The sequence below is a fragment of the Gobius niger genome, assembly GCF_951799975.1.
Source record: "Gobius niger genome assembly, chromosome: 4".
Taxonomy (NCBI): domain Eukaryota; kingdom Metazoa; phylum Chordata; class Actinopteri; order Gobiiformes; family Gobiidae; genus Gobius; species Gobius niger.
In genome coordinates this window covers 5,223,889-5,512,246 of record NC_136855.1, presented here as the reverse complement: position 1 = coordinate 5,512,246, position 288,358 = coordinate 5,223,889, and the positions used below count along the sequence as shown (strand labels likewise).

The window sequence follows — 288,358 nt, the reverse complement described above, 5'->3', positions numbered from 1 at the left end:
GGAAATATCATTTTGCATGATATAGGACCTTTAAAAGACTGGCTCATTTTGATGTTGGTTTTATAAGAAGCCAGGAACCTCATTGTTTGAGTGGGATTCATTTTAACCTTTGAAATGCACACTATAAAAATAAAACTTAAAAACAAGAGGCCACATTAAGGTGTAATTGTGTTTATATACACACATTTTTACAAGAACCACTATTTAAAAACACCACTGAATATGTTTTAGACCATTTTTTTAATTTTAATTTTATTTAAAAAAAAATAAAAAAAAATAAAAATAATAATAATAATCTTTTCACTTCATGAAGCTTAGCCAGAGATGCAGAGGTGAGGAAAGTATTTCCTGGATACGTAGGACTAGCCACAGGGGACAATCCAAAGATAAGTCAAAGATGTGCGAGTGGTTCCTAACACAGCTCCAGGTCTGTATTTGATGAGAGAAAAACATTGTGACAGCTCTGAAAAGTCACCGTTTTTCCATACTGAGATCTGATGTGTACCTGTCTGGTCTTTGTGCCCTACAAGAGCGTGGTCGCTTCCAACTTCACCCCGTTTGGAGCTATAGGAATACATTGGGAGAGGCCAAATGCTAACAACATCTTGTCTCGATTTGCGTGACTGAGCACATGCACACAGACCAGGTACGCATCAACTCTGTAAGAACTTAGCTCAGTTCGGAAAATGGTGGCCTGTTCCTTTAAAGTAAAATAAGGACTTGGATAATTATACTAGACTTTTTCATGATTATATTTCCAGTATTTTATCAGATGTTTCTCAGCCCATTTCCCTTTAGGCTCCTCTTTGAGTTGCTAGTGCAACATTTTATTCATTCGTTCATTTTATTGAACAAAACCCATTTACAGACAAGTCAAAGCCGCAGGCGTTGAACGGACCAGAGGCAAAAAAGGAAACGGCGTTATTATTTACATCTGAATTATGCAGAAATATACACTGAATGTTCTTCTCCACAGTTACGCGCTGGTTTATTTATGCGTCTTTGAGGAAATAAAATAAGGAAGCCTTGTCTGCGAAGCGCTCTCTCTCTCTCTCTCTCTCTCGCCTCCATTGACATGTAAATGCGGCGCTGCCAAGGTCTGCAGCCCAATGGAAATGTCAATAGTCATTTTAGGCAATTCAGAGTCAAGGATGTGCGCCCCCAGGAGAGCAGGAGGAGGGGAGGGAGAGGGGGAGGAGAAAACACAAGGAGGAGAGAGAGCGAGAGAGAGGGGGAGGACAGAAAGAGCGAGAGGGAGGGGGGAGAAAGGAGAGAGAGGGAAGAGGAGAGAGGGGGGACAGAGCACAAAGAAGAGGGGGAGAAAGGAGCGAGAGAGAGAGAGGGAAGAGGAGAGAGAGCAGAAGGGAGAGGGGGAGAAAGGAGAGAGAGGGAAGAGGAGAGAGAGCAGAAGGGAGAGGGGGAGAAAGGAGAGAGAGAGGAAAGAGGAGAGAGAGAGAGAGCAGGAGAGAGAGGATAAGAAAGGAGTGAGAGTGGGAAGAGGAGAGAGAGAGCGGGAGGGAGAGGGGGAGAAAGGAGGGAGAGGGGGGAGGAGAGATGGAAGTGATGGATGACGGTGAGGAGAGGGAAGAGGGGAGGAGGGAGATAGGGAAAGGGGAGTAAAGAGTTTAGAGAAAAGGCGAGAGGAGGAGAGAGAGAAGCTGGGGAGGAGGAATTTCAGGAGCGAGAGAAAGGAATGAGGGGAGAAGCCGTGAATGTATTAAAATGAGTGAGTGAGTCCTGTGGGAAACTCAGACCTGAGAGAGACGCTGAGGACACACAATGTCAACTGAAGCTCTTTTTATGGAGAAAAATACGAGAAATCGGTGAGAAATTGTATATTGTATATTCTGGCCGTGGCTGATGCACTGGATTTATACTGGAGTGTAAATCCAAACTTAAATCTTCACATGGGTGCCCAAAGTTCAGCCCAGCCCAGGGGCCCAGGGGCCAAACGCGGCCCTCAGGCTTCCTGCTGAGTTGGCACACTTTCCCAGACTTGGAAATCATGGCTGAACCACATTCGTAATTTTATTGTGATATTACATTTTTCCGATCACAGAGGCGCGTGGTTTTGGTCCGTCAGCATGTGTGTCGTGATCAGATGTGAAAGGACCGGCGAGAGGTCTAGATTATTTTTTGTGTGTGTTTCTTCATTTTGCCGGCCTGGAATGGTGCATTCTAGATGGGCCACCTTCAAAACAACGAGTGAACTTTGTCCCACAGAAGCAGAGACACTTTAAAGGCCCTGTGCCTTTTGTTTGCACTCAATATTTGTACATTTTTAATTAGTTGTGTCTAAACGCATTCCCAACAATTGTACCACATTTTATCCCACTTCACCTTTTCAGGATCGTGAGGATTGCTGACCCGCTTTGTTCACAGAATGATGTCTACTGGTCAGTTTTTGCTACAACAACGGTAACACTTTTTATTATACGGCTCTTCACAACGTAAGTAGAACGCTCCATTGATTTGAATGGGATTCTCCAACGTTCTACCGGTCATTATTTCCTGATAGAGGACCAATGGCCTTGCTGCTACTAACCTAGCCAAACGTTGCCAAGCAATGCGCAAACTTTTGGGAACTATTTGCCGCGTAGGTCATTAAATAAACCTTTGGGCCTTCATAAAAGTGTATGAAGTTCATGTTGTGTGTGTTCAGTTGGCAAAATGGCCGTATAATAAGCGGGCGAAACAAGACCCTCCGCTTCACGCCGGGGTCCGGTTCGCCCTGTCGGGACTTATTTTCCCAATAATGACCAGCGTTCTATACATTATCCCTTACATAATAAGGTTACATGAACTCATGCATGAATAACGTGCATGAAATAATACATGTTTTCATGATGTATTCATGCATGATGATATAATGACTCATCATGAGTTAACATGACTTCATGTTCTTTCACAGATGACTTCATGCATGAATTAATTCAGCAACTTCTGTAATGAATTCATGAGAAAATCTTGTGATCATGAGTTTATCACTTGCTGCTGTAAACTCATGTGAACTCATTAGCTAATCCTTAGTTCATTCATAACTTCATGAGGATTGTGTCTCCTTTACTAAAGTGATGCACTTGTATGCTTTGGACACATTTGTGCAAGAGTAAATAAAAAAGTTCTGTATTTTAACATATTGACATCATGAATGAGTGTTTATGTTGATGTAAGTGAAATGTAACCACCAAACATTCACTTCATTTAAACTCTTAATGCACTGTGGATAAATGATCATGTCTATGTCAAAACATAAAAGTGCATCACTTTAGGATCGGGGACACAATCATCATGACTTTACTAAGGATTAGCGAATGATGAGTTCATTACAGCAGTGAGTGGTATATTAAGTAGGTTTTTTTGCCTCCGAGTCCGAGTCATTTGATTTTGAGAATTGCCCGATACCGAGTCCCGATCCGATACCTAATACATTGTTGTAAAAATTAAGAAAAAAACTATATTATTCAACTTGTTTTTATTCATGGTTTTGGATATAGAGAGTAACTCTGCTTTGTCTGTTTTTTCTCAAGTAAACAAGACTATTAGTCTTTACTCTGTAATATAGTTTTACACAGAGAGGGTGATCTGAAATCCCATTCGTTATTAAATGTGTTTGTTGATTGGCAATGAAAATAAAACTTGGGCAAGACACTTTTTATGCACTGCAATGTAAAAAACTGTCTGGCAGCACAGAAAAAAAACACAGCAGTAATGTGGCCTAACAGTTAAATAACAATATGTTTGGCCAAAAGCTAAATGTGCCATGTTAACCTGATTACAGTCTCTTTAATAAGTAGATATCGGGTGACCACATTTCCCAGCCTGAAAACCGGGACAGGGTCGAAGTCCACGCGCGCAGTGCACCGTCCACCAAGCTGTGCACGCGCGCCGTTCACCGTGGCTTGAGCGCGTGTCACCTACTGTGGGCGTGCACAGGGTGCGTGTGTTTTACTAAAGGCTTAAGACAACCAGGCGTGACAACATGTGCTTCAATTCACCTCCTGAACATAGCGCGGGGAAAAGTGAAGAGAGGAGGCAGTGGTTATAGAGGCATCAGGTTATAGAGAAGTTTCCCCTCGTCTTTCAGCGTTTGTGCACGTATGAGCGCAGCGGGCCGCGCTCTCGTCTCTGTTCACGGACTTTTAAACATCGCAGAAATGCGAGGGTTTTCTGCTCAGTGGGGTCTGAGTAGACATGGTTTAATCTCATGTAGCGGTGTAATAGCGATAAAAACTGCTGTTTGCTACTTCTTACTGCCCTCTCCCCGCCCTGTCCCCTGTCTTCCCGTCTGTTCTCACTCCTCTCTCCTCTTAGCCTACAGTAAACTCTGCACGGGTTATCGGAGATGTTGTTATTGTTCTCCTGCGCTGGCACTTGTGTGGATTTGGGGATTTCTCAGATGAAGGGGGGCACGGACTGAGCGATGGTGCGAGTGGTTTGACGCAGCAGGTGGAGTGAGTGACAGAGGCGCTGGGCCAGGTGAGTGACAGAGGCGCTGGGCCAGGTGAGTGACAGAGGCGCTGGGCCAGGTGAGTGACAAAGGCGCTGGGCCAGGTGAGTGACAAAGGCGCTGGGCCAGGTGAGTGACAGAGGCGCTGGGCCAGGGGGAGGGGACAGAAAGTGGTTCGCAGTAGCTCGAAATCTGATCAAAAGTAACGAGAATGGACACGCATAAATATCCGAGTCCTAATCGGGAGGTATTGTCCGATTCCGATCGAGTCTGTAGCCACGTGATCGGCCCGATTTCCGATCACGTGATCGGATCAGGAGATCCCTAATATCAAGGTATAAAACTTGCAATCTAATTTTCCTAAAAATCATGATGAATCATGATATTCATCCATAAACTTCATAATTACGATCAGTTCATGTTTTTGTTAAAAAAATCAGAATGTTTTAATGAATTCATCATGATTCTAAGATCATGATCTATTAACAAGATTTTCTCATGAATTCATTACAGCAATGACTTCATTAGTTCATGCATGACGTCATCTGTGAAAGAACATGAAGTCATGTGAACTCATGTTCTCGTCATGCACAAACACATCATGAAATCATACGTTCATTCATGTTATTCATGCATGACTTCATGTAACCTTATTATAAAGTGTTACCACAACAACTGCACCCACTACTGCTTCTCTGACTGCAAGTACTATCAGACTACTGCAGCCGCTGTAGTAGCAGCAGTAGCTCTGGCCGTGCTGTGATCGATGATGTGGTCGGGAGCGGATCAATAGTGACTTTTTGGATGTGTCTGTCCCTGAATGCTCTCTCTGACGTCCACACTCACAGCTGCTGTTGGTGTTAGTCCGCAGAGGTTTGAGATGTGGCTGGATTTAAAAAAAGAAAAAAAGAAAAAGGACCTCAGTGATGTTATTGATCGGGGGGAAACATTTGTGGATTTCCCTTTTTCGATATTTCTAATAAAGTCATTGATTGAACGCTGGCACGCTCTCCGTCCTGACAAAGACGCTGCCCTTCGCCGAGCGCCGCATAATGCCTCTTTTATCCACTTGACTCTGTGTAAAATGCTTTTGCTTTGATTCGTTTAATTAGGAGCTTTGAAAGAGCATAAAAGGCATTTATAAGATATGAATGTTGGAAGAAGAAAAAGAGTCAGCCTTGGGAGCGTTTCGCAGCAGGTAGCGGCGTGCAGAATGCAAAAAGGGAATGATTTTAAATGACAAATAGAGAAAAAGGGTCGGCCTCGACACTGAGAGCTGAAAAGTCTTCACGCTCCAGACTTTGACGATCGGGTAAATTCACATGGAGCAGACGCTGAAGCCACTCTGTGGGAAAGAGGCAGAACATCTACAACTGAGGCTGGAGGATTCACCTATTGCACATGTTTTTACCACTAACCCACGCAGACACGGGGAGAACATGCAAACTCCACACAGACAGGCCCGTCCAGGTGGGAATCGAACCCGGGATCACAGAGTATCAAAAGTATTGCGATACATGGTTTCTGATACGATACACATATCACAACAAAGACGTATTGCGATATATTACAAAACCATATTTTGTCCCAGCCCTGTAATCTGAAGTGCATAACATTTGAAATCTGGTTTCATTATGTTCATTTGGACACTGTGTTTTAATATTTGGCGACACAACGATCTTTCACCAAAGTAAAAAAAAAAAAAAAAAAAGAGTGGTGCGCACTGAATGGGTGCTGCTGCCGGATGCTCTCTCATCAAATGCAATTTCTCCATCTGTGAGATCAATAAAGTACCATCTTATCTTATCTTATTTCACTAAAATCTCACACTTGCATGTCCATCCAGACCGTTGCTCAAAGCGCACACACATGGATACAGGAGCTGATATGAGCATTCGTTTGGCTAAAACAGTGAGAAAAGGCTGTATTTACACAGTGAGCTGCGTCTACCTCCTGATCAGTGAAGAACTCAGCGGTGGCCGTCGTAATAAGCCTCATGCTTCCTTTTGCATCGCTGCTCAGTCTAAAAGAGAAGGAGTGTATGTATCAGTTCAGCCGCTCCATAATCCTGCACCTGCAGCAACTGTTCCACTAAAGTACAGTTTCCTACAACTACTGCAGAACACTGCAACTTCCCTACAGCCAATGTGACACTTTCTGATCAATTCAATTCAATTTTTATTTTCTACTTTAATGATACCTGCTTTTCGGTACCGGTGCCTTAACGGTACTTTTTTGAAAAGCTTATTTTAATTCAATAAAAATAACGTGTATAAAAAGTATTGTTCAGGAGAAAGACCAAAAACAGCTACACAGGCCGCAGCAGCATCACCTGTAATTTCATGTTCTCAACACAATTTCTACTTAAAGGGACTAAACAGAGGTTAAAAATGTTTAAACTAAGTATTTTCCTCCCCCTACATGTTCCAACAATGTCCTAATGTGTAGAATGAGCTCAGACCTGTTCACCACAACTGCCTCTAAAATCCTGCACTGTCACTCAAAAAGGTGTTAATTCGGGTCCGAAGTGCCGTCACACAAGCTTAACATAGAAGCTGCAGCTACACGTATGACCTGAGGTGGCAGTAGTGGGTATAAAACGGCAAACTTGCATCTAGCCCCTTTAAGCAGTGATAAAAAGAGAGAAAGGACATTATTACCTCCTGAGTTGCAGAGTCAGATCCACATCAGGACACGGTTTCTTTCGGCTAAACCTTTCTAAACACACTGCGCTCTGATAGAGTGAAAGCACTTTACACTCAAAGATCCTTACATGGTGTGAGCGCTCACCCTGCCACAAACAATCTTTGACATTCCCCTCGCTGCAGCTGCTTGTAGTTGTAAACAACGTAAGCTCCGCCTCCAGGTCTGTCGCCAAAGGTAAACACGTCTTTCCTTTCACTTCTCTGATTTGCTTTTCAGTTTGACTAAAAACTCAAGTTTCTTATTCAGTCCTGGTTTATAACTGGTTTAGTTTAGCTCTGGGTTGTACAACCGGTGTATGTCCTGGTTTAGTCCTGGCTCAGTCCTGTCCTTAGTACTTATAGCTTTTCTTTGCTGCATTTGCGCTGAAGCAGCTCAGTATCTGCGCACACGTTCATGTTGCTTTTTTTAGACTTGCTGAGGGTCCAATATTGACTTCCGGAGAGAAAAAGAACCAATAATTTTATATTCCAAAAATTATTCTATCGACACAGACATTTATATGGTTAGTCTGGTGTTTTAAGTGATTTGTCTCAGGTGCACTATGGAGCGTGTCAGACTGTTTTTAATACAGGCTAGCTGATACCATAGAAATGCACTAGCCTTGCATTAGCCTAGCGCCACGAAACTCTTCAAACACAAGAACACCCTAACCCTATATGTCAAAAATCCTGAAATATCCCTTTAAATACTCAAAATAGACAGTACAAATCTGTTTAGGAAAAATACATTTGCAGCTTCAAAACCATGAAAATGTGTCCTGAATTCCCCTCTGTACGGCAACACGACAGGGACAAACCTTCTTCCTTGTTGTTGTGAGTCAGAGGCATTGACAGTAACATCTGCACAGCTTTTCAAATGAACCGAACACATGGACTTCGGAGCCACAGATACTACTATTACTACTACTACTACTACTACTACTACTAAAACCCTACTTAACTACAGTACTACAGATCTGATTATGAGGGTCAAAATTGCTAACCCAGTTCAATAAGAAAACACTTTCTCTCTAAAAATGAGTTTCCTTCCCAGGGTGGGTGGGCGCACCCTTCGAGATCGGGTGAGGAGCTCAGTTACCCGGGAGGAGCTCGGAGTAGAGTCGCAGCTCCTTCACGTCGAAAGGAGCCGGCTGAGGTGGCTAGGGCATCTGTTCCGGATGCCTCCTGGTCACCTTCCGCGGGAGGTGTTCCAGGCATGTCCTATTGGGAGGAGGCCTCGTGGAAGGCCCAGGACACGGTGGTGGGACTATGTCTCCGAGCTGGCCTGGTGTCGCCTCGGGGTCCCCCCAGAACAGCTGGAGGAGGTGTGCGTGGATCAGGAAGTCTGGGCATCTCTGCTGAGACTGCTGCCCCCGCGACCCGGCTCCGGATAAAGCGGAAGAACATGGATGGATGGATGGATAAATGCGCTGTTAGAGCTGCAGTACATGTTAGTCCAGTGCTCCGGTCTCTGCACTGGCTTCAGTCGCTCAGAGACTTTAAACCAGCTCTGCACCAAAGTCCATCTGTGACATGTTAGAGCCGTATGAACCATTGGTCTGTCCCAGAGTCAGGACTAAACACGCTGAGGCTAAAGCCCCGTGTATTTGATAGTATTTGAGTAAAAGTATTTGATCTGCACTCTCGCTTTTTACTGTCATTAATTAAATTTTATTTTGATGTTTTATTGATTGATTTGATCTGTTTTCTTGTAATTTTATGCACTTAAATTGCCTTGTGTATGAATTGTGCTCTATAAACTCATCTTGCCTTTGATGCAAATTCATCTGATATTTTGCAAAGAATAAACCATAAAGATTAGCACAACAACATCATTCGTAAGATAAGACATAAGAAAGTCTTTCATTCAACTTTGGCTCATTTTTATATGTCAACATCAGTTTTTTTTCTCACTTGCACATTTACTCACAGTGGAAAGGATGAACTAAACTCCAGTAAGCGCATACTTGGAAATGGAAATGGATGATGGTTATTAAAGCGGCTCCGTAGGACACAGGCTCCGTCAGTGCAGACAGTTCCACATTCAGTTGCGCAGGAGCTGGAGATTTAAGACGCTCTAAAACCTCCGAGTTACGACCTGAAATCTGTCTGAAAGTACTGCAGCCGCTCAGCACAAAGGACAGCACCGCAGACAGAGAGGGAGGATTATCTGCCCGGCCCAAAAAAACACTGACAATACGTGAGCTTTGGTGACAGCCTCATGTCATTTCAGTTCACCTCATGAGGGACAGATCGTGATGTGCTGGATTGTGAAAGTTACTGCCACATTTGACTAAAGTTCCTTCAACACGATAAGGCCCATTACATTTAAATGTGCATTATGCAACTTTTAAAAAGTTAATACCGTCATTTCCAGATTAAAAGTCGCTACTTTTGTCACTTGCTCTGAACCATGCGGCCCATACAACGATGTGGCTAATTTACACATTTTTACGGCGCAGAGTTTAGATCTTGTGCCCGAGCCCGCCCAGAAGTAATTACATTTAGAATTAACTTTCGGCTTAGACCGCTCCCAGACTGCGGCATGGGGAGGGGGTGCTGCGGGGGGAGGACACGTGCTGAGGGCTGGGTACCATTAAACGATATCCAGTACCCAGACGGCTCCAGTGGGGGGCGGTATTAAAAAACTAAAATTCTTTCGGTGCCAAGTGAGTCTAAACACAGCAGCATGAGCACGGAGAATGAGCCGCTTCAGCACAAATGCAGCTGGTTTTCTTTCATGAGACCCATGTATATTCATGCACTGCCCCGACCAAATAAAGCAATAATACAAAAATAAAAATTCAAGATGGCAGTGCTGGTCTGAGCCAGGACTAAACCAGGACTAAACCAGGACTTAGATTAAACAGGTTGTAAACCAGGACTAAATAGTACACTGGAGGTTTTAGGCAATTTGAAAAGCAGAACACGGCAGTGACTACAAAAAACACCTTTACCTTAAAAATAATTGTTTGTTGTTTCTCAGTCATCCAGGTAGGTTAATTAGACAAAAAAGGTGAATAAAAAAAAATTGATTTACTTTAAAAAACAAAGCTGCTGAACGTTTCGCCTGGACCCAAGCCCCGCCAGTGACATCTCTTCACCAGCCCTGTCTCTGGTGGGTGTGGTCAGCAGGGACTACAGATCTGAGGAGGCTCTCTGGATGGACAGCGACACTGTCAGCAGTCCACTTCTTTTGATTCATCTTTTTTTTTTTATGAGTCTAGTCTTTATCTTTAGTGACAGACCCACGGAGGCAGCGTGAGGAGGAAGTCAAAGATAGTTTGAGCACTCACTCTGTAAAACATTTTTGGTATAGTTTTGGTAAAGATATGATAAGATAAGATAAACCTTTATTGATCTCACAAAGGAGAAATTCACTTGTTACAGTCGGCGTTACTTCACAGTCTTATTGTACAGTCTGACAGCAGTGGGGATGAAGGCTTTGCGGTAGCGCTGCATCCTGCACTGAGGGTGTCTCAGTCTGCCTCTGAAAGAGCTGCTCAGCTCTTCTACAGTCCCATGCAGTGGGTGGGAGGTGTTGTCCATGATGGAGGTGAGCTTGGCTAACACCCTCCTGTCCCTCACCTCCTCCACAGAGTCCAGGGGGCAGCCCAGGATGGAGCTGGCCCTCCTGACCAGCTTGTTCAGTCTGTTCTTGTCCCGCTCTGTGCTGCCCGGGGCCCAGCACATGGCAGCGTAGTGGAGAGCAGAGGCCACCACAGAGTCATAAAAAGTCCTGAGCAGAGGCCTGCTAACTCCGAACGACCTCATTCTCCTCAGAAGGTGAAGGCGACTTTGGCCCTTCTTGTACAGGGCGTTGGTGTTGTGGGACCAGTCCAGTTTATTGTTGAGGTGAACACCCAGGTACTTGAAACTGTCCACCTCCTCAATGTCCTCCCCCTGGATGTTCAGCGGTGTGTGCGGTAGTGGCTTCCTCGTGAAGTCGATCACCATCTCCTTCGTCTTACTGATGTTCAAGCACAAGTGGTTGCGCTCACACCAGTCCACAAAGTCTATGATGACTGACCGGTACTCCAGGTCGTTCCCCTTAGACACACAACCCACGATGGCGGAGTCGTCGGTGAACTTCTGGAGAAATGATTATCGACAGAGTAAAGATCTTTGATGTGTAAAGTACTCTGGCTTTGAACAGTGAAGCTCATGTTTAGAAAAGCTGAGATCAAATACCTGATGTGGATCTGTCCCTGCAGCTCAGGAGGTGATAATGTCCTTTCTCTCTTTTTATCACTGCTTAAAACATGGAGTTGACGCTGCAGTGGCCGGTGTTATTTCTGCGCTGTTTAATGACATCCTGAACGCTACTTTTTTATACAAGTTATTTTAAAATAAGATCTCCTGTTAAGGCAGCAGTATTGTTTATGTCTAGGTATCAAAAGAAACCTGCGCGGTGCCCAGCGGTGAGGCCAGTGCTTTGATGCCGGCGCTACAGAGACCAGCGCTTTTAACTCACAGTGGGCCAAATAAATTGTTTGTTTGTTTGTGTCAATCAGTGTGTAAAAGTATGGAAAATGTTTGTGAAAAACGAGCGAGGCAGAGATGAGAAGGAAGCAGCAAAGCGGAGGGATTTACAAAGATGTACAAAACTGATTGAAGATTTTTCCTCGCGTTGTCTTTTTCATCACATTTTTGTCGCCTGTTATGTTATTTTCTGTTGCTTTTCTTATTGCTGGGTTTCCATCCTCATTAATGTCTCGTTTTGTGTGGCTATTTTAATGTTTTTAGATTTGGCTCAAGAAACTGGAGACGGTGTTGGTGAACGTGGACGGACCCTTCTCCTCTGAACTCTTTGTTTCCCCTGGAGGTCGTCAGCGTCTCTCCGTGATTTACTGACGACAGACGTATACGGAGAGCCGCGGGGGTCAAACCACTCCACACATCCTGCATTTGACCCGAGAGTGTCCAGGGTCAAACGCACGCCGTGAACCGCAGAGCAGGCCGTAAAAGACAAGGGCTTTATATGTTTATGTGTGTGTGTCTACTGGAGGCACCAACTGTGGAAAAAAAACATTTCAACAGAATTACTCGAGTGTAGCTCCTTATCGCCGGTGGGATAGCACAACTGGTCCCTATGCTAAAGGAGCTATGACAGTTAGCATTGAGGCTCCTTTCCCTAACTCCTTCCTAACTGACAGAACTCTTCGAAGACTTCTTATCATGGCAGACGCTGATGCACATCCGGTTTGGCGTTGACCTTGCACCAATTTTTGCGTTTCGGACCCATCCAAAGTTTGATTGAATCGACACAATGGGACAGTACAATGGGACAGTACAATGGGACAGTAGCCCCCTCTGTAAAACCACAGGGAGGCAGAGGGGGGTAAAGTCGCTAAACCATTTTTCCATGTGTTTGGTTCATTTGGAAAGCCTAATAACACACTCTATGCAGATGTTCTGTCAAAAATCCACTGAAGGAAGAAGGTTTGTCCCTCTCGTGTTGCCGTACTGAGGGGAATTCGGACATAATTATTGTGGCAGTTTTAAGCAACTTATTTAAACTGATTTGAACTTTCAAGAGTTGCTGGACCCTTGGGTAGTGACAAAAAGAAATAAAATTGCATCTGACAGAAAATCACCAAATAAGCAAAGAAGAAAAAGAAGAAGAGCGCATAGAGATTATTGTTCATTTGCTGAGTCCACTCTTCAGAGAAAAACTGGAGAAATAATCTCAGTCCACTCTCTGTGCACACGGGTTTAATATAACAGCATTTATGATGAAATCATCAACTGTACGGACATAAACTCATCCATAAACAAGTCTACACCTCCCAAGCTTTTGCCCACTTTTGATTTCTCAACAGTATCTACGGTTTTAGAGATTAATTTAGGAAGCATAATGAAGAGAAAAGGTGATAAAATGCAGTTACGGCACGCTGTCGGCCTTTCTCACAATCTTTCCTCTGATCTGACCCTCTCAATCTGCCTGGTTTAAAGTCACAAAATATGTCAGGAATCCTGGCTGAAGTCTAGTCTTTAGAGTTGTTGATAGTAATATTTAACCTTTTTTAATATTTAGGCCTGTCTCCCAAACACTTTCTTATGTTAGTCACTGACTTATACATATATATATATATATATATATATATACATATATATATATATATATATATATATATATATATATATATATATATATATATATATATAACTGAATAAGGCAGATTTAAACTGCATATTCTTCTCATTTAAACTGTATATTCTTCAAACGTATTTTAAAAATAAAGCAATTAAAATGAATATAAAACACCTTCAGTTACATCCAATCTACACACAGCTTTTCATATATCGACCTAGTGTCGTTGTGAGGCTACAAGATTGGAGTTCCACCACCTCCCAAAGTACACTGACTGCAAATATTTCAGTACATTCTTTTACTTTCATTGGAGTAACATTTTTGCCCAGTAGTAAGTACTGCACTTCAGCTCACGTAATGACATCCAGTATTTTAAAAGGAACAGGCCACCATTTTTCCATACTGAGATATGTTCTTACCTGAGCTTAGACGAGTTGTTACGTACCTATCTGGTCTCTGTGTGTGCGCTCAGTCACACAAAAAGACCAAAGATGTTTTTAGCATTGGCCTCTCCCAGCATATTCCTATAGCTCCAAACGGGGGTGAAGTTAGAAGCGACTGAGCTCTTCCACGGGCACTCTCAATAACTAGACAGGTACGGATCAACTCGTCTAAGCTCAGGTATGAACATATCTCAGCTTGGAAAAACGGTGAACTATTCCTTTAACCACCGCTGATAGTGCAAGTTCGAAAATAGCGTGTAGTGTAAATGGTAAATGGACTCTATAGCGCTTTTCCACCTTTATCAGGCCCAAAGCGCTTTACAGTAACAGTCATTCACTCTATCATTCATACACCAGTGTACACAGACACTGGAGGCAAGGTGGGTGGAGTAACTTGCCTAAAGACACAAAGACAGTGTATGAGATTACATTTGAACCCCCGACCTTCCGATCATGAGGCGACCCGCTCTACCAACTGCCCCATTGTCGGCCCAGTAGAGTGTAGTGTAGGCTATTGTGGGGCATGTTGCACCTAATGCACCATTTGAAAACTACTTCAGCATTCTTTGGTCAAAAGATCACACCGGGAAAAAATAGGACTAAGAGAAATAGTGGAAAGGATGACCTAAACTCAAGTAAGATAACCTTTAAATTGACCAAACTAGGTTAATTTTCATACATCAATCTGACATTTTCCACAGACAGATAGCCAAACTAAAAAGGCAGGGAGATAAACATAAAAAGAAGTAGTTACTCACACCCTCACCTCAGGAAACTGCATTAAACCCTTTAATTCTGCATCTGCAGTGAACAGAGTGAGGAGTTGCTCCGCCTTTGGAACAGCAGAGACTGGAGGCTGGTCTGTGGCGCCACCTGCTGCATGTCACAAGTAATACACCTGTCATTTTATCTTGACAAATACTAATATCCAGAGAGTAGTGCAATGGAATATTTAGAAACTCATTTTGAGTACCTGTAATCTGGTATAGTTCCTTTCATTTGAGAGTATTTAGAGGACAGTTACTTTTCTCAAATCAAAGGAATTCATCACAGCCGTTACATTTTAGCTTCGTATTCTACCCCCGCTTTAACTGAGCACGTCCTCCAGTTCAGCTTTACCCAAATATAAAAGCTTCTCTACTGGAGCATACAGCCTTTCGGCCAGGGCAACGCCTCATTTGAAAGCTAAGACCTACAAAGCTTTTCTATATTTTCCGCATTGTCGTCACATTTTTTTGCATTTTTGTCGCTTTTCCTGAAGGTTTGCGGAATTAATATGTATTAGCCTATATTAAACAAAGACTGAAAAAAGCATGAAATTTGCCACTTAAGATCCGTGAGACTCACTGAGGGACAGGAAAAGGTCACAACATATTCAAATCCTGAAAATGAGAACATAAGCATACATTTTTCATAGCTCCGTTAGCTGTTGAGTCACAACTGATACATCTGAAAACATACTGTAGTGTCCAGTGTTTGAACAATAACTCCAGTATTTTACTAAAATTGTAAAAATTTCCATTAGTTTATTATTGCTGCAAAAAAAATCCATTTGAATAAAAAATCTAGTTGGTAAGTCAAATTGGTTAATATTTTCAGAAATTTTTGTTTTTCTTAACATGGGACCGGAGAAGTCCAGATAAAATCAGTTACTATAGGAAAACAAAGCCATTTTTGGCCGCACTGAGAAACGGTGCAGTGTTGACATGTTGGTGTAAATGAACACCTGACATTTTACAAAAATCAATCAACTAAACAGCAGATTTGAGCAGAGAATATTTTTCCTCGTTCCCCGTTTAAATGAAAGGGCTTTGCGCTCTACTGGAAGTGTCAATACAACAGAAGTGCCGTGTTTTCCCATGTAAATAGTATAAAAGGGGGGGCACAATTCATGGCAGCGCCCACGCGAGCCTCTGGAATAAGGTGAATAGAATCTTTTGGGAAAAACCCAATTTTTCACTCTTTTTAGCCATTTTCTGGCTGAAAATAAATGTATCTATCAGAAAAATAATGTCGAGTCTAAATTGGGTCCAAATGGATGTTTATTGACAGCAGATTGTTCAATAGAAGTGAAAAAACAGCAGTCGTGAATTAGCATGATGCTAGCATGAAGCACCATGTTGGCATTCTCCGTTATTTATGTATTCATGGGCTGTTGAACCACTTCACTCCTCTCCATGTCTTTGTATCTTTATTTAGTAGAAAACTATATTCAGAATTCAGAATTTTAGATTTTTCTCCAAATTGTTTTCCCCTTAACTGTTTTTAAAAACTACCATTGGCCTATAGATGGTTTTCCGTTCCCATGATCCTCTGCGCCGCCATTTTGTGTGGCGTTCGACAATGTTTATGCACAACTCGCCTGCACATTTCATGAATAATTGTGTCTACTACGGCCGTTCTGTAGTCGCTAATGTGTTTTTTTCACTCACAATGAGCCATGTGATGGGTAGGCTAACATGATCATTGTGATGTACACATGCACGGTAATCAAAACAGTAAAACACGTAGGCCCGAGCGTGTACTTAAACTTGTCCATCGAACCAAACAAACAGCCGTCATGTGAGCTGTTAAACAATGAGGAATGGCTGTATTTATAACGTGTATCAGTGCCAATCTGTGCTGCGTTTACCTCCTGATGAACCAAGAGAGTAACAGCGGCCGACTCACGCTCTTCCCCGGCCTTCTCCTCACACTCTCCCCGACCGACTCGCGCTCTTCCCCGGCCGCCTCGCGCTCTTCCTCGGCCTTCTCCTCACACTCTCCCCGGGCCTTCTCCTCAAACTCTCCCCGACCGACTCGCACTCTTCCCCGGCCTTCTCCTCACACTCTCCCCGGGCCTTCTCCTCACACTCTCCCCGGCCGCCTCTCGCTCTCGCCGGGTCTCACTTTAAGGGGACGGCCTGTGCTTCCTCCGTGATTTGTCCGAGTCTCATCTCTCTGCTAGCTGCTAACTGTACCTGGTTTGCGTTTGGCAGCAACATGAAAAAATACAAGTCTACTATGAGCTCATCGTAGACTTGCTTTATTTCATGCTAGCAGCTAGCCCCATTGTCAAATCTGTTTGATGCCACTTTTTCTCTTTTATCTGTCAGATAAAAGCTGACAGACCCTGGCAGAACCAGGGAACATCAGCCAAGACATGAGACTCAGACACAGACACAGAGCGGAATAAGCACAGGCTGTCCCGTAAAGTCAGACTCGACACCCGGGACGAGCGGTAGGCGGCCATGGTTTAAATCTCTCGTATGAAAGTTTTTATGTTTCTGTTACTTAGACGTTTTCTCTTCGTCGTGTCGGGATCAGCCCCACACAACACAGGTGTGAGCACTATTTCTTCACGATATTATCAATGATCCGTAACACAAACAATTAGACCCTTGACACACACGATGGCGCCATATGGAACTGTGCGGGAGTGTGACGTCAATGGAAAACTATCTATAGGGCGATTCCAGAGATGCCGTCTGTATCTATCTCTTCATTTGAGGTTTCATTTTAATTTTTATTCAGTACAATTCCAAACAGCTGATTGCCAACCAAAAGTCACATGACTGTGAATTAAAAATATAATTTACAGTCAGCGGTTATTCTGTTTTAATGATGTGGGGGGAAAAGTCAAATCTTAAATCGAGTTTTTATTTTATTTTATAAGAAATCGAAGATTTTGGGGGGGGAGGAAAATCGCTCAGCTCTACCTCTTGGCAACACTGAAAAACGACATTATCCAAGCACTTTTCTGTGATTAGCTCCTGCTCTAGAGATTTCTTTTTCTTTAAGGTATGAACACATTTTCCACATTGTTGTTAGCATTGATATTCCGACCAAATGTAAAGCAGCCTGTTGCCTAGCATGTAGCATGTAGCTTATAGCTTGCTTTGTAACTGAAAACAAATAAATAGCCTAATGAGTAAACCTAGAGAGTTGTTGTATCAGAAAAATGTTTAACTCTTCCTGGATGATTTCCAGGATGTTTTAGGTCAGCAATGTGTAAAATGTGTTGGATTCTCGTCTAAATGTCAGTTAGCATCTTTAGCCATCAGTTGAGCTAATGCTAACAGTCAGTATTTCAGTCAGTGAGATTCAACTGCCGCTGTGTTGTTTCAGGGCAACTCGTTCTTTTGTCAAAGGACTAAAGAGCAGGATAAATAGCCTTACAGGTGAGCAGAAACTTTCAGACATTATTAATAATTGTATATTTGTCTAAAAACAACGGTTCCAACTGTTTCCTCAGTGAACATGGAACAGAAGCCGCTCTCCTCTCCCACTTAACTTGTTAATAAAATAAGTTATGGAAAGAGCATACCATCCATTTTCTGATCATTGAGTGACACAACCAACATAAATAAACGAGAAACACTGCGTGTTTCCGTCGGACAAGTAATAAGGCTCATGTAATAAGGCTCCATAAACAGACAAGCCGAAAATATGAATATCTCCATGAATATTTGACCAATCAACGCAAAACAAAACAGTGTTGTGATGCCGATCGTCCTCCCCCAAGCCCAAAGTGCCACATCTGAGTCACGTCTTTGTGAGAGACCAAACATTGGCCCTCATTTATCAAACTTGCCTACAGTGAAATCCGAGCGTATGTGGGGCGTCCGAAAAATGACCGCCTGTTACCGCCTCCTGTCAGGAGGCGGTAACTGTTTTTAACAGCATGAATTGTACTGCTCCACCGCATATAATCCTCATTGATGATTGTGGGCGCCAAGTTTAGTGTAATTAATACATGCTGCATTTTGTATTTAATAATAATATTTATTTATTTTTACAAGGGATTTAATGGGTTAATTTGTTGCGGGAAAAATAGAGTAAAATTGTAGTATTGCATTCGTGTTTATTTGGTAGGTAAATTTGTGAATAGATGTATTTTATAAGCTAATTTGTAATTTAAAATGTCCGCATTGGAGCTTTAAGCCCAGAGCTGCGCGTTGCGCTAGAGCAGGATCAGAGGCGGTGGAGAGCCGGCGCGTGAAGCAGCAACATTAGGAAAAGAGCCCAACAGTTTCTTACCGTAGTTTATAAGAGGTTACTTAAGGATTCTATGCTCCTGTAAAGTTCAACAAGTTCTGGAAATAAATTTTTGTTCAACTTTTTACGTCGGAGTGGCCGTGGATTTTTCCTCAACATAAACACGAGTAATCAGGGAACTGTGGACTCGCGCCGACACATTTTGTAAGAAACTGGCTCACTGTGGATTTATGGATGTTTGTGGACGTATTTCAAACAACAAAGAAAGAAAAGCAAGTTGCTGCAGAGGCAAGAAACGTGAGTAAGTGGAAGTGTTTCACCGTGCAAAAGTGCTAAGTCAATTGGATGCTAAGCGGCCTACTAGCCAACATACTTGCTAGTTGGTGGATCAAAGGAGCATTTTCCTGTGGCTACTCTGCAAATTGATATCATGAGTGATGTTGAAGATGATGATACTGACACTGTAGTGGATTCCAGGGCAGTGAAAGTCACACCTAGAGCTATGGAGGAAAGGCTGCAGCGTGCTATTAACCTGCGCAGGGCTAAGCTAGCCAAGCTAACAGGAGCAGTGAAACACGTGCGCCAGCTAATGGAAAATGAAAGTGATTCCAGCCTAACAGAAGTAAAACAGCTAATGGAAGATTTCAATAGGCTGTTTGGAGAGTTTTGTGATTTGAACACAAATGTTAAAGAGCTTCTTGAGCAGATGTCAGAAGAGGACCTGAAAAAAGATCAGGAAAGCTGGTTTGAACCTAAGGCTGATTCTTTTAAGACTTTTGCTGATACAGCTGCAGCGTGGATTGATGAGACAACTTTGCGCACTTCCACGGTTGAAACATACAGTGATGAAGTGCATGCATCAGACAGCATATCTAACGCATCTTCCTCAAAGCGCAGTGAAGCACATTCAGAACATGGCTCCCGTGCTTCATCTTCTGCGTCGTCCATCCGCATGAAGGCAGAGTTGGAGCGAGCTACATTGTTGATTCAGGCCTCATCTTTGAAACAGAAACGATTGCTGGAAGAAAAGGAGGCTAAGCTCAAAGGTGAAAGGGAGGAGCTAGAAATAGAAACCGCTCTAGCAGCTAATGAAGCAAAGATCAAGATCTTATCAGAGTATGAAGGTCGTACATCCAAGGCACCTAGTCGTGCACCCAGTCGAGATGGAATGAACTCCTACGTGGCATCACGCAATGTTGGAGATGTGTTTGCTCTGCAACAGTTAAGTTCTGTACCCATATTGCAAAGAGCAGCGCAGAACAACAACGCTCAACAAAATGTACAGCAAACAGGCACTGCTGCCTCCCAGCCATCACAGACGCCAGGTGCTCTGCAGGATGTCGTCGAAGTGCTAACTAAGCAACAGAAGTTAGCAACACTGCCTCCTCAGAACATTCCTGTGTTTAGAGGAGACCCAATGGAATATCGGCTGTTCATGCGGGCATTTGAACATGGCGTGGAGGATAAAACAGAGAGCGACAAGGACAGACTGTACTACATGGAACAGTACACAAGTGGACAGCCACGGGAATTGATAAGGAGTTGTTTACACATGGAGCCCACTCGTGGATATCAAGAAGCTAAGAGACTTTTGGAAGAACACTTTGGAAATGCCTATAAGATTTCAGTGGCATACATAACCAAGGCTCTTGATTGGCCTACTATTAAGTCTGACGACGGAGAAGCTCTTCATGCTTTCGGCCTTTATCTTACTGGATGTCGCAATGCAATGACAGATGTGGAGTATATGGAGGAGTTGGATAGCACAGCCAATTTGCGAGCTATCATTGCCAAGCTCCCCTACAAACTGAGAGAAAGATGGAGGACGCATGCTTGTGGCATCTTGGACAAGGACAAACGCAGAGCAAAGTTTGAAGATCTAGTGGATTTTGTCAATAAGCAGGCCAAAGAAGCTTTGCACCCACTGTTTGGTGACATAAAGGACATCACCTTAAAAGAGCGAGTTAAAGGGCAAGTGGACGAGAAGTTGCAAAGGAAAAGTGGCAACAGAAAGGGATTCACCACAGCTGCAACAATCACCACTCCCCAGGACACATCCTTTAAGGCGAAGAATAAAATCGGTGGAATTCAGGTGTGTGCATTTTCCAAACCCTGTCTCTTTTGTCATGGTGGTGAACATGCCATGGAACAGTGCAAGAAGATGAAGAAATCACTTCATAAGGAAAAGATAGACTTTATGCGAACTAAAGGACTGTGCTTCAGCTGCCTTAAACAGGGACACATGAGTAGTTCATGCAAAGAGAAAGCGAGCTGTGAAGTCTGTGCACAGCCACATCCCACAGTGTTACACATGAGGGTAAAGCCGAGTGGTGCAAACAAAGAGGCAGAACCCGAAGAGGGAACAGCTGAAAGAACAGAGCAACCATCAGAGTCGGTTGTAAACGGATTTGTAGGAACAGATGTAACGGCTCATGCTGCTGAGAAAACAGAGCACATCTTGGCGATAGTTCCAGTCCAAGTAAAATCCAAAAGAGGACAAAAGGTAACACACACTCATGCCTTTCTTGATCCTGGCAGTACTGCCTGCTTTTGTACTGAAGAATTGATGCAAGAGCTCAGTCTCACTGGCAGAAAGACTAACATTTTGCTGAAAACTATGGGAGAAGAAAAGGTTGTTAGCAGTCACATGGTGTCTGGCTTAGAAGTGAGCTGCTTAGACAGTAATGACTTTCTTGAATTGCCAGAAATGTACAGTCACAGTGACATACCGGCTTCTGTCGACAACATTCCTTCACAAGATTACGTGGACAAATGGCCCTATCTTCAGCAAGTGTCTATCCCAAAGATTGATGCGCACATTGGACTTCTAATTGGGACTAACGCACCTAAAGCTATTGAACCTTGGCAGGTTATTGCCAGCCAAAATGGTGGTCCGTATGCTGTGAAGACTAGACTTGGCTGGACCGTCAGTGAACCTCTCCAAGGACATTCTTCTCCAAGTGCAACAAGTGGGCTGATCCAAGTCTCAGCCAATCGCATATCAGTCAGCACACTGGAGGAGCTCTGGAGCCAGCAGTTTAAAAGTGACTTTCCTGAGTGCGAAAGAGATGAGAAACAAGAAATGTCCAGGGAAGACTTGCGGTTTCTGGAAATAGCAACGCAGTCAGCTACCATTGTGAATGGACATTACAGTATAGCCCTGCCGTTGCGCAACAAGCACATTCAGATGCCCAACAACCGCAAAGTGGCTGAACAACGTGCCTTAAACTTAAAGCGAAAGTTCGTGAAGAATCCTTCATTTCACGCTGAATACTCAGCCTTCATGAGCAACATCATAGACAAAGGTTGCGCTGTGAGAGTGCCCAACAAAGATCTTGGTCGTGACGATAAAAAGGTTTGGTACCTGCCACACCACGGGGTTTACCACCCCAAGAAGCTCAAGCTCAGAGTGGTCTTCGACTGTGGAGCGTCTTACCAAGGCACCACTTTGAATGATCAGCTCTTACAGGGACCGAATCTTACCAGTTCCCTTCTTGGTGTCATTACCAGATTCCGGCAAGAAGAAGTGGCAGTCATGGCTGATGTGGAAGCGATGTTCCACCAAGTAAAGGTGCCAGATGAAGATTCTGACCTTCTCCGGTTCCTTTGGTGGGAGTCTGGTGAAATCGATCAGGAAATGGTGGAATACAAGATGGTGGTTCACATCTTTGGTGCAACCTCATCTCCAAGCTGCGCCAGCTTTGCTCTGCGCAAATGTGCTGAAGACAACCAAGATCAGTCTTACAGCCAAGCAGTTGACACAGTTCTCCACAATTTCTACGTGGATGATTGCTTAAAGTCTGTGAGCTCAGAAGAAGAAGCCATGCACTTGTACCACACTTTGAGAGCTGTATGTCAAAGTGGTGGATTCAGGCTCACAAAGTGGATAAGTAATAGCAGAGCAGTGCTGTCTGCTATTCCAGAAGAAGAGAGAGCATCAGAAGTCAAAGACCTCGACTTGGATCAAGACATGCTCCCCATGGAGAGAGCTTTGGGAGTCCATTGGTGCATTCAGTCCGACAGCTTCAGGTTCAGGATCGTAATGCCAGACAAAGCTCCCACTCGAAGGAACCTCCTGTCCATTGTGAGTTCAGTTTATGACCCATTGGGCATCCTGTCACCAGTCACGCTAGAAGCTAAGAAGATTCTGCAAGAGCTTTGCAGACGGAAGATTGGCTGGGATGTTGACATACCAGAAGACCTAGCTGACAAGTGGCTTGTATGGAAGACCCAACTTCACCATCTGGAGAACATCAGTGTCCCAAGATGTTTCAAACCTGTGGGCTTTGGAGAGTCAGTATGCAACCAACTGCACCACTTTGCTGACGCCAGTGAAGAGGGCTACGGAACGGTTAGCTATCTCTTACAGAAGAACAGCTGCAATGAAGTGCACTGTGCATTCGTGTTGGGGAAAGCAAGAGTGGCCCCACTCAAGCCCATGACAATCCCTCGTATGGAACTTACCGCAGCTACTATGGCGGCTCGCATGGATAAGGTCCTTACATCGGAGCTGCAGCTCACACTACAACCATCAGTGTTCTGGTCAGACAGTACCACGGTGCTTAAGTACATACGCAACCAAACAAGTAGGTTCCGCACCTTTGTTGCAAACCGCGTGGATGCTATTCTTAAGTGTTCCAGTCCACACCAATGGAGGTACGTCAACACCTCTTTGAATCCTGCTGACATTGCGTCACGGGGACTCAAGGCAGAGAACTTCATTCACAGCAATGCTTGGTTACAGGGGCCGGACTTTCTCACCAAACCCATGGAAGAATGGCCTGAAAATGTGCACTCCCTTGGAGACCTGACCACAAACGATCCAGAGGTAAAAAATACTTTGGTTTGTGCCAACGCGGTTGAAGAACATGAAGATGTAGTGCTGGAGTTCCTGCAATACTTCTCATCCTGGTTTAGACTCAAGAAAGCAGTTGCTTGGATGCTGAAAGTCAAACGCATTTTGCTGCAACTGTGTCGCAAAAGGAAAGAGTTGAACGCTGTGAAAGCTCAGCCTGAAGTTGAAAAGGAAATGAAAAGTTTGAAGAACAGCCTGTTTCAAGCTGACACTAACAGTCTTACAATGGAGAACCTTGCAGAAGCTGAAGAAGCGGTCATTCGCTACTGCCAGAAAAAGATATTTTCCAAAGAGATAGCCGCACTTACTCAAGGACAAGGGGTGAAGCGGACCAGTTGCCTTTTCAAACTAAATCCAGTACTTGAACAAGGCATCCTCAGAGTCGGAGGACGACTCAGTAGATCGGCATTACCTGAAGACTCAAAGCGGCCAGCAATCCTGGATAAGGATCTGCATGTCACGAAGCTCATCCTCAGGGAAATACACCAGAACTTGTCTCATTGCGGTCGCAATCATGTACTGTCTAAGTTGAGAACAAAGTTTTGGGTTCCTGGTGCCAACTCCGCAGTGAGAAAGGTACTCGCAAAGTGCATAGTCTGCCGACGTGCACATGGAGTCGCAGGACGGCAACAAATGGCTGACCTTCCTCGAGACAGAGTTCTACCGGATGACCCGCCGTTTACCAACACTGGAGTGGACTACTTTGGTCCGTTCGAAATCAAACGCGGACGAAGCATGGTAAAACGGTACGGGGTTATTTTCACGTGCCTAACTATCCGTGCAGTGCACTTGGAGATGGCGGCCTCATTGGACACGGATTCCTTTATCCATGCTCTACGTCGCTTCATAGCAAGACGAGGCCAAGTGAAGATCCTTCGTTCCGATAATGGAACGAATTTCATCGGTGCGGAGCGCGAACTCAAAAGAGCCATCGAGGAATGGAATGTGTCAAAAATTGAAGACATGCTACATCAACAAGGCATTACGTGGATGTTCAACCCTCCCACTGGATCCCACCACGGAGGTGTCTGGGAGAGATTAATCAAGTCGGTGAAGAAAATCTTGAACGTCACCTTCAAGTTACAGACACTGGATGAAGAAGGGCTACACACTCTTTTATGTGAGGCAGAGGCCATTATCAATAGTCGGCCAATAACCAAAGCATCCAGTGATCCAAACGATTTAGAGGTACTCACTCCCAATCACCTCTTGCTTCTCAAGACTAAGCCATCTCTTCCCCCTGGTGTGTTCGACAAACAGGATCTCTACGCGAGGAGGAGATGGAAGCAAATCCAGTATATGTCGGAAATATTCTGGAAACGTTGGACAAGAGAGTATTTACCACTACTACAGGAACGACAAAAGTGGACCCGTCCTTCTCGCAATTTTGCCATTGGAGACGTCGTGCTTATTGTGGACGATTCTGCCCCACGCAACTCTTGGATCACAGGGAAAGTAATCCTAACGATCCCGGACAAATCAGGAATGGTGCGTCAAGTGAGAATCAAAACCAAGACAAGCACACTGGACAGACCCATTACGAAGATTTGCCTCCTACAAGAAGCAGACTGAGGCAACCACCTGCAGAGACTTTTAAGTTTGTTTATGAATGACGTTTGAATACTTTGACGCCACATGCTTATTTTTGGTAATTGTGTAAATAGGGTCACAATTAGGGGCCGGTATGTGGGCGCCAAGTTTAGTGTAATTAATACATGCTGCATTTTGTATTTAATAATAATATTTATTTATTTTTACAAGGGATTTAATGGGTTAATTTGTTGCGGGAAAAATAGAGTAAAATTGTAGTATTGCATTCGTGTTTATTTGGTAGGTAAATTTGTGAATAGATGTATTTTATAAGCTAATTTGTAATTTAAAATGTCCGCATTGGAGCTTTAAGCCCAGAGCTGCGCGTTGCGCTAGAGCAGGATCAGAGGCGGTGGAGAGCCGGCGCGTGAAGCAGCAACATTAGGAAAAGAGCCCAACAGTTTCTTACCGTAGTTTATAAGAGGTTACTTAAGGATTCTATGCTCCTGTAAAGTTCAACAAGTTCTGGAAATAAATTTTTGTTCAACTTTTTACGTCGGAGTGGCCGTGGATTTTTCCTCAACATAAACACGAGTAATCAGGGAACTGTGGACTCGCGCCGACACAATGATTTAAACATGAAACACAGCGTCAATGTTTATGGGCAGACTTGATTCAGTGTTGCGCTTCCACGCACACGTGCTCTTCCACGCCTGGGGCCGAGCGCAGAGGCTCAGCCCGGGCCAGAGACCCTAGAACCCGGGCAGCGGGCCATAGAGACACACATGGTGTTTTTTTTAAATACATATTGGCCCTCATTTATCAAACTTGCGTACGGTGAAATCAGAGCGTATGTGGGGTTTACGAAAAATTACCGCCTGTTTTGGCATTTATCAATCTGAGCGCACCATACACTCGGCGTACGGTGCGCTCAGATCCTACACCAAGTCAGGAGGTGGTGTTCATGATACACCAGTTTTAACTAAACACTAAACAGCGCTGGAAAACCGTTTTTAGCAGCATGAATTGCATTGCCACACCGCATATAATCCACATTGATGATTTAAACATGAAACAAGGCTGCAGCGTTAGTGTGTATGCGCAGACTTGATTCAGCGTTGCGCTGCATCGACCTGCTCCTCCACGCCACGGGCTGACACTAGAACCTGGACTGCGGGCCATAGAGACACTCATGGTGTTTTTCCTTTTTTAACAAAAAAGACCGCTGCTGCTGCGCAAACTTAGTGTGGATGGCTGCCCCGCCTCACATGCCGCTGCCGTCGGGACACCGGGACTCACCTGGGTCTTCGCGAGGCCCTGCTCCGTGTTCTGGCTGCTTTGAGCGTCAAGTCTGTGGACCGTATTCCGTGGTGCGAGCAACCCGGGTGTCAAATAAATCCTCCGACAGCTCCACAGCTTTCTTCGGTCCGGACGGGTTCGTAAGGTCCGGGAGTGGCGCGCGCAGGGTCTGCTGACCGCGCGCTCTCCTCTCCTCAGGGGGAGGATCGTCTTGTCTTGGGTTCGTTAGGTTCCGGTTGGCTGTGAGCTCTCCGCGCACCTGTTCCCTCCCGGAGGAAAGCTCTGCTCAGGCCAAAAGACGTGCAGTTCTGCCCCGGCTCCAGCGCTGAGTCCGCGGAGCTGACAGCTGCTTTTCGCTGGTTCAGTTCATGGTCCAGAGTCTGCTGGGACTGCAGCGTTACATCCACGCTTTCTTCTTTTTACTACACTTTTTTTTTTAAATGTGGTTTAATTTTATACCATTTTTATATAGGCTATTTAGGCCTAAAGCGTATTTAATAAACGTGTTTTTATTATTATTAACCTATTTCTTTTTAGTGAATGTGATCTTGGATTGGCTATAAGGTTATTGTGGGTTTCTATAGATTCTTTAATTTTTCTCATGCGCAAAAATATCATATTTGTTGTGTTAAAAACAATTCTTAATCATTTCCTGGTTGGAGAAGTGTTCCTTTTTTGCCGTGTTTCGTATGTGCGTGTCGTAAAACCCGTGGCTGAGGCCTCCTGATTATGAATATTTTTGGGCGTTTCATTCAAATGACGCTGGGAATTCTCTGTGACATTTACCATCAGCTGCTTTTGCGTATGGAAAGATCTGAGCGTAAAGCACGGGTTCATAAATGCCACGTGCACTCTGGGGTATATGGCAAATACACCTACACGTACACCGTTTTTGTACGCAATGTTGATAAATGAGGGCCAATGTGAAGATCACATGAAGTTGGTGGGGACAACTTGGCCATCCTGAAATATTGGTGGGGACATGTCCCCATGGTCCCAACACAAACCTATGCCCATGGGTCTGGGCCCGTCTGGACGGTGTCCCCGTTTATTGAAGTGGAGGCAGAAGAACGGAAACCCCTCACTATATAGGGTGACTGACACATTAATGGCATTAATAATGTCAACATGTTTCGATGCATTAAATACTGGGGAGCTCCGGGTGTAGACCATTGGGGTATAGTTAAAGGTCCATAGGGCATAGCAGTAGCAAAGAGGGACTAGAGCCTACAAACAGCCGTTATTTTTCAGACAAGCGCCCATCCCAAGCGTGCAGTGTGGACACTGAGCCCAAGGGCTCGTCTCCAAAGTGCACTTTCCGGGTCAGACGCTGGATCAAATCCTATTCTGTGTGGCAATTGTTCACAAAGTGATAAAGTGTAGCTCCTTCCTCGTGCATGCATGTTCAGAGTCTTTAAGATTGTACCTTAATTTAGATAGGAATTAGCGTATAAAAGTGGCCTCTAAGCACAACCAATGGCCATTGAATGTCATCTTTTAATCAGTTAATGACAGAGAACTTGGAGAGTCCATTACAGCAATAGAATATTTCCCACAGTCTGTGCTCTTCCCTCTCTGTTTCAGCAGCAATGGACTATACAACTGGTCTGGGGGAGGGACAGATCCTTCGGATGGCCAGTTTGAAACCAGGGCTATTCTCTCCCTGTGGTCTATGGAGCGAGTTTGAGACGCCCCCGGCCCTGAGAGGCGGCCTCCTCAAGCGACTGCGCTACTTACTGGCCGTCCGCCGGATCAACAAAGCAGTCAGGCATTTTGGCTGGATTCACTACACAATTCTCAATTCATGGACTTTTGTATGTGGACTAGTCTTATGCCTCAATTTGGCACTTTTACCTATGTTCTACTGTGAGATTTTTCACAACTTTATTTTGACCTTGATCGGATTTCTTTTCTCCTTGATCTTAAAGATAGCATTTGGCAAATATGTCCTCTATTATTTGAAGATAGGGGTGAACTGGGCTAACGAAGCCGTGTGGGTAGAGGACGTTCTGATTGGCTGCATGTCCAAGACGGAGCTCCTTGTGGTGCGTGTGCCACTGAGTGCCTGCAGAGAGAACCTGGGAAGCCAGTTTTACTCCGCGCTGATAAAGCACTCCTGTGAGTACGTCTGTTGCCTTGCTGAATGGCTCGCAGACTCTGCCTCGCCCCTTGAGGTGCCCGGGCACATGCGGGGAGCGCCATGTTTCTGTCAGTTTGTGCTTAAGCAAAAATTCCGAGGTTCACAATGTTCCTGTAGTGTGGACTCTAGGACAAGGATCTCCAATTAGTGGCTTGGGAGCTGCAGTAGCGTACCAGACCTTTCTCGGGAGCTCGCCAAAGGTTTTCTACATTTCTACATGCGCTTGAAAGGCACATTTTAGATGTATTTTCTGTTTGTTGTGAGCAACAGAATCTACAAACCAATTTAGTAAAATACAGTAAAGTATAGGGACAAAATGCAAGTCAGAGTCTTTCATTTTGTTGAAATATCTTGGCTACTAATTCTAATTCTGTAAGACTAATAAAGTGTTTTTGGCTAATGCCTTAGGATTTTCTCTTTGTTCTTTGATTTGGTGAATTTCCCGTCGAGTTATACCTGCCCTGCCCCATTTGAGATTGTTTGATTTTTAATTCCATGTGTCACATTCACTGATGATGATGGCGTTTTCTTTGTGTTTCGTTGTTCAACAAGGATCGTTAAAAATGAAAAGTGAAGCTACTAAAAACAAATCTCGTTTCTTAGTTGTTTGAAGGCTTTTCTTCCCCGAAAGACAACAGTTTCAAAAATGTTTCATGGGTGCCAATGTTAATGCATTGTTTCCACGGTTCCCCCAAGATTCCTGTAGGAGTTGTTCCATCAATAGGACCAATAATCTTGCACATCTTCAATATTCTCCTTTCACTTGGATGCTTTAGATTGCTATAAGCACGCCATTATTCAGCCTCTTCTGGAAAAAACTAATTAAGATCCCTTAATTTTAGACCCAAATATAAATTATGTTTTTTTATCAACAATTTTAGATAACGCAGTTGCCTTCCAGCTTTTGTCATTTATGAATCCTGTCTGGCACGGAAACAGCCCTAGTGAAAGTTACCAATGACCTGCTGACCTCTTTAATGTTTGGCTTCTCAGTAGTTTCGATGGAGTGTAATATATCCTGAAGTTTTCATTTTGGCTTCAGTCCCACTGCCTTATAGTCTAGCTATAGCCTTTGAATTTCAAGAACAATCCTATGGGTCTATTGCTTGTTATTGTGACATTTATATTCACAGTTTGGCTTATAATCTATTTAATTGTCTGTGATACATTTAATATTATTAATAGTATGTGACGGGCAATTTTTTTCAGCGCATATAATTGGCTAAAAAATACAGTATACCCACTAGAAAATTGAAGACTACACCACCGGTAGGATTAGGGTTAGGTTGCGATTAGGGTTAAGGTTAGGTTAAGGTAGTTAGGATTAGGGTTAGGTTAAGATTAGGATCATTTAGGAACAAAAATAACAAGCAATTTGTGTGCTGTTCGAAGTTATGTTATCTTTTATCAATCAACAGAAGCATAGCTTTTCAAATTTGTTCATAAGAATCTTGTTTTGCTTTCATGAAAACATTTAAATAACTCAGCCTACTAACCCCCCTTACATGCGTGAAGTAGATCAACATCAGACAACATCAACCTTGCTAAAAGCTGATCGGTCTGGATCCGCCTTCTCCAGCAGAGGGCGCACTATCACGCTGGATTCGCTTCACGGTGGATCTGTCTCGGCTCCGGGTCTGCAGCTATCCCCTACTCTTTTTGTTTCATTTTCGTCATTTTCGTCACTATATATGTTGATGCTTTTTTTTTAGGCTTTTAGATTTGGGTGAATCTAAACTGGGGGAAATGTGCGCGGTTCAGGTGGGGGTTAAGAGGTTAATGGATGCGCTAAAGCTTTTATCGTTCAAGCTTTGTAAGTAATGTGCAGTGACAGATATGTTGTAGATGTGTTTTATTTTGAAAAGCTGTGGCGGAAGTGGCGGTGTTTCCGCTCTGCTCAGCCGCTTCCTTCACACTGACAGCAGTGAGAATGGACTGGACTGAGGACAGCTCCGTGAGTGTTGCTTCTCCTCAACCTTTCACGCTTATTCCATCACATTCTCACCCGGCTTCACCCACACTGCGACCCGGCTCCGCGGGCCTTGTGTTCCCCCATTTACCGCGGTGTTTTGTTTTGTTTTGTAGCTTAGCTTTAGCATTAGCCGCTAGCTCTGAAAAGCGACTCTCCAAACACACACACCTGTCAATTATTTATCGATACGACCAATTTTAATCAACAAGAATCAATATGCTCTTCTAAACCATGGCATTTATAGTAAGATATTTGTATAAACGTGGCTAAAACTGGCTGTCACAAAACCAGGAAGAAAACCAAGAGCTGTCAAAACAGTATGCAAATCAAACTAACTCTAATCCTATTGTTTAAAGCTTAGCCCGTAAACTTAAGCGGCTACTGGGAAAGATTTATTCAAAAGTGGCTTCTACTATAGATATAATAATAATTAATATTATGTGGAAATAAATAATAATTTAGCCTAACCATATGTTCCATTAAAAGTCAAAGGCATTTATTTTACTGAAGTTGGTTTAATTAACTAACAAGTGAAATCAATGGATCTATCGATAGTAAGACCATTATTTAAGTCAGATGTGTTATTTTGATTTCAAAGGTGATGTGGAGGTGCCATGTAAACACTGATGCCACGGTTTAACTTGCTGGTTTTGTTTCCCCAAAAGCATTTCTCTCGTGGCCAAAAGTGAAACGAGTTTTGCACCTGCTGCTTTTACTTCCTCATCCGCTTTAGGCAGGTCAGAAAGAAGTCATGCAGAATGAAATGTTTTTTATTTTGAAATGAATTGTCACTTTGGCGTTTCTACGTAATATTTAACTATCAGCATCAATCATTCTCAAATGTAGATAAAGGGAAATTTAAAAAGTACTGAGTATTGATTGCCTCTTGAAAAAAGTGTATGTAAAACAAAAATTGATCTAAAATGTATAGAAATGTAATGTTTGTAACCGCTTACCCTCCGCATTAAAAGAACAGGCCACCATTTTTTCTATACTGAGATATGTTCTTACCTGAGCTTAGACGAGTTGATTACATACCTGTCTGGTCTTTGTGCCCCTGGATGTCGCTTCTAACTTCACCCGGTTTGGAGCTATAGGAATGTACTGGGAGAGGCCCAATGCTAACAACATCTTTGGTCTTGTTGCGTGACTGAGGGCTCGTCTAAGCTCAGGTAAGAACATATTTCAGTATGGAAAAACGGTGGCCTGCTCCTCTAAGGGGACGAGTTTAAAAATGTTAAGTAAGTATTTTCATCCCCTACATCAGGGATCTCCAACCAGTAGCTCGGGCCGTTCTAGGTAGCTCGCCAAAGACTTTCTACATCTCTACACCAGTGGTTCTCAACCTTTTGGAGCCGCGACCCCCATTATAACAGTTAAAGGGGTTCGGGACCCCCCGCCCTGGTCACACCATGAGAAATAGGCACATTAGCCTATACATGATTCTTAAAAAACAAAGAAAAAAAACAAATGTCTAAAGTAAAATCCATCAAATTACATACAAATAATGGCACACACATGCTACAATAAAATATTAGATTACATGCTAATAAAAATATGGATATTTATCTACATGATCTGGTGACCCCCTTAATTTGTCTCCCGACCCCCAGGTTGAGAACCACTGCTCTATACGCATGATAACTCAAATTTTAGATGCATTTTTTGTTTGTTCTGAACATGCTGAACACAATCTGCTAACAGCTGGCGGCACGGTAGCGCAGCGGTTAGTGCTCTCACTTCACAGCTAGAAGGTCAAGGGTTCGATTCCCACCAGGACGGGGCCTTTCTCTGTGGAGTTTGCATGTTCTCCCCGTGTCTGCGTAGGTTTACTCCGGGTACTCCGGTTTCCCCTTTAGTTCCCCTACCACTAAAAACATGCACAATAGGCCACGGTGAATGATGTGTGTGAGTGATTGTATGGTGGTTGGCGCAGACGTGTACAGTCGCGAAAGCACTTCTGTCAGTCTCCCCCAGGGGAAACTGAAGCTACGAACGTAGTTTACACCACCGAGTATGGAGTGAATGTACAATTGTATCATGTAAAGCGCTTTGTCTGTGAAAGGCGCTTTATAAATAAAGATCTTCTTCTTCTTCAATATTGTAAAGTATAAGGACTAAACTCAAGTCACTTTCTTTGAAATACTATCTTGGCTACTAATTCTCCAGGGTGAAGTCCAGCTAAGTCGCATTTTACGTAAGTGTTTTTGAAGCATAAGTTGCTCTCTGAGCTGCTGTCATGCACAAGCATAATATAGGAACTGCAGCTACGCGTAAGACCTGAGGTGGCAGTACTGAGTATAAAATGACCAACTTGCATCTTGTCCCTTTAACCGAGTGCATTTTCTTCAGTTCAGTTTTACCCAAATCTAAAAACTGCGTTTTTGTTGCTCTTTTGTCACTTCATTGTTGCATTTTCATCCCTTTTGCGTTTTTGTCACTTTTTCCATCACGTTTTTTGTCATGGTTTTGTCCCTTTTTTGTAGCATTTTATCCTAATTTTCATCTAGTTTTTAATGCTTTGAATATTTATTCATTCATGGTTTTCCTGCTTCAGAGTCACATGGGGGAGAGCTGCCATCATGGACACGGCCCCCACTGCCACGGCCCCAGATCCAGTGCCTTTTCTGGGGGAATGATGTTCGGATCGGGCCCTGAGAGCACCATGGAGCAGCCCAAGAAGCGCTCCCTCCTCGACGAGAGCAACAGCTGGGACATTGTCAAGGCCGCTCAGTGAGTTTGTTTGCATGGTGTTCCCGTGTCTGAGTTCTGATCTAAAACATGCACATTAGGGTTTTCTTTAAGTTACTTACTCTTGACCCTCAACCTCAAGATCTGAAGGTGGGTATCCAGGGCGCTGAACTGCGATTTCCCACTGCTCCTAAAGGTTTTAGAACAGCATTGATGGGTCAAATGCAGAAAAGATTATTCTCTACTCTGCAAGAAGTACTCTTGAAAATCAAATGACGTTTGAGTTTTGTTTCAAGTAAATTTAGATTTTTTGATCTAGTTTGGAGTGCAGGGATTTGTTTTATCTGAATAATAATTTAAGTGTAATTATCTTGACCCATGGACAGGTTTCTTGAAATTAGAGTCTAGAGAGTTTAGAGCAGGGGTGCCCAAAGTGGGGCCCGCGGGCCAATTTTGGCCCGCCGGAACAATTAGGTTGGCCCGCCAGAGGGTGACCTACTTTTGCGCCGCATCTGGTAAATAACTCTCTCTCCCGTTCATTCTCAATGGCAAATATGGATGCAGTTCACTGTTTGTCCACCAGCGTCAAATTGGGGGCGCTGTTTCACTCCTTTCGCAAAGTTAAGGAAACACTGTTGTGGTGTCTTGGTGTTTATCAATCACAGAGCGTCGTAGCATCAACTTTCCCATTTTTCCAACTTTTTTTTGCAAAAATCGTTGACATCTATGACTTATAAAATAATTTATGCTGAACTGACACTTTCAAAATGATATAATATGGCATTTTCTTTGACTTAAAGAAGGTGTTGTTTCCATTTTGCTCTATATTGCTACAATAATTGATTTTGTTCTACTAAAACTAGGCTTTTGTAGCATGTTAACCCCTTAACTCCCACCTGAACTGAGCACATTTTCTCCAGTTTGGCTTTACCCCAGTCCAAAAGCTTCTGGAAAAAAGCTGTGAAAATAGCAACAAAACTGAGACGAAAACAATGATGGAAATGTGACAAAAAAGTGACGAAAAATTGATGAAAAAAAAAGACGAAAAAATGCCAAAAATGTGACAAAAAATGACAAAATAATGACATAAAAGTTACAAAAAGAGTTGAATACCCAACAAAAAAATGATGGAAAAAAAAATCTGATGACGTGAAGAAAAAGATCCTCTCAGTTCAGACGGGAGTTAAGAGGTTAATTGCATAGATTGAAATAAATGCAAAGGTATAGCAAAAAAGAAAATAAAGTAACTTTTATTATTTGCAGTTATATGTTTCATGCTTGACATCGCCGTGTTTGGCCCGCGACCCACAGGCACTTTTTCATTTTGGCCCTCGGAGACAAAAAGTTTGGGCACCACTGGTTTAGAGGGAGATTGCTTGAAAAACGTATAGATCAATATTGCATTTTCCAACCATACTTTTTTGATTTGATATGGACATAACAATAGCATTGGACAAACCAGTTGCATTGTTTTAATTTTTATAACCAAACTACCGGATTTTTCAACCTTTGTCCATAGAAGGCTTTGATCAAATATTATCAAATAAACCAGGACTAAATTTAGGATGAAACCAAAACCAGTGTCATCTATTTTTGTTGTTCTTTTGTGAAGCTTTTTGTGACTTCTCTTGTCTGTGTGAGGTGCTATACAAATTAACTATACAAATTAACTGCTTTCTAGCTAAACCAGGAGTAAGTTTGAATCAAATCACGAGAATGAACTCATTTATGAGGATTTGTTGGAAGTTTTTATCATTAAAAACACTGCTCATTTGCTTATTTGGGTTCCGGCTTTAGTGAAAATATCTTTGTACAAGCATGTCCAGTTTTCCTGAAAAACCGGCCACACCCGCAGTTTCACCCTCGTACAGAGATCTGTAAACGATTCATTCTCAGTGTGGTATGTAAAGACAAATACCTGAACAGAGAGGGGCAGGGTTTGAGTCTTATACATGCTTATCCACCTTGTATGCCCTGAGTGTTCTTTCGAGCTGCTGTAATAAGTGAATTTCTTCATTGTGAGATGAATAAAGTCTTATTTTACTTTGATTTCTGTATTGGTTTAGCTAATATTTTGACATTATATATGTGTCACTGTTGGACAATAATCTGTACATAATCCGTGCACTTGATAGGGCTAGTAGGTACCCTTACATTTTTTTCAATACTGGTTCACTAACGATAAAGTGTGGAATATACAATATTCGAATACCAGGTTCAAAGGGGGAAATAAATTGAGCTAATATTGGGTTAAAACAATTTGGGGAAAAAAATATTTGAGCTGAAACAACCAAGTCACTTCCTTTAATGGTGTCCCTGGACCAACAGCATCAAAACCTGGATCTATAGAAAGAAGATTTTATTTGATTATACTTTTATTTTTTCAATACCAGTAGTTTTTCTGCTTCCATACTGGTATTGTTTAACGGTACCCAGTTTTCCTTTGTTGATGCGCAGCAGATGAATCTACTGAATAGTAACATCAGAAAGCACCGACTCCGAAGCCCTTTGATTCCACATAGATAATTGCATTTCTGTCTTGTCTCCTCAGGTTTGGAGCGCTGGATCGCTGTAAGGAGCTGATCGAAGCCGGATATGACGTGAGACATCCAGACAAAGAGAATGTGACTTTGCTGCACTGGGCGGCCATCAACAACCGGCTGGAGCTGGTCAAGTGAGGAATAACTGCATTCCTGTTTAGTTACAGTCATGTGCATTTGAGCGATGATGTCACGAGGTGGTGAAACAGGCCCGACTCAAGATGTGTTTCCTGCAGGTATTTCATGTCCAAAGGAGCCGTAGTGGATCAGCTCGGCGGAGACCTCAACTCCACTCCCCTGCACTGGGCCATCAGGTTAGACACGATCAGCCAAGTCTAACAAGGAGCTCTCAGTCGTACAGGAGTTTTCCATAGTAGACAAAGGTCCTTTAACCATTAGTGATGCGCGGGCTGCCCGGTGTGGCTCAGTTGATAAGCGCATTCTTCCTCAGATCCAGCTCTGACGGGTGCAGACTGTTGTGTGTCCTTGTGAAAGACACATCACCCACTTCCACACAAAGTCAAGGACTAAATGCAAAAATATTCGAGCAATCCAGTGTATCGTCCCCACAAAACCGGTGTTTTGGGGGTCTGTAAACAAACATTTTCCACGACCCAAGTCTCAGAGTGGAAAGATCTCAAAACGCTGTTTATGTGACTCCATCGTTACGGCGTCTCCGCAACTTTTACAAAAGCGATGACATCACAGTGTCAGTTATCCTTCACCTCTTAACCCCCACCTGAACCAAGCACGTTTTCTCCAGTTTGGCTTTACCCAAAATTAAAAGAACAAAGCATCAAAATAGTGAGAAAAATTAGGCAAAAACAAGGATGGAAATGCACCAAGAGCATTACAAACATGACAAAAAAGGCATGAAAAAGTGACAAAAATGTGTGACAAAAACGCTTCACAGCTAGAAGGTCCCGGGTTCGATTCCCACCAGGACGGGGCCTTTCTGTGTGGAGTTTGCATGTTCTCCCCGTGTCTGTGTAGGTTTCCTCCGGGTACTCCGGTTTCCCCTACCACTAAAAACATGTGCAATAGGTGAATCCTCCAGCCAGGTGATTCTGACCATCAGTCTGGCTCCACATCATGGAGATGGGTCCCCGGGCACGGCACGGCCGTCGACCACTGCTCCTTACGGGTTGCCCCAGCGGCATCGAAGGATGGGTTAAATGCAGAGGACAAATTTCCCTACGGGGACAATAAAGTAAACAAACAAAAGAGAAACAGAAAAGCTACAGAAACGCAACAAAAAACGCAACAAAAAACGTAACAAAAAAGCGATGAGAAGTGACAAAATTAAGCAACAAAAATGAAAACAATGTGTGATGAAACGGGAACAAAAAAAAAGAGAAAAGTGACAAAGAAGCAATGAAAAAAAGTTTTTAAAAAAGTGACGACAACGCAGCAAAAACGCAATGAACAGATCTGTTTAGATGAGTTTTGTAGGTCTTCGCTTTCAAATGAGGCGTCACACTGGCCTATGTTGTAAGCTTTTAGATTTGGGTACAGCTGGACTGCATTTGGGTAAGGTGGGGGGTTAAGAGGTTAATCTACTGACCTTATAATAACCTTTACTGCATAATCCTCCACTCCTCTGCTCCATGGCGAGCCACAGGTGACACGGAGAAAAAACTGACAGTAAAAGTCTGGCCTCTGACAGTTTTTCTGCTTTCGTCCTGTGAGTCTGAAGCATAAATTCAGCTCCTCATCTCTTCTGTAGATCATGAATCCTGCACATGTACTGTCTAGAGTCTTGTTCCATTTTGTTTGGTAGATGTTTTCACAGACCTGAGTCAATGCATGTGGACGCACGCATTTACTTAGCTGGCTCCGTGTTAACAGAGAAACTTTCTGAAATTATTAGCTTTTTATCTTAGTGTGAATATAGCCTTATTCTACCCCAGAGCATCTGTGGCTGCAGTAATAGCTGACCACTACCGTGTATGAATCGAACAAATAAACACTACAGTGTGGAGTTGAAGTTAAGGCATCATTATCGATAATCCAAAGAATCCTTTTTGCACAGACAGTGTGTCTCTGAGTGCGGCCCTAAAGCCCTGATAGTGCTCAGCCTACCCTCGGAAAGTCAAAAACTGTCTTCAATATCACAATAACTATATCATTGTGAAATAGTTTTAAACCATTTCAGCACTGAATGTTTCAGTAGATTTAAATTAAATGTTGTTGATGTTTTTTTCATTAAATTGGGTTAAAACAAGACTTAAAAAAAATACGAAGTCAGGACCAAGCTAAAAAGGAATTGAATAAGGAAAATTATGCTGAACCTGGGAAAGTGTCTGATCTGGATGAAACGAAAGAGCCTAATGAATTATTTTTATGAATTATTTACAGTGTAATGAATGATTTGAAGTTAACCTGAAAACATAAACCTCTGTAACTTCTCCAAGACTAAAGGTCTGCTTTGCTGCTTTATGAAAACTTCCAAAGCGTTGGAAACTGAGTGGAATTGTGAACCGTGACTCGTTGCTGTTGCATGTCCTTTACAGACAGGGGCACCTGCAGATGGTGATCCAGCTGCTGAGGTATGGAGCAGACCCCTCCATCGCAGACGGAGAGGGCTACAGAGCGCTGCACCTCGCCATCCTCTTCCAGCATATGGCTGTCGCCGCCTACCTCATGGCCAAAGGACAGGTCTGAGCCACACTTCTCTGCACCATCAGCTTCCTCTGCACCATCTGCGCACTCTGACCTGCTTCTTTTGTTTCTGAAGGAGGTGGACTCCACAGACGGTAACGGACAGACGCCGCTGATGTTGGCAGCTCAGAAGATCATCGGGTGAGGCCTTTTTATCCGTCACATTCCTACAGTAATATTCAGGGCTCCAAAGTGCCATCAGTTTGGTCGGGCGTGTGCATCTAAAGCACTGAAAACAACATCTGGGAATCACAATCAGCTGGATTGTTATTTGGGCTACTCACAAACATTCAGTTTTATACGTAACCTTTGGTGACAAAACAGAAAAGGTCATTTTTGCTATATTTATCCTGCACTTTTTGTGTGGTGATCTTTTTTTTTTTTTCTGTCCTTTTTTACCTGAAATCAATCATGGATAAATTTCATTTCACTTCACAATTAGATATATTTGTTTGTGGTCCATAGTATGGCAAAATGTCGAAACGTTAAAGGGGGAGTACTCATGCAACCCATTACATTAGCATCTGCCATGTACACAACTATGAAAAAACAGAGGGCAGGGAAAAAGAACTCCGTGTTCAGGGTGCTTTCAGGGTCAGTTCTAAAGTGGCGCCCATAAGTAAAAATGTTACTTCTGAGCCCTGACCAGTGGACTAAGTGATGATCTGTTGAACGTCTGTCCGCAGCCCGGAGCCCACGCACTTCCTGGTCCGTCACGAGGCGAGTGTGAGCGCCGTGGACCTGTCCAGCCGGAACACGCCGCTGCACTGTGCTGTTCTGGCGGGAAACGTGGACTCGGCTCATGTGCTGCTGGAGGCCGGGGCCAGTGTGGACGCTCAGAACGCTAACGTGAGGAGAAGACTGCAGTGCTTTTGCTTTTATTAGTTATTTATTCATGTTGTAATTCTGTTGTTCGTTCCAAAGGGGTTTTTGCTGCCGTGAAAATGTACAAACTACCTTGACTTGGTCAGTGTTGAGTCGACAAACATAAGAGAATGAGTTGAAGTTGGGACATAAAGTGTTTCCCAGCCTTTAATCCCCACAGCAGTGGCAGCAGATGCAGTATTATAGCCCTCACAGTGACAGATATGTTGTAGTAGTCCAATTGGCGTATAAAGGCCTTCCCAGTTCTATTGTATGAATTTGCAGGCCTGAGTCGCACCTGAGCACATGGCTACTTAATCTGCATAAAGTAATTCTACTCTAAAGGAGACATAGAAGCGCAGCAGAGGTCAGGTCTTCTATTCTGCTGTATCCACACTAGCATCGCCCTGTTTATTCATTATGAACCAAAGTTATGGCTGCTCTACAGATGGTTAGACTGTGAGCCAACATGTTAACTAGTGATTTTAAATGAGTGGCCAACAAACATGTCTTAGCTTTTTCTTCTCCGCCTTGTGGGAGTTTTCCTCAGGCACCCGCTCAACGTTTGTCTCTTCCGCTGCTTCCACGAGGTCTTTCTACTTTAATGTGATTCCCCGTCCCAAAAATAATCCTACCATGTCTATGTGCCAACTTCCAGTCTCTCGCCCATGTTTGGACAGCTCGGCTCAACGTTGACCTAGCACTTATTTCCAAAGTGAGGGATAGTTAAGGAATAGTTCAGTGTTTTAGGCAGTTATTTGAAAACATTTCTTTCTTTCTTTGACCAGTTGAGGTCTTTGACTTTAAGTGTTTTTGATTATTTAGTTCTTCAGTCCAAGAGGTAAATGTAGGCATCGGTTCTTCTGTTTGTGAGGGGTGGTGGTTGAACAAAAGCACTGTGATAATCCCTTCAGCTGATGGTTCATTGTGTCTCTGTCTTTGTTCTAGGGCCACACTCCTCTGGACCTGGCCCACCAGGTGCACAGCCCTCTGCTCATCCACATGCTGAACCACATCAAACAGGAGCGACTGAGCTCCAACTCCCGCTGCCTGCGCCTCGCTCTCAGATACAAGGTACGTGGGGGGAAACAAACATTCACAGGTTTCTGCGATATGACCTTTTCCTGTTTTAGACCCCGGGGGCGGCTGGGCCAGGCCAACGAGGAACCACCACGTATAGCGTCAGATAAGCACAGAAAATGATCACGCTGCGTGGTTGTGTAGCTGACCTCTCCACGGTGCGCTTAGTGCTAATGACTTCTGCGTTTGAGGCTTTGTGGCTGTAATGCTGAAAAAAGCTGCGCCTCTGCCTCCTCGTTTGCTGGGCATGAACGCAAAATGATTCGCTTCTCAGATCGCTGTGTGTTCAAAAAAGAAATACAAAAATTGCACTTCACTTTTACGTTTAGCCACTGGGAGGCAGTACACACACAGGTTGGACTACGAGGTGGGAAAAACACTAGATAACACTAAAATGACAAACAGGGCTGTACGATCTATCTGACAGACAGGTTTTTTTTAAATATTTTATCTTTAGCCTATGTTTTAGTTTTCAGGCAATTGAGCATTGACCTACTTTTAAACTTCTAAATCTGCTGTTGAGCATCATGGTGCTCAGTTAATGCGTTTCAGCTTCATCAGCAACAAGATACAAATCTGCATGAGGTAAAGAGGCATTATATGGAGTTTCCTTAAAAACATCCTTAGTTTTAATCATGCTCTAATAAAAGTGATGCTCTCTCACTCTTTCTCTCTATTCAGCTACATGAATGCATTCTCCCATTCACAAGCTTCAAAACGCTGCTTGTTTTATCAATGTCCATATTTCACTTTTTTTTGTTCACATTTTTTGTTCAGATTTAATATAATGCTACAGCTGTACGCAGAGGCGATTGGCTTTTTGACCACTCCAACCCACTCTGCAAACAAATGATTTTGTGACACAACGTGACCTGCTAGTCGCGAAACACTCGTTGTTTGTTACGAGCGTGAGATTAGATGCAGTTCGGACTGCACGAGACACGGGGACTCAGGTCCTTCACCAAGAGGATTTTGGAGGAATATTATTCCAAAAATCAGAGACCAAATACATAATCACTAATAAAATAAAATGTGGATAGCTGCTTTATTTTGGGCTACAATTATGAGTTTTGGCTTTTGGCGTTTTGGCACTGAAGAAAATCGTCCCTCCACCACAAACTTGCTGACCCCTGTTTTAGCTGCTTCTTTCCTCTAGTTTTTGGCCTCATCTGAATACCATTAACTCGCACCAAAGGGGTATTTGTCCACAGTTGTTGCAGCCCAGAGACTTTCTGTCTTTATTTCAGATGCCTTCACTATTGCGTTGTATACATGTTTCTGAAGTGGTAACACTGTACACCTGTGTATTCTGTGTCCTCCAGGGGCTGGTGCAGTTCGTGGTCTGTGCGGCTCTGTTCGGGAGCATCGGGGCCGTGCTGGACCTGAACTCAGAGTCCTGGCTCCTGAAGGGGATCCTTTTGGCCTGTATCATCGGAGTCAGTAACCTCGCCTCACGGTCAGAGATCCATCCCTTTACAAAATCTAATGAGAGATAAGCAGTCGCTGACCACTCTAATGTTGTACAGAAACCTCCGGAGCCCGGCATTCCAGAACCTGCTGCCCTCCACGGCGCTCATGGCCTCCGTGTTCTGGATGATGGTCACATGGGTGCTCTGGTTCCTGCCTGATATCTTTTACGCTAACAAACTAACAATACACTTTACACTTCAGTGATATGAAAAATAATGCTCTAGTCTCACAGTGGCTTCAGGAAGCCGCTCTATTGATATTAACCATAACATGTTTAAAAATGTTACTAAACCATTTTGACACATTATGATCTGTTAAACTTAAAGGGGCTGGAAGCAAGTTCGCCATTTTATACTCACTACTGCCACCTCAGGCCATATGTGTAACTGCACCTTCTATATTAAGCTCGTGCATGACGGCAATTCGGGCCGAAGTGACACATTTTTGAGTGACAGTGCAGGATTTTAGAGGCAGTTGTGGTGAACAGGTCTGAGCTCATTCTACACATTAGGACATGGCTGGAACATGTAGGGGGAGGAAAATACTTAATTTTAACATTTTTAAACTCCTTATAGTCCCTTTAAGAAAGTCATGACAGAAACTGAACTTTTTTCCACATTTTTAAGTTCCAGTGTGTTTTGGTTTCTGTGTTTGCAATAACCATGTCTCAGTCAGACGAAGACCTGCTTTTGCGATGTATTGTATTCTCCTGCGATGTGGTCATTGCATCACCTGAAATTACAATCATTTGATTAAACAGGGCTCAAAACGACTTCAAAATCAAAAGACATTGTCGGTTGACCTCATCTGAATTTAATTTCTTCAGATGATTGAATCTGCGGCTCTGCACATGGGCTCCCACTGCAGTAATTCACTCTTCTTGGCAAGCTGGAGCTGAAAGAAAATTTCAGCTGGTTTACAGCAGTTTGTGAGCTCGAGGTGATGAGGCTCTCATTCTGCAGTACCCCTGTTTTCCACCAGGGCGCCCGTAAGCATGTACTGTGTTGACCAGCGCGTACGGGATGAACAGTGTTGGGAATAACGGCGTTTAAGAACAAGAATTTTCAGTAGTGAGATAATCTAATGAATTACTCTCCCCATTGTTACAACACTGTTATCGTTATGAGTTTACAAAGTGGCACAATTCGGCTGTATTTCCTGCTGCAGCGGCATGGGGAGCGGGCAGAGGGTGGGCGCCAAAAACTACTCCCGCCCGCAGCTTGTCGTCCCCACAAGAGTTGTGGCTGCGGGGGAGAATGGAGTTGGTGATCATTGATCAATAGTGTTGGAACTTATTTTTAACCCAAAGATGCACCAAAGATTACTACCTCAATTACTTTTTGGAACAAGTAGTGAGTAGTTATTACTAATTACTTTTTTAAAGTAGCGTTCCCACCACTGGTGATGAAATGTACACAAATGTGATATGTGTTAATTGTTCTCATCCAGGCAGAAGCTCAGTCTGATTTGTATTTACTAGGCAGCAGTAGTGGTTTCTCTAGGGATAATTTCACTGTCTGTCCGTCATGAGCTATTTTTATCCATCATTAATGAATTACTCATTATAAGCATTTTTCTAATGACAAATATGTTGCTACATATTTATTTTAGGTAAAAATGTGAAATTGCACGATAAATGGAGCTAAACATGATCCGAAGAGAATCATGGAACATGAATTTTGCAACAAAAATGTGGTCAAACTCGTACACAAACGTCTCAAAGGAGACTTTAAGCGCTCTGCCATATATTATGTATTTTGATTACTGTGGTGTGCTTACCGCGCTGTCAAATAAGTGTAGAATTTTTGCCAGCAGAAAAGAGATATGTGTGATTGAAGTAACAAACTGCTATTTGGGAGCGACCACAGAGGGATGAGTTCCTGGTTCGTAGTTTTAATGTCCCATCTCAGTTATACACTACAGCAGTACAGGAGGAGGGGGGAGGGCATCTGTTGTACTTGCACAGCTCCTTAACCGCGGCGCAGAGGGTCCCGGGGCGCTGGTGCAGGTGCTGTTCGCTGTAGACGCCACCTGCCTGCTGTACTATTACCTCCGCTGCTGCAGGACCGACCCGGGCTTCATCAGAGCCACAGAGGATGAGAAGAAAATGGTCAGTCATTCAATAACGAATCAGTCATTGAAAGAGTTCTCAATGGTCTATGTTTGTGTGTCTTTCAGAACGTGGTGGTTTTGGCAGAAGCAGGTTGTCTGGATCCGAGGATATTTTGCACGTCATGTATGGTGAGTGCAGGTTTATGGACATGAACTCTTGAAAACAGATTTTTCACTCAGTGGTCAATGAGATTTGTAGCTAGTTTTCTCCCATAACATCTTCGTTATAATGTCAGAGAAAAAAAAGAGAAAAAAAATGGCTCTATCCATTATTTACATTGTGTTGCAGAAAATATAGGCAATTTTGGCAACACTGGCCTTAATTTCCTTGAACGTTTGTTGCTGATGTGTGCAGATTAAGAAGCCTGTGCGGACGTACCACTGCTTCGTGTGTGACTCGTGTGTGGCCAAACAGGACCATCACTCCATCTGGACCAACGGCTGCATCGGTGCGACACAGACCTTACATTTACATGAGAACTGATCGAGAACATTACAGTGCAGTCACAGTAAAAGTACAGATAATACAGGTCAAATATTCCTCTAAGAGTAGTAGATGTTGTCAGATTATTACTTAAAAGCCCTATACTAGGCATCTCAAACACGCGGCCTGGGTGCCAAATGCAAGATAATTTTGTATTTATATTATATGCGGCCTGCTGGTAAATTGCATTAAACGCGTTCACTCCATAGACTAGCATAGCATAGACAACAAAAGACAGGATAAGTATGTGGCACTTTTACAGACCACTTATCAACTTTTTCAACAAAAAACGGGCTAAAGGCAGCGGGCTGAGCGAGAGAGAGATAACTACACTACCTGAATCTTACTGAACTGCAGCAGTTTTGTAAAGAGGAATGGTCTAAGATTCATCCTGATCATTGTGATTATCTAATCTGCAACTACAGAAAAGCAGCTGCAAAAGAACGATCAGCAGATATTTAATACAGGGGTTCACTTACTTATTCCGCGCTGTTGTGCATGTCTCAAATCTTTCTGCAAAATTTCTTGATAAACTTGTGAATTCATTTTTTTGAGGCAACAAAACAGCCCCACGCCATGATTCTCCTGCACAGTGGGGTTAGGGTTTTGATGTTGGTGCGGTTCCATTTGTCCTCCACACATGACGTTGTGTGTTCCTCCCAAACTGTTCAACTTTGGGTTTATCAGTCCATGGAATATTTTTGCTTGAAGTGCTGTTGAGTATCCAAGAGTTCTTTGACAAACCAAAGGTGAATTGTTTGCCCGATATCTCGACTACTGTGTGCCGCAGCTCAAGTCCGGGACTGCCGTGGGAAAATGTATGATTTATATGACGAATCCAAATGGGGATTAATTATCAAAAAAACATTTAATTGTTGGAATTCACCTGAAAGTCAGTAAGATGCTAGTTTAGGTTGGTTTTGCCATGAAATAAAAAAAAATATTTCAAAGATAGGTTTTATAATAAAGCATTCATTCCGAGGGGATGCGGCGTTGTGCAGTGAACAGCTGTAAAGCCGACACGTCTTTCTCGTTACATGGAGCGCGTTTGACAAAGCAGAGCGAGTTCCCAGGAAAGATCAAAACAGTTGAGATCTGAACATTTCTCTGAGTTCTTATTTGGCTAAAACTGGCCCATGGACGGCAGATGAAAATCCTATTCAAGTCTTCAGTCCGATGATGAGTGCTGGTACAGAGCTCCGTCACACTCTGCTGCCATGAGCTGATGGAGTTTTCTGTTGCAGGAGCCAGGAACCACCACTTCTTTGTGCTGTTCCTCCTGTCTCTGTCGCTGATGGGATGCTGGATGATCTACGGCTCCATTATCTGTGAGTTCATGTTCATCCGTGAAAGTTTAGCTGTCGCTTATGATAACACTGTGTTGTGGCTCTCAGACTGGAGGTCCCACTGCCCTGCGGCGCAGTTCGAGGCCGGGCTCTGGGCTGTCATCTCTGGGTCTGTGTCCTGCTCTCCCTGGGTGCTGTCCATGTTCCTGCTGTCCCTGTATCACTGCGGCTGGAGCACCGTCACACTGCTCTGTCAGCTCTACCAGGTCTGTGTGTGTTTCAACATAAAACACTGTAGTAAGTAGTATTCCTAGTTTTACTGTGAACTGGCAAATTGTTGGGTTTTTTGCACTTTCTAGATTACTTGTTGCACTCTGTTACATGATGCTAGCTTCCACCAGGGTTCTGACTCACACCAGGCCCTGGCAACACATCTCCCTCACACTCATCCATTTACAGAGCTTGGGTATCTTAAAAAGCGCTATATGATTTCAAGAATGAGGATGACACGTGTTTTTGTGCAGATCGCGTTCCTGGGTCTGACCACATCAGAAATCAAGACGCTCGGAGCTCACCAGAAGAAACTCCGCCAGAACGTGTCCCTGAGGCAGAACCCGTACAAGTCAGTTTCCCCTCACTCAGTCTGAGTCCCGCTCTGACCGTCCTCTCTCTCCTCAGTCTGTCCCGCTCTGACCGTCCTCTCTCTCTCTGTCCACAGTCACGGCGTGGTGAGGAACCTGCTCTCCTTCTTCCAGCTGAGGTGCTTTGGCCTTTTCAAACCTTCCATCGTGGACTGGACGCAGCCCACCTCCATGGACCAAAGCCTGTTCGGGCCCAGCAACTTGGTCTGACCAATCACAGAGCAGCTTTAGAGACTGTTTGACCAATCACTGAGCAGCTGTGGAGGTACTCCGCTAATGACTGACCCGTGACAAAAGGAGACGCCGCGACCACGAAACTGTCTTTAAAGGGACGCATCATGCAACACCACACCTTTTTTTATTTAATGAGTTATTCGGTTTCTATTTTATTTACACAAAAATCAAAAGCCGTTTTTTGCCAAATTGTGCGGGAATGAGAAACGACCAAAACACTTTTGCACATTTCGAAGTCGCCTCGCTGGTTTGTTCTTGCCTGTGTCAGATGAAAGGTGATTTAGACATTTGGCGATATATTGTGCAGCCTGACGGTAATAGTATTTAGCTTAATTTATGCGAGTTTGAGTTGTATTGTATTTACGACATAAAATGCTTGGTTACAATTACCAGCAGATTGGTTTTACCCAAACCTCCGCCAACATATAATCCAAATTCCATACTTTTTAGCCATGAGGGGGCAGTACACACACAGTTTCAGCCTGTTTAAGCTCTTAACCCCCGCCTTTCCCAAGCACGTTTTCTTCAGGGCCAGTGTTACGTGTAATTTAACTGCGATGAAGCTACAAAAATTTGACTGAAAACGAAAAGTGCTTTGGCCTTGCCTTTCAGATGAGGCTTTACCCGGCCCTGTCGGCTGCAAACTCTCAGGTCAAGAAACTTTAAGATTTGGGAAAGCCGAAATGGGGAAAATGTGCTGGGTTAAGGCAGGAGTTAAGAGGTTAAGTGCAAATAGAAAAACAGTTGGTTTGGTCTTTACTTCACTTTGAGTATTTCATAGCAACTAGAAAGTGTCATTCATTTTATTAAAGTCCATAATAATTCATCATCCCGAGCATTTACGCAACTCTGAAGGTCAATAGGGAAAAATATAAAATGTAGAGTTATCAGTTTGACACTTTAGCTGTAGATTACTGACATGAATATGATGAACAGAATGTATTGAATGTTTATGACATATTTTGTTTTCATATAAAAATAAGGCATTTTGTGCATTAAAAAAAAAAACAGCCAACATTTCCTATATTTTCAGCAACAAAATGTAAACAACAGACAGACCCAGGTCTAAGTTTTATAGTTTTCTTTTGTTGATTTGGAATATCCTTGAATAAGATGTTTGTAAGTGGAAAAAATATCTTTAAAAATCTCAAATTTGCTTTGTTGTTTCGGGTTCAAAGGGGAGGAATTAGATATTGAATTAGATACTGATAAAAGCACTGCGTGAATAGTTGAAAAAGCAGGTTTACAAGCCACAGTGAAGCATGATACGTCCACTTTAACAACACGCTCCTAATCCGACCAATGACAGGACTTTCTCTCCAAAACCCGCCACACGGTTCTACCAGACGTCTCCCCCTCCCAAGGACCAAGGCACTCAAGTGTATTTATTTATTTTTATAATCCTGTGTAAAGTTTTGTGAAAATGCTGCTGCCTTAAACTGTAATCGCTCAGAAAACCTTTGCAAAACTATGTGGGACATCAGAGGAATACATTTGATATCTACGTACGAAAACTAGGGATGTGAGGATGTCATCATAGAAAACTCACATAGAAGACTGGGAAACAGCGCCATCTTCAGCCAAATCAACAGGCGAACAACTACACTCTGGAAATGACCGGTGACAGGAGTTAGAAAGCTCAGACAGAAACACTTTCCATTACAGCCATGTGTAGGTACGGGGCACCCCACTACCCCAACATAAAAGTGGCAAAAAGGAGAATGAATAAGAATGTGACAAAAGCGACGACCACACGGCCACAACGCAAAGAAAAATATACATTTAGATCCGTTTTGTGGGTCTTCGCTTTCAAATGTGACGTTACATCCGCTCCAGTCGAGAATGTTTTAGATTTGGGTAAAGCCGTAGTTACCTGTACTTACACATGTGCTACATAAAGTCATTATTCACTATTATTCACTAACTATTGTAGCCACAGCCGCCCTGGGGCAGACTGACCATTTACCACGTGGCTATAATATGCTGTTTATACCCTGATCTCTTGTTATGTCAGTGCCCTCTGCTGGACATGTGTTGAATTCTTTCCTTTTTTAAATTTAAGCTGCCCCCTAGTGGCTGGAGCGGGCAAACTGGTTATTTCTTTAAAAATCCATAACTCCGCAAAAGAATGGGCTAGAGACTTACTTTTTTTTTTATATGCTCAGGAATTCATGCTGGTACTAATTGTGTCAAAAAAATAAAACTATCAAAAGCAGGAACCAAAAAATAAAAAATCTTCTGTCTTTATATCCAGATTTTGATGCTGTTGGTCCAGGGACAGCATTAGAGGAACCAACTTGGTTGTTTTAGCTCAAATAAATACTTTTTTTTCCTTTTTTTTATTTCTGATATTTTCCCTACGCAATCCTTGACATTGGAGATGAACCCGATATTGTAAATTAGCAGATCTTCGACACATTATTGTTCTGTTTCCTGGTTCTAGACGACAAATGGGTATCGGAAAAAGCATCGTTCATCCATCGGTATCGAAAACCAAGTATCGTCAAAGCACCGGTATCGGAAAAAAAGATGCTGCGGTACCCAGCCCTATTCACAACTGTCACTGTCACTGAAATGCTTAGAAAAGGAGCCTGCAAGTTCAGCTTTGTAATTACACGCAAAGTATTCGTTCCACAATAACCGGAACGTTCCACAGCAAGAAATGGAGTGGTTCGTCTGTGGATTTGGCTGAGCACAAAAAGGGAGTTTTGTCAGCGCTCGAAGCTGAAATGGACTTGATGAGAAAGTCGTGGGTAAACTCCTGGAAAGGTTCTCCAACAGTCGAGTCACAGTTTGTGCCGTGATTCAGGGAAAAGGGATATTTGTACATTGAGGGATTTTTGTAAAAGCTGCATGTTTTTGTTAAAGTGACCACTAACAAGTTCGATCAATAAACTCTGTGCCTGTCTTTTACATCAGTCTTTAGTTCTTCTTTGACAATGCACACAAAGGATTGGACACTCACGTTTCTAGTAAATGCTTTAATGTAAAGCCAGGAGCTGATTTCTGAACAGATAAAATGGTAAATAAAAGTGGTTTCTGGTAAAAACGCTGTTCTATCAGTGAGACGTTGTCACACGCGTCGCTGCAGTTCACTCCCGCTCCTCCAGCATGGCCTCGTTCCCCAGACCAAAGCCTTTGGGACCGAAGTTCTTAGCGTAGCAAACTGCAACGACAGAACAGAGCACACAGGCGTTTTGAGACCCCAGCTCAGCCCTCGTCCCGGTCCCGGCTCAGTTACCTTTGCAGTAGATCTCTCCCTCTTTGTCCGTGACGGTGGTGGACTCCAGGCTCTTCCCGCACAGAGCGCAGCGGAAACACGTTTTGTGCCACGGCTGGAGAATAAAAAACAGTCAAAGCCTTGGATAGGAACTAATACAAGGCCCTCCTCCTGTGTCAAAATACTCCATTTAAAGGTGCATTATGAACTGTTTATCCGAGAAAAAAAAAGTTACTATTTTGCATATTTGACCGTGTTGTGACCCAGGGGCTATATGAGTGGTCAGCATGGCACTTTAGATCACGGTGGCCTCTACAACGCTCCAGTACTCATTGTTTTGGAGGTTTCTAGTGAGAGGGTCCGTCAGTAGTGAAAACCTTCCAAACAACTGATCCTGGAGCGTCCCAGAGACCACTGTGATGGAAAGTAAAGGTGCCATGCTGACCACTCATACAACCGCTGGGTCACTACAAGGTCAAATACTCACAAATAGCAACTTTTTTTCGCACAAAAAGTTGCATCCCAGATACAAGTCTTTGTGAAGAACATCGTCCGTCACAAGTTGGATTGAAATTAGTATCTTGTACTCAGTGTAGTTGGGCAAAAGTCTCTCTCTCAGGGCCGATGATTAACATTTCAGTTTTGTCCTGGTTAAGCTGGAGAAAGTTTTGTGCCATCCATCTCACCATATCATCAATTTGATCTCTAAAATACAGTTTAAAAAGTGCATCTATTGGCCTGGTGTCAACAGGAGACATGGAGATGTATAACTGTGTATCATCAGCATAACTGTGAAAATTGACCCCGTCCCCGTCCTGATGACATCACCAAGAGGGAGCACATACAGATTTAAAAGCACTGAGCCTAGAATTGAACCCTGGGGCACACCACATGTAATTCCATGGACCTTAGAGGAGCAGGTATCCACACTTACCACATCCTGTCTGTGAGGTAGGGAGTAAACTATTTGTGTACAGCACCGGAGTGGCCGATGTGTTTTAAACAAGTTAAAAGAATAGTGTGGTCGACTGTATCAAAGGCAGCGCTTAGATCCAGAAGAACCAACGCTGTGACCTTCTGTGAGTCATAATTTAATCTAAAGTCATTTAAAATCTTTAAAAGGGCGGTCTCGGTGCTGTGGTTTACCCTAAAGCCGGACTGGAATTTCTCAAGGACATTATGTGCAGTAATAAAATCATTAAGTTGGATAAAGAAAAAGTTTTTCTAAGATTTTGCTTAAAAATGGTAAGTTGGATACTGGTCTGAAATTGTTAAAATCTTTACAGTCCAAATTGCTCTTCTTCAACAGGGGCCTCACATGAAAACGTATTTGCCCCCTTCCTGATTTCTTGCATTTGTTTATATTCAGTCCACAGATCATTTCTCTAAAAGTCTTGTGAATCATCCAGATGTTTTTTGGCAAATGAGAGACGAGCTATTCCGTTGTTATTTGTCAGCAGTGGTTTTGCCTCAGAACTTTCCGTGGACACCATTTTCGCTCAGAGTCTATCTTATAGTTATAGACTTTGAGCCCAGTGGAGCTGCAGATCTTCAGACGTCCTTCTGGGTTCTTTGGTGACCTCCTGGATGAGTCATCTTTGCACTCTTGGACTCATTTTGTGGCGTTATAGGTTTTCTTATGAGATTTTGTAGCCTACTTTATTTGTCTGACTGGTCTAAATGTGATATTTTCTTGATTCAACAAACTTGGAGGTAATCAGGCCTGGGAGAATAGGTTGTATTGCCATTGTCATGAACAGGTTCACAACTAGGAATTATACTCGGCTTGAAGATCAGAAAAAATAGAAGAAATATGGAAAGGGGCAAATACTTTTTCACAGCACTTTATACGATCTAAACAATAACAAGCATTTATTCCATCCATCCATCCATCCATTTTCTTCCGCTTTATCCGGGGCCGGGTCGCGGGGGCAGCAGTCTCAGCAGAGATGCCCAAACTTCCCGATCCACACACACCTCCTCCAGCTGTTCTGGGGGGACCCCGAGGCGACACCAGGCCAGCTCGGAGACATAGTCCCACCACCACGAGGCCTTGTCCCACTAGGACATGCCTGGAACACCTCCCGCGGGAGGCGACCAGGAGGCATCTGGAACAGATGCCCGAGCCACCTCAGCTGGCTCCTTTCGACGTGAAGGAGCAGCAACTCTACTCCGAGCTCCTCCTGGGTAACTGAGCTCCTCACCCGATCTCGGAGGGTGCGCCCAGCCACCCTGCGAAGGAAACTCATTTCGGCCGCTTGTATTCGCGATCTTGTCCTTTCGGTCATGACCCAAATCTCATGACCATAGGTGAGGGTGGGAACGTAGATCGATCGGTAAATCGAGAGCTTTGCCCCCCGACTCAGCTCCCTCTTCACCACGACAGACCGATACAGCGACCGCATCACTGCTGACGCTGCACCGATCCGTCTGTCGATCTCACACTCCTTCCGTCCCTCACTCGTGAACAAGATCCCGAGATACTTGAACTCCTCCACTTGAGGTAAGGACTCCCCACCGACCTGTAGAGGGGAAGCCACCTTTTTCCGGTGGAGAACCATGGCCTCAGATTTGGAGGTGCTGATCCTCATCCCGGCCCCTACACACTCGGCTGCAAACCGCCCCAGTGCGTGCTGAAGGTCCTGGTTCGTTGAAGCCAACAGAGCAACATCATCTGCAAACAGCAGAGATGAGATCCTGAGGCTCCCAAACCGGACACCCTCCGGCCCCTGGCTGCGCCTAGAAATTCTGTCCATAAAAGTAATGAACAGAACCGGTGACAAAGGGCAGCCCTGGCGGAGACCAACACGCACCGGGAACAGGTCTGACTTACTGCCGGCAATGCGAACCAAGCTCCTGCTGCGGTCATACAGGGAACGGACAGCCCTTAACAGAGGGCCCCGGACCTTTATTCTGTACTTGAATATTTTGTAACAATGTCCTTGTCCCTGTTTGCAAGTCTCTTCCTTACATATCCGCAGTACATACGGAGGCAGATGATTTCACACTGACAGCTCTACACAACACCGACTCCTTCAAAGCGTTGTTTTTTTGGTGAAGGTAGAGCGTAATGCGTTAGAGTCAGAGTCACTGTTGAGGCTGTGGAGTCAAAGTTTCCACCACACCCAGGGAGACGCTGCACTGAAGGTGATCACACTATCACAGTAATGACGCTTGTTTTACATCTCTTTCAAACGGAACAGCTTCCAGCACTCGACTTGTGCTCCAAAAAATAAGATTGATTCTATTTTGGAGACGCATGTGAGGCCACTCTTGATAAAACGCCATCTGAATTCAGATAAATTTGTTTGAAGCACGATCAAAATACTGTATGTCAAATGAATGCAGTCAGATGATGGTGTCCTGACCTTGCCGGCGCCCATGATCTTCTCGGCGGCGTACACGGCTTTGGAGCAGCGCTGACAGCGGTCAGAGCAGCCGAACTTCTGACTGAACTTAGTGTTTCCTCCAGAGGACGGCTTGGGCCTGGACCTGACAGAGAACAGGTTAAAACTGGGTTTAAAACAGCAGCGAGGTACAGTTTATACTCACTCCTCCTGGGGCCGGTCAGTGTCCAGGGGGTCACTGCTCAGAGCGCCCGCCCCCTGGCCGTAGCCGTAGCCTTTTGGCCCGTACTTCTTGCCGTAGCAGGATTTGCAGTAGACCTCGGACTCGTGGGCCGCGACCGTGTGACTGTCCAGACCCTTCCGACAGGTCACTGAGGGACAGAGGAAACCGTCTCAGCCCTGACACTTTATTCACCAAACAGAATGTGCACTTCAGCCTTTAAGAGGCCACTGAAACATCTGCTTCTTCTGGTGGTCCACACTCTAATCCCTGTCAGTCACTCAGAGCTCGATGAGACCGAGCAGCAGGAGCAGAGAGTGGAGAAAAGCTGCTTTATACTTTAAAACCACTTTCTGAGGAGGTTAATCTCACCTACAGCTGATGAGAATCCACCTCTGTGTTTGAAAACTGACCCACCATTGGTTTGGGCCAATCACATAGCATAACCGAGTATCATTAAAGGAACAGGCCACGGTTTTTCCATACTGAGATATGTTCTTACCTGAGCTTAGACGAGTTGATACGTACGTGTCTGGTCTTTGTGCCTGTGGAAGAGCGTGATCGCTTCTAACTTCACCCCCGTTTGGAGCTATAGGAATATATTGGGGGAGGCCAAATGCTAACAACATCTTTAGTCTTTTTGCGTGACTGAGCGCACGCACAAAGATCAGACAGGTACACATCAACTCGTCTCAGCTCAGGTAAGAACATATCTCAGTATGGAAAAGCGGTGGCCTGTTCCTTTAATGTACTGGTATTGAACAAAATACAACGGTCTCCAGCCCCAGTGCTAACCGCTGTGCCACCGTGTCCATTCTCAGGCCCTGTTTAAGTTTTCCAGTCCCTTTAGCGCTGATTTATGGGGGGATAATTGTGAGCAGTTGTCCAGAGTCGGTCGGGCCCTCCCCAAAGCAGCAGCAGACGTTTATCAGCTGCTATTTTCAGCCTGTGAACTGACAAACCTCAGACAGACACTTGAGTTCAAACTCTTTAGACCTGATTTAGAAACACTCATCTGTCCGGAGGTGAGGAGGACTCACGGCAGATGAAGCAGGTTTTGTGGAAGCTGCGGCCGTTGCACTGGATCTCCTCGGCGTGGTAAACCGTCTTCTGGCACGCCGCGCACTGGGCCCCGCCCCCAAACTGAGGCATCTGTGAAAGACCATCACAGTCAGGTCAGAGTGGTAACAATCTTCACAATAAGGTAGTTCATCATTCATTTTTTTGTATTCTAATTTCTGTTAAGTATCTTGGTTCATTATCAGTTTCGTTCGATCAGGGTTTCCCTGTCATTATAAAGCAGGGGTCGGCAAGTGTGCTCGGTGGAGGGCCGGTTTTCTTCATCAAAAGACCAAGGGCCGAACTCTCCAATTTGAAGCAATTGAAGTAAAGCATCACTTTCTACATGCCAGTGTTGTAAATCATATACACTGTAAAAATGTCCATCTTAAATTAGATAAATTACTTAAAATCACGCGAATAAAGGTTTTTTTTTATGTTTGAGTCGGTTTGAACTAATCTAAGATCAGATAAAAACGCTAATGCAAATGGTGCAAATAGAAATCCCACTGGAAATCAATTAAAAAAACTTTTACTGTAAATTATTTATTATTCACTTGAAATTATAACCTGGCTAACACCATGCTGGTGTGTGCGCTCGAATTATTTCGAACTGCACAACAGCCTGGGGACCATGGCCCAAATGTTCCGGTGGATTTGGGAACCAATCACAGAACGAGGAGGGACGCAAGACGATGACGCACGGAAGCTTGTAGTTTATTTACGGATAAAAATAAAAAAAAAGTTTATTTACGGATCCAACATGGCAGCAGCAGACACGATGGTATTTTTCGATCAAGCTTTAGACCTTGTTCTAAATAGTTTATCTCAAAAGTTTACAGCGGGTACGTCATACGTCATCTCATACGATGATACGATTGGCTGTGGCTACGTGCAGACGCATGATAGACTTTTTTTTTTTTTTTCGTCTCGCCCAATAAACGACTATGGACAATTGTAAACCACACCTCTCCTACGAGAAAATGCATTGGTGGTCCCCTGGTGTTAGCCAGGCTATTGAAATTATACAAAATAATCCAAATTATTCCATTGGCAAGAATAGGTTTTATCTGCTCTGAGGCCAGACCAAATCTACTACTTTAGATTTAATCTCTTAATTCAAGTAGATTTAAATTCATTTTTACCTATTGATGAGTATTTTTTTAGAATTATGGCCTAAAAGGGTGCTCTACTAAGACATTTTAAGGAATTGACAGTATTTTTAACATTTCTAGAACACTTTAACAGGCATTTGATCTCTGATTTGGGTCATAAGTTTCTCAGAGTACAACATAGTAGGCATTATTCATTCACTCCACACTGGTGGTAAGCTGTTATTGAAGCCACAGCCGCCCTGGGGCAGACTGTCCATTTACCACGTGGCATCATGTGTTGTCCATATCCTGAGCTCTTATTATGTCAGTGCCCTCTGCTGGACACGTGTGGAACTCTTTCCTTTTTTTAATTGAATGCCCCCTAGTGGCTAGAGTGAGCATTCTGGTTATTCTTCAAAAAATCATCACTCCGCACAGGAATGGGCTTTTTTTTTTAAACATACTCTGGAATTTATGCTCTACAGGGATTAAATCAGCATTTAATCTTCAAAGTTTTGTTTGGAAAGTACCTCATCTCAAACTATCCCACTACAAACATAAAATACAATGAAATACAACATACTTCAGATGATACATTAACCTCTTACCCCCCCATTTGCACATTTGATCCAGTTTGGCTTTACCCTATTTAAAAAGCTTCTTGAAAAAAGCAACAAAACAGAGATAAAAACAAGACGAAAACGAGGATAAAAATACAACAAAGGAGCCACAAGAACATGCCTGAAAAGTGAGGAAACACAACGAAAATGTAATGATCAGTTTTGTAGGTCTTAGCTTTCAAATGAGGCGCTACACTGGCCTACAAGGCTGTGAGCTCCAGTCCAAAAGCTTTAGATTTGGGTAAAGCTTAAGTGGAGAAAATGTGCTCGGTTAAAGTGGGGGTTAAGGGGTTAAACAAAAATGCAAAAAGACATGTACAGACGATACTTTCTGAAAATATATGATTCATCTTTTGTTTATTGAACCATAAGTTGATATAGTCATTATCGTGACAGTCTTAGCGCTGATTCAAAGTTTCTCCCAGGGGCGGATCTAGAGGGTGGCACCCTAGTAAAGGTCTTGCCACCCCATTAATGTCATTCACTGTCTCACATCTGCTCTAGAAGCTACTTGGTGCTTACAGAAGCTCACTCACTACTTTTATAACATGAATTATAACAACTTTATAGCTAAATAAGGCACCAGCTACATTGTAAAATGTGTTGCCACCCCAGAACATATCCCTGACCCTGCTTTCCACCCCGTGATGTTTGTTCTAGATCCGCCCCTGGTTCCTCCGTAGATTTATTTGAGAAATCATAGTCAAAGGTTGTTTTTTTTCCACAGGGATTTTTCAATATCAAGTTTATTAATTTATTGAGCTTTGAGCCACAAAAAACACTCTATTCAAAAACTAAAGACTCAAAATCCCTCGGAGCAAATGTTAAGAAATCAAACCCAATTTAAACTCGGCTCTGTTCATTATTGCTCATTATTGTTCATTATTTACATTTGACCGTTTGGTTTGTCGTTTGAACACGACAAACCAGGACCTTGGGCAAAGACAAAGACAAAAGAGCAAAGACAATAAGTTCGAGAGACAAACGACTTAAATTTAAAGGCATCAGGCTGAACTCATACTTGGAATTGTTTCAGATTGAAAAAAAAGGAATTGAGTAGAAATTCGATATCGATATCAAAGTTAAATGATCTGTGCTATCGGGGTGGAGAAGGACAGATCATAGAGGTGAATTCAAATCTCTACCTTTGGCCTCATGTTCCATCATGTAGGTGTTGTTCGTAAAGAGGAGCCTCTGACCTTGTGGAGTCCGGGGGAGTCCGGGGGAGTCTGGTGGAGTCCGGTGGAGTCCGGGGGTGTCCGAGTCCTTTGTCCCGTGTGTGGCGTTCAGGCGCGGCAGAGTAAAGCTCTTAAGTACGGCCCCGTCAGCCGCCAGTGAACGCATCGCCCAAAATATCCCTGTGACAATGGCCGCATTCCCCCTCTCTGACGGGACGGGGACTTTTCCTCCGGTAGCTTGACTTGTGTGATGTCATTTTGATGTAACTCTTCTGTTGTTAAAACGTATCACAAATGTAACACGTTGTGGATAATTGACCTTCTTTTAACGAAAAGTAAGTCATAATTTAACAGGGTCTAGAAGGGTTAGACCAAACCTTCTAGAGCAGGGGTGTCAAACTCAAATACACAGTGGGCCAAAATGTAAAACTTGAACAAAGTCGCGGGCCACCATTGAACAAATGAACCTTTTAATATGGACCCAAACAAGATTTGCTTTAACAGTGAATATGGAACAAGCAACACTTATTACTATACAATATATAACTTAATAGGCCAGATATGCAAAATCTGAAAAAAAAAGTATAATACCGGTGGGCCAGCTCGAGTAGTCATTTGGTATAGCCTCATGGGCCAAATATAATTACATTGCGGGCCAAATTTGGGCCAGCGTTTGACACCTATGTTCTAGATACTTTTACTTTCATTGGAGTAATATTTGACAGATCCTCAAAGGCTCCACTTAAAGTGATCGTCTGTAAATTTTAATGTTTTACAAATGTAATCCATTGTGTACATTGAGCGCCTGGTCTGGAATCTGAGGCAACATAAATATATATATATATATATGCTGATCTCAGAATCCCCAGGCTATCACTTTGACCAATGAGACGAGCTTTTCCTGTGAACCAGCCTGTCAGGACCAATCAGGAGAGAAGGGGGAGGAGCTTGATTGTTTACTTTTGAATATTTTGTTCTTCCAAACGAGGAGTGACTTTCTGGTCCAAGACAAGATTATTTCACACTCCTCACTTTGCAGACTTACTGTCACTGTAAAGGACACATTCACAATGAATTTCATGGGAAAGTTAATTAAAAGGATGTTCTTTTTTTTGATTGATTGATTGATTGATTGATTGATTGATTGATTATTCCGAGTTCAATGAACAATATATATACATTTTTTTACACCATTTTTTGCATTAACATGTGCAGCTTTTGCGACATGTTAACATGCATTCATGACATATATACTTACATATATACATAATGCTGTACATAAACTCGAAAAGGAGTGGGAGGAAGTGTAACTTATAAATTCCCACCCCTGTTAATATCATATTTACATTACCATACCACCTTCTGAGGAGACTGAGGTCGTTCGGAGTGAGCAGGCCTCTGCTCAGGACTTTTTATGACTCTGTGGTAGCCTCTGCTCTCCACTACGCTGCCGTGTGCTCGGCCCCGGGCAGCACAGAGCGGGACAAGAACAGACTGAACAAGCTGGTCAGGAGGGCCAGCTCCGTCCTGGGCTGCCCCCTGGACTCTGTGGAGGAAGTGAGGGACAGGAGGGTGTTAGCCAAGCTCACCTCCATCATGGACAACACCTCCCACCCACTGCACGGGACTGTAGAAGAGCTGAGCAGCTCTCTCAGTGGCAGACTGAGACACCCTCAGTGCAGGACGGAGCGCTACCGCAAAGCCTTCATCCCCACTGCTGTCAGACTGTACAATAAGACTGTGAAGTTACATGTGCAATAATCTCTGTATCAGCTGCACTTTAATAACTCTTCTTCTTGAACGCCGACTGTAACAAGTGAATTTCTCCTTTGTGAGATCAATAAAGGTTTATCATATCTTATCTTATCTTATCTTATCTCTTATGTTGTTGGAGCCGGTGGCAGGGCAACGCACAACAACCTGATGGCAACAGTCAGCACAATGATCCCAGCCAATCCCAGCTGCAGCAGGACGACAACAACGCAACCACACACCGGCAACGCACCAAAGCCACCGAGCCAGTGAAACACAAATCTCCCTCCAACAAGAGACAGGACGCCACGTTCAGTCAGTATGACCAATCTGAGAAGTTCGATTTGTTTATAGTTTAATTTTAGTTATAACATTTATTTATAACATTATTCCAGTAATGCAGATTGACTTGTAGTTTTCAACCATCCAAAGGTACGATACTTGAACTTGCGCTCTCCAACCAAATGTGCCAATCACTTCAATTTTCCTTCTGTTTTCCGTCATGTGGAAACATATCAATATAGTGGAAGAAAGATACAGCGCCCCCTGCACAACAACCTCACTACGTCACCGGCCTGTCACCGCGCCACCCCCCACCACACCCAGGACCAGCATGGATTTAGGACCAATCGCAGAACGAGGAGGGACGGCAAGACGATGACGAGCTATTGGACATATGAAAGCTTGTAGTTTGTTGTTTTTTGGCGTTTTGGTGTTTTGGCGTTCTGGCGTTAGGGCTGGGCTGGGTATAATTAGTCCATTAGTCAATTTGAATCGATTTTCCTTAAATAGCCGATATGAATTTAAAAATCCCTTAAAGCCACACCGTGTAAGATTTCACCCAATGAACAAAATTGAAATACAAGCATTTATTTTATGGATATTTTCACTATTGAAAAATACCAATCATGTGCTTTTGCTCTGAGCGGCTCACTTCTGTTAAAACATGACTATAATTTTACCAGGAGTGGGTACGTCTCACGCCCGTTTCCATGGAGACATCAACTAAAGTCAGTAGAATTGAGAGTTAAACAAGTTCATCCAGATCCATTCTTTGATTATCCACTGCAAACATGCATTTTCTGTGTTGAGCTGGTCATTGAGAGCATGTTTTGTGTTGATGTGTATAGTCCAAAATGTTACGCAGTGTGCCTTTAAATCGATCCTTTTTCCTATAGTTATGCCTTGGGACATGTTGCATTTTTGTTTTGGTCAGGTCTTGTTAAATCAAAAGTACAGGATTAATAACTGCATTGGGTTAAATTCTTCATGTAAATATTCATATTTTTTAAGTTAGTTTCCACTATTTGCAGCGTTAGTTCTTCTAAGAATGTCTTCCATATCCAAGTCAAATTGGTACTGAGTAATTTCCTTAACTGAATCAAAAATCAATCAAATTAAATTGAATCGGGCCTTTGTGAAGTGAATGGAATCAAATCAGGGAAATACAAATGAAATACTTTTGACCATGTTACACAGTTGTTCTCTCACATGGCCGCCTGACCAGCCTCTGTCTGCAGCTGTGGGAGAGCAGAAGTTTGTCTGCTTTAGTTCCATCTGATTTCAGCTCCATCAGAACAGGTCGCTCAGATGTTTCATGATGCTAAACTCTGACTGTGTTAGCCGCTGCTTCAAACTGCTGCGATCCCTGTACGGTGAGGGCAGGTGAGGGGTGTGCTGTGGGGGAGGAGGTGTGGAGCTCATCTCTGCTTCTGCGGGACAGAGTTAGCTTGTTGTTCTGAAGGTGGTGCATCTATAGACCGTTAAAAAGAATAGACGTCTCCTCCTGACTCCTCCCTGTTTACCATAATGACCACGCTCGAGGGGGAAATCATGGCGGGTTTACAGACTCCTCCTCCCCAGCTCTGACGAAGCATGTGCCTAATAAGGGCATAAGGGCGGGATCTTCACTGTAGACTCCGCCCTTAAGTGATGTGTAGCTCACGCTGCTCCAATGCTAACGGTCCGGCCCTCATTAGTACGAGATTTCAAAGAAAAAATCTTAGGAAAACCATCCTGGTGTCTTTAATTGTGACGAACCCAGGAGGAATATCAAGCTGTAGAAAGTTTAAGAAAATTACGGACCAGGCTCTCAAGTTGTTTCTCACGTGTCCAAGTCGAGTGCATTTCAATGGGAGACTAGCGGCGATATGGAGGTACAGCAATGGCGGACCAATGGCGGCTCCTAGTGTTGTTGCCAAAAAGCAGAGCAGCCAGCGGCCATTGGGTACATCTAGTGATACAATGTGGAAATCCATTCGGGCTAAATGGAATGGCTGAGGGCGCCATACGAAACACAAGCCCGAGCAGAGGGCGGAGCGGTCTTATGATTTCTGCCCCTTTGTTCACTTTGCTTTATCTGTCCTGTTATATTTTTGTCTTTTCTTAAAGAGGGGGTATTATGCTTTTTTCAATCACATAGTACCAGTCTATATCACACTACAATGATGACCAAACCTTCTGTTGGTCTGTAAATGCAGTAAATTAGAATAACTGCCTTGTATAAAATTGCTCTCTCAAAATGGCTGTAGTGAATGTCTTGAAATAGGCCTCTGTCTCTTTAAGAACCTCTGACCCTTTCCGACACGCCCCCTCCACACGCTGTCTGTGGCATCAGTGGGGAGGGGGTTCTGCTGAGGAGCAGTGGTTGGTTACTCGGCTGGTGACGAAAGCTCGGAGGCGTCTCCTGGAGGTGGGGGCGTTCCTAGGAGGACTCAGTCAAACCTAACCCTAAAATGGCTGCCATCAGAGTTTTTACAGATTACTCAAAAATACGTGAATGTGCCAAGGCAACACTTCAGGCATGTTTTTAATGAGGGAGTGACATAATAACATGATGTAAAGCTTGAAAAAGTCGATTTTGCATAATACCCCCCTTTAAACAGTATTTATAATTACCATCAAGTGTTCCAGATGTAATTTGAGTGTGTTGGGAGGAAGTTGAGCTGAATTAAGTTCCTGGCAGCCCTGGCTTGTTTGGACATTACATCTGTGTTACCTGGTTTGGACCTGGTGCTTTTCCTCTGCAGTAAGAATCAAGAGTCCTGCTGTTCTCTCTTTATTATAAACCACGAGACGTCATTTTCACACATTTATTCTGAAAACAACCCACCGCCTCAGAGAGCCCTGGCGTCTCAGAGGGCCCCAGTGCCTCCGAGGGCCCCAGCGCCGCCGCCATAGCCATATCCTGTTGGACCAAACATTCTCCCGTAGCAGGAGGCGCAGTAGATCTCTCCAGCCGCAGACGGATCCTCGGGTTTATGCTCTCGCACCGTGGTGCTGTCCAGACTCTTGTTGCAGTCCTCTGAGGAGAGAGAAACACCAGTCAAAACCTCTGACTTATGAGGTCAGCTCAATCTTTAGGACTGTTTTCTCCAAATGAACTTTTGATTCTACTCATTAACAACACAACGGGATATCCTAATCTCTATTTCCTACCTGGTTTATTATAAATGTGACTTTTTACAGATTTTTTTGCTCTTTTTTAACTTTTATTCACTATTGTATCAGTTCCAGTCCATTCTGCACACACGCACAAAAAAACTCACATAGATTTGATAAACAGGTCCGCTGGCTTTATGAGTCTAATGAGACGTAGGCCAGTGTGTGCTCATACGACATAGATACAGACGGCGTCGTGTCATAGAGGGGGGCGTGGCTTCACCGAGGGGGAATGACCAAATATGGGCGAATATATATGCGGAAAAATCTAAACTTTCTCTAATTATTCAAAAACTACAGATGCCGTCTGTATCTATACGTGGGTCATAAGTTACAGGTAAATTATGTGATCATTAATTACTCATAAGTCTAATAATGCTGCTCGGAGCAGGTTGTTTTTTTTTCAGCCTGCGGGGCCGCATTTGGAGCAGGTTCTGCCCGCCCCGCAACATTGTTTCTATTTTAATAACCTGAAGGAGGAGAAGGAAGAGTACTTACTGACTTATACAGAGACCCAACTAATCCTGTATTCATAAGGTTAAGGTTAAGGTATACTTTATTAATCCCCGTAGGGAAAATCATTCTCTGCATTTGACCCATCCTCAATGCCGCTGTAGGAGCAGTGGCCGGCGTGGACCCATCTCCATGATGTGCAGCCAGGCTGGTGGTCAGAAACACTTGGCTGGAGGATTCACCTATTGTACATGTTTTCAGTGATAGGGGAAACCAGAGTGCCCGGAGGAAACCTACGCAGACACGGGGAAAACGTGCAAACTTCACACAGAAAGGCCCCGGCCCTGGTGGGAATCGAACCCGGACCGTCGAGCTGTGAAGCACGAGCGCTAACCGCTGTACTACAGTACCGCCCAAATACAACTAAAATGTAGTGGGCGAGAAGTAGATGTGAAATACCTTTTCCTTCATGTGTGAAATGCTGTTGTTGCATGAATGAAATGAGATATGTCTGGCTCCGACTCACTGCAGGTGAAGCAGCCTCTCTTGTGGAAGCTTCCTCCGGCCGCGATCATCTCCTCGTTGGAGTAACCCGACCTCCCACACCTCAGGCACTTGGCTCCTCCTCCGAACACCGGCATCTGCCCGAGGTCAGAAACCAGCATCATCAGGACATCATCAGAGTGCGAATGTGAAATATGCAAAAGTCAGCCAAGGAGAAACATGAAAACATAACACGAGATGTTTAAAGGGACAGAATGTGCGATCCACTCATGTTAAAGCAACACTGTGGAACACTTCAGCCCGTAAATAGAATCCAATACAAGCATTATTTTATACAGCTATTTTTGTAGTAAAAAAATACCAAAACTGGTCAAACAGACATGACTGTAACTTTACTGGGAGAGGGACGTCTCCAGCTCGTCTCCATGGAGACAAGTATCACAAGTATCACTGCAGAAACAGACTTGTCTCATTAGGAGCAGGTTTTGTGTTGTGTTAACAGGAGAATCCAAAATGTTACACAGTGTGGCTTTAAAGAAGTTTCTACACTGCAAAAACAACAACAACACACAGTTCTCTTTATTACGTTAAAATCACTCCAATTCAGAATAGAGAGAGTAACTCTGACTTGAAAAGTAAAAAACAAAACAAAATCTCAGTCAAGGAAGTATTTTTGCACTTAAACCAATAAATAAAATGATGAAAAAAAAAGAAAAAAAAAAGAGAAAGAAAACATACAAAATAAGTAATTTCATGATCATAAGACTATTGAACATGACATTGATTATGAATATTATTATTATTATTACTATTACTACTACTACTAGCATTGTTATTATGCTATTATTAACAGGGTTGTTGTTGATATCTACAGTATTATGTGTGTGTGTGTGTGTGTGTGCATGTGTATATATATATATATATATATATATATATATATATATATATATATATGTATGTATGTGTATATGTATGTGCATATATATAATAATCATAATTTTGATTATCATTAGATACAGTATAATGTCTGTATGGATGATGGTGTTGATGACAATGACAACAATGATTAGAATTGAATATAATTTTTCTATCGTCTTTTTTTTACTTTTATTTTTTATTTATTTATTTTTTCCCATTACACACGAAAGCTCTCACATGCACACACGCACATAAACGCGCTCACACACACCCGCCACACACCCGCCCAGTACGCATGGTTTAGCTCCAAAGTCCATCTCTGACATGTTACAGCCGTATGAACCATCTCGGGCCCTGAGAACTTCAGGGAGGGGCCTCCTGGTGGTTCCCAGAGTCAGTAATAAACACGGTAAGGCTGCGTTTCAATTTCATGCAGCTAAAATCTGGAACAGTCTTCACGAGGATGTGAGACAGGCCTCAACTCTGACAATGTTCAAATCCAGGCTGAAAACAGTTCTTTTTACCAATGCATATGACTGAAAGTATTTTATCTGCACTCTCGCCTTTTACTGTAATTGATTAATTTTATGTTGATGTTTTTATTGATTCTATTTGTTTTCTTGTATTTATGCAACTGTGAAGCACTTTGAATTGCCTTGTGTATGAATTGTGCTCTACAAATAAACTTGCCTTGCCTTGCCTTGCCTTGCCTACCAATACAGCCTATGAAATTCTTCTCAAAAGTTTTCTGGTTTAATGTCACGTGAGATCTGTTGTCTGTTCTTTATAATGTCTGTTGTTCTTGTTTTTTTCTTTGTAATTGTCACAATAAAATTCACAATATTTTTTTTTTTTTTTTTTAAAGATCTAATTCTAAGTTAAATTAATGAATGTAAGGTGAGATGCTGCAGGGGAATAGGGCATAAAATGAAATGTAGAGACACCAATTTGAAACTTTTGTTGTTGACGACTGACAAAAATATCAGAACAAATGTATCACAAGTAAAAATGGCCAAAATGTAGGATATTTTCAGCGACACAGTCTTAATGATGGGCCGGGTTTAAATGTATGGTTTTATTTTGTGACATATTAATTACAAAACATTTTTTCAGATTTTGGATTTTACTTAGTTTTTTAATAAATACATTTATAAGTGAAAATGCCAAAATGTCTCTTTATGTTTTTTGAGGGTCAAAGTTCAGTAAATCAGGCAGGACTCGCTAGCTCAAGAAATATCATAAAATAAGCCTCGTCCAGGGAGAGTCTGACATTAAAACTAAGATGTTAAGAAGAGCTAAAACATCTGCAGGGAAGTCACTGCCTCCCCTGCAGCGTTTGGCCCTGAGTGAGTTCCACTGACCTTCTCTTGTTTGTGGCTGAGCTCTTCAGGATGGTCTCCTGTCTCCTCGTCTGTCTGGCTCCGCTCGCTGCAGACTCTTTTATAAGCTGCAGGATAAGGCAGTCCCGCTCTCCTCCATTCCTCAGCTGCTGACGTGGACAAAGCAGACCTGTTCCTTTGGCAGTCAATTTAAATTTTAATGAGGCTATTATGTTATCGGCCCCTTCTTTCACCTTTCAGTAAGTTTTTAGGACTGACTGATTTGACTGTTTTAGTCTCCTTCATTTTGATATTACTTTGTGTAAAATAACGACAAAATATCTAGTGTTAGGACTATCTTCATCTCCACTTTGTGTAAGACATTAGGCTCTGTCAGGGTCACCAGGTCTGAACAGCCAAACCCACCCAACAATAATAAAATGATAATTAAAACCAGCGAAACCCCCGCAGCAGGAGTGTTAAGAGCCATCAGAGCCACATTTTTCTCCCTCGCACTTTCAGTGCACTGCAAAAAGTAAAATATTTATTTATATATTTAAAGGGACTGTACGGAGTTTAAAAATGTTAAAATTACGTGTTTTCCTCCCCCTATGTGTAGAATGTGTAGAATGAGCCCAGACCTGTTCACCACAGCTGCCTCTAAAATCCTGCACTGTCACTTAAAAAGGAGATCCTTCGGGTCTGAAGTGCCGCCATGCACGAGCTTAATATAGAGACTGCAGTTACGTGTAAGACCTGAGGTGGCAGTAGTGGGTATAAAATTAACAACTTGCATCTAGCCCCTTTAAATTAAGATAAAATAAATCACTGTGCTCAAAACTAGAAAAAATGATTTACTCATGTCAAGAAAATGTCCCTTAGATGACTTTTTGCAGTTATCAAAAAATAAGCTACAGCCCGACAACAGCTTTGTTCCCCCCACGTAAAAAAACCTCAAAACCGCCTGGTAGCCCCTGAACCCTGGATTTTGGCTAACTTCCTGTCGGCCGGTGTAGGGTAAAGACCACTTCCTGTCCACAGCAACAAAGCGAGGGAAAAGATTGTGCCGCTGGGGCGTCCTGTAAGGAGCAGTGGTCGACGGCAGTGCCACACCCGGGGACCCATCTCCATGATGTGGAGCCAGGCTGGTGGTCAGACTCACCTGGCTGGAGAATTCACCTATTGCACATGTTTTTAGTGGCAGGGGAAACCCGAGTACCGGAGGAAACCCACACAGAAAGGTCCAGGTGGGAATCGAACCCAGGACCTTCTGGCTGTGAAGTGGAGGCGCTAACCTGCGCTACCGTGCCGCCTAGATCAATTTAGATAAGTTTTGTGGGTCTTAGCTTTCAAATGAGGCACTGGCCAAACTGGAGAATATGTCCTCGATTAAGATGGGGCTTAAGAGGTTAAGAAATATATCCAAAACACGAGACTACACTTTTACAAAAGCTTTTATTCACATATCTTACACCAGATTCATCAAGTCTTTTTTATATAAATTATTCAGAATCTGATTCTCGTCACAAATATTCACATTTTAGACATGTACATATGTGCAACTCCAGATCACCTACAAGAGCCCGACCAGAGGGAAGATTAGAAATGAAATACTAAAATCGACTAAAAAATAAAAGTAAAAGGCCTAAAAATGAAAATAAATCTTGTCCACACTGCTTTCTTTGATTAAAACACTGATGTGAAATAAAGAGGAGCGTATCAGAGCGTTTTAAAAGTGACGTCTGAAGATTTGTCCAAAAGTTCAGTCACATGGTTAACTCAAAGTACATGGTTTCATTGCTCCAGTCACTACATACTCCAGTAAAAGTGCTGAAGTATCTGCAGCGGAAAATACTTAAGCGTTCAAAGTAGAAAGTACAAACCCGTTTAAATAAGTGTGTGGGAAAAAAAAACTTTGCAGCTTCAAAAAGGTGAAAATGTGCCTGAATCCCCTTCTGTACGGCAACACCACGGGTTCAAAAGGAAAAGCTCGTCTCATTGGTCCAAGTGATGGCACCGGGGATTCTGATTAGTGTCTGAGATCAGCAAAGGGAGGGGCTTTAGAGAAATATATTTATCATCACGTACGTTATTAGAGGTCAACCAAGATATCGGCCGGCTGATACATCGTCCCGATATAAGCCGATATCTCTGGGACCCGGCCTGGAAAGAGCGAAGTCAGGGCTTTAAAACGAGTCCTCCACATCTCCCCAGGCCTCAGTGACAAACATCACGAGGAACATTGGTTAGCTACAAGTGTGACTAAGCCTCAGTGAGTATGGACAGGCTGTAGGTCATTTTGAAGCTCAGAACCTGGAGAATTTAATCAGGTTAATTTTAAACCTCTGCACTTGTGTTTTTGATCAATGCAAAATGTTGTGGTTGGCAACAGTATGCTAATGCTAACGGAAGAATGCTAATGCTAATGGCAGCTAATCAAAGCTGGGGCAGAAACTATGATTGAATTAGTAATAAAATAAAATTGGCCACGGCTGGAGCGGCCAAGAGGATAATAGACATTTGGAAAAATCGGCCAAAAAACAAAAAATCTGTCAAATATATCGGCATCGGCCAATAAAAATCCCCAATTTTATGCAATCTATTACAGACCTTCACTTTAATGCCTTTAAGGCCTTCAATAAATCAGGTTCAGACGCCTCTGTTACAGCCTAACTTTATATTAATCATAATCTATTTACTTTTTGTTTTAATTTTCAGCTGCAAAAACACCACAATTTGTAGAAACAGTTCCTGCGACTCCTCCACATTTCAACTTCCTCTGAAATCGTCCTCTGGAACAGTTTTTTTTTTACGAGTCCTCCGCGCTGATGTCGAGTTTCCGTTGAGCCACGAACACGGCGCGGTTGGCGTGGGCCGCGCCGGACTCTGTCGCCGCGGTGACGGAGGCGAGCGGCGTCAGGGATACAGGCGTTCGGAAGAATCCGGGCGACGAGGAGGGCGTCGGGGTCGCGGTCAGAGGCTGGAAACACAGAGGCAGGAGGTGAGTTTTACAATACATGATGAGTCTAACACGGACGCCATAGATACGGACGGCATCTCGTCATAGAAGGGGGCGTGGCCTCGCTGAGGGGGAAAATAGAATTTGTTTTTGCTTTATTATGTGTGGACTCCTGCTGCATAATAATTTCCTTCGGGACAGTAATAAAGTTGAACCTTCAACTTTGCAATACAGTCGCAATACTGAGTATCGATACTTTATCAAGTATCGCAATACCTTCAAGGAGGCAAACAAACGTCATGAATAAACATCTGTTTTATTGTAAATGTGTCATAAGTGAGTGCTGTACCTGTTGTAGGCTGATGAGCGCCACCTGCTGCCCGCCGCTCTGCATTTGTAACGGAGACACGGGTTTGATGAAGACCATCCCCGCCCTGTGTGAGAGGAGTGAGACCGGGGGGCTGGAGCTGAGCGGGGCCCCGGAGGTCCTGCCCGGGGTGGTCTGCAGTAAAGTCTGGACCGGCGTCTGGACCGGGCTGCTGATCAGGCCCAGGTTCTGCAGGGTGAAGTTGATGATGGCGGGGCTGGGGCTCAGGTTGCGCGGTGTGCACAGGGGAGAGGCTCGGCTCACGTGCACGCTCGTGGGGGTCACGTGCACACTTGTGGGGGTAAACTCCTGACACATCGTCGGTCTCGAGCCTGAAGAGTTAAACATATACATCTATTAGTCTCTTCCCAATGTGATAAAACACGTCAGTTAAGATTAGGCATGCACCGATCGGCCCCTGAGTATCGCGATATGTATTGGATCGTGACAAAAGTGGATCGTCCCAGCCCTTCTTAATATCGGCAGATACACAAACCCCCAGTATCGGTATTGGTCGCCGTATCGGAAGCTCTTTAAAAATACTAGATTTTTAATGCCATAGACATAAAAACTAAAGCCAAAATCTGCATATTTCATGTCTTGAGATTTGCAAACATTCCATCAAACAGAAGAATGAGGGAATTTTTTGAACTTATGCAGTAATATTGTCAAGTGATCGTTTTCCCCCAAAAATGTATTTATTGCCAATTTGAATCCAATTTATTGACATTCAAGGCCTTATTTTTTTTAAACAATTAATTTAAGTACTTTCAATGCTTTTTAATTATCCATATCATTTTTTTATATTTTAAATTTGATTTATTTGGTTTATTTGAGAGGGCGAGATGCAAAAACTTAGACAAACTGTAACACAAGTCTGATGTTTGCATCATAGTGCTTATATTATTATATTATAGCAGAAGCTCATTTGCAGCACTTGTCCCTGATGGAAAAAAAGCTGCTGTATTTAAATTAAACTTTGTCTGATGCAAATATGTCTGTAAATATTCAACACAAAGGCTTCGATCAATCATTAATACTCCAGGGAAACCCTGATGTAAACTCGGGGACACACGAGAGGAGTTTTAGCCAGATTTTGAGCTCAACTTGCCTTTGCCTGAGGTCAGTGAGTTGTGGGGTCAGTGCGATTGTGCTAAAACTAAAGAGCTCAACAGAGGAGGCTCCTCCCGGTGCCGGACGTAGAAATCCCACTGGAAACCTCCACAGACTTTTCAAATGATTCATTAAGAGTTTAGAGGCCTACGATCTCTGTGCTGCTGACCATAGCGTGGATACATCTAGTTACTATTACTCCATTGCACATTTCCTGACCAGGCTGGTGTTGGGGAAAAAAGTTTAGGTTCTATCGTTATCAAAGAAAAAAAATGACAAAAGCAGGCATGGAAAACAAATCACATAGCTTTAGATCCAAATTGATGCTCGGATCTGACTTGGCTGTTTCACCTCAAACATTGTTTCCACCCCCATTTTCGCCTAATTTCCCCCCCATTTTTTTCACATTTCATCATTACACTGAGCTCAACAGTCCCACCCACTCCCAGAGTGGATTAACCGGCATCGTGCTGTTAAACTCTCACGGGACTGGGCGGGACTGTTGATCTGAGACAATCTTTCTTTTAAAAATGACACCGATGTTTACCTGAGGTGGGGGTGTGGTAGATCCACGTGGGGGTGGCAGGTTTGTCTTTGGGGCCGCTCTGCAGGTGAGACAGGGGGATGAGGTACCCGGCCGGAACCAGCGTCTGGGAAACCACAAAAAGCATCAGCACATTATGTCTGCTCCTCCCCCTCACAGACACTGAACTCTGAACACCAGGGGGTTTCTGTGTTTATGCAGTATAAGGCTATTTGAATGCACAGGGTTTATAAAGGCAGAACAAGTCAAATCTAATGCTTTTTAAGAAACTGAGAAAACACGCTTCCAATAAATGAAAAAAAGCTGTGATTTTAAAATAAAAGCCCGACAGGACTGTAATAAATAATAACTGCTTACACTTGTATTGCGCCTGTGTCACAAGTTTCTCAAAGTACACTGTAGTCATTAGTCATTCACTCCCACTGTGGTGGTAAGCTGCTATTGTAGCCACAGCCGTCCCTGGGGCAGACTGAGCATTTACCACGTGGCTGTAATGTGTTGTTTATATCCTGATCTCTTATTATGCCAGTTCCCTCTGCCGGACACGTGGGGAATTCTTTCCATTTTTAAATTTAGGTTGCCCCCTAGTGGCTGGGGTGAGCATGCTGGTTATTTCCTTAAATAACTCCGCACAGGAATGGGCTAAAGACTTACTTTTTTTTGACATACACATTTTTGCTTTACAAGTCAGGGGCTGGATTAAATCATCTCATCTCATCTGGGCCGCCAGCTTGACATGTCTGGTTTAGATCATCATTTAAGTATTTTCGAGGAACTTATATGGTAAAAAATGTTGAGCAATGTCATAATTTGCCAATAAATTCAGATGTAATGTCAGTTTGAGTATAATTGAATGCTTTCTAATGACATTTAAGGCCTTGATTTTGTCAAAATGTATTTAAGGACTTGCCGTCCCTGATGCATGTCTAAAGTTTGGCTTACATAACATTAGATCAAGCAGAGGAATGGTGTAAAATATTGTTCCGTAAAATTTGACACAATGTAAAACTCACTAAATATGTGCAGAACATTTTAATGTGTTTTTTACGATATTACTGTAGTTTACTTCAGATTTACGGGGATAAAAAACAAAACAAGCAGAGATATTGTTTTCAAATACTTAATATGTGTTGGAATCCCATGTGATGCTTTTGAATGCCAGAGCTGAGTGCAGTGCAGTTACCTCTGTGTGGATGGTGGTGGGCGTGAGGGGCACAGCTCTGACTGAAGTGAACCCCTCGCTGTCCGTGCTCTGCTCCTCTCGCTCCACAAAGGCCTCCATGCCCTGCTCCGCCGCGGGGCTGCGTTCAGGGCGCAGGAACCCGGGGTCGAGGTGCAGGGCGCGCGGAGCGGTGCGGCTCGGTAAGTGAACGCCGCGGGACTTGAGCCGGGCCTGGAGGATCTCGCCCAGCTTTGGAGACACGTCCTGCAGACAGACGCGACGTGAGTATCAGGGAAAGATTGGTTTGAGACCTTCTGTGACACTGACTGTGGCTCACAGTGCAGACGCAAATCTTACACCCAGAGAAAGTCCAATATAAGGACAATATCATTTGACTGTATTGTTTTAGCCAAATGTAACAGAAACTAGAGGGCATGGGAAAAACCAGTAAGAAAAACATTGAGAAACAGTCAGAGAGTCACTAATACTTTCAGGTCACACATCAAAGGCTGTCATCTCTCTATTTTGTCTAGAAGTGGAAAGACTTGTATTTAAACTCTTTGTGCTGTGCATCTAATCCAGGGTTTACACAGGCAGAAGCAAGTCAAATTTAATGCCTTTATAATGCTATTATGGTGACCATTTTGAATACCGTACTACAACATGTACTGTAACAATATCTCTACTCAGGAGAGAAAAGAAAGACAACTGACTGAAAGTGGCATTTTTATGTACTCGTAATCATTGCTCAAGAAGATAACATTAAAAACACGGCCCCAGAGACGCACGTTTATGTGAAGAAACCAGTAAGTCAGTGTTTAAGCATTTAGCATTTAGCTTCAACAGCTCTGCTCTGACCTCTCCAAGAGAAAGCCCTGAACCACACTCCAAACATCTAGCCTCGGATGCACCATGTGACAGAGGTCAGAGCTGTTACTGTAGTATTTCCTCAGTGTTCATAGACGTGGCCACACATGTGTTTATTGTGTTGTAGCCATTGGCAGTTGATTGATGACAGTTGCTAACCGGTAGCATGCTAGCGTCTTGAGCAGCTTAAACACTGACTCAGACTGAGACTCTTGACATGACAAACTGTAAAAAATCCCAGCGATAGGTTTTCTGTTTCCTCTTTGATGTGCTAATTTAGTCTGAGGAGTGGGTGTTTTTACTGTTATCTTCTTGAGCAATGACTACGAGTACATAAAAATGCCACTGTCAACCAGTTGTCTTTCATTTTCATCCTGAATAGAGATATTGTTACATGTTGTACAGCATAATGCTACTTCCATATTCAAAATGGCCACCGGAACTATGTGTGATGTCATTGGAAACGCATGTATATTTTAATGAGTACTTTTGAAGGGGTATGTGGTGTGTCTGGAGTCTCAAAAGCAGGCTACAGTAGGCAATCTTTGTATTAGCAACTTCCTGCGATATCCCTCTGTTTTGTCCTCCATTAACTGGGATAAAACTACAAACCAAAACGCACATTGTCCTCAAACAACTGATCAGATAGGTGCTGTTCCCTTCGAGACCACTAGATGAGCCAAAGTTCCACAGTGCTGCTTTAAGTTCCGGCGGATGCAGAGGACACACGTGTCTTACCCTGAAGCTGGTCTCCCTCCTCTGGGCTTTGGAAGGGCTGCTCTCCGTCGTCTCCTCTGCTCCGGGACGTTTGAGCGCCGTGGGGCTGTCGAACGTCATGGAGCGCACGGCGAGGCTGGTGGGCTGGGGACGCGCCGCGGCTCGCAGCTGAGGGGGCGGGACGTACACGGCGTACGCCCCGCCCCCAACGGCCTGCTGCTGCGGCAACAGCACGGGGATGAGAGGGGTCACGGGCGTCGCCGGGGTGGCAGGGGTCAAAGGTAACGGCGTCCGAGCGGGTTCAGAGGGTTTAGGCCTGAGAAAGGAGACGAGCTTTTTTAAATGGACTTTTAAATGGATACTTCTAAAAGTGGCATGTGCTAAAGTGTACGCAAATTGTTCAGGGCCGTCGTAGTCTGTCTTTTATTTTTCATATGTATGTATCCAAAGCATTTTTAATAGGAAGTAATGCTGTCAACTAGGGCTGGGTACCACAAAAAAAATCTTCTCTCTTTAGATTATTTTGATACTGTTGGTCCAGGGACAGCATTAAATGACGTAACTCGGTTGTTTCAGCTCAAATAAATTAGATTAAAGCCTTTAAGCCTTTTCTCATATTTCATTAACCAAATACTCAGTTTGATAAATCTATGGGAAAAGCCCCCCAATCTGTAGCTAATGCCATTACTTCATTATTAGGGCACCTACAGTGGGGAAAAAAAGTATTTGGCCAAAATCCAATAGAATGTCTATGTGAAACTGACCAAATACTTTTTTCCCCCACTGTATTATTGTTTTGATGAATCGTGAGTTAACGCTTTAACTTAGACTAAGACAGTGTTTCCCACAGGTTAGACCCGTCTTCTATCAATGTTTATAGCAGCTGGTAAAACTTGAGGCCATTTTAATGTCCAGATACTGTCAAAGTAAATGATGGGAGTAAACCGACTCACCCTGACGCCTCGTGGTCCAGCTGGATCTTACAGATTGCCGCCAGTTGAGCCATTTTGTTGGGGAAGTCCACACTAGCGTCACCTGCAAATGAAAACCATCCACCATCAGTTCACCATCAGTAAGTTCTCTGCAGAGGACCTTACGCCACTAGAATGATGGCCACTTTAGCCATTTGCAGACATTGAAATAGCTATTTTGAATTCACTGATAAGAAGTTAACTGCGAAATAGTGTTCATACAGGAAAGCAAGTCAAATTCAATGGCAATTTTTAATGCATAAATACTATATTTTAAAAGCCCCCAATGCAAAAAAATAAAATAAATTTGTGTGTATTTCATTATTGCTTTGCAAATATTCCATGAAACAGAAAAGCAAAATGATGCAACAGGAAACTTTTGAGCAAGGTGCACAATTTCAGACAAAATTGCAGCTGAATGAGTCAATATTAGCTTTAGCATTATTTTCCGTTAGCAAACTATCATAGTAAAAATAGTCTTTCCAGTTTAAATCTAACTTCGCTCTCCATAAGTCGTCTTTCCCAAAATAGAAATAAAAGAAGAAACGACTAACCTATGCGGACAGTTAGCAAGTCGGCTTGTCCGCTAGCCCACTCAATGTATTTTTCCTATAGCTGTTAGCATTAGCCATCTACAATGATGAATGATCCAGATGTTTTCAGCTGTTGTCCACCATTGGCCACATTTAGGTCAAAGCATAGTTAGAAATCATTGAATGTACAGAACTTTGAGATTTTACTTTAGATACTTCTGAGCTAAATGCTAACTCAAATGATTCATCTTACAATACGTTAATGATAAAGATATACCATGAGAAGGACAAAACACACCTTCCCATTCGTTACTATGAGCGCCAGGCTTCCCTTTTCATTTGGATGGGAATGGAATATTCCATTTGGCAAACCAATGTGCACATGTGAAGGAACAGGCTCAGACAGCTGAAGGCATTTCTGTGATTTCTATTGTCCCTGCAGTAATCCTCACCCGCGGCGCTCTTGGCCGGACTGCTGGGGGCTGAGTTGATCTTCCTGCGGTCCTCCTCGATGCTCTTGGCCAGCTTCATGAGCGACGGGTGTCGGGTGAAGCGCTTGTTGGAAAACAGGTTCTTGGCGCAGTTTTCCTTCGACGAACGAGACGTCAGGACTTTAGTGTTTTCCGCTGCTTTCACCTCCGCGTCTGGGGAAACAAGGCGCAGCAACATGAGCGTTTGGACAGGTTTTAAACACAGGAGGTCACTCTCTCGAACCCATGGAGACTGACCTTTGACCTGGGTGAACTCCTCGGGCCCGACCCACTCGAAGGCGGGTTTCCTGCCGCGCTCCTCCGTCACATGGACCTTCTCGATCAGCTTCAGGCTGCGCAGCACGTTGGCGATGTCGTACAGGCGCCGCACTTTAGCTGGACATAACACAGGCAAAGTTAGTTCCTTTCATAGCCGAAATAAAAAAAAACCTCGAGGAGTGTGGAGAGCGGTTAGTGCCCTTGCATCACAGCAAGAAGGGTTCACTCCCCAGACTAGACGGGAGTTTGCATGTTCTCCTCGTGTCTGGGTTTCCTCCAGCCTTGCTTAAATTCCTCCATCAACTCATTTTTGCAAACCATCAGAAATGTGTAAGAATGTGCTGACAAACATCGAAATTGACTTTGTCGCACAAAAATTGAGAAAGATACGTTTCTTTTATTAAAAACAGACCATAACCCCTCATAACCCCTGCCTTAACTGAGCACATTTTCTCTGGTTCGGCTTTACCCAAATCTGAAAGTCAACCAGGGGCGGACTGGGACTGAAAAACAGCCCTGGACTCTGACTAGACCGGCCCAAATTAGCGTAATTGTGCACTTCCACAAATACATATTTTAACTTTTTACCACCCGCCTTAACAATAATGAGTGCATTTTCCCCAGTTCGGCTTTTTATTATTATTTTTTTGACTGGTATCCTCAACAAAAAGAACTGGAAAGGTCGTCGTAGAAACAGAAGCAATATCATTAATATAAATAATAAATAATAATGGTCCCAAAATTGAACCTTGTGGTACACCATACGCCACGGAATTCCTTTTAGATTCATGTTTTTTTTATACTGGGCTTTACCCAAATCTAAAAGCTTCTTGACTGGAGAGCAACAATGTAACGCCTCATTTAAAAGCTAAGACCTACAAAAGTGATGGAAACTTTTCGTCACGTCGCCACATTTTTGTTGTTTTTTTAATCATTTTTTCTATCATTTTCTTTTGTGTTTTTCTCATGTTTTTGTTGACTTTTCATCCTCTTTTTCTCGCTATTTTGATGCTTTTCTTTTTAACTTTTAGATTTGGGTAACGCTCAGTTGAGGCGGAACTGGTGGCCCTAGAGTCAGTGGCCCTTCTGTGCTCTTCCAGAATGGACATATGGCCAGTCCACCCCTGAAGTCAACCTGGAGACACTGGGCTGGGTTTCTTCTTGTGGTAAGGCATGAGTGCAAAACCAATCAGCCAAAATGTCGCTAGATACAAAGGTCAAATCCACCTAAAGTGACGCTAAACTTTGACCACTTCCCGTAGAAAACACTGACTTTTAAACTTGTTCTTGTCCAGCGAGGCCTCGCCCTGGTCCTCCCCGATCAGGATCTGAGCCGCGATGTCCAGACTGACCACACGGGGGCGCGCCACCAGGAACAGCATGACGAACTTCTGAGACATGACGCGCAGGGACTTGTCCTTCCGGCTGTTCACGGAGGCTGTGGTTCGAAAGAGAGAAATGTCAAAGGTTAGAGAAGGATGACAGCCCGAAGTAAAGCACCACTTTCTCTAAATCCCACTGAGGAACATCAGGTACGACTTATTTACAGGTATCTGATCTCTGATGTGTAATCATTCTTCTCAAGCCCTCAACATAGATTCAGAACTATTGAACCATTTCAAATTCATATTTTTTTTTATTGTCAAAAGAGGAACATATAGCATGATTCAATGTCTTTGCTGGATTCTGTTTCAGTCAGACTCTTACCCGCTCTGAACTCCACCCCTGGCAGCTCCACGAAGAACAGCTCCTTGCTCCCCTCGCGGTTCTCCTTGTCCTGGGCCTCGGCTCCCCTCCGCTTCTCCTCCGCCGCCTCCTCCTCCGCCAGCCTCAGCCGGAGCTGCCTCATCTGCCGGTGGTAGCCCTGCTCCTCGCCCACCTTCTTCAGCACGAACAGCGTCTGGCTGAGCTTGGTGCGGCCGTGCCAGGCGTAGTGGTTCTTGGCCGAGCGGCTGACCATGTGCAGCGACTCCAGCACGTTCATGATGTCGTAGATCCGCCGCCGCTCCACGTCTGAGGGGGAGAGGCGGTTTGTTTTCACAGTTCACTTTAGTTTTAGCCTTTTGTACCAAAGTGTCGAGATTTAGTCAAAGAACTTTATAAACCCCTTAACCTCGGCCTGAACCTCACATGTTTGTCACCTTTTTGTTGCTCTTATAAACAGAAGCAAGTCTTAAAAATAAAATGGTGCATATTTTATTTCCTAAGATTTATAAACATTTTATCAAACAGAGGAAAGAGAACTGGGCAAAACGGGAAACTTTTGAGCAGAAAAATGTGGGCAATTTCAGCCAAAACTGCAACTACAATAAATACAGTACAATACAAAACCATGACTTGATTTAAATTCAATGCCAGTTTGAATTCAATTTAATGACATTTAAATTTATTTCATTTTTTATTTGACTTTTAATGCCCCGCAGAAACCCTGTAATGCAACCCAAACAAAAACACTGGAGAAAACATGAAGATAGTTGAAGTTCAAATCTAGATCTTCTTCTACCAAACTAACGTAAAGACATCAGACACAGTAACAGCGATGTGTATAATAATAATAATGTCATTATTCAAAGCACTCACTGAGCTCTGAGGCCACGTCGTCCAGGGAGATGTCGTTGTCTTTGTGTGGATCGGGGAAGTCCTCAAAGCGCTCCAGGAACTTGTGACACAGCAGACCCAGACTCTTGTCCTTCCGGCTGGTCATCCTCTCTCCCTCCTCCACCTCCTCTGCATCCTACAGCCGCATCAGCACAAACACACTCTGCATCAGCGTCTACAGGCGGATTCTGACACAAGACTACAGGGTACAGTCATACACGAGAGCTGCACATGTCGCACCCCGTTTATACTTATAGTATCATAAAGTACATCAAATACACGTGCCTCTGGCTCAGTCAGTGACTAAGTAAAAACACAACAAAAACACACAGTAGGCCTGCCACAAAAACATCATTTTAAGTTTGATTATCAATTATCCACTGAAACAAACTCAAATGAATGGAAATCACAGTGACCTCTTGTTTTACAAGTGTGTGTTAAAGTGATAGTCTGTGAGACTGCAAAGTGAGGAGAGAGTGAGAGTGAAATTTGAAAGTAAAAAATCAAATTCCTCCCCTTCCGATTCATTTGTAAAGTGATGATGTCATCGCTCTGCTTCTGGGTCGGATAGCCCTATATTCTATAATGGGATTTATCTGATGTTAACCCGCTGTAGAGCCGACTACAAGGCTCTTTTTAAACATTTGATCACACAGAAATATCACATTTACTCTGGATTTCCTCTAGTACTGCTTTACTGACATTAATTATCAAATTATTTTGACCATACACAATGAAGGCTTTTTGAAATATAAAAATATCTTATAAATTAAATTCTAATTAGGGTGTATAACAGTATTTGGCCTTTTATCTGTTGTTATTTCAGCAGGAGATTCTGATAAAGTTGCGGTGTTTGCTGTGTTTGTCTATGGAGCGCTCTACAGTTTGGACCCTGAAGTAGCTTATCATTGTGTGTGATGTCACACTGAACAAACGGATTAGACCAGAAAGCCACGCCTAGTTTGCAAACTTTAAAAAGTAAACGATCATCTATTCCGTTTTTTCAGATGACACATTATTTGCACAAAGCATTTGAAAAAGTTAACGAACAGCCAGAAGATGTTGAACAGTATTGGATAGAAGTGGAGGGTAAAAAGGTCTTAAAAAAAGATTATTTCTTACTAAACAAAATTATTAGCATAGTAGCATAGACAATAAATGGGAATTAGAGCTCAACACAGTAATTCTTGATTCAGATTGGGAACTCTCATGAGACCACAACAGTCCAAATTGAGTTTAGTTGGAAGTTAAGAATGAGATTTTTTAGAACCCCAATCATTGTGGCCAGTTATAATAATAATAATATAAGCGCCCCCTGTCAGCGAAATTGTGGACAAATACGTGACTTCTGACATATTTTCTGGGAATGCCCCATGGTAACAGTGTATTGGGAAAAGGTGAAGGAAGATATAAATAAGATTTTAAATATAAAGATATCATATCACATCTTCCGGGTGATATTATAATACACCTGAGGTCAGGGAAAAGGCAAAAGTGTATTTGTTGAAAGTTATGGTGCTGGTCATTCACAAATTAATTACAGCTAATTGGCTCATGCCACATTCGCCCACTTTGGACCAATGGACTCAAAGACTGAAATCTGTGAACTGCATGGACGAAATCACCACAATTAAACGATTGAAGAAGGACATATATTTAATAAATCCTTTTTCTTTCTTTCTCTAGAATGTGCTGTTGAATTTATTGGCTTGTACAAATTCTAATGCCGTTTCTTTCTCTTTGTAAACACAATGTCTAATTGGCAGTTTGTTTTGTTTTAAGCACAACAAAAAAAAAAAGTCAACGCTCAAGCTCCTGCTCCCTCCCCTCCTGAGTCAGGCCGCCTCACAGGACATCTCTTTTAACCCAGGGATTCTGATCAGTTGAAAGAGAATTTCAGCACAAGGTGGTCAATTATAGGCAATTGATCTATTAAATTTGTAAAACATTTAAACTCACAGACTATCTAGTGACAAAAAACTGAATAAACCAAGTGAATCATGAGCCTAAGACGATTAGTCGATAGAGTATTTGTGATGGGCCTAACGCAGGGTTATAGGTTTGATGTTATAAGAGAGTGACTTGATTGGACTCGTATGTACATCAAACTATGTCAAATGTACTCTGCTATAAACAAACACTACTCCACGAGCTCTGAGGAATATCCTGTACCTGTTTACTGTACTCCTCTGCCGCCTCCTCCAGCGTCAGCTCCTTCTCCCTGTTCCTGATGTCGGGGCTGGCCGCGCTGATCAGAATCTTCAGGTTGGAGGTGGGGGTCCAGGGGTCGACGCAGTGGCCCTCGACGCCCTTCTTTGGGGTCGTGAGGGGCCCCATGGTTTACTCTGTGTCCCGTCTTAAACTCTGCAGCGTCTGTGGGGCTAACAGGGCCTCATCCTGGAATACACGCAACAAAGAACTTCCATCAGTCATAGGGTTTGGAGACCTACTATGCTGCTTTCAGGCACATAATCAAATACTGTGCTACTTTAAAATCCTCCACAAAGAAAAACAAGCCAGAAAACATCAATAAATTAATGAGGAAATCTTGTCCTGTCAATATCGTTGCAGATATAGATGTGAAATAATCCATACAACAAGCTTTTGTCTGTTTGTAAGGGCAAGTCTATCAGAAACTCCCTAAAATAATGACTGAAAAATGCTAATTTGATTGCGACTCATCATTGGGCCTTAACTTTTCGGCCTGTCCGGTCTCAGTGAAACTAAGGGCCAACTTTAGCCTCCCCCAAAACAGAGAAACCAGCGCCCCGCCCTGCACCAGAGACAGAGAAGAACACCGTCCGGATAAATCTTTTTTACATTTCTAGTGTCAAAATTAGGTAAAATGTTGGAGAAACTAATTTTTACATCAGAAATATCAACATATCATTGGTAAAGCAGTGGTAAATTGGCTAAAAGTTGGCTAAACTTCAGCTTCAAATTGATAAAAAATGTCAGATTACAACTTACAAAACACTTACAACCTGTTAACGCATGAAAAACAAAGATAAGAAAACGTATTTGTTTCTCAAAGGGGAAACTGCTTTTATTTATTATTACTTTTTTATTAGCTTTAGTTTTTTAATAATAAGATGATTCAATTATTTAAATCAAAGCCACAACTAAATATTACAAGCCGGATGTTCTGCGTGGTTAAACATAACATATTTATTCCGTTTATATTTTGTATAATGAATGATAATAAAGAATGATATTGAGAAATAATAAAAGTAACATCAAATAAAAAATAATGTTATGCTCGTGACTAATCTTTGGCGGTAACAGACATAAGCTCCATCGAATCAGCGCGCTCAGCCGTCTCCGTAGTCCCGCCTTCACCCCCTGTTTAGCTAATCAGAGCTCAAGTAAGGCCCTCGTGCCACCCTTTTCCCAGGCGCTCGGCCAATGACGGCGCGTGCAGAGCTGGCGCCCCGGAAGTGTCGCCGTTATCCCGCGCATGTAAACACTTTTGAAATCCTTGGCGCGGAACAAACTCCAAGAAAATCAACATTTACCACGAATAAACCATCAAAATGAACACGAAACGGCGAAATCTGCCCGCAAATGTAGCGGTAACATACGTCAAAGTCTGTAAAATATAGTTATAAAGCTATGCGATAATGTTACGTGTCGATACCGCTCAAAATGTAGGTTATACTAACGAGTTTAGCTTCAGTTTATACAGATTTTTGCGGTACATTTGCTCTGAAAATTACCCCAAATACCCGTGGCTTCAACACATGCGAACTGTTTAAAGTCGCTGAGTGCCTGTGTTGGTGAAATAATTCAGATTGAGCGCAAAAAGAGACATTATTGCGAAAACATGCACGTAGCGAGTGAAAATCCCACAAAATTCATGCTACAATCCAAGATGAACCACATGTAATGCAAAAACGACCACAAGAAACGAATTCTAGAGATATATAATAAGAAACCCCTCCTAAGACTTTGTTATAGCTAGTTTATAAAGCCTCATTTACGACAGTTACAGCAAAAGCTTTGATATATCCTAAAATATCCCTCGTGAGAATACGTAGGAGTTGCGTAACTTCGCCAAGAGGTTGTTTTCATCAAATAAACTTTGACTTTTCATCAGAAATGTTATGAAAACATTACAATCCTTAAGGGAACGTGTTGTTGGCAAATGTGCATTCCTGCAACAACCAAACTAAACCAGATTTCCAGTGATTTGTTGCTTTAAAAACAGTGGTATTATCAGCCGTTAAACTTACCCCGTTTGCAGTAACAGCAATGTCCGACTAGTTATGGATCAAAACGAGTATTTCCCAGAGAAGTCTCCAAAACTGCGCAAAAACACACGTGGAGGGAGACAGCGGCGTTAAAATGGACAGAAAAGGAATCAAGTCAAAATAAAAAGTGTGGAAAAGAGTTAGTTCCCGCGCCAGAGCAGAAGTTTGTGCGTTGTAAAAGTTTGGCGGAACATTTCATTCATTGGCAGCAGCAGCAGAAGCGACTACGGGCCCGCCCCGTGAGAGAGGAGGAGGAGGAGGGTTGGGCCAGAGGGGGCAGGGGTCAAGGGGGAGTGATCCTATGGAGGGGAGACAGACCCATAGACCAGACGAGAGAGCAGACTAGAAGGCCACTGGCTTTTACATCTCGTTTTGACACAATTTGCTGAAAAACAATTTATTTTGTGATTGACGGCACGGTGGCTGAGTGGTTAATGCCCCCGGGTTCGATGCCCTGCCGGATGGGGCCTTTCTGTGTGGAGTTTACATGTCCCCCCCTTTTCTGAGTAGGTTTCTGCTAAACCTACTGGTCAGGTTGGCCCAATGTGGTCGGCAGAGTCGCCACCGCCTCAAGACTAAACCCTCCATCTGATCTATGCAATTTTACCCTTAATTTATGATTTATGTTTATATTGAATGGGACGTGCATGTTGTTCTGCAACATTGCAAAAGGCCTACTCCTACTACCTATAGAGGGGGTATTATGCTTTTTTCAAACACATAGCACCAGTCTATAGCACACTACAATGATGACCAAACCTTCTGTTGGTCTGTAAATGCAGTAAATTAGAATAACTGCCTTGTATAAAATTGCTCTCTCAAAATGTCTGTAGCGAATGTCTTGAAATAGGCCTCTGTCTCTTTAAGAACCTCTGACCCTTTCCGACACGCCCCCTCCACACGCTGTCTGTGGCATCAGTGGGGAGGGGGTTCTGCTGAGGAGCAGTGGTTGGTTACTCGGCTGGTGACGAAAGCTCGGAGGCGTCTCTAGGAGGTGGGGGCGTTCCTAGGAGGACTCAGGCAAAGCAATCCCTAAAATGGCCGCCATCAGAGTTTTAACAGATTACTCAAAAATACGTGAATGTGCCAAGGCAACACTTCAGGCATGTTTTTAATGAGGGAATGACATAATAACATGAGGTAAAGCTTGAAAAAGTCGATTTTGCATAATACGCCCCCTTTTAATAATAGTTCTTTACATCGGTTTGGCCTCAAGTCATAAATCTATGGTTTTCAATTAAGGATTGGTTTGGATGACAATCTTTCACTTTCTACAGCCACAACTACTACTACTGCAATTACAATTTCTACTTGTACTGCAACAACTACTTCAGCCATCTGACAAATATACGTATCGTGTTACTGAGGGCCCGATACTATCAGGGGTGTCAAAGTCGTTTGGGTCGAGAGCCGAAATTCAGCCCCCTCTGCGGGTCGTGGGCCACATATATTGTGAAGGACTGTGGCCTCATAAATAACGGCGTATATTACTTATTATATTATTACACTTATTGTGCTTTATCAGCCTGTGTCACATGTTTCTCAAAGTGCTTCATGAAGTCATTATTATTCACTCCACATTCGCATGGCAATAAGTTACTATTTTAGCCACAGACGCCCTGGGGCAGACTGACCATTTACCACATGGCTATAATTTGCTGTTTATATCCTGACCTCTTATTCTGTCAGTGCCCTCTGCTGGACCCGTGTGGAATTCTTTCCTTTTTTTTAAATTTAAGCTGCCCCCTAGTGGCTGGAGTGAGCAAACTGGTTACTTCTTTAAAAATCCATAACTCCGCTCAGGAATGGGCTAGAGACTTGCTATATGTATTGCGAAACATAATATTCTATTGCACGAAGTGTTGAGTTTGTAATATTTTTCAATATAACAAACTGAAATATTTTGTCCCAACCTGATTTATGAAGAAAGTTTCCAAAATGTATAAACTAAATATAAGTCAGTCCGACATTGATTAAAAACCTTTTGATAACCACAAATAACAGATGCCTTTCAAAAGTCTGGGCTCTTTTGTTTAAACCAATCAGCATCACATCTGGCGTTAACAGAAGTGTCTTTAGCGACATTTATCTTTGCGACATGTTGCAAAACGATATTTTGTCCCAGCCCTAATTTCTACTAACACGTCTTCCACAGTATGAACCGCAGAGATTGTATTCATAGCGCTTGTAATGTCCGTGTTTGCCCTGCAGATGGAGACAAGCCCCTAAGCGCAAGGACCAGTGATGTCATGGTGCCTTCACGGACCAATAATAACGGGAAAAACAAACGCTGCTCTAGACAGAATGTAGGTTTCACCAGAAGAAAATGGCACAGAATGATGTAAATGAACATGAATGAACATAATTGAAGGACAAGTGTTGGTTTTATGTGCAAATGTATTTTGTGTGTGTGTGTGTGTGTGTGTGTGTGTGTGTGTATGTCAGATGCCCTCCCATCTTCCTATAGCCTACTCCTGTAAGTTCAACTTGGGTTTATGTCAAATTTCTGCATTAAACTGCAGATTTTGTGCTGTGGTTGGATGAATGTGGCAGATAATAGAGTGTGTATGTAGCTTTTTTTATATTTCTGTAAAGCCTCATTCAGGGAAATCCACTTGAGTCCTCCTGTCCTGATCTGTGCCTCCATCTCAAAAGTGAAGTGGTTAAAATTTCAATTATAATAAATACACGTCAAATATATGGCACCTTTTGAAATATATCGGTCACAAATTGAGGATATTTGTGGCTTTAGCTAAACCACAAGGCTTCTGTGTTTGGTTTAGCCCAGTCTTTCTTTCTTAGTATATTTAGTAAAGACTGAAACTATGACTAATCTAAAAACGAAATAAACAATAATAGAAAGGGCTAAAACATGTGAACTTCAGTGACACCGTTTGAAAGAACCAGTTCACAAGCAAAGGAACAGGTCTGTGCTTTGTCCACGAAGCACAGAATAGCATGAAATATGTTTGAATACAATAATATACATGCGTAGCCCACGCGAGTTGATTACATACAATTTCCAATCAATTCTTTACTCCTGCATCCATCCTAGTCCAGCCCTGTTTCCCCCCCATGGTCCCTGAATGCGTCTCAATGCTGATGCTCAGACTGTGGCGTGGTGGTGCACGAGACAGGCACGTAGCGAGCGCGAGGACCGAGGCAGACACACAGAGGAGCCCGGGGAGGAGGTGAGTGTTTTACGGGACTTTCGGGGACTTATTTCCACAAACGAGACTTTTTCAAACAGGATTATGGCTTAAATTGAGTTAATGTGCTGTAAATAAAGAAAGAGCACGCGGGATTTTAACCTTTTTATTTTGAACGGAGCAGAGGAGAGAAAAGGGCGAGAGATGATGCTCCAAAGGCGAGTGCCAAAATACGGGTCTGGTCTATGCTAAAACCAGCAGACTTTCCGCCCTAAAAAAAAAATCCAAACCAAGACTTATTTTCCGTAGATTTTGGTGACGCGAAGGGCATAGCAGTGATTTTAATGCTAAGGTGTGGTGCATTCTGCAAAGTGTCATATTCTCCCAGAGTAAATTTATAACCGGCTGTATTTTTGTAGGTTAATCAATGAAAAACGATCGATCGGTCGATCTCAGGCTTGTCCCCGGTCTCTCAGCTCATCCTACTTCACTTGTATCGATTTTTCTTTACAAATTATTTTCTAACGAGTCCAAACGTAATCTTAAATCGGAAGCTGAACCAAAATTAGTATCTTGTGTTAATAATGTGGTGATTTAACCACAGCGACGTTTTCACTAGAGACGTAGAAATAAATAGGACAATTTAACATAACTCTGGATCTATTTACGTGAAGCAGGACGAACTTTGGTTTTGAATCTGAAGGAAATCAGGGCTGAAGCTGCTTATGAACCAGGTCTTAACCCAGATCACACTTAAAGGAGGGTGTGCCAATAATAAAAAAATAAATCTTCAAAACATGACCTTGACCTGTGACCCCAGATCTGAGAGGTTAACAAAATATGGGTCGATAACAGAACATGCTGATACATGGGCAAAGTCTTGTCTGAAACCTCTTTCTTGTTTGTTTTTTTGGTTACGGGTCCAGTTGGACACACTTTGGATACGGAAAAGCCTATTTTTACTTTACTTTACAGGGTGGTTGCACCGATGCACATGCCCTTTACCGTCTATGAGGTACATTCAAGCAGTACTAAGTAACTCATGCCCCTAGAGGCCATAAGCGCCACTGCAGGTGTCGTAGCCTGTTGCGTTTTAGTTACTCACGAATTGCCGGTGAGAGTAAGTACTACGCTAGGGAGAGAGGGACATTGTACATCTATTTACACAATGGAGATCATTTTTTTCACTCACACTTGGCTGTAAATACTGTTTAAGTGGCTCTTGCCCGCACTTAGCTTTGCCCGTTAGCCTGTTAGCTTCTTCTTCGTGATTCCATTAGTGTGTATTGGTGCTCTGAGTTGGAGCAGGGAAAGCTGCAAGTGTGGTTTTCTGGCCAGAGACACTAGAAGGAGATGTCTGTTTTTTGTATTTTTTTTGTAGTTTTTTGGAGGGATTTTTTTGTCTGGTTTTCGTAGCTTTTTTGTGGTCGCTTTTTTGTTGTAGTTTAATCCTTGTTTTCGTCGTTATTTCGATGCTTATTTCCAGAAGCTTTTAGATTTGGGTAATGCCAAACTGGAGAAAATGTGCGCGGTGCAGGTGGGGGTTAAGAGCCTTTAAATCAGGGGTAGGCAAGTTTTCTTGGCGGAGGGCCGATTTTCTTTATTGTAAACAGACCGAGGGCCGAAGCCGCTGACTATTAGCCCAAAGTAAAGCACAACACTGGAAAAATTAGATAAATGACTTAAAATTGCTTCAATTAAAGTTCTTCTATGTTGAATTTGAGTCTGTTTGAACTAATCCAAGATACAAATGCTAGCGCCAATGGAACAAGAATACAAAAGAGAATAACTACTACTAGAGGTTTTATCTCGTCTAAGATAAAAGTCTACTCAAATCTACTCAAACCTTAGATTTAATCTGTTAATTGAAGTAGATTTATGTCATTTCCTTAAAATGATTATTCTTTTTCCAGTGCACTTCTTTCACATGCCAGTGTTGTACATAATATATGACCTAATTGGCTGTATTGACAGTATTTTTACCTTTTTTTCTCCCATTTAACTCTAATAATGAGGTGAAAGGAGAATTTCCCCCGATCACTTCAGCTGCTGTGTTCTGCTCCATCACCAGCCTCAACACGAGCTCAGGCTCAAACCGACTGTCTTCAGTTGAGTTTATTAACATGTATGACGGTGGAGGATGGATTGATCAAGCAAATTTGCAGGGAACTTTCAGACGTCTCAGAGGTGGTGTGCTTGAATTAAAATAACAATAAACAAGCAAAGATACTTGTCTGGAGCCCTGAATTTCTTTTTCTTTTTCTTTTTAAACATGGAACATCCTGAACCATGCGCACATCAGTTTTATTAGAGAATTCTGATGTTGAATATGATAATTTTCACCCCAATGTTACACACTCCCAACACCTGTCCACCTGCTGCCTCAGCGACTGAATTCTGGAGGTCCTTAGCTTTCAAACGAGGCAACCCAAGTTCAGCTGTAGTGCCTTTTGAAACCAGTAATGCCGATTTCACACCATACGCGCCGAAAGTGTCCAAAGCGTCAAGTTTACATTGAAAGTACATGGGGGATGTGCCTCGGGGGGCGTCGAGAGACCCCGCAGTGCGTCCCTTCTGGGCAGCGCCGTTTGAAGCTTTTCGCACGTGGGAAGCTTTTCACGCACTTCCAGCGCCTCCAAAGCGGCCGACACTAGAGTTGGAATTGTTGAACGTTTTGGAGAAATTCGTGAACGTCAACCAATCAGGAGCTTTCCCCAACAATGACGCTGGAGCTGAACCACCGGCGCAAATCCCATACTGCAGATGTAAATAGGGCTGCAACTTATGATTATTTGGCAATTGCTTGATCTGCAGATTATTTTCACGATTAATCGCTTGGCTGTGAATGGTGTATGCAAAATGTATTTTTTCATTTTTTTTATCACATAACGCTAAAGTGGCATCGCTTGAGGACATGTTGATGGGGTAAACTTATAGTGAATGTTTGTTGGAGGCTCTTGGTGCTAATTCTGCTTCTGATTGGATGAGACACAGACGGATATTTATGACATTTTCAATGCACAAAACACTACAGACCCTAACTTTAAAATAAAAGTAGGTTTTCTTCAAAAAATGCACAATTTTCATGTCATTTTTGCTATTTGAGTCTGTGTTTACTAGAAAACGATTAATCGATTACTAAAATAGCTATCGACCATTTCAATAATCGATTAGTTGTCGATTAATCGATTAGTACGGGTTGCCCCAGCGGCATTGAAGGATGGGTTAAATGCAGAGGACAAATTTCCCTACGGGGACAATAAAGTATACATACATACATACATACATAGTTGTTTCAGTCCCAGAGCTGCTGTAACCCTAGCTACAGCAGCTCTGGGACTTTTACAAAGACAAAGTGTTTCTTTTACCTAAATACCCAGGATTAAAAGTGGCGACAAGAAAACTTATTTGAGCGGCTTTATCTGTGCTGGGAATGTGTTTGGGCCTTGGTAATGCCCGGAGCATTCCCTCCGGAGAAAGCTAATGCTACAAGCAAAAGCTGCGACCGATCATGTGAAAACGACAAATATGCATGAATAATAAAAAATATTATAATAGATAATTATAATAATGAAGTCAATTAAGCTAGCGTCTACATAAAGCATCTGTTTAACAATGATCTCACACTAATCCAGGCATGTTGATATTGAAGTTTATTACATTTCATCTACAGCAGGTCGTAGTGGATCGTTTTGTCCTGGAGCTAACAAGCTATTAGCAGCTAACAGCTAACTCGCATCGATCCTGTGAAAACAAGTATTATGCACTTATAACATCAATAAAGCCGTAAGTACATAAAGCAGCCTTTATGATGATCACACGCTGAGCCAGGCTTGACACACGTGTGTTTTATTGAACACTTTTAATCAACAATGAGCCTGAGGTACCTATGTTCCCCGGGTCCGGTGTACATCGGACCCCCCAACGCCGCACAGTTCCTGGGATTGACCTGACAGGCTGCAGTATTGTGCGTCCATATTTGTGATTTGTGATTAAAACGCACCATGCGATTATCGTGATCGACCTTTATTAAAATCACGATTAGATTAAAATTCGATTAATTGCCCGGCCCTATTAATATCTCAAACTATAAGGGCACAATCCTTTTTTTTTTTTTTTTTTTACAGCAAAAACGACAGATAGAGATATGTTTTTGTAAATGTGAGTATAATGTCACTCTTCTCATATATGTGTCCATTATGCGTAAAAGCACGGCGCCCTCAGAACTATAGGCTAACAGATGCAGTGATAGTCTCAATCGTCTTCTTTTTATTCAGTCAGAGATGTCAAATAGCAGATGCACAAAGTTAGCCTATATAGACACAAGCTGCGATCAGCTGAAATATGAACACACGGAGAGCGAGAGGGAAAAAGAAAAGTAAATAGGCTACTTGGTATTTCCCCTCTATGTTCACAAAAGTTGGCACGGATCATATGCCGTCTTTCGTGGAGGAGACAAGCGTCTGACTTCAATAAGCACAAGCGTCCAACTAGGGCCTTATGGAGCAATTTTGACGCCCGTGAAGCGTGCGGTCTGAACGCAGCATAAGAGCACATCCTTTAACTCTGCTTAACTGTAACTCTTATCCAATCTCTCTCTTCTCTCTGTCCCAGATCCGCTTCATTTCCCCTTGTTTCCACTGCACAGTCCCAGCATGACGCCCTCTCTGCTCCGCGGCGCCCCCTTCAGGACTCCGCTCGCTCCCTGCTCCTGTGAACGTCAGCTCCTCCCTCAGTCCTGATGCCGGACCTCGGGGGGAGCTCGCTCTGGGACTCGGACCATGGTGGATTATCGTTAGTGACCGGGTTTGGAGAGAAATGGCCGGAGCGCAGAAGAGGAAGAGGCCCACGCACGGGCCGGACGAGCAGAAAAAGGCCAGTTTCAAGTTATTATTACAGTTTGCAATGTTCTGAAGCTTCTATGTGCTGCTTTACAACTTAATTAGGTACATATTCAATTTGATGTGATTTCAGCAGGTTGAAATCTATATACTGTGCACATTTTATGAAATAAGATGTTCCCCAGGTCCGATGTTCCACCACTTGTATTGACGGGGGAACATTTGACCCGCGGAACATCGGACCCAGGGTTCGCACCCGTAACAAGCTAATCGGGCTATCCTAGCCAAGCCACTTGCCACCGGCACAAAATTACAACCTGGCTGGTGATAGCCAGGCTCAGGCTTAAGTACATGTCTCTATGTAAAGAAACAACTTTCAGTTGTGTTAATTCCCTTTATATTCCTGTTTACTCCCATGGAAAATGTCTAACGTCGAACATTTTGGAAGCAATGGGATGTGAAGTATGCTCAGGCAAAAAAAGGCTTTAAATGTCTTTAAAAGCCTCAAAATTGATTCCAACATGCATTCATACTAATTTTCTTTCAGTAATGACATTACTCGACTTTCTTTTCACCATAACAATTGTGATAACAAAACATTCGACTCCAGGTTTTGCTGTACATCTTTTTTTGCATTCGTGGCATAAAAAATGTTGTTGTTGGCCATTAAAAAGCATTACATTTGACTTTGTGCGTCCTGTAGAAACAGAAGTTGAGAGATTTCTTGTGATTTGTCCATATACTTGTGTATATTGTGCCCTATGTCACAGATAAATGAATGTCCTAAATCTAATCTAAACCCTCGCACTTCCAGATTCCCCCGTTGACCCGGGACGGTCTTTCCTCAATGACTGTAATTGAAATGCATGGGGGAGTGCGGCGCTCATAATTACACGTGTCCCTGAAGCCCTCGCTGTCGCCGCGGTGTGTTGGAGGTAATGGGATTTCGCGGCGTTGGTAGATTGTCTCTGGAGATGAAGGATGGGCCTCAGTGTCAGGGCCCTGTTGGTTTATAGCCACTTTAGGCTTCATTATGTCCACGCTGGAGTCAATGGGAAGGGAATGGATGGATTTCACTGTCGGCTTGATGAATAGGATTATTTGATTAGAGGAAATATAAAAGGGCTGAACCAGGACTGATCCAGGGTGAACAGGGTGAACTGGGGATGGGCCGAGATCTCGTTCCTTTTCAGCTCGTCTGCATGTTCTTCTTAAGTTTAGGAGCAGGAAAAGGCTGCGCCTCGAGCTGCTCAGCTGGCCACGCCTCAGCATCCGGGGTGTACACAAAAGCACGGTCCCGTCTGCTAAACAAGACGCGAATTCAAGCGGCCCTTGCGCAGATTGCTTCGCTTTTTAACTTCAGAAAGCACGTGCGAAATGAAACAGAGCTGCACATTCTGATCAGCGGAAAGAGTTGGTCCTTTTGATTTCATCATTTAGTCGAATCACTTTGAAAATGCCAAAAAAACATCCTCAAAACAGGGTCCCGGTTTAGTCCTGGTTTAGCCCTGGCTTAGCTCTGGTTAAGCCCTGGTTTAGCCCTGGTGTAGTCCTGATTTAGCCCTGGTGTAGTCCTGGTTTAGCCCTGGTGTAGTCCTGGTTTAGCCCTGGTTTAGTCCTGGTTAAGCCCTGGTTTAGCCCTGGTGTACTCCTGGTTTAGCCCTGGTTCAGTCCTGGTTTAGTCCTGGTTTAGCCCTGGTGTAGTCCTGGTTTAGCCCTGGTTTAGTCCTAGATTAGTCCTGGTTTAGCCCTGGTGTAGTCCTGGTTTAGCCCTGGTTTAGTCCTAGATTAGTCCTGGTTTAGCCCTGGCTTAGCTCTGGTTAAGCCCTGGTTTAGCCCTGGTGTAGTCCTGATTTAGCCCTGGTGTAGCCCTGGTTTAGCCCTGGTGTAGTCCTGGTTTAGCCCTGGCTTAGCTCTGGTTAAGCCCTGGTTTAGCCCTGGTTTAGCCCTGGTTTAGCTCTGGTTTAGTCCTGGTTTAGCCCTGGTTTAGCCCTGGTTTAGCCCTGGTTTAGTCCTGGTTTAGTCCTGGTTTAGCTCTGGTTTAGTCCTGGTTTAGCCCTGGTATAGCCCTGGTTTAGCCCTGGTTTAGCTCTGGTTTAGCTCTGGTTTAGTCCTGGTTTAGTCCTGGTTTAGTCCTGGTTTAGCCCTGGTGTAATCCTGGTTTAGCCCTGGTTAAGCCCTGGTTTAGCCCTGGTTTAGCCCTGGTTTAGCCCTGGTGTAGTCCTGGTTTAGTCTTGGTTTAGCCCTGGTGTAGTCCTGGTATAGCCCTGGTTTAGCCCTGGTTTAGCTCTGGTTTAGTCCTGGTTTAGCCCTGGTGTAGTCCTGGTTTAGTCCTGGTGTAATCCTGGTTTAGTCCTGGTTAAGCCCTGGTTTAGCCCTGGTTTAGCCCTGGTTTAGTCCTGGTTTAGCCCTGGTGTAGTCCTGGTTTAGTCCTGGTGTAATCCTGGTTTAGTCCTGGTTTAGCCCTGGTTTAGCTCTGGTTTAGCCCTGGTTTAGCTCTGGTTTAGCCCTGGTTTAGCTCTGGTTAAGCCCTGGTTTAGCTCTGGTTAAGCCCTGGTTTAGCCCTGGTTTAGTCCTGGTTAAGCCCTGGTTTAGCTCTGGTTAAGCCCTGGTTTAGCCCTGGTTTAGTCCTGGTTAAGCCCTGGTTTAGCTCTGGTTAAGCCCTGGTTTAGCCCTGGTTTAGTCTTGGTTAAGCCCTGGTTTAGCCCTGGTTTAGTCTTGGTTAAGCCCTGGTTAAGCCCTGGTTTAGCCCTGGTTTAGTCTTGGTTAAGCCCTGGTTTAGCCCTGGTTTAGCTCTGGTTAAGCCCTGGTTTAGCTCTGGTTAAGCCCTGGTGTAGTCCTGGTTTAGTCCTGGTTAAGCCCTGGTTTAGCTCTGGTTAAGCCCTGGTTTAGTCCTGGTTAAGCCCTGGTGTAGTCCTGGTTTAGTCCTGGTTAAGCCCTGGTTTAGCTCTGGTAAAGCCCTGGTTTAGCCCTGGTGTAGTCCTGATTTAGTCCTGGTTAAGCCCTGGTTTAGCTCTGGTAAAGCCCTGGTTAAGCCCTGGTGTAGTCCTGGTTTAGTCCTGGTTAAGCCCTGGTTTAGCTCTGGTAAAGCCCTGGTTTAGCCCTGGTGTAGTCCTGATTTAGTCCCACTGAGGTTCCATCTGTTCGCCGCTCTGCTCTGACCCCCCAGTGTGAGTGGACACATGTCACTGACCAGTCCCTCTGACAGTGTCGGACTAGTGTTGCAAATCACACTTTATTATTTGATTACAGAATAGGGCCACGCAATGATAAGTGATACAGGAGGTCATACATATATATAGTAATAAGATGTAATATATATAATATGATATTTAATGAACCGCTTCAACTCAACTATTGTACATGTCTAAGTTTCACATGTTTATTGCCGAGTTTGTTGTGATCTCAGTCAGATGAAGACTTTAGTGATTTTGTGGCTTCTTGCGATACGGATATTGCAGCAGCTAAAATTACATCATTTGCAAACCTAATCCCATTTTCTCTCCGTGGGCTTTAGTTTCCACTTAACTGCAGCTTCACAGACCTAGTGTTGTTGACCTTATCTGCGGGAATGAGACTGAATGGCATATGAATAAATGTATTTAAATGCACTGTTGTGAATAGAATGGGATTTAAATGAGCTTTCCTCCGCCCTGGACCACACTGATGTATGCGCCGCTCATTGATTCTACTTTAGATACATTTTGAGATGGCATTTTGGAGTATTCAGTGGAGGGAAAAAAAAGGCCTGGCTTTGTTTGCCATGCCTCCGTCCAGACTCCACATCAGGCTGCAGACGGAGTGATTTGCGAGAGCGCTGTTTGGGTGGGTGTAAATGAGAGGGTTTTTCATGACGCTCTGCAGCAGGAGTTCACACAGACGCAGGTGTGAGAGCTGAAAATAGAAGCTGGAGTGTCAGCTTCTGCAGGAGAGAACATCGACACGACGTGGAGCGGTTTGGGAGAGACTTACTCGCTGGAAAAAGAAGCATGTAGTTCTTCTGACAACTATTGTAATACTAGGTAACACAGTAACACATGACGGGAATCTGAACCGTCCTGTGTGTTTTGTATGTGGCGGAGGATGGGACCGACAGAGGAGCAGGAAATGAAAGCGGAGCTGCAGAGACGTGCACAGCCTCTTCATGCTCTCTCTGTAGAGCCTCTGGCATATCTTATACTCGTCTGACTCTGATACAGTGCTCCCATAGGACGGATTGAAATGAACAGGTACTTACTTCTAAGGAGCAAAGTGTGAGCCTCTGAGTCTCCAGTGAGATATGTTTTATACACTTGGGAGAAAATATCACATTAAATAATGTTTATTTGGTCAAAGGGGGGGGGGTCCTAAACAACACATGAAACACGCTGGTGTTTTCAGAGGACGTTGTATAATGCTGATTGGTTTTGCATTTCAGTGGAGCTCAACACTCCCAGCCTCCACCTGGTGCTGGAAGTAAAAGTCTTATTGAAAATCTCCATAGACTTTTTGGAAAATTCAAAGATTAAGAGTTTTAATTGACGGAAGCTCTTCATCTCTGTGATAACTACAGACCATATCAAGGATATCTAACAAGAAAGACTTTTCTTTCATAACTTTTCGTTTTTTAAGTTATGAATAAATCTTTTATTTAAAATGATGTTTTTTGTCCATGAGTTTCCACAGGCTGAATATCTGCTATAGTGTTTTTAATTCCTTAATTGTTTCAAAAGTCTATGAAGCACAAGGAGGGGGTTTTGACTGTTGAGCTTTCCTCCGACTACTATAACTCTGATTTGGATTCATTTGTGATTAAGGCTGGGTACTGTTAAAAGGCTCCAGTCTTTATTGTAAGCATTGTTGGGAGAAAGGAGATGTGCAGCAGAGATAGATGAAACTTGCTTCAGTCTGAGCAGTAAACTCTGGTGGGGTTTTTCCGATATCGTCCATTGTGATGGATGACGAATATCACGATGGAGAGCCACCCTTGTGCTGCCACGCCCCCTCCTTTCAGAAACACACTGATCTTCTGTAGGCCTAGTAAACCTAAAAAATAGCAGAGATTGCAATGCAGTATACTCAATAATAATAAAATAAATAAATAAATAATGCTTTTTGAATAAGTGAACAGAATAAAGCGCATTATTATAAGAAGGAAGAGAGACAGTTTTTTGGACTGTGTACTTTGTGGAGCAGAGACAGCGATGTCTTTAATGAGAAACGTGCTGCTTTGGATTTCAGATGCTGAGTTCATCGTAACAAGTGCGCGTGTAGTTTCCCTGTCCACTCCCGTCTACTTTACAGCAAAATTAATGGTATTTGTTGCGCATCTATGACGTGTAGGTCAGGTAAATGTGACCTGGCCGTTCCGATTGATGTCGCATTGCAAAAAATCAGATACAGGTTGCATGGGGCAAAAAAATAAATAAAATCAGAATTGGGTCGTTTCAGCCTGCAGTCTGAACATATGCATGCTTGTTTAAGTATCTTGCCAGAGATACAACTTGTTAGTCTGTGAAAATTCTAAGCACGAACTCCCATATCATCGTTTATCATGATGATTCACTGTTAATATCGCCAATTGCCAATTAAGGCCCAACCCTAGTCTGTCGCCAATTCAATATGAAGCTGCAAAAACAGACTCACTTTTGCACTCTCTTGCAACACCTACGAATCCTATTTAATCTACAGTATGATAAGTGGATAGAGAACGTGTTTGAAGCACCACATGAATGCGTGTCAGATGACGTGCCACGACGCACTGCTAAGAACGGCCCCTGGGGAAGATTCACAGATTACTCAAAGGTGCGCGAGTGGCTCAAGCACAGCTTCAGGTCTGTTTTTGATGAGAACAACATTGTAACATGTTAAAAAACAAGTTGATTTTGAAATAGCACAAAAAAGTCACTTTAATGTTCCAGCTAAAGAAGCAGAAGGAACATTTACAGCAGTATAAATATTAAAGTAGTAGAATCAGCACTAAGGTTTTACTGTGTTTTCCTGGAGACTCACGCTGTGTAGTCTCGTCCTCTCTCTCACAATATAATGTGGTCTGATTCGCCTCTGTATTCTCCAGTTCACATGAGGCAGGGCGGCTGAGAACGGCCTCCCTCTGGGACATGGAACTTCCTCCTCCAGCGTTTTCAGTGAGGCCCGGGTGTCCGTCTATATGATGTGCGTTGTTGTGTAAAAGAATAGTGCGTCCGATACCAACGTACCGCTGTTTTGTCACTGTGTAAACTGCGCCTAATAATATTCACACAGAGTGCACTGGGTTCATGTGTGAAATCTAGCATCACAGTTTGTTGAGGAGAATGTTTTGACAGAAAGCAGTGACAAGAAACTGGATTAAAGCGAAAGAACTCCATAAATATCTGCTCTTTGACCGAAAACCGCGATGAAAGACAAACGTTGTCTCAGTCAGACACGGGCGCTCCTCGGAGACGCAGCAAAATAAATATAAAATCAACGCTCCACTGAAGTCATCTTCAAGACAATATGTGGAAATTAGCATTCAGCATGATCCGCCAACGCCTCATTGTCACAAACTCCAGATGCAAATAGAACACTATTCTAACCAATTGATTTCAGTTTTAAAATCCACATTCAGACCAGATTAACAACATGATCACAATAGTATGTATTGCATGTGCTCTACTCCTCTACTCCCTCTCACCGTGTCCTGTCAAATAAAGCAAAAAAATAAAAGCACTAAAGAATGGGTATTACGCTTTTTGCAGGTATTTGGTAATAATCTCGAACACATCTTTAATTTACACTTTGTTGCCAAATTGCAATCGCACAATCCCATCATAATACCGAATATTTGTTCAATGCCTTTTAATGCCCCAGTATACTAAAATGTTCAATTTGGAGTGAGACCTTGGAGCCTCAAAAACAGCTGACTCTGCTTGTCTCTGACACATCCCTTTTCACCAGCTCAGCGCCTGTCAGGGCCCCAGGTTTGTCCGAAGGGAGGGAGGAGCAGCAGTAGGAACAGTATTTACTGTAGTAGCAGTAGTAGTTGTTGTTGTAATAGCAGTAGTTGTGGATGGGTCAAATGCAGAGAATGAAGTAGTAGTGGTAGTGGTAGTGTAAGTGTAACCCATTAAAAACACACTCACACACACAGAGCTGGGGGCCGAGAGGAAAAATAATCACCGCTGTCAGGGACCGGTCGTTACCATGACGACCGCCTCCGAGGAAACCCTGGAAACGGCTGCCACGGCGACGGGAGGAGGAGATGGGACATCACTGGCAAAGGAGGTTTGTGGACTGGGGTCATTTTGGTTCACACATCGACCTCAAAGCTGCATTTCCACCTTTAACTGTTCAAGCCTGTGCATTATTGAAAGGATCACGCTTTTGGAGCAGTGACAAATCTAGGACTGTGTTTTCATCACCAGCGCCAGAGCTGCTACACACTTTCATTTAGTCTTTATTACAGCACAGGGAGAAGTGCTGGAAGTGTGCAGTATAGCTGCACGCTATTGAACAAACCCGCAATATTGAGATAATGACATAACTGATTGCAGTTATATCATATGTCAATATAATGTATATATATATATATTACTAAAGCATCTCAACTCTGTATGTTCCATTCAATTCAACACAAATCAAATCAAGTAATATTTTGTTTTCAGCAAATGGTCAAAACAAGATTTCCAAAATCATTAAAGGGGGTATACTGTAATGCAAAATCCACTTTGTTACAATGTTATTCTCTTATCAAACTCTCGTAACTTTGAGTAATCTTTGAATCTTCTCCAGTGGCTATTCTTCGCCGTTCTTAATCCACGCATCACGTAGTAAAAACACTGGCCATAGCTTCACGGCAGCCAGGTCGCACCTCCGGAAGTGAAGTCTACAGACTGCTGGCGGCTAATGTGGGGCAAGTTGTGCCTTCTCAAACAAATATTCAAATGTGTCAAAAATATAGCACCTGAGCCACTCCGTTCATTTATACAGAGACGACACAATAACACAGTCAGCAGGCTCTATCAATCATAACTGTACGATTCCACTCTGCAAGACTTCATTTGGTCAATCAGGGACATGAGCTGCGAATTAGCACTTAGCAATTAGCTAACAGCTCTTAATGCATTACCTGCAAACCTTTATTGTAACTTTGTTGATTACATTGTCCGATAAATAAAGTTTGGCTAGCATGGGGCTAAAGTGCGTCTAACATTGGGCTAAAATGTGGCTAACGTGCGGCTAAAGTGGGGCTAACATAAAGCTAAAGTGGGGCTGACATGAAGCTAAAGTGGGGCTAATATGAAGCTAAAGTGGGGCTAACATGAAGCTAAAGTGGGGCTAATATGCGGCTAACATGGGGCAAAGGTGGGGCTAACATAGTATGGTTAACGGGGGGCAAAAGTGAAGCTAACGTGTTGCAAATATCGCAGAAGTAAACAACAGTGATCACTCGTATTGTGCTTCTGTGGCCTAAGTTAACTTAAGTAAACTTCAGCAATTGATGATGTTTAGCTTTGGCCTGACATCAACAAAGAAGTTGTAGTCATGATAGCATCATTCTAGCTTGATGCTATGTTACCAAGTCTTTTAGAATTGGACATGACACATTTTCCGCATTTTTAAAGAAACAAAAGAACACATTTTTCTCCTCTTTTTTTCTGGATAAATTGCCCCAAACCTTTCTCTCGAGCTGCTAGTGCACCGCCATGTTTGATTCCGTCGCTCTGCCTTCGTCATGTCCTTTGATTGGCTACTAATCATAAGTCCCGCCTCTACTTGAAGCTGCTTCTCCTGACTTCGTGTCCAGACTACTCTCATGACTACTCTCTTTTTGTTTATTTCATTTGCAAATCCTCTAATATAATTGTGTGAGCTATAAATGAGTCTAGTGAAAGCGATACGAAGCTACTTGAGAAAATGGATAGTTTAGGAGAGTTAGTGTAACATGTTTCTGCCGAGCGTCCCCTCTGTCTCCGCTCAGTCTGACCACACGCCTCAGTAAAAGCCCGGATCGTGTCTCACAATCAAACCGTTTAATATTTAACGAGTTCCTGGCTCTTCACTATCGACCAGCCACACCGCGAGGCGTCTGGGGAGAGGGAAGCACATTGCATCACTTCCTCAGAGCCGTAAAGGGTCAGATGGGCAGGGAGGGGGGGACACAGGAGAGGGATACGCTCACTGGAGAAGAAACTATAAGAACAGGCTTCACGCTGAGCTGTGTCACAGAGGAGCAGGTGTCTTGCCCAAAGGCATAATAACGGTTAGAAACGTCCAATTTCTCAACACCAAATGTCAGAGCTGAACAAGCAATCAAAAGGGATCACGTTGTTTTTGTTGCCAGCACTTTAATGGTACTTATCCAACATTATTGATTATCTATAACCATTAAACGGAAAGTGAATGTCCATGCACTCTATAAAAGTAAAAAAAATGATTTAATACAGTTCCAATCAAAAAATGAACATTTTGCCTGGTAAGATCTTATCAAGGTTCCAAGTAGAACCAAAATAGATACAGACAGCGTGTCATATAAGGGGGCGTGGCCTAGCCGAGGGGGAAGAAACCTCTCATGGGAATCAAAAATGTGCACTTTTTATCCCTTTTCTGTCAGACTATAAACATATTCATCACACACAAATAAAGTCAAGCCAAAATCAGGTCCATATGGATATTTTTTCACAGCAAATTGTTCAGTAGACAAAAAAAAGAAAAAAAAAAAGGCAGACGTTTGTTGAACCACTTTGCTCCTCTCCATGTATCTTTATTCAGATTCATAATGACATCATCACATTCTCGTCACATTGTTTGTTTTTTATGATCAATTCCCAGCCCTAGTATCCCGGGAGTCAAACCCAGGGCCTTCTCGCACTCCTCTGTGTCTCCCACATGTGTGCGCTCCTGTTGGCCGAGACGGTGTGAAATGTAATCCATGCTTCAGCTCCAGGCTCTGCATAATCCTGTCAGAGCGCGGCAGCTCCGCTCTGCGCTCACAATACACGGGGAAATATGTTTCTATGAAAGGATTCAGTGGAAGAAATGACAGACTTTAGGAACAAAGAGGATTACAGCTCATTAAATCCAGATTTCAATTAGCTTTGGTTTCAATTCTCCCACATGTCAAGTACAGGCAGTGAATCAGAATCGTTACTGTCGAAAACCCGTCGGTTCATTGGTACTTTAGAGAGAAAATATTGCGATATTACGATTATTCACAATTATTTACCTAATGTAGGGAACAGTCAAAATAGCCTCAAGACTATTGCATTAAAGAAATACATTGAATAATACAAAACAATATAAACTTTACTATAATTATTACACAATTATTGTTTTATTATACATTATTATCAGACTTTCAGTTATTAAAACTCGTGATGCTCTGCTTAACTTTTTGTCAAATGTTTTGATGAACAGACTAACGGGACTTGCATGAACAGCTGATTTCACGTGAGTGCACGCTCCGTTTTGCTTTCACTTTCCTTTCTGTTTACTACGAAGCCATATGAATATATGAAGGGGCTAATATGGGGCCAAAGTTCGTCTAACATGGGGCGAACGTGGGGCTAACATGGAGCAAAAGTGGGGCGAACATGGGGCAAAAGTAGGGCTAACATGGAGCAAAAGTGAAGCTAACGTGGGGCTAACATGGAGCAAAAGTGGGGCGAACATGGGGCAAAAGTAGAGCTAACATGGAGCAAAAGTGAAGCTAACGTGGGGCTAAAATGGAGCAAAAGTAGGGCTAACATAGGGCAAAAGTTCATCTAACATGGAGCAAAAGTGAAGCTAACATGGGGCTAACATGGGGCAAAAGTTCATCTAACATGGAGCAAAAGTGAAGCTAACGTGGGGCTAACATGGAGCAAAAGTGGGGCTAACATGGGGCAAAAGTAGGGCTAACATGGGGCAAAAGTTAATCTAACATGGAGCAAAAGTGGGGCTAACATGGAGCAAAAGTAGGGCTAATATGGGGCAAAAGTTAATCTAACATGGAGCAAAAGCGAAGCTTTATTTATTTATTTATTTGAGCATACATTTTGCTCAAAAGGAGTAGGCTGAAGCAAAAGCTTTTGAGCGCCTACCCCCAACTCAAAATGATAAAACTTTTCATTTCTCATAGTACAATCAATGTAAACAAAACAACAACAAGGAACAATAGCAAAAGATGAAGAACTCGTTACCTTTTTGACGCAAACCAAATTCACAACCACTGTTTGAATTGTTCACATATTAACCGAACGAAACACTATTACAAGAACGGTCTTGTTTCCTGTAAGATCCCTACAAAGCAAGTAACAAAGTGACCATTCAAATATTTCTTTTAGTTTCCAATGCCAAATATCACCCATACTCACAAATTTTTATGACATAAGGGCACATTAATACACATATTATACTCCGTGTTCTTGTTGCTCCAATTGTCATTACCATGCTCAACACAATGTTAATCTATGTGCATTTTTATTGCATTATTCTTATTTATATATATTTTATTATGTACAGTGTATGATGTAACCCCAACATCGAGTGGTGCGTTAAAGCCGGGTGTAGAGCGGGCCAGTTGAAGAGGGCAGTAGTTCCCCATCAACAAACCTGCACCCAGCTGCCCTAACAGCTGATTTTGTAGGTGATGTTCCTATGCTGTAAAGTGCATTAAAAGATGAGGTTAATGAGCCCGTTGGGAGGGGCTAATGTGGGGCTAACATGGGACAAAAGTTCATCTAACATGGAGCAAAAGTGAGGCTAACGTGGGGCTAACATGGAGCAAAAGTGGGGCGAACATGGGGCAAAAGTGGGGCTAACATGGAGCAAAAGTGGGGCTAACATGGAGCAAAAGTGGGGCTAACATGGAGCAAAAGTGAAGCTAACTTGGGGCTAAAGTGAGGCTAACGTGGGGCTAACATGGAGCAAAAGTGGGGCGAACATAGGGCAAAAGTGGGGCTAACATGGAGCAAAAGTGGGGCTAACATGGAGCAAAAGTGAAGCTAACTTGGGGCTAAAGTGAGGCTAACGCAAATATCCCGGAAGTAAACAACAGTGATTACTCGTATTGTGCTTCTATGACCTTCTGAAGTAAACTTCAGCAATTGTTTCTGCCGAGACATATATATATATTAATAATTTTGCAATAATTATAGTAAAGTTGATATTGTTTTGTATTATTCAATATATTTCTTTAATGCAATATTAAATTATTATTATTATTTTATTTTTTAGAAACAGTGAATGTTCAAGTTCAAGTATTAAAAAGTATTTTAAAGAAAAAAACTAAAGCAGAGCATTAACTTTTTGTTGTAGTCTATTTATGAACATTTGGACAACTTTATTGGGAAGTATGCAGTTTGTTTCCTTGACTTGGACATTTACAGCGAAGGATCATCTCGAAAATGTTTCCTATTCGCCTTTTGCTGCAATTTTCCGAGGACAGGGTTTGCATGTATATCATCCATCAGCGACAACAACGTCTTGGTCATCTCTTGGATTTCCAAAGTGCAATGATTGGATGTAATTTCTTGTCCATTTTACATCAATTTTGCTCAAAAGCTGCCAGACTTGTCAATTGCAACGTTAAAACATCTACTTTTCACTCCATTCCTCTGCTAAATCAAGTCTTTTGGAATGGCAAATGTGCAGATCTGTTGTAATTGTAGGATTAAAATCTTTCAAATGGCACGGAAAAGCCTTAATATGGGATTGCTGTTACTTGCTTTAAACCAACTGGATTTAAATAGTGTGACAATTATGAAACATTTGCATACAAAATATGAGTTCAGTGTATTTCCTCTGTTGTCCACTTGGAGGCGCTGTCATCCACTGAACCTGTAGTGGTTCATATCTCTGCCATTACTGAACCTGTCCACTTGAAACTATATTTTTTAATGCTACAAACATCTGCGCACATTTCTAAAGATGTGAAAACATTGCATCAAACAGAGGAATGGGAAAAACTTTCTAATCCAGAGGCAAATCAGACACATTGGGAAACTTCGGAAGAAAAAAATAGTGTCATCATATCAGACAAAAATCGAGGCTGAATGTGTTTTTGACATTTTGTTCTATTTTTGCAAGACAAATAGTCGAGTCAGAATCATCATTTTCCAAGAAGTTTAAATTTGATGCTAGTTTGAATCCAATTTTATGTTTTTTTTTTAATTTAAGGCCTTCATTTTGGCACAATTCATTCAGTGACTTTTAATGCTCTTTAATTCCCCACAGAAACCCTATTTCAGTGGTTGTTGTGGACACAACCTAAAATCACAGGAATACATCACAGTACTCAGTACTCTTAGCGTCGTATTCGAACAGTGGCATAAGGCGTTTGAAATGTTTAATGCTCATGTGCGTCGTATGATCTGCTCCTGTGCATTTGCTAAGAGCGTTTTTAAATTCCTAATTAGTTGAAAAAAGTTTATAACAGGCGATTCAACAAGCAGAGCCTACTTTTTTGTAATATACGGCAAGTTAATATATAAATATAATGTAAATCAACGCAAATCTATTCAATACTCTGATTGGACAAAGTAATAATTTGCAAAATACATAAAGGCAAGTATTCAGTTTTCTGTTATACAATTATGGTATTTCCCCCTAACATTGCTCATACATGAAGATCAAATGGTTCATTATCTATTCTATAAGTGTTCTTGTGAAATGCAATGGTGTTACATCCAAAATGAGCTCCATTTGGCTCATTTAGCATGAATGTGACGTGCATGTATTAACGTAGGCACTGATGCCATAATAATCATCTGTGGATGTAGGATGTATAACATGATGAGTCTGCATGACCCCGGTCAGGACACTCTGATTGTAGCTGACCTGTACAGTATTTATCATTAGTATTGGGTCAGTAGTTACAGTCGAAGCTGCTGTACCTGTGAGTTGAACTTGGGGTTGTCTCGGTGGTAATTGCCTTACGCTCTTACGGGGTTAAGTCCAGACTGAAGCACGTGAGAACAGAGCTGGATTAAACCTGGACTCCACTCTAATGCAGACAGACAAGCTCTTCTATAAAACCTCCACTCTGGTCTGGACCATAAACCTTTTTTCATTTATATTTTATTGATTGACTGCGGAATTCTTCCGCAGTCAATTATTGGTTTTCATGTTCTTTATTATTATTCCTCTTCCATCTTTTTCCCGATTTTCTCCAGCTTTCAGCACCTTCATGCTTAGTGCAATTTATGCAAGTTATGCATCAAAACGTTCCGCATGTTGAGGAGAAGGGTGCTATTACTTTTGGGACTTCTGCAACTTACGGTTTTTCCGCAATCGGCCGAAATGTCGGAGATTTTTCCCATTGACTTATAATGGGGCTGCCGCAAATCCATGCTTTTCTGCACTTTTTTCTGCATTTTATGCAATTTCTGCACTTTGTGCATGTTCAGCTTCTGCAACTTGTGGGTTTTGAGAAAAAATTGGCCTTCTGCAGATTTCCAGTTTTTTTAAACGGGAGTTTGAAATTTTTGCATTGGTGTGTATGGGGGAATCCAGCCAATGGGGAGACTCCAGGCCTTTCAGCCATTTGTGCAGCTTCTGCCAATCAAGCACTGAGGCCATTTCAACAGTTTGACCAGTTTATGGGATTTAAAAGTTTATGCAATATTAACAATTTATGCAAAGTAACCACTTTATGGGATTTAACCAGTTTAAGCATTTTAAAGTGTTTATGCAACTTAAGAGTTTATGCCATTTAGGATTTATGCATTTTAAAGCGTTTATGCAATTTACATAACTTATGCAAATTATCCCATTCATGCATTTTATCACTTTTTGCAGTTTATACAGTTTATGCAACATGACATTTTATGCATTGTACCAGTTTATGCAAATTTGATTATGCAATTTGAACAGTTTATGCAATTTCTGCATTCGCTTCCCGCATTTCCGCAGTCAATCGCAATGGCGCAGCCATTGCATTTCTAGTTGCAGTCTTTATTGCATCACTCTTCATAGCAATTCTGGTATACTCTTCTTCATACTGCTTTTTTTTTTTACAGAATAAAATAAAGGTTTTTACCTTTATGTACATATCAAACAACAACAAACATGCATACACATACAGAAGTACCCATACATACATACATACCGTGTATGCACTTCTATGCAAGTGCAATAAAGTACGTATGTACATGTACGTACATACATACCCTAAAAATGTGTTTTTCTTTCCCCTTTTTTTGCCCTTTTTTCTATTCAATATTCAATATTCATGAATATTCATTCAATATTATTTAATATGCAGAGAGTACGACCATATAACGTTTTGAAGGCTACAATTTTGTCTTGAATGGTGTACATTACTTTCTTATATGTCCAGAAATCAGCAACACTCTGGATAACTAGGAAATGAGGCCCTATGTCAAAAAAAAAGTCAACATTTTCGCCTAAACCAATTTAACAATTACATTTAGGCTATTAATTTATTATCATTATCAGCACTTAAATATCATTAAAGAAGATGAAAGCATCCCCACAATTGTGACAAAATGACCTGTTGTACATTTAGAAAGTGCTCGGTTCAAAAGTCTGATGTGACTGGACACTTTTTTGTGCCTGTGCATGTGGAGTAGGTTTGTATTTTCTTACCTCTAATAACATGAAGTGAGTCATGGCACGGTCGCTGATTCAGTCTCCTGATCACAGCTGTTGCTTTCTATGTTCAATCTCATCTTACATCAATGAAATGTTATGCTCCTCTCCTTACTTCGTTTGTTGGTGTCGCCTGCAGGGGCTTGTGTGTTCACTACATTGATTTTATTATATTTAGCCATATTTAGCACGATCTTTTGACCCAAGTTTTTAGCTAATTTATAATGGAGTACGAAGGCCTGTGCTTTCCTTTTGCCCTCCAGTCGGCGCCACGGCTCAGTATCACGTGCTCGTGACGTCACTCGTCAACATGTGTATATAAGGCTGCAACTAACGATTGTTTGGTCATTGATTCATCTGCAGATTATTTTTACGTTTAATCGCTTGATTGTGAAAAGCATGAACATTTTATTTTTCAACCTTTTGTCCACAAAGCTAAAGTGAGTGTGTAGGTTGTAGAAGGCTATCAATGCTAAATCTGCTTTCTGATTGGATAATTGTCCTGAGACACAAACAGATATTTATTAAATTTTCAAAGTAAAACACTCTACACCTTAACTTTAAAAACTAACAACTTTAAATTTATTTTTTACTCTTTTTCTGTAATGATTAGTTGATTGCTAAAATAGCCGTCAACTATTTAAATTATTGATTAGTTATCAATTAAGGTTAAGGTTAAGGTGAACTTTATTGTCTCCGTAGGGACATTTGACCCATCGTGCCAATTAGTAGTTTCAGCCCTATTTGTGTGCGTGAGTTGCAGGACAGATGATGGTCCCATTGTGTTCATTATCATGGCAAAAAAGTCTTGTAAGGTTTGAAGTCTCTGAGCTGTTTCATTCTGTTTGAACACTGACCTCTTGTGGACAAACTTTATTATCGTGACTTCTGACGTGTGGTGGTTTTATTATTTTCAGCCTGATATTGATTTTTGAATGATCAAATCAATCATAGGCTAATAAATAAGAGTCATTTTCTTTGTAAAGTGGGTCTGTGCTTCACGGAGCTCCAGTGGGCGGGGCAAGGACAAGGCAAAAATGACTTAATTTTATTCTTGCAGCTCTCGGTGTAAGAACAAAGTTCTTGCGTCTTATGGAGTATGAATGAGCCTTAAAACGACTATAACAGGCCTGTTCTGCTGTGGGGAAGCCTCATGGGTGCACCTTCAGAACAGGCCCAGCACATGCAGAGAAGAATGAAGGCTGAGTGTTGTTAGCAGGAAGCTAGTGAGGCTAAAAGGCTGCAGCTTTACCCAAAGCTTTCCTTTCAGAGCAAGTCCTGGCTGGAGCTAAACAGGCTGCTTCATGACGATGGACTTGCTCTTCAGTTCCACATGGCTTTTCCTTTTGAGGTTAGGTTATCGCAGTAATTAAAACCTTAATATTGATGGAGTAGAGTTGTGCCGCCCTCAGTTGGTCCACACATGTTCAGTGGGAGTTTCTCTCTAATTAACACAACTCTTTGATTTGTGCAAACGGTACATGACGCTTTGGTTCCTTTAATCCTTTACATAAACATATGATTAACCTGCTCCAGCGCTGTGTGCATTTAGACACTATTGTATTACACTGTTGTTTTACTTCAGGACACTGATATATTTTATTGTGGTTTCTGCATCATTCACACATTAAAGAATAGGTTTTAGCAATAAGACAAATCTCTATTTTAACCTTGTTTTGAGGCTCAATAAATCAGACTATGAACTGGATATTGTTTTTTGTCCGTCGAGTTTTTGGAAAAAAGCATTTAGACACGTTCCCATAGAGTTAACTTGATATTTTTCTGTAGATTTCTGTATTTTTTTGTTTCCAGAGAAGTTAAAACGTTTTGTTTCTCGTGTGGCGTCTCATTGCTAATGACAGGACGTGAGCTTTGAATGTTTGTATTCTGAATCTACCCATTCATCTGTGACTTCTCTTTGACAACCCCCAGAAACATGTAATAATCACCTACGCTGCAAACACCGGGGACTGAACCAGGACGAAATCAAAAAGCACAGAAACATGCAAAACATCTTCTGTTAAGGTAATTGTTAAATAAATACCCCCTGCCTTAACCGAGTGCATTTTCCTTCAGTTTTACCCAAATCTAAAAGCTTCTTGACGGGAGCTTTTACAGCCACTTTGGTATGTCCTAAATCCGATACGTACCTGATCTTTTTCTTCAGTCTGCACATCATCGATAAGCTACAGATGTCATTCATTCAGTGGAACAATCTGAGCGATGGAATGCCAGATTTCACTTGGTGTGAAATGTGAATCCTCTGTCAGACAGGAGATCACATAAAGCTCGCATTTGAGAGTGATATGAACGACCTTGCAAAAAAATCTGATTTTTTCAAAAAGTCGTAATTGAGCATGAAGACCTGCAGTCTGAACGTAGCGTTAGATGAGTTTTTCACCTCTCCTATCACTGATAAGGACCGGAGGTTTGTGGAGTCCAGATGTTGGTGAGGAAACATCTGTGCGTTGCATGACGTGGGCGAGTCTTTCATGTGGCTGTAGCTCTCGCTCTGCCTCCAACAAATTACACTTTACATCGACGCCACGGCTTTTTATGGAGCTGCGTTTCAGAGGCGACACCTGCTCAGGCCCTTCCACTTTCTCAGAGAACTCCCTCAAACACGGCTCAAGACAGACGGGCCCGCCACCATTGTGTAGGCCACATTACATTCATACATTTTTTACAGTTTGGAGCGTTTTAAACAAGTGCAGTTAACTATTACCTTACTATTATCATAGAGGAACACGGAATGGAGCCGCCGCTGGATTTCTTCAGGGCATTAAAAAGCGTTCAATTACATTTAACAAATATGACAAAGGCTTCTAAACATAGTTGTTAATATATGATCTCTTCGTCGGAGGCGTCATCTGACGTGCATGTGTCCCTTATCAGCTGAAAGGTAATACATTCACAACTTTGTTAAACCTAATTAAGAACCCTTTTAGCGTATTGTAAGTCCTTTGTGCAATTTCTGATAAAGGTGGCACCAGTGCCTTAAACTTGTATTGTGTAACTAAGTTTCTCAAAGCGCCCACTGGAGTCATTGTTCATTAATAGTGTTGATGGAAAACCATTTTCAATTTTCGGTTTAGTCTGCTGATTAAATCGCTTGACAATTGTAGGTTAGACATTCATTCCTGTGATTAATGCTGCTGTGGAGTGAAACCTTAGAGACTTTAATGTGTTTTTATCGTGACTAAGATGATGGGATTGTATTCTCTTGCCTGTTGTAACATTGATAACTTCTGTGTTTTTGAGTTCAGGACTGTTCAGGAAGAAGAGCAGTTGGAGGACCTTAATAATAAAAGAACAATACTATGCAGCTATGCAAAGCTTGTGTTGTTCTAGGGCTAGGTTTAATGAATCAATTTAATCGATTTTAATCGATTTTCCTTTGAATAGCCCGACATCGTTTCGAAAAACCTTAAATCGATCCTTTTAATACGTCTTTTTCCTATAATAATACCTTGTGACTTCTTGCATTTTTTTTTTGGTCAGGTCATGTGACCAAAATCATCATTGGTTCGATTGGGTTCGAACCAATCGAACCAATGCATTGAACCCAATCGAACCCAATCGATTGGGTTCGATTGGGTTCATGTTCACATTTCATATTTGGTGCATTTTTACAAATGCACCAAGTTAGAGTTAGTTTCTACTATTTGCAACAGTAGTTCTTTCATATCCAAATTAATTGGATCTGAAAGACATATTGTGATGTCCTTAACTGGACTGTAAATCAATCAAACTGAATTGAATCAGGCCCTTGTGAAGTGAAGTGAATCAAATCTAATCGATTTAGGAAATCCCAATCGAATCCCAGCTCTAGTAGCCACAACTGCCTCTGGGACAGACTGACAGGGGCGAGGCAATCTGGGGCATCAGCCCCTTCCACCATCCGCTCAGACAGGCAAACGCACTGTCATTCATCCTGGCCTATTGTACATGTTTTAGTAGTAGGGGAAACCTACGCAGACACAGGAAGAACATGCAAACCAGTGCTAACCACTACGCCACCATTTTTTTCCTTGCGTTTGTGGAATCCAAAATATAAAATTTGGGCAATGAAAGCATTACATTTAACTTGCTGCTGCCTGTATAAACCGTGTATAAGCAGCCTATGTCTTCATTTACACTGACCTTTTGAAGTGATTAAATACCCTTGTACCAAGCCTCTCTGAGCACCCAGACCTTATAGAAATGACCCTCCTGCATCCATCTTTCTTTTCAAACCAAAATAGTTTTAAATTTGCAGCTAAAATGTCTGCGTTTTTTGATAAAAACACCCTTCACCTTTTACCGTGAGCCGCTCCATCGTCTGTCAGACAGAGCGAGAAACCGCCAGGAAATCAGCCGCTGGTTTGCCTTTTACGGCCGTGACACGAAGCGGGTCGTCATGGAAACAGGCGGGATGAGGGAGAGGTAGACGGCGTTTCCCACAATCCACCGCAGCGGCATCCAGGAAGTGCTCCACAGGTCATCAATCACGACTGGGCGGCTGTTAGACATATGTCCAGAGGGGAATGTGTGGAATATAAGGAGGATATAAGGAGACATTTTCAAAATCCAAGTGAAACGGTGGTCAGTGTTGACATTTTTAGCTGATTTTCTCCCTTAGCATCTTCGTTTTAATGTCAGAGTAAAAAATAGATCAAACTCACCCTTTACGATGCTCATTTTAAGTGGTTTTGTCTCTAGTGAGCTGGAGATTTTCAGAAAATCACTCCAACATCGCGTTTACTCATTCACAAATACTGACAAGTTTGATATCCACGTGTAGCACGAAAGGCCCCGAGATGACGCTGATGTGATCATTCTTAGTTCTGGGAGACGGCAGCAGCTAAAGACGGGAGAATTATACACAAGGCACATGTGCCTCCATGTTTTCTCCAAATGAGGCTTTCATTCCACTCTTTAACAACATTACTCCTCTTTAGTAGCTCCTACAGACTCAAACTTTAGCCTGGCACTTGACATGCTTCAGATTGTTTGAACTCAAAAAACAAGGTGAAATTTGACTTTTTACATATTTGTTTTCTTTTGCTTTTGTTTGTTTTCATATTTTGGTGAGTGCAAACCATTAGCCTAGTAAAGCCAGACTGACTTTATTTATGGATTTAAATACATACAGCAGGAACCATATGTTTACATACACTTCATAAAGAGACACATTTACATTTTTTTCTCACCGTCTGACATGAAACCAGAATTAAGAGATAGAATTTTCTACACAATTTTTGATTACCTTTTACAAAAGTTTACATACACTAAGAATTTGGGTGACGATGTCATGACCTTGGAAGCACAAGTCTGGTTCATCCTTGGGTGCAATTTCAAGACACTTGAAGGTTCAGCTTCATTGGTTCCAGTGTTTCCCACAGGTTCGAACAGAAGGCAATGTGAGGCGGTCTAAAAAATGTTTCCTGTCAGACAGTGAGAAAGAAATGCAAATGTTTTTTTTTTTGTAAACATATGGTTCCCGCTGTATAAAGACAGTCTGGAATTGTGGTAATAGAACACGATTTTCCAGCTCGAGACTGGAGGCGGGGCTAACGAGCGCAGATTGAACGAGAGAGAACCAATCAAACACAAAGTGACCTAGGCATTGCGTTTACGTCCTACTCCATGATCGTTTGTAGTTCACAAACAATCATGGCGTGCAGTCGAGTAAGTGTTCGGGTCAAAGCCCTCAGAGCAGCTTCTTGCTGTGGCTTTAAGGACAAGTCCAGCTCATTTAAAGCAGAAGAAAGGGCAGTGGAAAAAGGTCGCTGTGTCGCGGCCGCCATCTTCACTGTTTTGGTTGAGGGAGGAGCGCTGGTGAGTTTTATGGGAAATGGGAAGATGACGCACCGTTAGCAGGAGAGGCGGGGCCTCTCCTGCTATGATAGGCTCTGCTTCATTTTGCAGAAGTCAGCGAGATTCAAATCGCACACTACCAGACTGTATCCCCATGTATCTATTAACATGGAGGATCAGTACACGCTAGCAAACCATGCTAAAGGAAGAAGACAAGGCAGCACGATATATATACGAGGAGAAGAATGTGAGGCTGCAAAAGGAGAGCAGCGCTCAGTGTTGCTTGTAATAAACCACAACCTCTTTTTTTAATAAGCGAGGCCCTCTCACCAGTGGTGCAGGCATGTAGCACAAAAGCTGCGCCACACGCAAGATGACGCATGTCCAACGTCACGTTTGGAGCAGCGCCGTCCATAAAATGACAGAAAACTACAATAAGTGTTAGCAAATGTTCCAAACTGATATCTCTCTACATTTAATTTTCCCCTCTATTCACTTTAGCCTCACCTTCAGCCCCCTGTCTCTAAACGATACCAGGTAGGATTGATACAGATTAGTGCCTTGGCCGTCTCATTTGCCAGAGAGACATGTCTTTGCAGTTTCATTTGAAAGCTCAGCGATGGAACATTGTTTGTGTGTTTGTAATTCTTGTCTTAAATAAATCAAGCATTATGAGCGCCCAGCTTTGTTAATTTGGACCCAACCAATCCAATAGAGAGCAGTGTTTAGGGAAATGTGTCCTTTCAATGGAGAAAAAAATAAATAAACATAGACATAATCTAATTTATTTCCCGATCTCTCTCCATAATCTCATCCATTCACAGTGATCTAATGAAGACACTGTTCATAATTAGATCTTCGTTTGTGAAATCCCTCCAGGACTGAGCTGTGAATAAAACATGAGGCTGCCACAGGGGAGTCTGCTGCTTCAGCTTTCTCCACACACCTAAAACATGCACAATTGGTGATTGATTGATTGATTGATTGATTGATTGATTGAATGTTGGTGGAAAAGTGCTTTGTGAATTGAGACTTTTTACCGTCTTAAGGTGTGCACACACCCCAGCAGTCAAATGGCATCATCACTTCTATTTGGTCGCTGAAACACTAATGATCAGTCTCTTGCATTTGTTCACTTCAGGAGGAGCCACTGCTGCTGCGACAATCTGGTGCCGAGCACTAAGTTGTGAATGGAAATAGTTTCCTGATTCTTTGTTTGTGCTGTGGTCACAGTGGAATAGTTTTACTGCCTTTCGCTGACACTTGACACTCCCGGATAGTAGGGATGTAACAATTCTCCATTTTATATTGAGTCGTTCGATACATCCTCTTCAATTCAGTACGTAAATAAGCATGAAGAAATGATTGTAGATGTGCCGCGGCCCGTTGTTGTAGCATTAGCTGCTAGCAGACTCCGGGACACGGCCATTGCAGCGAGCAACAAGAGATCGTGCCACCTTCGCACTGATCAGCGGTGGCAGGATTTTACTATCGATTAATCATGACCAGGGGAAGATAATGGTGTCCAACAACCAACATGAGCTCCATCTATAGCCTCATGTCTTGAACAGCGAGCAGGACAGAGTATTGTCACCAGCTTTAGCTTCGCCTCCGATCAACATAAGAAAATCACTTGTGCTGTTGGAACATTAGTTAAATTCAGACAGATGATCTGTTTCCTTTTTCCTGAATGTGTGTTTTGGACTGGAGCTGATGTGCGCAGTGCTTGGTCCACACCGCCCCTCTGCCACACGCAGTAAGTAACCACACATGTGTGCGCGCCTTCACGTTGGCAATACAGTAATCGTCACCCACACCCATAATATGCAAACATTCATGAACAGAGTCATGTTTGCACATTATTCTGTTCATTATGGTGTTAGGTCTGAATGCAGCTTAAGTGGAAGATGGGTCAAATACAGAGAGCTGCACCATTTAGTTTAACTGTCCTGAGTAATGTAGTGATAACATGTTATTACTGTATTGTACTAAACCTTGTAACGCTTCATGTCTGTGGCCCAAAAATAGCAAGAATTTACATTCACGGATAAGCAAGTATCAGAGATCAAAATAAGCGGTCAGTGAGCTCTAATTTTGGATGTTGTCCATGAGAAACAATAATAAAATGCAGACATTTATTTAATTACATGAAAATGCCTCTGAAACATGGGCTTTGAATGTTTTATTTTGACAAACCCACTGTTTGCAAGGCCGGTTGTGAGTGTTTTGAGACAGTGTAACCGCTCATTTGACCCCGAAACCCCGCTTTAACCATACATGGACCTCACATGGACCTCACATGGACCTCACATGGACCTCACATGGACCTCACATGGACCTCACATGGACCTCACATGGACCTCACATGGACCTCACATGGACCTCACATGAACCCCAGCGGTCAGCGGTCACTCTCTCTCTCTCTAGCCCTGAGGCTGTTGTTTACGTTCAATTACTGAAGTTCATATTGCTTTGACCTCATAGAATGACCTTTTAATAATGTTGAATTTCAGACCAATCACAGAGCGGCGTTGGCGCTGTCGCTGGGCGGATTTACAGCCCAATATCAGTGAGAGGTCGTGTAGGTCACATTCAGGTTGTTTGATTTGAAGAATTGGTTTAATATGAAACGTACACACCCTGCGCCGGTTCATTTGAGTTATTATTTACTTAAGGAGACGCTGCAGGCGAATAGAGAAAAAATGACCACAACGCATCGTCTTTCCTCTAATAAATGAAATCTTGCTTTTAGGTGAATTCTTTCTAAACAATTGTCCGCCCTCTGGAGTTTAGGGGCATTTGCAGTGTAAATGCAGAGCTAAGGCGGTGGGAATCCCTGCTGTCCTCGACCTCACTTGTTCATGCGTGCGTTCATGTTTTATAAATGAATTTTCGTCTGTCACTGTAGAAACATTGTTTAATAATGAAGACAGTCAGCAATTCTATGCAACACGACTATCGCGTGTCATTTCACTGGAAGCAAAAAATGAGTACGTTTCTCTGACTTTAGCCTTTTTGCTCTGGCTCCCGGTTCTTTTTACTGTTGATTTTAAGATATTTTTAAAGCTATGAATGGACTGGCCCTACAGTATATCACTGACTGCACCCAGATTTACACCTTTGCTAGTTTTCATTATGTTAATGATGACTAGTGATGCTAAATTAACCTTTTTTTGTTTTAAATCTATTCCTGTTTTTTACTTTAGTGAAGCTACATGAAGCATTTGCTTTTACCAGTATCTTTTTCTTGATTTGTTTTTTTTCTTCCTTGTTGCAGCACTTTAACTACCACTTTGTATCATGCAGAGTAAAACAGCTGTGCCTCCACTGCCACTGTTACTTAGTATATTACTTCGTAATATAGTAGTATGGTAAATGGTCTCAATTTATATAGTGCTTTTATCCAAAGTGCTTTACACTCACCCATTCACTCTCATTCACCAATGTACACAGACACTCCTGCACCAGCACCAGCTTCCAATCATGAGAACACCTGCTCTGCCACAGCTGTTAAGTATTATAAGTAATACTACTACTATTACTTAGTCTTAGTAGTAGTAGTAGTAATAGTTGTGGTGGTGTTGGTGGTTGTAGTAGTAGTGAGTGGTTGGTGGTTGTTTGAGGGGCCGATAGCGCAGATTGGCAGCCTCACTTCTGTCAGTCTACCCCTGGGGCAGCGCTGGCTACATACGTAGCTTACCATCACCGAGTATGCTGTGAATGAATATTGTACAAAATTATAAAGCGACTTTGAGCGTCGGTCAATCGCGATGTGATACTTAAGCATTATTATTACTAGTAACTACTTCTAATACAAAACTACAATGACAATCAATCAATCAAAACTATTAATTGATTGATTAGATTTGATTGCCCAAAATCACAACAGGAGTTGCTTCACAGGACAATAAAACAGAACAGTAAATAAAATACTACTATTACTACAGTAGCAGTATACTAATGCTTGCACAACATTCTTCTATTCTTTGGTTGCACACTTTCCTCACTGTTTGCACCTGGTTCCCTGAGAGCTGATGTGACAAGTGAATTTCCCCATTATGAGATCAATAAAGTCAGATTGTATCTTTATCTTACTACTACTACTACTACTACTACTACTACTACTACTACTACTACTACTACTACTACTACTACTACTACTACTCACCTGAGTTGTTAGCCACGTTTACCATATGCAGCAGACATTTTCTTTAATAAGAATATTAAAGTGACAGAATCAAAGTGGTAATGACATTATAAACTAAATCGGCTCGAGGTCCGCAAACTTTGCTTTGGTCACTTTCAACAAATGTCCAGGTTCCGGACATGTGGAGTAAAAGCTCTTAAAGATTTAAAACATGAGCGAAGTTTGTCTATGTACACAGCAGAGCAGATCAATGAATCAATCATTTTGCCAAGTTATTTCAACGTTATTAATATTGTTTAAATAATTGTTCATTCAGCCTGAGATATTAAGTATATGGAGAGGATGGAAAGGCTTTGGGTCCAGACTCAAGCCTCTGGAGGTCCGGATCCGGACCCAGGTCCACCAGTTGGGGACCCCTGTTATAAACCAAAACAAGTCTTGGTTCCATGTTAATGTGACTGATGAGCTCAGTGAGTTCAGTTTAAAAGCATTTAAAAACGTCCTCTCTGTGAATTATCTGAAGCAGCAGATCACTTCTTTTACCTTTTCAGACTTGACAAATAAATAAATAAACCATTTGAAGTTCTGTTTGTGGTTTTCCTCTCTCCTGTATTGATCTAATCTGATTTCTCTGCCATATGTAAATGATGTAAATGCTTCATGGTTTAATCTGGGAGAGCTGTCACCCACTAATCCCGTTATGCTAATCCCGCTAATGCTAATGCGATGCTAATGTCCGTGTCTGATTTGATCCGACGCGCCGCAGTAAACGAGATTATGAGCGGACACATTTCTCTGATTCGCACAGACCCTCACACACGAGACGCTCAGGTCAAAGTCAGAGCGGCGCATTTCAGCATCAGGGAAATTGATTTCTTAAATCGTGCATATGTAGAAGCTTTGTCCAGGAGGTCGCTGGTTCGAACCCAGCTCCCTGACCACGTCCCCTTCATCAGCGAGTGAAGTACAGTCGAGTTTTGAATCATTTTAATCAGACAATTCAAAGATCATGTTAATAGGACATGATCTTAGACGAGATGCGACATTTATAGATATAAACTTGAAACTTTTGCTGTAGATTACTGATATAAATATGAGGGAAAATATATTGCAAGTTTTCTCATTTTCTGTTTGCTTATGAAAAGGAAATCGTATCTATAGAAAGAAATGCATTAAATAGCACTAAACTTGACTTGCCTGTTTAAACTCCATGTATCAGATTTGCTCAGAGGGATTTTGGATGTTTAGTTTCTGAATTATGAGTGAACAAATCTGTTGACGAAAAAAAAAATCAAAATATACCTGTTTATATCTGGATTACAGCGTCATCTCGGCCACAGCCTTTCGTGCTACACGTGGATACCAAACAGTATTTGTGATGAATAAACGCGGGAAAGACCAGGGAGCGCCACAGCCATGTTGGAGTGACTTCCTGAAAAACTTCAGAGCTTTACTCGACAAAACCTCAAAAAATAGATTCAGATTGATCTCTGAATTTGTTTCATTTTCCCCTTTTTCCTGCAGTGTCTCACCTCAGGAATTCTTAACTAAATATTCTACTGGCTGAGTGGAAAAGTGTCCATCTCTGTGGGGAGTAATACTAACAGCACCAATGTCAGCATCTCACGCAGTCAGGATTAGGGCTTGGTATCGTTACATTTTTTTAAATACCGGTGCTTTAACGATACTTGCTTTTCGACATCGATACCTGACCAATGCTTTTTTCGATACCATACTAAAATATTCTCTTCCATTGAATATCTTCTGCATTTGTATCAATTATTTGAGGAGAAACAACCTAAGACGCTAAAAACACTTTCCAAATTCTTCCTATTTTCCACCCCCATTTTTAAACACAATTTTCTCATTTTCCCCCCATTTTTTTTTTTTCATTTTTCTCCCCATTTTTCCCCTCAATTTTCCTTTTTTTTCTTTTCCCAATTTTTTTCTTTTTTCCCCCTCAGGTTTTCCATATTCCCCCCCCAAAATTAGACATTTTTTCACATTTTTTTCATTTTTTTTCTCTTCATTTTTACCCTATTTTGCCCCAAAATTTAACATAAAATGATAATTTACCCCATTTTTACCACTTGAATTAAAAAAAATATATATATTTTTTCGGTACCTGCTTTTTCGATACCAGTAGTACCTGACGTTTTTTTCCAATACAAACTGGTATGGTATTACTGCACCCCAATGGAATGGAGCCCAGGAAGAGTAGTCTTTGGCTGATAAAGACCAATGTGGATCCTTAAATAAAGATATTAAATATAGAAACAAAGTACTCAGCCTTAATCAGAATAAATGATCAGGAAATGTATGTGTATTTGCAAATTGATGATACCATATAGAGATAGCGAACATTAGCGAGTCGTCCTTCTCCTCCCTCCTCTCTCTGCACACGCACACTCGCTTTAGGAAACGACCCAAGGACACTCGCTCTGAAGGAGACGTAAGAGGGAGGAGGAGGGACCTGCAGCTCGCGTCGCTTAAACCTCGCTCCTGTTGCCGTTTGCTCTGACGCCTTTTCCCTGCACCTCCCAAACCTCGTTAGCTCTTCGAATCCTCCTCCTCCTCCTCCTCCTCCTCGTCTCTCTCTCTCTCTCTCTCTCTCTCTCTCTCTCTCTCTCGCTCTCTCTCTCCGCCTCTGAGGGAGAAAAACAGGCTGGTAGGCGCTGGACAGAGGCAGCGAATCGCGCCACGACACCGGCGAACGCTCCGATTACTGCCAGCATGAAGAGGAGACCGCCTTTTTGGAGATTCTCCCTGATTCTGAGTGGATTTTAAAAACCTGGATTTGCTCACATCCGGCGAAAGGAGAATTTGTGAAATATTTTACCGTTTCAAATCATTTTTTCGGCGTGGACCGGGCTGGATTCTGAGGGAAATACAAGGACGTTTTTTATCTGGATTTTAAACCTGGATTTGCTCGGTTTTGAATGTAACACGGCTGGTCCATTTTGGGGAAGATTGAGGGGGAAAAATGCCCGTTATTTTTGCATTTTGAATTATAATGTTTGAAGAATTAATAAGAATTCGCAGATACATAATGATCAAATAAGGATGGATTTAATAACAGGCTTGACAATATCTAAGAAAAGTTACAGGGGAAAAAAACGATTCATTATTTACATTTAAGGCATTTTTACTGTAGATTCTGTCCTTCCTTTAATCAGGAATTTTAGATACATTTCAATCTATTTAAGAACAACATAAAGCCATTTTTTAATTTGTTTAATATATTTCTAAATGTTCATAATCCATATATATTTTACAGCTGATTTCGATTTTTGGGGTCAGTAAAAGCGGTTCACTGCTTTCCAAGTTTAAAGTTTTAATTCCTTTTGCAGCGAAATAGTAAAACTATCTTAATTGATTGTCTTTGGGAGAAAAAAGAAATGGAAATTTGAGCTGGAATTCCATCAAATGACACCGTTTTCCTCATCCCCAAAGTCGTAATTGTTGTGGGGATTTTGAGCATTTGAGAATCGGACATTTCGTGTTGGATTCCCCTATTCATTCCCCTCTTAAGGTGGACCTGAGTTTTGGCACAAACTCTTGAACAGGTGCCACTGGAGCCGCCTTAAATCTTGCAAATCCCACGCCTCCTGCTGAGGTCAAGTCTCCGTCACGTTGATAAAAGTAGACTTTACTCGGTGCTGACTTGCTCCGTTTAGGCCCAAAATGTAGTCAAGGCTTTGTTTAAAACTTCATAGAAAGTGCAAGACAATTCCAGCTCTTAGAATTTGCCCAAAACTTCAAAAATCTTCTTAAACTTGTGGAATTTTTTTTGCCAGATGTTCAGCGTAGATGTGAAGACAGCAGACATTTTTGGAAAACCTCAATCTTGCTCAGAATTTTGACATTTGTTTTGCTTGGATCAATTGAAAAATACTTACAAATATACCTGGAGGATTTATTTTTTGTGAAGAAGATGCGTTCGTGTAAGGTTTCGGCGCGGCATCTCCATGAGCGGTTTGGCGGTTTCCCCTGAACATGCCCCCTCTGCTGGTGGGCCTGAAGATGAAGTCCGGACTCCCCAAGCCCAAACCGGTGCACAGCGCTCTGCCCATCCCTCAGCGACCCGCCCGCCCCTCCGCCCTGCCCCTCAACGTGAAAACCACGCCCGTGAAGAGCAACCGGCCGGAGAGGACCGCGGCTACGACAGGCGGCGGTAAGGGCCTAAGCTCAGCCAGGGGCCTAAGCTCAGCCAGGGGCCAAAGCTCAGCCAGGGCCAAGGAGACGAGCACACGAGTCGAGGACAAACCAGAGAAAGAGGAGAAAGAAGAGACAGAAGCTGAGGCTGAGGAAGAGGAAGATGACGCTGACACTGAAGATGGGCTGGATTTGGGATCAGAGGAGAGAGAAGGGTCGGAAAGCGGAGGGAGGATGCAGGTAAGAAAATGGCTTGTAGTTTCTGTACGTCAGCAGCATAAACTGGTTTTGTTTGCCTGTCCTTCCTCTAAGTGCGTTTGCAGCTTTGGTTTGTCTATGTGGGCTTGGACCAGGCCTCTCTTTAAGGTTACAGTTGGTATAAAATGCAGCTGCTCGTTTGCCGACTCGGACAAAACGTCACCAGCACATCCCTCCAGTCCAGGCCAGTGTTGGGTAACGTTACTTTAAACTAACTAACTGGTTAAGTTGGCTGGTTTCTCCTCTGGAAAAGTAGCTTGTTAGGTTACTGTATTACTTTATTATGAAAGTAAAGCAATAGAGACTTGTGCGTTACCGATATAAACATTTACAGTATATACATAAATGCTCCATTTCACAAACTGCAGTAAATGTATTCAATATATTCAATACATTCCATTCACTGACCTTTACTTTGAACAGACAAATTACAGTTAAAGGCAACAATAATGAGCATGAGCTACATGCCTATAGTCAACTTATAAAAACTTAGCTTTGTTTAGTTTATTTGAGGAGTGGGCCGAAGCAAGAGCTTATAAGTGCCCACCCCCAAAATCCATACAGTAAAATAATACAAAGGAACATAGTGCAAAAGGAAAAAAATAAAAACAACAGAAAAAAATAGATGATACATACTCACAGAATCTTAGCACGGTAGAAAAGACCATTTACAGATGGCATTTACATAAGTCATTACATGACTGAAACTGTAACACATGTACTGTAACACATGTTTCAGTTTGGCTCTGTCAGAAACTGCAGTTTTCATTAAAAAGTCTGTAAAGGAGCTCTGTTACGTTACAAAGTGCATTGTATTGATAATAATAAACACATTACTGACTCAACTTGATTTAGATGAATTGTACAGCTTTCCTCAACATAGCCAGCTACCAGTTTGTTGATGGCATTGGAAGGACCGATCCTGCCCAAAGTTGAATGTAGTTGTTTGGGAGGCGAGGGCTCCATCGTGGTTTTCTTCTTTAGCTTCACCACCAGCTTCATCTGGTTTGTCCTTTTCACCAGTAAGTTCAAAATCATGTGAGCGCTCACTGAAAACTCTGCCATGTTGCTGACTTGATGTAAAGTTTTGGGCACAGTCTGTGCACGAGCACTGACGTGACCTGGTGTCAGTCTGAGCAGCTCTGCAGCTACGGGAAGATCTGGACCCGTTACTGATTTGAAAAAGAAACTAGTTCTAGATTAACCAATACTAACTCGTCCTTTACTTGTCCTGGTCCTGGCATCATGCACATTGCACTTGATAGTGAGACTTTTAGCTACTTTAGTTGCTCCATAAGACTTCACAGGGATTTTTGAAATATCAAATTCCTGCTTGATTTTATTGAGCTTTGACCCACAAAACAAGATGAAATTTGAATTGTTGCAGACTTTTCCACTAATAACTACTTTATTCAAAAACTAAGCAAGATCCAAAATCCCTCTGAGCAAATCTTTGTAACTAATATATAAAATAAAGCCATACATTTTAACCTGTCTCTGTCCATTATTTAGATTTTGTTGCTGAAATATAAACTATTTTGGCCATTTTTTATGCATTAGGGCCAATGACAAATAAACCTCCTCATAATGATGTCAGTAATCTGCAACATGCTGCTTTGACCCAGTTAACTCGCACTCTCTCTCTCTGTTCGTGTGGAGGATGTTTCCTTTGGGCTGTTTCTGACCCTTGACCTCCAGCACCAGCTCCAGCTCTGACTCAACTCTGCAGCAAAACGATAAATATAACCACAGAGAGAGAATAACCACCATGTGAGTCAACTGCCACGCTCCTCCAACGCCGCGATTGTTGTCAAAACGGCTTGTATTATTGCCTTTTATGCCTGAAGGGGGCGCTATCGATCATTTAACAGCTCGAGCTAAAGGCCAGCGCTAACGTCTGATTTTACGACTTTGCTCAGTTTTTTCTGCAGTGTTCTGTTGTATTCTTGAGAAATGCGCCTTGTAGCTTTCGGCTCAGCTCGGGGCGTCAGAATAGCGACAAAATCAAGGATGAAAACGCAATAACGTACGATGAAAAATGGATGAAAACGAGACAAAAAAGCATCTAAAAAGGAATGAAAAAGCATCAAAAACACAATCAAAACACGACACGAAAAAACTACAGAAACACAGCAAAAAGGAGATCAAAAACACGACAAAAACACTTAAAAAATGTGATATGCTGCGACAACGTAACAAAAAAGTTACCATCGGTTTACACTGTTGCTCTCCAGTTGAGAAGCTTTTAGATTTGGGTAAAGCTGAACGGGAGAAAATGCACTTAGTTTCAGTGGGTGGTTAACTTAAATATTCCAACATAGTAAAATTGATGTGTAAACTCAAAAGCAGTTTGTGTTTTCATCACATTGTTTCAAAAGAAAAGTTAAAGGAAGGAAGTCCACTGTGTGTGACAGGTGATGTTGTGATGTGATCCTCCAGACCGTCCTTAAAGAGCAGCAGCATGTTGTGGTTCAGGTCAGACAGAGTCAGGATTAGCGGCTCTTCTTGACCTCAGGTGACGCTCCGTGATCCAGTTGGAACCGGTCCAACCTGAATGTGTCACACTTAAACACATCACCAGACCAGTCTCCCTCCTAGAACTTCATTAAGGCGACGCCTGGGGGGCAAAATATATTAGTGTTTTGCCGGGGTCCATAATAAAATGCTCCTATTAAAATATGTTTTATTTGGGAAAATACTATTGAGGAAACCTTTTTCGATAAATAAATAATAATGAGCCGAACTGTAGCCTCATAAAAACGGCTTACACTTATTGCACTTCACAAGCCTGTGTCACAAGTCTGTGCTACATTGTAGTCATTATTTATTCACTCCACAATCTGTGGTGGTAAGCTACAATTGTAGCCACAGCCGCCCCAGGGCAGACTGTCAATTTACCACGTGGCTATAATGTGTTGTTTTTATCGTGATCTCTAATTATGCCAGTGTCCCCTGCTGGACACGTGTGGAATTCTTTCCTTTCTTTATGTAAGCTGCCCCCTAGTGGCTGGAATGAGCATTCTGGTTGTTTCTTAAAAAAAATCCTAACTCCGCTAAGGAATGGGCTAGAGACTCAGGAATTTGTGCTCTACAAGTGAGGAGTCGGATTGAATCATCTGAAAGTGGCCCGCGGGCCGCGTGTTGAAAACTCCTGATCTAGAACTTAGAACTAGAGTTTCAAATTGATGTCTGTAATGTTTGGTTTTACTTTGTGACATATTAGTTTGGATAATTTTGGATCATCTTTCATTTTTGAAAAAGCTACTTGTTTTTTTTTAGATTCAAAGCTCAATAAATCAGACAGGAATTAGATATTGAAAAATTTGGTTTCAACTAGGACTGAGTAAAAAAAGTACCAAAAGATCTTACTAAGATGTTCAGTTTTGATGCTGTTGGTCCAGGGACAGCACTTCAATAGTTTGAGCTCAAATAAATTATACCCATTTAAAAGAAAGAGTATTTTATGGAATGAATGAACATTATTGTTCTGTTTTCTGGTTCTAAACGACAAATATTGTAGTATAGGTATTGAGAAAAAGTATCTGTATCAGGTTGTTTTAGTACTGGTGCGTAATAGGGCTAAAACAACGTAACAGCAAGTATTTTAGTAATCGATTAATTGTTTTCAAGAGAACAGACATACATGACATACAAATGTAGTATTATTTTTATTATGAAAAAAAAAAAAAAATTAAGTTATGTAGTTTATTTATTTATTTATTTAAGTAGGGACAGTACATATTAATGAACATATAAAATATGTAAATATGTCAGATTTTAGCCATAGGCTAATTTCCATCTGTTGTCCCTAGACACCTAGTGTCTTGTACATTTCATTAATATCCTTGTCTCATGCAATCAGAAAGCAGAATCACCACTAAGAGGCTCCCACAAACATTCACTTTACATTTGCTCCATCAACATGTCCTCAAGTGGTGTCACTTTAGCTTTATGTAGCAAAAAGTTTCACAGCCATCTGCAAATTAATCGATTACCATAATAATCGTTAGTTCCAGCCCTAATATAAAAAACGTAATGTTTCCATCTCTACAGCTTAAACAATATCAGATAAATGCAATTTCTCAAATATATCTTTGGATGAATATCACTTCAGTGCAGTAATGAAACAGCTTATTGTGAAGATCTGGACATTTATTTGTTTGCAGGTTTATAGGTGAGAGCAAACGGGGCCAAAACCTGAAAAGTCATTTACATTGTGTATTGAACATGAACCTGATTCTCCCTCTGTGACCTTTCCCCCACTTTCCTCTGCGCCTGTGTGACGCTGCCCTCTGCTGGAGACATGACACTGACTCCTGTGTTTCCCTCCAGCCCAGCGGAGCGTGAGCCGACCCTGTAAACGCGCATGTTTGTGGCAGAAACAATGAAGCGCGGCGTTAATGAAGCCGGGGCTGGTTCGGATGCAGCTGAGGCCTGGGACAGATGTGACCCTTTTGTCATGTTAATGTGAGGGAGAACCCCGAGGCTCTATCTGAGCAGGAAAACAGGGGAAATCCAATATGTGAAGATTTACTGACACCAGAGTCAATAAAGCCCCGTTACTGTCAGGAAATGGTCAATTTAACGCCACTTTCCCACATAAAATACAAAAAAAAAGGCAAGGCACTGCAGATGTCGTTCTGGAACTTTTTGCTGTATATTACTGACAGAAATATGACAAATAAAGGCAAGTTTTCTGTCATTTTATGTTCTCATATAAAAATGTACATGACCTGTCCATCCATCCATTTTCTTCCGCTTTATCCAGAGCCGGGGTCGCCCATGACCTGTATGTATAAAAAAATTTAGCAGCAAAATCTAGATAAGAGCCCAGTTTATGGTTTTATTTTGTGACATTAATTATTTTTATTTCATTTGACCTTTATTTAGTCCTGGGAGTCAATTGGTGGCGTTCACGTGACGTCACAACATTCTAGACAGCCTATTGTTTTGAAGCTATGAATTATTATGGTTTATAGTTAATATTTGAGTTATTCCTGGACCTATCCACATGAAACAAAAAGTGGCCAAAGAACAACGTAAAAGTATTGTCTCATTTTTTATCTTTTGTTTTTGAACCAATTAGTAAAAGAAAAATTCTCCTTGTTTTGTGCTCATTCAAAGCTCAATAAATTGTCCGGAATTGGAATTGGATATTACAAAATATCCCTCTGAAAAAACCCAACAAACCCTTGTAATTGTTGTTGAGTCGGAGTCTGTTGGAGCGACTGAAGTGTCGTTGTTGTTGCAAGAGTGGAATGAAAACCTCATCTGCAGAAAACAGCCCTAAAGTTTAGAAACGCACTCCCTCTCGGTGATGAGACTTTGGCGATTTGTATCTTCCACAAAGGAAATGACCATATTTGGATTACCTTGTGAATGGAGGCCTTACAGTCGCCATAACTTTTAGTGACTTGAGGACAAAACCTGAATGTTAAAGTCGACAAAAACCTGATCAATTAAACATCTTAACCCTGTGATTTCATATTTTTTTTTACTTTGACTTAAAAAATAACACATTTATAGTAGGGCTGGGACTTTTTCCGATTAATACAGATTAATTAATGATGTAATTCACTGTTGGTACATCAGCTAGTTGCGTCTTAAAGGAACAGGCCACTGTTTTTTCCATACTGAGATATGTTCTTACCTGAGCTTAGACGAGTTGATGTGTACCTGTCTGGTCTTTGTGCGTACCTTCAGTCACGCAAAACGACCAAAGATGTTGGTAGCATTTGGCCTCTCCCAATGTATTCCTACAGCTCCAAACGGGGATGAAGTTAGAAGCGACCACGCTCTTCCACGGGCACAACGACCAGACAGGTACGGATCAACTCGTCTAAGCTCAGGGAAGAACATATCTCAGTATGGAAAAACGGTGGCCTGTTCCTTTAAAGCTTTTTTATTCACTGTATATAAGATACCACTATTTACATTTAATTGTTTTCACATTTCCTGTCTATTCTGCACACCCAGAGTGTTTCTTGAGAGCTGATGGAACAAGTGAATTTCTCCATTGTGAGATCAATAAAGGCTTATCTTATCTTATCTTATCTTACATTTAATGCAATTAAAAATATTAATCGAAATAAATCCCGCTTTCCTTTAGCAGCACAGGCACTTTTTCTGTTTCCTTTTTCCTGCAGACATTGCTTTGGGACGAACAAAAGTATTTTACTGTCCAACTTGTTTAGTCACACAGTTAAAAGTTAAAAAGGTCATTCTAATTCTAATATTAGAATGACCTGAGACAAGCCTGTGTTTGTCTCAGCTGGTTTGGAGGTTCTGGTGTAGAATGACCTCATCTGTCTCCATCTGATCCACTTCCTGTCCACTGCACCTCACTTCCTGTCTACCGAACGTCCTGTCTGCGCTTATGAGTTTGACCCGCAATCGATCCACCTCCTGTTTCTCTATACGTCTGCGACAACATTCACTAATCCAGGCCAATTATCTGCCATTAGTGAGGGATCATTCCCAGCGCTGCCTGTAGGGGGAGCTCCAGACAAACACCGCTTCAACCTTTGCCAATAGAGTCGTCTTCGAAGGCAGACGCCCTCCCTGTCCCGTTAGTGTCAGGGGCCTGTCCACTCCTCGTTGACCCGGGATGTCTCTCCGTGATGGGGTTCTTCACCTCTGACCTCCCCCTCCTGCTGGCTCGGCTCCGGTTTCACTCTGAAACCTCAAATCCAGTTAGAGCCGAGTCCCCACAGACCGAGGCTCGTCCCGTCTGTGGAGACAGGACTGAGCGGGGGACAGAGGGGACTATTTATCCTCTCTCCTCTCATATTCACTCAGCTGATTTTCTATTTGTAATATTAAAATGAGGAATAAGTTAAGAGTGAGAATGTACCATGACTAGGGGTGGGCCATATCGTTATCGCGATATCATTTCGATATTGTTGTCATTTTTCGATATTGTCGTTGACAACTATATCTTTTATGTTCCGCTGTGACTGAGTACATCGCCATTGTGGGCAAACTCCTGGGTTTGTGCCTATTTTAGAGCGTGGTGTCCTGCACTGACCCCTCCACTTCCTACTTCCTCTTCCTACTGTGCAGCTCCCTCCGCTCCACAACAGTCTTTCCCCATCTTCTGGGAAGAGCGTAGCAGATGAATATAATCCGTCTTATTCTCCAGTGAACGTACATTAGTCTGAACAATAGTAGGGATAGAAGGCAGGCTTAGCTGGGAGTCTTGCCCGGATACCTCCTGCAATATGTTTAGTTTACTTGAAAATATAAAAATGTGCTGAAAGTACTTTCTCAAAATCTTGCGCTTTAGAAAATGGGGTTAATATAAAGTTTTAGTAAATCTAATACATTATACACAGGCTCCAGTCTCTGAACCACTGTTAGGCCTGAAACAGCCTGAAAGATACATTTACTATAATATTTTGATTTTCGATTATTCTGACAGTTTCTGTTTCACTGGTTCCCTTATTGTGCCCCAGCCCCTGTATGCTCAGATTTACCCCTGCTCAAAGTAGATACTGCACAGCCTTCAGTGTCGCTGGGCTCTGTTAGGCGGCGTAAAACAGCCGCTAAATGCTTTACAGAGTTTTGTGTGACGCCTGCACGTGTGTTCGTGCTCAGCTGAGAGATCATGCATTCAATCATCTACTGCAAGTTTATTTCAAAAATGTATAACAGACTCAGCTTACACAACCAACGACAGCAAACTACTGCTTGCTTTTAACATTCAAGTTAAAATATGGAACAAGCCCCAAGATCTTTGTCAGTGGCTCCAGCTGTTGCATGTTGTGCTTTTGCCGTACAGTCAATAAACTCTAAAGTCTATGATACTTCCCCTCGGCACTCACTGTTGAAATAGTTTTAACCCAAAGAAAAACACTTTTCCTCCTGCGTTTTCCCGCTGCGTTGATTGAAAGCATGTCGGCGAAACCGAAAGTAAAGAGCATGTGGCTAATTACCATATGTCAACATAAATGTGCTGGTTTTACACAAAATCCTGTCTTTCATTAATCAAATCAGTTATAAATGTAATGCTACAGCAAGTCATTGGCCTCAAGTCCCAAGTCACAAAAGACAAGTCTAAGTCAAGTCTTTTTGGAGCATTGGTCAAGCAAGTCTGAAGTCTGACTCGGGTCACGTGACTCTCCCACCTCCGCTCGTCGCATGTTTTTGCCAAAATGCTGCAGTGTGGGAACATTTGTAAACTGCGGCTCGCCTCTTCGCGCTCTCTGTCATTAGGTTTCTGTGGCTCTCCGGAGGGAACTACAGAAGCCCAGGGAGGACATCATACATGTGGGCACGGGAGCTCAGAGAGGTCAGGAATAGCGGCTGCGGTCAGCGCTGTAGCATCATTAATCTCATGTCTGTGTCGTCTTCAGCTCAGAGCCACCTGCTCGTGGTTCAGCCAGATTTAGAGACTTCACTGAGCCCATGCTCCATCACCGACATTACTTCAACTTTTAAATGACTCCATCGCACAAGATTTGTCCATTTACTACTTCAGCTTATTTTTTTTAATCTAATTCTCGCCAGATTTATTGAGCTTTGTCTGTAACTGCAGCCATGCTAATTGAAACTTGCTCTACAGTGCGGCCGTGTGGTTTTGGAGCAGACTTCATCCCCTTCTCTTCTCCAGCGAGCGAGGAGTGTGTCCAATCTTTTATCTTTCTCAGCTCAGCCTGTGGGTTTTTCGGGGGCAAGTGTGGGACATGTAGCGGGGTGCTGGGGGGGGGGGGTGCTCTCTCTCGGGGGGAGTGAGATGCCTGGTTCATTCATTCACTTCAGAGAAAGCCACAACAATGAGGTGCCGCCGCAGGGGTCAGGCCCAGGATTAGAGGCTGGAGGAGCTACGGAATGGAAACTTTCTCTGTTCTCGGAGCTCACAGCTAAGCTCAATGTGCAGCGGTATTTTCACATGTTACATCACGCGCTTGGTCACTGTCAACAAACACTTCGCTACAGCCGCTCCGACTAATAATCCTGCATAATTTGGCACAACAGCCCTGGAAGAGTTTGTGAAATCATGCAACGTTTCGGCAGAGACTGAACAGAGCAGTCCTGCAGTTACATGATGGAAGAGTGAAATGACCATTTACTGCGTGTGATTTGATGCGTACCCTGTCCGGTCTTTGTGTGTGCCCTCAGTCACGCACAACGACCAAAGATGTTGTTAGCATTTAGCCTCTCCCAGTATATTCCTATGGCTCCAAACGGGGTTGAAGTTGGAAGCTACCACGCTCTTCCACTCGTCTAAGCTCAGGTAAGAACATATCTCAGAATGGAAAAACTATGGAACTACTAATATAAGCACGTCATTTAAAGCATTACAGTTTTAACCCAATAATCTTTCTAAAGAAGCCGAGAAGGGTAAATGTAGCACTCTGTTCTTCACCAATGTCCGGCCTAATGTTTGGTGCTTTGATCACTTTGTTCTGTAGTTTGTCAAGGTCTTTTTCTGAGTCACTGGACCACACCATTGGGCAGAATTGTAAATGGGACAGAACAGAACAGTTTTTAATCATTTGCATAATAATCTTCTTTTCCCATAACAGTACGGTCAATACGCTGCCTATTTATGACTCTAAGAAGTTTAGTTTCTTAGACTTCACTGTAAATATCGTGTTGGACTGTTGTTGAGGCGATCCTTCTGCTTCTTGTTGACGCCTGTGGGGTGATTCATGTGTATTTTGAGAGAATACTCACTGCCTCTGCCCGGGGACGACAGATGACGAGTCACTTGGAGATGTCTGTCATTCGATGTGCAGCTTGGACTCAACAAGATTTTGAAGGATTTTTCAGAGGGATCTTTCGCTATCTAGCACGAAGTATTAGGTTTTCGGACACTACTTTTTACTCCTGAATCATTTTAACCTCCCCCACAATAGCCGAGCACATTTTCTCCAGTCCGGCTTTACCCAAATCTAAAAGGTTACAGCCTATAGGCCAGACCTACAAAACTCATCTAAATGGATCATTTTCCTCGCTTCGTTGCTGTGTTGTCGTTGCTTTTTTCCACGTTCTTTTTCCATTTCTTTGTTACACTTTCTTCACTTTTGTTGTCACTTTTTTGTTAAATTCTTGTCATGTTTTTAGTGCTTTTTTCTTGAATTTTTGTCAATTTTTTGGTCACATTTCTGCTGCCCTTTTGTGGTTTTTTTGTCACTTTTCTGTCCCACTTTTATCGGTTCTATTTTGACGCTTTTTTTCAAGAAGCTTTTAGATTTGGGTAAAGTCGACCTGGAGGAAATGTCCTCGGTTCCGGTGGGGGTTAAGAGGTTAAAGCAGCTCTAGCTTCCTCTGACTGTTTTGGTGTTTGTATCTACTCCTTGTATCCGTCTCCTCTGAACTCCCATTCTCTTAGCCCCGCCCCCTTCATGTGATGGGAGGAGCTAACCCCACCCCCCCTCTTTCTTTTTTCTCCCAAAACCTTTTCATTCATTGAGCTTTCGCCTGCTCCCAGTGCAGACGCCGCACCGTAAACTGCAGGAGCGCGCTTCTCCGTCCGTCTTCATGGATGGACTGGATTTTACAGATGACTTGTGTGAACGTTTGTGGTGTTTTTGTATGTTTTTTTGGAAGAGATATGCCGTGATGTGAGGCAGGTGGATGAGCTCTGCAGACATGATGCTGTGTCGCTGGGAGCAGAACAACTTCAGCATGAAACTGGTAGGAAGATGCTCTCGGGAAAGATCTAAAGTTCAGTTTTGACTCGGTTTGTGTCTGGAAGTGGAGTCTGTTTGATCAAAGTTGACATTGCGATATCGATTAAAAGTCGATGAATTTCCGCGCTCTGCCGACCAGTGCAAACAACTCAGTTTCAACTCAATGAATCGGATGTTTGGGGAAATAATCACATTGCTATTTTTACGCTTCATTTCATGAAAAACATACAAAAAATGTGGTCATAAACAACTTACTCAGCTGCAGTTTTGACTGAAATTGTTCACATTTTTGGCTCAAAAGTTTCCCGTCCAAAAGTTTGTGTCCAATTTGGTTTTGAATATTGAAATGATGACAAATATTGAGAAATGAAGTACGCACAAGTTTTTGGTTCGATATTAAAGGGATATTTCAGGTTTTTTGACATAGGGCCTAATTTTCTAGTTATCCAGAGTGTTGCTGATTTCTGGAGATATTTTTCTTGTAATTCATGCAGTTCTTATATTTGAAGAGTTTCGTGGCGCCAGGCTAATGCAAGGCTAGCACATTTCTACGATATCAGCTACACTGCATTAAAAACAGTCTGACCCGCTTCACAGTGCACCTGAGGCAAATCACTTATAACACCAGACTAACCATATAAATGTCTGTGTCGATAGAGTTTTACAGTTTTAGAGTTTAGAGTTTAACCATTTTGCATTTAAAATAACTTATATTTGAGCAGCAGGAGTGATCTGCTAGAAAATAGTCCCTCAGAATGCGATCATTCATGTGATGAAAGGTCAGTTATATTCCAAAAATGATTCTATCGACACAAACATTTATATGGTTAGTCTGGTGTTTTTCATGAGCAGCATCAGCTTCGTGGTCGTATAAGCTACGCGGCGGAGTGATCTGCTAGAAAATAGTCCCTCAAAATGCGATCATTCATGTGATGCAAGGTCAGTTATATTCCAAAAAAGGACTCTATCAACACAGACATTTATATGGTTAGTCTGGTGTTATAAGTGATTTGCCTCAGGTGCTCTGTGGAGCGGGACAGACTGTTTTTAATGCAGGCTAGCTGATACCGTAGAAATGTGCTAACCTTGCACTAGCCTAGCGCCACGAAACTCTTCAAATATAAGAACTGCATGAATTACAAAAAAAATATCTCCAGAAATCAGCAACACTGGATAATTAAGAAATGAGGCCCTATGTCAAAAATCCTGAAATATATCTTTAAAATGGCATTAAATCTGACTTGCTGCTGCTGGATATAAAGTTGATGAAATGTTTCCCATTTCCCAGTTCTCCTCCACAAACCATGAAGTGTCTCTTCTCCTTTGAGTCTTGCATTTAAGCTTCTAACCCTGTAGTTTTTCGCTTTACAATCGCATTGGTCGTTTCTTCTTCTCCTGCTGAAGCTCCGAGCTATGCCTACTCTCCTGGATTTGATTGTGTTGTGGATGGAAACACAAAACTGTCACAACATTTTGATTAATCTCAACCTTTAAGTCGAGACACCTGCAGCGGCTAGACTTCAGTGTAAAAACAAAAGATGTTACTTTTTGTGTTTTTGTCGCTTTGAGCTGGAGAGTTCCAGGAAGTAACTCCAACATGGCGCTCTCCCTCCTCTTTCCCTCACTTTTTCATCCACAGATACTGACACCACGTGTAGCACAAAGACTGTGACCGAGATGACTCTGTAATCCAAATATGTTCATTTCGTTTGTGGAAGAAAGCAGCGGCTAAAGACGGGAAATCTAACCACGCCTAACTTCGGAGTGCCTCAGATCCTTGCCCATCTCACACATTTTTTAAGGGCTTTTATGTGCATTGGTATTTCTTTTTTCTTTTTCTTTTGACCTATCACCTGCAGCGTCTCGGCTTAACCTCTTAGTAACCCCAGCCTTAACCGTCGTGAGGCTACAAGATTGGAGTTCCACCACCTCCCAAAGTACACTTTAATCACTGACTGCAAATATTTCAGTACATTCTTTTACTTTCATTGGAGTAACGTTTTTGCCCAGTAGTAAGTACTGCACTTCAGCTCACGTAATGAAATCCAGTACTTTAAAGGAACAGGCCACCATTTTTCCATACTGAGAGATGTTCTTACCTGAGCTTAGACGAGTTGATGCGTACCCTGTCTGGTCTTTGTGTGTGCCCTCAGTCAAGCTAAACGACCAAAGATGTTGTTAGCATTTGGCCTCTCCCAGTGTATTCCTATAGCTCCAAACGAGGGTGAAGTTGGAAGCGACCACGCTCTTCTACGGGCACAAAGACCAGACAGGTACGTATCAACTCATGTAAGCTCAGGTAAGAACATATCACAGTACAGAAAAACTGTACGCCCTCAGTCACGCAAAAAGACCAAAGATGTTGTTAGCATTTGGCCTCTCCCAGTATATTCCTATAGCTCCAAACGTGGTGAGGTTAGAGGCAACCAAGCTCTTCCACAGGCATGTGCAAAGACCAGACAGGTACGCATCAACTCGTCTAAGCTCAGAACATATCTCAGTATGGAAAAACGGTGTCCTGTTCCTTTAAGAAGAAAAAAAATGGATGGATGTGTTTAAATTTCACAGACAATTAAAGCCTCATTTTGAAGCGTTCCTTGGAAATCTAATCACACACAAAATAATTGCAATCCACGCCGCCTTCCTGAGGTCTCCATTCCCTCCTTATCGCCCCATCACTTCCCGTCTCTTCAGAAGCAGATAAGGTCCGAGAGACTAATAAACCCTTATCTCCGTGGGCCGATCCGTGCTTCCTGGTTTTACCATGACCTCAGCGGGGCCAGTCACATGACCCCTGCGCCGTCACGTGACCTTATCTCCCACAGCGCAGACGATCATGAATATTTACAGACGCTTATCGACGCAGCAGAGTCTTTGTTTAGTCGCTGCTGCACGTTCGTGGTTACGTGGCTCATGGCGTCACATTAATCAATAGATATGATCATGACAAAAAATATTCTTATCACTCTGTAGTAGTGACCGTAGTAGTAGTAACAGTGAAAGTAGCAGCAGTTGTAGTAGTGGCAGTAGTATTTATAGAACCTTTGATCGGATACTGTTCTTTGGTTTGTGGTCTGTGGTTGGCTTTAAACCACTTCAGAGCCGGGAGCTTTAGCGTAATACGACTGGACTGGGCTGGAAAAGGGCCTGGGAAGAGACCAGTGTTACTGTGTAATGTCCAAGAGCAAACTCTTCTAATCTTTTAATAACTACTGTGTCAAACAATGTTGATATTGTTGCTGTGATTTTCAGTTTTTACTTGTGACAAAATAGGAAATAATTGATGACATGAACGTCCATCTTGGATCCAAACGCAGAAAACCTTTCCAGAGAAGTCATAAATAATGTCAAATGAATGAATGTTACAGATATATAAATGTAGCGTGTTAATAATGAGTGACGAGTGTGGAGAAGGTCCTTCTGTCGTTATGAGCGACTCCATCCGTCATTTCTCCGTCAGCGCCATCTGCTCCTCCCTCCCCCTGCAGCGGCGCTCTCGACCTATACAACATGTCAGTTATTTCTATATCGACTCTTCATTCAATAAATAACAAGCGATATATATATATTTTATATATATATATATTTTTTTTACACATTTTTCATTCTATTATTGTAACATTTTTGTAATATTACTGTGATTCACATTTTTTATAAAGTTAGTTTTGACTCCAAAGTCAAAAGTTCATTGTCCTTGAGTTTGGTTCATGTTTAAACAGTTAAAACACTCTATGAGCAGCAGGTGGCGCTGTGCAGATGTTACTGTCAATGCCACTGACTTACCACAAGGAAGAAGGTTTGTCCCCGTGGTGTTTTTCTTCATACTTACTTAAACTGATTTGTGCTTTCTCCTTTGAAAGCTTACGTAATTTCTACAGCAAATACTTTTATTGGAGTAATATTTGAACAGTAGTATCTGTACAGTTAAGTTAGGTGTTTTTCTGGTTTGGACGCGATTTACGCCCAGTTCAACATAATCTCGTCACATTTAGGGCCATTTTAGAGCCTTTTAGACCCGGCTTAGACTTGACTTTAGTGCTAGTGGTATTTGGAAAGTCAAATATTCTGTTACAAATTTGAGGAACGTGGTGCGTGGTGCATTTCTTGCCGTCAGTACTCGACTCCAATATTTAGCGTCTGCCTTGATGTCTCACAATCCCCAAGGGAGCCTTGGCGTCACTTTGGAACCCCTGTCTGTGAGTCCTGCTCAGGTTCCTGGTCTAAACTAAATCGTTCAGTCCTGGAGCAGATGGACTGAATCAATAACAGCGACAGACAGAGCTTTAACGAGCTGCTAATGGACACTTCATCTACACTTGAGCGAATGGACCACTTCCTGTAGACCGGATGTAACAAATGACCAGTTCACTTTGGACAAGAATTTAATTCAATTCAATTCATCTTTTTTATTTGATTCATTATTATATATTTCACAAACAGAGTTCAGTAAAGTAATCAAAACCAAAGAAAGGATACATGAGTAGGTGAATAGCTAAATAAATAAATAGTTAACGTGGATATGATGCTCAAAAGGAGTAGGCAGAAGCTTAAGCTTGTTAGCGCCTCCCCCTTTTGTACTTAAGAAATAATAGATACATTCATTTACTATGCATAAAGAAGATATGACATATGGTAATTTTGTCAAGATTTATGAGTAATAAATGCAAGATTTATCACAACAGTCTCATAAGTGCAGTTTAGGCTAGAAGCTGCAGGTGAATAGGGGATACAAAAACATTGATTCTGAACTTTGGAACACATTTTGTGTGTAAAAATCATTCAAAAATCATTTCAGTGACAAAATGCCAGGTTTAAATGTGTGGTTTTATTTTGTGACATATTAGTTACAAATATTTGAACAGAGACATTTTGGATCTTAAAATAAAAAAAAAGGTAAGAAAACATTTAAGTTTTTCCTTCCGTTTTGTCTGAAAACTCGATAAATCAGGCAGGTATTAGATATTGAAAAATCCCTCAGAAAAACTCTTAATGTTGAGTCCAAGCCTGTAAAGTGTGGCGTCTGTAAGAAGTGGGGTTTCCAATACTATATATACTAAAATATTAGTCATCAAGAACCAGAGAATGTAACAAGAGATGGTAGATCTGCAAATTTACAATATTGAGTTCATGTCCAATGCATGTCCAATGCAATGTGTGAAAAATGTATAATTATAGTATAATTTGGGAAAAAATAGGGTAAATTGGGAGAAATTGAAAGAAAAAAAATGGGTCAAATTTTTTGGAATAGATTGGGGGTAAAAATGAGGGGGAAATAGAAAAAAATATTAGTAATTAGTAAGTTGGGAAAACGAGAACAACTCTGAAAAAAATCCATACTGGTATTGTTTAACAGTGCCCTAGTCTTTAGCCACTGCTGTCTCCCACAAAGGAAATGTCCATGTTTGGATTGCAGCGTCATCTCGGTCACAGCCTTTCCTGCTACACATGGATACCAAACAGGTCAGTATTTGTGATGAATAAACGTGGGAAAGACCAAGGAGAGCTGTGCTTGTGACTAAACTTCATAAAATAAGCATCGTAAGGGGAGAATTTGGTCTATTTTTTAATACTCTGACATTAACACAAAGATATTTAGGGATAAAACTGCTTGAAAAATCCATGTTTCCACCTGCAGTGTCTCGCCTTCAATGGTCACAATAAGCAAATCCCAAAGGCTGCAATTATTTAGGTAACGCATCCCACAAACAATAAACTATCCTATTTCCTTGAGCTCTTACTGCGTATAAAAGCTGCTAATCTTGTGGTTGAGGCCTCTGCGAAGTCTGATATTTGGTACAGTCGGGGAAAATCTGTGACGAGACAATGCCACAAATGCAACCTCGAAACCGAAACCCTAATCTGAAGTGTTTTTGGAAGCCGGTGTTGAAAAAGTCTGTTTAAAATAAGCCTGTCACTGGAGACACGTCTATATTTACTCTCCTCCCGCTTTACTGAGGTGTCCCCTGGTCCCAGTGACTTTACAGGAGCGCGCTGGAGGTGTGCATACCCCACTTTGAGGCTCAGATCCTGGATTACAGAAGTCTTTATGTTCCCTCTGTGGATCTGCGGTTGGAGGTCTATTGCTGGGTGACGGAAGTCTTCAGGGATCTACCCTGGTCTGAGTGGACTTTCTACCCCGCTGAGAGGCTCATTTCTTGGATAACTGCCGTCTTCATGTCCCTTGATCAGTCTGGATCTACCCTGGACCCTGTGAGCTCCACAGGGTAGGAAGGTTTGCCCCGCTACGAAGCTTGTCTGCAGGGCGGGGTGGCCAGAAATCCGCGCCACAATTTGGGATTTCGTTGCAGGAGAAACAGGTCTTGAACAGCACGCTCTTATGAACTGTAGGTGGCACTTTGCAGATGTACTGTCAAATGTGACTCGTGCCATATTTTCATGTTTTTAAAGCTTTTAAGGTTAAGGCTTTCGTAAACTGATTTCTATTTTCTATTTTGAAAACTTTTCTTTCCCTCCAGCACTCATTCGACAGAGCAGCTTTCACTTGTATTGGAGGAATGAGTAATGAGATGATCGACTTGAGATGTTTGGTTGGTTTTGTATTTCGTGGTTCACATCCACATCGGCCAAAGACATTGATGTTCAAGCAAAGTGTGTTGCTTTAGGGATCGCAGTGGCCTTAAGGCTGGGAGTGTCATTAGTGAACTGGGACATCTGGTCACCCTAATGTCCTCATCTCTCTCTGGATCTTCCTAACGCCTTAAAGTGAGTGTGGTGGAAGTCTATGCCCAAATCGGAGGCCCTTTACCTGGGCGACTTTTCTTCCGGTGCCTTGTTTTTTTCCTCTGGATCTGCTGCTGCTCCTTCTCTGACGGGACCGTGGTGGATATTTCTGACTCGTATAGCTTGGATAACTTCAGTCTCAAGTTCCTCGAAAGTCTCTGTGGTTGGTCTCTGAGTGTAAGGGGAGCGTGGTGGACGTTCGTATGGAGCCGTACCTCGGTGTGCGGGTGCCTGTGCGGAGCTACAGCCACTTCTCCTGTCAGAACTACAAATCGGTAAGAACCCCAAGTAGCGGCTGGATTCCTAGATATCTGCAAAGATTATTTGGGGATAAAGTTGATGAAGATTAATGTTTGTCGTTATGGGATCATCTGAGCCTCCTTTTGTGGTAACAGTTCTGGTCACCTTGAAGTCGCCTTTTTTACCTTTTTGTTGTGTTGAATGATGAAATCTGAAACATTGTGTGGATTTATCTATTACATACAGTACCTGTTTACCATTGGAAGACCCCGATGTATTGTTTTAAGCGGTATTGCACATTTTATTATTGCGTATTTGACCTTCTAGTGACCCAGTGACCCATGGCGCCTTTATTTTCCATCACGGGGGCTCCAGGATCAATTTCTTTTAGAGTAGAAAACCTCCAGAAAACCTCCAAAACAATTGATTCTGGAGAATTGTAGAGGCCACCGTGATCTAAAGTAAAGGCGCCATGCTAACCGTTCACACCACTGGGTCACAAAAAGGTAAATTATGAACAAATGCTTTTTCGTTTTTTTTTTTTTTTCTGGACAGTTAGCAAGATGGCAACTTGTCAGAATCCTGCTCAGTGTATATTTTCTATAGCTGTGAGCGTCAGGCACCAAACGTCACAAATTATGAACGATCCAGATGTTTTCAGCTGTTATCAATACATTGGCTGCATTTGAAGTTAAAGCCTTGTTAGATTCACCATTTATAACGGCTCAATATTTGTGCTCATTCCAGTTAATCGTTGGGTAAAACGGACCAAATCTCTGCACAAACTTTCTGCAAAATCAAAACTGGATCATATATCTCTGTATTTTGTTTAAACTGTGGGACAGCTGTGGAACTATTTCACTATTTCCAAGGAAATTCCATGGCTTGTAACTAGTGGTGGGCCGTTATCGGCGTTAACGTGCTGCGTTAACGCGAGACTCTTATCAGGCGATAAAAAAAATATCGCCGTTAATCTATTCTCAAAGCTGGGTTGGGAGCTGGGTCTATACTCTGCAAGCTATGATGACTTTCACCGTGATATTTTATGGTCAGCACACATTACACGACTTTTATGCCCAATTTGGGACGCACAGGAGAAACGTGAGTGAATATAGCGTCTCCAAGTGACACACAGAAGCAGCGGCCAATGACAGAGTGAAAAATAGACAGAAAAACACTGCAGCGCCTCCCTCTTTCAAAACAGCGACATAAACAACTCATTTCATGGCCACAGCCCCACACGAAACAGCGCAACTTTATCACCAAAAGTTCACAGCCTTTTCCAGCTACATTTCAACCACGAGCAGAGTTTAACCGCAGCACTTACTGAGTTTGGAGACGAACTTTCCAGCTACTTTTCTCCGAGTCCGTTAGCTTCTCTTACTCCGCTCCCCGCTGTCTCCTCAGCCGCCCGTTTACTTTTCTGATCAAATCCAAAGAAATACGTCCCGCATCTTCGTGTTGTCGACGTTTATCTCCATTTTGACAGAACTATCGCCAGGTTGAAGCTCGTAGTAGCAGTAGCCGCAGCAGCATGAACTGCGTTGTTGTGACAGTGACACTGTTGACCAATCAGGAGACGCGCACATGTTTCCCACGCTCACAAACAGAGGCCTATATTTTCTGATCTGGTAAGATGGCCCACATTACCCGTAAATAAATACTTGGGGACTCCTGCCACAACTGTCCCATGCCAGGGACTTTTTTCTTTAGCAGGTCATAGTTGCAGAAGAGGAGATTTAGTTTGTCACCAGAAAATTGATTGACACAAAGCTACTGACTGTAAACAGTTCATCAGGACCTCTTAGTTCAAAATGAATGTTTAACTGAATAAACAGTTAGTAAACACAAGTGCATCTTCTTGAACATGAATAATTTTCATCACCAATTATCATAGTAGTATGTTCTCAAGCAGTTTGTGATGCATTTTGGAAACAGGAGATGAGCCCCTGGTCTAACGCACCACCTGATTTGAGAAACTCATTCTCAAAGACTTGCTTTTAGTCATTATTTGGGTAGCACACATATTCTGAATGGCTTCGGCAGAATTCAAGCGAGCCATTTTAATTTCAAAATTAATCTAGATTAATCTAGATTAAAAAAATAATCTATGCCCACCTCTACTTATAACATATCTTTGACTCTAGGAACTGTATAGTTTTGATTCTGTAATTAAAATCCACACACCTCAACCTTTCGGTCCTTTATTTATACTTTGTACATTCGTAGGTACTGACAGATTTGAACGAACAAGCAGCTAATGCAAATAGTAACTTGAAACATCAGGCCAGGTGTACGGACAAAGGTGTTTTCAGGAGACTCGGGTCACGCGAAGGCTTTGAGTTTATTTGTGAATGGTTGCTTTATTTCCTCTTGTGGACCTAGTTTTGTGCTACTTTTATCCTGGATCAGTTTGGGTTTGACCGTGGAATGTGCTGCAGAAATAGCCTGTTCTCTGGTGTCAGTGTTTCTAAATGAGACGTTTGGCAGGTGCTAATGCTAACGCTAATAATACCCTCGTACTGTAAAGGCTCCCCCGTGTGAGGAGGTCACAGGCTCGACTCCTGACCTCCCTGTGTCTTTTTGACTCAGGGGGAGATAAGAGCGGCAGAGTGAGTCATCTGTTCCAGAGAGGAGCTGAATCTGTCTGTTATTAAGGCACTACTTTCACAATATGTGTGTGTGGACTTCCCCTGATCCATCTCAGGAGTTTTCACTCAGTGGTCAATGTTGAGATCTGCATCTGCACTTTAGTCGCTCCATAAGACTCCACACTTTCAACAACATTTGGGCTGTTGAGTGCCAACAATTCAGACCATTTTTCATGATATTTGTAGCACCACAGTGTATTCTATGTTATAGCTATGGACACATGCTACGGCTCGTTTGAAAGATGAGAATCTAAGCTCTCCGTAGGTGAAAAGAGTTTAATTCTAAAATCACAGATTTTTTTCTAGATTCGGAGATAACGGGGGTTTTATGCAACACTCTCCTTTCTGATTAACTCCTCTCCTCTCTGGACGGACACTAACGTTTTGGGATGAGGCAAATGCCTAAATATGTTCATTTCAAGTAAATTTTTAACAACATCATTGTTGACATGTTTTGAAACACCGCGTGTTATCGATCTCTTTTTATGGCGTGTTCATTTAAACAGCCTGGTTCTGGATTGAAGACTTTAACAGGATGTTTCTCAGCCGTCCTTGGACTGATTTTAACTTTAAAAACTCAGAGAAACGTTAAAAACTGTTGCTCCAGAGAGCGAGAGAGAAGTGTCTGGTTTACAGCTGTTTGCTACACAACACCACAGCCCCTCGGACTAAAAAAAGAAACACAATAGTAAAAGAAACACAATAATATATTAACCTGGCTAACACCAGACTGCTGTGTGCGCTCTAATCATTTGGAACTGCACAGCAGCCTGGGGACCATGGCCGAAATTTTCGCATGGATTTGGGAACCAATCACAGAACAAGGAGGGACGGCAAGACGATGACGAGCTATTTAATATACGGAAGCTTGTAGTTTATTTACGGATAAAAAAGAAAAAGTTTATTTACGGATCCAACATGACAGCAGCAGACGCGATGGTATTTTTTGATCAAGCTTTAGGCCTTGTTCTAAATAGTTTAGCTCAAAAGTTTACGTCATACGTCGTCTGATACGATGATACGATTGGCTGTGGCTGCGTGCAGGTATGATAGACATTCGTATCGCCCAATAAACGACTATGGACGATCTTAAACCACACCTCTCCTACGAGAAAATGAATTGGTGGTCCCCAGACTAAATATCACTTGTGATTTTAGTCTGGTGTTAGCCAGGCTAATAATATATATAAAATGTCCAGATCTTGACTTTTCACACATTTTTGATGGTCATTTATTTCACTTCTGTTCATCACAGAGCTAGCAAAATCACACATAATGTGTATCCGTTTTTGGCACTCAATGTGTTAAAAAAATAATGGCAATAAAACTATTCTGACTCTTCTGATTCTGATTCTAAACAAGAAAATCCCTCTAAAACTATACATTTAAATCTGATTCGATCTATTGTTTTTAGATTTTGTTATTTAAAATATAACCAAATTTTAGCTATTTTGATGTCGTTGCCTTATTTTTTATATGAAAACATGAAATGACAGAAAAGTTGCAGTACTTTTTTGCCTCATATTAATGTCAGTAGCTTAGCAGTAAGTTTTAGTAGTAGTAATTAAATGTTTCCCTTCTTCACCTGCAGCGTCTCTTCCTGAGGTGATCTGTCAAACCCACGGAAGCCCTCCCTCTGTCATAACTTCTAGCCAATTATAACTGCCCCCTCTCTCCCTCTCTCTCCCCCCTCCCCGAGTGTTGCCCCCGTCCCGTCAGAACGCCCCCTCTGCCATTGCCCCCATTCCACACAATGGGCCTTATTTGAATACCAGGCCAATCACCCCCCAACAAAGCCCTCTCCGGCTGCAGCCCCAGCGCGTCGCGGGACGTTCGGGGGGCTCGTAAATCCCAGCGCCCCGGCTTTTGTCCAGTGTGCGCCAGGCGTTCGTTCGGGGGTCGTAAAATGGTCGCCTTTTGTGGCTTGGAGTGTTGATGGATCCGTAAATTGCACTTTGGGATCTTTTGGGAAGTGCTTTCAGGGGAGCGGACGAGAGGCAAGTGTTTGTTTTGGGAGTTTGAATGGGACGCGGAGACTCGGGAGCGAGTGTGCAGCCGGACTGGGACACCGACTTAACAGGGGCGAAATCAAGTCTAAATATGGACTGGACCGGGGCTGGACTGTGGGATGAAAGTCAGGAGTAAACAAGGGATGAACTCGCTCTAAGTTGAGGTGAAAGTACGGACTAAAACAGCGCTCAAAAAGGTCAAGCTCAAGACCTAAACTGGGACTGTCTTTGTACATATTTGATTATTTTCGGCAACAGAATCAAGATAATCAATAGAGGGAATTTGGATCTTTTTCTGTTAAAAATTCACATTTCACCTTGTTTTGGGGTTCAAAGATCAATAAATCAGGCAGGAATTACATATTGTGAAATCCCTGTGAAAAAAAGCAGTTTAAATGTTCTGGTCCAAGTCTGTAAGAGCTACTAAAGAGGAGATGTTTCAAGTGGAACTGCATTTGGGCAATGTTTGGCTTAACGAAAAGCTGGACGTGACCTGGACTTCACTGACTTATTCACAGACTTTATCGAGACTAAACCAGGACTAAACTGGAGCTCAAAGGATAGTGCATCTGTGTTTCAGTCAAGACATTGTTTTTTCCCCGCTGTGGTCAATGTTGAGATTGTTAGCTATAGTTTTCTCCCCAACATCTTAATGTCAGAGTAAAAATTGACCAAACTCTCCCTTTGCGATCCTTTTTATTATTACTTTTTGGCACAAGCGAGCGGGATGTTCTACCACATGCTTGGTATCCATGTGTAGCATAAAAGGCTGCAACTGCAAATGCAATTTTGGCCTTTCTTTACCTTATTTTTATTTAAAAATGACAGAAAACTTGCAATACATTTTTTCCCCTCATGTTTATGTCAGTAATCTACAGTAAAAGTTTCAAATTAGTCTCTCTAAATATTTTTTCCCCCCTATTCACCTGCAGCGACTTGCCTATAACTTTATGACTCTGCATTCTGTTGTGGTGTCTGTTTTTGGTCATTTAAAAAAATATAACAAAAAAACTATTTTATTTAGGATGGGATTTATGGCTCTTCGGTGGAATCTTTTTGTATCCACTTGAAAGAGCAGGCTATTTTTTATGAATACTATCTTATTATCCAAGATTGTTTTGTTGGGAGACTCCTTTTGAGCGACTATGCAGACTTTAAAAATGTTAAAATAATGTTTTTTCTTTCCCCTCGAACCATGTCCTAATGTGTAGAATGAGCTCAGACCTGTTCATCACACCTGCCTCTAAAATCCTGCACTGTCACTCAGAAAGGTGTTAATTCATTCAGAAGTGCTTTAAAAGTTTAAGGGATATTTCAGGATTTTTGACATAGGGCCTCATTTCCTAGTTATCCAGAGTGTTGCTGATTTCTGGAGATATTTTTTTTGTAATTCATGCAGTTCTTATATTTGAAGAGTTTCGTGGCGCTAGGCTAATGCAAGGCTAGCGCATTTCTATGGTATCAGCTAGCCTGCATTATAAACAGTCCCGCTCCACAGAGCACCTGAGGCAAATCACTTATAACACCAGACTAACCATATAAATGTCTGTATCGATAGAATAATGTTAACCATTTTGCATTTAAAATAACTTATATTTGAGCAGCATCAGCTTCGTGGTTGTATAAGCTACGCAGCGGAGTGATCTGCTAGAAAATAGTCCCTCAAAATGCGATCATTCATGTGATGCAGGTCAGTTATATTCCAAAAATTGACTCTATCGACACAGACATTTATATGGTTAGTCTGGTGTTATAAGTGATTTGCCTCAGGTGCACTGTGGAGCGGGTCAGACGGTTTTTAATGCAGGCTAGCTGATACCATAGAAATGCGCTAGCCTAGCACAAGCGTAGCGCCACTTAACTCTTCAAATATAAGAACTGCATGAATTACAAAAAAAAAAATATCTCCAGAAATCAGCAACACTGTCAAAAATCCTGAAATATCCCTTTAGTATAGAACCGGCAGTTACGCGTAAGCCCTGAGGTGGCAGTAGCGAGCAATGCATAAAAGCATAAGTGAGTATGTAAATAAAACTTTTTGCCACAGATGTTGAAAAGAGGCCACACTGTTCTGCCTAATACCTTTATTGCATAAATGTTCCACTTGTGTCGCTGCTGCTTATTGTAAATGAGTAAATGTGTTCTATCCACACATATCCTGAATGTGAAACGTTCTTCTGCAGATCTACACGGACTGGGCCAACCACTACCTGTCCAAGTCCGGGCACAAGCGTCTGATCCGGGACCTGCAGACGGACGTGAGCGACGGCGTGCTGCTCGCGGAGATCATACAAGTCGTCGGTAAGGAAACTTAACACGAGAACTACAACGATACTCAAACTGAAGCCCTATTCGCACAGGATTAGAATAACTGAGGGGGCGCAGGTAAAAAGGAAAGTCACCGATGTCCTCGGAGTTTCCACCTGGGCCACTTTGGAAATTTGGAAAGTGATTCCAGTTGCGCGTTAATCTGCTTTATTAAGTCAAGGGATGCACTGATATGATAATGGAATAGAGTTCAGGATGGTGATGTCATATTCACAGAGGGCTTTTTACATAATAAACTAATGGAGATTCTTAAAGGTAAAATATGTATTTACCAGCAGTGAGTTGACAGCTCATGGAGCATTTTTCTCCACATTTTATAATATCACGCTAGTCTATGGAAAATGTTTGCTAGTCCCCAAAAAAACACCATTTCTTGAATTTGTAATATTCCATCCCGAACTCTATTGGACATCGGAGCCGTTACTGGAGAAAAAAATACAATAACGGGTATCAATCCCAAATATCCGATACTGAACAGATACCTGTATTTGGCTTTCACCTTTTTAAAAATACAACCAGCTAAATCTGAGTGAATATGGACATGCTGCACTTCATTTTGAGGCACAGATCGCCACGCAAGGTGAGATCACCATGCTAACGTCAACTAATCAAAGACGTGAGATAAGATGAGCCTTTATTGAGCTCACAGTGAAGAAATTGAAGAACGGGATAATAATAATAATGAAATCTGATACAGAGCTTATTACTGGTGGTTTTGCACTGAAGTTATTGCACATGAGTTCCTTTACATTAAGGTTGTCACCTAAAGTAATACAAAATCATTGGCCACTGCAGAAGGTCTCAGCGTTTGTAATGTAGGTTGGTATAACGGTTAATGTTGATGGTAAACTTCCAGTGTCGGTTTCAGAAGCAAAAAAAGCCGGATCAGTGCATCTCTAATAAAGTCCAGAGACACAGTATGGCGTGGGTGAGGTTTGGTGGTCAGTCCTGACTCAGAGAAGTCCAGTCAGAGCTCTCCATGAAACACAGTGGGCGATACGGGATGAAATCATGATAGAAAATAGTTCTACTGTGATAAAAAAACACATCGTTGTCACTGTAGCTGACATTTAGTTGACTTTTATCAAGGGCTGAAGTGACCTGCAGAGAAGTGAACAGAGCGTTTTAAACAGCGGGAGTTCCTCTGAGAAACAGGTGACGTCCTGGAGCCTATTTTAAACCCTTCAGCTGTCACGAGCCCCCCACAGGACAATACAACAGCACAACAGCACAGAGAGACCTGGGATACTAACGCTAAGGCGGCCGCTTCAAATCCCGCTACACAAATGAATGGGTCCAGTCCAGAGGATGGGCAGAGCAGCTGCAGAATGTCCCATGACAATTATTGAGACTGACCAAAGTATAGATTGTGATTTCTGTTAAATTTTGATGAATTGCCCAGCCCCTGCTTCAACACAAATGTCCGAGTGAATTGGATCGTCTGAAAAGTCAGAAAGAGATGGTCCTTACCTGACTCTGGACCTTGTTTTAGAGAATGACAGAGACCCCAACAACAGCTTATACAGTGTATTGTAGGTCAGACAAGACAGATCATCATATCAGCAACATTCATCGCATTTAATTCTTTAATCTCTTTACCCTCACCTTAACCCAGTGGATTTTCTACAGTTCTTTAATCTCTTAACCCTCACCTTAACCCAGTGGATTTTCTACAGTTTGGCTTTACCCAAATCTAAAAGCGTCTAGAAAAAAATGTTTTCATTGTCAGTAATAATAACTGCAGGCTTCTCTGGGTGATCTGGTGTTGTTGAAATCACCTCCAAATGGTTGATCACCTTTTAGGAAGCAGTAATAGCCATTCAATCCTATTTTCAGTCCCCTCGAACAGCCTTGACATGTGAGGATGCATGTTGAAGAATTGTGAGTGAGTGTTTCTTCAGAGTTGGTGCAGTCCCCTCCTCCTCCTCTCTCTGTGGGTTCGGTTAAGGACCATTTGTCACTGCTCATTTCAATCACTCTGTCCCTCTCTCTCTATTCATATTCCAACACACTTTTACCCACAATCCTCTCCTGTTCTCTCCGTTCCGCAGCCAATGAAAAGATCGGAGACATCCACGGCTGCCCGCGGAGCCGCGCTCAGATGGTGAGTTTCCTGCAAACACATCCGAGCTGATATTTAGGCTTTAGAATTCAAAATGAAGCGTCTGTGTGAAGAAAAGACGTGCACTCTATAGAGTGAGAGTGCTGGTCATTGTTTTTAATTTGTGTCAAGTTTTCTATCGTTACGTCTTAGTTTAAATGTAAAATAGCCCAAACTCTGTACAATGATTATTTGTGGATTTGGGATTTTGTTACAAACTTCAGGGTTGTTTTAAATTCCACTCTTGGAACAACATCTGCACTTCAGTCGCTCCGACAGACTCCACACTTACAGGCCTGGATTTACACACATTTGGAAGTTTTTTCACTGGGATTTTTCAATAACAATCTAATCCTGAAATAATTCCTATCTAATTTCTTTCAGATTTATTGAGCTTTGAACCCAAAGAAAAAAGTAAGATGAAATTAGTATTTATACAGATATTTTTACTCTTAAATAGTTGTTTGAAAAACTAAACAAGATCCAAAATCCATCTGAGCAAATCTTTGCAGCGAATAGGGCTGGGATGATCTGATACGTATCGTGATACTCGGGCTGATATATGAATTGCCATACAATAAGTAATTATGATAAGTAATATGTTTACCTTAATGTGTAAAAAGTCATGTGTCCAAAGTTTATGAACCAAATGCCTTTTGACATTTACTGAAGTGTTAAGATTAACACAAAAAGTAACAAAGTGCTCTGTAACTGTTAGTGGAAAACAAAGGAGTGCAGGACCAAATGTTTGGAGTAAAAAGTATTGAAAGTACTGCGATACTTGATAAAGTGTTGATACTTTTGGGATTGCAGCAAAAAGTATTCCGATCCAATCTGGTATTTTGTCCCAGCCCTAGTAGCTAATATGTCACAAAATAAATCAACCCACATATTTAAACCTGGGTCTATCCAGTATTTCGTACATCGTACCTAACTTAATACATTACTAAGTAATCTGCCTTGTAACGTTCTGTAGTAACTTGTACCTCGTACATATAGAATGGAATAACATGTACATCGTGTAATAAGACAGAAGACCCTGAAGGTTAGGGTTAGAGTTAGGGTCTGATTACATGATGTACCTCCAAAAAAGAGGGCTCGCCAGATCATGTAGATGCAAAAAAAATGTATGCCATTATTTGTCCTTAATTTGATATATATTTTTGTATATAGTTAGTTAGTTTTTTTGCCCCTTTGTTTTTTGAGAATGATTTGGGCTAATTTCCCTGTTTGCCACAGTGTGACCCCACAGCAGGAGTGAATACGATACATAAGGGTGGGGGTCATGAACCCCATTAATTGCTCCAAAAGTTTGAGAACCTCTGGTGCATGTTACCCCCAGGTACAAGTTATTACACAATGTTACAGCACATTACATTGTATTGGGAGGGGAGTGTAAAATAAAGTGTTCTTGCCCTAAAACTGTAATACAGGTATTAGAAATGGGGAATTTGGTGCAAAATGTCCACAAAAACAGCTTGTACCATTCAGTATTTAGCCCCTGTCTTGATAAACCAGCCCTACATGTGTCAGTTCTACCTGCAAACATAAGATGACAGAGAAGTTGCCATGTCAGTCATATACAGCCAAAGCTTCACGCTGATATCTCTACATTGAGTTTGTTTTCCCCGTTCACGGCAGCGTCTCGCCTTAAGGACAGCGTAAATCATTCAGAGTTTGTAAAAGTATTTCGATCTGAAATCTTATCTCTCTGGGAAAAGCGCTGAAGGTGCAGTAACTTTGACGTGTAAATTACAGCGCTGTTCAGTGGGAACGCTTTAATCCTGTGGTACAATGGGCCCAGAGTGATCAGAAACAGGCACAAAGTATTTCCCCAGTTTTCTGTCCATTATTTGCAGTAATCGTCGCAGTATCCGAGTACTTCCTCCCCAAAGCTCTCCCTCACGAAGCCCAGCCGCTGAACCCGGATGGCAGAGCTCTTCTTTCATCTAAATTTACCGCTGCTGCAGTCCTTTTCTCGCAGTAGTAGTAGCAGTTGTGGTATTTTTGCTGCTGTGGTTTCTGGGTGAAACCTCTGGCTCGGATTCTGCGGGCGAGCGCTTGAAAGCAGCGCGGTGAGGTTAGGGGACCGATGGGAAAGGGAGAGTTCGGGCTCAGACGGCGCTTTTCGGACCGGACTTGAAGCGGCAGCTGGTGGATAATTATGACTTCTGAATCTAATGGACTGAACGAACAACAATTTTTTTAAAGTTTTCAGCCTTTTTACTAGTTTGCTTTGAACGTGTGCTCTCACCTGGAAACAAAGAAAACTACACAAGCATTTATAGCTTCAAAGTTTAGCTTTTTAGCTCCTTTTCTCCTTAAAGGTGCATTATGCAACTTTTTAATGTGAAAGTAAAGTTGATATTCGTATGTATTTGACCCAGGGGCTGTATGAGTGGTCAGCATGGCGCCTTTACTTTCCATCACAGTGGTCTCTCGGACGCTCCAGGATCAATTGTTTGGGAGGTTTTCGCTGCTGACGGAGCCTCTTTCCAGAAAACCTACAAAACAGTTGGTCCTGGAGCGTTGTAGAGGCTGCTGTGATCGAAACTAAAGGCGCCATGCTGACCACTCATCCAGCCGTTTGGTCACTACAAGGTCAAATACACTTTCAACTTCAACTTTATTTTTCACATAAAAAGTTGCATAATGCAGCTTTAACGTCTTAGGTTTAACGGCAGTGAAAAAAATGGGCCAAACTCTCCCTTTTACAATGTTGCTGTGGCGCCCCCTGGTCTTTCCCACGCTTAGTCATTCACAAATGCTGACATGTTTGGTATCCACGTGTAGCACGAAAGGCTAAAAACAAATTGATCTCTACATTTATGTATTTTTTTCCTGTTCACCTGTTCCTATTGTCCCCATAAACAGTTAAATAGTCAAATGGAGTGTGGGGGCATTCGTCTGAGGGGGCACCAGCCGCTCCTCGTCTCTGTCCGGGCAGAGCTCCAGGAATAGCCCTCAGCTGTGGCCCACTGCCCCACTGTACTACCCCCACACTGGGCCCTGTCCCTGGGGAGAGACACACGCGCCGTCAGCCCCCTCTCTCCTCCACAGCTCTTAACACCAGGCTGCAGCGGGACGTCCCAGCAGCTACATTTATTTATAGTCTCATCTTTTCAAATACTCGGTTGTTTATATGTAAGCCTCGTATTGATGCGATTGGAGGAAATAAACCGATTGTTTCTCCAAGTGATTGGACAGTTACAGAATATAACAGCTGTGTTAAATGTCCTTTGTTCTCACTCAGAGGTTTACTGTCCATAAGGTCATTTAAATATCAGCTTTACCTCTCTCTCCCCTCTCTGTCTCCTCTTCTTTCTTTCTTTCTTTCTTTCTTTCTTTCTTTCTTTCTTTCTTTCTTTCTTTCTTTCTTTCTTTCTTTCTTTCTTTCTTTCTTTCTTTCTTTCTTCTCCCTCTCTCTTCTCTCCCTCGCTCCTCTGTCACTCCTTGCACTCTCTCTCTTTCTCCTTCCCCCTCTCTCTTCTCTCCCTCTCCTCTGTCACTTCTTGCACTCTCTCTCCTTCCCCCTCTCTCTTCTCTCCCTCTCCTCTGTCACTCCTTGCACTCTCTCTCTCTCTCTCTCTCTCTCTCTCTCCCTCTCTTCCCCCTCTCTCTTCTCTCCCTCGCTCCTCTGTCACTTCTTGCACTCTCTCTCTCTCCTTCCCCCTCTCTCTGTCTCTCCTTGCACTCTCTTCTCTCCCTCTCTAATCTGTCACTCCTTGCACTCTCTCTCCTTCCCCTCTCTCTTTCCCTCTTCTCTCCCTCTCTCCTCTGTCACTCCTTGCACTCTCTCCCTCTCTTCCCCCTATCTCTCCTCTCTCCCTCTCTCCTCTGTCTCTCCTTGCACTCTCTCTCTCTCCTTCCCCCCTCCCTCTCTCTCTTCTCTCCCTCTCTCCTCTGTCACTCCTTGCACTCTCTCTCTCTCTTCCCCTCTCTCCTCCCACCCTCTCTCTCTGCAGCTGAGGCTCTTTCTCCAACAAAGAGAACAGACTCTAATGTCCTGGAATCACCTTCCTCTGACGGGCACAATATTGATCTATTTGAAAACTAAAAGCCTCGCACAAAGCGTCTGATAAACCGATGGCGCAGTGATCAGGTCGTCTCACAGCAAGATGACAAAAAAGTGTCACAGAGAGCATGGAGAGAGATGAATTTCTAAAGTAAATATCCAGCTCTCCCTCCCTGAGATGCCCTGACTCCTGTTGTCTCACCTGCTCTCGCTCTGGAGTTTTAACTACAGCCCGATCAAACCCGCCTCAGCGCTGCCCCCTGCTGCTTCTAAACGACCTGGTGATGTTTTTACAACTGTCACCGACGCGTGAGCTCCTGCGCCGCCTCTCACGTCTCTGTGGACTTAACCTCAGTCTGTGACACTGAGCCGTCAGGGCCAGGGGGTCGGTAAAGAGCTTTTCAGTTGTCTGCTTTGATTTTCACCTGAAATATCTTTGCCCATAAATGGATAACAAAGTTTTAAAATGTACACATTACTTTTGCACAAAGTCATAGTTTTCCTTATTTAGTTTTAGCAACATTTTGGTATTAATATCTCAAAGCCTGTTTTCTCCAAATGAGGTTTTCATTCCACTCTTGCAACATCATCTCCACTTCAATAGATTATTCAATATCTAATTCCTGCCTGCTTTATTGAGTTTTGAATCCTGGCTCTGTCCATTCTTAAGATTTTGTTGCTGAAAATATCTGTAATTTTTATGCATCCATTAAAACATAAAATGACTCGCCGTCTACAGTCTTGTAATCTGCAGGAAAGGTTTCACATTGATATCTGTAAATGTAGCCTTTTCTCCTATTCACCCTGTCACTTATTGGAAAGGCCTTTTTGAAGTTCCCGTTGTTTACTTCCTGGTGTGTTCTGGGCTGTGATTGGTGCAGCTGCTGTTTGCTCAGGCTTTTATTGACCTTTTTACTGAGATCCAACAGTAACGCGCTCATTCTACCTCCAACATACCACAGACACACACAGAGAGACAGAGGAGCGTGGAGAGAGGAGGTAGGGCCACAGAATACCTAAAGATTTGGATTTAAATGAATGAATGGTGCAGAGGGAGCTCTGTCAGCTTCAGCTTGTATTTTCTGTTTGAGCTGCGGTCTGATGTGAGCCCTCAGTTTGTTGTTGGTAGATTTTGCCTGGTCATTCAGGATGTTCAGGTCGTCAGCTGATCTCAGTCTCAGTGTTTCTGAACCTAGGCGTGACCAACTGTAGCGGATCAGAACAGTTAGTTACATCCAGGTATAGGACGCTTTCGTTTTTGGTCAGGCAGAATATATATCAATATACTTTCTCTTCAAGTTTGTCAGAGAGAGTCATAAACTCTCTCTGTGATAAAGTAACGATCAGATGAAGTCATGGTTTTATTACGTCTGATCTTTGGACTTGACGTTTACTGTCACATGAGCTACTAAATGTTTTGATGCTTCAAACTGTAAAATGTATCACATGTTAGATGTATTCACACAGACGCAGCTACGCTTTATTTGTATACAATTGTTTTTTTTCTCATTTTATAATTGCGTCTCTGTCCAACACTGCGTTAGAACCGCCCCAAAGCTTGTCGTGTTTCACAGCAAGACAGTCCCAGGTTCAATTCCTCTCGGATGGGGCCTTTCAGGTTTCCCCTACCACTAGAAGCATGTAATAGACCAGGATGAAGTGAGTGTTTGAGCCTGTGTGTGTGTGTGTGTGTGTGTGAGTGAGTGGTTGGTGGTGGTCAAAGGGGCCGATTGCTTGACCAGCCGTGCACTCCTGGTTTTTGTTTCTGTTCAAAAGCAGGACCGATCTCTGAAACATTTACAGACTGCTTTTTCACAACAGGAACCATATTAACCATCATTTTCTCAAATGGACTTAACAAAAAAGTTCCTGCTTCATCTTCTCTAAGAGGATTTTCTTCTTGTTGCATCTATTCAAAGTTTTTTCCCCCTGTTCCAAACGTACATTGATTGATACAGCTGTTACACATTGGTCTTGAATAGGGATGCACCGACACCAGTATAGAGTATTGGGCCGATACCACATGCTTGTACTCATACTCGTTCTCATTAATGAGGTCCCGATACCAGAAACCGATACCACTTGCCTCCGCTGAGGAGAGAAAATAACAACAAACTGGAGAATAGTTTGGTGTAAATAAATCCACTATTCCACATAGAGCTGACTTTATTACAGACGACACTCCCTAAATCAGAGTCTGTGCTGGATTTAGCCAGAGTTAAATGTTGTTAGTGCTACAGGACACAGGCACGCAGCTCAGGGCTCCGCCGCACATGCAGTCCAGGTGAGCAGGCTGGCAGAGGGACGGGTCATTCACTGTGGGAAAACTGACCCTAAGCGTGTGGTCCGTGTACTTTGGGTCCCGTTACATTTTTTCCCCAATACTGGTACTTTAACGATACTTGGTTTTCAATACCAATACCTGATTGATACTATTTTCGATACCCATGCTAAAATATTTGTCATATTGAATCATTAACCAGATTAATAATGTTAGTTGTTTCCTTTTCCCTCCATTTCATTTCTTTATTTGAGGTGAAACAACCAAGAAACTTCCTTTAAAAAGGGCTAGAACAAAACATTTTCCACATTTTTCCATATTTTTTTCCCAATTCAACAATTTTTTTTTTACAGTTTGTTGCTTTTGATATATATATTTTTTTTTGATACCAGTCGTATGATTTGTAGCACGTTTTTAGATCGTAGCAGCCTGGAGTCTGCAGTGTTTACAACATACAGGCTAATGTTGCTAATGTTGCTATTTAGCTGCTAACTCGCCGCTAACAGTTTGGGCGATTCTTGCGCCGTTTTATGCCCAGGGGCTTATTCATAAAAGTCCTCAGGAAATCGAAAATAAAGACATACAGCATGTCCATATTGAGTCAAAAAGAGCTGCTGCAAAACCATCAAAATGCTGTAATTAATCGCTAAGTTGCTTTAACGAGAAAATCTACACGGAGCTGAAGTAAAGGAGAAAAGAGAGCATTTATCTGCAGTAATAAGTAACATCTCAATACTTTTGTTAAATAAAAATACATACATACTTCTCTCTAAAGTGTAAACTACTTTACTTAAAGGGGCTGGAAGCAAGTTCGCCATTTTATACTCACTACTGCCACCTCAGGCCATATGTGTAACTGCACCTTCTATATTAAGCTCGTGCATGACGGCAATTCGGGCCGAAGTGACACATTTTTGAGTGACCGTACAGGATTTTAGAGGCAGTTGTGGTGAACAGGTCTGGGCTCATTCTACACATTAGGACATTGTTGGAACATGTAGGGGGAGGAAAATACTTAATTTTAACATTTTTAAACTCCTTATAGTCCCTTTAAGGAAATGTAAATGAGTAAATTAACTAATTACTAACCAATCTGCTGTGAAAAAGTAAGTCTATAAACTTGGCATCGGTGCATCCCAAGAGTTGAATTCTCCTATTAAAACATAGGTTAACAGTGTTAACAGTTACCCCTTGTGTTTTTGTGGCAGAAAGTAGTAGATGGTTCACATTAGTCTCCTCGGCCGATGCCGCAGTAAAACCGCTAACTTCCTCACTTACTAAATGCACCACATGCTGTTTGCGTCTTTTCTCTGATTGGCTAATACGCTTGTCAATCACGGCCATCAGGAATTTGAAGAAATCACCCCAATCTCTAAATTCAGTTTAGTATATTCAGAATTCTCCATGATTTTGGCTCCGCTGCCTCTGACGGTGTTTGTGAAACCATGTGAAGAGGCAGTGCAGACTTCTGTGTCAGAGCCTCGTGGACTGAGCTGAAGAATCATCTGCTCGTGTCCGGCTCAGATCAGGTCAGGCGGTCCTGCTCGGTCCTCAGTGTAATGTTTATTTCTATTTCAGATCCAGAATATCGACGCCTGCCTCAGTTTCCTTGCGGCCAAAGGGGTGAACATCCAAGGCCTGTCTGCAGAAGGTACTACCACACTACTACTATTACTGCTACTACTTCTACTACTACTACTACTACTACTACTACTACTACTACTACTACTGCTACATCATCTGGGCCACTGGGGCTAGTGGTTTTCAACAGTATAGCCACTTGAATGTGTATTTAAAGTTATAGTCATTTAGTGTTTAAAAAATAAAACCGCAATAGAAAGAAACGTATCTTTACTTACTGTCTGTTGTGAGCAGAGCAGTAGCAAAGTACATTTACTACAGTACTGTACTTGAGTAGAGTTTTTAAGGATCTGTACTTTACTTGAGTAGTGTTTTTGAGAAGTATCATTTGAAAAGCCCAACAGTGCACACTCTGTGACCAGTAGGTGGCGCTGTGTAGAGGTGCAGCTAAGTTGTTTCCTAACACATATTTACAAATATTTGTACTTTAATACTACGACAGCAAATACTACCGTACTTTTACCTGTCTAGGAGTAATATTCACCATGAGTATCTGTACTTTTCCTGGAGTAACTCGGTGGTCTTCGTGCTCTCTCTCCTCAGAGATCGGGAATGGTAATCTGAAGGCCATCCTCGGCCTGTTCTTCAGCCTGTCGCGGTTCAAGCAGCAGCAGCAGAAGAAGAACCCCCCTCAGTCCGCTCACCCCCCTTTGACCCAGCACAGCAGCGCCCCCCCACACCTGGCCTCTCCGCATGGGGCGCCCCCTACAGGACACAGGCACGCAGCTCAGGGCTCCGCCGCACACGCAGACATGCAGTCCAGGTGAGCAGGCTGGCAGAGGGACGGGTCATACACTGTGTACTTTGGATCTAGTGTCCCGTTACATTTTTCCCCCAATACTGGTACTTTAACGATACTTGGTTTTCAATACCAATACCTGATTGATACTATTTTCGATACCCATGCTAAAATATTTGTCATATTGAATCATTAACCAGATTAATAATGTTCCTTTTCCCTCCATTTCATTTCTTTATTTGAGGTGAAACAGCCAAGAAACTTCCTTTAAAAAGGGCTAGAACAAAACATTTCCCACATTTTTCCATATTTTTTTCCCAATTCAACAACGTATTTTCCCAATTCAACACATTCTTTTCTACAGTTTGTTGCTTTTGATATATATTTTTTTTTTATACCAGTCGTATGATTTAACGGAGCCTAGCTGTATTTGTAGCACGTTTTTAGATCGTAACAGATTTTAAAATCCTCTCGTGTGTCCCAGGCCTTATTTGAACATGAAGCTGCACCTATTTCCATTTGAGCAAAGTCCAGCAGCAGCTTTGGGAATAAAAGCAGTCCACAAATGATCTCCAGGGCTCTGTGCTTTTCGGTTGAGAGTGGAGTCACTCCAGGAGTCTCGGCTCTGCTCATCTGTTTGGATGGAGCATCTTTACTTCAGTCAGTGGAGATGTAGAGTTTGATGTGTTAAATTAAGCCTGCTTTGAATTAAATGTGTATTAAAATATATAATAACCGTACCTGTACTTTAATGCAAAATTAAGTTTCCTTTAAAGCCACACCGCGTAGAATTTTACCCAAAAAATAAAATTTAAATACAGGCTTTTATTTTATGACAGATATTTTCAGCATTGAAAAATCCCTCATAAATGTACAAACAAACATGTGATTTTGCTGTGAGCGGCTCAGCTCTCCTAAGACATGACAGCAACTTTACCGGTAGTGGGCACGTTTCCAACTCGTTTCCATGGAGATGTCGACTAAAGTCAGCAGAATCTGAGCTTTAAACAGATTAGGTTCTCATCCAAACCCATTCTTCGATTACCCACTACAGTAAAAGCATTAGCTGGTCATTCGGAGCATGTTATATACTGATGGCAACAGTATAGTCCAAAATGTTACGCAGTGTACCTTTAAAGGAACAGACCACCGTTTTTTCATACTGAGATATGTTCTTACCTGAGCTTAGACGAGTTGATGCGTACCTGTCTGGTCTTTGTGCCCGTGGAAGAGCGTGGTCGCTTCTACCTTCACCCCCGTTTGGAGCTATAGGAATACATTGGGAGAGGCCAAATGCTAACAACATCTTTGGTCGTTTAACAAAGACCAGACAGGTACGCATCAACTCATCTAAGTTCTCAGGTAAGAACATATCTCAAAAACGATGGCCTGTTCCTTTAAGCACATGCAGCACATGCATGTATCGTGCATTTACCGAGATTAAGAATGTTGTGGTCCTTCATTTTACTAACCAAGCAATAAGTCGATAGTCATTATCACGACAGGGATACTCACTCCGCGCCTTACAAATATGACACCTCAAGACAGACAAAAACAATCATATAATGTCGCTTTTGAAGAGGCCTAAATATGGTCGTGGACACTCCGCTTCTGTTTTCTAAAGCTTCTATTCCATATACAAACACAGTTGGAGTGTTTGTATATGAATGTTCTTCATGCGGTTTTGGGGGCACGTGTTTCTGCATATTAGGTTGAATGTAGTTTACGTCTGCCCCCTACAGTTTTCACTGTGAAATGCTCTTCATTCTGATTGTGCCGCTCCTCCCTGTCTCTCCGCAGTGAAGCCTCTCAGAGTAAACTGCTCAAGTTTTCCCTGGGCTCCAAAAAGACTCGGTCAGACCTGCTTTATTATCTGCTCATGCCTCTACAACTGTGTGACTTTAACCAAAACCTCCTGATCCTGTCCCCCCCCCTCGCATGTCGGGTCAAGACTAAACCAAACTCAAAAGTGGAAAAATAAGTTCACATCCACAGCTTTGATTTATTTAGTCATGTATTACATTTGCTTGAGCTTTAGAATCCCCCTCCCTCTTCCTCTCCTGTGCATCTGTTTCTTTGCCAATGCCGTGTGTGACCTGCATGAGGAGCCGATGACCCCCAGCTGACCCCTCCTCTCTTACCCCAGTTTGATCTGACCGCCCTCCCCCTCCTTCTGCACAACGCCTTTTTAATCATTTACACTGACAAAAAGGCCCAGACAGCGATCTCTGCGGGAGGAACGGCTGAAATATTAAAGCGTTTTGGCTCGTGTCCACATGCGGAGGCTGTTATTCTGCTGATGCGTGAAAACACCTGCCGCAAACGGTGTCACAGCTCCCTCTAGTGGACGCGGCATGACGATGCAACAAGTCCAAGTTCATTTAAAGTGTGCGTGTGACAAGACTGTTTTTTTTTTAATCTAACATACTTTTCCCTGATTTTACATTTCTTTTGCTGATGGTTGAACTTCCCAGGCTCCTCTCGGTGTGGAGTTTGCATGTTTTCCCCGCGTCTGCGTTGGTTTCTCTGCTGACCTTTTCTCGCTGGTGTGTGTTGCAGACTCCCAGGGCCGTCGTCGCGGGTCGCGGCCGCGGACGCAGCTCGAGTCGGGTCAAACGCAAACCGCCGCAGCCAAGTGTTCAGCGACAAGAGCAAAGCACCAGCTGCACGAGGTGAGGGCCAAATCTATCTATCTATCTATCTGTCTGTCTGTCTGTCTGTCTGTCTGTCTGTCTGTCTGTCTGTCTGTCTATCTGTCTATCTGTCTATCTATCTATCTATCTATCTATCTATCTATCTATCTATCTGTCTATCTGTCTATCTGTCTATCTGTCTATCTGTCTATCTATCTATCTATCTATCTACTTTTGATTCAGTTTTTAGGAGTCGAACTAAATATCTTCTGCACTTTACTCACAGTTTTAGTTTCATTCAGTACTTTTCATTGAGTTTTTGTCCCATTTTATTCACGAAAATATTACTTTGACTAAACCTATGACGAAATATTTTAGTCGACATGATTGACTGAGGCCAGCTGTGCTATGAGTGATTACTTGTTACCTGTTAAAGTCTAAAGTAGAGCTGTAGTCGGTTCGCCCGCCTTTTTGCCCTTTTAAGGAACAGGCTTCATAGGAGGAGATTGAGCAGCCATGTTAATTTCAGCAATGACTCGGGATCATTACAATGAATGGGGCTGAATAGATAATCATTGAAATAGCCAAAACACCAACATTATTTCAATACTGCGATAGAAGGAATTTGTTATATTTGCACTTAAAGCAACACTTTGCAACATTTCACCCAATAAATAATATAAATATAATAAAATAGAAACATTTATTATATTACAGATATTGTTATCGTCGAAAAACACCTCTGAATAACTGCCTAAAGAAACTTCAGCTCGCCTTAGAACTCACCGTAACTTTACTGTGAGCGGGGACGTCTCCATGGAGATGTGGACTAGAGGCAGCCAAGTAAGAGATTTGGGTAGGTTAGGTCCTCTTCCAAATCCATCCTTTAATTACCCACCGCAGAAATATCCTTTTTAGGAGCATGTTTTGCGCACTGTGGCTTTAATGGCACACATTTGAACAGAATGAAAGAGCTAAAGAGCCGCACCAGTGGACAAATGCCTCCAGAATATTATGCACACATTCACATTCGGACACGTTTTGTTGCTGTTTGACACTTGGGGAGAGTGAACGAATCATGCGTGAAATCACATATCGACTTTGAGCGTCTGTAAAAGATAAAACTCTATGGTTTCCCATCAGCAGAAGCAGCAGCAGTGTCTCTAGAGCGACCTGTGTCTGTTTATCTGTGTATCTGTGTCAGTGGGTTACAGTGTGAGACGAGACGTGTGACTGAACTAACTGCATCAATTAGATTTATCTCGGCACAAAACCCACATTCTCTGCAGTTAATCGGCTCCGAGAGGCCGGGGAGAGCGTCAACAAGTGTGAGGCTGACAAACAGCGCTGGGAAGATGTGCAGGAGCAGCATTAGCGGCCACATCTGCAGACGTAACAGTAGCAGTGGTCGTGCTGGTAAAAGTACGACACGGTGACAGCAGTACATTTATCTTTGGTTTGGAGTTCTGTTCACTTTTGACTAGGGCTGGGTACCGGTACATTTTTTTCGATACCGGTACTTTCACGATACTTAGTTTTTGGTACCGATACCTGAACGATACTTTTTTCGGTACCGATACTTAATTATTTTTCATTTAGAACCATAAAACAGATGAATAATGTTAATTTATTATTTTCCTTCCATTTAATTTCTTTTACATTTGTATTAGTTGTTTGAGAGGAAACTTCCTTTAACAACTGTATACTGTATATTTTTCTTCAAATTTTTCCCCAATTTTTTTTTTGTGTTTTTTTTTTCTCCCAATTTTCCCCTTTTTTTCTAATTTTCCCCAAATTAACCCCCCAATTTTTTTTCTTTCTAATTTTTTCCCTTTTTGATATTTTTGATTCCCCAAATTTTTCCAAAATTGAACCCAATTTTTTTTCCACTATTTTCATTATTTATTTATTGTATTTTTTTTACTTGTCTTTCACTTTTTTTTTTCTTTTAAATTTGTATAACCAACAGCATAAAAACTTGAATATAAAGATTTTATATTTCTTTTCGGTACCTGCTTTCGATACTTTTATTTTTCCGATACCGGTAGTACCTAAACCTTCATTTTTGATACCGTACTGGTATCGTTTAACGGTACCCAGCACTACTTTTGACCCAGGTTCTGCCAGGTCTAACTGGAGACAGGCGACCTGCTGCTGAACTTATTAACCAGTGTTTACATGTTTTGCTGTCACGCACCTCGGCTCATGTGAGAGAGTCGTGCTGTGGTTATTGCTTTCATGTAAGTCACACGCCAAAGGTACCTTTTTAACCGCGTTATGATGGCAAGGTGCTGTCGATGGATTTCACGCTGTGGTCAAGGTTGAGATGTCTGGCCCTAACACCTCAGTTTGAATCGTAAAGTGTAAAACAATTTGCATAATAAATGTGCATAACAAAAGCAAATGTACATCCATCAGAGAGTTTTTGTGAATGAAGGGCGGTGGTTACCTGGTTACAACAGTGCAGCTTTTTCTGTTCATGGTTTCTTCTTCTCTAAGAAGCCAGCTCAATGGCAAGAACAAGTCCTGGGCAATAAACAGCTACGCCCTACCAGTAATCAGATACCCTGCAGGAATAATAAGCTGGCCAAAGGATGAGATACAGACCACAGATGTTAAGACGCGAAAGCTCCTAACCATGCACGGAGGGTTCCACCCCAAATCCAGCACCCTGAGACTGTACGCTAGCCGTAAGGAAGGAGGCCGAGGACTAGTGAGTGTGAGAGCCACTATCCAGGATGAAACATCCAAGATCCATAAGTACATCAAGGACAAGGCTCCGACAGATGACGTGCTCAGTGAATGTCTCAGACAATGGGGAACAGAAGATGAGGTGCTGGAGGTCCCGTCATGGGAGGACAAGCCCCTACACGGCATGTACCACCGAAACATAACTGAAGTGGCGGATATACAGAAATCCTACCAATGGCTAGACAGAGCCGGACTAAAGGACAGCACAGAGGCACTCATCATGGCTGCACAGGAGCAGGCCTTGAGCACCAGAGCAATAGAGGCCCAGATCTACCACACCAGACAAGACCCCAGGTGTAGACTGTGCAAAGAGGCCAATGAGACAATCCAGCACATAACTGCAGGGTGTAAGATGCTGGCAGGGAAAGCCTACATGGAGCGCCATAACCAAGTGGCTGGTATAGTGTACAGGAACATCTGTGCAGAGTATGGGCTGGAAACCCCAAGGTCAAAGTGGGAAACACCTCCAAAGGTGGTCGAGAATGACCGAGCCAAGATCCTGTGGGACTTCCAGATACAGACGGACAAAATGGTAATGGCAAACCAACCGGACATTGTGGTGGTGGACAAAGAGCAGAGGAAAGCCGTTGTGGTCGACATAGCAATACCAAGCGACTTCAACATCAGGAAAAAGAAACATGAGAAACTAGAGAAATACCAGGGGCTCAGAGAAGAGCTGGAGAAAACCTGGAGGGTGAAGGCATCAGTGGTGCCCGTGGTCGTTGGGGCACTCGGGGCAGTGACCCCCAAACTGGAGGAGTGGCTCCAGCAGATCCCAGGAAATACATCAGACATCTCGGTCCAGAAAAATGCAGCTCTAGGAACAGCAAAGATACTGCGCAGAACCCTCAAGCTCCCAGGCCTCTGGTAGAGGACCCGAGCAGGAGGAAAAAGAGAGACCGCCCGCGGAGGGTGAGGAAGAGTTTTTTTTATTTTTATATATATATATATATATATATATATATATATATATATATACGCGTGCACATGCAGGCGTTACAAAACTTTAGGCCCGTTTTCTCCAAATGAGGTTTTTATTCAACTCTTGCAACAACATCTCTACTTCAGTCGCTCCTACAGACTCCACACTTTACAGGCTCAAATGCATTTGGAAGGTTTTATTTTCCAGTGGATTTTTCGATATCTAATTCCTGCCTGTTTTATTGAGCTTTTGAACCCAAAAAAACAAGGAATGGAAATTGAATTCTTACAGATTATTCCTTGTTGAAAACTAAGTAGACTCATTCAAACCCCACGCCGATGAATCACTCTACTGTCCTACTTGTGACTAACATTATTTCCCCGTCGTTTCCCCCAAAGTGCTGCTGTGTTTGAAGTCCTGTCAGTCTAAGACAGAAGTAAACAGTCGTTTCTCCGCAGCGGCGCATTACAAGCAGCGACACGCTCCTCTCCTCCCTCTCGCTGTAATTGCTGAGTTCTGGTTTGTCTGACACTCGTAACATTCACAGAAGGCGCTCAAACCAGAGAGGACCCAGAGGAATGTAGAGTTCAGGAGCAGTCTTTTTGTTTTTTGGTTTGTTTTGTAGCCGGGGTTGTCAGATCTGCAGCAGGTAAGAGCTTCATGGAGATAGATTTACTTACTATTCATTTAAGGTGAGACACTACAGGCTGAACTTGGAATTTTCAGTTTCCAGGTTTTGTCAGTTTTGTCACAATTACTGTGACTCTTTTCTCCATAGATTTATCCGAGAACTGCAACTTCAAAACTTTTTTTTCTTTCTCTGCACACTCATTTAAACCTTTCCATGAATTTGTTTCTGTCCCTCAGAATACACATTATTTTATAGACAAGGGTTTTTGAATCGTCATCTGTACCCTGCAGTTAATACTTAAACTATGTTCAAACGTCAGAGTACAGATGACAGCTCAAGAACCTTTGTCATGGACGACTCGTGTATATAACAAACATGAAATTACAGAAAACCCTCTTACATTTACGCAGAGGTGGTTAGTATCAAAATACATTTAAGCACCACGATTTTACTTGAGTAGTATTACATTTCCGACCTCTGACTGGGCAAAATGCCTTGGAAAGCAACATATGAACTCGGAGATGATCAGAGCGATCCGAGTTCAGAAACAAGAAGAAGACAGCGATGTAGAAAAGTCCAGCAAATGATAAAAAACACATTAACAAATCCACTACACCAGCGATTTGAACGTTACTTTTGTCCACAGTAAAACATGTTTTTAATAATGTCTGCTGAAGAAACATTTACCTAACGTTAGCATCTTATTAGCCTAGGGCGACCAGTCGTCCCAGTTTACTAGGGACAGTCCCGGTTTTGAGCCCTCGATCCCATGTCCCAGTGAACTTATTTAATATAGTTTTATTATTATAGTTTTGCACAACTTTTGTCCCAGGTGACCCATTTTTTTTGACCGTGTGCATCAAACACAAAGTGTCTGTAGCCACTGAACCAATTAAAAAAAAGAGTCCATTTAATTGACATGAGACATTTCCCAAAAGTTTTGATGCTCAAAGTTGAGGAAACAAAGTCAACATTTCACCTACAAACCTACAAATTTCCATATTTGTCCCAGTTTGTAATGTGGAAAATCTGGTCACTCTATATTAGCCATATCTATATCTATATTAACAGTTGTAGCACTAGCCATTTTGTTTACACACAACTTTATTCAGCTGGAGCGCTCTGTGGTCGTAAGTCATAATTTAGAAGTGGGAAAAATCCCAGTCACCTGGAAGGCAGCATTAGTACTTTTGCTCCACTTCATTTCAAGACTCCAAAGTAAAAGTCCATTTATCCATGTGTTTGGTTCATTTGATAAGCCTAATAACCCACTCTCTACAAAGGACAAAGGTTTGTCCCCATCCTGTTGCTGCACAGAGGGGAATTTGGGAACAGTTTTCATGTTTTTTGAAGCTGCAAAGTTAAGACTAATGTAATTCTAAAATCGAAGCTCTCCTCGTCCATAACCCGGTCTGTAGCGGTCAGCGAGTTTCCGATCTACTCTGTTGCACTCTGACCCACATTCTGCTGCTGGTTTTGACCCAGCGCGCCTCTCCAAAGGCCCTCTCAAACCCGTGCACGTCTAACCCACTTTCCTCAAACCGCGGCACGGCTAATTGGGCGCTAATCACTTCCTAATGGCGGCATTGTTTGGCTATAAACACGAACCGCAGAGTGAAGTATTTTCTGTCAGCGCCGTGAAATCGTCTGAGGGAATTAAAAAAGAGGGAGGGACAATGTTGGAAATGCTGACAATGCGGAGTTTGAAGTGTAAAATAAAGATAGTGTGAGCTTTAGCGTTTAGCATGTGCTTAAATGTTATTGAATCATTTTAGCCGAGCACGTTTGCTCCAGTTTACAAAAGTGTCTAAGACCACTGCTGTTTCTGATACCAATACCATACTTGCCAACATTGGGTTGTGAAAAATCTCATCGGTGTATTGTGCAAGGTGTATGTATAACTGTTGTCATTTTTTACTTTGTATTTACCCGATGAAGGAAACTTGTCCTGGAAATATAGTTTTTTTTTATATTCCATAGCTATTATTCTGTTTACCATAGAGGACAAAGAAAATATTGAGCAGTTTTAATTGTTGAAAAGAGTACCAGAATTAGGGAGACCTATACACCTTCTACAAGAATGAAAAGTCGGAAACTTGAGCTCAAAAGTGAGGGCCAAGGGTCAAAAAATCTATGGAAAATGGGCTATACACGGCTGTGTGTGCGCTGTAGGGCTGTCCTGTCGTACCGCACACGGTAAAGGCACAACGTGCGAAGCTAAAGGTGGATGTTTGTCTCCAACAGCGGCTGTGGCGAGTCTAAATGAATAACTACGCAATCAGCACTGAGTAGAGCGCTGACAGAGAGGCAAAGGAGTGATTCTTCTAAAGGACAGGGTTGCCAGATCATGCAAATATATCCCCCACAATCTTTCCTTCACTGTAAAATCGGGAGATTAGCGGGAGAAGTGACTGCGCGGGAGAGATGGCAAGTATGACCAATACCACAGATTTTTTTTAACATCTTAGTTTTATGGTACAAAAAGAAGAGCCGTGCTTTCCCAAACAAGATCATCTTCATGCATGACAACGCACCATGTCCTTCTGTAAAGAATACCTCTGCATCACTGGCTGCTATGGGCATAAAAGGAGAGAAACTCATGATGTGGACCCCCTCCTCCCCTGACTTCAACCCTTTTGAGACCCTTTGGAGCCTCAAAAAAAAAAACTTCTATGAGGGTGGGAGGCAGTTTTCATCCAAACACCAGCTCTGGGAGGCTATTCTGACATCCTGCAAAGAAATCCAAGCAGAAACTGTCCAAAAACTCACAAGTTTAATGGATTTAAGAATTTTGAAGCTGCTCAAAGAAGGGCTCCTATGTTAAAATGTAACTTCACCTTAAGATGTTAAGATGTTTTTGATTGAAATAGCTTTTGATTTCAGTAAATATGACCTCCTAATGCTGCAAATTCAACAAATGACCATTTTCAGTTAATTACAAGCTTTAAAATGTATTGAAACGCTGTTGCGCAACAGTAGATTTTGAGTGTTTTACTATATCTATTTTTGAATAAAATACTGTTATCATTGGGAGTTATTTTCAATCACATTCATATTATCCTCTAACAGTTAAAGACTTGAAAATATGTCCCAATCTCCTCCAAATCTAATCACGAACATTTAGGAAGCGTTTAAAATTGTCGCCCGAAATAGAAAAGTGGCAAAAACGACTTGTGCGTTGGTCGCTAATCGCTGACCCCGCGACCCGCCTTTGTGCCTCGGAGCAAAGTGTGAAATGAGCCCTGAACCCGGCTGCGCTTGTGGTCGTCAGGAAACAGACGGAAGCGTTTAGCGTTTACAGACTCAGGATCAGGAGCTCAGATAAGTCCCAATGTGCCTGAAGGGAAACGCATTATTTTAACAGAAAACAGCTTCTCGTCATCTACCGCATGGGCCTCACAACGAGACGGTCCCGGGTTCCATTCCCAGACCGTGCTACAAGATCAGAGCAAAAGCACAAGGTGTCGAGGTCTCTTCTTAGACAGTGGAAGCAGGTGGTATTAGTCGGACTCAGCGACCTCTGCGACTTCAGTAAATATGTGGTGGTCAATCTTCTACAGACACGACCCTCTTGGACTTGGACCTCGCTCCAGTTAGACATTAAAGTCAGAGAATGTCCCGCTATGTCTGGCTTTGTTTTTAGGAAGTTGCGACACATAGACTATATTTCTTTGTATGCTCATTCAAATATGTGAAAAGAAATCTACAGTTTTACAAATGTACTTCGGTGATACTATTTTCTGGAAAAACAATCAGTTATAGTAAATAGTAAAACATCACTCTCATCTGAAGCAAAGCCGGGGCCGGTGTTCCATCAAGCTGAGCTGCTTCGTCGACCCGTGCTAAAAGTATTAAAGTGCATGTCTTAGTTACAGAAGAATACTTTGTCAGCGATTACAATTCAAAACTCACACACTGCTTTATGACATAGCTATAATATTGTAGTCGCACCTCATTTACTAATTCAACAGGAAAATTTACAAGATGTACTTTTTCTGCGATGGCTGATTATAAAATGAGCCGATAGTTCTGCACATGTGAAGCAACACTGTGCCGCTCACAACTAAGTTTCCAAAGGGCACCACACTTAGGCCAATGATCTAACGGTATTGTACAGTATTTGCGCCGCTGGAGAACCACAGAAGGAGAGATCCACTCCCATGGACGGACAGGCTATGGAGACCCAGGGCCGATGGGAGACGGCCAAGATCGCAGAACGCCCAGTCCTTATTGGAGCTTTAGTTCCTCTTGTCCAATCCCTGTAGGCGGGGCTCCTCCGTTCGGCCGGGTTCCTCCGTTCGATCTAGACAGGCACTTCCGAGGGCAGCACGACAGGAGAGGCTTTCTGACAGAACAGAAAAGTCACTGCAGGTGAACATTTGGATGGAACCCGTCTTTACTCCTTGGCCTCACGTGTCTGAGCTGTGGGTGAAGCCTGTGTTTACAGTCTGACAGTTGGAGTTTTATGAGCGAGGGGCAGGTTCATGTTTTGGTTCAGCTCGCTCTCTCTCTCTCACTTGAGGCCGTTGCAGTTTGAATATTCAAATAGTCCCCTCTCTCTCGCACACACTCTCACTCTGACATCAGTGCAGCTCAGGGAAACAGACTTCAGATCATGGTGAGTCTCGCTGCTTTTCTCTCTGTAGTTTCCGCAGTAGTGCCTTTGTGAGTATGTAAACACTGCCTTCCACTTCTGAATAATGAGCATTTGCAATACTGGCTTTTAGTTTTAGTTTAGCGTTTTTTGTTGAATGGAAGTTGAGGGATACTTGTAGCTGTTTATCACAGACTGCTTCATACATACATTTAATTTACAGATATTTTTGTACATGCTTTTTAAAGTTTTGACTATTTCGAGTAGAGAATCAGATCTGTTTGCTCTGTCTACCATTTGGACTGTGATGCTACAGTTTGGTTTGGGAGGGTCACAGGACTCTTTAATATGAGCACGAGTTAAAGGAATTGTTTATTATCATGAGAACAATAATACTAATCTAATCTATTATTGAGGAGAAGCACCAAGGCTTCTCAAATCACAGAGAACAAGTCCAAGTCGAGTCCCAGTTGATGAATAGATTGGGTTCGCGATATTGAAGAACGCCATGTGATAACGTGAGTTAGAGCAGGGGCCGATACGATTCACCGGGAAGAGACACAGTTTGGAAAGAAATATCCAAATGTTTTCCCTGATCATTATTCTGAAGTGATTTGATTCACAAACCTGCTCACGGCTGAAAGTCCTTTAATCGCTTGGAATATTGTCTCCACTTTTAGACGTGTTTGGAACTAAGGTCCACATGTTAGTTTTTATGTGTTAAGACTCTGGACTTTGGAACAGTGTGTGTTTCATGTAGATATGTCCAGCCGTTACATTCCACGTTTATGGTGAAGAGCAAATGCAATGAATTTAAATTAAATTAAATGAAGAATATATTAACCACAAGTTCAAGATTGATTTGCATTTTGACTGTTACCATAGTTTCCACAGTAGGATTTTATATTACAGGCTGTTTACAATGCTGTGACGCCACGTGAACGCAACCTGTGAGCAAATCAACATTCCAAGTCCACACCTGGGCGACAGTGGCTCAGGGGTTAGAGCTTTTGTCCATGGATCCAAACCCAGCTCCCTCTGGTGCTGATGCTGTTGTCGTGAACTTGAGTTTCCTTTACTTTGAGTGAGGGACCTGTGTCTGTGAAAGTGAGATACAAACAGACTCCTTTCCTTCTTGCGTTTATTATTAAGATATTTAATTATCTGTTGTGTGAGCACTAAATCTGCACCATTTGCTGCTTTTATCACTCACGACCCCTGTGATGCTCTCTCTGTGTGGCAGACAGAGTGGAGGTGGTCCGCGGTGTCAGAGTAAACACACCAGTCTCATTGTTAACACTAAAGGTTTTGAATGAAATTCACTCCTGCCCCGTGCCCTTATACGGGCCCAGCCTGTGGACCATCCACACACTTTACCCCCCTTGTCGCTGTGGCAGAGTGGTTATCCCGTCTGCTGAGGCACTTTAAAAATACATACAGGGCCCGGGACATCATGCTTTGCTTTGACTACAGATAGTGACTTTCTTGGAGGTCTGTCATCCCCACAGTTTGGGTCATTTACCTTGACTGTATTATGATTATCTTACTCTCCAGAAAGGGTTAAATACATTCTCTATTTGCTGTTGCCTTAGTTTGCCAAGCATGTAAAGTTAATATACTTGGCTTGAACAGGTCGTGCATGCTTTTATTTCTTCTCGTCTGGACTACTGCAATGCCCTTTATTAAGGCATTGGCCTCAAAACACTTTCCCGATTGCAGTTAGTCCAGAACTCAGCAGCACGACTTTTAACAGGAGCCAGAAAACGCGAGCACATCACTCCTATTTGAGCTTCTTTGCACTGGCTACCTGTACGTTTTAGAATTGATTTTAAAATTTTGTTGTTTGTTTTTAAAGCTTTGAATGGACAGGCCCCTCAGTATATCGTAGACCTCATCCGAGTCTATACTCCGGCGCGCTCTCTGAGGTCTGAGGCCCAGCTACAGCTTGTGGTTCCTAAAACAAAGCAGAAAACCAGAGGGGACGCCCCCCACAGTGGAGTGTTTTAAATCTCGTCTTAAGACCCATTTTTATTCTCAGGCTTTTAACACCGCGTGAGTTGTATGGTCCCCGTGTATTTTATTTATTTATCTTGTTGGTTTTATTGTTTTATTCAATGTTTTTAATTATTTTATCTATTTCATTTTTACTAATGTCTTTAACGAACTATTTATTGTTTTATGCAGGTTTTATTTTATTTTTTTTGATTTTTTTAAAATTTTATTTTATTTTTTTGTGGTAGAGCTAATAAGTATTGTATCTGTTTTTAGGATCTCATGTGCAGCACTTTGGAAACATTTATATGTGCTATATAAATAAAGTGGATTGGATTGGATTGGTGAAGCATGTTTCACAACATGTCTATTTGCGCTTGTTAGCCAACGTTAGTGGCATTTTAGACTCACTCTCCTTTTCTGTTGACAAAACTAAGAAAGGGAACTGTGTGGCTAAATGTTAAATCTGTTCTCTCCTTTGCAGATTCCTCTGAGGGCCTGACCTGCCACACCTCGGCGATGACCGAGCACGCCCCGTCGCCGGTCACTACCAGCATCCAATCAGCTACCTCCTCCTCCGCCCTGGCCCCGCCCACCCCCTCATCCACCGGCAATAACAACACGGCCATCCCCCAGCCCAACGCCACCAGCAAACTGTGGAGGAGCAACAAGAACGCAGCCTCCTCTTCGGCGCAGATCAAAGCGCACGATGCTAACGCTAAAAACGGAACGGCGAGCGAACCGCCGCCTAAAGCCACGGGGCAGAGGTCCATGCTGGAGAAACTGAAGTTGTTCAACAGCAAAAGCACGTCCAAGTCTCCTCCCGAAAACAACGCATCGGTGAAATTATCGGAAACCGCTTCCAACACCGAGCCGTTAGAGGTCGACGAGGGCAACGTACGACCGGGAGCTAATGCTAACACGGCAAGCAGTCCCAAAATAGCACTAAAAGGAATCGCGCAAAGGACGTTCAGCCGGGCGCTAACGGCGAAGAAGAGTTCGGTCAAAGCGCCGGAGAAAGAGAAAAGCAAAGTGAAAGATTCTGCCAAACGAGCCTCGACGCCGGAGGTCAAAGTGGAAGACGCCAAAGACGACACACTGGACGCGGAGAGCAACAAACGCACTTCCAAAATCACCAGCTTCATCCCGAAAGGTGGGAAAGTGGCCAAAAAGGAAGCACAGAGCGGTATTCCCAAACCGGGCGCAAAGAACAGCACGGTGAAGTCGTCAAAGGAGGCGGCGGAGCGTCCGAGGAGCGCACGGTTAGGTCTGGCGGCGAAAGGAGCGGCGGGCGACCGAGGGAGCAGGCACTCCAGCTCCACGTCCAGCCTGGCCTCCACAGACGGGCTGAAAACGGCCTCCGGCGCCCTCTCTGCGGCCGCGGCGGGTACTACGCAGAGCACGGCGTCCAATACGGTCAGTGTCCAGCTGCCGCAGAACCAGCAGCTCCACAGCCATCCCAACATGGCCACCGTCGCCCCCTTCATGTACAGGTGAGGACTGCTGAAGAGTTCCACTTTGAAACTGTGCTAACCATTTAACCTCTTACCCCCTGCCTTAACCGAGCAGATTATCTACAGGTTTACCCAAATCTAAAAGCTCACAGCCTCTAGGCCTCATTTGAAAGCTAAGGCCTACAAAAGTGATTGGAACTTTTTTGTTTTGCGTTTTTTTCTCGTTTTTGGCGCTTTTGTTCAAGAAGCTTTTAGATTTGGGTAAAGTCAAACTGGAGAAAATGCACTCAGTTCAAAACATTAATTAAGGGAAGGGAATCTTATTTGGAAAGCTCTACGTATATATAAAGCCACAGCTGCCCTAAAGCATCTACTCCCATTTTATTAATGCATTTGATAGTGATGAAGTCTCAGTCTTCCAGGCAATGTGAGCTCAACAACTCCAGACCCCTTACCATGAAATTATAATATAATTTGAAATAGTTTCAGGAGCAAAATATTTATAATCTTGCTTGGAGTAGTTTGGACAATATATTCAGATATTTGATCAACTTATGTCACTAAGAATATACAGTGTAGCGAACAGCTGTAAACCAGACTTTTCACTCTCGCTCTCTGGAGCGCGAATGACAAAGCAGAGCGGCTTCCCATGGAAACATCAAAGAGTTGAGATTTGAACATTTCTCAGAGTTTTTAAATGGTCAAAAACGGTCCAAGGACGGCTGAGAAACATCCTGTTAAAGTCTTCACTCCGAGAATCAAGCTGTTTAAATGAACACGCGGTGATTAGCAATCACGTGGTGCTTCAAAACGTGTCAACATCGTTGAAAATGTACTCGAAATGAATATATTTAGGCATTTGCCTCTTCCCATAACGTTAGTGTCCGTCCAGAGAGGAGAGAGGAGGAGGAGAGGAGTTCATCAGAAAGGAGAGTGTTGCATAAAACACTAATTATCTCCAAATCTTGAAAAAAATCTGTGATTTTGATCAAAACTAGCCTCTGTTTAGCTTAGATTTCTCAGGAACTGAGGCATGTAGACTTAAACTGTTTTCACCTCCGCAGAGCTTAGATTCTCGTCTTTCAAACGAGCCACAGCATGTGTCCATTGCTATAACATAGAATATGCTGTGGTGCTACAAATGTCATGAAAAACGGTCTGTATTGTTGGCACTCAACAGCTAAATCCCAAAAACATCGCGGCACTCAATGTGTTTATAAAACTCTAGATCGGACGTGTGAGACTCATTGTTTGTGATTGGTTTATTACTTCTAAGTCTCGTATCTCAGTCAGGATCAGATCATGTCTTTGAAACGTCGTGTTGTTTAGCTTTGTTTTCTCCATTCATTCAGGGTTTAGTGGTTACTGTATCACTGTCCCATGTTCAATAAATATTGGTTAAAAAGTACAGAAATACTGTTTTAAAGCAGGAAACAAATGTTATATTTGATATAAATATAAGTGAATAATTTAAAGTGTTTGAGAGAGGGAAATCCATAAACAAATGGAGCTAAAGTCTGAACCTCCTATAAAACTGGAAAAACACTTGGAAAACTGCAAAAGCGTTTTTTTCTGATGACAGAAGGTCAGTCACGATTATCAAAGAGTCATGAACTAACTCAAAATAGATCAAAACTGTATCAAGGAAATAAGTGGTGTTTCTATTTGATTACATTGCACTGGGTTAGAAGGGCCAGTCACAAGATGGCCCTAGAACTGCTAGCTGGAACTAGTTCAAATGTGTGACTATAGCCATGTCCTATCTTGAGTTGAATTATAGCTCTTTCTGTGTCTGTGGGCTTCACTCTTATCTAACCTCAGGCTCTGGTTCAAATGCAGAGCGTGGTGCGGACCTCTTGTGGTCAGAGATGGGAACACGTCTTATATCACTGGCCTGGTCTATAACCTTTTAACCCCCGCCTTAACCAAGCATTTTCTCCAGTTCCGCCTTATCCAAATCTAAAAACTTCATGTTTTTGTAGCTCTTTTTTTCTTTTTCATCATTATTTTGTTGCTCTGTGTTTTCATCCTCGTTCTTGTTGCTATTTTTTGACACTTTGTTCAAGAAGGTTTTATTTTGGGGTAAAGCCAGTGAAAATGTGCTCGGTTAAGGCAGGGGTTAAGAGGTTAAATTGCAAGTCTTTTCAAGTGCATCTGATTTGAATCATTTTCCTCCTAAACACTGACCGTCAGCGATGCTGCAGTCTGATTGGTTTGCTTTTTGAGGAGAATCATCAAGTCGTCTCGAGGCTCGGGGCTCGAGTCTAAGTCATAGTCCACTTTATCAAGTCAGGTCTCAAATGAGTGACTAAAGTCTGAGTCTCAGCACTTTATGTACTGTGAAGTATGCGCTCAAACCGAACCACAAGCTTTTACCTCAAGCAGTCAACAAACTGCTTAGATATGAATTTATTTAGCAAACTAAGCAGGCTTGCTACTTGGAAATACCAGTTCTCTCAAAAAGTGTCTCTTTGATGCTCTTCAGACAGAGATCAGCATTAAACTAAACTAAAAGATAAGTAACCGAGGCCCTCAAAGAAGAGGCAAGTTTTATATATGATTCTGAAAGTAAAGATTCCATTTGAACCTCTTCAAATGGTTTTCTCTTTGACATCTCCCAAAGTCCAGGCCGTTGGTGCTTTATCGTCAGTAAACATTGCTTCACTCACACAAACCTCTGCAGGACATTAACTCCTAAACCTGTTTGCGTTTTTACTCCCAGATCTCAGGAGGCCGAGGTGAACGCTGACGGAAGAGACTGCTCCAAAACCAGCCTCGCGTCCATTGAAGATGTCGCAGGTCTGTCTTTTTACATTCACATTTTCATCTGAAACTAATGATTGATGTGTGAAAACTGTTGTCAGTCACGTTCAAATGAGTTTGAAACTTCATAATTATAATGTTTTTTCAGGTGAGGACCCAGAGACGAGGCGTTTAAGGACAGTTAAAAACATCGCTGACCTCAGACAGAACCTGGAGGAGACCATGTCCAGCCTCAGAGGAACCCAGCTCCCTCACAGGTAACAACTGTACCAGAATGTTGGTGGGTTTGTATTGAACTGAGGATCCAGGTGATGGAGCTTGCCAATCCACTTGCCTCACTCCTCCAGGCTGCTTTACAGTTTACTGTAATTACCAAATAATGTTATAACTAGTTAATTATGGCCTTTGTAAGGAATGAATCGACACGTCAGACTCTAACCATGTTTTTAACGTGTTCATTAGTGCTCTCGACTCGTCCTTCGACACGTCGGACTCTAACGGGGGGCGGAGCCTGCTGCTGTCATCCCGCCCACACTTGTCGTCGTCGTGGAGACTGGGCTCGGCCGTGCCCCGCCTCCAGGCGGGCGACGCGCCCTCGTTGGCTAACGGCTGCAGGGGGGCGGGGCCAGGGCGTTACCTGTACTCCGCCCACCTGAGGCGTCAGCTGACGGGAAGGGGCGGGGCCGGTGAGGGCTCTGAGCCAATTGGAGACGAGGAGGAGCTTGAGGGCGTGGCTGTGGAGATGACGGGATACATGAGCGATGGAGACGTGCTCAGCAAGAACCTGACGCGCACTGATGATGTCACCAGCGGGTAAGAGACCATAATAATAATACATTTAATTTGAAACACACTTTATTTTATTTTTTATTTTATTGGTTTAATTGGTCGGGTTAGTGCATAATAATAAACATACATGGGTCTCATGCAAGTAAACAAGCCACATATCGGATTGTAGAGGTGGGCTAATTTCCATCTGTCGTCCCCCATGCGCACTCTCAAACACACTCTAATTCATCCTGGCCTATTGTAAATGTTTTAGTGGTGGGGGAAAATCGGAGTACCCGGAGGAAACCTTTTGTCTACGGTGATAAACTTAGACTGAGATGAACTTGATTGATCCTTGAGAAAAATGTGTCTTTTCAGCTCAATAAAACTTAATACTTAATAAGCCCAAGTAACCAATAGAAATGTGTTGAAACTGGAGGAGATGAACTGGACAGGAAAAAGTTTTCCACATTTACACCTTTACATGACAGAAAAGTATTTCAAGTTATATAAGTGACAATATGAGGAGCAGTGCAGTGTAAAGGTGGAACATAGACCTGAATGAGTTATTGTACAGCTGTAATGAGTCTGGTATAAATGGCCTTTCTTTAGCTGCTTTGCATCTACAGCGCCCTCTACAGTCCAATGTTATAAGCAGGATTGTCCTCTCTGCCTCAAACGCCTCATGTGTCTGTCTTCTGTCTGATGTTGAAGCTCCAAGTGAAGGTTGAAAGTTTCTGGACAGTCCCTGTACCTTGTCTTGGTATCCACTAGAGGGCAGTGCACTTCAAAACAGGAGTCAAACCTGGGTCAGATTGTCCAGATAAAGGGGAGCAAACTAATGTTTCCCAAACTTTTCGAAACCACAACACATATTTTGCAAGAGAAAAATCACAAGACACCACCAAATGAAAACTGTAGATCCAAGTGCCTGGAAACATGATGACCAAATTTGGACATCTTTGTGAATGATTTATAAATGAACCGGGTTACAAAGGCCTCATTCAATTAGATTAAAACTCGCTCCATAATCTATATCTTTTGGATATTGTAACGTTTTTGCAAATCTTCATCAGTCTGTTTGTGGCATCCGAGATATAGTAATCCGGGCATTTAAAAGCATTCGAATTGACCTGCTGCTTTCCCAAATGTTTACAGTGTGTTTTGAAGTGTTGCCTTTGTGTTTGTTGTCTATTGTTTGGGAGATAATCCTCACACACAGAAGCAGGATGCCCTTCCTCCAACTCCTCCTCCTCCTCACCCCCTGGGGCCGATCACTAGTTAAACTCTCTGAGTGTTTAACAGACTCCTCCAGGCGCTGCCGGTCTCTGCTGTTCAATGACTAAAGGGATTACATTTGTTTCTAAAGTTGACTTGAGGACAGGAAGGTTTTTTTCGTGTGGTAGTGGTTGTTTTCCTGCGGTCGATCGAGCGGTTATAGGGTGATTACCGATGATGTCACACAGCAGAACATAGTGAGCAGTGTTTAGTCCAGTTCTTGTTCTCACTTCCTTATTGGTCACCAGGCTTCCACATCTCCTTTACAGAGGGCACACTAACACTCTCGTACTTCTGCTGGCACTGCTCCATCTCTGGACAGAAAAAGCAACAATGAAAGAGGAAGCCACTAAATGAATATGTTAGTTGTGGGACTCTGATTCTGATTCACAGGGACGAGTTCCTATTTCACAACTTGCATCGTCACTTTTCAGGGTCATTGTCACAGAAAATAAAACTACATACGAAAAGTTATGAACTAGATTAGTTTAACCTCTTAACACATTATATCAAGACTAGCTTTGCCCATGTAAATACATGTATAAACCTCTCGACTGGAGCTGGCAGCCTTCACAGTGTAACGCCTCATTTGAAAGCTAAGACCTAAGACCTGATCTAAGATTTGTCCCCGCCGTTATCGCTGCATCGTCGTCAGATTTTCATTGTATTTTTGTCATGTTTTTCTTGCTTTTTTGTCGCCTGTTTTGTTGTGTTTTTGTTGCTCTTTGCTGCGTTTTCATTTTTGACGCTTATTTCAAGAATATTTTGGTTTGGGTAAAGTTGAATTGAAGAAAATGTGCTTGTTTAAGGCGGGGTGTTAAGAGGTTCAATGTCTCAATTTGAGCATAATAATCAACATTTGAGTTGTTTTGATGAGTTAAGTTATGACTCGTTTCAATACATTTTGTCTTTATTTCAGTTCATTTTCATCTCTGATGGAGTAAGAACATTAGTCTTATCCCATTGGCATTTTAACTTTCTTATTTCAAGCAAGATTACTTTAGAACTAGTTTGAAATGTCATCAGTCTAGCAGAGTAACTTGGTCAGATCAGGAAATAATGTCTAAATGGGTGAAATCTAGACAAGATGCATTTCTTCAATTTAAGACATTTAAGCCAATGTTGTAGTGCAGCCTGAGAGTTCATGGAATTGATACAAATGCTTTGTAATTAGATTTAGATAGTGATTTCCAAATGACTAAACTAAAGGAGGACAAAACTAAATTTGTTTCACTACTCGAAAGAAATCAGGTATAGTCTCAAATCAATGGAGCCCAGTGAGAAATGTCCTCCTACTGTGATCAGCCGATGGAGAGGTCGCCGGTCGCCCGTGAGGAGAGGTTGCCGGTCTGCCCGTGAGGAGAGGTTGCCGGTCTGCCCGTGTAGCCGAGTGTCTCCACCGGTCAGACCAGGATCAAGAGTGTGTTTACATGTGCTCGAGTAACCTGCTTATGAGGCATATCCTGGTTATGATAATGTTCTGGATATGATATTTACATGAGCAGCTACAGTATCCTGGATATTTAGGCTCTTGCCTGGCTCTGCCATACTATTCCCTGTCCATTCCACACAGGGAAGTTAGTCTGGAGCAAGCGGTTTGAGGGGGCGGGTCTAACGCGCACAGATTGTCAGTGAAATAAAGCAATCAGCAATTAGTGGACGTGACGACAGCTGTGGTCCAATTCACAAAATATGAACTGAATATAAACTGACGAGAAACTACTTCATTCATGATTCGTTTGCAGGAGATTTAATATTTCACACAATGATTCCGCTGTAGAAAAAGGTGATTTAGCCACTGTTAGCACAACTTTAGCAGGTGTTAGCATAACATTTGCACCTAGCTTGCCTTTATAGTTTGTCTTTTAGCTGCTTCTCTTCTTCACCTTTTGCTTTTTTTGTCCACTAAGACTTAATTTGTTTGAAAACTAAACAAGATCCCCCTGAACAAATCTTTGTAAAAAAAATATGTCACAAATTCAAACCATTCTTTTAAACCTGACTGTGTCCATTATTCAGACTTTGCCGGCGAAAATGTCGTCAATTTAGGGCATTTGTACACATTCAAGTACAAGAGCCTGAAGTGCAATGATTACCTCCATTTTTTAAAAGATTAACACTAAAGATGCACAGTAGCAAAAGTACTTCCTTGTGCCGAGTGCTTTGAAACTGCAAAGGCTCATGGTCTTTGTAGTTGGATGGTGAGATTTGATATTAAAGTGATTTTTCGAGCTTCAGACGATCGTGTTACATGTGTCTGGGCTGCTGTCCCGCCTCGGGGCAAGTTTCTGTCTCCTCCAAACCCCGCCCCTCTTCGCCCTAGCTCCTCCCACCTGTAGCTGCCTGTTAGTCCCATGTACAGCAGAGAGAGCGTTCAGAGAAGCCACAGTAACCAAGGACGAGACATGGATTCAGGCGCAAATGGAGAGAAATAATACTTTTTCTTTTTTTTGGGTCGGTTTTCCCCTGAAGTCTGTTTCCGTGGAGATAAATGCCCAAAGAAGTGTGCGTTTTGAGGGATTGTGGAGACATGTTTGAGGCAGAGAGGTGAGAGTAAACTAAAGCTGGTGGAAAAGAGTTGAATATAAGGTGTGAGATATAAGAAAATGAATAAATGTAGAGGTATCAATATGAAACCTTTGCTGTGGAACAAAATGTATTGGTAGCTTGTAGTCATTTTTTTGTTTTCATATAAAGTCAAGGCATTTATGCAAGTAATGAATGATCCAGATTTAAATGAGTGCTTTCTATAAGTGAAAACATATGAAGAGAAAAAAATTGTTTGTGTTAAGTGTGGAGTCTGTAGGAGCTACTAAAGTGGACATGTTGTTAAAGGAACAGGCCACTGTATTTCCATACTGTGATATGTTCTTACCTGAGCTTAGACGAGTTGATACGTACCTGTCTGGTCTTCGTGCCCATGGAAGAGCGTGGTCGCTTCTACCTTCACCCCCGTTTGGAGCTATAGGAATACATTGGGGGAGGCCAAATGCTAACAACATCTTTGGCCGTTTTGTGGGACTGAGGGCACACACAAAGACCAGACAGGTACACATAAACTCATCTAAGCTCAGGTAAGAACATATCTCAGTATGTAAAAATAGTGGCCTGTTCCTTTAAAGAGGGAATGAAAACCTCATTTGGAGAAAACGGCTCTAAGGTTTAGTAATCAAACTTCCCCACACTTCCAAACCAGACTTTTTCAAACTCTTCCAAACTTGCACAACATGCGCCCTGTGTATATTCTTCCTGTCTTTAGCCGCTGCTGTCTCCCACAAAGGAAATGACCATATTTGGATTACAGTGTCATCTCCATCGCCTTTCATGCTACATGTGGATACCAAACATGTCAGTAATTGTAAATGAACAAGCGTGGGAAACATTTGGTTTGGTTTATTTGTGATTCAGCATTGACCAGTGTTTGCACCTGTAGTGTCTCGCCTTTAATCCAGGAGGAGCATTTGATTCTGATCCATATCCTGCATTGACCCACTTTCCTCTGGCCTCGCCGCCCGCAGCATTGACCTGCTGACCTGCAGACTCTCGGTGATATTTGTCTAAGGCCTGTCTCTGTTAAAGGAGCTGTCAGTTGGCGTCGACTCCCCTAAAGCCACACGAGCGGACCGCTCACGGTTCCCACGCGTTTCCGACCTGATATTTTTAGATTTGTAGATATTTCTCTCTGGTTTCTGCTCCTAATGCGCACACAGTGATGAATGAGGGGGACTTCCTGTTTTAATCACGGACTTTAAGCTTGATGCCTGCTCAGTGAAAAGAGTCTTTAAGAGATTTTAGTGAATCAAGTCTGGGCCAGGTTAAACCCAGATTTTGGACAAATAGTGTTTTAAGCCATAGGACTGTCTGTTTTGGGAAGAAGGCTGCCTGTTATCTGCCAGAAAAAAATTAACTAAAACACATACACGTGCTTTTCCTGTTTTTGGTCGAGTTTGTAAAAATTGTGTCAAACTTTATCACATCTTTTTCCATTTCGGTTAGATTGTAGTTGATCCTTCTTTGGAATTAAAAGCCTGAATCTCCATGTTTCTTCCAGTTACCTCACTGATGGAGGGCTGGGACTGTACACGCGGCGCCTCAACCGCCTCCACGACCTCTCCAACATGGCCGCCGTGAGGGAGACGCTGCACAGGAAAGCCTCCACGGGCCAGGGGGACGCCGACAGGTACGACACTCTCACCTCTGCGGTCCTTTTGTCATTGGCAGGGGCACAAACTGCACTAAACAAGCTCCAAACCGGGACTAAAGCAGTGATCATCACTATGGGATTGTTTTCACTATAATAGGATTTGGCTGATTGTAACCTGCTGTAGAGCCGACTACAAGGCTCCTTTACACAGCTGAGCTTTTCTAGAATGCTTTTCTGTGCTCTTCTGACATGAAGAATCTTTTTTTCATTTTTCATGAAGGCTTATTTTAAATATAAAATTATCTTTATTTTGCCTGGAGAAATGAGGAGCTATATTATTCTAATTCAGTGCAAAACAGTTGTTGGCTGTTTATCTGTTCATATTCATATATACAATGAGAACCATATGTTTACGTACACTTTATAAAAAGATACATTTGCATTTTCTTTTTCTCACTGTCTGACATGAAACCAGAATTATTATATATATTTTTTTTAGGTCACTTAGAATTTTAAAAAATATTTTTGTTTGCTAAATGCCAGAAGAATGAGAGATAGAATGAATAGAAATGTTTGTGTTAGGGTTAGTCAGAAAAAGTCAGAACACATACACTGAGATTACTATACCATGATGACAATGTCATGACCTTAGAAGCACAAGTTGGTTCATCCTTTGGGTATAATTTCCAGACACTTGATAGTTCAGGTTTCATTGGTTTAAACAATGATGTAAATCAGATCAGGAGGAAGGCGGGTTCTGTGTCCCAGAGATGAACGTGCTGTGTCTGAAATGTGAACGTTTGACCCAAAATATACAGTTCAAAGGCAGTTTACAAACCCACACTTTTGGGTTTGTAAAAGTAATTTAAAACCATGTAGAAAATTCTATCTCTCATTCTTCTGGCATTTGACAAATAGAAATATTTTTTAAAATACTAATTGACCTAAAATGATAAAAGTTCATTCTGGTGTCATGTCAGACAGTGATAAAAAAAATGCAAATGTGTCTGTTTTTATATAGTGTAAACATCTGGTTCCCTCTGTAGTTGGGACTATAATATGGAACTCTCAACCGTTTGGACCCGGAAGTGGCTTGGTTATTGTGTGTGCATTTATTATCATTTTCCCCCTATTTTTTCTTCGTAGAAACTGAAGCAAATTGGGTTAAATCATACTGTGCACTTTTAGATCAAACGTTTACTGTCATTGTTATGCTTCATCCTCTCAAGAGTCAATAATTTCATTTTTTGCGATATTTCCTGCCAATTTGCTTTCGTTGCAGGCCTGCTTTTGCCCTTCATTTGAGTTTCCAATGTTACTTCAAGTAAATTAACATGTTTTTTTAATGCAATTTGGACGCAGTGAGCCCTTTTTCATGAGTATAAGTGTGCGGACAATTTATTTTCACCGTGAGTTCCCTAAATGTAGAGGAGAGGATTTGACATCAAAATCCTGCTGTAATAACTGTTCTTAAGCTCCTAAACGCTGCTTGTGGAAATGTAAAAATGGCCCATTATCTTTTGTTGGATGTGTTTGGGCTGTGGTTTGGGGCTGATAAAACAGTCGCTCATAAATCACTCTCTCGCGGTGCTTGTTGTTGAGACTTGTCGATGTGGAAAGTGACGGCGCGATCAAAGTTGTGCAACGCGCTTGATGTGACGAAGAGTGTGAGGAGTGAGTCAGTGGGAGTGGACGGGCTTCGGACAGGACTTAACAGGATCTATTGTCCCGGTACAGTGGTATTGTCTCCTGGAGAAAGGCAGTGTGTCCTCTGTAGTGACGGCTGAAAGGACGAGGGCTCTTCTGCTCACAGGGGGGGGGGATCCTGGGGGGATCCTGGGGTAACGAGCGGCTACAGACCAGCATCACTTTAACCTAGAGCCAGGGTATTAAACTACATCTACTTTTTTAGAGCTTTTTTACCTTAAGTGGTTTCCTTATCAAAATCAGACCTGGGGCTGTGTTTGGAGCCACATCTCTGAATCTTCCACTGTGGCAGCAGCTCAGAGAAAGCTCCTCCTGAGGTCTTATGTGTCCAGGAAATGCTTCCTCAGGGTTTCCGCGGGCCATTAAAAAGCGTTTTAAAAGTCATAAAGATAAGAGATAAGATGGGACTTTATTGATCTCACAGTGAAGAAATTCACTTTGTTACACCAGCTCTGAAGAAACGCTCAGGCGCACAAACACAGAAAATGTGTAATCAGCTAATCGTAACTAGAGGTATCTTATACAATGAATAGAAAACCGTAAAAGGGAATAATTCAAATTAAAGTAGCCAAAAACTCAGGGTTTCCACAGGGAATTAAAAAGCATTACAAGTCAAAAGAATCACAGTCAAACTGGTATTAATCTGTTCACCCCCACCTGAACCGAGCACATGTTCTCCAGTTCGGCTTTACTCAAATCTAGAAGCTTAAAAAAAAGCATCAAAATAGCAACATAAACGAGGATGAAAACGCAACAAAAACATGACAAAAGAGTGATGAAAAACAGACAAACACGTGACAAAAATGTTACAATCACTTTTGTAGGTCTTAGCTTTCAAATGAGGCATTACACTGTTGCTCTCCAGTCGAGAAGCTTTTAGATTTGAGTAAAGCCTAACTGGAGAAAACGCGCGTTGAGACGTTGAAGTGAGAGGTTAAATCTACATTTTTTAGGATGTATATTTTTCTCCTTAGAGACTATTTTGACAGCGTACATTCATCAAAAACACAAACTATGGTTTAAAACAAATTGAGCTGCAGCTCTGACTGAAGAATGACCTTTTTTTGCTCAAAAGTTGCCTGTTGTGTCCAATGTTCGCATTTGTGGCATTAAAATGATGTAGGCAATAAAAAGCATTACATTTGACTTGCTGTAGAAACCCTGAAACTGACATTAAATCCATGTTTTACAAATCTTAGGAAATGAAATAAGTGCTTTACAATATAATGTAGTCTTTGCATCCTCTCTTCTTGATTTGTGCCGCCATGTTTTGTCAGGAGACACAAGGAAGATGATTCACTTTAGGGGGAGTTAATTAGTTTTCAAATATGCCCTAAAATATAGTGACTCAGCGAGTCTCAGATTTAGGACGAGGTCAGAGCGTGAACTCCCTTTTCTCAAAGCTGGAAGAAACTTTGATCTTAAAACTATGCTTCTTTAAAAGATGAGGACGTTTTCCGTTCACTCACAGAAGAAAGTCTTCTCATTTTTAGATCTTTGACTTTGACAGATTTAATGTATTCTTTGAAGCAGATGTCAAGTGTGGTAAAAGATGATTCTAGTAGTAGTAGTAGTAGTAGTAGTAGTAGTAGTAGTAGTAGTAGTAGTAGTAGTAGTAGTAGTAGTAGTAGTAGTAGTAGTAGTAGTAGTAGTAGTAGTAGTAGTAGTAGTAGTAGTAGTAGTAGTAGTAGTAGTAGTAGTAGTAGTAGTAGTAGTAGTGTGGCAGAGGTACTGGTTTTGGGGCCTGCAGGGGTTAAATTCTCCGGGGATGAAAAGGCGTCAAAAGGTCGAAGGTCGTGAGCGAGTAAATTAGCAACACATGAGGACTTAGGCATTTAGGAGAACGACAACGCGGCTTAGACATCGTTACCGTGGAAACCACTCCCACATGGTCTGATCTTCAAACTGAGCAGTAACGAGGTGAGTTTACTGACGTTCTGGAGGGTCTGTGCTTTACTCGAGTAGTATTTGTGTGGACAACCTGAGACATAAATATTAGAAAAAAATCCTATATTTTTGGCGATGAAATCTGAATAATGGATGGAGCCAGGTTTGGATTTATGGTTTTATTTTGTTGACATATTAGTTACAAAGACCTTTTCAAAGGGGTTTTTTGATCTCTTGTTTAGTTTTAAAGAGACTAGATGCAAGTTGGTCATGTTATGCTCACTACTGCCACCTCAGGTCTTACGTGTAACTGCAGCCTCTATTTTAAGCTTGTGCATGACGGCACTTCAGACCCGAAGTAAGACCTTTCTGAGTGACAGTGCAGGATCAGGCTTAGAATTAAATGTTTAAAGGCAAGGTATGTTTATTTATCCCGCACACTTCATACACAAAGCATCTCAATCCACCTAAAAAATCCCTTTCAAAATATTGTCAAGGGTATAGGATCTACTGATGGGGATGTCATTTTCCCCCAAATAAATCTGTGAAGAAACATTGAATCAGTGCAATAATGAAATATGTTATTGTGAAGATTAGATATATTTTTAGTTTTTTCCAGGTGAAAGTTTATATGTTAAGAGACCAATTTGGCTCAAACCTGAAAACAACCTCCCTTTATTCTTTTACTAAATATAACACTTCCAACACTACATTTCTGTAAAGGCTCCAAAGTGAAAAGTCCATTTGTTCAGTACGTGGAACTCTACTTACTATTTAATGTTTGTTTATTTGTTTATTTGAGCAGTATGGATATTTTGAGCGCCTAACCCCAATGACCAGTATCTGTACTTTTACTGACGTAATGAAACCAAGTACTTTGACTCTGCTCCTTCTGTTTCCATGTTCATTTGTATGAGAGCCCACAGCCACACACTTTAGGACTGTGGGCGTCCGTTAGGGCATCTGACACTCATGGTGTGAAGTGTGTCCTGACTGCGCTCTGCCCTCTGACCCTGAGGTCAGCGGTTCAAAGCCCCCAGTGAAACAGGCAGCGGTTCAGAGGCAGAAACACGTGTGTGTGTGAGCTAATGAGGCCGCTCTGTCACCGTCCTTCACCACAGGCGTTTCACACGGCAAGGCGTCCTTTCAGACCAGGACATGGAAATGGAATTGTAGCACAAGGTTTCTGCGGAGAATTTAAATAACAAATTGTGCCCAGATTAAGGTCGTAAATATTTTTGAGTGCACTTGAGTAATTAGGCTGTTACAGAGATTAGACGTTTCCTGGATTACCTGGGCTTTTAAAGCTTTGTATCTTGTAAACATGAACAAAACATAGCAGCAAACTTGACAAAGTTGACTTTTTCGGCTGCTCTCGGACTAAACTGGCACAAACCTGCGCTGTGTTTGTTTTCCTCTCGCCTGTCGCTGAAGCTGGGACAGAGCTCTACAGTTCAGTGTCAGTGCTTTCTCGGTTCGTTCTTGTCTCTGTGTTTAGAGAAATGTCCAAAAAACTATGTGCTAGCATGATCGCTAAAGTGTTTAGCGACTTAGCGTATTTGTCATTAGCCCCGCCCCCTCTGGAGCCTAATTAAACAGGGACATGAGTGTCCTGGTTTCTCTGACGCATGTAAACATCACGTCCACAATATGCTCATAACCAGGATATGAGTAATACGTAGCACAGCAAAATGTCTGCCCAAAACACATGCAGCTGCAGGTTTTTCTGAAATTTTACGTGATTTTTTTTTTCCATTTGACATTGTTGCACGTTTTCTTTTTTCTTTTTCATGTGTAACGTAATGTTTGCATTTATTTCAAAGTGATAAATGCTTAGCTTTCTGGCGATTGCCGGATTGAAAGCACAGTAGGTGGACATTAAAAGAATTGTTTATTCTGATCCTCTGTGGTTGGATTATTTGAGTCAATAAAACTTACCCAAAGTCATTAAGTTCTTATCAGCCGTTTTTATGAGTCACACTTCAAACCCGTTCTTCCGGTTTCAAACATCAACAGACCCACCTCTCAGAGCAAATACTACTGCAGTACTCACAACAGCACACCGCAGAGCTGACACGTGATACTCGCAGTTAACCGGGCAAAGGGCTCTTCACCGGTTACACAATTAGTAACAGTTAACCGGTTAATCTGTTAACCATGAACAGCCCTCTTCCAAACTTTCTTAACACAGGACACTCAAATCCTGCTGTGGAACTGTGTGTGATGAGAGTGGATGAAAGCACTTCAGACTTGAATTATGACGGGCTACAACAATGGCGCCCCCTGCTGTGGAGAAGTGTGTCTGAAACGACTGACCTAAGGCTAACTTTATCTCTCAGACCAGAGTGTGCGTCTTCTGCTCCTCCATCTGAGCTCTGTCTGCGCCTGTCATCGCTAAAGCGCCCGTCCCTGTACTACAGTACCACTACTTCCGCGACCTCTACTGCTACTTCTACTATTACTCCATCCATCAGATCTCTGTCTGCGCCTGTCATCACGTCTGAAACTTTACGAAGCCGTTTGCTGAATCTGGCCTCCTTCAGCTGCTGCTAACTCTACAGATCATCGTTTCTACTTGACCAAACATGTGGAGGGTCACTTCACGTAGCAAAGTGGCTAGTCTTGGAAACAAGAAAATGACAAAAACCTTCGAAAAAAAGGCAAAAAAGAGACAAAAAACGTGACAAAATGCGGTGACAACACAACAAAAAAGTCACAATCCGTTTTGTCGGTCTCATGTTACTCTGGCTTAGAGGCTGTAAGCTCTAGTCGTGAAGTTTTTCGATTTGGTTAAAGCTGAACTGGAGAAAAGGCGCTCGGTTAAGCAGTAAAGGTCAGACCACACCAAACAGCACAATATCATATCACCAAAAGTTCACAAGAACCCTTTTTTTTCCAGCCACATTTCAGATATTTCATGATTTTTGACATAGGGCCTCATTTCCTAGTTATCCAGAGTGCTGTTGATTTTTAGATATTTATGCATTTTTTTTTAATTCACGCAGTCCTTATATTTGAAGAGTTCAGTGGTGCTAGGCCAGTCTAGGCTAGTGCTTGTCTATGGTAACTAGTAGCCTGCTTTAAAAACAGTCTGACCCATGCACAGTGCACCTGAGGCAAATCAACACCAGACTACCCAAATAAATGTCTGTGTTAACTGAATAATTTTTGAAATATAACCTTTTGCTTTTGAAAGAACTTCTATTTGAGCAGCATCAGCTTCCTGGTTGTAGCTACGCAGCGGCGGAGTGATCTGCTAGCTTACCGGATCTACAGTAGTTTGTTTACCTGCGGCCGCATTACTACATGTGGAATTCACAAAGGAGCTTTCTACAAATCAGATATGGTTTGGAGGACAACCCCATGATTTTGAAGAGGTTTTTAATGCAGGCTACTAGTTACCATAGACATGCACTAGCCTAGCACTAGCCTAGCATCACTAAACTCTTCAAATATAAGGACTGCATGAATTAAAAAGAAAAATCCCCAGAAATCAACAACACTGTGGATAACTAGGAAATGAGGCCCTATGTCAAAAATCCTGAAATATCCCTTTAAACTTCGACTTAAGCAGCACACACTTAATCCTTTTCTTATTAAATCCACTTCCTCACTTTGCAGACTTTTAATTTCCATTTGAGAGAACTATAAACAAGCTCAGGAAGACTCATACCTGCGCCAACAGTGGCAGATCTCTGCTGATTTAGGGTCAGTTTCTTCCTCCAAAGAGAGAAATAAAGCAGTCAGAGGAAAGATATACACAGCTGTATTATAAAACATGAGCATCAGCTGTGACAGACTGGTGTAGTGCAATTCTCACTCGGTATGTGTGAACCCCCAGTCGTTCTATATTCAGTCACACAATCTTTTAAGACTGAAAATAATCGTGTTGTCTGTCCTTAGCTGTTAGCCTTTAGCCTCAAACATCCTAAATTATGAACGATCCAGATGTTGTCAGCTGTTTTCAACCCATCGACCACATAAAGGTGATGTCAAAGCCTCATTAGAAATCATTCATGAATGTACAGACGTTTTGAGGCTTTACTTTAAAGAGGGGGTATTATGCTTTTTTCAGTCACATAGCACCAGTCTATAGCACACTACAATTATGATGAGACCTTCTGTAGGTCTGTAAATGCAGTAAATTAGAATAACTGCCTTGTATAAAATTGCTCTCTCAAAATGGCTGTAGTGAATGTCTTGAAGTAGGCCTCTGTCTCTTTAAGAACCTCTGACCCTTTCCAACACGCCCCCTCCACACGCTGTCTGTGGCATCAGTGGGGAGGGGGTTCTGCTGAGGAGCAGTGGTTGGTTACTCGGCTGGTGACGAAAGCTCGGAGGCGTCTCCAGGAGGTGGGGGCGTTCCTAGGAAGACTCAGGCATACCTATCCCTAAAATGGCTGCCATCAGAGTTTTTACAGATTACTCAAAAATACGTGAATGTGCCAAGGCAACACTTCAGGCATGTTTTTTAATGAGGGAATGACATAATAACATGATGTAATGCTTGAAAAAGTCGATTTTGCATAATACCCCCCCTTTAAGTACAAATTAGCGTCTCAAAGTGCCGTCTGAGCTAAATGCTAACTCAATTTCAGTTTAGGTTTTGCTTTTTTGAGGTTGGATACACATCCAATGGCCACTAAGCTTCATCTTATACGATTTTAATGAAAATTAAGCCACATAAATGATATAAATGCCATAAAAGTGACACGTCATACCGAGTCATACTTTAGTATTGGGCCTGGCTTCACAATTATGGGGACAGAACACTTTTTTGAGGTTTTGCTTTTTTGAGGTTGGATACACATCCAATGGCCACTAAGCTTCATCTTATACGATTTTAATGAAAATGAAGCCACATAAATGATATAAATGCCATAAAAGTGACACGTCATACCGAGTCATACTTTAGTATTGGGCCTGGCTTCACAATTATGGGGACAGAACAGTTTGGTCTGGCTCCCAGACCAAACCGGTCTGGGAGCCAGTGGCTAACAAAACGAATGATTAGCAACCGGGATTACATAAGGGAATATAAAAAGTCCTCTGGCAACAGAAGTGTGTCGTGTAAATGCTCCAGGACAAAAAAGACCTTTGGTTTAAATGTCTATCCATCCATCTGTCCATTTTCTTCCGCTTTATCCGGGGCCGGGTCGCAGAGGCAGCAGTCTCAGCAGACATGCCCAGACTTCCCGATCCACGCACACCTCCTCCAGCTGCCCGACCCCGAGGCGACACCAGGCCAGCTCGGAGACATAGTCCCTCCAGCGTGTCCTGGGTCTTCCACAAGACCTTGGCCCCCTTGTGGTTTAAATGTGTCTTTTCAAACTTTTAGAGATAGATATTGATCCGTTTCTGCCGACTTTAAAGTTGAAGTACATGGAAAGCTGTCTCCTGTCTCGCAATACGGCGCTGACTGTCCTGCGTTACCATGGAGATCAGCCGCTCTACATTAGTTTAAATAAACCCATTTGTGATCATTTGTGCACCCCTAAATCCCGGGCACATTCCCACTGTTTCTGCTCTGTCAGGGACCTTTTCTTTCTGGTAAACGCTCAGGTCTGATGGTGTCCTTTTTATTCCAGCTGCAGAGCTCCTGTGTGGCCTGCAGCTTCTGTCTCCGTTTCATAATAACACACAGATTATGTTCACGGTCTGATCCGGAAATCCCCTTCTCCTCCACCTGACTGCTCCCTCTCTGTTAATAATAATAATAATGATGATGCATTGGTTTTTATGTAGCACTTTGTTGGACACTCAAAGACGTTCTACACTGCATTATTGTGGCCACAGCTGCCCTAGGGGAGACTGCAGGGTTGCTTTGTAACGGTCAAAATGCTTAATTTCAGACTTGGTTTATGGTTAACAACTCTGTAGCGATCTATCTTTATGAAACAAAAAGTGTCACAAAGTTTAATGACTCTGAGGCTCTTTGGCGCCCGTGCTGCACTTCTTAACCCCGCTCTGAAGGTTAATCTAACATGTCCACAGTATTTACTGCAGTCCTTCAGTCTGTGTGCTGTAGCTCCTCTGTCGGCTGTGAGAATCTGCAGAATTTCTCATGTCTTTGTCAAAACTAACTCTCCTCAGAGCGAGACGTTCCCAGAGCAGCCACAAAACAAACTCAACTAAACTGGGATTTTTGATTTGATCACTTGAGCTAAACTACAGATACCACTGGTCAAACACAACTCCAATAAAAGTAAAAGTTTCTCTGTTAAATTGTTAAGAAATAGGGGGACAAATAAATGTAGAAATTTCAGTTTGATGCAATACAAAAAATGTATTGCAATTTTTCTGTCATTTTATGTTTTCATATGAAAATAAGACATTTTATTAAAAAAATTGCCCAAGTTACCTATATTTTCAGCGATTAATTCTAAGTAATGGATAGACCCAGGTTTAAATGTGCGGTTTTATTTTGTGACATATTAGTTACAGAGATTTGCTCAGAGGGATTTTGGATCTGTAAAAAATCTGTAAAAAAATCTAATCTTGCCTTGTTTTATTTTGTTCAAAGTAGGAAAAAAGGAAAATTCCTTTTGAAAAAAACAATTGCATTTGAGTGGGAGCCTGTAAAGCAGGGGCAGGCAACGTCAGGCCCGGGGGCCAAATCCGGCCCTCCAGCACAGAACCTCTGGCCCTCAAGGTGATTTTGAGAAACATTATGACACAAATCAGAAAGTACTTTAACATTTTTAAGGTTAAATGGGAGAAATACTGTCCATACACCCAATTAGGTCATATCATGTACAACTCTGGCATTTGTAGAAAGTGCACTGAAAAAAAAAAAAAGTATATTTGGTCTGGTCTTAGATCAGATAAAAAATCTTATCGCCAACGGAACAAGTCATTATTCTCTTAACTCAGATTATATTGTATAATTTCAAGTGAAAAACTAATCTTTTTTAAAAGTAAAAGTTAATTTGTCTGATTTCAAAGTGGATTTCATGCTTGTTCCATTGGGATTAGCATTTGTATCTTTATCTTAGTCCAAACAGACTCAAATTCAACATAAATAACCTATATTCAAGCAATTTTAAGTCATTTATCTCATTTAAGATGGTGTTTTTTCCAGTGTAGTGCTTTACCTTGGCCCTCGGTCATTTTACAATTAAAAAAATTGGCCCTCCGTTAAGAAAACTTGCCTACCCCGCTGTAAAGTGTGGAGTCTGTAGGAGCGACTAAAGTGGAGATGTTCTTAAAGAGCAATGAAAACCTCATTTGGAGAAAACGGACCTAAAGTTACCGTCTGTTCCAAACTTTTTTCAAACTTTTCCCAACTTTCTAATGCGCCCTGTGTATATTTCTCCCGTCTTTAGCCACTGCTGTCTCCCACAAAGGAAATGACCATATTTGGATTACAGTCTTAATGATTGCACGTGGGGAAAACGGCAGTTGCAGCGCGATGTTGTTACTTCCTGGATATCTTCAGCTCAGTAGCTTCAAAACGTCATAAGATAAGCATTGCAAAAGTCTCAACATTGAATACTGTGTGAAAAATCTATATTTAAAGGAAAAGGCCACTGTTTTTCCATACTGAGATATGTTCTTACCTGAGCTTAGACGAGTTGATACGTACCTGTCTGGTCTTTGTGCCCGTGGAAGAGCTTGGTCGCTTCTAACTTCACCCCCGCTTGGAGCTATAGGAATACATTGGGAGAGGCCAAAAGCTAACAACATCTTTGGTCGTCTTGCGTGACTGAGCGCACACACAAAGACCAGACAGGTACGTATCAACTCGTCTAAGCTCAGGTAAGAACATATCTCAGTGTATAAAAACGGTGGCCTGTTCCTTTAAGTGAAAGTACTGTTGTAGAAAACACTCAAGTATTCAAAATAGAGAGTTTGAATACATTTAAATAAGTGTTGGGAAGAAAAACTTGATGAAAATGTGTCCTGAATGCTCTTACGGCAACACCACGGGGACAAACCTTCTTCCTTGTGGTGAGTCAGTGGCGTTGACAGTAACATCTGCACAGCGCCACCTGCTGTTCGTAGAGTTATTAGGCTTTTGGAAAAATTGACTCTTCACTTTGGAGTATTCAACACAAGTACTCCTCCAGTAAAGTACAGACCCCCCAAAACTGTCCTTAAACGCAGGACTGTAGTAAATTGACTTAGTTACTGAGCGCCTCTGCTCCTAAACCAGGACAGAGACCGAAGTCTAAAGTGTCCAGTCCTCTGTGAGCCTCCTCATTCAGCGCCGGATCCAGGTCATTGGTTTGTTGACACATTAAACAGCCCCATTGTGTGGGTGCAATGCCAGTGTTGCCAAAGAGCACAAAGGCACATTCCACAGAGTCCTTTCAGCGTCGAGCCGTGGGTTCAGATTAGAGTCCCGAGAGCCTGGAGCCTGGAGCCGAGCCAGAGTGTGGGACCCAGGGAGATGTTACAGATACAGGAGAATATAGGTCAGTATGGGAAAGCATTCAGTCACGGGATGGATTTGGATCAAGAGGAGTTGCTTAGTCAGCGCAAAACTCACATTTCTAATTAGAGAGAGTGAGCTAGTTGTTTCCCTTAACGTCATAGTTTTAATGTCAGAGTAAAAAAGACACAAAAATGATCTTCTACGATGCATATTTTGTCACTAGCGAGCGGGAAATCTCCAGGGATTAACTACAACATTGTGCCATTTTCCACCACGCTTATTCATTCACAAATACTGGCAAGTTTAGTATCCACGTGTAGCACGAATGATGACGCTTTAAACCACATTTAAAAAGATCCAAAAACACGGGGAAAAAATGTGCAGAAACGCAACAAAAATGGGATAACACCGCAAAAAATAAATAAATAAATAAAACACAACAAAAGAGCAGAAAAAATGTGTCAAAAACATGACAAAAAATATGTATAATATAATATATAACACAGTAAAGTGGTAAAAGTGTACCGGAAAAGGAACGATAACACAATAAAAAAAAGTGATGGAAAAACCAAATAAATGTTACTCTGGCCTAGAGGCTGTCTAGTCAGGAAGCTTTTAAATTTGGGTAAAGCCGAACTGCAGAAAATGTGCTCGGTTAAGGTTAATATCTAATTCCTTCCTGATTTATTGAGCTTTGAACCCAATACACAATGTGTACAATGTTCACTTTTACACAACTTACAAGTAGCAGAATTCAACTAAACACGATAAAACAAAACTTTCTTTTCACCCAGAAGTTTCCCATTTTGTCCAATTTGCTTCTGAATATTGAACATTTCCCTCATTCCTCCGTTTGCAAATCTTATGAAATGAACTGAGCACAGATGAGTCTCATTTGTGGCATTGGAAAGAGCGTATTCGAGCATTAAAATGGCAGCAGAAGCGCGCATTGCTTTGATTGGTTTAGTGAGAGGGAATGGACAGAGGGACATTCCTGATCAGCGTCGCTCGTCTGGCGCTGACTCCATTTTGGAAAGCGCCCAGGTCAAAGGTCAAAGGAGAGAGACACACTGAGAGAAAGTGAGAGAGTATGGGTTTAAAGCCACACTGCGGAACATTTCACCCCCCATAAATAAAATGAAAAGTGACAAAAACATGACGAAAAAAAGCATCAAAATAGGTGACATAAAAAGCACCAAAAAATGACCAAAAAAGCTACAAAAGTCAATAGAAATAGCGAGGAAAGTGCAACAAAAAGTGACAGAAATGTGACAAATGCAATAAATAAAAGCAAGAAAAGATGGCCGTGTTTCCTGTGCGTACAACCATTCACAAATACTGACAGGTTTGGTATCCACACGATGCACGGAGTCCCCCTGACAACGCTCTGTCAAGTCCAAATATGGTCCTTTCTTTTGTGCAGACTCCACACTTCACAGGCTGAGACGCAACTACATATTTCAATATCTAGTCCAAAACTAAACAAAAGAATGAAGATCTATAAGCTTTCAAATTGATATTTATATACATTTTTCAGCTACAGCATCTCGCCTATGGCAACTTGTAACCCGGAATGATCCGCATGTGGCTTTAAAGCCTGCGCTGTGCTCCGGAACAGCCCCGTAGTTATTGGTAAAGATGAGTTTCCATATCTCGTCCTGAGTTTGGCTGCTGCTGTTGGCGGTCTGGGCGAGCGCCGTGATTGGCCGTTAGCGCTCGCGGCGGCTAACGGCGGCGGCTAACGGCGGGGTGCGTTGCCAGATCCGCAGTAGCCTCTGTAATTACCGTTCCCCGACTGGGTCTCTGTGGTCGCCGGGCAGAGCGAGGAGGGCGGGGCGCGTCTGGGAACCACTCTGCGTTTGATCCAAGTTTACAGCTTTTACAAACTAATAACTCTTATTTAAACGCACTCTCGACTTTCAATACTCTTCAGTACTTTCACTGAAATGGACATTTGACTGAGCAACTTTGACTTTTACTGTTGTCATAGTTAGCAGGAAGTACCTGTACTTTTACTCACATACTTTGACCAGCACTAGTTACTTGTCATTAAAAACTGGCATTGAATCGAACCTGGTAAAACAAAGACATTGCTCGATCTTTTTTCCAAATAATACTTATATTCTTGGTCTAAAACTCATTCAACTGCAGTTTTTGGCTGAAATTGTCCACAAGTTTGATGTTTTGTGTAATTTGCTTTTTTTGTTTTATTTTGAAACTTCCAGTGAGTCCAGTGAAATCACAGTAATAAAGAAATATCCACTTCCCCACACTTATCCATTCACCAATACTAACATGTTTGGTATCCACGTGTAGCACGAAAGGCTGTGACCGAGATGACGCTGTAATCCAAATATGGTCATTTCCTTTGTGGGAGACAGCAGCGGCTAAAGACTGGAGAAATATACACAGGGCACATGTGCAGACAAAGGGACTAAACTTTAGGTCCGTTTTCATTCCACTCTTTAACACTATCTGCACTATTGTCGCTCCATAAGACTCCACAATTTGACTTTGTACAGATTTTTCCGCCCAAAATAATTTCAAAATCCCTCTGAGCAAATCTTTGTAACTAATATGTCACAAAATAAAACCATACAAACCTGGCTCTGCCCATTAAGATTTTTTCTCTGCAATTTTGGCCATATTTATGCATAAATTGCCTTATTTTGAAAACATAAAATGACCTATTTATGTCAGTCATCTACAGTTTCTAGCTGATATCTCTAAATGATGTAATATTCTGTATTTTCACTGCAGTTGTATATTGAATCTTATTTTAGGTGCCATAAAAGACTTGATGATAAACGTAACTTATTTTTGGAGGGTGGTTTAGTGCCGTGAAGGGGTTAACGGCTGGAGGGGGAGGAGTTCCTGTGACTCTCTGCAGCTCAGTCCACTCTCTCTCTCTCTCCCAGAGACAAACCGCGACTGGAGCATGAACTCAGCCCAGACTGTGACCGACGCCATGCAGACCAGCTGTACGGGACTATTTTAGAACTTTTTGTCTTTTTTGTTTTGTTGTTGTCTCTTTTGAACGGCGCCATGAAGCTTTCCGGACCTATCGGCTTCTTCCCCAGCTGCTCCGGTTCCCATGGCAACCGGGACCCCCACGGCAGGTACAGGACGCGTTTGAGGACCGGGGGTTTTAGCTCGGAAATCCCAGCTTTGTGCAGGGGACTTTAAAACCTCTCAACCCCCACCGGCGGAACCGAGCACATTTTCTCCAGTTTGGCTTTACCCAAAAGCATCATTAGTGGCAAAAAAAGCACAAAAAAAACAAAGAAAAGTTCAGTTTTTGTCTGATATTGTACAAATGTCATGCCCAAATGTTTCCCGTTGTGTCGGATTTCCTTTGGATATGGACATTTTAGCTCCTGGTATTGTGGCATCTCTCCAGGCTTAGGACACTTGTCTCAATGGAACCTCTTGAAACAATGTCCTGAACGGCGTGAGAGTCTTGCCTGACTTTTGCCGCTCCTGGACGTGTTGACGATGTGCACAATGAAGTGAGTTTCGATCTGTAAACATATCTCGCAGATCTCAGCGGATATTTGTGTCGGCCGTATCTCTCTTAAAGTCAGTTGAGGTGGAGTTGTTTCTCTGGGGAACTGTTTTTGCATATCTGATGAAGTGAAGGCAAGCCTGCGTAAAGTGATGCAAATGTTATGGAAATGATGACTTTATTTGCATGTAAATTACACTGCCTGAACAACAGGTCACGCTCTGATATCTGGTTGTAGCGCGTTGTTTCAATAACGCGCTACAAACGTCCAAAGATCCAGCGTCGCATTCACTTTTTCTCCAAGATCTTGTATTGATGATGGGAGAACGTGACCACTGTGCAAAGCGAGTTAGCGCAACTTTGCAGCTGATTTTACACTTATAATCACCAGGTTCTCTCTTCTGGCTGCCACATGTGCCTCCTGTGCTTCCTGTTTGTTTTGGGACGAGTGTTTCCCTGGGATTGACCTGACAGGCTGCAGTTTTGCGCCGTCCATATTTTTAGTCCACACTGCGACAGGACTGGCCAATTCTCCTGGAGAATCGCGCACCATGCGATTATCGTGATCGACCTTTATTAAAGAGGGGGTATTATGCAAAATCAACTTTTTCAAGCTTTACATCATGTTATTATGTCATTCCCTCATTAAAAACATGCCTGAAGTGTTGCCTTGGCACATTCACGTATTTTTGAGTAATCTGTAAAAACTCTGATGGCGGCCATTTTAGGGATGGGTCCTCCTAGGAACGCCTCCACCTCCTGGAGACGCCTCCGAGCTTTCGTCACCAGCCGAGTAACCAACCACTGCTCCTCAGCAGAACCCCCTCCCCACTGATGCCACAGACAGCGTGTGGAGGGGGCGTGTCGGAAAGGGTCAGAGGTTCTTAATGAGACAGAGGCCTATTTCAAGACATTCGCTACAGCCATTTTGAGAGAGCAATTTTATACAAGGCAGTTATTCTAATTAACTGCATTTACAGACCAACAGAAGGTTGTGTCATCATTGTACTGTGATATAGACTGGTGCCATGTGATTGAAAAAAGCATAATACCCCCTCTTTAAAATCACAATAAGATTCAAATCCTATAAAGTGTCCAGCCCTATGTGTAACTGTTGAATCACTGACCCAGACAAAGCTACAGACAAAAAAATTGGCTTAAAGTCAAGAGTATCCAGTTGGTTTGATTTGCTGAAATTGAGAGACCAGACTGTTGCTCGGGGGAACAGTGGCTGATGACAGGTGCAGACGAGCTAATGACGACAATCAGCGTGGTGTTTTTACATGCATGGGTCCCGTGTGTTCATTAACATCCACTTTCCCCAAGAAGGAAACAGATAGTAACCCCGACTTTTTGCTTGGTCAGAGAAGTAGAAACTCTTCTGCCAGTCAGGTGTTTCTGTAGCATCTGTGCCTGACCCGTCTTTACTGTACTGACTGACTGGACTTGAGTGTTTATGGTGCGTTCCCAGCGCTGGGCTCACAGTGACGCCCGGATTACTGAGGATCTGGGTGAATGGAAGTAGGCCATCTGATACGGGCATGAAAACCTATTGTGTGCAGGACTTTGAAGTGAAAAGTCCATTCACAAAAACGCGTTCTGCTGCGGTCTCTGCACTCGGACTAAAACAGGAGTGGAACCAGGGTAAGACCAGGGCCGGGGAGCTCGGGGAACTTTACCATTAACACGGCTCAGGATATCGATAAACTCATAACCTGATACTGCCATAATCGTTCCATCACACATGACCTCTGATATCTCTGTCACGTGCGACTGTATACACAACAACATGCTCCAAATGTGTGTGATTTGCATTTGTTTTCATGTACATTGTTCTTTTTCTTAAATTTCATCCAATGAATAGAATAAAATACCAGCATTTATTTGATTACAGATATTTTTAAAGTCTGACTGTCACTTTGCTTGGAGCGGGACGTCTCCAGCTCGTCTCCATGGAGATGTGACTAAAGGCAGACAAACTATGAGATTCAACCAGGTCCTCATTCAAATCCATGCTGTGATTACCCCCTTTGAAGAAGAGACTTTTCTGTGCTGAGCCGCTCATTTGGAGCAGGTTTTGTTTTGGCAACAGGAGTATCCACGATGTTAAAGTGTGGCTTTAAATAAATAGAAGTAAATAAATGATCCCTGACTTGCTCTGTGAAAACGGGCCTTTGATCGTCTGGAGTGACATTTAAATACTCAACAGACCACAGGAACACATTCAGCACAAGTTAGTATATCTATAGTAAAAGTCTAAATCGGACATGGTCATAGTAATACATTGGAACAAATGGCACTTCTGGCGGCCATCTTGTGACTGGCTCTTTCACCCAGTGCAATGTAAACAAATATAAAAAACACTTATTCCCTTGATGCTGTTTTGATGTATTTTGAGTTTTTCAAATGATACTTCAGTTTTATAGGAGGCACAGGCTCCTTGTGTTGCCTGTCCGTCCATGGGAGTGGATCTCTCCTTCTTCGGTTTCTTTTTTCGCCCACGCGGCTCGTCACCACCTGCTGCCGATGTTTATTTGGACTTTATGTTTGCCTGGATGCTTAATAGGCCTGAACTTTACATTGTCTTGTTGTTTTGTTTCATTGCCTTAATGTTTGTACAGTCCTGTGATATTGGGCTATACAAAACCATTGATTGATTGATTACGTAACTCATTAGTTCACATAACGTCAGCAAAAGGACCAGTATCGTTTTGTGTCAGGAAATGTTAGAATATCTTGGACTGGCACAACCCTAGACAAAGCCAGGTCTGACACTGGACTAAAGCGTGGGGCGAATCAGTCGTAAAATTCTACTGAAACTGAGCGATAAAGCAGCTAAAGTAAACCAGGACTAAATGCAGACTAACCCAGGTCTAAGGCAGAGTTTGAGAGGCCGGATCAAAGCCAAAGCTCAGGGAAATCCCCAGGATGGCCCAGACAGAGCAGTGTATCATTATCACATGGATCCGCTCACACTGTCATTTACTACAGAGAGGGCGCTCCGTCACTGTCACTGTTCAAAGGGCCCCACATGGATGTAGCACGGGGCCGTTTTTCATCAGAGTGTTGGTGGCATAGTGGCTAAGTGTTTGAGGCTCTTATGAAGAAGGTTCCGGGTTCGATTCCCACACCTTTGTGGGGCCACTCTGGGTCTTGGTGCTTATAGTTTAAAGGGGCTATACCTGATTTTTTTTGTGTGTGGAAGCAGTGCGTTTAATGATTTCTGAATGCCAAATACCCCAAATCTTTGCATATTTGACAATCGTAGGATTTGCAAATGTGAACTCGCAGCTCGATGTTGCTCGTCAAAGTTGTGAATGCTGTTCATAAAATTGTTCCTGTGAAGATCTGGGATGATGGGAAAGTTTTAGGAGTTAGTAGAGAGTTTTAACCACGATCATCAATAAACCAATATATAAACATTTCCTACATACCCAAGCTTTGAAGCCTCTGTAATTACTGGGCCTGTCCAGTGAAACTACAGTGTTCTATTATGTTTCCCTAACTCAAAATGGGAAACAAAAGGTAACTTCCCATTACCTTTTCAAAAAGAGTGAGTGCACAGTCGGCTCACCATATATTTATTTTCTAAATCTCAAACTATACAATAAAGCATTCCTTCATACCCTTCCTTTCCTTTTTCTTTTTTAAGCTGTAGTTTGTTCCATTCATCTTCCCTGTACTTATTCATAACCATAACTCTTTTTAAAGCTTCCTCCAAAGTTTCCCGTTGACTCCAATTTGGTTTTGAACATCAAAATGTTCCCTCATTCCTCCGTTGGATGGAATGTTTCAAACAGTTATAGAGACTTTACACTGTGGCTTTTGTCAAATTTAGTTTTGAATATCAACTTTTCTCCTCATGCCTCAGTTTGATGTGTCAAAATATAGTATCCAAACATTAAAATGACTTTGAAAAGCCTTTTGCTGTTACCTGTTAAATTCTTGAACGGACACTGGCCCTCACTTCAAAATGTTTATCTTCTTCAAATTCCATTTAAAGATGATCAGGAGCAGTATTTGTGATTGTCCCTGTCCCTCCGCCTCAAAAACATCTGATTGCTCATCACCGTGAACACATCCTGTTAAAAATGTCACATTAATATTCCCCGAGCGTCTCGTCTCGTGCAGAGAGCGAGGCACAGTGCGCGTCTTTGTCCGTTCTTCCCGATGTCGCCTCGATGTTGACAGTAAATATCCGCCGTGTTTCTTCCTGCCTCTCGGTTTACCCACAAAGGCGCTGTGTAAACCCAGTGCACTCGAACGCGTCACGGCCGAGCGCGCTGGCCCCGAACGCAGCGCCGCGTGTGACATCACCCTCTGAGGCTTTTGTTCAGTGATGGATCGGCCCATTCACAGGCTGCGGAGTCACACTGCTCGCAGATCCACAGGAGGGAGCAGACTCCGCTGAGACAGGCTTTAGTCTGGCACACATCTGCAGCTGCTTTTCTCAGAGTCAGCCCCAGGGCAGATGAGGCTACATTTGTAAGTTCAGCATGTCCGAGTGTGGAGAGAATGATCCGTGTGGTCAATAAGGATCACCAGTTGCATTTGTTGTATATTTGTCTCGTGTGGTGTGATAATGTGAGTCGGGGTCGATGCCACTCAACTGGAGAGACACGGTTCTGGAAAGAAATGTCCAAATGTTTTCCCTGATCTTTGTTTGGAAGTGATTGGATTCACAAACCTGCCACATTCGCCGTATGCAGGGTTGGGCAATGACTTTTCACAAGGGGCCTGAGTCAGAGGGCCGCACCAACAATAACTCAAACTTATTCTGCTCAACTTTATCCTATTGTACATTGCACTAAACTGTGTATTTGAAAAGCTGGTGTAAGTATGTAGTAGAACTATCATTTTCTGTAAATATTTATCCATATCTAGCCAAGGACTAAACCACATGTAAAACAGTGTTGGGTTACGTTACTTTTAAAAGTAACTGGTTAAGTTTGGTCGTTTCTCCTTTGGAAAAGTAGCCTGTTACTTTACTGCGCTACTTTATTATGGAAGTATTGCATTAGATACTCAGGCATTATCAATAATAAACATCAATTTACAGCCTTCATTTGGATCATTTTTTCTGATGATGAATGCTCCATTTCATCCGCAAAAAAAAGCAGCTCACGCACACAGCCCGATACCAGTGAATTACAGGCCTATAGTCGACTTATAAAAGCTTAGCTTCGTTCACTAAACAGTTTGGCTCTGTCGGAAACTGTGCAGTTTTCATTAAAAAGAACGTCTGTAAAGGAGCTCTGTTGCTTTACAAAGTGCATTGTATTGGTAATAATAAACACATTACTTACTCAACTTGATTTAGATGAATTGTACAGCTTTCTGGTTTTCTTCTTTAGCTTCACCACCAGCTTCATCTGTTTTGTTCTATTCACCAGCAAGTTGAAAATAATGTGAGTATTTCCACGATGTGGAGGCGCTCGCTGAAAACTCTGCCATGTTTCTGACTTGATATAAAGTTTTGGGCACAGTCTTTGCACGAGCACTGACGTGACCTGGTGTCAGTCTGAGCAGCTCTGCAGCTGCGGGAAGATCAGGACCCGTTACTGATTTGAAAAAGAAACTAGTTCTAGATTAAGCTGCAAATGCAAAACTAGCTTGTTACTTTACTCGTTACTCTGAAAACGTACTCAAATGTGTTACTAAGTAGTAATACTCCCTACACTGCCTGTAAAACAGGAGTCAGGACTAAGACCAACTCAGGCCTAAACCATGATAACCAGGCCAGAAACAGGTCTACTGCAGAAATAAACCAGACCAAGGCTACAGAGGACGAGTGCGGTCTTCCCCTCTCGCTCCTACAGCGGACAGAGGCTGATCAGACACCTGTCTGTGACTTATCATGGACTCACTCGTGTATGCATCATTATTGAACTTCAGCTGCTCTTATCCTCATGAACTTCTACCATCGCACAGAAAACACCTCTGCACGCCGGAGTCAGCCACTGAGTCAGAGGTCAAAGGAAGCGATACACATTATTAGAAGACATTATTTCCTGAGCCCCATTTAGACGTAGAGGCCAGAGAAACGTGCTGTCCACCTGTCCTGCCCAGGTCTGGAATATTGTCTCCAGTTTTGGACGCCTTTATGAGACAGTCATGTGACCATAGTTCAAATGTGCTGAGAGAGAAGACGCTGAACTTTGACCTTTTTATGATATTAAACATGCATCAATATTGATGTCACATACAGTACCCGTCAAAAGTTTGGAAACATATTTTTTTATGTATTGGTTTTTCCATTTCCATTTCCATTTCTCACTGAAAGTGTCCATTTAAGAATGAACACAGATGGAAATATGTTTAAAAAAGACAGTTTAAATAAGATTTTTTAAATTGTCAACTAAAATGAGAGTCAGCATCATTTTCAAGTCTTTAGCTGGTATAGGATCATTTAGATGTGGTTGAAAAAATCTCCCCATGATAACAGTATTTTTTTCAAAAATAAATATAGTAAAAACCTCAAAATCCACTGTTCCAAATTATTATGCAACTCATCGTTTCAATACATTTTAAAGCTTGTAATTAACTGAAAATGGTCATTTGTTGTATTTGTAGCATTAGGAGGTCATATTTACTGAAATCAAAAGCTATTTCAATCCAAAAAAATATTAACAGGTCAAGTTATATTTTACCATAGGAGCCCTTGTGTGATAGCAGCTTCAAAATTCTTAAATCCATTAAACTTGTGAGTTTTTGCACAGTTTCTGCTTGGATTTCTTTGCAGGATGTTAGAATAGCCTCCCAGAGCTGCCGTTTGGATGAAAACTGCCTCCCACTCTCATAGAAGTTTTTTCTGTTGAGGCTCCACTTATAAATAATATATATTTTAAAGTAGTTGTTTTTTCTCAGGGTGATAATATACAGTATTAACATCTAATTCCTTGCCTGGTTTATTTAATTTTGAATCACAGAAAACAAGTCAAAGTTTGAATGTTTGTTTTCTCATTAATTTATTGATCTATTTGTTTGTTTATTTTGGCCAGGACAGTGCACGTTTATGGGACTCATGCATGTAAACACGCCACGCCGGATAATTTCCACCCATTGTTCCACATTTGCACTAAACCTACTATGACATAGGGAGAACATGCAAACTCTACACAAAAAGGTCCCACCCGAGATCAAACCCAAGGCTTTCTTGCTGTGAAGCACCATCAAAAATCCCCTTTTTGTAACATATAGCAACTCAATAAAACTATTAATTTAAACATGTGACAATTTGAGCTTTTTCCCCCCTTTTTTTTTTTTCATAAAAGGCTTTATTTTTATTTCTGAAAAGGTGTTGACTGACTGGGTGCTTGCATGGAAAAATGCTAACTTTAAGTGTCTGTAATCAGGTAAAAGTTTTACAACTCAAAATCTTGCATCGTGTGCTTATCTCCCCTTCCCAACGTCATACATTTAATTCAGACCTTTCTCCGCTATGCCTAAAATGTAAAACCGAAGTGGCTAGTCTTACTCATTACCACTGGTCCTGCTGAACAGTACAGTATGTTTGGCATATTGTAAAATGTGAATTCAGTAAAATATTCTCAATTTCTACTACTAGAGAGTGCAATCCATAGATCATGTTGCTCGGAGTAACAGATGTCACTATCACGGGGAAGTATGAGAGGCAACTTCACAGGATGCTTACATTCTGCACAAGGATTATCTAACCAGCAAAGTGCACTGTCGAGACAAAATAGAATAGATTAGAATAGAATAGAGAAATTCATCTTTAGCTTACAGATGCACACACACACACACACAAAAACACAAGACTAGGGAAAATACAAACATTCCCAGTAGAAAAAAAAAAACATAGAAAAATTAAAAAGCATTACAGAACAGCTCAGTCCAATTCTGTGGCAATTATTATTTCAGATTTTTAGCCAGTGGAACTATATCTGTATATTGTATAGAGTTCAGATGGGTGAGCGGAGTCAGAGGCAATAGCTCGAGCTTTGGTCAGTGTCTTGTCCTATGTAAGACCCTTTTATTGGTATGGGCATATCATCTATACCTCACAGAGGCATAATCTGAACTCATATGGCATTGTGATTGCGTGATTCTGACTGACTCTGAGCGTTCCACTTGTCTTTGAATTGAGCCAGAATGTTCTGTTCTGTTTTTTGTTTTGATTTTGATTTTGTTATGCCTTACATTAACGAAAATCCAATAAATATATGTGAAATAAAGAAAGAAAGAAAGAAAGAAAAGAAAAGGTGTTGGCTGGAGTTGGTTTAGCGTCGGTGCCATCTGTTGAGTGGCTTCGACTTTGGCACCTCAACTTTTCTGTTTGAGTTTTTGTTCGAGTTCACAGGTGTGTCCAGAGCAGTCTTTGTAAAGACTTTCTCACTGTCAGTTTCATGGATTTTACAGACGGTTTCTTCTGCTTGAACTCTCCCCATGCTCTTTCTGGTGGTGGTGGTGGTGTTGGCTGGTGGATTCGAGCAATAGGTCTCTTGGTTAACAGTCTTTGAGCCCTGTCCGTTGAGTTGGGGTGTCGGCCTTTTGTCGCCTGAAATTTGGTTCTTAATCCATGCCCTCAATTTAGCGATTAGAGTGTTTGCGTCGTCGAGCTGCTTTTGTTTGGCCTTTTGTTCCTTCTCTTGGTTTTTAACCTCTGCTCTCAGCTCCTCATTTTCCCGAACTTTCTTCTCAATGTACTTTTCTTTTGTCTGGAGCAATTCTTTTGCCTGCTTCAGCTGGGCGGACTGGTCTTTGGAACATTTTTCCTGAGCTTTCAGACTTTTGTCGAGAGTCTCGTTCTTTTTGATCTGCATTTCTAGTTTGTCTGCTAGCTCCTTGCTAGACATTACCTGCTTGTATATATAGTTCTCTTTCTTTTGGAGAAGGGTCGTAGCCTGTTCCAGCTGGATGGATTTGTTCTCGGTCATTCTTTTCTGGTTGTTTAGAGCTTGTTCAAGTGCTTTATTTTTGAGAACTTCTTTGTCTAGATCTGACCTCACCCGCTTAAGCTCCTCCTGAAGCTCTTGTATCTGTCGCACAGACAATGGTGTAGTCTGGTTTGAGGCAGGATTTGGAGACGCCAGCCGGGTCTCCTCCTCCTCCTCAGCGCCCCCTGGTGTAATGGGGGCCTCAAACGATGGTGTAGTCTTGTTTGAGGCAGGATTTGGAGACGCCAGCCGGGTCTCCTCCTCCTGCTCAGCGCCCCCTGGTGTAATGGGGGCCTCAGACGATGGTGTAGTCTGGTTTGAGGCAGGATTTGGAGACGCCAGCCGGGTCTCCTCCTCCTGCTCAGCGCCCCCTGGTGTAATGGGGGCCTCAGACGATGGTGTAGTCTGGTTTGAGGCAGGATTTGGAGACGCCAGCCGCGTCTCCTCCTCCTCCTCAGCGCCCCCTGGTGTAATGGGGGCCTCAGACGATGGTGTAGTCTGGTTTGAGGCAGGATTTGGAGACGCCAGCCGGGTCTCCTCCTCCTCCTCAGCCTCAGACGATGGTGTAGTCTGGTTTGAGGCCGGATTTGGAGACGCCAGCCGGGTCTCCTCCTCCTCCTCAGCGCCCCCTGGTGTAATGGGGGCCTCAGACGATGGTGTAGTCTGGTTTGAGGCAGGATTTGGAGACGCCAGCCGGGTCTCCTCCTCCTCCTCAGTGCAACCTGGTGTTGTGGGGGCCTCAGACGATGGTGTAGTCTCGACTGGGGCAGGATTTGGAGACGCCAGCCGGGTCTCCTCCTCCTCCTCAGCGCCCTCTGGTATAGTGGGGGCCTCAGACGATGGTATAGTCTGGACCGGGGCATGATTCGGAGACGCCAGCCGGGTCTCCTCCTCATCTACACCCCCTGTTGGTGTTGGGGGGTAGAGTATTGCCTCCAGGTCAAATGCCGGGTCATAGACACGGACATTGTCCTCCTCCGTATACTCATCCCAGGATTTCATTTTGAAAGATTTACTCAGTACCATTTTGTGTGCGATCAGCTCGACGTGAAGATGCAGAATGACAAAGTTTCTGGAAGCGCTGACACAAAACTCTGACATATGCGTCTATGATGTCATCAATGGAATGTCGGATGGCAAAGTTACCGATTCTGACAGTGTAACCATCGGTTACGTTCACGTTCTAGAATGTGATGTCATTATCTGAGCTAAAGCGGGGGCTAATAGTTCAGGATCGTGATGTCATACCGCTATGCATTTTGGGATTTGCAGCAATAATAAACCAATGGAGATTTTAAAAGGTAAAATAATTGTTTGTTTGTTTTTTAATTCTTTTTTGGTTATTATTACTTTATTTATTTATATGATCTTTTTTTTGTCAACCTTTATCTATATTATCTATTATGTATATTAATGGATTTATTCCTTGGCTACCTTTTTTTGTCTTGATGGATTTATTATTATTATTATTTTTATTTTTTATTTTTTCTGTCATTGTTAGTTCTGATTGTTTACTACTTTTGGAATTATTTTATGTTGGTATGGGTATGGATGTGCGCCTGTGAATGTGTGTGTGTGTGTGTGTGTGTGTGTGTGTGTGTGTGTGTGTGTGTGTGTGTGTGTGTGTGTGTGTGTGTGTGTGTGTGTGTGTGTGTGTGTGTGTGTGTGTGTGTGTGTGTGTGTGTGTGTGTGTGTGTGGATGTGTGCATGGTATTTGTGTTACTGTTTTCTCCCCTGCCCTCATCAGTGAACAAGACTGTTTGAAAATGAGTCTTCATGTATTTCTGAGTCCGTTGCAGCCATTTCTGTTCATCAGCTTCAATTAACAGTTTAGGGGAGGCCCGGATAGAAGGTTTATGCACAACTGCAGCTTCTGGAGGGTCCTACACCTTGATGTTCGGGAGACTCCAGAGGCACCAGCAGCTTCAAATACCTGTATGCTGCTTTGTAGCATCTGTTCTCTTAATCTGATGTGTGTGTCTGGCAGAAACCGTCCATATTGTGCCTTTATCTGCACAAACCCATGTGTGCTCTGAATCATCCACAAATCTCTTATCTGTATGATGATTACACTTAATCTTTCATGAAATATCGAAGGTTTTCATACCTAGACCAAGGCATTCAACTATTTCACGCCTTCCATCAGCAGAGAGACCCTTTTTCTTTCCCATATTGCTTGAAAATGATGATCTGCGGAACACCCTTTTTCAGTAGTTTTTCCCTTAACTGGGCTTAACCTGAAAACTAATCATTCCAGGTCTTTGAGATTAATGTTAGTGATTCATAGAGCCCCGAGACATGATACCATCCATGAGTTTCATTATTTTATTTTATTTTATTTTATATTACCTTTTTGACACAAAAATACAATTTGCATAATAATTTGGAACGCAGTTTACTGCTTTGTACTTTGTAGACATTTTCTCAATGAGCTTCACGATGTCGTCACAATAGTTTTGACTTCACAGACTGTTACTCATTTCAGGGGCACTGACCATATGAAGCTCCTTGGGAAAATGCCAAGAATAAAGAATTTAAAACATAAAACATTGAGTTATTTCATCCTGTTTTGTTTCTTCCATAATCCCATGTGCTCATTCATGGTTTATTTTCTTCAATGAGAACAATGGAACACAATGGAAATATTGTTCCATTTTTATACTTTTTTTTTCCGTGATTGATTCCTTCACTGCTTTGGTCCAAATGATCTTCCCTAGGTTTGGTCCAAAATGAAGTCTGGCCCAGTGTGTTTCATGGTAGCATTGTACTTTCAGACTGAGCCTGATCTTCTGTGTCTCTTTGTGTTTTGGCAGTTGGGACGACAGCAGCTCCGTGAGCAGCGGCGTCAGCGACAACATCGATAACATCGACACAGACGACATCAACACCAGCTCCTCCATCTCCTCCTACAGCAACACTCCGGCTGCCCAGAGGAAACAGGTACTTCAACATGAAGCCTCCCAGGTGATGGAGATGTTTGCAATGAGAGGAAGCGTGGGTAAAGCAGGTCCACACTCTGAATCAAGTGCAGATTTATTATGCACTTATTTTCCCACACTCAAAATGGGAAGGAAAAGACGTCTGGAAAACTCTGGATAGTCACAAATTGTTAAAAGCTGGTCAGAGATTCAGCCCTCTTGAAATTTGACTTGAAAGACCACAGAACCATCAAATGTTTTGTTGCCAACAGACAACAGGGTCACGAGAAGTAAGATGACAGAAACAGACCGAAAGTAACGTCAAAGAGTAAAGAAAAATCAAGCCTAATAAATTTAGAGCCATCAGTATTCCATTATCTGTGTCCAGTGCTGTCATTTTCAGCAGCTGTAACCAACATGAAGTGTCCAGAAATACACGGTGTTCTGTGTTAAAGGGGCTAGATGCAAGTTTGCCATTTTATACTCAGTACTGCCACCTCAGGTCATATGTGTAACTGCACCTTCTATATTAAGCTCGTGCATGACGGCACTTCAGACCCGAATTAACACCTTTTTGAGTGACAGTGCAGGATTTTAGAGGCAGTTGTGGTGAACAGGTCTGAGCTCATTCTACACATTAGGACATTGTTGAAACATGTAGGGGGAGGAAAATACATAATTTTATCCTTTTTAAACTTTGTATAGTCCCTTTAAGAGACATCGCCAATGTGGGAAAAGTGGAAACCCAACCGCTATTGTTCAAGACGCATTAGCTAAGATGTTTAGACTGGATCAGGAATGATCTAAAGAGAGATCTTTCACGGGTTTGATGGACTATTGAGGTCAGAGTGACTCATGGTCATGATGTCTCTAAGCACTGAACACCTTGTACTTCTGGACACTTCAGGTCAGTTACAGTGGCTGACAATGACAGGTAGTAGATAATGGATTCCTAGTGGCTCCATGCTTGATTTTTCTTCAGCATCGTCATCTCACTTCTTACGACCCTGTTGGCTTTTGGCAACAAATCGTTTGATGTCCCGTGACAATATTTTTTTAATATTGTAAAACCATGACTTTTCAGACATTTTTTCCTTCCCATTTGTGAGAGGAAAAATTACAAACATCTCTTTGAAGTTTGAAAATGTGACCAAATAAAATTTGAGGCTTCTTTCGATGTGGATATTTCGTCGCCCGATATTGCCATGGCGATACTTTGGTCACAGCCGTCATTCTGCCTCAAATGTGGCTTGACATTTTGAGCAACTCTTTGTTCAAAAAGTCTCAGTGTAATTTGCTCCATGAAATCTCCAAAGTGTTTGCCTTCCCTGTCCTGTAGCAACATTCCTGCAGCCCCAGAGGAAAGCGCTCTCAGGTAACGGAACCGGCCGCCTCCTCACTGAGAGGTGACCGCTGTACGTGCTGTGGTCACAGAGAGGACCGGAGTGTCACGTTGGTCTCATGTGAGCAGAGCGACCCAGAGAAGCACATTCCTCTGAGCGGAATGTCCCTGAACTGAAGCTGACCTCCAGGGAGACGGCGGCGGGGTTTGGACAGGGGCAGGCCAACACCGTCTCACAGCCACACGCCCAGCTTAAAGCCTCTGTGTGGAACTTTGATATTACCCGCAGTGTCGAGATGTTTGGTGCATTCGTTTTAATGTCAGAGTGAAAAACAGACCAAACTCTCCCTTTACGATGTTTATTTCATGACGTTTTGTCAGTTTGAGCCTGAGATTTATCCAGGAAGTAACTCCAACATGGCTATGTCGCTCCCTGGTCTTTTCCACGCTTATTCATTCACAAATACTGGCATTTGGTATCCACGTGTAGTACGAAAGGCTGTGACCGAGATGACGCTGTGATCCAAACATGACGGGAAGAAAGATGTCCTGCAAATAGTAGAGAATGAATTCCAGAAAATTATGCGGTGGTTCAATGCCAATAAATTGTCCCTAAATATTAGCAAAACCAAGTTTATGATCTTTTGTAGTAAAAGGAAATATGTCGAAGCATCATTGTTTATCAACGGATTAGAAATTGAAAGGGCACATGAGATTAAGTTTCTCGGCGTCATGATTGATGAACACTTGACATGGAAATCGCATATTGATAATGTCAAAGTAAAGGTATCCCAAATAATAGCTGTGCTGTATAAAGTCAAAGATTCTCTCAATAAGAATGCATTGTTTTTGTTGTATAACTCATTGATTGTTCCATATCTGACCTATTGCATTGAAGTGTGGGGAAGTGCCTGCAAAACATACATTAATCCAATTTTTCTGTTACAGAAAAGAGCGATTAGAGTCGCCAGTGGAAGTGGATACAGAGACCATACCAATCCTTTATTTATACAACTAAAAACACTGAAATTTTGTGAATTAGTTGAGTTTAACCTTTTAAAAACCATGTATAAAGCTCATCTGGAAAGTTTACCAAATAATTTACAAAGCAGATTCAATAAGAGAAAAAGCAGATATGAACTAAAAGGTACTGAGGTTTTTACAAAACCCAGGTTTCAATCGGCAACAAAGGAAAGATGTATCTCAATCAAAGGAGTCACTCTGTGGAACAGTCTTGATTGTAAAGTTAAAACTTCTAAGTCCATTGATGTGTTTAAGAAGTATGTAAAATTATCAATGTTACAAAAATATGACACTGCGGAGTAGCAGATCAACTTTATTTATGTATTTGTATTTTGTGTTTTGATGTCTTGGACAAGAAAAAAAAAAAGAAAAAAAAAAAAAAAGACGGCTGCATGAGACAGTTTAACATTTAAATGAACTGGAACTGTAAATGATTTTGTGTTGATTAGGGGCAGACATCATAAGTTTTTTACTTCTTTCTGCTCCTTTTCATTCATGCTAAATGCTGCTGTTGCATTTTTAAATGAATGAAATAAATAAAAAAATGAAAATGAATGAAAATGAAAGAGAAATACACACAGGGACAAAAGTTTAGGGCCGTTTTCATTCCACTCTTTAACAACATCTGCACTTTAGTCGCTCCATAAGACTCCACACTTTAACGGCTCCCACTCTACTACATTTGGAAAGTTATTTTTTTTCTGAGCCGCTCTCTGTAACAGCCTTTTGTTGTCAGTCATAACACGGAGAGCGGACACAGTGCACGCTCTCAACCCGATTTAATCAACTCTCTCTAGCCTCTCAAAACACCTGGAGCAGTGTTTGTTTTGAAAGCAAAGGGCCGCGCCTTTCAACAGACACTCACACTCAGAGCTTTTCAGACAACATCGAAAGACATTTTTCAGTCCAGAGCTGCAGGTGTAAACTACTATTCTGCAGAGGGCATTGCAGAATAGTAGTCAGCCGTGGTTAGTGATGGTTTGTGGAGTCAGTTTGGGGAAATCAAGCGTATTTAAACTGCTCATTCCTACTTTAGTTTCCTCAGAAATGCCAAAGATAAGATTAAAAAAATATGCACGTTTATCTACAGGTGGTATAAAATGTTGAAATTGTTTCTTGTACAAAGTGTTGCTGACATTGGTGATGCTCAAAAACCCATGCACAGACAATGAGTGAAGCCTTCACTTTTAAATGGGTGGTTAGCTTGGCACCTTCGCTTTCCATCCCGGAGGCTCCTGTGATGCTTCAGGATCAATTTCATTTCAGTTTTCTTTAGGGTTTTAGGTAGGTTTTCAAAATGGAATATATACAGTCAGGTCCATAAATATTGGGACATCGACTCAATTCTTCAAATCAAATTTTTTCTTTTTTAATATTTGGTTGCAAATCCTTACAGTCAATTACAGCCTGAAGTCCAGAAGGCACAGACGTCACCAGGCGCTGGGTTTCATCCCTGGTGGTGTTCTCCCAGGCCTCTACTGCAAATGTCTTCAGTTCCTCCTTGTTCTTGGAACATTTTCCCTTCAGTTTGGTCTTCAGCAAGTGAAATGCTGAATTGAATTGAATAACGTTTCGCTTTTTTGGCTTTAAAAGCTCTTTGGGTCATTGGTACTGTGAAGCATTTGGCTGAATATGAGATCATAATATTGTCCGAAACACTTCAGAATTCATCCTGCTGCTTTTGTCAACAGTCACATCATCAATAAATGCAAGGGAACAGTTCCATTGGCCCAAACAAGCCCGGGCCATGATGCTGCACCACTATGTTTCACTGAGGAGGGGGGATGTTTTCAATCATGAGCAGATCCTTTCTTTCTCCAGACTTTTTTCTTCCATCACTCTGGTACAAGTTGATCTTTGTCTCATCTGTCCTAGGATGTTGTTTCAGAACTGTAAATGCTTTTTGACATGTTTTTTGCCTCCTGTTTTTGAGGCTCACCAGTGGTTTACACCTTGTGGTTAATTGTCTGTATTCTCTTCTCTTGATTGTTGACTTTGACAAACACACACACACACCTCCTGGAGAGTGGTTTTTATCTGAACTGTTGTTGTGAGGGGTTTTCTTCACCAGATATTTGGTATCGATTCCAAATATCCGATATTGAACCGACACCTGTTATATCGATGCCACAGCCATGTCTATGAATATCTTTTGGAATCGGTTAATATGGGATATCGGCAGATATTCAATCAAACCTCCAGTATCGTATCGGAAGCAAAAAAGCTGGAACGGTGCATCTCTACTTTTAGTGTGACCGACTCCTGCAGCACCGTCTTCATGGTTTTGAAGCTGCAAAGTCTCAACACTACTTAATACTACTGACTACAGCAAATACACAATGGGCTACTTTTACTATTGGATTCATGTCTGACCCAGTTGCATGTGTACTTTTACGATAGCAACGAGGCTCACAGACTCTGCCAGTGTTCCCTGGTTTTTAAATGTGTCGACGCTGGAGCAGAATGACCCGCGGCGGCAGTAAAGTGTGAGAGCGCGGGCTGTAAACACAGCGGTCTTTAGCAAACACTTAGCAACCGGCCGTAAACAGACTTTAGGGGAGTCTGTGAAACTGTGCATTTTTACTGCATCCACAAACATCGCCCCAAGAAGAGCACTAAACACCGGAGAGATCATCGTTAATGGAGACCTGTTCACAGGACAAAGAACAAGTTTGGGAAAGCACACAAGCCCTCATTTACTAAAGTAAGCCTGAGATTCGGACTCCTTCCCGCTTTACGCAAAAATCAAGCAAACTCAGACTGAAGCGAGGGCCGCCTCTCACTCGCCTGGGTCTCACTTTACTGCGTGCTCCTGCAAGTTTTGTTTCTCTGCTCCTGGATCTTTATGTAGCAAAAGACCTTTGTCTGACTAATGCTCAGCGTGTGTATTTAGATTGATCCTATTTTTGGTGAAATAAGATTTTTCTAAATGGAAAAAAAAATAACCTATGAATGAAAAAAAACATATTTTACGTTTAGTGGTTACTACATGGAGACATGTTTACATTTAGTTCCCTGTTATGAAACTTGAAGGTGCATTATGCAACTATTTATGTGAAAAAAAACAAGTTTTTTATTTAGTGGTCAGCATGGCGTCTTTATTTTCCATCACAGAGGCCTCTATGACGCTCGAGGGTCATTGCTATTAGATTTTCACTTACCAGAAAACCTACAAAACAATTGATCCTGGAGAGTTGTAGAGGCTATCATGATTGAAAGTAAAGGCGCCATGTTAACCACCCATACATCTGCTGGATCACAAAAAGGTCAATTACACATCCGTTTTTTTTTTCCCCCATGAAATGTAGTGTAACGGATCTTTAACTTCAGCTTCTGTGATTTCAATAGTGACCCTGAAATTGCGATCTTCATTTTTTTTTTTTTTGGTTCTTATGACTCTATTTCATGTGGTACTAATACCATCATTTTGCATTTTCCACTGTTTTGTCACCTTTAATTGGCAGGGTAGTGCAGCAGTTAGCGCTTGTGCTTTACAGCTACAAGGTCCTGGGTTCGATTCCCACCTGGACGGGGCCTTTCTGTGTGGGGTTTGCATGTCTGTGTAGGTATCCTCCGGGTGTTCCAGTTTCCCCTACCACTAAAACATGTACAATAGGTTAGGCCTCTGGCCAGGTGTTTCTGACCGTTAGCCTGGCTCCACATCATGGAGATGGTTCCTAGCTCACTGCTCCTACATGTCGCCCCGGCGACATTGAGGATGGGTCAAATGCGGAGGATAAATTTCCCTACCTTAACCTTGACCTTAAAACTCAAAGTAAACCTAATTCCCTCGCTCTCCTCCGTCCTTCAGCCGGTGACAGATGCAGAGAAGCGTGTGGCGTCGTCGGGCGACTGGGCCCCAGACGGAGCGGCCTCAGGGAGGAAGAGCCAGTACTCGGGTCAGGCCGTGGCCCACACCGGGTCCTGGAGGCGGGGCATGAGCGCGCAGGTCGGCGTCACCTCCCCCAGGACCAAAGCCAGCTCCAGCAATGGGAATAGCGCCACCAAGGGCCAACACACAGGTACTGCACCCACATACCAGTTTGTGTGGTGATTTTAAGAATAAATGTTTTTAACCTCCATCTGAACCGATCACATTTGATCCAGTTTGGCTTTACACAAATCTAAAAGCATCTTGAAAAAAAGCGTCAAAGCGATATAAAGAAGATGAAAATGCAAAAAAGTGATGATAAAAAGAGTGAAAAGAATGTGACGTGAGGATGAAGATCCGTTTATCTGATTAATTTTGTAGCTTTCAAATGAGAAACTGGGGAAAGGTTAAGACGGGGATAAGAGGTTAATGGGGCTGAAGGACTGTCAAGAAAACATTTAATTGACCATTTTTTTCTATTGTATTGAATGTTATTAATCACTTGTCCTGCTTCTGCAGCTAAAACAGACGATGTGAAGGTGTCGGAGAAGGGCCGCCTCTCTCCTCTGTCTGACACCGTGGACGACCCTAAAAAGACCTGTCCCAATCGCAGCTCCACAAACCTCCATCTGACCCAGACACTGTCAGACCCCGCGCCCGGCGCCCTCTCCTCACGCGCCCCAAACTCCTGCTCCTCTTTCGGGTTCAAGAAGCCGCCGGGCTCCATGGTCACGGCCAGCGGCGCCACCATCAGCAGCGGCTCGGCCACGCTGGGGAAACTGCCCAAGTCCACACAGAGGCCGCTGACTGCAGGTGAGCCTTTAGGTCTCCTAGAAACTCCACTATCCCTGCTGACCACCTTAGCCAAGCACATTTTCTCCAGTTCCACTTTACCCAAATCTAAAAGCTTCTCGACTGGAGCTTACAGCGTTTTTGTTTTTTTTGCTTTCTTGTCACATTTTTTTCAGATTTTTTTTTTTATACAATTTTCTTAGCTTTTTTGTGGCATTATTGCGTTTCGCGGCGTTTTTTGTTGTTGTAGCACTTTGGCCACATTGCGTGTAATGTCATTGTGATCAAGCCACAAAAAATGTGACCGTGGCAATCATAGGGAGGAAGAAGCTGAGATGAGTGTTGTCGGTCTTAGCTTTCAAATGAGGCGCCACTTTGGCCTTGTAAGCTCCAGTCGAGAAACTTTTAGATTTTGGTCAAGCCGAACTGGAGAAAATGCACTCGGTTAATGCGGGGGGTTAGAGGGTAAATTCTTCTCTGGATCACCGCAGGGTTGTGTCCTGTCTCCTCCTCTGTTTATCTTTCTTTGTGAATTGCAGATGACTCTTGCTGTCTCTGTCCTACTCTTTTCCAAATGCGACTATATTGTGGTAATGTGTTAATTACGAAGTTGAAAGGTTAACCTCTAAACCCCCGCCTTAACCAAGTGCATTTTTTCCAGTTCAGCTTTACCAAAATCTAAAAGGTTACAGCCTATAGGCCAGTGTAGCACCTCATTTGAAAGCTAAGACCTACAAAACTCAGTTAAACTGATTTTTTTCATTGCTTTTTTTGTCACTTCTCTGGTGCTCTTTTGTGGTGTCTTTGTTACTTTTTCGTCACTTTTTTTTCCGCATTTTTGTCACTTTTTTGCATTTTCATCCTCATTATCGTCTCTATTATGTCACTGGTGTTTTCAAGAAGCTTTTAGATTTGGGTAAAGCCGAACTGGAGAAAATGTGCTCTGTTCAGGTGGGGGTTAAGAGGTAACTGATAGCTGAAATGTGATTTAAAAAGTAAATCTGAATCTAATTCCAATGACTAGAATCTGTCTTCGTAACATCTCTAGGTCTGAAATCCGGTGGACAGGAAGTGGGTGTATCCCTGAGTCACCATGACGACAGCTTCTTACCCATGAGCGCGCGGGGCACGCTGCAGTACCGCAGTCTGCCCAGGCCGGGGCGCTCCGGAGCGGCGGCGCGTAACGGGAACCGGTCGTCTACGAGCAGCATCGAGACCGCCGTGCTCTCAGTGACCAACAAGAACCACCTCAAACTGGCCAATCAGACGGACCGAGAGAAGGGGGTGGAGTCTGGAGCAGGAAGTGCGGTCAGCGGGAGGCAGCAGGTGTCGTCCTCCTCTCCCACGCTGCGCAGGTCAGGGTGACGTTTATGTTGTCAAAAACAGACCCAGCAGAATGTCGCTTCATTGGGTTGTTTAGCTTTTAGATTTGGGTAAACTCGGTTCAGGTGGGAGTTAAAGGGATCATTTGTTTGTTTCTTCGTCAACTGCTCCAACTGCTCCCCTTTTGTTTTGTTGCCGGGAAGTGTCCTCCTCAGTCTATCAGCATCATCAAAGCTTCTATTTTTGTTTACAACAGACAATTCCCACGGCTGCCTGTAGAGGGCGCTCCAACACAGTCCCTCTGATAAAGCCTCCTTTCCAAACACATTATCTAAAGATGTAAGACATAACGCTGAGGCGCCCAGAGGCAGGTTTGAAAGCCACAAATACGCAGGATAAGTTCACTGTTCGTTCAGCTTAGTTTTACAGCTGAGTCACAATGAGCTGTTTCAGTCACACTTTCTCCACAGATTTCCCTGTAATTGTAACTTTGAAGGCCATTTCTCAAAATAAATGTTCTCGCATTGTGGCAACGACCTCATATTATCCAGTCAAGATTACTTTTTCCCATGCGGATTTTCTAATATCTGATTCCTGCCTGATTTATTGAGCTTTGAACCCTAAAACCCAAAGCAAAATGTAGGAGCCGTGTCCCGCGTTCAGACTTTATTTTATTCCTCAGACGATGACTGAAGTGTGGATCACTGATCGGTCTGCTTAGTTTAAAGTAGAACAGTTCACTCTGGCTTTAGAGCCCATTGTTCTGCTGCTACAGAGACACATGATCTTTGCTGCACACCGATACTGTTACAGTTTTTGCCTGCACTGAATGATAGTCTATTATTAACCTCTTACCACCCGCCTGAACCAAATGCATTCTGTCCTCTTTGGCCATTATATAGGTCTGTGTAACACCTCATTTGAAAGCTAAGACCCACAAAACTGATCTTTTTCCTCGCGGTGTTGCTGTGTTGTGTCACCTTTTTAATGTTTTTTTTTCTTTTTGGTCACATTTTTGTTGAATTTTTGTCATTTTTTTGTTGAATTTTTGTCACTTTTTGGTTGATTTTTTGTCACTTTTTGGTTGAATTTTTGTCACATTTTTGTTGAATTTTTGTCACTTTTTTGTTGAATTTTTGTCACATTTTTGTTGAATTTTTGTTGCGTTTACATCCTTGTTTTCTTCTCATTTTTTGTGGCTGTTTTGGTGCTTTTTTCCCAAGAAGCTTTTTGATTAGGGTAAAGCCAAACTGGAGAAAATGGGATCCGTTCAGGTGGGAGTTAAGAGGTTAAAGGGGCTAGATGCAAGTTTGCCATTTTATACTCACTACTGCCACCTCAGGTCATATATGTAACTGCACCTTCTATATTAAGCTCGTGCATGACGGCACTTCGGACCCGAATTAACACCTTTCTGAGTGACAGTGCAGGATTTTAGAGGCAGTTGTGGTGAACAGGTCTGAGCTCATTCTACACATTAGGACATGCCATGAACATGTAGGGGGAGGAAAATACAGAATTTTAACATTTTTAGACTCCGTATAGTCCCTTTAATGTTTGCACAGTGAGTATTTATTAGCGGGAATGTGCACCATACACACTTTCACAACATACTATTATAATGGTTCATTGTTAACCTATTTATTAAAGTGATAGATAGCGTTTCAATTTGCTGCTTTTTCCCTCTTATAAAAGCTTAATATCCCACATTTGACAGGTTACGATCTGGTCTCCTTAATGAAACCATCCAATTTAAGGAAACTTGTAGCATTATTACCTGGTTTAGTCTTAATTTTTGAGCTTTTAACCATATTTTGATGACTTCTTAAAGATATTTTTCCTCAGTAACATCCCCATGTATTCATTTGTTTCCTGTTGTCATCCTTGACCCACAAACCCAGACTGCTACAAACTGAAAGCGTGTTGCGTTCACCGTGGCTGGGATTCTGCAGCTCCTCTGTCATTGTCCTGATTTCACCCGGACAGGCCTAAACTCGAGCGGCTCCCTCTCTTCCTTATCATTTCTCCCTCGTCTGTTTTGAGTCTGCTCAGATGTCGTCACATCGTCGGCCGGACACGAGTTGCGACACAACGCCCCTGATTAAGTTACACTCAGACACAGACGGGTTTATCCCTCCTGAAACCTATGAATAAAAGGACTGTTTTTAACCGGTGCCACAGAGTTTATCAAGGCTCCATTGTTGGAAGGGAGACAACAAAGAGACGAGTTGTGAGGTGTAAAGCTTAGCCCAATCTGAGACATTTACAAAAATCCAAGCTCAGATTTAAAGAAGGATCCAGGGCCAAGTCTTTTATTTGTATTTGAATGTGGTTTGCACTCACTGGTATACACTCACTTGATTCCCGGATGGTGTGGGGTTTTCCTGTGTGGAGTACCCATGTTCTCCTGTGTCTGGGTGGGTTTCTTTCAGGATCCAAAAGATCCTAGATGATTTTGAGAATTATTATGTATAGATTCAGACTGATCAGGGATGACGGGCCGTTTCAAGCTGCTCACACGTTTATGCACTCAAAGATCTTCTCACATATAAGTTACTTGCCTGGCCATCCACTCTCGTGCTTTTTGTGTCTGTTCAAATTTAGGACCGTCGTGAACGTTGCTCACAGCCGATCACATCTGGAAAAGTTTTGTATCGATCCAATAATAGATCGGCAGAAAGACCAAATTAACCACTTGTAAAATATTTAAATGTGCTTAGCAAGAATGTGCCTGTGTCGATGTCGATGCTACAAACTTTTTTTGGTCTCGTTCCAAACCTACATTGATTAAAACAGCCGTTAGGTATGGTATTCATATTTAATTCTAATACATTTAAAATCTGAACAGTTGCTTATGACTCCTTGTTCCTTAAGTTTTGGTGTCATAAACGACATAGATTGTTCTCATTAGTCTTTGCTCTTTGGCTGATGCTTCGTAAAATCACTATCTTCCTTGTTTACAAAACACGTTGCATGCCATTCATCTGGTTTTCTCTGATTGGTTAATAAACTTGGCCGGGCTAGTAAGTTACTGCATCAGCCCCTGGTCACAGGCCACTGTCACTAAAGTCAAGCCACTACCAATGATTTACATTGTTGGCTATATTTATATGACAAAGATATTTTTTTTCAGGATTTTGTTTTTAGCAGACTAGAACGCTTTATGTGATTGCGCAGATTACGTTAAAAAAAGGCAAATCTTCCATTCCATCGATAAAACCCTATCAATTCCCATCCCTGGTCCTTTCCAAACACAAACTCAAAGACTTTTTAATCAGAGAGTCAGACATGTGAAAATTCTTACTGTGTTGAATTTTGGCTGAAATTGACCAAATGTTTTGCTTAAAAGTTTGCCATTTGTCCAATTGTCTTTCCTCTGCATTTAACGAAGGTGTGGTGTTTGTGTGGTTCTCTCTGCAGACTGTTTGGGGGGAAGCAGGGCAAACAGGCTCCGGTCACTACAGCCGAGAACATGAAGAACTCCACGGTGATCTCCAACCCCCACGCCGCCAACGTGCCCTCGGACTGTAACCAGGGAGCGGACAGCGAGCAGGTCACTATCTCCCCCTTTCTTAACCTTTTGACCTGTTCAAACACCTGTCTGTGATTCACATTGAAGCTGGGATCTCGGTGAATCACAGAGACGTGACCGAACAGGCGCCTGACTTCATCTAAACCGTTACTCTCCCGTCGGGCTCAATGTGTCTGGACTGATTGCACTGACTCAGCTTCCATCGGTCGATCTTCGAGATAGTGTTACGGACTCGCTGAGGTCGCTCTGACTTTTCTTGTCTGAACCTCCTTCTCCTCATTGTTGACCTGGACGTGCGTCAACCTCAGCCGTGACAAGGAGCATCCAAATGTGTCAGTACAGTTAGGAGCACCAGGAACAACCAGGAACACTCAGATCGGAGCAGCTGAAGCTCCTGTTCCTAACTGCGAAAGGTTCCTCAAGGTCCACCTCATAACGTCGGCCTCAATGGTTAAGGAAAAGGAGGAAGGAGAAGAACCAAGGAACTACTTTGGCACTTTTTAGATGCAGCCAGTGTCTCTGTAAAAGTCCTTTTGTGGAGGAGCAGTGTCTCTACTCCAAGCCCTCTGCTTAACTTTACACATTTTTTGTAAACAGCCTAAAAGAAACACACTCAGGATGTTAAAAAATTAGCAAACGTTCAGTTCGATTTTAGTCTCATTTTAGTATTTGACGCAGTTTCAGAAAGCGCAAACAGGTTTTTGAAAATATTACAGTACTACCATTAGCGCAGTGTTAAAGATGGACGTCTCCTCTCTCCAGGCTTCCACTCCCGGATCGGTGTACTCCTCCTCGGGCCCCTCCGGCAGCCTGACGTGGGGCACCTCCATGAGCACCTGCAGCGTCCCGAGCCGAGACGGGACCCTGAGCACCTCGTCGGGCCCCAGCAGGGATGGCACGCTGGGGCTGGGGGCCTCGAGCAGCGCGGGCTACCCCTCCGTCAGCAGCATGCACACCAGCAGCGAGTCCATCGACCAGCGCGACGACCACCCCCCGGGGAGGAACGGGAGCGCCAGGACGGGCCTGTCGGAGAGGTGAGGGGCACGGGGCGGGGCTCATAGCTGCCAACCTCATCCATTTACAGTTTTTCATCCACTTTTTGCACATGGATTGCTAGTGCTTTGCTTTTTCAGCTCCATCTGCCTTTTTCTGTCCAAAGACACCCCTCTGTTCTTTGAAGCTGCTAGATTGGACTTCAAATGGTATCTCTAGAACTGAGCAATAAAAGGGAAATGCCACGTGAAAGTTCTTTCTGATTTCAATAGAAAATTGGGGCAAACATTGGACAAAAAAAATTGAAAAGATAGAAACCAAGGGCCTATACAGGTTTAACTGGGCCAAAAACAGTGCAACTACAACACGAAATCCTTCCATCATGACGGTGCTCCCTGGTCTTTCCCATGCTTCTTCATTCACAAATACTCACATTTTTGGTATCCACGTGTAGCACGAACGGCCGTGACCGAGATGACGCTGTAATCCAAATATGGTCATTTCCTTTTTGGGAGACAGCAGCGGCTAAAGAAAGGAGAAATATGCACTTACTTTAGCTATTTAACATACATTAGCTCCTACAGATTCCACACTTCAAGTTTCAAATTGACATCCCCCTCATTATTTTTTAATCCTCCATTCACCTGCCGCGTTTCGCCTTGACACACCACTCAGCCAGAACATAAACATGGGGTAAAGTCGTGTCCTGTAGTTCACGGCTCTTGTATTTTGTGAATCTTCTCTCTCTCAGTCCTCTGTCGTCTCCTTCGGCGAGTCCGCTGTTCTCTCGAAACACTCTGCCTCGGAAACAGGACAGGTAACGCCCAGTCGGTGTCTGCTCTGTGCTCTGGTGGTAGACCGTGTCGCTGCATGAGCCTCAGTGACAGTCACTGAGGTCTTTGTGTCCCCGTGCAAGACACTTCACTGCTTCATAAACACTCAGTTACTGTGTAAATGTGTGGCATCAGTGCCATCGGTAATGATGTCAATGCCATGGTAAAGTCATGTATTATTGTGTTATAGGGTTAGACTAGGGGTGTTTAATCGTTTCATTTATTTTTTCTATATGGTTGTATAGATGGGAGCAGTGTCTGCGTCACTGAGATGGTTAGCATTAGCGCCATCCCTTTGGGTGAAACAGAAGCCTTTCGTATGAGACTTGTTAATTTGTAGAATCTGAAGAGGCAAAGGAAAACATCTGCTTTAGGTAATTCGCAGATGTGCATTTGAAGACTCGCTGAATCATAAATCTGGCCTAATGCTGAGCACGTTTAATCAGGCTGAATATTATCGATTAAAGAAGTCACAAAGGGCATGATACACAGCCACCAGGGGGAGCTGTTCCCTCAATAATAACCATTGACAGAGATTAGCAATCAATAAACTGGCTCTATAATCTGTTTCCATTACAAATAAAATAGCTCTGGATTCTAACACTGAGCTGATGTGTTCATTAAGAATGGACTGAGGCTAGCTGAAGCTCGTTTATGCTAGCAAATTAGCTTTTGGAGCCAGCTCCATCCTTTAGAATAGGTAATAGTAAATGAATAACATTAGGACGATGTTGCACGTGTTAACAGGGTTTTTTGCAGGGCATTTAAAAAAACATTAAAAGTCATTGAATAAATTATGTCAAAATGAAAAAAGCATTAAACTTGCTTTAATCTGGCATTAAATCTAAGTTTCGTGGAAAAAAAAAACATTGCCCGACTAACACTTTAAACATTTTCTAGATGTTGTGTAATTGTTGTTGGTGTTATACCCCTTGTCCAGGGACACCAGTTGAAAACTAGCTCTGCAGCTAATACTGACACAAATGTTCCTGTTACCTGCCACCTTAGGGTTAGGGTTTGCAATTATACGTAAGTGTAGTGACTGGAAAGCTTACAGTCTATATGCCAGTGTGACACCTCAACATGTGTGAGATCTGTGTTAGCAAAACACAACTTACATTTGCCGTTCCTAACCCTAACCCTGATCAGGGGGTCGGTAAGTAACAGGTTCATGTGTACCCTGTCAAATAAACTAAGAAATAAAATGCATTTTGCAGCTTAGGTTCATCAGAAATACAGAAATGATGATCCAAAATACATTCAGCTGTAGCCTTGACCACAATTATTTACTCAAACGTTTTCTGTTTTTTCCCTTTTGCATTTCCCCTCATGAATTCATTTGACACAATATTTGCTAATGTTGAAAAAAGAAATATGCACAAAATATAGTAGTAATATAGTAAAAAACACATAAACCCTGGTTAAGACAAACACGTGGAGGTAAGAATGACGGGCCAAAAGGCTCAGTGGAAAGTCCGTTGGAGCCGGGAACTTCCAGAGCCAGCCGCCATTTCCTCACGGCTACAGGAAGGAGTAGGCCACAATAGGTCCATTCTTCCTTTTACAGTCTATGGTGAAACTGGCAAGGATTTTTTTTATCTCTAGAACAAGAAATGAGAGATTTTGTATAGACCGCCATAGAGCAAAATCAGCTGTTTTCACCCAGAGGGGGCGGGGCCTTAGCAAAAGTGTGTGGATGTTGCTCCCATCTATAGAGTTAAATCTCTACTATGTTTGTTTTTGAGGTTTTAATTGTTGCTGTATAAAGTATTATCACTGGTAATGTGTGCCAATTCAACAAGAACCCTGACGGCCACCACAAATTGTTCTGCGGGCCGCATTTGGCCCGCGCGCCGCACTTTGGGCATTGCTGGGTTTAAGATATCAGACTTGCCAAATATTTGTGGATAGAACTCCTGCCGCTCAGCAAGTTCCAGGTTTAGCGCCCAGGCCATTCAGTGGAGTTTGCATGTTACAACAGCTTTACCCCCCCGTCACCAAAAACATGTACAATAGGCCCTCCCCGTCTGCAGTGACTGTGCTGTGTGTCCTCCCTGTGTTGTGTCTTCGGCTTCATCATTCCTGCTGAGTTCTGAAGCCGCTGTTTCTCCTCAGTGCGGCGAACGGCGGCCGAAACACGCTGCCAAAGAAAGGACTCAGGTACTCGCTGGCGCCCTCTGCTGTGCGCTCCGCTGCTGTCGTCCCCGATCTGTGCTTCTCTCACTGCAAAAAAAATAAAACAAATCACTTCCACATGGATCAAAAAGACTGGATTTACGAGTGTTCATCTTGGAATACATACATTTACATGTTCTTTGTGATGGATAATAGCATTACAATATAACGTTTAGTCAAATCTATAAATGTATATATTTTAGGAAAAAATATTTGTTTTTTAAATGGCAAAACTTGGGCTAGAATGGATTAGTGTGTGCCTTCTGGTCACAGCAAGATCAATGTCGAGAATTGGGTTATTTTTTTTTTGCAGTGATTCCCTTTGGCTTTGTGGCTCAGAGTGGTGATTATTCTGTGATTATTCTGTGATTTCCACGTGATATAGATGTTGTTAATGGATCCTGTCGTTACTAACGCGCTGCTGCTGACATGAACAAAGCTGGGCTTTGTTGATTCAGATGTGGGTGAATTCCCTCTGAGATCATTACTGTGTGTTTATGATAAAACTCCTTTGTCTGTTGAATGTCCAGCGTGTGTGGCGCTAGTTGGGTTGAAGTCAAAAGGCTAAAAATTGAGAGGATACACAATAATGTGCTTTAGAAATGTTAAATGACTGTTTCTCTGGGAGATTTGTTCATGTCCACTTAGAATTATTATTATTATTATGTGACATTTAAATTGAGTTTTTAACATACCCTTGTTCCTGGGTACATTCTCTTCATTTTTTTGATTTTGGTGCATTTTTGTGGTTTTAGGAGCAAAAACAGGTTACCCATTTCCATTTTAGTCTATGAGTGGTCAGATCATTGTACATAAATATCTCAGAACTTCTCCGAACGCAGATGGAACCATGTCATTTTAAGGGGAGATGTAATAAAAAAGATCCAAAATCCATCTGACCAAATCTTTGTCACCATTATGTCACAATATGAAACCATAAATTAAAAATCTGTTTATACTTTTTCAAATGAATATCTGTACATGAGCATTTTTGTTAACGACAGAGAAACCACAAAAATGACATAAATATCATGAAATCAGCATACTTTTATACTTCTGTCTTCACTGTGTGTACAAACCCAGCTGGTGTCACTGCGCCTGTTGCTCCTGTGTCGTCTGAACGCTGATGTGTGATATGTCCATTGCGCAGGTATGGCCCCGCCCCCCCCTCACTGCGAGGCCCGGACGAGGCGCGCGATTGGCTGCGGTCCCACTCGGTCAGCGGGCTGCAGGATTCTGTGGGCAGCTCCCCGTTCTCCCCCGGGTCCAGCCTCACGTCTCCGACAGGGACACGCTTCAACTTCGGTACGACTGTGGCGCCTACAAACGCCTTTACAAACGCCTTTACAAACACCTTTACAAACACCTTTACAAACGCCTTTACAAACACCTTTACAAACACCTTTACAAACGCCTTTACAAACGCCTTTACAAACACCTTTACAAACACCTTTATAAACACCTTTAAAAAAGCCTTTACAAACACCTTTACAAACGCCTTTACAAACACCTTTACAAATGCCTTTACAAACACCTTTACAAACACCTTTACAAACACCTTTACAAACACCTTTACAAACGCCTTTACAAACACCTTTTACAAACGTCTTCACAAACGCCTTTACAAACACCTTTACAAACACCTACAAATGCCTTTACAAACGTCTTCACAAACGCCTTTACAAACACCTTTACAAACACCTACAAATGCCTTTACAAACGCCTTTACAAACACCTTTACAAACACCTTTACAAACGCCTTTACAAACGCCTTTACAAACGCCTTTACAAACGCCTTTACAAACACCTTTACAAACGCCTTTACAAACACCTTTACAAACGCCTTTACAAACACCTTTACAAACACCTTTACAAACGCCTTTACAAACACCTTTACAAACGCCTTTACAAACACCTTTACAAACACCTTTACAAACGCCTTTACAAACACCTTTACAAACGCCTTTACAAACACCTTTACAAACGCCTTTACAAACACCTTTACAAACACCTTTACAAACGCCTTTACAAACAACTTTACAAACGCCTTTACAAACACCTTTACAAACACCTTTACAAACGCCTTTACAAACACCTTTACAAACGCCTTTACAAACAACTTTACAAACGCCTTTACAAACACCACATGACTGTTGTGTGTCTGCGCAGCCTCCAGCCCGACATCGGCCGCTCAGATGAACCTGACGGGCTTGAGGAACAACAGTCTGTCCCAGGACCCAGAGCAGAGCGAGGCCCGGCTCCGCACCTCCTGCATGAGCCTGGACGACAAGACGAGGACCATGAGCCGCTCGGGTTCCTTCAGGGAGGGCTTTGAGGAAGGTGAGCTTCATATCCACAAACTGACCATGAGCCGCTCGGGTTCCTTCAGAGAGGGCTTTGAGGAAGGTGAGCTTCATATCCACAAACTGACCATGAGCTGCTCGGGCTCCTTCAGGGAGGGCTTTGAGGAAGGTGAGCTTCATATCCACACACATCTGACCATGACCGTGAGCACACATCTGAAAATTCCCCCTTTACGATCTTGATTTGATAACGTTTTGTCGACTTGGAACTTTGTCGAAAGCACTTCAACTTGGCCACGCTCCGCCATGTTTCCCACGCTTATCCATTCACAAATACTGACATGTTTGGTATCCATGTAATGCACGGAAGCCCCTGACAACACTCTGTAATCCAAATATGGTCATTTTCTTTGAGGAATTTGCCAGACGTTGTTTGACGCCCATTACCCAAATGAGCTTTTCATTTCACTCTTGCAACAACATCTCCACTTTAGAAGCTCCTACAGACTCCGCACTCTACGGGCTTGGTTTTAGGAAGGAGGGAGGTTTTTCAATAGCTTTTTTTTACACATAAAATGCCTTTTTTTTATATGAAAAAATACGATGACAGAAAACTTGCAATACACTGCTTTCTTTTATTTATGTCAGTAATAATTGAAATGGAAATGGTTAGAATGAAGTTGAACTAGTAAAAATCGGGCACAGCTTTTCTCCCATAGATTCATATGAAAATCCGCAGCCTCACGTTGTGATTAGCTGAAACGTGGCCCTTGTCTTTGTAATTACCCATAATCCCTTTAGCCCTTTTGTTCAGGTGGATATTAGCCGTCTCTGATTCTCGTCATAAACCCGTAAGTAGATTTGTTCTGAGGCTTTGTGTTTCCATCAGCCTATTTCCTGGAGAAACAGTGGCTTTTCCCACAGCACAGGACCCCAGTGGAGTTACATGACACACAATCATTTAGAAGGAAACCTGCAGAGATTGTACAGCACCAGACGCTTCACAAATGACTTAATTGCTTGGCGTGTGTGCTCTTAAGTTTTATGACAAAGATGAATGACGAGAGGCCCACCCACAGGGAACGAGATTAAAGAGATTGAAAGACACCGAGAGGCTTCTGCTGCAGGATGCTGGACGTTAAGGCGAGACAGTCGTTTCCTTTCTGGGAGACCGCAGCGATATACACCTGCAGACATTACAAAACTTACAATATACTTGTCATATTTATATCAGTGATCCACAGCAAACACCTGAACATCCTCATCTTGTTCAGTTCCTTCAGTTCTCTCCCTCCCTCAGTCACAGATGTATATTTTGTGGAGGCGCAGATTGAGTTTCGCGTGGAGTGAAGAGACAGAGGTGTCGCTGCCCCGTTTCAGTCACGCCCTTCTCAGAAATCACCCCCTTTAACCAAAATGTGCCGCTTAGAGTGACACAGACACCTTTACGGTCAGCTCCAGCACAAAGGCTCTGATAACAATACTTACACGGTCTCTACTGACAGTACTGCTACTTCTACCCCAGCACCTACTGCAGAAGCACGACACATAACAATACATTTGTCCCGTTGTATTGTCTGAACGCCGGCTCCATCTGGACTAAATTGCCTGCATACATTGGTCAATGAAAACTTGTTTGGAGTCCGGTTGAGGCTACTTTAAAGCTGGGTTGCCTGACTTTTTGTTGTTGTTGAAGATGAAATTTATTTTAGAACAGATCTTGTTGCATTGTCTTTACCTAAACGTTTATTGAGCGATGGAAGATGCTAATCTAAAGGAGTGTAATTTATTTTGTGGGTGGTCCTCCCTGCTTCACTTTACCACAGCTCAAAGCTGTTGTACACGAGCTTGAAACAAACTTATAATTAATTTGCTTGGACAATTCGGATGTGCAGGAGGGATTGTGAGAGCTAGAAACGAATTTGGGCCAAAACAACAATGGAGATCATTTTTGTCTCTCAAACTTGGCTGTAAATACTGTTTAAGTGGCGCTAGCCCACAGTTAGCTTTGCCCGTTAGCCTGTTAGCTTCTTCTTCGTGGTTCTGTTATTGTGTATTGGTCCTCCGGGTCAGAGGCAGGAAAGTTGCAATTGTGGCTTTATGGCCAGAAACACCAGGGGGAGATGAAAGACCTCCCAATGAACCCATTGACACTTGTATTCACACTATTTTAAACACGTTTTATAGGTCAAATTTGATTAGCTTTTATATTTTCATCCTATTTATTAATAAAGATCACTTCTTATTAGTCAAATAAGGCTATTTTTGCTTAGCTAATGAAAAACAATCATGGATAAGCTTAGTTATAAGCTTGATGTTGATGAGTTAAAGATTCTACAAAAAAATAACATATTTGTTAAAAACAATTATTAATCATTCCTGGTTAAAGGAGCTTCTCTTTTTTGCTTGTTTTTGCATGTTTTGTGCGTTCATGCCCTAAAAGACCTCCTGACACATGAATATTTTTGGTTTCATTCAAATGATGGTTATGAGCCACCGCATATGAGCCATACACACACGTTGATGTCCTTGTGACTCATGTCGTCTCCCTCTGAAGCCAAGGAGGGGTGCTCGCTGTAGGGGTTAAATCCCATTCATAATCTCATTTTGTTTTGTCTTCCAGTTCATGGATCATCTCTGTCCCTGGTCTCCAGCACCTCCTCCATCTACTCCACGGTGAGTACAGAGGCTCTCACAAAGTACTGCAAATGTAGCCTGCTGTTACTTCTAAATGATAGTGCGGCAAGTTCTGGCAGCGAGGTTCTACATCAGGTTTGCTGCGGGGCATTAGGAAGCATTAAAAATCAGGAAATTAATTGTGCCAAAAATAAGAACTTAAAACTGACTGAAAAGCATGACATTTGTTTCCAGCAAGCATTAAATCTAAGTTAATAAGTTAATATTCTTGATATTTCTTAATCCAGTGTCTTCAAATCTTTAGAAATGATAAATTGTGGCTTTAAGAATGTTGTGTCTGTGCATTAGTTCCAGGCGCAGTCGTTCATATCTGCGGTCATTGTAACTTTACTCCTCTGTCGTAAAAAAAAAAAAATCATGCTGGGACTTCACACTGAAAGGTGCGTCCTCGGGGGGAAATCTCATCTCTGCAGAGGTGTCACTCGGTTCAGGCCTGCACTCCGGCTGCAGCCAATCAGACTTTAGCCCCGCCCCCTCCCTCACCTGGGCAGGTTGCGGGCTGTGCTCCGGCACTCAGTCAGGGATGAGCTCAGAGGGGGGAGGTCTGAGGGACAGAGGAGCAAAATGATGGCTACTGTCTCACTCAGCTCCGTCTGGCAGCACACGGTAGGAAACTGCACTCAGCATTACTTCAAAATAAATATATCCTGTCTAACTGCTTTACACACACGTTATTTTGTAGTATAACTGTGTTTAGAAAATACCCCTAGTTATTAAAAAAAGAATGTAGTTACATGCAATTGCTCCAAACACCAGCAGAGGGTGCACTTTTCCTCTTGTGCCTTTTACAAAAGTAGCAAAGCAAAAATTACATGCAGTGCCGGCATGCACACTGATCGTGATGTGTGCCAGTGTGGGCTGGCGTTTGGCAAACTCTGGATATTATAGTCACGTTACTCAGTAACAATATTTGGGTATGGCCAAACTGGAGAAAATATGCTCGGTTTAGGTGGGGGTTAAGGGGCTAAACTGAAGAAGGATTATCGGAGTGTGGGCTGGCGTTAGTGAAACATCCATCCATCCATCCATTTTCTTCCGCTTTATCCGGGGCCGGGTCGCGGGGGCAGCAGTCTCAGCAGAGATGCCCAAACTTCCCGATCCACACACACCTCCTCCAGCTGTTCTGGGGGGACCCCGAGGCGACACCAGGCCAGCTCGGAGACATAGTCCCACCACCGTGTCCTGGGCCTTCCACGAGGCCTTGTCCCACTAGGACATGCCTGGAACACCTCCCGCGGGAGGCGACCAGGAGGCATCCGAAACAGATGCCCGAGCCACCTCAGCTGGCTCCTTTCGACGTGAAGGAGCAGCGACTCTACTCCGAGCTCCTCCCGGGTAACTGAGCTCCTCACCCGATCTCGGAGGGTGCGCCCAGCCACCCTGCGAAGGAAACTCATTTCGGCCGCTTGTATTCGCGATCTTGTCCTTTCGGTCATTACCCAGATCTCATGACCATAGGTGAGGGTGGGAACGTAGATCGATCGGTAAATCGAGAGCTTTGCCCTCCGACTCAGCTCCCTCTTCACCACGACAGACCGATACAGCGACCGCATCACTGCTGACGCCGCACCGATCCGTCTATCGATCTCACGCTCCTTCCGTCCCTCACTCGTGAACAAGATCCCGAGATACTTGAACTCCTCCACTTGAGGCAAGGACTCCCCACCGACCTGAAGTGAAACATTTGCAAGTGAAACAAAACCGCATGTTTGTAAAGCATCTTTCAACATGTAACATAACAACGAGCCGCACGCTGAGAGTGAATGAATAATGATGAATAAAGTCTAAAGGAGCTTTGAGCGTCTGGAAAAGTTCTACATAAGGCAGTGGTAGTAGAGTCGTAGCAGTGGTAGTAGTGGGTATGAATTAGTCATATTGTTTTGAAGTGAATGCTTGAGTAGTGAGCGCTGTGAGGAGAAGGTCGGCACAGAGGGAAACGCCCATTGTTGTAAATTGAAAACCGTAAATACGGGAGAGTGCGTGTGCATGTGTTTGCAGCAGAAACAGGGCGGGGAAAGACCAAAATTCACGTTCAAAAACATGAAGGAACTAGAGGGGGATGAGGTTGTGCCAGACAGATTCTGCTCTACTGGACTCAGGGAGATAAGGCGAGGTCCATAGTTCACAGTCTTTGTGGGGACTTGGCTCTTGTCTGATCTCATGCTTCCTTAAAGGGACTATACAGAGTTTAAAAATGTCAAAATTCTGTATTTTCCTCCCCCTACATGTTCCAGCCATGTCCTAATGTGTAGAATGAGCTCAGACCTGTTCACCACAACTGCCTCTAAAATCCTGCACTGCCACTCAAAAAGGTGTTAATTCGGGTCCGAATTGCCGTCATGCACGATCTTAATATAGAAGCTGCAGTTACACGTATGACCTGAGGTGGCAGTAGTGAGCATAAAATGACAAACTTGCATCTAGCCCCTTTAAGACAAGACACTGCTATCTTCAATTTTCTGTTTTTTGGCCAATTTGAAAGTTTAACATGAAATTTCACCTGGAAACAAAAAACATATTTTGTTTGTCAAATTGACATATGGATAATCCTCCTCCCAGAAGCAAATCGACTTTAACATTAGCTTAGCGTGACTTTGCACTAACTGTCTCGTCTTGCGTTTCAGAATGAAGAGAAATCTCAGTCGGAGGTAAGTGTCTGCTCCTCTGTGTTTTGTCTGAAATAGGTTTAGTCTCTGCCTGGGTTTAGTCCTGGTTTATGGGGGAGAAATCTCAGCTGGAGGTGCGTCCCGCTCCTTCTCTGTAATCTCCGTAATAAGCAGCTGCAGACACTTCAGATCTTTCACCTGTGGAGTTTCACCTGTGGTTTCCTGTCTGAGTCACACCTGCTTTCAGCCCCATAATCTTTCACATCTACAGTCACACGTGGGCTGGTGAAGTGCTCAATCTAATAGGCCCATAGTCAATGTAAAAAAAAGCCAAACCAAATTCTCCCTTTACGATGTTATTTTAGGACGTTTTATCCGCTGGCGAGTCAAACATTTCCAGGAAGTAACTCCAACATGGCTGTGTCGCTCCCTGGTCTTCCCCACGCTTGTTCATTCACAAATACTGACATGTTTGGTATCCACGTGTAGCACACGAAAGGCTGTGACCGAGATGACGCTGTTATCCAAATATGGTCATTTCCTTTGTGGGAGACAGCAGCGGCTACAGACAGGAGAAATATACACAGGGCACATGTGCAGACAAAGGGACTGAACAGTAGGGCCGTTTTCATCCCACTCTTTTTCTGTAGCTTCTCGCCTTAAGTGAAACTCATGATTTTGAAACTCAAATTGCAGCCTGATCAGTTTCAATAGAACTGAAACACGATGGTAATGATTTTTCCCGGCCTGTGTTAATAACTGATCCATGTGTTAATAACTGATCCTTGCATTGAAGAGCACCAAAAGGACACGCTCTAGCTCGACTTGGCAATAATTTGACCTCGTCTTGTTTTTCAGATTCGTAAACTTCGCCGGGAGCTGGACGCCTCTCAGGAGAAGGTGTCTGCTCTCACCACTCAGCTCAGCGCCAACGTAAGACAAGAAACATGCTGAAAATGTTTCTTTTTAGACTGTGCTTTGCCTCATAAAAAGTGTTTTTTTAATGTATCTGGTTATGGAGTGAGTTACCTTCTCACTTTCATACTTTGCTCGGGGGAAAGTGGAGCCACGTTGTGCTGTTTTGTAACTTAATCCCCCACGACTTGAGCTGTTATTTTACTGTGAAAGTACTTGATCTCGGCTGATAATTTATGGAGAAAGGTGCCCAGAGCTGAACTATCTGATTCCATCACGCTCCGCTTGAGATCAGACTCTCAAGCCGGGTTAGAGATGAGAGTGTAGGATTACAGGCGATTAAGCCCCGACAAACTCCACTTTACACAACATTTAAAAGTCACAAAATGCAGGCAAAACAGGCACAAAAGGCACAAAAGAGGAGTAGGAGATGTGATAGTAGCAGCCATACAAGTAAAATGGAGAAATTGCATTCAATGCTAATATATGCAATGTATTTTTCCCATAGCCGTTAGCTTTAGTCTGTTCTATGTATTTTTCCCATAGCCGTTAGCTTTAGTCTGTTCAATGTATTTTTCCCATAGCCACTAGCTTCAGTCTGTTCAATGTATTTTTCCCATAGCCGTTAGCTTCAGTCTGTTCAATGTATTTTTCCCATAGCCGTTAGCTTCCGTCTGTTCAATGTATTTTTCTATAGCCGTTAGCTTCAGTCTGTTCAATGTATTTTTCCCATAGCCGTTAGCTTCAGTCTGTTCAATGTATTTTTCTATAGCCGTTAGCTTCAGTCTGTTCAATGTATTTTTCCCATAGCCATTAGCTTCAGTCTGTTCAATGTATTTTTCCCATAGCCGTTAGCTTCAGTCTGTTCAATGTATTTTTCTATAGCCATTAGCCACTGAACATCATCTTATAATATGCTAATAATGGAGAAACCACAGAAATGATAAATGCCATGAAATGGATTCTGTAATATAGGGACTGGGTTTCATTCAATTAAATGGTCCAGACTGGTCCAGAAAGTCATTTCGCTAACCCAAGTGTGCATTTGTAGGAAAAGCTCAGATAGCTGACAGCGATTTAGCAGGTTTGACACAAAAAGAGACTGCCCTGTTGTGGCTGCAGGAGAACATCACAATGTTTGAATTGCAATAGATAAACTGATGCATTTTTATGTGTGTTCAGGCTCATCTGGTGGCAGCGTTCGAACAGAGTCTGGGAAACATGACAATCCGCCTGAAGAGCCTCACTCTCACCGCGGAGCATAAGGTCAGACTTCGCCACAGCTGGACTTTACTCAAACGCTTCTGTACAAACACACTCACATAATTCTAAAACATGCTGCTCTGACAGGACTCTGAGCTGACGGAGCTGAGGAAAACCATCGAGCTGCTGAAGAAACAGAACGCTGTGGCTCAGGCCGCGATCAACGGAGTCATCAACACTCAGGAGCTGCCCAACAGCAAGAGCGGTACGGCTTTCCAACAGGACTGAAAAAAGCTCCTAATCCAGCATCAGAAACAGACATGGGTGTATCAGCTTACTTATGGACCATGAGAGATGCCAAGGTTTCAGAATCAACATCACATGAAAAGAGTCCCAACAGCTGTGACGGGAGCTATCATTTGTACTTCCGTTTATGCATATTAAGTAGCCATAGGGCTGCTCGATTATATTCTCACAAAATAATAATCATGATTATTTGAGTCATAATTGAAATCACGATTAGTCAAACAATGATTTGTTGCCTTTTTAAAAATACATACAGTATATATTTTATTTATCTATCGAAACCTATACAAAATATTTTCTGTGGACCGTTAAAAAAGTAAGAATTATATAAAATATGCTCAAATTTCTAAACTAATCTTCTATTGAGAGATCTCTGTCACACCTGCCCCCTTCTGACCAGCCCTCACCCCTGCCCAAGCAAACCTGATGACATCACTCAGCGCTGTTTGTTTATGTCGGACCAAAGCATGAGCCATTAGCACGTGAAATGCAAAATGGAACAAAAACAATCATCCCAGTGGCATGAAAAAATACCAGTTTGCTTTGAGCTCCGGTTTTTAAGAGTTTTAGACTCTTCTGCACAACCAGCGTCTGGGCCAAGGATATGAGAGGCATCTAAACTTCTGTTGTCCTTTCAGCTAAAGGTTAGCACTTATCAGTGGCGCTACAAGAGGAGCTACTTATAGAAATTATTCAAATTTATACTGTGACAAGTCCCAACAGTCCATAATGCAGCGCTGGTAGTTCAGCCGATCAGACGTTCACACAAACAAACAAACTGTGCAGAACGGACTCTCTGCACTTCCGGTGGACAAGCGGGAGGAAGGGCATCCTTAATGCTTGTTTGTTTCTCGTTTATGCTATTTTTGTAATTGTAGTGTAATCTAAATCGTTATTGAATTTCAATTAATTGCACAGCCATAAGTAGCCATGTGCGCCTGGTGCGTGCTTAACACCAAGCCTTCAAAATAATAAAATAGAAGTGTAAAGGCCTTTAGACGGCCATCGTGCTGAAATAACACGGTCACAGTGGTTTTAAAAGACTTAGACTGCTGGAACATCATTGATGCGTATATATATTTATGTTTAGGCCTAATTCTATTGGAGCAAAGATGGTAATGCATTCCTCAATTATTCATCCCAAAAATATAAATACGTTGTGGTCGGGACTCGCTGAATGAAAAATGTGGGCCCTGTTCTAGACTCTAGAAAGGTGGTGATTTGAACCCAAACCTGTTGAAAGGAACATGTTTTCTTCAGATACCGTCACTTTCTGATAAAGGAACATTGTGAAAGACTGAAACCTCGTGCTGTTCCTTCACAGTTGGTCCAAACGGGAGCCCTCAGCTCCAGACCAAGCTCGAACACAAGACGGATCCCCAGTCCAACCTGAGCCCGGGCCCGAACCAGACCCCGACGCAGAACCCGGTCCAGACGTCAACCCCAGACCTGAGGATCCGCCGGCAGCACTCGTCCGACAGCGTGAGCAGCGTCACCAGCCACTCCAGCGTGGGCTCCAACTTGGACGAGGCGCGCAACCGCAAGAAGAACAAGAAGAACTGGGTAGGACACAACTTCAGCTGGACACAATCAAATAATGACTAGGATTACACCTAACACGAGACCGAGACGTGAAGTAGGAGCTGTAGAAGTGAGCTTTTGATTTGTTTTGATTTCCATTGTTTCTAACGGTGCGGGTCTCTCCCTCAGGCCTCTTTCACTGGGGAAAAGGTGAACATTTTATTTTGTAGGATTTAGTTTTGAAGTCATTATAAGAATGTCATTTGCAAAACTGAACTGGAGCTCTCACTGCTGGATTTGAACGGGTTTATTCATAAAATAATCCAGGCAAATCAGGGTTTTTTCCCATCAAAGCCCAGCCCTTCTTTGCAAATGACTAATTCGACTTGTCTCTAGTTTCAGTTCTGTGCCGTAGATGTCTTTTATTCTTCTTTTTTTCTCACTAAACTAATCTCTTTTTTCCTCATTTCTATTCGTGAAGAGTATTCTGTGCACAGGAGGACAGACCAACGACACTGACGTATGCTCTTTATGTGCTCCCTCTGTCTGGTGTTAGCTTTAGCAGTAGCTCTACAATCTTATTTACTGTAGTCTTTGTTATTTACTCAGGGCTAAACTTTAGAACTAAACCAAGTAGAATCCTAATCAAAGTCAGGAGTAAACGGGGTATAGCAGCGGTTTTGTATTTTTTATGCACAAAATGCCTTATTTTTACAGTGATAGGAAAATGTATGTGAACGCCTCAATTGATCATAAAATGTGGTCTTTATCAAAATCATGAGAATGAGTTAACAGTGTCAACTAATACCACCCACACGTTTACATGTTATCATAGTTTTCTTTATATTCTCAGCTTCCGCCCCTGCTCCTGCCTCTCCCTCCAAACCTGTAACAATAATAAACTAAAGCAGGGCTTAATGGTGCTTCTAGCTTTAATCTTCCTGTCGTAATAATAATACTGAACCGCCCAGTGTCTTGTGAGTGTGAGAGTGTGTGAGAGTGTGTGTATGTGTGTATGACTAAAGCAGGTGCGCTGATAGGGGTGCATTAGAGCGCATAGTCACACCCTCGTGCTCCAAACTAAAAAAACCTGTGTTGTGTCTGTCTCCTCCTGCGCTTCCTCCGCTCAGGTGTACGAGGTAAGGCCAGCGCTGGACTAAACCAAACGCTCTGAAACCCGCTGCACTTCCCTGAATGCTTCCAACAAACTAATATTTAATTTCTGTCCTTTATTTAACACTTCCTGTAGCTCCCTGCACCGCCGCTTCTCCCTAAACGAAAAGGTCTTATGGCTTTTTGAAGAACTCCCAACATCGGAGCACATTTTACACTAGAAATACATTTGCCCTGATTTGAGTAACTCATTTCAAGATATCTGTCCACCAGGCAAGTTTTCTACACTTAATTGAAGAAAACACACTCAAAAGGTGTTAATTCGGGTCCGAAGTGCCGCCATGCACGAGCTTAATATAGAAGCTGCAGTTACACGTATGACCTGAGGTGGCAGTAGTGAGTATAAAATGGCTAACTTGCATCTAGCCCCTTTAAGTGTTGAAAAACCTGCCTCATGGACAGATTTCTTCAAGTTTCAGGAACAAATTGACTGATATCAAGAAAATGGATTGATTGTTTACTCTGGTACCATGCTACCATTTCGTGGATATGAATGCATCTCCGGTTGCACTTTTGTTTTTAAATCCACAAATTAAAGTCAGAAGTGACTGACTTTGTCCACAACGCTGCACCAGCTGTTGTTTAAGTGCTACTTTAAAGACTGGAATTGCAGATTTTTAACCTCTTGACCCCTGCCTTAAACAAGTGCATTTTCTCCAGTTCAGCTTTACCCAAATCTAAAAGGTTACAGGCCAGTGGAACGCCTCATTTGAAAGCTAAGACCTACAAAACTCATCTAAGCAGACATTTCTTTTCATTGCTTTTTTGTTTCTGTTTTGTGGTGTTTTTGGTCACTTTTCTCTTCCTCTTTTGTCACACATTTTTTTGTCACTTTTCAGTCACCTTTCTGTTTTTCTTAGTCGCTCTTTTGTTGCATTTTCATCCTCGTTTTCATCTCATTTTTGTCGCTTTTTTGAAGAAGCTTTCAGATTTGGGTGAAGCCAAACTGGATAAAATGCACTCGGTTCAGGTGGGAGTTAAGAGGTTTTATATTCACTGTTAATTCACCCCCAATGCAATACAGTACATAGTGGCTTATAATTAAAAGTACAACATTACAAGTTATCTTCACAGTCATCAAATAAATACATCTGCTCCCATCTAGGCCTGTCACGATAACAAAATCTGAAGTTTGACATTGAGGCAAGAAACAGTCACAATAAACCTTATCATTGAAGACAGATAAATGTACTGACCATAAATATTCACACCAAAAATATTTAAAATATCTGTCATTTACTGCTGGGGTTCACAAACTTTTCAGGCCGCAACCTAACTAAGCATGTATAATCATTTAAAGCGAAAGATGTTGAAATCTGGTTTAACCCCTTAACCCTCACCTTAACAGAGTACATTTTTTTCCCGTTTTGCTCAAATCTAAAAGCTTCTCGATTGGAGGGGTTGCAGCCTTTAGGCCAGTGTAACGCCTCATTTGAAAGCTAAGACCTACTGAACTTATCAAAGCTTCTTCCTGGTTTTTGTTGCCACGCTTAGGTCGTTTTTGTTGCATTTTCATCATGTTTTCATTGCTTTTTTTCCCACTCTTTTGCCCCATTTTTTTCCACATTTTTGTCATGGTTTTGTCACGTTTTTGAATGTTTTTTTTTTAAGCCTTTTGGCCACATTTAGTTTTTTTAAGTGGACTGTATCTGTGATCAAGCCACAAAAATGTGACCAAAACCAAAAAAAAGCAACAAAATCATGATGAAAACACAACCAAAAAAACCTCACAACCTCATCATAGTTTTGTGGGTCTTAGCTTTCAAATACTCTGGCCTATGGGCTGTAAGTTCTGGTCCAGAAGCTTCTAGATTTGGGTAAAGCCTAGTGTAAATGGACTCGGTTAAGAGGTTGATGATGTTAGTTAGTGGAGACTGTGTTAAAATATTGTCTCTGCAACCCCCGCTGATTTGTGGAGGGATAAGTCAATATAGTGATTATCGTGACAGGCCTAGACCCGTCCTGAATGAACATGAATGCTCAAATTGTCATAAGACCTTTAGAACCCCGTCCCAGCCTCGCTCCATGCCTCATGTTGAACCTCTGCGTGTCTTCTAACTTCCCTGCTCTCTCCGCAGCTGCGCAGCTCCTTCAAACAGGCCTTCAGCAAAAAGAAGTCCCCAAAGTCGGCCTCGTCTCACTCCGACATCGAGGAGATGACGGACTCCTCGCTGCCCGCGTCGCCGCAGCTCCCTCACAACGGCTCCGCCCCCTCGGGTCACATGATCAGGAACGCGCTCTCCAACTCGCTGTGAGTCACAAAGCTTTTACATGACACGGGTGTGAAGTGGCAGAGTGGTTAGCCCTGTGTCCTCTCCCGCAGACTGTCCGAGTGCCTGGACGTGGAGGCGGAGACGGTGATGCAGCTGCGCAGTGAGCTCCGGGAGAAGGAGATGAAGCTCACCGACATCAGACTGGAGGCTCTGAGCTCCGCCCACCAGCTGGACCAGCTACGAGAGGCTATGAACCGCATGCAGGTCACCAATACTACTGCTGTGTTTCTACTACTACTACTACTACTACTACTACTACTGCTGCTGCTTTTCCTCTGTCCTTTATTGGGCTGGGAACAGTTAAATGATACTAGTTTGGTATCGGGAAAATAGTTTAGGTTCTACTGGTTTTCAAAAAAATAAAAGTATCGAAAGCAGGTACCTAAAAGAAATGACCGTTTTGATGCTGACGGTCCAGGGACAGCATTACATTATAACTGACTTTTTCCCCATTTGTTTTCTGTGTGAGTGTTTCTCAAATATTTGCCAATTTTTGATTACTGATATTTTCCCCAATTTCTCCAAATTTGTCCCCCAAATTATTTCCCATTTTTCACACATTTCTTGACATTGGAGATGATATATACCCGATATTGACATTTGTTTTCTGGTCCTAGACGACAAACCAAGTATCATAAAAGCACTGATATCGGAAAAAAAAATCGTAGCGGTACCCAGTCCTAGTCCTTGTTGGTTTATCAGTGGTGATTGACATCTACTGGAGGAATGACTGAATGGAAACTAAAGTATCAATACTTTCGACACCAGTGACCAAAACTTGACATAGGTATCGGTACGCTTTTTTCCCAGTACCAGTACTTAAACGATACCTGAAGGATACTTTTTTTTTTATACATATACTAAAATATTTGTCATCTAGGACCAGACAGCAATGTTAATTTATTTAAAAAAAATAAGACTATTTCTTTTAAATTTGTATCAAATATATACATCAAAACTTAGATCTAAAGATACATTTTTTGCTTTTTCTTTCTTTTGATACTTCGATTCCAGTAGTACCTAAACTTTTTGCCACACTGGTGCTGTTAAACATACCCAGCCATGTCCGTGTGAAAGAATCCGTGCCGAGTATTAATGATAAAAAGTTATTTTCTACAAAATGAGTAATGTGTGCTCTCTAGTGACCTGACATGGCATGTTCTGCCTAGTTTTTACTTTTCTGCTGAATGCATCTGGCTTTTCAATACAACACACAATTATTTATCCACAAGACAAAACATAATGAGGTGTCGCATGAACTGGCTGTCATTCTGTGCCCTCGGCCTCTGACCAGTAGCGCCGCTTAAAGGTACACTGCGTAACATTTTGGACTATACTTTGCCTGCAAAACAAAACATGCTCCTAATGACCAGCTCAACACAGGATCTGATGAGGATCTAACGTGTTTAAATCTCAAATTCTACTGACTTTAGTCACATCTCCATGGAGACGAGCTGGAGAGGTACCCACTCCCGGTAAAGTTTGCAGTCATATCTTAGGAGAGGTGATTCTCATAATTTCTCATAGTTTGTTTGTACATTTATGAGGTATTTTTCAATGATGAAAATATCTGTCATAAAATAAATGCTGGTGTTTCAATTTTATTTATTGGGTAAAATTCTACGCGGTGTGGCTTTAAATATACAGTACTGCATCAAACACGTTTCTTGCCATTTGATATTTTGGAGGCTCCAACTTGACAGATAGTTGCATAATTTGCATCAAAATAAAGATTTACTCAAAGTGGCATGTTACTTTTTTTTTTCTTTTTCATTTTTAAAGATACTGAATTTTAATATTAGTCAAGTGGAAGTAAGTAAAAACAACAACTTGCAAAATACAATTTACTTCAAAAAGTTACTTAGTGTAGTGCGGTCGGAGTAGTTGTATGGAGGGAGTGAATCGCTTTGACTAATATCTATAATATCTATAGTATGTTTGGATATTTGGTCTAACCCTGAACGATCTGCTGTTGTTGCAGGGGGAGATCGAGAAGCTGAAGGTGGAGAACGACCGTCTGCGTCTGGAGAACCAGAGCAGCCGAGCGGGCTCCCAGGCCTCCGTCTCCTCCTCTCCCCCGGCACAGAGCCTCTCCCTGGGCACGGCCGGGCATGGGCCGGGGGGCACCTCCATCAACCTGACCACCAGCGAGTCCACCAGCCTGGGTACGAGACGCGTTCACATAAACATGCTGCTAGTTCTACATTATATACTCCTGTGGCTACAACCTGTGTGTGTATGTTTCTGCCAGACATGCTGCTGGACGACACGGCGGAGGGCGCTCTGCGGAAAGAGGGGCGCCACGTGAAGATTTATGTCAACCTGGACCAAGACGGAGGGTTTACAGAGGTCAGTGCAGCGACGGGTTTGAATGATTCTCCTTCTGCGTGTGAGTCTGTGTGAGCTGACAGTGTGGATCTGTGTGCGCTTCAGGACGGAAGAGGACGCAGTTTCCTCATCGGCTGCATCGGAGTCAGCGGGAAAACCAAGTGGGACGTCCTGGATGGAGTGGTTCGACGGCTCTTCAAGGTGGGTCTCTTCTCCTGTTTCTTCTCCTGTATGTCTTTGCCTGAATGTTTGTGGACCTATCAAGGTATTTATCATGCAAACTCAATGTTTGTGTGTATTCATATTATGAGAAGTAATGAGCTTCTCAATGGCTCTGGGGAAGCAGCAGTGTCTTATACCTTAGGACTGCATCAAATTGTGTGTGCATCAAAGTGTTGGTCAGTAAAATGCTGTGGACAAATAAGGTATAGCATCATGAACACATTTAAAAAACATCATTTACGTGACAGCTAAACTGTGCTCTTCCTGGGTAGGCATTTGGGAGGCGGGCTCATGTCTAGATTGATGCACAGAGATTTCCAAAAGCAGGCGTGAATGGATCAGAAAACCACTCCAAGTCCTCCACGAAACATGGGTAAACCTCACCCCACCTGTGTTGCAGGAGTACATCAGCCACGTGGACCCGGCGTCTCAGCTGGGCCTGACCTGTGACAGTGTGGAGGGCTACTCTGTGGGGGACATTGAGCGGCCGAGCTCCCCCCGAGGGAACCACACCCCTGAGCTGCTGCCGTGTGGATACCTGGTGGGGGACAGCAACCGCATCAACATCCAGCTCAGAGGTACGACACAACCGCTACTTCCTCAGTCCTCATCCTTACAGTATGTTTTCTGCTCTTACTAGTTTTCTAATCTTCTCTCTTTTCTATCTTTTTCAGGCGTGTCGAGTGGCAGCGTTGACTCCCTGGTCTTTGACTCGCTGACGCCAAAGCCCATGGTGCAGCGCTTCGTGTCGCTTTTGAAGGAGCACAGGCGCATCATTCTGTCAGGGCCCAGCGGGACGGGAAAGACCCACCTGGCCAATCAGCTCGCCCGGTTCATGGTGTTACTGCAGCAGCGTCCTCTGACCCCCAGCGCCATCGCCACCTTCAACGTGGACCACAAATCCGGAAAGGTGCGAATAGGGCTGAGCAGTGTTCATTTAAACATATTTGAACCTCTTAACCCCCGTCTGAAGTGAGCACATTTTATCCAGTTCGGCTTTACCCAAATCTAAAAGCTTCTTGAAAAAAAGTGACGAAAATGAGGATCAAAACACAGCGAAAAAGTGAGAAGCAACAAAAGGACGTAAAAAACATGCCGGAAAAGCAACAATACATGCGTTTCCAGTGACATCACGCAAAGTTCCGGCAGCCATTTTGTATACGAAAGTAGAATAACATGTAACGATATCTCTACTCAGGATGAAAATGAAAGACAACTGATCGACAGTGGCATTTTTATGTACTCGTAGTCATTGCTCAAAAAAATAACAGTTTAAACACGGCCCCAGAGACGCACGTTTATGTGAAGGAACCAGTGAGTCAGTGTTTCAGCTGCTCAAGACGTTAGCATGCTAATGGTTAGCATTTGGCTTCAACACTAATAACAGCTCAGCTCTGTTACTGTAGTATTTTCTCAGTGTTAATAGATGTGAGCCACACATGTGTTTATCGTTTTGAAGCTATTGACAGTTTAAGATAAATGCTAACCGGTAGCATGCTAACGTCTTGAAAAAGCTTAAACACTGACTCACAGAGAAAGGTTTCCTCTTTGATGTGTTCATTTAGTCTGTGGAGTGAAGCAGATCTTTAATAAATCTTGCTGTAACTCCACAGACAGCGCATCTTCTTGAGCTATAATTACGAGTACATAAAAATGCCACTGTCGATCAGGTGTCCTTCATTTATTCATTCATTTGATTTACCGCCCTGACGTGTTTGGCCCGCCTGCGTAAACGTGCCAAGTCAAATTCCTAGTTGTGAACCTGTTCATAACAATGGCAATAAAACCTATTCTGATTCTGAGCAGAGATATTGTTACATGTTGTTGTATTGCATAATTTTACTTCGGTATTCAAAATGGTCACCATAACAACAAAAGTCACATGACTGAAAGGCATACAGCACAAAAAGTGCAAACATGCAAAAAACAAGAGAGAAAAAATCTACGAATAAATGACAAAAAAGTGTATGTGACAACAAAGCGGCAACAACGCAACAAAAAAAGTTGCAATCAGTTTCGTAAGTCTGAGCTTTCAAATGAGGCATCACACTGGCCTGTAGGCTGTAAGCCTTTAGATTTAGGTAAAGCCGAATTGTAGAAAATGCGCTCGGTTAAAGCGAGGGTCAGAGGTTCATTTCGTTTTAGTCTCAGCCTTTTGACCAATAATGTCATTTCTTTTCATTTTGTCTCATTTTAAAATAAATGTAGTCAACTTTACATTGATATTATTATATTTAAACATATTTAATCACATTCTCTGCTTCATGGAGCTTCTCCCACATAAACAAGGGGCCAGACTCGGTCCTTTGGCAGTGAATTGTAAATGATATGAGGCTCTTTCAAACTGTTATAAGTTTTGAAGTTTTTAGTCCCTTCTTTTCATTGTTATTTAGTCCCTTTTAGTCGACGAAGATATATGGACATTTTAGTCTAATTTTAGCCAGCCAAAAATAACACTTTGATTAAAATGATGACAAAATATTTGAGTTGGTTAAGTTAAGCTGTTTTAATCAGGTGTTGTGTAGATTTCATGGAGAAAACCCTAAAGCAGGACTTCTCTGTGACGCCTGTGTGTATGTTTGCAGGAGCTGCGTCAGTACCTCTCTGGTCTGGCAGAGCAGTGCAGCGGGGTCTCGGGGACAGACTGCCCCCTGGTGGTGATCCTGGATAACCTGCACCACGTCAGCTCTCTGGGAGAAATCTTCAATGGCCTCTTCAGCTGCAGCTCCCAGCAAAGGTCAGCCTCACGTCCACTGTTCTTCTTCTCTCATTTCTCTCAGGAATCTACCGGTCCCTCTTTAGCCCTTTCCAAAGCTTTCTACATTCCTTCACTTACTGATTCATTTTGTTTTTTCGTTCCAAGTGGAGCATCAATAACAATGACTTATTTCCTTGTGATGTGTGCATTTCAGTCCGTTCATCATCGGCACCATGAGCCAGGCCACATCCTCTGCACCGAACCTGCAGCTGCACCACAACTTCAGGTAAAACGCGACACATTTACATCAACAATCCCATGTTTAAACTAAGGTCATTGGAAAGGAAACAGCATGGCAAAAAATGCAGACCCACGCAGTTCCACTTGGGAACTAGAGATGTCAGGGTTGTTTTATTATTTGGAGCAGTTTCTTTCCAGACCGCCCCGCAACATTGTTTCTATTTGTACAATTCACCCAACCATTAAAAATGACCATTATAAATATCATAGGTCTTAATGGACCACGGCTTTAATTTTGTCCGTAAAGGTGCTTGAATGTTGCCTAAAACTTGTAACGAGATGCAAATCTGCAAGAGGCCGGAATGAGGCGCAAAGATTTATGAAAAGCCGCCTCATATTTACCTGACCTGTGCATCACTGCTGGGATCCCTAATGGGGACGAACCTTCCTCCCTGTCAAGAATCAGTGGTATTGACATAAAACCTGCATGTGCCTCCTACGGCTCTGGAGTGATCATCATAAGGATCTTCAATCTTTGAAATGGAGTAGAGTGAAAGTAATGAGTTCTCGAATACTACTAAGTACAGATCCTCAAGAACTGTACTGTAATACTGTAGCAGTCATTACTCAGTATGTTTTATATCACTCCAGTCATAGATGCAAATCTGTACTGCGTCACTCTAACCCCGTGTCATTCAGAGCAAACTTTATAACTTCTCTCACCTGTGATTGAAACAGTTTAGTAGACAGTGATTTTTTAGCCCGATATTTCTTGTTAAATATAATGTTTGCGCACACGATAAACCTCCATGTGTTTCTCTGACTGGTCAATCACAGCCTTCAGACATCACAGAGATAACGCCGTCCTCCCAGCGGTCTGTAAATATTAACCCCAGCCTTGTGGTCGTCAGGTGGGTGCTGTGTGCGAACCATACGGAGCCGGTGAAGGGCTTCCTGGGCCGGTTCCTGCGGCGGAAGCACCTGGAGACGGAGATCCTCAGCCGCAGCCGAGACCAGGACCTGGTGCGCATCATCGACTGGATCCCACGAGTCTGGAGCCACCTCAACCGCTTCTTAGAGACGCACAGCTCGTCCGACGTCACCATCGGTAACAACCTGCCACGGGTCATCTGTTAGAACTGCTTCTGTTCAAATGAATACAATAACGTTTGTCCCGTCCAGGCCCCCGCCTGTTCCTGTCCTGTCCCATGGATGTGGAGGGCTCCAGGGTTTGGTTCACCGACCTGTGGAACTACTCCATCGTCCCGTACATGTTAGAGGCCGTGAGGGAGGGGCTGCAGGTGAGTCCCGGGGCAGATTCATGCTGTTTGTGGTGCTATCGTGAGTTTAGATGGTCCGTTTCCGTGGTGACGCTGGCTGTGATTGGCCTCTTAGCACTAAACTTGGCACCATAAAACAAATGTATCATGGTTTAGGTAAACCAGCTTCGGAAGAATAGGAAAAGTAAGGTTTGTGTCATTATTCCTCTACAGCAGCTATTCTTGAAGTCCAGAGTGTTGTGACTAGTGATGGGCAATTACGCATTTTAGTGATTTTTTTTTTATCAATACAATACCGATATTTTTGGGGTCATTTTAGTAGTGATACTGATCATTCATATAGGTGAATGCATTTCATTCAATATACATTTCTAAAACTGTTATTTTATATTATTCATTGTACATAAAGATCATTTGAAACCTCTTAACCTCCCGCCTTAATTGAGCACATTTTCTCCAGTTCGACTTTACCCAAATCTAAAAGCTTCTTGAAAAAAGCGTCAATATAGCGACAAAAACGAGCATGATAATACAACACAAAAGTGACCCAAAAAACCCCAAAGAAACCTCCAAAACAAGACAGAAAAGAGAGGAAACACGACAAAAATGCGACAAAAAAGTGGCAGCAACGTAACAAAAAAGTTATGATCAGTTTTGTAGGTCTTACCTTTCAATTGAGGTGTTACTCTGGCCTATAGGCTGTGAGCTCCAGACGAGAAGCTTTTAGATTTGGGTAAAACTGAACTGGAGAAAATGTGCTCGGTTAAGTGGGGGGGTTAGAGGTTCAGTGAAAGTGCTGAACTTAAGTATATAGCGCCACCTCCTGTTCATAGAGAGTGCGTTATTAGGCTTTTAGCATGTGACAAATGGACTTTATACTTTGGAGCCTTGATAGAAATGCAGTAGAGCAGAAAGTTCTGGACACAAATACTGCTAAACTAAAGTCCAGATCCTCAAACGTCTCCCGCTCTGGTGTCCTCACAGCTGTACGGGCGCAGGGCGGTGTGGGAGGACCCCTGTGCCTGGGTGATGGAGACCTACCCCTGGGCGTCCATCCCCTCGGACTGGCCTCCTCTGCTGCAGCTCAGGCCGGAGGACGTGGGCTTCGACGGCTACAGCGCCCCACGAGAGAGCGCCCGCAAGGAGCCGGCGCAGAGCGACAGCGACGCAGACCCGCTGGTGAGCACCTGGAGGAGGGTTTAGCTCTCCATCCCCAGGCTGTGTTGGATCTGTCTGTGGAGTCTGTGTTTCTCCTTAAAACAGGCAAAGCTGCTTAACAGATTAGATTTAATGTCAAAGTTTTATTTAATAGACTGAACTCTTTTCTTATGTTTTGTCGAATTGTGCTTAGATTTAAGTCTAAAATCACACAAATATTGTCTTCTGTGTCGCCTCAATCTCAAAGCCAAAACCAAAACCAAAGACATACCTGGTGAAGCCGGAAAGGTGTCAGCCACATCTTCATATATAATAGTCCATATAATCAAAGTATGGCCATTATCTTTAGCGGAAGATACCAACCATACTTACTTACCTTACTGCCTTTTGAAAACCTATGCACCTGCAGCCCAGTACATTACATGATCCAACTTTAGAGCAGTTTTTATTCCACTTATGCAACAACTTCTTCACTTCAGCAGCTCAGAATCAGAATAGTTTTTATTGCCATTGTTTGTAAACAGGTTCACACACTAGGATTTTTTTCATGGTGAAGACGTGCAACATTAAACATAAAAACATACAAACACAGAGTTTAGATCAAAAATAAGCTTTAAAACTTTAAACTATAAGGCTTTAGGGGCATGCATAAAGATTGTTAAATTAAATAAGATTAAAAAAATATCTCCCACAGACTCCAAACTTTCCAGGCTTGGACTGAACAGTAGGATTTTTTACTGAGAGATTTTTCAATATCAAATTCCTGATTTATTGAGCTTTGAACCCCAAAAATCTCTTCCCCTGATATGTCACAAAATAAAAGCATACTTAGACCAGGCATTATCCATGATTTAGATTTTGTTAGCAGAAATATTGGTTTATTAAAACTGACGATCAGGGGTGGTGAACAGGCTCTTGGCCAATCAGAGTGCGGCTCTTTGCATGAAAGGATATGTTAAATACAATGCGGCTCTTTGCATAATAATTGTTACATATTTCCTATAAACTGTAACAGTCATTAAGAATATTGACCAAAAATCCAATCATAGTCCTACAGACCCTGTATCTCCACACACATGAATGAGAGTCCGTATCCCCCTCCTTTTCGAGGCGGCGTGTAAAAGCAGGATGTAGGTTAAACAATAGTCAGGCAGATCGTGGCTCTGGGATCAGCTTCTGTGCTTTTCAGGTTTCTGATTAGCTTACTCTTCATTTGGTTTAATTTGGCCTCATATTCACAGAAAAAGATCTAAATTAGGAAATGGAAAAAAGCGGAGCTGTAATGAAGCATCTGATGCGAAGCACGACGTTGTAGCGTGGAAATACACAAACACACAGTCCAGTCAGGACCAAGCTGCAGGCACTGAGCGCACAGGCCAGGGGCGAATCAGAGGAGGGGGCTCAGTGGGCAGGGCCCCCCCACACAAACATACTCCAGCATTAAAAATAAAAAAATCTAATTCTGCTGGTGAGGAGTAAAACCTTCAAATCTAACACTATCATTGAAAATAAAATAAAAAGGCATAAAGTTAAAGTTTATTGTGATTAAATATAACGGTCACATTATATTTAATCACAATCTCGTGAATGCCTTTTTGGCTCTTCATAGGATCAAGGTTGAAAATTTCGGTTCTCGGTCTCTGACTAGTTGGCCACCCCTGATCTCTATGGTAACGCAGGACAGTCAGCTACATATGTGCGGATAACAGGCGGCTTTTCATTGACCCAAAGTCAGCAGAAGCGGTTCAATCTCCAAAAGTTTGAAATTACATTATGTTCTTTTTGTCCAGAAGCGCTTCCACACACTCACTGAAAGTTTCAAACATTACACCAAACATCTTTCAGTCGCAAGAAGACTTTTTATATTGTCTTGTAAGCTAAGGTGCTCATTGGCTTAAAATACTTGGTAATATATCTGTTTTTATGCTTTACAGTGTGGCTGCGTTTTATGCAGTTCCCCATGGTGGTAGTAATTCCAAAATTCCATTTTCCCTCATATTTCTCTGTTTCCAGATGAACATGCTGCTGCGGCTGAAAGAGGCCGCCACGTCGTCCAGTCCTCAGAGCTACGACGACAGCGACTCCAACAGCAACAGTCACCACGACGACCTGCTCGACCAATCCCTGGAGTCCACGCTTTAAAGCAGCCAATGAGAGGAGTCCGACTCCTTCCATTGAAAACCAGCCAGAGGTCAGCGGAGCCTCCCGGAAACCGCCCCCCACAACGGGAGCGAGGGAGCAGCAGATCTACTCCGAGCACCGAGGTGTAGATCGGAGGTCTTTCCCGTGGCGCTGGGACTCGTTTTGACCCGGGAGATTTCATCATTTTCTGCGTGTCTCAAAAGGATTTAACCGTATAATTCAGTGGTTAATGCTCCGGAACCGCCACATCTCCACAGTCAACTGAAAAGTCTAATATTCATCCTTTTTACACATCGAGTTGAGCCCAACCTGCCATTTTCCTGGACTGGATTGGACTGTACTAACTTGAACCAGCTCAGAGGGGAGAGGGGACAAATGATCTCTTGATAAGTTAACATGATATTTGACCTTAATAAGTATTTTGTGCACTTTATATACGAAAAAACATGTTTTTCAGTTACAAAAATAGTAAAGTATCTCATTTGAAATGGTCACGTTTAAATTCTACCTTCGTTAGGCTCAAAGCACTTTACTTCAAGAAACCACTCACCCATTCACACTCTGATGCACCAGTGTCAGACACTGGAATCAGGGGGTAAAGTGAGAGGAAGGAAACGACCACAGTTGTGGGATTCGAACACAACACAACCAGCGCCACTGTTGCCCCTAATTTGAAGTACTTTGAGATGGTTTTGTTTGTTCTTAAAGTGATAGGCTGTAAGTCTGCAAATTGAGGAGAGATAGAGTGAAATTGTAAAGTAAACAATGAAATCCCTCCACTCTGTAAGCCACTCCTGGTTTACAAAATGAGCAGAGCAGGAACAGAATTTCAAAAGTAAACGATCAAGCTCCTCCCCTTCCCTCCTGATTGGACCTCACAGGAAAAGCTCGTCTCATTGGTCAAAGGGGTATCCCTGGGATTCTGATTGGCTGTTAAAATCAGTAAAGGGAGGAACTTTAAATGAGTATTATTATTAAATATCACTTATGCGACATCAAATTTCAGACCCAGAAGGTCAATTAAACACAATCTATTAAATCAGTAACACATTTAAGACCTTACAGACCATCACTTTAATCTAAACTAAAATGTCAAACGGCAACTTATTTCAAGTAAATGTGTTAAAGTAATACACTTCAGATGAGTGGAATTTATTTTGAGCAATTGTGACTTACCAATCAAATGAGATCTTCTCTGGTGCTTCCACTAAAATCACATTTATTATCCCTTTTTTTTTAAGATCAAAGGGATATTCAAACATATTTTAGGTGCAGTAAGATTTGTTTGTCCTATTTAAAGTGAAAAATACTTGCTCCGTCGGCAAATTAAGGTCAAATTTCAAGCAATGTTAACTTTTTTGCAGTGTGGGTTGGTTATAGCGGCTCAAAAGTGGAATCATCCCAACTCTCCCCATTACAGGAACTACACTGGTCCTGATTTATGTAGATCCAGGACTTATTTCAAACTCCAGCATCTCTTCACTCCCGGCTTTCTCTGTGTCCGCGCGGAGCTCCTCTGGTTTCCCCCTTCATCCTAAAACATGCACAACAGCCTCCAGTCTGGTCCACTGTTGGTCACGTGCATGAGGACAAACGTTGGAACAGACTGACTTCGACCCTCGCTCCGACGGTCTCACTGCAGGTGTTTGACTTTTACGACGGGTTTTTAAAAAAATAATAATAATATCAGACAAAACTTTATTTAAAGCTGGAGTCGTGGGTGCGGGTCGCCCCCTGGAGGTGTGGAGGAGATAAACCTGCTGTCAGTCACCGCTGTGGCCCTGAAAACTTTATCAAACTGAATGATTTTTATGGAAAGAAAGCACATTTCTGTCTGAACACATCCGCATTTTTTATCAGAAACACAAAAGAACCAGCCATTTTTCACCAGAACCAACACCAGCTTCACCTTCACCGACTCGAAGCTCGTTACCGCCAAATCAGGCAAACGCTGAGGTCTGTGAGCACAAACAACGAGACGACCGACATCAACGCTTTCCAACACAATAGCATGTATCTGTGAAGAAAGCTCCATTTCATTCAACCAATTGTTTTCGACGTTTTTACAGATACAGGCGGCGACGTGCGGCCTAGCGAGAGGGAGGCAGATCTGTGATGGAAAACACTCTTTTCAGACGTTTTCTATATAGATGTTTTGCTCATTTTCCCACAGATTGTCCGCTAGAAGTAAAAAGCTAGCCGTTAGCATGTAGTGTCAAGCTAACGTTCCCCGTAATTATGTATCTCCATGTCTCTGGGTCTTTATTCGGTGGAAAATACATCCATAATTCAACATTCGTTTCAGTCGTTGGGGACCAGTTGGTGAAAAACTGTAAACTCAGAGATGATCAGACTGCTCCGAGTTCAGATATAGATAAAGACAGGACAGCAACGGCGCTCTCTAGTGGAGAAGTGTGGCTCAAACATAAATTTTTTTTAAAAAACACTGCACCAGCGGACGTTACTTTTGGTCACAGCCTTCAACATAGCGTTCAATTAACGTTAGCATCTTATTAGCTAACTGATCTAGTCATTTTCAAGTGGTAAGACTCACAGTAGCCAGTCGTCCAAAACCTTTTAAAGTTTCAAATGGTCTTACACACTAAATTTGGGGATCGATGCCTGAAAAGTTGGGAACTCCTTGGCCCATTTTGAGACCGCTCTGCTCTGGATAAACACAACAATTACAAGACGACATTATTTGCAAAAGCACAAGTTTGTTTTCTGTAGAGAGACGTCTAAGTATGAGCCAAAGCACAAAAACAGCCCCACAAAAACTAGCAGCAAATGTATCCGTCTCCTTAAAGCACACTGTTGCGTTATTTTATCACTTGTTTTTGAACTGTAGAAGTGAACAGAAAAACACTGTACTTTAAAATAATGCCAGCGTTTTGTCTTTTGTGCCAGTAAAAAGCTTCTGTCGCTCATACACATCTCCATATCTGGTTGAAAGCACATATCACAGACTCCTGAAGCTCCCATTTCCCACCACATCCACATCTCTCCATGTTCCAGCCTCTGTTGGCCCTCGCAGGCCGCCGTAGCACAACCATAATATAATGATAATATAATAAGATGATATCCCGGTGCTGGAAACACTAAACAATGCCTTACTCTTGAACATGTGCTTTATGTCTCTGAACAGGGCTCCACTTTTACGTGTCCATACAGATTTATGATGATTATAGCCGTGTATATGATATGATGTGACCATGTTCCTAAAGTTTCTACTGAAAAGATGTGTTCGATGCATGGATTTAAAGGACGGGTCGTTGGTTTCATCAGGTTTTGAATTTGGAAAGTGGCGACGAGTCTCTGGAAAGCCTGTAATAGTTTTTGCTCCACTCTATAATAATTCTCACTCCAGAACAGCAGGTGGCGCCGTGCACATGTCCTGCCCCACAAGGAAGAAGGTTTGTCCCCGTCGTGTTGCCGTACAAAGGGGGAGTTCAGGCCACATTTTGTTGTTTTCGAAGCTGCAAAGTTAGTTTTCCTCATTCCATGGCCTATCTTTTCATGTTTAAACATTTTGTCGGCATAAAAAGGCACGAGATTTAGCATTGAAAACTAATTTATTCCCCCATTGAATATTCGGGGCGGCTAATGGGGCATTTCGGAAACTCTTCTCTCATGACTCTCCTTCAAAACCTGATGAAACGAAGCGCTCGTCCCGATGAAGACGGTGGCGTTGTTGGGTTTCAGTGCTCTCTGTAAATGTCGAAAGGCCGTTTTTAGTCGGTTTTTTTTTCTTTTTTTTTTTTTTTACCTCATTTGGTCCCGCGTGTGTCGTGAAAAGCTCTGTCTGCGCTGCTTTGTTTGTAACATAAGAAAGTCTACGAAGATTTGGATTTTTAAACAAGTGATCATTGACCGGTTTCGAAGCATTTCCTGGTTCGCGACCTGCAGAGTGTTCGCCACAGCGCCCTCCAGTGTGCAGTGATCGTATTGATAAATCCACAGTGTGTTAATTGTCATTTTTAAAAAAGCCAAATCGAGCCATGCAGTATTTGATTTGTTGCCATTACATAAAACGATCTGAGAAGTTCATATTTAAGCTAATGCTCCCATGAAAGGCCAAATCCACCCTTTATTTAGTTTTTGATGAAGATCTGTGGCTTCTGAGGATGAACACTGGAGGGCGCTGTTTTAGCCCTTTTTTAAAAGCCTCCTGTTCAACTATGGCTTTACTACACACACAATAGTAGTCAAAGTCCTGTTCTGTGTGACTAAAACGAGACTAAAACTAAATCAAAAGTAGTTAATGAGACTGAAACTGTGACTAAAATCTACAGATACTTTTCATCAAGCTTCTTTATTTAAATAAGCATATAAATAATATTCCACTATTGCGACAGGTTACAGCAGGGTTATCCTGATTTTCCTCCTCGTAACAACTACTACTACTACTACTACTACTACTACTACTACTACTACTACTACTACTACTACTACCAATCAAATTGTATCTAATTGGCATATTTCCAGACAAGGCAGGACTGTAGAAAGTCATCAAGACAGAGATTGTTATATTGTTACAGTTACTGCAGTTTTTTTTTATCCAGTTATTTGTGGCCATTTTATGGAATTCTGACTTTTCCTCAGAACAGGAGGCTTTTAATAGGGTTGTGTCAGTGCTGGAGTGGAGCCCTATGCAAACGTCTGTGTGCACAGAAACGGTGACCTTTTAGGACCTGTCCGTAACTGTAACTCATGAATGTCTCGTCCCTTTACTGTACATGTGGATTTGTAACATACTTTGGTGTAAATATGTTTTGGGGACTTTTTTCTTTTTGTAGAGACGTTTGTTACTTGAACCGCTCCCACCGCTGTACTAGTCTTAACTTATTTTGGTTTAATAAATGATCGATATTTATAATCCTAACGGGTATCTGTGTCTCTCTCCACATGTGTCGGTGATCTTGTATATTCAGTCTGTGCGGCTCACACTTCCACACAGGTTCAAACTGAATGTATCAAAAACTAAGTGTATGATGTTAGGTCCAAAACATACAAGAGAAAGAAAGTTAAAACTCTCTCTCCCATCATTAAAAACAAATTACAGAGCTTAAACTTCAGATCTAATTTTTTATTTGAATGTCAATAGAAACAAGAAAACTCGTATTACAGTCTTAAGTTTTGTGTCACATCAACACCTCAACAAACTCCAGATACTCAGCATCAGGCTGTTAGACCTGCCCTGGGTTGTCCTATTCAAACATTAATGCAATGTATCAAAATATGTCCTGGATGAAAGTCGAGGACAGATTGGCCTGCAGCTTTTTGCACAGTTCAGTTTGTTGTACACAAGCTTAAAGCTACACCGTGTAGAATTTTACACAATAAATAAGATTGAAAAACAAGCTTTAATTTTATGACAGATATTTTCATCATTGAATAATACCTCATAAATGTACAAACAAACATGTACCATTGCTGTGAGCGGCTCTGCTCTCCTGAGACTTGACTAACTTTACCGAGAGTCTCCAGCTCGTTTCCATGGAGATGTGACTAAAGGCAGCAGGATTTGAGATTTAAACAGGGTAGGATTTCATCCAAATCCATTCTTTGTTGAGCTGGTCATTAGGAGCATGTTTTGTACTAATGTCAATAGTATAGTCCAAAATGTTACGCAGTGTGCCTTTAAGCAAAACATCAGAAATAAATGGTCACATGGCACAGTTGGTGTGAGATGTTCCCACTCCTCTTAAAGCAGTGGCACAAGCCCACAGAGTGACAATGGTAGAAATACTATATATACAGTGTAAATACATGTATGTAGAGTTCTGCGCCTATGTACAAAAAAGCAACAAAAACAATACGAGGAAAAGTCTTAGATCAGTTTAATTTATTTCATTTATTTATTAAATTTTGAGAGGATAATCCCTGCTGTCCCAGAGACAGCAGTACAGGCACCCTGACACACACACACACACACACACACACACACACACACACACACACACACACACACACACACACACACACACACACACACACACACACACACACACACACACACACCTGAAACGCACGCACGCGCACGTGCACACAGACACGCACACACAGTGTAGCAGAAGGGCATTTTTATACATATAACGAGAGGCTATAGAGTGGATAGAGGCAGGTAGATTGTTCCAGTCAACGACAGAAAAGGTTTGATTAGTGTAAGAACGAGATGGTGTTAAATATTGTCTCAAATAATCAGGATAACATTTGAATATAAATAATAATCACTGAAAATGTCGTCTGGAGGATGGAGTGAGCCAAGAGAGTTGCTGATCCAGCAGACAGTGGTGAGTTCTGAAGGGACAGGGAAGAATGAACCTACACAGAGTATTATAGATAACATGAAGTGGCTGAAGATCAGTGCCAGTAGTATTTTTGATAGACTACATCACAGTATAGGGAGTAATAATTGAGTAACGATCCGCTTTCTCCGGCAAGTCTGAAAATGTGATAAAATAAATGTAATCCACTTCCTGTGCTTCAGGACTCTGTGAGGGACAGTGACCTCAGGGCTTACGACGGCATGTGAGTGTTGTAATTTAATCAACAGAACTCTATGAAGGAAAACTGTCATTTATATAAATATACAACATGAAAGCCATGGACTTTGTGGATGTACGTGTCTTTTTGTGTGTTTGACATGTTTGATGATGTTAATGTCGTATTCTTGTTGCTCTTTTCGAGGAAGTTAGAAATGCAGAAATGAAATTTGCTTATTAGAAACTAAAGACCAACTAAAGGAAAGGAAGATGATAAAGATAGTAACTCAGGAATTAAGTAAGAACACAGAGATTATAGAATACTAAAAGAGAAACCAAATAAAGGCCCACAAACACGGACCATCTCAATAACAGCTCTCAGCTGTACAGGAGTTTGCTACTGTAGGTTCTTGAGCCGTCGTCTGTAATGTATAGTTGAAGTGTTGGATGTTAACTGGGTCTAATACCAACTCTATTGGTTTTGGTCAAAGACAAACTGCTATTGGTTTTTGAGTTTCAGAATCAACTGTTTTCGATTTAAACTGTTCAAATTGAGATGAGGTTCTCGACAAGGGGACCGTCTCTCTCCACATTTATTTGTCCTTTCTCTATAACTCTTGGTGGCCTCAATTTGTGGCATTGTGACAGCGTTTATCATCTTAAATGCTGATGAAATATTGTTTTTCATCACAACATCAACAGCCCAACATCTTCCCTCCCATCTGCACATGTTTTAAGTCAAAATAGAAATGAACTGGAACTTAAATTTCGGCTATGTCACTCCTGTTTAAACTAAATAGTTATATTCCTGCCAGGTTTGGCGCTTCTGTAGGTTTGATTCCCAAATATCAATCAACCATTTACTGCCTTTTATCGCTTTTTATTGTTTACAAAAGATTCAATCATCATTTTTTACATCTCATTTACATATAAAAACATCCACATCCAAAAATAAACCCTTCTGTGGTTCTCTTGCACCAATTATTTTGTCCAGTCTTGTGCTGCTTTACTTTCATTATTGCTAGAATCTAATAATCATCATCATTTTGTTCATTTTCAATTCAAACACATAAAAATGTTTTAATGATCCACCCTCAGCGTCTCAGGGAGTGACGGTGAGGCGCAGTCTGTCCTCCTCCTCTGTGGTTGTGGACCTCAGGGCTTGCTGTAGTTTCTCCCAGAACAGCTGTGGGTGCTGTGCGGCGCGGGGCCAGCTCAGGTACGAGCGTCTCTTCAGCAGCCTCTTCATGCGGTAATACGGAGACAAGTGACACGAGGGGATGTCCTCCAGAAAGACCAGGATCAGCACGTCCTCGCGCTCATCGAACAGACGGAAGCTACGACACACACATCTCAGTCAGAACAGAAGCTACGACACACACATCTCAGTCAGAGCAGAAACTACGACACACACATCTCAGTCAGAACAGAAGCTACGACACACACATCTCAGTCAGAACAGAAACTACGACACACACATCTCAGTCAGAACAGAAGCTACGACACACACATCTCAGTCAGAACAGAAGCTACGACACACACATCTCAGTCAGAACAGAAGCTACGACACACACATCTCAGTCAGAGCAGAAGCTACGACACACACATCTCAGTCAGAGCAGAAACTACGACACACACATCTCAGTCAGAACAGAAACTACGACACACACATCTCAGTCAGAACAGAAGCTACGACACACACATCTCAGTCAGAACAGAAGCTACGACACACACATCTCAGTCAGAGCAGAAGCTACGACACACACATCTCAGTCAGAACAGAAGCTACGACACACACATCTCAGTCAGAACAGAAACTACGACACACACATCTCAGCCAGAACAGAAACTACGACACACACATCTCCCTGTTGGTCTCTCATGAGGGGCTTCTGAACCGCTCTTTGTCTGACCCGTCGCCTAGGACCTGTTTGCCATGGGAGACCCTACCAGGGGCACAAAGCCCCCGACAACAGAGCTCCAGGATCATTCAGGCGCTCAAACCCCTCCACTACGTTAAGGTGGCGGTTCCAGGAGGGGAAACTAGAAGATCTTGTATGTAAATAATTGTTGACCCTAATCCCAGACTTGAGTGGTTAAGTCTTTAGAGACAGTACCTGGCCAGCTGCATCTCTTTGGAGCACCACTCGCTCTGTAGATATCGGCAGCTGATGACACAGATGGTTTTCCTGCTTCCGTAAACTGCTTCAGCGATGTTCTCCACAATGGGTTTCCCTGGGAATCAAATTATAAAAGCCACAATGACATCAAGATATATTTACTTGTGTTCTTGGTTGGTAAGTTGGTAAGCACCTCCGCAGCCATGTGACATTTTTGATGAAGCCAACCATTCACTGTATGAAATCCTCAACTTTCAATTTGGAGACGGTTCACTTCTACGCTGTAAACAACTTCAGTATAATGTGTGTCGGCCATCTTGATCCCTCCTCCTAGGACTGACCTGAGTCATATTTAAGAGCTTTCTAACTTGGGTTTACTTGCAACATTTTCTGACCACGAGAGCAAAGAAGAAGCTTCTGGTTCTACAAAATGGACATTATCATGTTGAACCAATCCCAAATGTTTTGCCAAACATGTTTCATGAGTCAGTGTGTACCTGGGAGGAAGTCTCGGTGGTGCAGGCACAGCCTCCAGCCCTGCTCCTGCTCCAGACGTGGCACCAGTTCTCTGTAGACCCAGGCCTCGTCCTGGCTGTTGTACGAGACAAAGGCGTCATAGTGACACGCCGCTCGCTTCTGACGGTTTCTGGAGTCATAAAGCCAGGCCAAGAAGATGTAGTAGGCGTAGGTCAGCTGAAAGCGGCTGAAGTGGAAGGTGAACGAGGCCACGAGGATCACGATGTTAACACAAGTGCTGGATATGAAGCAGATGAAGCCTATGTCCACCAGACAGGACTGCACATTCAGGTCCAGCAGCCTGGTGTTTCTACGCTCAGACGGATAATTGCACTTAAAGCTGTGAGCGTCCACGACTTGTGTTCGGCTGTTGTTTTCAATCCACTGCACGAACCAGGAGTTGTCACAGTCACATGAGAAACTGTTATGTTTCAGATCTAACTCTTTAAGACTCGGTAAAGACCTGATGACGTCTTCACTCATCACGGACAACAAGTTCCTTTGTGCATTGAGAACCTTAAGCTTTGTCAGGTTGGAGCGGATGAGGAAGTCTAGGGAGGGAAGGTTAGAGTTGTGAATCCTGAGTTGGGTTAGATTGGGGATTGGAGCAAACAGATTTGGCGACAGTTTATGAAAATCATTGTTACTAATGTCCAACATGCTAAGACGAGGTGTGTGCGTGAAGACGTCGTCGGAAAGGTTTACGAGATGGAGGTTTTGGCAGCTAAATGTCATCAGGCTTGTCAGTCCCTGAAGGAAGTTTGACGGGACATGACCCTCTTCCTCAACATTCTGCCTATCAAATATCAACGTCTCTAAACGAGACAAGTTCATGAACAGAGGGACTTTTAAAGGGGAGCTGCTATATTTCAAATGATTGTCTTCGAGATGAAGTGTTTTTAGATTCACCACATCTTTAAAAGCGCCATTGACCAGCATGCGTGTATTGAGTTCATTTGATTGCAGCTGGAGAAACATTAGATTTCTGACGCCAAAGAAGCAGCCGCTCTGCAGATCTTGTATCTGATTGTGGGCTAGCGACATGTTTGTGAGCGATTGCAAACCATTGAATGCATATCTATTAACAGTCGTCAGTTTGTTATGGGTCAAGTTAAGGCTCTTTAGATTTGGTAGATTTGGTTTTCGGAAGGCATTTCCCAAATCAAATATCTGATTCTCCTGAAGATCCAGCATTTCCAACTTAAGCAAATTGTAGAAATTACCTTTATTGAGTACTACAATCCTGTTGTTCTGAAGATACAGCTCCCTGAGGCGTTTGAACCTTCGAAAGTCCTCGTGGTCAATTTTTCTGATGCGGTTAAAGGACAGATCGAGTATTTGAAGAGAGAACAGATTCCTTGCTGCGGGTGGGACACGTCGAAGCCTGTTCCTGCTGAGGCTGAGGGCCTGTAAAGAATGAAGGAACGCAAAGGGGCTGTTTTCAATGATGTTGTTCCCTTTCAGATCCACGTCGGTAAGATTCTGACACATCTGGAATAAATTTGATCCAATGGAATTGAGTGCGTTATTACGGATCTGCAGGGATGACAGTTTTAGGAAAGAGCAGGACATGTTAATAAGCAAAACAGGCATTTGTCGCAATGAGTTTAACTTTAGGAAAGTTACGGAGGCATGAAAACTTGTGAAGAACTTTCTCCATTGGTGGATCGATGCCAGTTGGACCTTGCTGACGTCCAGAGTGGTCACATGACGGAGCAGACTGTGGTTCTGCACGGCCCACGTCAGGTTGGTCTTCACTGTGGGATTCCCAATGTTCAAATGTATTAGTTTTGGAAAGACGTCTTCTGTTACCTCAAACCTCACCAGTGGATTTCCGGACACATCGAGGGAAGTCATTTCAGTGGAGACGTTTGTCAAGTCTTGTGACCTAAAAGTGATTATGTCGTTGTTCCTAATGATCAAGTCTCTGAGCCGTGGCATGTGTTGAATGGCCAAATGAACCAGTGCAACAGTGCAGAGTTTATTGTTGGACAGATCCAGGACCAAAAGGCTGCTCAGGGATCTGAAGGCGTTTGAAGCCACCGTCTGAATGTGATTAAAGTCGATCCTTAGCTCTGTGAGTTTGGACAAACCATCGAACACATCGTCCTGGAGATCCATGATTTGATTCCTGCTCAGTGTCAGCTGTTGAAGGGAAACTAACTTAGAGAAAGAACGTTTGCCGATCAGTGAGATGGAGTTTAGTGTTAGGTCCAATGATGTTAGATTTGGGAAATGTGTAAAATTTGAAACTTGTATCTTGTTTAAGTTGTTTTTACTCAGATCAATGCTCTTCACAGAGGGAGGGATGTCTGTGGGAACCTCTGTAAGTTGGCGTTCGGCGCAAACGGCATCATCTTGGTGAAGGACACAGTTCCTGAGTGAAAATCCCCCGACGACAAAACCCCAGTTCAGTAAGAGGAAACACATTATAGTTGGCTCCATGACTGATGTCAGTACTTTAGATTTAGAGAAACTACTGTCCACTTCACTCCTAGAATAAAGACAAAAAGAGAAGTGAACACTCAGACACAGTCATCTCTGAAAACTCTGCACAGAATAAAGACTCGACCTAATGGGCTATATGCACAGTGACCCCACGTGATTTCCGCCTGGACAGTCAGCCAGAGGCTGTGCTTCCTGTCCGTCATCTCTTCCCATTAAAAATTAGCAGGTCCCACAGAAATGAAGCAATAGCTTAAGATTTGGTAAAGGACAGCGAGTAAAAGTTCGGATGTGGCTGGAGCAGGTTAAAAAATGTTACGTGAGACTTCACTGGAGGAAACTCCGTGTTCATAACGGTGGATGTTTTTGTCTTGAAGCTAACGCGGCTAAAAAAATAAAAATAAAACTAGCGCAAAGTTTTGAACGAGCCAGCGCAAAAAAGAATCGTCCTGTTAGTAGTTTAAATAATATTTACTTGTTTACATGTTATATTATCATTTTTCAACACTAGCCTTTAGCTCTAAGATAAAAGCTCCGCCCCTTACGACAGCTGGCGTTTCCTTTGGGGCTGGATTCACAGCGAACATGATGTTTGTAATACGTTGCTGTGACTGTCCATCAGTAACTCGTTGTCCTTAACCAGATCCTGAGCTATCTCTATTTTTGTGTGGGAACCTGCTAATTGTGAACGTAAACGACCAGCGACAGGAAGTGCTGCGTCTGGCTGACTGTCCAGGAAGACGTCACGTGGGGAAACTGTGCATATAGCCCATTGTATTTTTATATTTTGGGCCATTTGTTTTAAATATATTTCTTTCTCATGTAGCATCATTGTAATCTGCAGAACCAGTCAAGAGAGATGTGATGGAGAGGTCAAAATAATAAGGCAGAAGGCACTTTTAGACTCCACCGGAAAAAAGGGGGCTTCTCCTCTTCAGGTCGGTGGGGAGTCCTCGCCTCAAGTATCTCGGGGTCTTGTTCACGAGTGAGGGACGGCTGGAGCGTGAGATCGACAGACGGATTGGTGCGACATCAGCAGTGATGCTGTCGCCTCGGGGTCCCCCCAGAATAGCTGGAGGGGGTGTGCGTGGATCGGGAAGTCTGGGCATCTCTGCTGAGACTGCTGCCCCCGCGACCCGCCCCCCGGATAAAGCGGAAGAAAATGGATGGATGGATGGATGGCACTTTTAAACTGTTGTTATTGTGGATTGTTTTGACCTGGTTCATTGTTTTTCTCTGTAACTACCATATACAGCAGTGGTTCTCAACCTTTTCACCCCAACACGCACTTCCTACAGCCCATGGCACCCCTACATATTATGTTATATCTGCACTACAGAATAATCCTAATGTCTTTTGTGATAATGTCTCTCATATGAAAAGAGCTGTTCGGTAATGGTGAGTCGGGACGTTTCCCGGTGGGATCACGGTGCTTTGGGGCCGGCAGTCAGAATAAAATAATGAATTCATGACAATCTCACAGTTGTGCTTTCCAGGCCTAAAGGCTTCACCAGGGCTGCAGCAGGAGCTGGGCTGCTGTTCCAGATATAAATTAAGCAACACAAGGGTAATTGTCTTGTAAATCTATCAAAATAACGACTCTGTCTGCCGAACTCCTGCTCCTCCTCTCTCCTCAGTCTGCTTAACCCCTGGACTTGCGCTGCAGACCGCACACCTGGGTGCTGTGGTTGAAAGTTGCACATAAATCAGTTGCTGTCAGCACAAATCTGTGTTTTTTTCCCCACTTTTGCATTAAAAAGTGGTGACAGTGTTCAGTCAAACAGGCGTGATTTTGATCACATTGTTAACATGGTAGGTGTGTGGATCTCTGACAAACAATAATACAATTTAATATGGATGGATTTTTGATTGAATATTTATTTCTAAAACATTTAGCCAGCTTGAAAGTCACATATAGGCAGCTGCACTCCATCTAACTGCATGACATTAATTTTGAGAATGCCAAGGATGCAGCCTATTGTCTTTCACAGTGCACGTGCAACTACTTAACAGGGCAAACTGAAACCAGGCTTAAATACAAACATCTAATAAAACAATCAAACTTCTCAGATTGAGATGAATTTGGGCAGTACCCACCTCTGATGAAGCCTGCTCTGCGATAACGTCCTCTCTCCTGAAATTGATGATAGTTTAACCAGACACGGACACTGATCTGTTTAAGGAGGAAGTGAGAATTTATTTCCCCAATTCAGACAAAAAAATAATCGTACCAGTTAGCGGATTCGGCATCTCACCGAGTGCAAAGCATGCTGGTTAAAGGTCAGGCCTGCCCAGATCGTATCCCAAACTGTTAACATGACCGAGTGTGACACAGATATTGAATATTTTGAGTCTTAAAAATCGATGTTAAAATAATTCTTTAAGAAACGGGGACATGGCGTTACTGGGAAGAGAAAAATAACTCGTGGCCCTCATGGCTAAACCAATAAATAAATAAATATTGAAATAAATAAATATTAACTTGTTGTATTAAGTAAAGATATGTTGGTTACAAATAGCATTACTAGCTAGCTATATGTCAAACTTACTAATATAATCAATTTGTCACAACGTTGTGGATCTTTTCTTTCAGTAGTAAATGTGATGAGTACGTATGGTGGCTCAATATACAACATCGTGAGGAGGTCTCACGATGAGATATTGGACGTAGTGCTGAGTCTGGGCACAGATGAACCAGGTAAGGAAATGCCATCAGAGGAGCCGTCTGCACCGGGAGCGGCACATCAGCCACAGCCACAGGGCACCACCACCGGACACCCAGCGGAGGTGCAGCAGAAACACCACACCTCCATCCGGGCACCCAGAGGACAGCGCCCACACAGCCACAGCCAACCACCGCTCCCGGGGGAGTGTTTCACATATTTGACGATGTTAATGTCGGATTCTTGTTGCACTTTTTGAGGAAGTCAGAAATGCAGAAATGAAATTTGCTTCTTAGGCACTAAAGACCAACTTAGGGAAAGGAACATAATAAAAATAGCATTTCAGGCTAAAAAGCAGGAACACAGAAGTTACAAAATACTAAAAGAGAAACCAAATAATTGCCCACAAACACAGACCGTCTCTATAGCAGCTCTCAGTTGTACAGGAGTTTGCTATTGTAGGTTCTTGAGCTGTCGTCTCTCAAAAACAAAAACTGTTTCAGATTTAAACTGTTCAAATTGAGATGAGGTTCTCGACAAGGGGACCCTCTCTCTCCACATTTATTTGTCCTTTCTCTATATCTCTTTGTGGCCTCAATTTGTGGCATTGTGACAGCGTTTATCATCTTAAATGCTGATGAAATATTGTTATTCATCACAAAATCAACAGCCCAACATCTTCCCTCCCATCTGCACATGTTTTAAGTCAAAATAGAAATGAACTGGAACTTAAATTTCGGCTATGGATCCTGTTTAAACTAAATAGGTATATTCCTGCCAGGTTTGGCGCTCCTTTAGGTTTAATTCCCAAATATCAATCAACCATTTACTGCCTTTTATCGCTTTTTATTGTTTACAAAAGATTCAATCATCATTTTTTACATCTCATTTACATATAAAAACATCCACATCCAAAAATAAACCCTTCTGTGGTTCTCTTGCACCAATTATTTCGTCCAGTCTTGTGCTGCTTTACTTTCAATTCAAGCACATAAAAACAGTTTTATATTTTATTTTTTTAATGATCCATTCTCAGCGTCTCAGGGAGTGACGGTGAGGCGCAGTCTGTCCTCCTCCTCTGTGGTTGTGGACCTCAGGGCTTGCCGTAGTTTCTCCCAGAACAGCTGTGGGTGCTGTGCGGCGCGGGGCCAGCTCAGGTACGAGCGTCTCTTCAGCAGCCTCTTCATGCGGTAATACGGAGACAAGTGACACGAGGGGATGTCCTCCAGAAAGACCAGGATCAGCACGTCCTCGCGCTCATCGAACAGACGGAAGCTACGACACACACATCTCAGTCAGAACAGAAGCTACGACACACACATCTCAGTCAGAACAGAAGCTACGACACACACATCTCAGTCAGAACAGAAACTACGACACACACATCTCAGTCAGAACAGAAACTACGACACACACATCTCAGTCAGAACAGAAACTACGACACACACATCTCAGTCAGAACAGAAACTACGACACACACATCTCAGTCAGAACAGAAACTACGACACACACATCTCGGTCAGAACAGAAACTACGGCACACACATCTCGGTCAGAACAGAAGCTACGACACACACATCTCAGTCAGAACAGAAGCTACGACACACACATCTCAGTCAGAACAGAAACTACGACACACACATCTCAGTCAGAGCAGAAGCTACGACACACACATCTCAGTCAGAGCAGAAGCTACGACACACACATCTCAGTCAGAGCAGAAGCTACGACACACACATCTCAGTCAGAACAGAAGCTACGACACACACATCTCAGTCAGAGCAGAAGCTACGACACACACATCTCAGTCAGAACAGAAGCTACGACACACACATCTCAGTCAGAACCTTTTAATGTGTGTTGACATTTAGACACTTCACATGTGAGTCTGTAGAGACAGTACCTGGCCAGCTGCATCTCTTTGGAGCACCACTCGCTCTGTAGATATCGGCGGCTGACGACGCAGATGGTTTTCCTGCTTCCGTAAATTGCTTCAGCGATGTTCTCCACGATGGGTTTCCCTGGGAATCAAATTATAAAAGCCACAATAACATCAAGATATATTTACTTGTGTTCTTTTATACCAGACAAATAGTTATCTTGTTTAAATGGTTGGCCTGGCTGTCAGATATAATGCAGGTGTGGTGTGTGTTATCAGCTGTTGATCCTTGGTGTGTTCAGTCTGAGGTACCAGACAGGTCCATCAGACTGACCGTGCCCCCTGGTGGGTGCGGAAAGAGTACATACCATGTGCCGGAAAGTTGGTAAGCACCTCTGCAGCCATGTGACATTTCTGTTGAAGCCAACCATTCACTGTATGAGGACTCAAAAAACTAAACTTTCAGGTTAGGAACGGTTCAACTTCAGTCGATATGTGTCGGCGGCCTGTCTTGATCCCTCCTCCTTCAACTGACCTGAGTCTTATTTAAGACTTTCTAGATTGGTTCTACTTGCAACATTTTCTGACCACAAGAGCAAAGAAGAAACTTCTGCAAATGTCCTGAACTCAGTCCAGTTGACGATTGGACTTTCACTAGAGTGTTAAGCCAGTATGTTTTGGCTTGTTTGGCCTATTCCTTTAATGATCATAATAATGGCTTGTACTGGTAATGCGCTTTACAAGCCTATATTACCAAGTTTCTCAAATCACTACTGTATTCATTATTCATTCACCCCATATTTAGTGGTGGTAAGCTACTATTGTAACCATAGCTGCCCTGGTGTAGACTGATGGAAGCGAGGCAACCAGTCTGCGCCATTGGACCCTCCAATCACCACCAACCACTCACTCGCTTAACACATTCACACAGGCTGTTTCCAAACAGTCTCCCATCTAAGTACCAACGAGGCCCTTCTTAGCTTCCAAGTTCTGATGGATCGGGCAGAGCAAAGACAGTATGTTTGTGTCACACAGATCATAGACCTGGTTCCTGAGTCAGTGTGTACCTGGGAGGAAGTCTCGGTGGTGCAGGCACAGCCTCCAGCCCTGCTCCTGCTCCAGACGTGGCACCAGTTCTCTGTAGACCCAGGCCTCATCGTGGCTGTTGTACGAGACAAAGGCGTCGTAGTGACACGCCGCTCGCTTCTGACGGTTTCTGGAGTCATAAAGCCAGGCCAAGAAGATGTAGTAGGCGTAGGTCAGCTGAAAGCGGCTGAAGTGGAAGGTGAACGAGGCCACGAGGATCACGATGTTGACACAAGTGCTGGATATGAAGCAGATGAAGCTAATGTCCACCAGACAGGACTGCACATTCAGGTCCAGAAGCCTAGTGTTTCTACGCTCAGGAGGATATCTGCATTTAAAACTGTGAGCGTCCAAAACTTGAGTTTGGTTGTTGTTTTCAATCCACTGCACGAACCAGGAGTTGTCACAAACACACATGAAGCTGTTTTGTTTCAGATCTAACTGTGCAAGATTTGGAACAGCCCTGATGACGTCTTCACTGACCACAGGCAATGAGATTCTTTGTGCTTGGAGAATTTTAAGCTTTGTAAGGTTAGAGCTGATCAGGAAATCTAGGGATTGAAAGTAAGAGCTGCTGATTCGAAGTCGTGTGAGATTGGGGATTGGAGCGAAATGTTTTGGAGACAAGTCTGGAATATTGTTTACACCGATGTCCAAGTTGTTAAGACGAGGCGTTGGTGAGAAAAAGTTGTTAGTAAAGTTCAAAAGTTGGATGTTACTGCATTTAAATGTTAACAGACTGCTCAGTCCCTGAAGAAAGTTTGACGGGAAACAGCTCCTTCCTACAGCGCGCTGAAATGAAACCTGTAGAGTCTCTAAACTGGACAAGTTCATAAATGGAGGCTCTTCCAGAGGAGAGCTGTCCAAATATTTTATATGATTATTGTCTAAGTCCAGTCTTCTTAGATTTAACAAATCTTTGAAACAAGCTCTGTCCAGAGTGTATTTTCTGAGTTCATTCATTTGCAGTTGTAGATCTATTAAACGTTTGAGTCCAGAGAAGCAATCCTTCTCCAAAGTTTTTATTTGATTTCGATCTAATAACATGTTTGTGAGTGACGGCAAACCACTGAATTCACTTTTCCTGATAATTGTCAGCTTGTTCTGATTCAACTGAAGGACTTTAAGATTTGGTAAACTGCTCTGGAAAGCATTGCCCAATTCCGATATTAAATTTCCCTGTAGGTTCAAAGTTTCCAACTTGGACAAACCGACAAAAGTGCATTTATTTAAAGCTGTGACATTGTTCGACTGCAGATCCAGCTCTTTGAGACTGGTTAATCCGACAAAGTCCTGACATCCAAGTGTTTTGATGTGATTAGAGGAGAGATCGAGTGTTTGAAGAGAGCGTAGATTTCTTGTTGCCGTAGGGACACTTGTCAGTCTGTTGTTGCTGAGGCTGAGGGTGTGTAAATAATGGAGAGACTCAAAGGAGCCATTTTCAATGTGTGTGATGCTGTTTCCATTCAGATCTATCATTGGAACTTTCTGACACATCTGGAATAAATTTGTCTTGATGGAAGTGAGAGTATTTGAACGAGTTTGCAGACCTGACAGTTTTAAGATGGAGCAGGAAATGTTGATGAGCTCAGGACTGTGTTGTATAGAGTTTATAATTAATAAATATAAAGAGTGAAAAGATGAAAAGAATTTTCTCCATTCGTCGATAGATGCCAGTTGTACTGCGCTGATGTCCAGATGTTTTACCTGACTGAGCAGACCGCTGTTCTGCACGGCCCAAGTCAGGTTGGTCTTCACTGTGGGATTCCCAATGTTTAACTTTTTTAGTCTCGGAAAGACGTCTGTAGTTACTTCAAACTTCTGCAGTGGATTTCCAGACACATCGAGGAACTTGATTGTCGTCGAGACATTTGTCAAATCTTTGGAGCTAAACGTGGCTATACTATTGTTTGCAATCATCAGGTTTGCCAGTTTCGGCATGTGCCGTATGACTAAATTCACTTCTGCAACTGTCCGGAGTTTATTGTTGGATAGATCCAGAACCATAAGGCTCCTCAAGGATCTGAAGACGTTCGGAGACACTTTCTCAATGTGATTCCAGCCCATTTTCAACTCTAAGAGTTTAGATAAACCATCAAACACATCGTCCTCAAGTTGGCCCAGTTTATTTCTGCTCAGTACCAAACGTTTGAGGGGAGCTAACTTGGAAAAGGTGCGTCTGCCAATGTTTGAGATAGAGTTCTGATTTAAGTCTAGTGCTGTTAAATTTGGGAAATGTGTGAAGTCTGAAAGTTGTATTCTTGAGATGTTGTTGTTGCTGAGGTCAATGCTCTTCACGAAGGAAGGGATGTCTGTGGGAACCTCTGTGATATGGTGTTTGGAGCAAACAGCATTTTCATTCAAAAGATAACAGCTTCTGAGGGAAAATCCCCTGACGATGAAGCCACAATTACTCAAGAAGAGGAAATATCTAATAACTGGCTCCATGATTAATCCCAGCACTGAAGACTCGTTTTTTAGACAGTGCTTCCTGTTTCAACGCACTGCTGGAACACAAAGAAAGAAGTAAACATTCAGCAGCTGCTAAATTCCTGTAGCACATGATTACAAGGTACAGTTGAGAATTTATTCCTGAATGTTCGCTTTAGTGTTGTAGAGATGAATAGAATTCAAACCAATTATTATACTTTATCTCTGGACAAAACGAAACACATCCCCTTCACTCATGCATCTGAGGGGAATGGATGATGATATTTTGTTACAGGCACTTTCTTAAAAACTGGCGTTCAACACCCTTGGTCAAAGCAGGAGGTGGAGTCTCATCCCTCTGCATAATGGCTCTTCATTGGTGGCTTCTGCCATGAGTCACATTGTCCCTCCTTCAGTTAGGATTGGTCACATGATCAAATAATGAAGATAATACATATCTAATAACAAATGTCTGTGTGTACTGTATTTGATCAGTTATCGATTACCAGTCTTGGGAATAACGGCGTTTAAGTATAACGGCACTACTAATAGCGCTACATTTTCGGTAACGGAGTAATCTAATTCCAACGTTACAACGCCGTTATTGTTAGTGGAAAAACAAAGTGGCACGTTTCTATTGGGCTGAATGAGCGCCACGGTGTCAGCTCACTGAAGCTGTATTTCATGCTGCTGGAGCATGGAGAGCAGGGGAGAGGGTGAGTCTCTCTTTGTTGATGCCCCTTCATCACTCAGCGTCCTCTGCCTCTCCAGGATCCAGGACAGGGACAGCTGCACAGTCTGCACCTTAGTCTGTGCTATGTCTGTGCAGAGTGTTGCATCATGTGCTCTGTTCCAAAAACTACTTCCTCGTGTCCCCGACTCACGGCTTGCCGTCCCCACAGTTACTATGAACAGCTTTGACATGATAGTTCTTTGACATATAGCAACTTTTTAATTTTTTAATTTTTTTAACAGTAACACAAATAGTCACTTTTCCTGGCAACAAGTTACTACGGAGTGTAATTAAGTTACTTTTTGAAACAAGTAGTGAGTAACTACTTTTTTAAAGTAACGTTCCCAACACTGTCTATTACACAGAGTGAATCATTGATCATAGAAACACTGAAATAGATTACAACAGTTATAAAGATAGATATAAGAGATAAACATGGAATATACTCAAACTAAAGACCTCCTGCAGGACTACTCTAACGGATTGTTTTTGATTAGATCTGTAGGTTGGCTTTGAGACAGAAACTGCAGAAATATCCTTTAGAAAAGTTCTTTCTATTTTCATATTTTACATTTTACCTTATTGTACTTCAAACACAAGCATTCTACTCACCTCTGAGAGAAGCGTGTGCCGTGCAGTAGTCGCCTCTCGCCCCTGCTTCATTCAAATGACCAGTTCATCAAAGAGCACTGGGTAGAAACTGCGCTCTTTTTTAGGAAGTTGCTTGACTCTAATGTGAATTTATAATGAGCAGTGGACGGACTGTTTTTTTATGACTCAGACTCAGATTATATATTTAATAATATATTTCTAATAGTGAAACCAGTTTATTGTAACACTCTTCATGACCTAAAGAACCTTATCCTTCTGTTCTGAGGGAAACTTATGCAGAGAACTGCATTATGGGAGTTGTAAGGTGACACGTCCTCGCTCCCAACGCCTTCTAGTACTAATCAGATTTCACATTACATTGCATGAACCTTTAACATTTATGTTTTCAACCAAAACCTTTTAGTGGAGTTTTCCGCGACCCGCAAGTCCAATCCTTGCATGTGCAGAGGTCAGTGGCGGCTGGTGATGTGAAAACCAGGGGGGGCTGTTGCCTCCATAGATGTATGATTTCTATGGTTGCCTCTACCTACCTTCAATTATATTTTATTTATAAACATTGTTTTTAACTTCAAAAAGAAAGTAATCTTTGGGGCATTTAATATTATTATTATATGCAGAATATAATCAAACTAAACTTATTGTTTACTTTTATTCATCTAAAAAATAAAAAAAGCATGGAACTAATTTATGCTTTTGGAAAATTATTTATCTGACTAAATGAAATAATATTGTAAAGATCACTAGTCACTATACATATTTGTGTTGTGCACCACTGATTTGTGTTTTGTACCAACAGAACCAGAACAAAGGCAGGAGGTGTTTCCTCTTTGATTTCTTATACTGTATTAGTCCCAGACCTGCTGTGGTTTCATTATGAGCCTCAGAGTCACAGGTTTAAACCAGTATAAACCGTCAGACAAATGATCCGCTCAGAAATAATGTGCAGCTCACGTTTAGAAGAGAGTCCTCCTCCTCTGTAGCACCTGGAGCTCCACCCCCTGCATCCAGTCTTACTTGTGGAGTGCCTCAGGGATCGATTCTTGGGCCTCTCCTTTTTTCATTGTATCTCCTCCCTCTTGGGTCAATATTTTAAAAATGTGGCATTGATTTCCACCTCTATGCGGACGACACACAAATTTACATGCCTCTAAAGAGAGATAATGCCTATAGTGCATGTCAGCTTTTAGATTGTATTGAGGAAATTAAGAAATGAATGTCTTTAAACTTCCTTCTCTTAAATGATAAAAAGACTGAGGTCATTGTGTTTGGGCCGAGTGGGGCTTCCTCTGCCCATGTTGATGTGGGGGCGCTGTCACAGTACCTGAAGCCTGTTGTCACAGATCTTGGTGTGAGGTTTGACTGTGATCTTAAACTTGACGCTCAGGTGAACTCCTAGCTTCTTCCAGATTCGAGAACTGTCTAAAGTAAAATCCGTTTTTTCACGGCACCACTTTGAGATTTTAATCCACGCCTTTATCACCAGTCGCCTGGATTATTGTAATGCATTGTACACTGGGCTAAACCAAACTTCCCTAGCCCGACTTCAACTTGTCCAAAATGCTGCTGCACGCCTCCTATCTGGCACTAAAAAGCGTGAGCACATAACGCCTGTTTTAAAGTCAATACATTGGCTCCCTGTCCGTAGCCGGATTGACTTTAAAATCCTCCTATTTGTTTTTAAATGCCTTCACGGCCTTGCACCTTCGTACCTGTCCGACCTTATTCAGCCTTACACTCCGGCTTGCAGCCTCAGGTCGGGAGACCAATCTTTGTTAGTCGTCCCAAGGTCTCAAAGGAAACTAAGAGGCTATCGTGCCTTTTCAATTGCAGGCCCGTCATTGTGGAATGCACTGCCCTCGCACCTTAGACAGGCCGAGTCACTTTCTGTTTTTAAGTCGGCTCTTAAAACAATCTGTTTACTGTAGCTTTTAATTGAATTAAGAATCTTTTGTATTTTATCTTTTTTGCCTGTATTCCTTGTATTCTTTTTACCTATGTGCTCTTAATTTTTACTGTGACCTTTTGCTGTTGTGTTCTGCACTTTGGTCAACTATGTTGTTTTTAAAGTGCATTATAAATAAAGTTGGATTGGATTGTTTCCCTCAGTTAATGAATGAATGATGTTCCCCTCTTCTGTCGTAGCTCCTCATGGTCCTGAATCTTCTCTCCATCAAATGTCCACGTCCTGGGACAGAACTGTCTGTCCAAGTCAGCGAGGGTTTGTCCCAAAGTGTGAAATAAACAAGCAGTAGCTAAAGCAGACGAGCTAGTTAGCATCGTCATGCTACCTCCAGGAAAGTCCGTTTAGACGTGACTTCTGACGGAAGAAAGTTGTCCCAAGTCCATTAGTTTGACTAAATCCTTTCACCTCCTCTCAGGAAACAACACGAAGCTTCCCCGGTCTTTTCTCCGGTCGTCCGTGAGCTCAGAGCTGCTCGTGTTTGCGCTGAGGCCACGCCCCCATCGGAGATGATTGGTTGAATTAATGATATTTGGTGCCGTTTTTATACCATGGTAGAGCGCCATTGGTTAGATCGTGGGCGCTGTTCCTCCCGCCCCGAGCACAAAACTACACATTTATGAGGCTGTTACAGCGGTTACAGCACACGATGAACCAGGCAGACAAAATGACACGCTCCTTCCTTGTAAAAAACACCTGTACAGAAGACAGTCATGATTTTGCTAAACTTAAAACTTTTTATGTTTTATTTTTTTTACTTGGAAAATTGATAGGAGGGGCGGCGCCCCACAGCCCATAATGGACCAGCCGCCACTGGTAGAGGCAGAGTCCAAAAGTCCTAAGTTCCAACTAAAACATCCAAAAGAGTCCAGGGGGATGTGTGTGTGGAGAGGGGGCAGCAAGAATGGAATGGCTCGGTAAGGGTGGCTGGCCTAAGTCGACTGGCTCACCATCAAACCAGGTTCACCAACGTAATCAAAAAACCTGACCCGTCAACAACAGCGTCCTAAAATACAATGAATTTCAAAATAATTAAATTTTACCATCTGTTAGCTTGTAAAAGCACTGATTGAAACATTAACCATGTTTACAATTAAAAATAAAAGTGAAAATGTAAAAATATCAGCATTGCTGTGAAATGCATATTTTCCTTTTCAATATATCAAGTACTTACATAAAATTACAATCACATTCTTATTGTAACCGGGTGGGCCAGGGGTCCCCTTGATAGTGATTAGAAGCCCAATCAATTTTAACCTTTACTTAGCTTCAATTACAAATACAAAGAACACAGGTAAGTGTGGGTTGTTGTGTGGTCAAAACAGAGACAGAGGCCCAACTTATATTTAAGGTTATTTATTATTTCCAGAGTTCATTAGTTTATTTTCCTTAATCCAAATCTAAAATGGTACAATAAACCCAAATAAAAACAGTAGCAAACCATGCAATCTATAAACAAAGCAAAACACGCACGCACGCACGCACGCACACACACACACACACACACACACACACACACACACACACACACACTTTAGCATGCAGCAGTCACATAATTACACAAAGGGCAGAGCATCTGACCAGAGAGGGACAGGACAGCAGATTGTGTAGCAGCGAGCACGAACCTGTGTTACCTGACAGTGCTTTTTTTAAGCACGTTACCCCGCCCACTACAGCTACGGCAACACCACAGGGACACAAAACCCTGTCCCACTACATTCCGTGGACTATAAAAGGGGTTCAGTTTCCTTACTCCGCCCCACCCACCTCTGACCCCTGACGTCACGCGCTATCGGAGCCGGTGTCATGGCGGCACTACAGCTTCCACTCTACTACGACTAGGCGCACTGTCGCTGTTTGTAAAAGCGTCAAGCTCAACGATGTCAGAGTGTATCGGGTGAGTAGGGCGAGTATCCTGTGAACATTCACTGATTTGCGTGTGGCTAATGCGGGTTTGTTTGTAGCTTCCGGGTGGCTTGGCGTGAGGGCTTGTGTTGGTGCGGGGAACACAAGGGGCGCCATGACCTCGGTATGTCGCTAAATCTACCTGGTTACGATTACTATTAACAGGTACAAAATGCAGTTGTTTACAATGAGTCTGTGTTATTTAGGCCTCCTCTTTGTTTTTATGTCGTCCTCCACTCTCCATGTGTACCTGTGACTCTCCTCTCTCCGGTGTTTTCGGCTTGTGGCTCAGGACGCAAAGCTACACCGCTCACATGGCTGGAGTAACTAAATGACCGAGTAAAAGACTGTTCGGCTTCAAAGGTAAAAACTATGGAGCTTCACTTCTGGGAGCACGGACGGACATGGACAAACTAAATGGAAATGGATGAACTGTGTGCGTATCTGCGAGTCGGTGTTGGGCACAGCACGATTTTTGGAAAAGCTGAAATGAACTCAAAACCAACTTGAACTTATTATAAATAAATAAACGGAAATATTATTTGTCTCTGTTGTTTCAGTCTACGGATCTGTGAGCCTTGTGGGGTGTATGTGCTACAGCTAAATGAGTAACTTCAAAATAACAACGTAACACCCCATAGCTTCCACACGGTTACATTATCCAAAAAATAAAACAGTAGAGCATTGCCTCAAGTTTTCACCAAAATAAGACATTACCTTCAAGTCAATTATTTCCTTACTCATTTTCATAAACATCTCTCAAAGTGAAATGAATAAAAACAAATGTGGACTAAACCATGAACATGACAAATGCTTTGCTCACCGATCTCTCACGGGTACAAGGCGGGAGCACAAGACGGCGCCTCCTCGAAGCCCTGAATACTGTGTTTCTATGACCAAAAACAAATAAACCAATGAATATTTTTATACTGGACTTCTCACAGTTTAACTATTAACAGCTAAGATTAGCTTTAAACCAAAAATGGGTAAATTAATTTTCTCACCGATCTGAAAAGAGGACAATGCAGGGGCTCAATGGGCTCGATGCACAGTGACCCCACGTGATGGACAGTACACCAGACGCTGTCCTTCCTGTGCGCTATCTCTTCCCATTCAAAATTAACAGGGTCGCAGAGAAATGAAGCGATAGCTCAAGATTTGGTAAAGGACAGAGTGAAAGTTCAGATGTGACTGGAGCAGGTTTAAAAACATTATGTGAGACGTAAGGACTGTTCATAACGTGGATGTTTTTGTCTTGAGGCTAACGCGGCTAACAAAATAAAAATTGAAACTAGCGCAAAGTTTTGAACGAGCCTGCGCAAAAAAGAATCGTCCTGTTAGTAGCTTAAATAATATTTACTTGTTTACATGTTATATTATCATTTTTCAACACTAGCCTTTAGCTCTAAGATAAAAGCTCCGCCCCTTACGACAGCTGGCGTTTCCTTTGGGTGCTGGATTCACAGTGAACATGATGTTTGTAACACGTTTCTGTGACTGTTCATCAGTAACTCGTTGTCCTTAACCAGATCCTGAGCTCTCCCTTTACTTGTGTGGGAACCTGCTAATTGTGAATGTAAACGATCGCTGACAGGAAGTACAGTGTCTGTTTTTTATAGCCCATAGATGGGTTTCCGTTTCTCGATCCACAGCAGAACGAAGAGAGTAGCAGTGGCCGACTCACACTGTCCCCGGCCGCCTCTCGCTCTCGCCGGGTCTCACTTTACCGGGACGGCCTGTGCTTCCTCCGTGATTTGTCCGAGTCTCAGCCTGATAACTGTACCTGGTTTCGTTTGGCAGCAGCATGAAATAAAACAAGTCTACTACGAGCTCATCGTAGACTTGCTTTATTTCATGCTGCTAGCTAACCCCGTTGTCAAATCTGTTTGATGCCACTTTTTTTTGCATTTTACTACAGTTCAGATTTTGATGAATAAAAGCGTCGCCTTTGTTGCCATTCATTGCTGCTTCAGCCACCCGTTCCACAGCTTTGTAACTCCTTGAAATCTACGTTGCAAGAAAGCACTTAGGCTAACACGAACTCGCACCAAAATCACAAGCGATCTGCGCTTATGCTGCAACTCACTCCGCTGCGAGGAAACTGGGAAGAGGGCGGAGTGAGGATTTTGTGTTCTTCATTTCCAGTTCTGACAGAGTTGGAATGGAACAGGAACATGTTTATTAGACGAGACGGCCTGGAGAAGGGCTTTATCTTCAGAGAAGTTAAGGAGGAATGGAAAGTTGTTAATAATTTTCTCCATTCTTCGATCGATGCCTGTTGTACCTCGCTGACGTCCAGAGAGGTCACATGACGGAGCAGACTGGGGTTCTGCACGGCCCACGTCAGGTTGGACTTTTTTTGTGGGATTCCCAATGTTCAAATTTGTTAGTTTTGGAAAGACATCAGCTGTTCCTTTTAACCTCACCAGTGGATTTCCCGACACATCGAGGGAAGTCATTTCAGCCGAGACATTTCTCAAGTCTTGGGATCGAAAAGTGGTTATCTCATTGTTCACAATCATCAAGTCTCTGAGCCGTGGCATGTGCTGAATAACTAAATTGACCTGGGCAATTTTTTTGAGTTTATTGCGGGAGAGTTTGAGAAGTGTGAGGCTGCCCAGGGATCTGAAGGCGTTTGGAGCCACAGCCTGAATGTGATTACTGTCAAGTCTTAATGGGATATTTCAGGATTTTTGACAGTTCCACGATATCATCTAGCCTGCGTTAAAAACAGTCTGACCCGCTCCACAGTGCACCTGAGGCAAATCCCTTATAACACCAGACTAACCATATAAATGTCTGTGTCGAGAGAGTAATTTTAACCATTTTGCATTTAAAATACCTTATATTTGAGCAGCATCAGCTTCGTGGTTGTATAAGCTACGCAGCGGCGGAGTGATCTGCTAGAAAATAGTCCCTCAAAATGCGATCATTCATGTGATGCAAGGTCAGTTATATTCCAAAAATTACTCTATGGGCACAGACATTTATATGGTTAGTCTGGTGTTATAAGTGATTTTCCTCAGGTACACTGTGGAGCGGGTCAGACTGTTTTTAATGCAGGCTAGCTGATACCATAGAAATGCGCTAGCCTAGCACAAGCCTAGCGCCACAAAACTCTTAAAATATAAGTGTGACAGTGTGAATATTGCGTGCGCCCCGCGGACTATAAAAGGGGTTCAGTTTTCTTACTCCGCCCCACCCACCTCTGACCCCTGACGTCACGCGCTGCGAGCCGGTGTCATGGCGGCACTACAGCTGTCCACTCTACTACGACTAGGCGCACTGTCGCTGTTTGTAAAAGCGTCAAGCTCAGCGATGTCATAGTGTTGCGAGTATCGGGTGAGTAGGGCGAGTATCCTGTAAACATTCACTGATTTGCGTGCGGCTAATGCGGGTTTGTTTATAGCTTCTGGGTGGCTCGGCGTGAGGGCTTGTGTTGGTGCGGGGAACACAAGGGGCGCCATGACCTCGGTATGTCGCTAAATCTACCCGGTTACGATTATCTTTAAAATGTACAAAATGCAGTTGTTTACAATTAGTCTGTTTATTTAGGCTCCTGCTGGCAGTGGGCCTCCTCTTTGTTTTATGTCGATCTACTGCTCCATGTGTACCTGTGACTCTGCTTCCCTGTGTCTTCGGCGTGTGGCTCAGGACGCAAAGCTACACCGCTCACCTGGCTGGAGTAACCAAATGTCCGAGAAAAAGACTGTTCTGCTTCGAAGGCAAAAACTATGGAGCTTCGCTTCTAGGAGCATGGACAAACTAAGCGGAAATGGATGAACTGTGTGCGTACACGCGCTCCAATGTGCGCAGCTTTTGTTTCTTTTGTGAGACCTGAAATGAACTCAAAACCAACTTGAACTTATAAATAAATTAACGGAATTATTATTTGTCTCGGTTGTTTCAGTCTACGGATCTGTGAGCCTTGTGGGGTGTATGTGCTACAGCTAAATGAGTAATTTTAAAATCACAACGTAACACCCCATAGCTCCCACCCGGTTACATAAGAATTGCATGAATTACAAAAAAAAATTCTCCAGAAATCAGCAACACTCTGGAAAACTAGGAAATGAGGCCCTATGTCAAAAATCCTGAAATATCCCTTTAAGTGTAGAAGTTTGGACAAACCATCGAACAACAACATCGAAGATCCATGATTTTATTCCTGCTCAGTGTCAGCTGTTGAAGGGAAACCAACTTAGAGAAAGAGCCTTTGCCGATCAGTGAGATGGAGTTTAGTGTTAGGTCCAATGATGTTAAATTTGGGAAATGTGTAAAATTTGAAGCTTGTTGCTTTAAGTTGTTTTCTTGGTGAAGGACACAGCTCCTGAGTGAAAATCCCCTGACGACAAAACCCCAGTTCAGTAAGAGGAAACACATTATAGTTGGCTCCATGACTGATGTCAGTACTTTAGATTTAGAGAAACTACTGTCCACTTCACTCCTAGAATGAAGACAAAAAGAGAAGTGAACACTCAGACACAGTCATCTCTGAAAACTCTGCACAGAATACAGACTCGACCTTAATTGTATTCTTATATTTTGGGCCATTTGTTTTAAATATATTTCTTTTTCATTTAGCATCATTGTAATCTGAAGAACCAGTCAGAGAGATGTGATGGAGAGGTCAAAATAATAAGGCAGAAGGCACTTTTAGACTCCACCGGAAAAAAGGTGGCTTCTCCTCTTCAGGTCGGTGGGGAGTCCTCGCCTCAAGTATCTCGGGGTCTTGTTCACGACTGAGGGACGGCTGGAGCGTGAGATCGACAGACGGATCGGTGCGACATCAGCAGTGATGCTGTCGCCTCGGGGTCCCCCCAGAACAGCTGGAGGAGGTGTGTGTGGATCGGGAAGTCTGGGCATCTCTGCTGAGACTGCTGCCCCCGCGACCCGCCCCCCGGATAAAGCGGAAGAAAATGGATGGATGGATGGATGGCACTTTTAGACTGTTGTTTTTGTGAATTTGTTTTGACCTGGTTCATTGTTATTCTCTGTAGCTACCATATACAGCAGTGGTTCTCAACCTTTTCACCCCAACACGCACTTCCTACAGCCCATGGCACCCCTACATATTTTGTTTTATCTGCACTACAGTATAACCCTAATGTCTTTTGTGATAATGTCTCTCATATGAAAAGAGCAGTTTGGTAATGGGGAGTCGGGACTTTTTCCCGGTGGGATCACGGTGCTTTGGCCTCCTCCTGCTCCTCCTCTCTCCTCAGTCTGCTTAACCCCTGGACTTGCGCTGCAGACCGCACACCAGGGTGCTGTGGTTGAAAGTTGCACATAAATCAGTTGCTGTCAGCACAAATCTGTGTTTTTTTCCCACTTTTGCATTAAAAAGTGGTGACAGTGTTCAGTCAAACAGGCGTGATTTTGATCACATTGTTAACATGGTGGGTTTGTGGATCTCTGACAAACAAAAATACAATTTAATATGGATGGATTTTTGATTGAATATTTAATAAACACGGTGAGGCTGCGTTTCAGTTTCATGCAGCTAAAATCTGGAACAGTCTTCATGAGGATGTGAGACAGGCCTCAACTCTGACAATGTTCAAATCCAGGCTGAAAACAGTTCTTTTTACCAATGCATATGACTGAAAGTATTTTATCTGCACTCTCGCCTTTTACTGATTAATTTTATGTTGATGTTTTTATTGATTCTATTTGTTTTCAACTGTGAAGCACTTTGAATTGCCTTGTGTATGAATTGTGCTCTACAAATAAACTTGCCTTGCCTTGCCTTGCCTTGCCTATTTCTAAAACATTTAGCCAGCTTGAAAGTCACATATAGGCAGCTGCACTCCATCTAACTTCATGACATTAATTTTGAGAATGCCAAGGATGCAGCCTATTGTCTTTCACAGTGCAAGTGCAACTACTAAACAGGGCAAACTGAAACCAGGCTTAAATACAAACATCTAATAAAACAATCAAACTTCTCAGATTGAGATGAATTTGGGCAGTACCCACCTCTGATGAAGCCTGCTCTGCGATAATGTCCTCTCTCCTGAAATTGATGATAGTTTAACCAGACACGGACACTGATCTGTTTAAGGAGGAAGTGAGAATTTATTTCCCCAATTCAGACAAAAAAATAATCGTACCAGTTAGCGGATTCGGCATCTCACCGAGTGCAAAGCATGGTGGTCCAGGTTAAAGGTCAGGCCTGCCCAGATCGTATCCCAAACTGTTAACATGACCGAGTGTGACACAGATATTGAATATTTTGAGTGTAAAAAATCAATGTTAAAATAATTCTTTAAGAAACGGGGACACGGTGTTACTGGGAAGAGAAAAATAACTCGTGGCCCTCATGGCTAAACCAATAAATAAATAAATATTTAAATAAATAAATATTAACTTGTTGTATTAAGTAAAGATGTGTTCGTTACAAATAGCATTACTAGCTAGCTGTATGTCAAACTTACTAATATAATCAATTTGTCACAACGTTGTGGATCTTTTATTTCAGTAGTAAATGTGATGAGTACGTATGGTGGCTCCATATACAACATCGTGAGGAGGTCTCACGATGAGATAATGGACGTAGTGCTGAGTCTGGGCACAGATGAACCAGGTAAGGAAATGCCATCAGAGGAGCCGTCTGCACCGGGAGCGGTACATCAGCCACAGGGCACCACCACCGGACACCTAGCGGAGGTGCAGCAGAAACAGATTCAGATTCAGATTCATTTATTGGCCATTTGCAGTTTGAAAAACCACATTGGAAAAAAATGTGCAAAGAGCTCAAAGTGCGATATGTAAAACAAGTAAAAAGACACAATATAAAAAACAGAACAAACAAACAATGCCACATTAAAAGCCTAAGGGCAAAACATTGTACAATAAAAGTCCACACCGATAAATATAATAGAAGTGCCTGTTTAAAGTGCCTTGTTTAAAGTGATCACAGCTTGAGGAAAGAAACTGTTCATATGTCGATCAGTAGAACATATGATGGAGCGATACCTTCTCCGTGAAGGAAGCATCCCAAAAAAGGCTTTAGCAGGGTGGCCTGAGGCATCATTTGCAAGTTTTAAAGCTCGATTCAGTAGTCGAGCTTTATATGTGGCCTCCAGGAGCGGCAAAGTGCAGCCAATGGTCCTGCTGGCTGAGCGAACCACTTTGTTCAAAGCCTTCTTCTAAACACCACACCTCCATCCGGGCACCCAGAGGACAGCGCCCACACAGCCACAGCCAACCACCGCTCCCGGGGGATTGTTTCACATATTTGACGATGTTAATGTCGGATTCTTGTTGCTCTTTTTGAGGAAGTCAGAAATGCAGAAATGAAATTTGCTTCTTAGACACTAAAGACCAACTTAGGGAAAGGAACATAATAAAAATAGCATTTCAGGCTAAAAAGCAGGAACACAGAGATTACAAAATACTAAAAGAGAAACCAAATAATTGCCCACAAACACAGACCGTCTCTATAGCAGCTCTCAGTTGTACAGGAGTTTGCTATTGTAGGTTCTTGAGCTGTCGTCTGTCAAAAACAAAAACTGTTTCAGATTTAAACTGTTCAAATTGAGATGAGGTTCTCGACAAGGGGACCCTCTCTCTCCACATTTATTTGTCCTTTCTCTATATCTCTTTGTGGCCTCAATTTGTGGCATTGTGACAGCGTTCATCATCTTAAATGCAGATGAAATATTGTTATTCATCACAAAATCAACAGCCCAACATCTTCCCTCCCATCTGCACACGTTTTAAGTCAAAATAGAAATGAACTGGAACTTAAATTTCGGCTATGGATCCTGTTTAAACTAAATAGTTATATTCCTGCCAGGTTTGGCGATCCTTTAGGCTTAATTCCCAAATATCAATCAACCATTTACTGCCTTTTATCGCTTTTTATTGTTTACAAAAGATTCAATCATCATTTTTTACATCTCATTTACATATAAAAACATCCACATCCAAAAATAAACCCTTCTGTGGTTCTCTTGCACCAATTATTTCGTCCAGTCTTGTGCTGCTTTACTTTCAATTCAAGCACATAAAAACAGTTTTATATTTTATTTTTTTAATGATCCACCCTCAGCGTCTCAGGGAGTGACGGTGAGGCGCAGTCTGTCCTCCTCCTCTGTGGTTGTGGACCTCAGGGCTTGCCGTAGTTTCTCCCAGAACAGCTGTGGGTGCTGTGCGGCGCGGGGCCAGCTCAGGTACGAGCGTCTCTTCAGCAGCCTCTTCATGCGGTAATACGGAGACAAGTGACACGAGGGGATGTCCTCCAGAAAGACCAGGATCAGCACGTCCTCACGCTCATCGAACAGACGGAAGCTACGACACACACATCTCAGTCAGAGCAGAAGCTACGACACACACATCTCAGTCAGAACAGAAGCTACGACACACACATTTCAGTCAGAACAGAAGCTACGACACACACATCTCAGTCAGAGCAGAAACTACGACACACACATCTCAGTCAGAACAGAAGCTACGACACACACATCTCAGTCAGAACAGAAGCTACGACACACACATCTCAGTCAGAGCAGAAACTACGACACACACATCTCAGTCAGAACAGAAGCTACGACACACACATCTCAGTCAGAGCAGAAACTACGACACACACATCTCAGTCAGAGCAGAAACTACGACACACACATCTCAGTCAGAACAGAAACTACGACACACACATCTCAGTCAGAGCAGAAACTACGACACACACATCTCAGTCAGAGCAGAAACTACGACACACACATCTCAGTCAGAGCAGAAACTACGACACACACATCTCAGTCAGAGCAGAAACTACGACACACACATCTCAGTCAGAACAGAAACTACGACACACACATCTCAGTCAGAACAGAAGCTACGACACACACATCTCAGTCAGAACAGAAGCTACGACACACACATCTCAGTCAGAACAGAAGCTACGACACACACATCTCAGTCAGAACCTTTAAATGTGTGTTGACATTTAGACACTTCACATGTGAGTCTGTAGAGACAGTACCTGGCCAGCTGCATCTCTTTGGAGCACCACTCACTCTGTAGATATCGGCGGCTGACGACGCAGATGGTTTTCCTGCTTCCGTAAATTGCTTCAGCGATGTTCTCCACAATGGGTTTCCCTGGGAATCAAATTGTAAAAGCCACAATAACATCAAGATATATTTACTTGTGTTCTTTTATACCAGACAAATAGTTAACTTGTTTAAATGGTTGGCCTGTCTGTCAGATATGATGCAGGTGTGGCGTGTGTTGTCAGCTGTTGATCCTTGGTGTGTTCAGTCTGAGGTACCAGACAGGTCCATCAGACTGACCGTGCCACCTGGTGGGTGCGGAAAGAGTACATACCATGTGCCGGAAAGTTGGTAAGCACAGCCATGTGACATTTCTGTTGAAGCCAACCATTCACTGGATGAGGACTCAAACAACTAAACTTTCAGGTTAGGAACGGTTCAACTTCAGTCGATATGTGTCGGCGGTCTGTCTTGATCCCTCCTCTTTCGACTGACCTGAGTCTTATTTAAGACTTTCTAGATTGGTTCTACTTGCAACATTTTCTGATCACAAGAGCAAAGAAGAAACTTCTGCAAATTAAAGCTAAATGTCCTGAACTCAGTCCAGTTGACGATTTTGGCAGCACTGATGGTGGCCTATTTCTTTAATGATATTAATAATGGTTTACACTGGTAATGCGCTTTACAAGCCTGTATTACTACGTTTCTCAAATCACTACTGTACTCATTATTCATTCACCCCATATTTAGTGGTAGCTGCCCTGGTGTAGACTGATGGAAGCGAGGCAACCAGTCTGCGCCATTGGACCCTCCAATCACCACCAACCACTCACTCGCTTAACACATTCACACAGGCTGTTTCCAAACGGTCTCCCATCTAAGTACCAACGAGGCCCTTCTTAGCTTCCAAGATCTGATGGATCGGGCAGAGCAAAGACAGTATGTTTGTGTCACACAGATCATAGACCTGGTTCCTGAGTCAGTGTGTACCTGGGAGGAAGTCTCGGTGGTGCAGGCACAGCCTCCAGCCCTGCTCCTGCTCCAGACGTGGCACCAGTTCTCTGTAGACCCAGGCCTCATCGTGGCTGTTGTACGAGACAAAGGCGTCGTAGTGACACGCCGCTCGCTTCTGACGGTTTCTGGAGTCATAAAGCCAGGCCAAGAAGATGTAGTAGGCGTAGGTCAGCTGAAAGCGGCTGAAGTGGAAGGTGAACGAGGCCACGAGGATCACGATGTTAACACAAGTGCTGGATATGAAGCAGATGAAGCTTATGTCCACCAGACAGGACTGCACATTCAGGTCCAGCAGTTTTTTCCCCTTACTTTCAGATGGATAGTTGCATTGAAAATGGTAGGCATCCGCCACTTGAGTTTGATTGTTGTTTTGGATCCACTTCACAAACCAGGAGTTGTCACAGTCACATGTTAAAGTGTTTTGTTTAACATCCAACTCTAAAAGACTTGGAACAGATCTAATAATGTCTTCACTGATCACAGAAAAGCCATTCTTTCTTGCTTGGAGGATTTTAAGTTTTGTGAGGTTGGAATGGATGAGGAAGTCCAGGGAGTGAAGGTTCGTGCTGCTGATCCTGAGTCGTGTGAGATATGGGATTTGAGTAAATACATTTGAAGACACGTCCAGAAGGTCATTGGCAGCAATATCCAGGTTGTTGAGATGAGGTGTTGGTGTGAAGAAGTCATCAGAAAGGTTTAAAAGTTGGATGTTATTGCAACTAAATGTTAACAGACTGCTCAGTCCCAGAAGGAGGTTTGACGGGAAACAGCTCCTTCCTACAGCGCGCTGAACTGAAATCTGTAGAGTCTCTAAACTGGACAAGTTCATAAATGGAGGCTCTTCCACAGGAGAGCAGTCCAAATATTTTATATGATTATTGTCCAGGTTCAATTTTCGTAACTTTCCCAAATCATTGAAACAAACTGTGTGTAGAGCATCTTTTCTGAGTTCATTCATTTGCAACTTTAATTCCATTAGACTTGTGAGGCCAGAGAAGCTGCCCTTCTCCAGAGTTTTTATTTGATTTTGACCCAATGAAACGCTTGTGAGTGACGGCAAACCACTGAATTCACTTTTCCTAATCATTGTCAGCTTGTTCTGATTCAACTGAAGGACTTTCAGATTTGGCAAACTGCTCTGGAAAGCATTGCCCAATTCCGATATTAAATTTCCCAGTAGGTTCAAAGTTTCCAGCTTGGACAAACCGACAAAAGTGCATTTATTTAAAGCTGTGACATTGTTCGACTGCAGATCCAGCTCTTTGAGACTGGTTAATCCGACAAAGTCCTGACATCCAAGTGTTTTGATGTGATTAGAGGAGAGATCGAGTGTTTGAAGAGAGCGTAAATTTCTTGTTGCCGTAGGGACACTTGTCAGTCTGTTGTTGCTGAGGCTGAGGATGTGTAAATAATGGAGAGACTCAAAGGAGCCATTTTCAATGTGTGTGATGCTGTTTACATTCAGATCTAACCTAGAAACTTTCTGACACATCTGGAATAAATTTGTCTTGATGGAAGTGAGAGTATTTGAACGAGTTTGCAGATGTGACAGTTTTAAGATGGAGCAGGAAATGTTGATGAGCTCAGGACTGTGTTGCATAGAGTTTATAATTAATAAATATAAAGAGTGTAAAGATGAAAATAATTTTCTCCATTCGTCGATAGATGCCAGTTGTACTGCGCTGATGTCCAGATGTTTTACCTGACTGAGCAGACCGCTGTTCTGCACGGCCCAAGTCAGGTTGGTCTTCACTGTGGGATTCCCAATGTTTAACTTTTTTAGTCTCGGAAAGACGTCTGTAGTTACTTCAAACCTCTGCAGTGGATTTCCAGACACATCGAGGAACTTAATTACAGTTGAGACATTTGTCAAATCTTTGGAGCTAAACGTGGCTATACTATTGTTTGCAATCATCAGGTTTGCCAGTTTCGGCATGTGCCGTATGACTAAATTCACTTCTGCAACTGTCCGGAGTTTATTGTTGGATAGATCCAGAACCATAAGGCTCCTCAAAGATCTGAAGACGTTCGGAGACACTTTCTCAATGTGATTCCAGCCCATTTTCAACTCTAAGAGTTTAGATAAACCATCAAACACATCGTCCTCAAGTTGGCCCAGTTTATTTCTGCTCAGTACCAAACGTTTGAGGGGAACTAACTTGGAAAATGTGCGTCTGCCAATGTTTGAGATAGAGTTCTGATTTAGGTCTAGTGCTGTTAAATTTGGGAAATGTGTGAAGTCTGAAAGTTGTATTCTTGAGATGTTGTTGTTGCTGAGGTCAATGCTCTTCACAAAGGAAGGGATGTCTGTGGGAACCTCTGTGATATGGTGTTTGGAGCAAACAGCATTTTCATCCAAAAGATAACAGCTTCTGAGGGAAAATCCCCTGACGATGAAGCCACAATTACTCAAGAAGAGGAAATATATAATAACTGGCTCCATGATTAATCCCAGCACTGAAGACTCGTTTTTTAGACAGTGCTTCCTGTTTCAACGCACTGCTGGAACACAAAGAAAGAAGTAAACATTACAAGGTACAGTTGAGAATTTATTCCTGAATGTTCGCTTTAGTGTTGAAGAGATGACTAGAATTCAAACCAATTATAAAAGGCTTTATCTCTGGACAAAACGAAACACATCCCCTTCACTCATGCATCTGAGGGGAATGGATGATGATATTTTGTTACAGGCACTTTCTTAAAAACTGGCGTTCAACACCCTTGGTCAAAGCAGGAGGTGGAGTCTCATTCCTCTGCATAATGGCTCTTCATTGGTGGCTTCTGCCATGAGTCACATCGTCCCTCCTTCAGTTAGGATCGGTCACATCTATTATAGAAAACGCTATTTCAATGGCCGCCGCCTGGGCGCCGCCATGTTTATTTCCCATACCGACTTTGAAGCTAAGCAGGGAAGTGCCTGGTTAGAACTGGGATGGGAGACCGTTCCTCGGATGCTAAGCAGGGAAGTGCCTGGTTAGAACTGGGATGGGAGACCGTTCCTCGGCTGCTAAGCAGGGAAGTGCCTGGTTAGAACTGGGATGGGAGACCGTTCCTGATGCTAAGCAGGGAAGGGCCTGGTTAGGACTGGGATGGGAGACCGTTTGGGAACGCGGTGCTGCTGTCCGAGGAAACCCCGCTGTCACTAAAACGCGAGTGCACGAGATCTCACTGCCGTGCGTGTGCGCGCATCCAAACAGGGCGATGTGTGTGTGCGCGTGTGTGTGTTCGTGCGTGTGTGTATGTATGTGTGCGCGCGCATCCAAACAAGGCGATGTGTGCGTGTGTGTGCGTACGTGTGTATGTGTGCGCGTGCGCATCCAAACAGGGGTATGTGTGCGTGTGTGTGCATGTGTGTATGTGTGTGCGTGTGTGTGCGTACGTGTGTATGTGTGTGCGTGTGTGTGCATGTGTGTATGTGTGTGCGTGTGTGTGCGTACGTGTGTATGTGTGCGCGTGCGCATCCAAACAGGGGTATGTGTGTGTGTGTGCGTGCGTGCCCAAAACCTGCTCAAACACGAGCCTCTAATCAAACGCGCTGCTCTGACTGATTTATCCTCCGTGTGAGTAAAAGCGAAAATGAAACTACCAGTTAACGAGCGCATGGCCTGCACTGCGTAGTTTTTTTCTTTTTTTTTTTCTTTGCTGCTGTACCTTTTGTTTTCTATTTTGCTTTCACGTATTGTGAGCCCAGAGGTACATTTTATTCTAAAGCAGCTTTGAAAGCATTGCCACTTTTATTGTAAGGTTATAAATACTGTCTAACAACGATCATTAGGCTATTTCAGTTCAATACCTACTCTTTCTTTTTTTATTGTACACTACCGGGATGCACCAAACCACGGGTCCTGCACCGTGAACCAAACCGTTAGAGCTGAACCCCTAATATTTATCCATAATTATTCCACTGTCTCTTGAATCCTGTTCCCCGAGTTCAACGAAAATATTATCGTAGTTTATAAGAAAGGAGCACGGGTGCATCTAACACTCCTATTGCTGTTTGTTTGAAAAAATGTTTTGCCTTCATTCTTTTATTCATTTATAGTGGCCATAGTTTTTGGAATGGCTTGGGAACCACTGGTCTACAGCTGAACTGTGTGACGGGTTGGACATTTCTTTGTAATCACTCATAATCTCAGAATATCACATGTGGAGACTAGCGAGGCATGGCCGAAGGCCGGGTCTCAGCTAGTGATCAAATAATGAAGATAATACATATCTAATAACAAATGTCTGTGTGTACTGTATTTGATCAGTAGTATCACAGTAGTTATCGATTACCAGTCTTGGTAATAATGGCGTTTATGTATAACGGCACTACTAATGAACTACTAGTGAATTTCTCCTTTGTGAGATCAATAAAGGTTTATCTTATCTTATCTTTATCTTATCTTATCTTATCTAATGGCGCTACATTTTCGGTAACGGAGTAATCTAATTCCAACGTTACAACGCCGTTATTGTTAGTGGAAAAACAAAGTGGCACATTTCTATTGGGCTGAATGAGCGCCACGGTGTCAGCTCACTGAAGCTGTATTTCATGCTGCTGGAGCATGGAGAGCAGGGGAGAGGGTGAGTCTCTCTTTGTTGATGCCCCTTCATCACTCAGCGTCCTCTGCCTCTCCAGGACAGGGACAGCTGCACAGTCTGCACCTTAGTCTGTGCAGAGTGTTGCATCATGTGCTCTGTTCCAAAAACTACTTCCTCGTGTCCCCGACTCACGGCTTGTCGTCCCCACAGTTACTATGAACATCTTTGACATGATAGTTCTTTGCAAATCGCAACTTTTTTTTTCATTTTTTTTTTTTACAGTAACGCAAATAGTCACTTTCCCTGGTAACAAGTTACTTTTAACGGAGTGTAATTGAGTTACTTTTTGAAACAAGTAGTGAGTAACTACTTTTTTAAAGTAACGTTCCCAACACTGTCTATTACACAGAGTGAATCATTGATCATAGAAACACTGAAATAGATTACAACAGTTGGTAAAGTTTAGGACACAAAGGAATGCTGAGATAAACATGCTCAAACTAAAGACCTCTTGCAGGACTACTCTAATGGATTGTTTTAGATTATATCTGTAGGTTGTCCTTTGAGACAGAAACTGCAGAAATATCCTTTAGAAAAGTTCTTTCTATTTTCATATTTAACATTTTGCCTTATTGTACTTCAAACACAAGCATTCTACTCACCTCTGAGAGAAGTGTGTGCCGTGCAGTAGTCGCCTCTCGCCCCTGCTTCATTCAAATGACCAGTTCATCAAAGAGCACTGGGTAGAAACTGCACTCTTTTTTAGGAAGTTGCTTGACTCTAATGTGAATTTATAATGAGCAGTGGACGGACTGTTTTTTACTCATGACTCAGACTCAGATTATATATTTAATAATGTATTTCTAATAGTGAAACCAGTTTATTGCAACACTCTTCATGACCTAAAGAACCTTATCCTTCTGTTCTGAGGGAAACTTATGCAGAGAACTGCATTATGGGAGTTGTAAGGTGACACGTCCTCTCTCCCAGCGCCTTCTAGTACTAATCAGATTTCACATTACATTGCATGAACCTTTAACATTTATGTTTTCAACCAAAACCTTTTAGT

General features: G+C 42.5%; 8 protein-coding genes across 8 annotated transcripts; 2 read left to right on the top strand and 6 right to left on the bottom strand.

The window, feature by feature from the left end:
- Positions 1-30,359: 30,359 nt before the first annotated feature.
- Positions 30,360-47,004, top strand: zdhhc13 (zDHHC palmitoyltransferase 13). Its single transcript, XM_079554908.1, has 17 exons — positions 30,360-30,426; positions 33,002-33,177; positions 35,687-35,809; positions 35,912-35,989; positions 38,189-38,333; positions 38,413-38,477; positions 39,023-39,185; positions 40,149-40,274; positions 41,603-41,736; positions 41,807-41,908; positions 43,737-43,860; positions 43,929-43,991; positions 44,218-44,311; positions 45,591-45,674; positions 45,741-45,898; positions 46,157-46,254; positions 46,351-47,004. The coding sequence occupies exons 1-17, from the start codon at positions 30,403-30,405 to the stop codon at positions 46,481-46,483; spliced, it is 1,890 nt and encodes a 629-aa protein (XP_079411034.1). The 5' UTR covers positions 30,360-30,402; the 3' UTR covers positions 46,484-47,004.
- Positions 47,005-49,599: 2,595 nt separating this feature from the next.
- On the bottom strand, positions 49,600-54,446 carry csrp3 (cysteine and glycine-rich protein 3 (cardiac LIM protein); the record flags this gene model as incomplete). The annotated part of the gene is made up of 5 exons (XM_079554942.1): positions 49,600-49,673; positions 49,749-49,842; positions 53,096-53,219; positions 53,280-53,445; positions 54,335-54,446. The coding sequence occupies 5 exons, from the start codon at positions 54,444-54,446 to the stop codon at positions 49,600-49,602; spliced, it is 570 nt and encodes a 189-aa protein (XP_079411068.1).
- A 13,995-nt stretch (positions 54,447-68,441) lies between these two features.
- On the bottom strand, positions 68,442-82,621 carry e2f8 (E2F transcription factor 8; the record flags this gene model as incomplete). Its single annotated transcript, XM_079555444.1, has 12 exons — positions 82,445-82,621; positions 80,385-80,609; positions 78,195-78,348; positions 77,322-77,627; positions 76,888-77,052; positions 75,318-75,731; positions 74,315-74,396; positions 73,383-73,677; positions 71,799-72,041; positions 70,619-70,721; positions 68,941-69,290; positions 68,442-68,612 (listed from the first exon to the last, which is right to left on the bottom strand). Exons 2-12 carry the CDS (start codon positions 80,547-80,549, stop codon positions 68,442-68,444), a joined length of 2,448 nt encoding a protein of 815 aa, XP_079411570.1. The 5' UTR covers positions 80,550-80,609; positions 82,445-82,621.
- Positions 82,622-130,944: 48,323 nt separating this feature from the next.
- nav2a (neuron navigator 2a) lies at positions 130,945-248,055 on the top strand (the record flags this gene model as incomplete). Its single annotated transcript, XM_079554884.1, has 43 exons — positions 130,945-131,004; positions 144,825-144,942; positions 147,021-147,073; positions 154,945-155,017; positions 155,551-155,770; positions 157,547-157,600; positions 158,306-158,418; positions 169,754-170,762; positions 173,446-173,522; positions 173,635-173,743; positions 173,949-174,299; positions 179,584-179,712; positions 206,866-206,992; positions 213,147-213,357; positions 213,726-214,019; positions 215,047-215,353; positions 218,742-218,874; positions 219,616-219,887; positions 220,598-220,663; positions 222,795-222,839; positions 224,005-224,159; positions 225,024-225,194; positions 227,781-227,833; positions 230,479-230,502; positions 231,319-231,393; positions 232,558-232,641; positions 232,726-232,843; positions 234,209-234,447; positions 234,595-234,615; positions 234,887-234,925; positions 237,657-237,829; positions 237,902-238,055; positions 239,833-240,016; positions 240,103-240,200; positions 240,285-240,380; positions 240,802-240,979; positions 241,076-241,311; positions 242,987-243,138; positions 243,314-243,385; positions 244,251-244,447; positions 244,522-244,640; positions 245,604-245,798; positions 247,791-248,055. 43 exons carry the CDS (start codon positions 130,945-130,947, stop codon positions 247,917-247,919), a joined length of 6,783 nt encoding a protein of 2,260 aa, XP_079411010.1. The 3' UTR covers positions 247,920-248,055.
- Positions 248,056-255,473: 7,418 nt separating this feature from the next.
- On the bottom strand, positions 255,474-258,084 carry LOC306962323 (toll-like receptor 13; the record flags this gene model as incomplete). Its single annotated transcript, XM_079555443.1, has 3 exons — positions 255,474-255,741; positions 256,522-256,639; positions 257,022-258,084. 3 exons carry the CDS (start codon positions 258,082-258,084, stop codon positions 255,507-255,509), a joined length of 1,416 nt encoding a protein of 471 aa, XP_079411569.1. The 3' UTR covers positions 255,474-255,506.
- A 484-nt stretch (positions 258,085-258,568) lies between these two features.
- LOC306962322 (uncharacterized protein) lies at positions 258,569-259,528 on the bottom strand (the record flags this gene model as incomplete). Its single annotated transcript, XM_079555442.1, has 2 exons — positions 258,681-259,528; positions 258,569-258,576 (listed from the first exon to the last, which is right to left on the bottom strand). Exons 1-2 carry the CDS (start codon positions 259,483-259,485, stop codon positions 258,569-258,571), a joined length of 813 nt encoding a protein of 270 aa, XP_079411568.1. The 5' UTR covers positions 259,486-259,528.
- Positions 259,529-263,157: 3,629 nt separating this feature from the next.
- On the bottom strand, positions 263,158-269,009 carry LOC306961638 (uncharacterized protein). The gene is made up of 4 exons (XM_079554480.1): positions 268,888-269,009; positions 265,094-267,619; positions 264,051-264,168; positions 263,158-263,423 (listed from the first exon to the last, which is right to left on the bottom strand). The coding sequence occupies exons 2-4, from the start codon at positions 267,558-267,560 to the stop codon at positions 263,189-263,191; spliced, it is 2,820 nt and encodes a 939-aa protein (XP_079410606.1). The 5' UTR covers positions 267,561-267,619; positions 268,888-269,009; the 3' UTR covers positions 263,158-263,188.
- An 11,783-nt stretch (positions 269,010-280,792) lies between these two features.
- Positions 280,793-287,994, bottom strand: LOC306962304 (uncharacterized protein). Its single transcript, XM_079555417.1, has 4 exons — positions 287,952-287,994; positions 282,739-285,264; positions 281,739-281,856; positions 280,793-281,047 (listed from the first exon to the last, which is right to left on the bottom strand). The coding sequence occupies exons 2-4, from the start codon at positions 285,203-285,205 to the stop codon at positions 280,813-280,815; spliced, it is 2,820 nt and encodes a 939-aa protein (XP_079411543.1). The 5' UTR covers positions 285,206-285,264; positions 287,952-287,994; the 3' UTR covers positions 280,793-280,812.
- Positions 287,995-288,358: the final 364 nt, after the last annotated feature.

What these genes read in the sequence shown, in the direction of transcription:
- zdhhc13 (XM_079554908.1), top strand. Translation starts at nt 30,403, where the DNA reads ATGGACTGGACTGAGGACAGCTCC. An exon ending in GCCTCGCTCTCAGATACAAG is followed by an intron (nt 40,275 to 41,602) that starts GTACGTGGGGGG and finishes TGTGTCCTCCAG; the next exon opens with GGGCTGGTGCAGTTCGTGGT. An exon ending in TATTTTGCACGTCATGTATG is followed by an intron (nt 43,992 to 44,217) that starts GTGAGTGCAGGT and finishes TGATGTGTGCAG; the next exon opens with ATTAAGAAGCCTGTGCGGAC.
- LOC306961638 (XM_079554480.1), bottom strand. Translation starts at nt 267,560, where the DNA reads ATGGAGCCAGTTATTAGATATTTCCTCTTCTTGAGTAATTGTGGCTTC. An exon ending in CCACCGAGACTTCCTCCCAG is followed by an intron (nt 264,169 to 265,093) that starts GTACACACTGAC and finishes TTTGATTCCCAG; the next exon opens with GGAAACCCATCGTGGAGAAC. An exon ending in AAAGAGATGCAGCTGGCCAG is followed by an intron (nt 263,424 to 264,050) that starts GTACTGTCTCTA and finishes TGTGTGTCGTAG; the next exon opens with CTTCCGTCTGTTCGATGAGC.
- LOC306962304 (XM_079555417.1), bottom strand. Translation starts at nt 285,205, where the DNA reads ATGGAGCCAGTTATTATATATTTCCTCTTCTTGAGTAATTGTGGCTTC. An exon ending in CCACCGAGACTTCCTCCCAG is followed by an intron (nt 281,857 to 282,738) that starts GTACACACTGAC and finishes TTTGATTCCCAG; the next exon opens with GGAAACCCATTGTGGAGAAC. An exon ending in AAAGAGATGCAGCTGGCCAG is followed by an intron (nt 281,048 to 281,738) that starts GTACTGTCTCTA and finishes TGTGTGTCGTAG; the next exon opens with CTTCCGTCTGTTCGATGAGC.